Below are 246542 nucleotides of genomic sequence, written 5' to 3' on the forward strand. Positions count from 1 at the left end.
CCCACCCTCTTTCCCCATTGTAGTCAAATGATAATTGTGGTATTTGTTAATCACTTGCTATATGCCAGGCACTGGACTAAGCACTGGGGAGGATACAAGCAAATCAGGTTGGACACAGTCCCTGCCCCGCATGATGCTCACAGTCTCAATTCGATGGGCTGGTCACTGTAACTTTTCAGGTCTTCAAGTTCATTCTCCTTTGGCTCCTTCCCTGACAGTTTTTCTGTGACTTTGAGGAAAATCAGAGGCTCAAAAACAAGAGCCAGGATAGAGAATTGGAGTTGGGGAACAGAGACAGAGGATCCAATTCATTGACCACAACGCTGATTCTGCTCATCTTGTCCCCACCAGGTCCCCAGGGCCACTTTGATTACCCTCCCATCTGACCTTTATCGTGTCCCTCACCCAGATGACAAAAAGCTTCATGATCGGGTGAAAAGATCGGCCTGGAGACGGAGGACCTGGGCTCTAATCCCACCTCTCACTTGCCTGCTGTGTGACCTTGGGTAAGTCACTTAACATATCTGCCTTTTAGTTCCTGCAACTATAAAATGGGGACTAAGACTTCAAGCCTCATATGGGACAGGGATTATGCCCAACTTAATTAGCTTTTATCTACCCCAGCATTTAGTACAGTGCTTGGCACATAGTAAGTGTTTCAATGAATACCATTAAAAAAAAAAGATGAGGCCTAATGGAAATCAGGCAATGGCCTGAAGGCACAAGGCAGGTAACTCCCAACCCTGCCGGTGACCTTGGGAAAATCACTAACCCTCTCCGGGCCTCAGTTCTCTCATTTGTAAAGTGGGTATCTTATAAGACTTCCTCCCTTTGCTTTTCCCCCTTTTCCAGCCCTACAGCACTTATGTACATATCTGTAATTTATTTATTTTTATTGATGTCTGACTCCCCCTCTTTAGACTTTCAGCCTATATTGGGCAGGGAATGGGTCTGTTTATTGTGGTGTTGTACTCTCCCAAGCACTTAGTTGAGTGTTCTGCACACAGTAAGTACTCAATAAATACCAGTGAATGAATGAATGAATGAATGAATGACGCTTGCTCTCCCACATTCTTCAGTTGCAGTCGCTGGTTGGTAGTGGGACTGTGTCTGATCTGATTGTCAAGCAGTAGTATTTATTGAGCACTTAATGTGCAGAGCACTATACTAAGTGCTTGGGAGAGAACACTACAGTAGAGTTGGTAAACATGATACCTGCCCTAGTACAGTGCCTGGCTAGGGTCTGGAAGTCCAAAGGTCCTGGGTTCTAATCCCAGCTCTGCCACTTGTCTGCTGCGTGACCTTGGGCAAGTCACCTCACTATGCCTCACTCAGCTCCTCTGTAAAATGGGGATTAAGACCGTGAGCCCCACGTGGGACTGGAACTGTGTCCAATCCAATTATCTTGTATCTATCCCTGCACTTTAAGCAGTGCTTGATGCATAGTTAGCATTTAACAAATACCATTATCGCTATAATTACTATTAACCTATGATTTAATAGCATGACAGGGTGAAAAAGAAAGTCAGCAACACCTCACTCACTTCTGGATAAGTTGTCATGGTGATCCCCAGAAGAGGACGAGGCACTGATGGGCAAGTGTGCTTGTCATTGGTATCAAGATGACGCTTGGGAACTGTAACCAGACCAACTGCCCTAAGTTGCGTCTGCAGCCGGCCTTGGAAGCAGCAGCCATCTCTGAAATAATCAAGAGAAGAGCCTTTATACCTCAAGTGAAATCCACTAGGGAAGAAACAACTTTTTTTTTTCCAGTGGTACATCTTAAACACTTACTATTCATTCAGTAGTATTTATTGAGCGCTTACTATGTGCAGAGCACTGTACTTACTATGTGCCAGGCACTGTACTAAGCAATGGGGTAGATACTAGATAATCGGGTTGGATGCAGTCCCTGTCCCACATGGGGCTCACAGTCTAAACTGGAGGAAAGAGTTGCCTAGCAGTGTCCTCTTTACCATTCTAATAATAATAATAATAATGATCTTGATTCTATTTATTGCTATTGTTTTAAGGAGATGTACCTCCCCTTGATTCTATTTATTGCTCTTGTTTTTGTCTGCCTCCCCCGATTAGACTGTAAGCCCGTCAATAGACAGGAACTGTCTCTGTAGCCAATTTGTACATTCCAAGCACTTAGTACAGTGCTCTGCACATAGTAAGTGCTAATAAATACTATTGAAGGAATAACTGTGGTATTTGTTAAGCTCTTACTATGAGCCAGGCACTGTAGTGAGTGCTGGGGTAGACACAAGCAAACTGGATTGAAACAACCCCTGTCCCACATGCGGCTCACAATCTTAATCCTCATTTCAAAGAGGAGGAGACCGAGGCCCAGAGAGGCTAAGTGACTCGCCTAAAGTCACACAGCAGGCCACTGGCAGAGCTGGGATTAGAACCCAGCTGCTTCGGATTCCCAGGCCTGCGTTCTATCTACTGGGCCACACTGCTTCCCCAGGAAGATTCAATACTCTAGAGGTACATTTGCTTCAGGTCCAGAATCTGTGATGATTTAATGCAATGTCTCACTATGGTTTTGTGTGATCCCAGACTTCTGGGAATTATGGGGTGAGCCTGTGGGGTCGGCGAATACTAGTCTATGGTTATCGAGTCTCTGACTTATTTACGAGAAGCAGCACGGCATAGTGGATAGAGCACAGGCCTGGGAGTCAGAAGGTCATGACTTCTAATCCCGGCTCTGCCGCTTGTCTGCTGCGTGGCCTTGGGCAAGTCACTTCACTTCTCTGTGCCTCAGTTACCTCATCTAGAAAATGGGGATTAAGACAGTGAGCCCCAAGCGAGACACAGACTTTTCCAACCTGATTCGCTTGAATCCACCCAGCGCTTAGAACGGTGCTTGGCGCATAGAAAGCGCTTAACAAATACCACGGTTATTCTCCGTCTTAAAGGCAATGCTCTGTAGTAGGCACTAGGACCCCGAGGAAGTTTTAGAAGATGCTCCCTTCAAAGAGCCAAGGGTGAGGAGCTATTGTACTTCCTCTTTAAAGTCTTTCCCACCTATCTCTGGTTTTCACCTGGGAGTGTGGAAGTAGCAGTCACAAATCCCCAACTCAGATTGCAATCTGCAGCCCAAATGGCTTCCTGATCTGGCTCCTGACGGCTGGCGAGGAGAAGAAAGCTTTAGCACCCCAGGAATAAACACCAAAAGGCTCCATTTGCCAATCTGCTTTTAAAGAACAGAAGTGGGAGAAAACTCTAGAGACCATATTGAGAGAAAGTGGAAAGGTCGCAAGTTGGTGAGCCAGGAGACCCAGGTTTTAGTCCCGGCTCCACACTTGTCTGGTGTATGGCCTTGAGCAGATCACTAAACCTCTCTGTGCCTCAGTTTCCTCATTTGTAAAAAGGAGGTTAAATAACTGCTTCCCCCATTTAGGCTGTGAGCCTCATGTGGGGCAGGAACTGTGAATGATCTGATTATCTTGGGACAGAATAAACACTTAACGAAGACCAGAAGTATTATTTTTAATCAATTGTATTTACTGAGCGCTTACTTTATGCAGAGCAGTGTACTTAGTGCTTGGGAGAGTGCGATGTGACTGTAAGCCCATGGTGCGCAGGGAATATGCCTGTTAATTGTTATAGCGAACTCTCCCAAGTGCTTAGTAGAGTGCTTGGCACACAGTAAGTGCTCAATAAATACAACTGAATGAATAAATGAACAGAGTTGAGAGACATGCTCCCCGCCCATAACAAGCTTATTGTTCAGAGTTCATAATAATGATGGTATTTGTTAAGCGATTACTATGTTCTAAGCACTGGGGTAGATACAAGGTAATCAGGTTGTCCTACTTGGGGCTCGCAGTTTTAACCCACATTTTACCGATGAGGTAACTGAGGATTTAAGTGAGTTGCCCAAAGTCACACAGCTGCCAAGTGGCGGAGTGGGGATTAGAACCCAGGACCTCTGACTCCTAAGTCCGTGCTGTTTCCAGTAAGCCACGCTGAAGTAATACTGATAGTATTTATTAAGCACTTACTGTGTGCAGAGGACTGTAGTAGGCACTGGGAGAGAATACACAGTTGCAAATTAGACGGGGTCCTTGTTCCTGGGGGTTGGGGGGGGAGTGGGTCTCACAACCTAGGAGTAAATAAGCGGGGAAGAGGGAGTGGAGACGGACACGTGAAGAATGATGAAACATCTAGATTTCTACAACATCTACTCCATCCTAATCCTCCTTGACCTCTCAGCTCCCTTTGACACTGTCGACCACCCTCTTCTCCTGCAAACATTATCCAACTTTGGCTTCACTGACTATCCTCTCCTGGTTCTCCTCATCGCTCTAGCTGCTTCTTCTCAGTCTCTTTTGTGGGCTCCTCCTCTGTTTCCCATCCCCTAACTGTGGCTCAGTTCTGGGTCCCCTCCTATCCTCCATCTGCGTCCATTTCCTTGGAGAACTCCATCACTCCCATGGTTTCAACTACCCCTCTAGGCAGATGATTCCCAAATCTACCTCTCCAGCTCTGATTTTTCTCCTTCTGCAGGCTCGTATTTCCTCCTGCCTTCAGAACATCTCTAACTGAATGCCCCACCGACACCTCAAGCTTAACATACGGAAAACAGAACTCATCTTATCACCCAAACACTGTCCCCCCTGTGACTTTCCCCATCGCTGCAGACGGTACCACCATCCTCCCTGTCTCACAAGCCCATAATCTTGGAGTTATCCTCAACTAATCTCTCTCATTCGACCCACATTTTCGATCTGTCACCAAATCCCGTGAGTTCAACCTTCACAGCATCTTTAAATTCTGCCCTTTTCTCGCCATCCAAAGTGCTACCACATTAATCCAAGCACTTATCCTATTCTGCCTTGTTTACTGTATTAGGTTCCTGGCTGACCTCCCTACCTCCTGTCTCTCCCCACTTCAGTCCATACTCACTCTGCTGTCAGGATCATTTTTCCCTAGAACCTTTCAGTCCACGTTTCCCCATTCCTCAAGAAACTCCGGGGGTTGCCCACCGACCTCTGCATCTAAAGCACTCAGTCACCTTGCCCCAGCCTATTTTACCTCTTAGATTTCCTACTACTATCCAGCCCACAAACTTCACTCCTCTAATGCCAACCTACTCACTGTACTCCACTCTTATCTATCTCTCTGCTCAGCCCTCACCCACACCCTGTATCTGGTCTGGAACTCACACCCTCTTCATACCAGGCAGAAGATCACTCTCCCCACCTTCAAAGCACATCTTAAAAACACATCTCTTCCAAGACGCTTTCTCCAACTAAGCCCTCATTTCCTCTTCTCCCACTCCCCTCTAGACTGTGAGCTCATTGTGGGCAGGGAATATGTCTGTTTGTTGTTGTACTCTCTCAAGCTCTTAGCAAGTGCTCAATAGATATGACTGAATGAATGAATCCGCAACTCCCTTGCAGTAAGATTAACATCCTTTATTCATCCGTCCGTCAATCCCAAAGCCCTTATGTGCATGCCGGTAATTTAATTTATTCATTTATATTAATGTCTGCCTCCCATTCTGGTTTGTATGTTTTTTATGGTACTTTTTAAGTGCTTAATAATAATAATAATGTTGGTATTTTTTAAACGCTTACTATGTGCCGAGCACTGTTCTAAGCGCTGGGGTAGACAGAGGGGAATCAGGTTGTCCCACGTGGGGCTCACAGTCTTAATCCCCATTTTACAGATGAGGTAACCGAGGCACCGAGAAGTTAGGTGACTTGCCCAGAGTCACACAGCTGACAAGTGGCCAAGCTGGGATTCGAACTCATGACCTCTGACTCCAAAGCCTGTGCTCTTTTCACTGAGCCACGCTGCTTCTCATAAGTAAGTGCTTACTAAGTACCAGTCACTGCTCTAAATACTGGGGTAGATACAAGCTTATGGATTTGGACACAGTCCATGTCCCACATGGGGCTCACATTTTTGATCCCCATTTTATGAATGAGGTAACTGAGGCAAAGAGAAGTCAAGTCATTTGCCCAAGGTCTCAAAGCAGGAAAGTGATGGAGTGGGGATTAGAACCCAGGTCCTTTTGACTCTTAGGCAGAGTCTCTATCCACTAAGCCACACTGCTTCTCAACGCTGGGCAGGGATCGTCTCTATCTGTTGCCAAATTGTAGATTTAAGCACTTAGTACAGTGCTCTGCACATAGTAAGTGCTCAATAAATACTATTGAATGAATGAATGAACGCTGCTTGTTGTGGGCAGAGAACGTGGCTACCAACTCTGTTATATTGTGCTCTCCTAAGCATTTAGTATGGCGCTCTGTGCACGGTGTAACCACTCAATAAATACATTTGAGACACACCATAAACACACAAAATACAGATAAATTTAGTAGGGTGTTGTGGCTCGCGGAGTGGAATCTCAGGCTCCTGGGGGCTCAGAGTTCAGGGCACACCCGCAGTCATAGTGACCGTGACGGTGACAGCAAGCCACCAGTTTTGCCGGAGTTTAGGAGAACCCTTAGGCAGGGAAGCCTAAGCATGGCTTAATGGATAGAGCACGGACCTGGGAGTCAGAAGGACCTGGGTTCTAATCCCAACTCTGCCACTTGACTGCTGCATGACCTTGGGTAAGCCACTTCACTTCTCTATGCCTCAGTTACCTCAGCTGTAAAATGGGGATTAAGACTGTGAGCCCCAAGTCAGATAGATACTGTGTCCCATCTTATTAGCTTGTATCTACCCCAGAGCTTAGAACAGTCCTTGACACATATTAAGTACTTAAGAAATATCATCATCATTATTATTATTATTATTATGCTGTGGTGCATGTTGGAGCAGCTTTTATCCCGGTTCCAGCATGCAAAGAAAACACCGGGTCCAGGGACCCGCAGTGGCAGTTTGCTTTTCTCAGAGGCAATGGAGCTTCCTACAGCCTTTACTCACTTAGACGTCTTTGAAAATCATTTCTCCCTTCCCATGCTTCCGCAATTGATGACCTTGCAGCCCGCTTATCCCTAAAAGGGTTGTCTGAGAGTCGGGTTCGTGTTTTTGCTCCTCCCAGATAGGTCTCCTTCTCCCTTCTCAGCCACGACAGAAGTCTCCTGTTCCAAGTGCCTTTCAGAGCAGTGTGGATTTCCAGACTAAAATGGACATGCTGATGTTTCCAGACACCCCCACGGAGGCAATGTGGGCTGAAGTGGGAAAACATGATCAACGAGGAGAGCCTAACTAGTTCACCCCAAAAGAAAAAACGCAAAATAAAAATGCTTCAAGAAAAGGTTTTAGGGGTTTCCCTTTCAGAATTAAATGCCATAATTAGCTCGATTCTCCTCATTGCCTGTGGATACGAGATCCAAGGCCATGTCTCCATTGGCAAAGGGGAAGTTGAGACCTGAGGCGATTATTTGGGCAACTCTAGCAAGTAAATCTACTTTCATCTGAATCACCCAGATAATTGTCCCAATTTTCCACCCCATCCTTTTCCGCTTTGAGCGGGGGAAGAAGCTGAGGGAGGACTTCCTGGTTTCTGTCTTACCTGGAATCTGGCCCAATTTCCCTCCTAGTGTTTGACTCTAGGACTTTCCCGGTCCACCCTCAGGTCAGGGTCACTTCGCTGGGCCATCACTCGCCGATGAAATGGCAAGTTCCAGCTGCACCCAGCACTTAGTTCAGTCGGGTCACTGAAGTGTGGAAAATCTAGTCACCCTACCCATTTCAGAGGGTGATTGATAGTCTATTACAGAGGTAACATCACCATTCTCTATGTCCTTTCTCCATGATTCCTTGAAACCAAGTGGAAATGGTTTCGTATTTAAGTCAAAGCAACCAGGCCAGGGAAAACAGATTTAAACTAAATGTTCAAAATAATCAGTGGGTTAACTGGTTTGGTGGGCCTTTTCCCTTAAGAAGGGTGACATTCCAAAATTTTTATTTCACTAAATTTAAAAGAAGAAGGAGAATTGAAAGTTATACCAAATTGGAATAGTACAGTGCTCTGCACACAGTAAGTACTTAATAAATTTGATTGAATGAATGAATGAATTCATTTGTTTTCTTTTCTTTAAAAAACTGTCACAAAACACGTTGTTTAGAACAAAAATATTCTACACCTCTTCTGCTTCTGCCTTTTTCTTCAGCCTTATCCTAGGACATGATTTTCATAAAGAGGGCAATGATATATTTCAATTCTTGAATAATCTATGTTGTTTCTAAAGGTGTCATCGCATTAAGAAAGGAATTTGGAGAGGTGGGATTTAGTAGCGTAACAGACTGAGTTCACTCCTGTTCATCTTAAATTTTTCCCTTATAGGATCTACCCACCATTTTGCTTTGGCTGTTTAAACCTTTTCAGCTTTGCTTATCACACTGAGCCAATAACTCTGTCTTATTTGAAAGTGGTGATAATAGTCCTTTTAAACGACTCAAACCTTACCAGGTCCCATTTTTTAAGATTTCAAGGAAATACTGATTGTCAAGTAATGGTGGCTTCGTCATTTCTTTCTGGACTTCTAGAAAGCACCTTGTTAGTATGTAGAATGATACTTTTTGCTCTGAGTTTCTTCCAAAAGCTTGTAAATGTCTTTCTGTTTCAGGCTTCACATGGGTGCAAATTGTCTCCGGGTCCAAGAGTAAATAAAACTAGATTCTGTTCTTTATTTTCTATTTAGCTACGAATCAAACTTGTCATCCTGCCATATTGTTGAGGGTAAACTTTATATGAGAGGAGGTCTGACTTAATGGAAAGAGCCCAGGACTGAGAATCAAGAGGACCTGTGTTGTAAGTAGCGTGGCTCAGTGGAAAGAGCACGGGCTTGGGAGTCAGAGGTCATGGGTTCTAGTCCCCGCTCTGCCACTTGTCAACTCTGTGACTTTGGGCAAGTCACTTAACTTCTCTGGGCCTCAGTTACCTCATCTGTAAAATGGGGATGAAGACTGTAAGCCCCATGAGGGACAACCTGATCACCTTGTATCCCCCCAGCGCTTAGAACAGTGCTCTGCACATAGTAAGCGCTTAACAAATACCAACATTATGAGAAGCAGCGTGGCTCAGTGGAAAGAGCCCGGGCTTGGGCGTCAGAAGTCATGGGTTCCAATCCCGGCTCTGCCATTTGTCAGCTGTGTGACTGTGGGCAAGTCAGTTAACTTCTCTGTGCCTCAGTTACCTCATCTGTAAAATGGGGATTAACTGTGAGCCTCATGTGGGACCACCTGATGACCCTGTATCTCCCCCAGCGCTTAGAACAGTGCTCCACACATAGTAAGCGCTTAACAAATACCAACGTTATCATTATTATTCTAATTCCAGCTTGGCCACCTGCCTGCTGAGTGACCTTGGACAGGTCATTTAACTTCTCAGTGCATCATCTTCCTCATCTGTAAAATGGGGAGTAAAAGACCTGTTCTTCCTTGTTCTTAGACTGTGAGCCCTGAGTGGGGCACGAATTGCAAGTAGATCTGATTAGTACAGTTCTTGGCACTCAAGTAAGAGTTTAAGGTGTACCGTCATCATTATCATTAATATTATTATAGTTATCATCATCATCATCATCATCATTCTGGGATGCCATCTGCCTCACTGACATTCTGAGCTTGATTGTCCTCTTCTTCTCTTCTCCAGAAAGCCAGGCAAATTTAAGCAAAGACTTTAAAGTTTGCAGTGAAATAAGCCAGCCCCCAGATTCTCCATCAACTGCATTCATTCAATAGTATTTATTGAGCACTTACTGTGTGCAGAGCACTGTACTAAGCAGTTGGGAGAGTATGATATATCAGAAATGGTAGACACATTCCCTGCCCACAAAGAGCTTACGGTCCAGGCAGAGATATAGCTGTAGCCAAGTTGTCTGTGCACTTTGATACCCACTCCAGTCCCACAGTACTCGTGTAAATATTCATTCATTCAATCATTTATTCAATTGTATGAATTGAGGGCTTACTGTGTACTAAACACTGTACTAAGTGCTTGGGAGTACAATGTAACAATAAACAGACACATTCCCGACCCGCAACGAGCATACAGTCTTGAGGGGGAAACAGACGTTAATATAAACAAATGAACTACAGATATGTACATAATTGCTATGAGGCTAAATATTCTTATACACTATAATTTCCCCTATCCCTAATCTATTTTAATGTCTGTCTCTCCAGGTAGACTGTAAGCTCCTGGTGGGCAGCTAGCTATCCCTGCCCACAGTGGGCTCACAAGGGGGAAGACAGACATCAAAACAAGTAAACAGACATCAGTGGCATCATTATAAATAAATAGAATTATAGATATATACACATCATTCATAAAAAATAAATAAAATTATATGTATAAGCATGTACATATATACATGAGTGCTGTGGGGCGGGCAGGGGGATAGAGCTAAGGGAGAGAATCAGGGCGATGGGGAAGGTAGTACAGTTTTCTACGCACAATAAGCGCTCAGTAAATACCGTTGCGGGATTCATGCACTACTATTACAACTTTTCCCTGCATACATTTTCCTGGTCCTCCTGTGGGTGATCTAGTTCACCTAGAGAATCAAGCTGAATGAGTAACCTCCCTCTTTATCCCCTTAAGTCCCCGAGAATAACACATCAAAGAGGATGTTTGCATTTCTCCAATAGATAACAGCACCTACATAAGCTGGAGGGTTCACTCATGCTACAGGAAGAATGAATTTAAAATTTCAAATATTTATACAAAATGAATTCATCCAAGGGAAAAAAAAATACAACTCCAGGTAAGCGACTCTATGTGGAAAAGGCCCAGTTATAAAAGTCGCTTTGACAAATAAAAGTCGCTTTGACAAATGAAAGTCTGGGAAAGTTTCACGGCATTGCAGAGCCTGAACTTAAGTGGAGTATCTGATCCTGAGGCCCCTTATCCCAAAAATCTGACCCCAAGGATCTGTCCCCCAGTACTTGACCTCGAGGAATTGACCTGAAGACCTGAGCCAAAGGACCTGACCCTGAGGATATGACCTCGAGGACCTGACCTCTCAAGGATCTGACCCCAAAGACCGGACCCTGAAGATTTGACCCTAAGGATCTGACCCTAAGGATCTCCCCCCAAGGACCTGACCCCGAGGAGACTGTAAGCTCGTTGCAGGCAGGGAATGTGTCCGTTTATTGTTATACTGTTCTCTCCCAAGCGCTTAGTATGTTACGCTGCACGCGGTAAGCGCTCAATAAATTCTACTGAATGAATGAATCTGACCTCAAGGATCTGACCCCAAGGTTCTGATCTCAAGGACCTGAGACCAAAGACCTGACCCTGAGGAGCTGACCTTGAGATCTTGATCCCAATTATCTGATCCCAAGGAAGTGACCCAGAGGATCTGACCCCCAAAGACCTGCCCCCAAGGATTTGAGACCAAGGACCGAGACCGTAAGTTCACTGTGGGCAGGGGATGTCACTGTTTATTCTTGTACTGTACTTGTATTGTATAGAGAAGCGGTGTGGCTCAGTGGCAAGAGCCCGGGCTTGGGAGTCAGACGTCATGGGTTCTAATCCCAGCTCCGCCGCTTGTCAGCTGTGGGACTTTGGGCAAGTCACTTCACTTCTCTGTGCCTCAGTTCCCTCATCTGTAAAATGGGGATTAAAATTGGGAGCCCCACATGGGACAACCTGATCACCTTGTATCCCCCCCCAGTGCTTAGAACAGTGCTTTGCACATAGTAAGCACTTAACAGATACCAGCATTATCATTACTTCCCCAAGTGCATAATAAGCACTCAATAAATACATTTGAATGAATGAATGAGGACTGGATCCTGATGACCGGACCTCAATTATCTGACCCTTAGGACCTAGCCCAGAGGATCTGGCCCCCAAGGATGTCAACCCAAGGACCCCACTCTAGTCCATACTCCATTCTGCTGCCTGGATTCATTTTCCTTCAAAAACATCCAGATCCTGTTACCCTACACCTCAAGGAACTCCAGAGGTTGCCCATCCACCACATCAAACAAAAACTCCTCACCACTGGGCTTTTAAATATTTTACCTTGCCCCCTCCTACCTCACCTCCCTACTCTCCTACAAAACCCAGCCAACACATTTCATTCTTCTAATACTAACCTTCTCACTGTATCTCCATCTCGTTTATCTTGCCCACGACCTCTGGCCCTAAACTCCCTCCTTCCTCATATAAAAACAGATGATTGCTCTCTCCACTTCAAAGCTTTATGAAGGCACATCTCCTCCAAGAAGCCTTCCCTGAGTAAGCCCTCCTCTCCTCTTCTCCCACTCTCTTCTGTGTAGCCCTGACTTTCTCCCTTCATTCATCCTACGTCCCATCCCCACAGCAGATATGTATATCGCTGTAATTTATTTATGTATTTATGTATTTATGTGTATTAATGTCTCTCTCCCTCTCTAGACTGTGAGCTCATTGTGGGCAGGGAATATGTTTGTTTATTGTTATACTGTACTCTCCCAAGAGCTTAGTACAGTGCTTTGAATACAGTAAGCGCTCAATAAATATGATTGAATGAATGAATAATAATAATAATAATGATGTTGGTATTTGTTAAGCACTTACTATGTGCAGAGCACTGTTCTAAGCGCTGGGGCAGATACAGGGTAATCAGTTTGTCCCACGTGAGGCTCACAGATAATCCCCATTTTACAGATGAGGTAACTGAGGCACAGAGTAGTTAAGTGACTTGCCCACAGTCACACAGCCAACAAGTGGCAGAGCCGGGAGTCGAACCCATGGCCTCTGATTCCGAAGCCCATGCTCTTTTCACTGAGCCACAATGAATGAATGAGTGAATGGATAAATGAATGAATGGATGAATGAAGGAGACCAGGGACCCCAAGGATCTGACCTCGAGAAGCTGAGCTCCAAGCAATACTCTGGTTTCCAATTCCTAGTTCCTCCACTCACTCATTTCCTGACCTCACCCCCCTGATGGGATTGTTTCCACTCTGGTTAAGTTAATGAAATTTGCAGAAACAATGCACAGAGGTGCTGTAAATTATCCCAAAGGAGGAAAAAATATGGAAAATTCTCCAGCATTTTTGAAAAGAATCTTCTGCCTGTGGAGAACCTTGTGAATAATTCATTCCTCAGATTCATCTTTTTTTTGCTTACTGGGAGAGGAACAGCAGCTTCATCTTTGAACCTTTACCTGGTCTTGTTCTATGCCACTAGGGTCTCCGGGGGACTTGTGAATTGTCAGATAAGTTCTAGAGGGGAGAAGAGAGAGATGAAAAATGGGTCTCTGTCTCCCATTTCCCCATGGAGTAGTTAAAACTGGACATTGTAAACAGCCTGAAGAGCTGCTTGGCCTAATGGAAAGAGTACAATCCTGAATTTCTAATCTCAGTTCTGCCACTGGCCTGCTGTGTGACTTTGGGTTAAATTACGTAACTTCTGTGTCTCCGTTTCCTCATCCCTTAGCTGAGAGCTGTGGGATGGGGCTGTGTCCGACCTGCTAATCTGAAAGAGTGCCTGGCAACTAATAAGCGCTTAACAAATACCACAATTATTATTATTGCAGATAATGTCAAAAAAGTCACCAGTCCACAGAGCTTTCTTTACCAGCCAGTCTCCCCAAGGCTAAACATACACAAATGCAACATGGCCCTAGCCCATGGCTATTTAAGGGTTGTCATTGATGTGCTAATTATTATTGCACTTTTTATTCTTTTTCCATTACCTTTGAGCTGTTTCCAAGAACTATCAAGATAGACATCCATGGCCAATCTGCCTGAGGTAAGTGGTTTTTGACAAGTTTTTTTTTCTCCACCCCCCCCCCCATGGAAATATCCAATTTTTGCCCCAAATTTGAAGGCTTTTCGCAATCTTCCAAGACTAAAGAAATGGAGGGGCCGAATCAAAAGAGTGCAGGCCTAGAGGTCAGAGGAGCTGGGTTCTAATACCTGATCCATCTTTTGTTGGCTTTGCAAACTTGGGCAAGTCACTTAACTTTGCTGTGCCTCAGTGTCCTTAACTGTAAAACGGGGATTTGATACCTATTCTCCCTCCTACTAAGACTGTGAGCCCCATGTGGGACAGGGACTGTGTCCAACCTGATAAACTTGTATATATGTCAGCTCTTAGAAGAGTGCTTGACATAAACACTTAACAAATACCTCAAATGTTTATCATTATTATTGTTATTATTATATGCCACTGGGGACTAAAATGGGGAATGACTTAGTTTTGCATCAGAGCATGCCAGAAACCCTGATCTCATCAGTTCAATCTCCTGATTGACAGGGAGTACCCACATTATCCCACCATGGATTCAGACATTCATTCAGTTGCATTTATTGAGTGCTTACTGTGTGCAGAGCACTGTAGTAAGCTCTTGGGAGAGTGCAATGCAACCTTAAACAGATACATTCCCTGCCCACAGCGAGCTTATAGTCTAGAGGGATGGAACATAGATGCCTCATTGGTCTTTTCAGTTGCCATTGGCCAACTTCACCAACAACGGCATTTTCTTTGACAGCAAAGACTAACTAATGATCTTGTAAGGAAATTGGACATCTTTTAGGGTCTACTACCCCTCGTCTTATTTGCTGCATGTTCTTTTCAGGTCACATTATTGACTGTATATCAGGATAGGATGATTATCCTCCTAATTAGCTCTTTTTACCTTTTCTTACGTTCTTGTCATTTATAAAGATATTTTTATCCTTATTCAGTTGATTCAGACTGTCTTTCTCATTCTACTGCCTGCCTGCCTCACCATTTTGCATTAATAATACTAACAGTAATAATGATAATAGTAGTACTTGTTAAGCACATTACTAAGCACTAGGGTAGATGAGATATAAGTGAATCAGACACAGTCTAGGTGGGGGAACTCATATTTTAATTCCATTTTACAGATGAGGAAACTGAGGCACAGATGACCTGGGTCACTTATTTGTCCAAAGTCACCAGCTTTCCACTAGACCACATTGCTTCTCAACATTATTCAACGGGCATCCTGGACATTCATAATTGTTGACTCGGTTAATTTCTTGAACCTGTGGGCTGAGCTGCCTGGCAGGACAACCCCCCACCTCCTCCCTCACCCCCATTCCACCTCCAGGACTGGATTAGTGATTCAACTCCACATTCGAACAATGGACCCCAACTTTACAGCTGAATACGGCCTGTAAATAAATTCCCTCTCCATCCCGCTCCTTGTCTGCCCCTCACTGTTCCTGATGGTTTCCTGCCTCTCACCCTCCCCATGAATTTGTCCCCATTCTTAGAGCTGGGATTAGAACCCATGACCTTCTGATTTCCAGGCCCATGTTGTATTCACTATGCCATGCTGCTTTCCCAGTGGCGTAATGCCACCAAGAAGGCAGTGACTGTCTTTGAGCAATAGAGACAAGGAAGCAAAAGTGAAAATGATGCTAGCCACTAAAACATTGTGCATGTCAATAGAACAAAGGACAACAATTCTGTTTGACCAATGTGACCGGGACTATGAATCCCACATTGGCCTTTTTAAGCTCACAGGTAGAAGTCAGAGGACCTGGGTTCGAATCCTGTCTCTGTCACTTGTCGGCTTTGTGACACTGGGCAACTCACTTCACTTCTCTGTTTCCTCATCTGTAAAATGGGGATATAAGACTGTGAGCACCATATGGGACAGTGATGGTCCCATTTTATAGTTTTTTTGTATTTCAAGGGACAGAGTGGGTATGTTCGGGAAGGAAGGGGAGGAGAGAATAGAAAACTCCCAAGATGGCAGGCGTGAATGCACGGTGCCAGAGGAGATGGAGTGGGGGAGGAAGAGGGGATTAGGGAAATTCATTCCCTCTTACCCCCGATGTTTCATATGCATGGCTACCGTCCTAGGAAGATCTGCGTTTGCTGCCATCTTGGAAATGTCCTAGGTGCCCACCATCATGGGTTGTTAAGAAGGTGGGTGGCTGATGCTTTTGTGTGCCTTGCTTACCATCTGCTCTTCACACAACAGGTGCTTAATTAATTAATCAATCAACTAATTGATTGAGCCCCTCCTGCATACAAAATGGGATAGTAATCTCTTGAGAGAGTATAATAGGGTACAAAGAGATATGATTCCCCACTCTCAGAGAGCTGTGATCTGTTGGATTTGAAGTGAGAGGGAGTTTCAGGCAGAGAGAGGGATAAGCTTGAGCAGATGTTCTGTGGTGGGAGAGATGTAAATGACACACAGTGGGTAGGTTAGCTTGAGGGAGTGCGATCTGGGGGTTACTGGGAGAAGAGGTTGAATAAGAAGGAAGGAGAAAGCTGATTGAGGGCTTTAAAGGCAACCATCAGGAGTTTCTGCGGGATGAGAGGAGAATGGACAACCACTGGAGTCTAAGCCCATTGTGGGGTGGGAAGACATCTGCCAACTCTTGTACCATATTCTCTCAAGCGCTTAGTATAGTACTCTGCACATAGTAGCCACTCGACATATATCGCTGATGATGATGGAGGTTTAGGAGGCATGCAGAGACTTGCGCAGAGCACTGTTTTAGAAAAACGATACGTGCAGCAGAATGAAGTATGGACTGGAAGCTGGGAGATCAGCAAGGAGGCTGTAGTCAAGGAAAGATATAACAAGTGCCCAGGCCAGTGTAGTGGACATTTGGATGGATAGAAAGTGACAGATTCTGGAAATATTGTGGAGGAAGAGCCTTCAGGACTTGACCAGACTGAAAATGGGTGTTGAAAGAGAGGGAGGAGTCAAGGACAACGGCTCAGGTAAGGGCTTGAAAGCAGGAAAGATGGTGGGGTTGTCAACTGTGACAGGAAAGTTAGATGGCAGAGAGGAGTATAGGAGTAAGCTCTCAATAAATACGATTGAATGATTGAATGTTTTGGGAGGAGAGATGAGTTCAGTTTTGGACATAAGGAGCACGAGATGCCGGTGTGACATCCACGTAGAGATGTTTGGGAGGCAAAAGGAGATGCAAGAATACAAAGAATGAAAAAGTTCAGGGGTAATGAAGAAGATTTGGAAGCCATTCACTTAAGGGTGATAGTGAAAGTTGAGACGGTGGAGGAGCGCCCCAAGAATGTGAGCCCTGATGGAAAAGAGAAGGGGACCCAGAACTGAGCCTTGAGGGACATTCAAAGTAAGGGGAATAAGAGGCAGAGAAGGAGTCAGTTGAAAGAGGCCAAGAACGAAGTTCCGGAGAAGAAGGAGAACGAAGGGAGAGCGGTGTGGATAAAAATAAGGCTAAATAGGGTTTCCAGGAGAAGGGAGTGGTCCTTCCTGGCCAGAGCAGCTTTAGGTGTCTAGAGACTGTTTTCCATTCCATTGATCGCTTGATTGATTCGATGCTAGGAGGACCAGCCGGGGGCTGACAATACAGGACTGTTTATTGATGCACTGACCATTGATAACAATGAGGATCACAATTTTCAAAGGGAAGCAAGCCAAGTTACTCTGCTAGGGCTTTAGGCAGGGTTTCCAAACTCCCGGGACTCTTTTCAGCAAAGATAAAATAAAACACCTGCCCTTCCCCGCAAACACCCCCACCACTTCCACATACACACCCTTTTCCCAGATTCTCCCAAGTCCCTGCTTTTTCTTGGAAAACAATATCCTGTAAAACCCTCAAAGCCTCCTAGCTCCGTTGTTAAGGTAATCGTGTTTACCTTTTTCCAAACAAAGTAATTTGAATCAGAAAAGTAAATGTGTTCTGTTTTCAGGCTCTTTGATGTAATCTTCCCAGTCTTGCTCTTACATATATAATGCCTGACCAAGGTAATGTTGTAAAGGTATAATGCATACAAACCCTATATTTGTATTTGTATGGCCATAGCTACCCTAGACTACATAGAACTAATGATGTGGTTCATATAAAAACTATATGTCATACTGAAAAAGAGCCTTGACATTCATTAAAAATGCAAGTTCTGAACTCCATTTTTTGTGACTGCCAGTGTTATTTTGAAAGATTAATGTCTGTCTCCTCCTCTAGATTGTAAGCTCATTATGGGCAGGGAATGTTGTGTCTGCTTGTTGTTGTATTGGACTCTCCCCACACTTAGCACAGTAAGCACTCAATAAATGCGATTGTCTGACTTTTTTTTAAATATAAAAGGTATTTGTTAAGCCCTTACTAAGTGCCAAACACTCATCTGAGCGTTGGGGTAGATACAAAGAAATCAGGTCGGCCCACGTGGGGCTCACGGTCTTAATCCCCATTTTACAGATGAGATAATTGAGGCACAGAGAAGTGAAGTGACTTGCCCAAAGTGACAGAGCTGACAAGTGGTGGAGCTGGGATTAGAACCCACAACCTCTGACTCCCAAGCCCGGGCTCTTTCCACTAAGCCATGCTGCTTCTCCTTTTCCCACTCCCCCTCTGTGCCGCCCTGACTTGCTCCACTTATTCATTCCCCCTTCCAGCCCATGGCACTTATGTACATATCTGACATTTTATTTATATTAATATCTGTCTCCCTCCAAGACTGTAAGCTAGTTGTGGGCAGAAAATGTTTCTGTTTACTGCTACATTGTACTCTCCCGAGCGCTTAGTACTGTACTCTGCACACAGTAAGCACTCAATAAATACATATGACTGACTGACTGACTGGACTGACCGACCACCGCAGCAGAGACCAGTAGCATCGTAGGATTTGGATCACCAAGAGGCTGAAGCTTGAACCCATCCGGTTAGTTTCTCCACCCGAACGATTGAAATTGGCCATCTACGCCATCCCGTCCTGCCAGACGATTCTTCCATCTCGGCTTTGCTTTGTCTGAGAAAATCTGGTCTCAGTTTCCAACAATCCTTGGGCCTTTGTGCTCAGTTTCCCCCTTCCTACTCTTTATTTTTCTCCTTGCCTATAGCCATGTATTTTGGAAAAGGAAAGCATTAAAGAAAAAAAAAATAGGGAAATAATTCAAAGGAAATCCTCTGCCTGTCTACAGCTATCCCCCCCCCCACCCCCTACTACACCTGGGGTTAGGCCTCTATATTTAACCTTAATACCTCTAATGGTATTAGATAACCATTATCCTGTGTTGTCCTTTATGCTTTATGGACAAGTAATGAAAACATTCCTCAAACTTGGGAAATACAAAGTACAGGGGGAACAAAAGATTTGGCTTCCCCGGCTCAGTTACCTAGTGTCACCCTTGTAAACTAAGGTAACAAAAGCTTTAGGGGCTGCCCGTTGCCAGTGATTTATCTGCCAAACTTGGGATTTTTTAATGATGTTTATAGAGACAGCAGACAGCCAAACCCAATCAAGTGACATTTATGGGCTAACAGTATTGTCCCAGGCCAGAACAGGAAGCTACCAGGGTTGGGTGGAGGCCGGAGGGGGTACGGTGGGGGGGGGAGGGCGGATTTGAGTCCAAGAGACAGTGGTCCCGTTCCAGACGTGGGGCCTGCCAAGGACTTGCGGAGAACATGCGATTGGCAAGAGGATATTCATAATAATTGTGGTATTTGTTAAGTGCTTACTATGTGCCGGGCACTGTACTATGCGCTGGGGTGGATACAAGCAAATCAGGATGGCCCATATGGGGCTCACAGTCTTAATATCCTATTTTACAGATGAGGTCACTGAGGCCCGGAGAAGTGAAGAGACTTCCTTCAGGTCAAAAGGCAGACAAGTGGTGGATCCGGGATTAGAACCCAGGTCCTTCTGACTTCCAGGGCCGGACAATATCCATTAGGCCATGCCGCTTGTCTGCTGTGTGACCTTGGACAAGTCACTTCACTTCTCTGGGCCTCAGCTACCTCATCTGTAAAATCGGGATGTATAATAATAACCGTGGTATTTGTTAAGTACTTTCTATAGGTCAGGTACTGTTCCAAGCCTGGGGTGGATACAAGCAAATTGAGTTTGACATAGTCCCTGTCCCACATAGGGCTCACAGTCTTAATCCCCAGTTTACAGATGAGGTAACTGAGGTACAGAGAAGTGAATAATAATAATTATGGTATTGGTTAAGCACTTACTATATTCCAGGCACTGTACTAAGCGCTGGGATAGATACAAGCAAATCAGGTTGGACACAGTCCCTGTCCCACATGGGGCTCACAGTCTCAATCCCCATTTTACAGATGAGGTAACTGAGGCCCACAGAATAAAGTGACTTGCCCAAGGTCACACAGCAGACAAATGGCTGAGCCGGGATTAGAACCCAGGACCTTCTGACTCCCAGACCCTTGCTCTATCCATTTGCCTCACTGCTTGCCATTAAGACTATCAGTGCCATGTGGGACACGGACTGCATTCAATTTTATTTTCTTCTATCTCCCCCAGCTCTTAGCACAGTGCCAGGCAAATAGCAAGTGCTTATGCCCCTGAAAAAAAAAAAAAGATTTTGGAGTCTAGTGGAAAAAATAAGGGACTGTGAGTCTGAAGACCTGAGTTCTAATCCCAGCCCTATTTTCGACCTGCTGTGTTGCAATTCCTTAGTTACCTCATCTATAAAATGGGTATATCCATTTTACTACCTCTACCTCCCACTACCTCTTCGCTTGTGAGTCCCCAAACCCAAGCATCTCATATTCATTCATTCAATCGTATTTATTGAGCGCTTACTGTGTGCAGAGCACTGTACTAAGCATACCTACCCCAGCACTTAGTCCTTAGTAGGGACTTGGTGCTAAAATTGTGATAATCTGTTGATTTTCTGGCTTCGTACTCTTCCCGTTTTCCCATCCAGGTTGGTCTACTAGATTGGAAACTCCTCTACTAGACCACCTTGGCCACAGTAAAGGTTGTCCTTTGTAGTGTTGTACTAAATGTTTATATCACCTGGTGCTGTAGTTCTCTTTAGCCTCCTTGTCTCTCTTTCCAGTCGAGGCTTTTGTTCAAAGAGAGCCACTCCCTTCTTGGTGGCAGTGAGCCATGCAGGTCTGTTTTCAGCAAATGACTCCCAGTTTTCAGTATTGCCCGAGGCTTTATTTTACTGGGCCTTTAAATCACTCTCCCCCGCTCTCCTTGCTTTTGGTTCTCTCAGTTTCAGCTTTCCATACAGCAGCCCTTTGGGCATGCTGCTGTCTCTCATTCTCCTCTCGTGTCAATCAATCGATCGCTGGTATTTATTGAACACTTACTATGCGCAGAGCACTGTTCTAAAAGCTTGGGAAAACACAAGAGAATTAGCACACGCGTTCCCTGCCCGGTTGAGTGGATAGATCAGGGGATTAGGGAGTTAGGAGGTCGTGGGTTCTAATCCCAGTCCCGCCTCTTGTCTGCTGTGTGACCTTGGGCAAGTCACCCGGCTCTGCCACTTGTCAGCTGTGTGACTGTGGGCAAGTCACTTCACTTCTCTGTGCCTCAGTTCCCTCATCTGTAAAATGGGGATGAAGACTGTGAGCCTCACGTAGGACAACCTGATTACCCTGTATCTACCCCAGCGCTTAGAACAGTGCTCTGCACATAGTAAGCGCGTAACAAATACCAACTTCACTTTTCTGGGCCTCAGTTACCTCGTTTGCTTGTACCCACCCCAGCGCTCAGTACAGTGCCTGGCACGTAGTTAGCACTTAACAGATACCATAATTGCTATTATTATAATAATAATGTTGGTATTTGTTAAGCGCTTACTATGTGCAGAGCACTGTTCTAAGCACGGGGGTAGATACAGGGTAATCAGGTTGTCCCATGTGAGGCTCACAGTTAATCCCCATTTTACAGATGAGGTTACTGAGGCACAGAGAAGTTAATTATTATATTACTACTATGAGCTGACCCAACATAGCTGCGCATTTACTGAGTCTTTACTATGTGTGCAGCACTGTTCTAAGTGCTTCGGAGAGTACAATACAAGAAAATTAGCAGACTCGTTCTCTGAAGACAATGACCTTACTGAGTGCTTACCGTTTGCTGAACACTTTACTCATCCCTTGGAGAATAATAATAATAATGATATTTGTGAAGTGCTTACTATGTGCCAGGCACTGTACTAAACGCTGGGGTGGATTGGGAAGCAGCATGGCTCAGTAGAAAGAGCCTGGGCTTCAGAGTCAGAGGTCATGAGTTTGACTCCCGGCTCTGCCACTTGTCAGCTGTGTGACTGTGGGCAAGTCACTTCACTTCTCTGTGCCTCAGTCACCTTATCTGTAAAATGGGGATTAACTGTGAGCCTCACGTGGGACAACCTGATTACCCTCTATCTCCCCCAGCGCTTAGAACAGGGCTCTGCACATAGTAAGCGCTTAACAAATACCAACATTATTATTATTATTACAAGCAAATCAAGTTGGATGCAGTTCCTGTCCCTTGGGGGGCTCTCAGTCTCAACCCCAATTTTACAGATGAGGTAAGTGAGGCACAGAGAAGGGAAGTAACTTGCCCAAGGTCACACAGCCGACAAGTGACGGCTGGGGGATTAGAACCTATGACCTTCTGATTCCCAGGCCTGTGCTCTTTCCACTCCACTGTGCTGCTTCTCAAGAGTAAAATAGAATTAGAAGACATGACCCCGGCCCTCAGATAACTTATAATCTTGCAGGGAAGACAGTCACAAAATGATGTACAGGTAGAAGAAGAAATTAGAAAATGACTAAAAAATGCTTAACTAGTAAGACGTGCTGATCTATAGGCTATCGATGAGTCTGCTATGAGAGGCTATGCCTTAGAGAGAGCAAAAATGAATTGGGAAAGACCACCTAAGAGGAGATGTGATTTCTGGAGGGCTTGGAAGATGAAGAGTGCTATGGTTTGGTGGAAAGCGGAAGAGAGTTCCAGGCAAGAGTGGGGTCACGAGTAAGGGTTTGTTGCAGGAAAGATAAGAATGTGGCAGAGTGAATGGGTTAGCTTGAGAGGAATGAAGAATACAAGCTGGGGTGTAGAGGAAATCTCCCGATGAGCTCCACGGGAGCTCAATGCCACAGAGGAGAAATGTAAAATGTGGAGGAAAATAAAAGTCAGGCCCACAGTTACAGAAAGATGCTTGCTCAGTCTGCTACGCACCCAAACTTTATGTCTCTATCTAAGGCACAAACTCTATGCCACTTATAAATGTACCACAATAGGAAAAATGGTCTCTTCATGAAGTCCAATGAAGGGCAATTCATCAGCCCTCTTGGAGACCTCCCTGCTTCCTGTCTCTCCCCACTCCAGTCCATACTTCACTCTGTAACGTGGATCATTTTTTCACAAAAACGTTCAGCTCACGTTTCCCCAGTTCTCAAGAATTTCCAGGGGTTACCCAGCCACCTCTGCATCCAACAGAAACACCTTACCATCAGCTTTAAAGCACTCAGTCGCCTTGCCCCGCCTACCTCACCTTGCTGATCTCCTACTACAACCCAGTGCATAGGCTTCACTCCCGTATTGCCAACCTACTCACTGTACCTCGATCTCGTCTATCTCGCCATCAGTCTCTTGCCCACATCCCACTTCTGGCCTGGAACATCCTCCGACTTCAAATCCGACAAGCAATTTACTCTCCACTTTCAAAGCCTTATAGAGGGCACATCTCCTCCAAAAGACCTTCCCGGACAAAACCCTCTTTTCCTTTTCTTCAACTCCCTTCTGCCCCACCTGATTCACTCCCTTTATTCACCCATCCCTCAGCCCCACGGCACTTAGGTGCATATCTGTAGTTTATTTATATTAATGTCCGTCTCCCCCTCTAGACTGAGCTCGTTGTGGGAGGGAGTGTGGCTACCAACTCCATTATAGCGTACTCTCTCAAATGCTTAGTAAAGTGCTCTGCACACAGTAAGCACTCACTGAATACAATTGATTGATTGATTGATTGAATTCATGTAAGATTTCATCTCCACCTTTTACTCTCCTTCTGCAGCTCTGGCAGATCATTCCGGCTTCCTCTTTTCTTTAAATTGCTCTCTCTGAACTAATCTGCAAGGAACAAGTTTGAAGCAAGCGGAAAATAACAAATCCCAAACCTAGTTGTGAAATGTGCTGTAAAGAATGGACTGAAAAGCTACCCGAACTAACTTTCAAAATAATTTCCTACCAAGGTGGAATTCAGTCCGTTGGAGGGGAATGTCACCGGTTCCGACTTTTGCCAAGGGCCGGTTTGGCAGCAGTTGTCCGATTGTTGGCCATCCTCCTAATCGGTCATTTTAAACCTAAATGGGGGCACTGACCTCAACAGAGTTAATCCTGCATCCCACAAGGAAAGGTCGGTCTGTGAATTTTACAGAAATAGCTTGTAAACCTGAAATTTTTTTATGGTATTTGTTACGTGCTTACTATTTTGCAGGCACTGTGCTAAGCAGTGGGGTGGATACAAGAGACGCATAGAAGGAGAAGCAGCATGGCCTAGTGGATAGAGCTCGGGGCCTGAGAGTCAGAAGGACCTGGGTTCTAACTGGGGCTCTGCCGCTTGTCTGCTGTGTGACTTTGGGCAAGTCACTAAACTTCTCTGGGCCTCAGTTACCTCATCTGTAAAATGGGGATTAAGATTGTGAGCCCCGTATGGGACAGGGTCTGTGCCCAACCAGATTTGCTTGTGTCAAACCCAACCCTTAGTACAGTGCCTGGCACATAGTAAGCACTTAACAAATACCACTATCATTATTGTTACAAGCCGATCAAGTTGGACACAGTCTCACATGGGGCTCACAAACTAAGGGTTGGGAGTAGGATTCAATCCCAGTTAAGGGCATTCTGGGCCAGAGGTAGGAAGTGGATCAGGGATTGATGGAGGGACAGGAGAGAACAGGGTACAAAAGATGAGTGGAGTGTGCAGGCTGGGCTGTAGAAGGAGAGAAGGGAGGTGAGGTAGGAGGGGGCAAGGGGATGGAGAGCTTTAAAGCCAATCGTGAGGAGTTTTTGCTTGATATTTTGCTTGATACTTTGCTTGATATCATTACTTGAACAGGAAATACAGAGACTTGATCTGAGCCCACAGTTTCAGCCCTCTCCCTTTCTAAAGCTTTTAGTAGACCTGCCAACTTAATAACAAGCTTTTTTCCGAACTAAGTTTCAGCTCCTCTCCCCACTCCCCTCTGGCAGAAGAGCAGATGAGCGGAGGATGACCAAAAGGTGACCAGCAGGAGGGGAGAAGGGAAGCAGCGTGGCTCAGTGGAAAAAGCCCGGGCTTGGGAGTCAGAGTTCATGGGTTCGAATCCCGGCTCTGCCACTTGGCAGCTGGGTGACTCTGGGCAAGTCACTTCACTTCTCTGTGCCTCAGTTACCTCATCTGTAAAATGGGGATTAACTGTGAACCTCACGTGGGACAACCTGATCACCCTGTATCTACCCCAGCGCTTAGAACAGTGCTCTGCACATAGTAAGCGCATAACAAATACCAGCATAAGCAAGCAAACTCTCCCGAATAATCGTCACACTGCATAATCAATATCTGAGTCACCAGGGTTGGGTGTTTTCAATCCCCAGTACGGTTGTCTCAGTACACCTCATAAAGCCAAAGTCAAGGCAGGTAGCAGTCAGCCTCAGTTGCTTGGGGCTCGGGAATTGTAATTAGTGACAGTCAACACAGCCCCGGATAAAAATATTTGGACGTCTTGATTTTCGACTCGAATCTTATGTCATGTTTTACCTCAGATCTGGGCCCAGTTGCCAGATCGTTTACTGTAAGAATTAGTAAGCTTGAACGCAGCGGTGTTCAATTTCATTGCAAATTCCTCTTTCATCTGTCTGAGGGCAAGGTAAACCGAGAATCTGGAATATTACCCAGCCCTGAGGAGATATAGCGGGGAGGTGGAAAATGTCTAGAGAATCCAAGTTTTAGGTCCAAAACGCAGATATTATTGTTTCTTTGAAAGAAAGGGAAGACATCATTTGGAAGAATGGAAGAATACTGTTTTCACTGAAATGGTTTTTCCAGAGTCCTGGGTACTCTAAAGACCCAGCATTGTGTTCACATGTGAAAACCAGAACGTGTAACTGCCTGGGAACAAGTGAAACTGGACAGTTTGTTTGTTTCCTCCTAAACCACCCATAGTGATTGAAATGCAAACAGTAAGCAAACAGCAGAAATGGTCCATTTGATTTTTCAATTTCCGTAATCCGAGGCATACGTGGGAACAACGATAAGGCTTTTCCTTTAAAGATTACTTTTATGTTGCGATGTACTGAAAATGAATCATAAGCACTTCCCACCCCTGCAGTTAAAAAAAAAAAAAGCCCAAACCGACCTTAGTTTACCTGGGTGGAGATCACAGAACAGTGGGAGGGAAAAGGAAGAAGGGGATTTAGAGCCTTGGAAGGGTGATATTCCATTCTCTCTTCTGCGGCTTCCCAATCTCGGAGCTGAGCTTCCTGGTTTTCATCCAGGGACTCCCTCCGGACTCTCACCATCTCTCTTGCTCAATCACTCAATCAATGATATTTATTGAGCACTTACTGTGTGAAGAGCGCTATGCTAAGTGCTCGGGAAAGTACAACAGCCCACAACGAGTTTAGAGTCTAGAGACGAGTTTACAACTAGAGTGGAATTTATTGAGTGCCTACTGTTGACAGAGCACTGTGTTAAGCACTTGGGAGAGTGTAACTGGGTGAGAAGGCATGATCCCTACCCTCAAGAGGCTTACAGTCTAGAAGGGAAGACTGACACAAAATCATTTATTCAGCGAAGGAGAGAAAGGAAAATTTGATCTGTCTAAAGGGCCTTAAATAGTAGAATGCTCTTGCTGATATATACAGTAGAGCTCCATGTGGGACAGGGATTGTTTCCAACCTGATTAACTTGTAACTACCGCAGCACTTAAAATGGTGAATGACACATTGTAATTGCTTAACAAATACAATGATGAGAATAATAATAATATGAAAGTGCAAAATTGTCACAGGAGTGCCAAGGTGGAAGAAAAAGCGTATATCATGAGGGTTAGAAAAATTAATCAGAGAAGATCTCCTGGAGGAGATGTGATTTCAGAGGGGATTATGAAAATGGGCCAAGCTGTAGAGTGACAGATTTTACGGGGAAAGGTGTTCCAGTGTGGAGAGAGGGTGTGAGCAAAGAACTATTACTCAGATATGAATTTTTTTTTGAAGTCTTTCCAATATTGACCTTACTCACATCATACCCGTGCGATAGCCAATCATCCATTTTAGGCACAATATCATTCTCCCACACTATTCTCAATCCCACTCGTTTTCAGGGACCAACTCCTGTGCACCACCGTAGACTGGAAACAGTTTGTGGTTGATTTCACACACCGTCTATCACAATGCTCTCACCAAAAATGAAGATGAATGAAAGGGTCCAAAATCATGTCAGCTCAGATCTCCATTTTGTCTATTTATAACAGAATCCTCGTGTTTTGACACTGCAGTTTACATTGACATCACAGCAAACTATGTATTTTGGGAGCCTCACCGAACTGCTAAACCACCGAGCTCTGATGCTTAGATAAGAGATCTTCTGACCTAAACCATTCCACAGTCTTCCTTCCAGCACCCTTCTGTGCTACTTTGAACGATTTGTTCATCAGAAAGATTATTCAGGTCTCTGTGCTTTTATGCTTGAGTTTGGGTTGAATAATACCAGTTTTATTCCTGGGAGATGGAGCCTATTCATGTTGAAAACACTGCGGGGAGAGCATCTCTCTCACAATAAGGGGAAAAAAGTATCAGAATACATCCCGTCTGTATTTGCTTTTACCACTTCCCATAGGGGAAATCCAGGAAACGTTCTTTCTTACAGTGAGGAGAATTCTGTGCTGCTGACAAATCTCCCATCTCCTCTTCTCTGCCCAGCTGTTCGTGTGCTTTGGACTTGATCAGAAAGAGGTCAGGGGGCTTTCAAACAGGAGTCACTCAGTGCACACATTCACGCTCTGCTTTCCTGTGTCTCTTGACCGGCAGGAGTCCCCCACATTTCCACGCCTTCCAGCGGCCCCTGGAAAGAAACCAGTCCCAAGCCTCTACCTATCTCCTCAGAAAAGCACATGAAGACCTTGCCTTCAGCCTGTGGACGCCTCAAAAATAGTTGTGGATGATCAAGTCGGTGGTTAGTAACTTCCAGCCCTCTAGCCGAGGCACTCAGAAACCATGATCCCTAAATCCTAATAATAATAATGATAATAATAATAATTGCACTTGGCATTCATAAGCAGCACAACCTAGAGGAATCAGCACAAGCCTGGGAGTCGGAGGACCTGGGTTCTATTTCCGACTCTGCCAATTTCTTGCTTTGGGACCTTGGGCAAGCCACTGAACTTTTCTGTTTCCTCAACTGTAAAGTGGGGTTTCAATGTTGATTCCCCCTCCTACTTAGGCTGTGATCCCTATGAGGGAGGGGACTGTGTCCAATCTAATTAACTTGAACTACTCCAGCGTTTAGAACAGTGCTTGACATAAAGTAAGCGCTGAACAAATACCATAATAAAACTAATAATAATACAAACGTTAAATAGTGTTAAAATGAATACGAAACCAGGAGGCATAAATGAAAACGGGCATGGTGGAAGTACATAAGTCAACACACCGATCGATCGTATGCACTGTAAGTCCCACAGTGATCTTTTCTGCCTCTTTTTAAATTATAAAGGACAACTACATACATACATAAACATGAATTCCCTAAAGCTACACTCATCCCCTTTGGAATGCAACAATACAAATATCACCCCAGTTTTGCAGAGCAGGAAATGAGCCATGGTGAGAATCATTGATTTCTACCGGCCACCAGTAAAGCTTGATATAAAAATATGAACGCTAAGCTCCAGCCATCCTACTGACCACTCACCCACGCTCTGTTCCCAGAGGCTGTTGCTCACGAATCGAAGAGCTACAGAATAACAACGTGGCCTAATGGAAAGAACATGGGCCTGGAAATCATTAGATCTGGGTTTTAATCCCACTTAGCCACCTGCCTCCTGTGTGATCTTGGACAAGTCAGTTAACTTCCCTTTGCCTCGCTTTCGTCAACGGTAAAAGGGGATAAAATACCTCCTACTCCTAATGTTAAGATTTTGAGATTCACGTGGGGCAGGGACTGTGTCTGACCTGATTGTCTCGTATCTACCCGAGAGTTTAGCACAGTATTTTGTTCATATAAGCGCTTAACAAATACCACAGTTGATATTATTACTCAAAGGCTTTCAGGTCTGAAGTTGGTACTGCCACAGGGCAATCCTTCGATTTCTCCCCAGCTTCTGTGGCTCCAGCCTCTTTCCCCCCAATCCAAACCCAAGGCTTGCATTCATTCATCCATTCAATCGCATTTAATGAGCGCTTACTGCGTGCAAAGCACTGTACTAAGCACTTGGACAAGTACAATGTAACAATAAACAGACACGTTCCCTGCCCCCAACGAGTTTACAGTCTAGAGTCACAGAGTTACACCTAAGCAGTGCCGACTAGCTCCGGGACCAATTCTAGCAAGAAAAGTAAAGGGAAAAAACGGATTTCAATGATCTGAGAGCAGTTGAGCAGTTTTCCAGCTTACCATTTGGGGGCCCCTAGCTACGTGAGCGTGATGAAGTGATCAAAAGTACCCTTGTGCGGAACAGGAAGTGAGCAATTTCTCTCTTCACAAAGTGTAAAGGGAAGGGGCAGAGGGCAAGTCAAAAACACCCGAACTCCTGTCTAGGTTAAAGAATGAACTAGAAGCAGGCCAGGTCCCTTGGGGCCCTCAAAAGGGATTCAGCTGTAGCTAATAGATGAGGACAGGGAAGAGACAGACTATAATAAAGAATGCATTCGGGTGGGAAAAATCTCCATCCCGGGGAGTTTTATGTATAAGAACATAAGCTATGAGGCAGGGACTAGATTTTTAAAACCAAGATTTTCATTCCCCACTGACCCCTCCATTTCCTCCTTCAGAAGAAGGCCAGTTAGCTGTACCTGAACCCAGGCTAGTTTAGATAACTGTGAAGAAAATGCTCAAAGAACTAAACAGATGTTCTCGAGATCACCCCAGATTCCTTCGCAAGAGCGGAGACGTCTCATCAGTGAGGTGCCGGGTAGTCATGAAGCCCCTTTCCAGGTGACAAGCATACCACATTAGATGAGATTATCGTGTCTTTGGCCACTTGGACCACTTCATAGAAGACAGTCAGTCAAGAGCAGCAGTGTGGCCTTTGTAGAAAGAATTGGGGCCTGGGAGTTAGTCAATCTTATTTACTGAATGCTTAATGTGTGTTTAGGACCGTACTAAATGCTTGGAAGAGTACAAGAGAAAAATAATAATCATGGTGATAATCATGGTACTTGTTAAGCGCTTACTATGTGCCAAGCACTGTTCTGAGCACTGGTGTAGATAAAGTTTGGACTGTATTAGATTTGATTATACTATTATATTAGATTATATTAGATTAATGTATTAGATTAGACTGTAAGCCCATCAATGGGCAGGGACTGTCTCTAGCTGTTGCCGAATTGTTCATTCCAAGCGCTTAGTGCAGTGCTCTGCACATAGTGTTCAATAAATACTACCGAATGAATGAATGAATGAATGCAATATAACCATATAACAGACATATTCCCTGCCCTCAATGGGCTTACAGTGTAGGGGGGAGACATTATTATTATTTATTAAGAGAAATAAATAAATTACAAAAATATCCAGCAGTCCCATGGGGCTGGGAGTTGGGACGAATAAAGGGAGCAAGTCAGGGCAAGAGGGCTTAGTCAGGGAAGGCCTCTTGGAGATGTGCCTTCTAATAAGGCTTTGAAGGCAAGGAGAGTAATTGTCTGTCAGATATGAGGAGGGAGGGCATTCCAGGCCAGAGGCAGGACATGAGCGGGACGTGAACTCCAAGCCTGGCTCTGCCACATGCCTGCTGTGTGACCTTGGGCAAGTCACTTTGCTTCTTTGTGTCTCAGTTACCCCATCTATAAAATGAGGATTAAATCTCACTCCCTCTTATTTAGACCGTGAGGCCCATGTGGGACAGGGATTGTGTCCAACCTGATCAACTTTATCTACACCAGTGCTTAGAACAGTGCTTGGCACATAGTAAGCGCTTAACAAGTACCATGATTATCACCATGATTATTATTTTTCTCTGGAACACCAACAGCATCCAGCTCTGTCCGTCTCTCTCCCTCTAGACTGTGAGCCCACTGTGGGCAGGGATTTTCTCTCTTTATTGCTGTATTGTACATTCCAAGTGCTTAGTACACAGTAAGCACTCAATAAATACAGTTAAATGAGTAAATGAATGAACTCCAGTTCATATGAGTACAAAACAATCCCTGCAGTTGCAGAGAGTGTGGAAGCTGGGGTGGGAGAGGGAGAGGAAGGATGGGGGAAGGATTGGCAACTTGAGATATCTTTTCCCCGCTTTTCCCTGCCGCTGCATCTGGCTGCCCCATTTCGATAACACCATCTCAGTAAGGGTTCTGAGCTGGTGACCCTTTACCTGAGGGTCTTTCTGAACTTCTCCCTTGCTCTTGCTCGCTCCGCCTGTGGGTCTCATGTTACCTTACATCTGCCTATGGTTTTCACCCCAGTGCCAACTAGATCAAGGAATAGTAAACATCCATTAAGGCCACAGAAATTCAATTTGTCTCCAGCTCTATTTAACAATGCTACCTCTTCCCCTCTTACCCAACCCACCTCCTCCTCCTACTCCAGAGACACAGAGAAATATCTATATCTTTAGATACGCATCTACAGCTGTAAATAGAGATTCTATAGATACTAGAGAGAATAGGCACGTTTATAGAGTTGTCCTTTGCATGTTTTTCTGTAAGATCTTGTGGCATCTCTTATTGGGACAGATGTTGAGAAATAGCTTGCTGGTTGAAGCAGGGTCTAATAATAATAATGATATGTGTAAAATATTATTAGTGCAATGCCCAGCACTGTACAGTGGGGTAAATACAAGATAATCAGGTCAGACGCAGTCCACATCCGACATGAGGCTCACGATCAGAGAATAAGTTTTTCATCCCCATTTTACAGATGAAGAAACAGAGGAAAGAGAAGTCTCTGCCCTATTCCACTCCTCCAGAAACCCATGCTTGTAAATTTCAGTGATTCTACCTTCACGACCAGGCAACTTGCCATTTTTCTCTGATTGCCCTGCTGATTTCATCAGTGGTTGGGACAAGAGTCACAACTTTACAGGTTGGCAGGTTTTTCATGTTTTGAAGGGCCTCATCTTCTACCAATCAATCAATCAATCATATTTATTGAGCACTTACTGTGTGCAAAGCACTATACTAAGCACTTGGGAGAGTACAGTATAAAAGAGTTGGTAGACACCTTCCCTGATCATAAGGAGCTTACTATTTAGAAGGGGAGACAGTAATAGAAATAAAACAATTATGGATATGTACATAAGTGCTGTGGGGCTGAGGGAGGGTTGAATAAAGAGGGCAAATCTAAGAAAAAGGGGATGTAGGACCTAATCTGGGAATGCCTTTGGGAGAAGCTAATAATTATGGCATTTGTCCAGTGCTTATTGTGTGCCAAGCACTGTACTAAGCACTGGAGATGTGCCTTCAGTAAGCTTTGAAGGTGGGGAGAGTGATAGTCTGTGGACTATGAAGAGAGAGGGGGTTCCAGGCCAGAGGCAGGAGGTGGGCAAGAGGTCGGTGGCGAAACAGATGAGATGGAGGCACAGTGAGTAGGTTGGCTTTAGAGGAGTGAAGTGTGTGGGCTGGGTTGTAGTAGGAAATCAGAGAGATAAAAAGTAGAAGAGGACAAGGTGATCGAGTGTGTTAAAGCCTAAGGTAAGGAGTTTCTGTTTGATGGACAACCACTGGAGGTTTTTGAGGAGTAGGGAAACATGGAGTGAATGGTTTTGAAGAAAAATGATCCGGGCAGGAGAGTGAAGTATGTACTACAGTAGGGAGAGACAGGAGGCAGGAAGATCAGCAAGGAGGCTGGTGCAGTAGTCAAGGGAAGACAGGATAAGGGCTTGGATAAACATGGCACCAGTTTGGATGGAGAGGAAAGGGTGGATTTTCGTGATGTCGTGAGGGTTGAACCACCAGGATTTGGTGACAGAATGGGTTTGAAGGAGAGAGATGAGTCGAGGATAACGCCAAGGTTACGTCTTTAGAGACAGGGAGGATGGTGGTGCCGTCTACGATGGTGGGAAAGTCAGGGGGAAGACAGGGTTTGGGTGGGAAGATAAGGAGTTCTGTTTTGGTCAGGTTAAATTTGAGGCTCCTGAAGGCAGGAGAAAATGTGAGACTTCGGGGGAGGAGAGAGTAGAAAGTGTTCCGAGGATACTTTTGTGAACTGATGCTGCCGTCTCTTCAGGATTCCCTCCTTGTCTCTGATGAGGTGAGTCACCATGAGGTTCCAGAGCTGGCACCATGTCATGCATGGCTTAGTGGAAAGAGCCCGGGCTTGGAAGTCAGAGGTCTGGGTTCTAATCCCGCCTCTGCCACTCGTCAGTTGTGTGACCTTGGGCAAGTCACTTCACTTCTCTGGGCCTCAGTTCCCTCATCTGTAAAATGGGGATGAAGACTGTGAGCCCCGCATGGGAAAACCTGTTTACCTTGTATCTACCCCAGTGTTGTGAGAAGCAGCGTGGCTCAGTGGAAAGACCCCGGGCTTGGGAGTCAGAGGTCATGGGTTCCAATCCCGGCTCCGCCGCTTGTCAGCTGTGTGACTTTGGGCAAGTCACTTCACTTCTCTGGGCCTCAGTGACCTCATCTGTAAAATGGAGATGAAGACTGTGAGCCCTACATGGGACAACCTGATGACCTTGTATCTACCCCAGCACTTAGAACAGTGCTTGGCACATAGTAAGCGCTTAACAAATACCAACATTATTATTATGCACAGAGCCATATAACGATTTGCAGAAGTCCATGACTTTGGGGTGATCTGCCTAGTCCTGGATCTCTTCCGTTGTGGTATCCCTCTAAACCATAAGCTCGTTTTGGACAGGGAATGCAATCTACAACTCCAGTACACTGTATTCTCCCAAGCACTTAGTGCAGTGATCCGCACACAGTAAGCGCTCAATAAATGTGATTGAATGAATGAATGAATCATCATCTAATGCTGATGTACATTTCTGCAGACCTCCTCCCAATTGTTCATCCCCTTGATTCTATTTATAATAATAATAATAATGTTGGTATTTGTTAAGCGCTTACTATGTGCCGGGCACCGTTCTAAGCGCTGGGGTAGACACAAGGGAATCAGGTTGTCCCACGTGGGGTTCACAGTCTTAATCCCCATTTTACGGATGAGGTCACTGAGGCACCGAAAAGTTAAGTGACTTGCCCAAAGTCACACAGCTGACGAGTGGCCGAGCCAGGATTCGAACTCTGACTCCAAAGCCCGTGCTCTTTCCACTGAGCCACGTTCTTGTCTGTCTCCCCTCATTAGACTGTAAGCCCGTCAAAGGGCAGGGACTGTCTCTATCTGTTACTGATTTGTACATTCCAAGCGCTAAGTACAGTGCTCTGCACATAGTAAGCACTCAATAAATACTATTGAATTAATTAATTAATTAATTGCCTTCACTCTATAGGAGCTTAACTTTCAGCTGCTTTGAGAGTTGGGCCATTTTTCGGTGCAATGATAGTAGAACTGGTATATATCTACTGATGTGGCCACATAATAATAGTAACGGTGTGTGCTAAGCGCTTACTATGTGCCAGACACTGTTGTAACCGCTGGGGTCGATGCCAGGCACAGTTTTAAGTGCTGGAATAGATACAAGATAATCAGGTTGGACGCAGTCGCTGTCCCACTTCGGGTTCACCTTCTTAATTCCCATCTTAAAGATGAGAGAACTGAGGCACAGAGAAGTTAAGTGACTCGTCCAAGGTCACACAGCAGACAAGTGGCAGAGCAGGGATTAGAACCCAGGTCCTTCTGACTTCATGCTGCTTCAAGAAAGAGCACAGGTCTGGGAGTCAGGGGACTCGGGTTCTAATTTCGGTTCTGCCACTGGATGTCCCTCGATTTCTTCTGTTGTAAAATGGAGATGAAATACCCCTCTCCTTCCCGCTGTCCACAACAAGCTTAAAGTCTAGAACAGGAGAAAGACCTTGAAGTAAATTAGGGATATGTACATAAGTGCTGTGCTGAGGTCGGGGTGAATGTAAAATGATTAAAGGGTACAGATCCAAGTGTTATCATTACTTACAGTGCTGGTTTGCCCAGAGTCATCCACATTCTCTCTCCTGGTCCCCCTGTAGACAACAGCACCAGTTGCAAGATAGTTGGTTAAAGCCTGGGAACAATCAGTGGTAGGTTAAAAGCAGATGAGCAGCTCCTTGTGGACTGCATTGCCATAAACACAGATTCTTTTGAAATATCAAGAGAAAGTGAAAAGATGAGAAAAGGAATGAACAGAGAAGAGCAATGGCCACACAACTGGAAGTCAGAGAAGCTGGGTTCTAATCCCGACTCTGCCAATTACCCGTTGTGTGACCTTAGGCAAGTGACTTCTCTGTGCCTCAGTTCCCTCATCTGCAGAACGGAGATTCAGTGCCTGTTTTCCCTCCCATTGGCCTGTGAGCGCCACGTGGGGCCTGATGATGTTGTATCTACCCCAGTGCTTGGCACCTAGTGAGCACTTAACGAGTCTTGTCTTATGCCGTCCCGTCGTCTCCGACCCATAGCGGCACCACGGACACTTCTCTCCCAGAATGTCCCCCGCCCATCTGCAATCATTCTGGTAGTGGATGCGTAGAGTTTTCTTGGTAAAAATACAGAAGCGCTTTTCCATTGCCTTCTTCCGCGCAGTCAACTTGAGTCTCCACCCTCGACTCTCTCCCATGCCGCTGCTGCCCAGCACAGGGGAGTTTTGGCTTGTAGCAGATGGCCTTCCCCTCACTAGCCACTGACCGAGCTAGGAATGGAATGGATATGCCTCTGCTTGACTTTCCCTCCCTTAGTCAAGACTGATAGAGTACAGGAAACTCTCCAGTGACCCTGAGAGGGGACTTAACAAATACCACCTTCAAATTCTCAGATCACTGCCTGCTTTGCTTTCGGGTCATCCTGATTTAAACCCTGGAAGCATAATTATTTTCAGGGCTGGAAAGGCGGGGCACTTATATCCCCCACTCTACTAAAAAAACTGTTTCAAACCCAAAAGACGGAGAAAAAGGAGACTAGTATAGATTCTTTGACTCCCAGCTCAGCCACTGATTAGCGAAACTGTTCCTCTTAAATTACTAAATTTAACTTCTCTAACTTTAGTGTATCTGTAAAATGGGAATAATAGTACCTGCTTTGTGAGAGGGCTGTGAGAAACTCCTTGACAGATAAAAGGGTGTTGTCACTGTAGTTCCTCCTGCTCATTATTAATAATAAAAATAACCACCCGCTCACCCCAGGATGGGGGCATGACACTGGTCAGTTGGGCATGATGATTGATTTGTACATTCCAAGCCATTTGTACATTCCAAGCGCTTAGTACAGTGCTCCGCGCATAGTAAGTGCTCAATAAATACTATTGGACGAATGATCGACATTCTCAAGAGACGCGGCATAGACGAGTGGAAACAGGCCTGTAAGAGTCAGAGGAGCAGGGTTCTAATCCCTGCTCAACCACTTGCTTGCTAGGCGTGACCTTGGGCAAGTCGCTTAACCTCCGTGCCTCAGTTTCTTCAATTGTAAAATAGGGATGAAATACCAGTTCTCCCTCCTATTTGGATGTGAGTCCCATGCAGAATAGGGACTCTGTCCGACCTGATAAACTTGTATCTGCCCTGGTGTTTGGAATAGTGTTTGACACATAGTCAGCACTTAGTAAATACCATTTAAAAAAATCGTCCATTGGTCGGGGCTGGTAAAGTCCTTTGGAACGAAGAGAATGTAGGATATCAACTTCAAGAATTATTAATAATAATAATCATGATTATTATTATGGCATTTGTTAGGTGCTTACTAGGTGCCAACCATTGTTCTAAGTGCTGGGGTAGATTCAAGGTAATCAGGTGGGACACAATCTCTGTCCCACATGGGGCTCACAGCTTTAATCCCCATTTTACAGATAAAGTACCTGAGGCACAGGGAAGTTAAGTGACTTGCCCGAGGTCAAACAGCACACAAATGGCGGAGTCAGGATTAGAACCCACGACCTTCTGACTCCCAGGCCCGTGCACTATTCACTACACCATGCTGTTTCTCTCCACTACACTATGTTGCTTAAGGAATTGCCTTAACCATTCGTTTAAAGGCACCATCAGTTGCTACTCGAGATGTCCAATTACCAGGCGTAATTTTTCATCCACTGTTCATTCCCAATAATGCGATTAAAACTTGCCGTGAGACTTTTCGTTTCTGTGGGAAAGGTTTCCACATAAGAAATCATAAAGAAAAGAGAAATTAGTCGCAAAGATATTGCACTATGCTAGGCATTTTTGTTTTGTTAAATTCTATGTTCGCTTTGCCTTGCAAACAAAATCAACATTACCCAGCGTGCCGTCTCATTGATCTGACAAAAAGTGAGTTAAAAAAAAGCCCAAAGTGTTAATTAATCATTTTTATCGAAACAAAAATATCCTTGCAGTCCAAGCCGCTAGAATTTTTATTGGCACAAAACTTCACAAGTGAAAATATTCTTGTGAGAGTCTTCAATCAGTCTCCTCGCCTCGGGGGGCGGGGGGGTTCCATTTCCAACCATTTCCCTAATTCCACACTGAATGCCCCAGATGCCAAGGTGAAGTTTTTAGGATGACTATGTAGAGGAACTGAGGTGTTCCCTAACAGACACTGCCTTCGTGTGCCCGTGAATATGAATGCCGCATGATCGGATCCATGCTCCCCTTCTAGGATAAGGGCCAGAGCCTGCTAACGGCTCACCCTGGGAAATTTATAAGGAGCTGCCCAATTGCATGGGCCTGGGACTCAGGAGTCCTGGGCTCTAATCCCAGCTCTGCCGCTTGCCTACTCTATGATCTTGGGCAAGTCACCTCACTTCTCCGTGCCTCAATTTCCTCCTCTGTAAAAATGGGGTTTCAAAACCTGGCCTCCCTCCTACCCAGACTGTGAACGCCATGTAGACTAGGAACTATATCTGACCCGAGAGTCTCGTAGCTACCTCAGCGCTCAGTGCAGCGTCTGACACATGATAAGCACTTAACAAATAGCACGTTGATTAGCTTATTACTAGAGCAGATCCCTTTCTTCACATCCTGGGAAATCATAGGTATCTTCATCACCAGAGGAGCAGCATAGCCTTGAGGAAAGACCACGGGCCTCGGAGTCAGAGGACCTGGGTTCTAATCCTCACTCTGCCACTTTCCTGCTCATTCACTTCTCTGTACCTCGCTTACCTCATCTGTAAAATAGGGATTAAATATCTGTTCTCCTTCCTTTTAAGATTGTGAGGCTTGTGTGGGACAGGGACTGTGTCAGATCTGATTATCTTGTATCTTCCCTAGTGCGTAGAACAGTGCTTGGCATATAGTAAGCACTTGATAAATGCCACAATTATCATTATGACCAGCAGTGTCATCATCAAAATCATGCCTTAAATTATATATTAGAAATTATGTATTCATATTACCGTCTCCCCCTCTACACTGTCATCTTATTGCGGGCAGGGAACGTATCTGCTAACTCTGTCGCATTGTGCTCTCCCGAGCACTTAGGACGGTGCTCTGCACGTAGTAAGTGCTCAATAAATACCACTGATGATGATGATGCTCTGAATGACTGCTGTGCCCAGAAAAGTGCAGTGCTTTGGGCTTAGAGGCACACAAAGAAAAACTGAATTAAAGACAGTCTCTCCCCTTGAAGCCCTCGCAGTCTGGGGGAGGGGAAGGCCTACATAGAAACAATTAACCATCATCCGTCCTATAATAATAATAATAATGACGGTATTTGTTAAGCACTTACTATGCCCTCCGTTCTAAGTGCTGGGGTAGATACAAGGTAATCGGGTTGTCCCACATGGGGCTCACAGACTTAATCCCCATTTTACAGATGAGGTAACTGAGGCAAAGAGAAGTGAAGTGACTTAGCTGATAAGTGGGGAGTAAGACTGTGAGCCTCATGTGGGACAGCCTGATCGCCCTGTGTCCATCCCAGCGCTTGGAGCAGTGCTCGGCACGTAGTAAGCACTTAACAAATACTAACATTATTATTATTACAAATGTTACATCACAAATTACTTATATGAATGCCTGTCTCCCCCTCTAGACTGTAAGCCTCTTACAGACAGGGGATGCGCCTGCTACTTCTGCCATATTGTACTCTCTCTAGCTCGTAGTAAGTGCTCTCAACATAGTAAGCACTCACTAAAAAGCGAAGCAGCGTGGCTTAGTGGAAAGACCACGGGCTTGGGAATCAGAGGTTGTGGGTTCTAATCCCTACTCGGCCACTTGTCAGCTGGGTGACCCTGGGCAAGTCGCCCAGCTTTTCCGTGCCTCAGTTACCACATCTGCAAAACGGGGATTAAGACTTGAGTCCCACATGGAACAACCTGATAACCTTGTAGGTCTCCCAGTGCTTAGAACAATGCTTGGCACATAGTAAGCGCTTAAATACCATCATCATTATTAAAAACTACTGCTTGACCGTTTGATTCACGTTCTCATGCTGCGTGACACTTCAGACAGCCCCTTGAGTATGCCCCTTCAAAGAACTTAGGTATCCGCGTAGTGCCTATGCGCATCTAGATTCTATTTATTGCTATTGTTCTTGTCTGTCTCCCCCGATTAGACCGTAAGCCCGTCGAAGGGCAGGGACTGTCTCTATCTGTTACCGATTTGTACATTCCCAGCGCTTAGTACAGTGCTCTGCACATAGTAAGCGCTCAATAAATACTATTGAATAAATGAATAAGTGGAGGAGCCAGGAATAGAACCCACAACTTCTGACTCCCAAGACGGGGCTCTTTCCACTAATAATAATAATGATAATAATGTTGGTATTTGTTAAGCGCTTACTACGTGCAGAGCACCGTTCTAAGCGCTGGGGGAGACACAGGGGAATCAGGTTGTCCTACGTGGGGCTCACGGTCTTAGTCCCCATTTTATAGATGAGGTAACTGAGGCACAGAGAAGTTAAGTGACTTGCCCACAGTCACACAGCTGACAAGTGGCGGAGCCGGGATTCGAACCCATGCCCTCTGACTCCAAAGCCCGTGCTCTTTCCACTGAGCCACGCTAATAATAATAATAGTATTTACTCAGTAGTTATACTCTGTGCTATGCCTCTAAACTGTAAACTCACCGTGGGCAGAGAATGCATCTACCAACTCTGCAGTGTGACCCTGGGCTATTCACGACACTTCTCTGGACCTCAGTTGCCTCATCTGTAAAATGGGGATTAAGACTGTGAGCCCCATCTGGGGCAGGGACTGTGTCCAACCCGATTTGTTTGCATCTACTCCAGCGCTTAGTACACCGCCTGGCACATAGTAATTGCTTATCAAATACCACAAAAAAGCAAAACAAAAAAACTCGTTTGTGCTCAGTAGAGTGCTCTGCACACAGTACGTGCTCAATAAATACGATTGTTTGATTGATTGCTTAATTGTCCTAAAGTCTAATAATAATGTTGGTATTTGTTACGCGCTTACTATGTGCAGGGCACTGTTCTAAGCACTGGGGTAGACACGGGGGAATCAGGTTGTCCCACGTGGGACTCACGGTCTTAATCCCCATTTTACAGATGAGGGAACTGAGGCACAGAGAAGTGAAGTGACTCGCCCACAGTCACCCAGCTGACAAGAGACAGAGCTGGGATTCGAACATATGACCTCTGACTCCAAAGCCCGTGCTCTTCCCACTGAGCCACGCTGCTTCTCTAGGCTAGGCTACACTGTGGCCACGAAGAGACTGTCCTTCACCATGCTGTCATGTTTGTTGCTTGCAGTGCCAAGCACAGCGTTCACTTTTACAATCCTCATGAAGTCTGCTCCAAAAGAATCCCTTCTTTATGGATTGTCGGGTGCCACGCCGCTCTGACAGCCCCATTCGACTCCCCCTTTTCAGCAGGAGTACGGCAGGGACTGAGGCTTGATATCACTAGATCTTCCAAATATTTCTTCCCTCCTTCTTTGGGTTTCCCAGTTTCCATTCACCTTGCAGGAGCAGCCATTTGAATATCCTCCTGGAGTCCATGCTCTCCCACCCAATAAAGTGAGGTCGATGGAGTCTCTAAAAGATGGCAAACACCTTTTGAACCTCTTCTCAGTTCAAGATGGTGATCACCCCCCTTGCACCTCTTTCCCCCCGCCGACTCACACATTCATGCGTTCGTTCATTCGGGCATATTTATTGAGCATGTACTGTGTGCAGACCATTCCACTAAGTGCTTGGGAAAGTACCATATAACAATAAATGGACACATTCCCTGTCCACAACTAGCTTTCGGTCTAGAGCGGGGCCGGCAGACATCAATACAGATACATAAATTACAGATACCTACGCAAGCGCTGTGGGGCTGCGAGCGGGGAAGAAGGAAGGAAAGGGAGCGAGTCAGGGTGTCGCAGGAGGGAGTGAGAGAAAAGGAACTGGTGGGGGGCTGAAGTCTGGGAAGGCCTCTTGGAGGAGATGTGCCTAGGCAGTGGGCCGGGTCTAAAAGTCACCCCTCTAACACTGGAATCCTCTGCTTGATTCAATACGACACAGGGCTGCGTCAATCGGTCAATCAGATTTATTAAGCTCTTACTGTATTCAGAGCACTGTACTAAGCCCTTAGGAGAGTACACTATTACGGTAAGCTCACTGTGGGCAGGGGATGTGTCCGTTTATTGTCGTATCATACTCTCCCAAGTGCTTAATACAGTGCTCAGCACACAGTAGGCTTAGAACAGTGCTTGGCACATAGTAAGCGCTTACCAAATGCCATCCTCATCATTATTACTATTATTAGTAAGTGTTCAGTAAATACGATTGAATGAATTGAATGAACATTCCCGGCCCATATCAAGCCAACAGTCTAAGACGCAGGCCCCTAAATTTCCTGGCTGTGTGGTGGTTTTTACCAATTAAACTTATTTACTGTGTTCTGAGCACAGAGCACCATACTAAGCGCTAGGGAGAGTACAATACAACAGAGTTGGTAGATATGTTCCCGGCCCACAATGAGTTTACCGGCTAGACATTAAAATCATTTACAGATCTGTACCTAAGTGCGGTGGGGCTGAGGGTGGGGTGAATAAAGCATTTAAATCCAAGTGCAAGGGTGATGCAGAGGGGAGTGAGGGTGCCTCGTAGAGATATCTATTTTGGCTTCAGAGTGTGGAGCTTCAAGCCAGGACTAAGTTAGAGTCTCCTCCTCTTGATTGTGATCTCCTTATGGGAAGCAAACTTGTCCAGCAACTCTGTTGCATTGTATGTACTCTCCCAAGTGCTTAGAACTGGGCTCCGCGCACAGTAGGTGTTCACTAAATACCACTGTTTGCTGGATTCTGAGGTCTCTATCACCCTAGGCGTGGGCCCGAGGTGCAAAATCAAGCCAACCCTCCATTTCACTTTATGCCATTTAAGACGGCCCATATTTGTCACTGTATTCCAACGATCCCCGGGCCTGACAAAGAAAATATTATTCCATTTTGTCAGGGTTTCCTGTTTTCAAAGAAGCAATTTGCTAAGGGCTAAGTTGTGCAATGTATCTGAAGAGACGCAAAAAGCTCTGCCTATGCACGGGATCCAAAATTATTGATGCTCCTCACTCCCCAATTAAATTCTCAGACGGGACATGTTTTGTGTACTGGGGTCTGTTCCGAAGCCAAATCGCAATTTCCCATGCCACTGGGGAGACTGGAAACCGTGGATGAATCAGTTCTGCTGATAAGCCTTCAGTAAGTAATTTGGGTAATTAAATCCATCAATCGATGGTATTTAATGAGCACTTACTGGGTGCAGAGCACTGTACTAAGCACGTGGAAGAGTACGATACAAGACACGATCTTAGCTCTCAAGGAGCCCAGATTCTAGTGGATGACGTAGCAAAATAAAACAAAATTAAATTACACGTAAGGGAAGCAGCTCAGCGGAAAGAGTCCGGGCTGGGGAGTCAGCAGTCATGGGTTCGAATCCCGACTCTGCCCCTTGTCGGCTGTGTGACGATGGGCAAGTCACTTTACTTCTCTGGGCCTCAGTTACCTCATCTGTAAAATGGGGATGAAGACCGTGAGCCTCACGTGGGACAACCTGATCACCCTCTATCTACCCCAGCGCTTAGAACAGTGCTCAGCACATAGTAAGTGCTTAACAAATAACATTATTATTATAAAGATATGGACATTTGTGCTGTGGGGCTAGAAAGGAGATGAGTAACATAATTCTTAGGGGATACACACCCAAGTTTATAGACGATGCTGAAGGGAGGGAGAACAAGGTGAGGAAAAGAGAGGTTAGTCAGGGAAAGCTTCTTGGAAAAGATATGATTTTAGTATAGCTTTGAAGACGGACAGAATGGCGATCTGTCAAATACGGAGGGAGAGGGAGGAATGGGGGGTTCAAATCCAGAGGGAGGAAATCACATTTTAGCTCTCACTCCTTCCAAACCTCTAGACTGTAGAGGTGAGTAGGGAAGTGTCTACCAACTCTGTTGTACTGTACTCTCCCAAGCACTTAGTACAGTGCTCTGCCCACGGTAAGTGCTCATACCGTTGACTGAATGAGAGTCAAACATAGCTGCCCTTCAGGTTTGAAGGTGTTCCTACTGCTGTGATAACTAGAGAAGCAGTGTGGCTCAGTGGAAAGAGCCCGGGCTTGGGAGTCAGAGGTCATGGGTTCAAATCCCAGCTCTGCCGCTTGTCAGCTGTGTGACTGGGGGCAAGTCACTTCACTTCTCTGGGCCTCAGTTACCTCATCTGTAAAATGGGGATTAACTGTGAGCCTCACGTGGGACGACCCCATTACCCTGTATCTCCCCCAGCACTTAGAACAGTGCTCTGCTCATAGTAAGCGCTTAACAAATACCAACATTATTATTATTATTATTATTTTTATTGTGATGATTTCAGCAGTGCTTGCAGGAGCAATACATGACTGACAGTCCTTTCCACATGGGGTGCATTTAAGACTCCTTCTTGCAACGCTGTAGCAATCGCTACTCACTTTGCCTGCCGCCATTTTCATTCCTCCCTCTCTGTGCTGGGACTGTGGCACGCCAAGCAGATCCATCTTCGTCTCCCAGCCGTCCCCGGCGACGGCACGTTGTTTGAGATTTTGCTTTGCGTGTCTCTTAAGGATTTCTTCTCTTTCCCCTGTTTAGGTTTCCCTGTTTCAGCTTTCCTCGAGCAGCTGTTTGGGATCTTTCCATCATGTCTCTTCAGCTGTCCTGCTGAATGAAGATGTGAGGCGATCTGAGAGCTATTAGCAAATAGCCAACCAAGTATTTTGAGTTTTCCCTCCTCTCACTCATTCTCTGTCCCGCCCTCTAACTCTCCATTAGATTCAGGTTAGATTTGATATCGGTTTTCTTTGGTCGCAGGGGTTTGAGCCAATTTTCGGTACCGGCTCCAGCACAGGGGATTTGGCAGAAATCTGCCAGTGTTCTCTTTAGAGCGTAAACTCCTTGTGAGCAGAGATATGTGTCTAACGACTTTGTTATATTGTACTCTCCCAAGACTTTAATACAGTGCTCTGCACACAGTAAGCACTCCACAAATACCACTGATTGATTGGTCTGAGTGGCTAAGGGAGGAGTCACACACTTTGAAGAGGGTCATGGGGCAAAAGGCTTGGAGAGATGGGGCGCTTTCCAGCCCTATATTTGAATTCAGTGTTCATTTCCCCGGCTACATTGTAAGGGTGGGAATCGTATAGAGGAGCAGCGTGGCTCAGTGGAAAGAGCACGGGCTTCGGAGTCAGCGGTCATGCGTTCGAATCCCCCCTCTGCCGCTTGTCAGCTGGGTGACTGTGGGCAAGTCACTTCACTTCTCTGTGCCTCAGTTACCTCATCTGTAAAATGGGGATTAAGACTGGGAGCCCCACATGGGACAACCCTGATTCCCTTGTGTCTACCCCAGCGCTTAGAACAGTGCTCTGCACATAGTAAGCGCTTAACAAATACCAATATTATTAAAGTGCTTAGAATGGTGCTCTGCACACAGCTGGAGCTCAATAAATACTGCTGACAGTTGATTGATGAGAAAAGACAATCACTCTTACTCACTTTTCCTTCTGATCCCTGCAATCCAGTTTGGTCCCAACCTGCTAGCTATCGGCCATTTTCTTCTTACCTCATGTTCTCTACCCTTAGCGCTTCTGGTGATGTCACATTGAAAGTGATCAATCTTCAGAAGACTCATCCCTGGGGGTTGCACTCAGCACCCTAGTTTCCAGACCTTTGCCTACCTACTGGGTAGGGGGAATCCTTCCCTGATTATTTATCATCCAGGGTGATCCAAAGAGATCCGCCTTGGGAAGTATCCTGTCTACAGCTGCTGGAAAAATAGAATAATCACAATAGTAATGATAATAATAAAAGTATTTGTTAAACGCTGTCATTCATTCATTCAATCATATTTATTGAGCACTTATGGTGGGCAAAGCACTGTATTGAGCACTTGGGAGAGTACAGTATAACAATAAACAGACTCATTCCCTGCCTACAGTGAACTCACAATCTAGAGGGGAGACAGATATTAATTGACATAAATAAATAAATACATACATACATAAATAACAGATATATACAGATCTATACCTATGCGTTATGGGGATGGGAGGGAGGATGAATGATGGGAGAAAGAGCAATGCAGAAGAGAGTGGGGAAAGAGGAGAGGAGCACTGTCAAGCACTGTTCTAAGCACTGGGGTATTTACAAGGTTGGATACAGTCCCTGTCCCACCTGGGACTCACAGTCTGCACAGGGGAGAGCACAGGTATTTCATCCCCATTTTACAGATGAGGAAGCTCAGGCATAGAGAAGTGAAATGGCTTCCCCTAGATAACCCAGCAGGCAAGTGGCAGAGCTGGGATTAGAACTCGGGTCCTCTGATGCCCAAGCCTGTGCTTTTTCCACTATCACACCTTGCTTCTTTAGGTTACTCCTCCAGGCTCTATTTTTCTATCTGAAAGGTGAGTTTTGTTTTGGTTTTTTTATGGTATTTGTTAAGCGCTAACTATAAAGCAGGCACTGTGCTAGCACCGGGGCAAATACAAACTAAGCAGGTTGGGCACAGTCCACCACCCACGTGAGAATCACGGTCATGATCCCCACTTTACAGGTGAGGCAACTGAGGGACAGAAAAGTGAAGTGACTTGTCCCAGCTCACACAGCAGACAAGGGGCGGGATTAGAACCCAGGTCCTTCTGACTCCCAAGCCCGTCCATTATCCAGTAGGCCACTTCTAGCCTTGCTCATCGTCTGTTATAGTAGGGCTTGTGCCACGGTCGGACATTTAGACACCAGCAATAACTGGTATCGCTCTTTGAAGAGCCTTCTGATTAGGGGAGGTGACAAAAAAAGTTTTCGATATGCTACGTGAACACTTTCATAAAAACTCACTTTGCTGTGGCAAAGACCAGTTGTATACCGTCCTCAGCTTCTCTAGTCCTGTGTATTTGCATCCAGGTAAACTGGTAGATCGATTTCAAAGAATATACGACCAACTAACCAGTCTGCTCAGCAAAGTACGCTAAGATGGGCTTAATATTAATGCATAGCAGGGTTGAAAGAACAGAGGCTTCATTGTCCTGGAAATGGAGCACTGAACCAGAAATTGCTTCTGGTTTCTGGAACTCCTTTTCCAGTAAACAGTGATCTTGTCTATGTCTCTTAACCTCTTATTGCATCAGTGTTTCCATCTGTAAGATGGAGATCATTATTTTTGCCACTGTATGATGTTTGTAAATAGCTTTTAATATCTAGGGAGCAAAGCTGTGAGAAAAAGACAAAGAAGAGTTTGCTATCTCGCCAATAGGCCGCCAAAAGCCAGAGGTCCCAAGGATTGCGTTGGGTGACATTATGGGAGAGGGCGAGTTTAAATCTTGCCTCGGGAGGTCTGAATTGCTCTCAAAGAGCTAACTGCTCGATTGGTAGGTTTGGAGGGGACACGTAGTGAGTCTGGAGAGTGTATTATTCTCTGTGCCTCGGTTATCTCATCTGTAAAATGGGGATTAAGACTGTGAGCCCCACGTGGGACAACCTGATTCCCCTGTGTCCACCCCAGCGCTCTGCACATAGTAAGCGCTTAACAAATACCAACATTATTATTACTCTGCCCTCCCTCAGAAATCTTCACTGAAGCCGACGGGAGACTTCACATATCCATGTCAACAAAAGCAGAAAATAATCAATCAGTGGTATTTCAGTGCGCACTAACTGTGGGCAGAGCACACTATTAAGCACTTGGGAGAGAACAATATACCAACACAGAGTCGGCAGACACGTTCCCTGCCCACGACGACTGAGTCGGTAGACACATTTCCTAGACTCGATCTCGATGAGAATCGAGTTTACAGGCCGAACAGAGCCCTGGGGCAGTGTTGCCGAATTGTACATTCCAAGCGCTTCGTACAGTGCTCTGCACACAGGAAGCGCTCAATAAATACGATCGACTGAATGAATGAATGAATGGGTTCTACATCGAGTTTGGTCACATGACCAGCATATGGCTGGAACCTGTTGTTGAAACTCCAAATTTCTGCCTGGAGCAGCGACTTGGGTCTGCTCAGGTAACTGAAATGGAAAGTTGAGTCAATTATCCAGATGATTCAGAGTGGGAAAAACAAAACGAAACAAAAAGTGCTAATTTGGGAAAGAGATTTCTTTTGGCCTTAAATAGCCAGATTGTCTCACTGCGCTGATCAAATTCGTAGGATAAATGCTCAATTCTTCTCTTTATTTTGCCCATGTAGACCACGCCAAGATTTCTGTGCACTGAATACCTCAGGTTACTGTCAATCTGGCACTTTTCCTGAGCACTAAAATTTGCAGATTACCAACATCAAAGGGAGACTGCAACTCCACTAGCTGAAATTTACACAAATCTGTGCTCTAAATAGCTGGATAAACAATGAAGCCTAATGACCTTATTCTGCATTAATCTCCATATGGCTCAGTTGGTAGCACTCTCCCCTTTAGGCAAGAAGGTTGTGGCTTTGGCTTTTCGCCTCAAACCAGGGATTAGGCTCTTACCCAAATGCTGACTATGCACAAAGCCAGGCTGTACTAGAGGGAGGCTGCTTCTCCAGAGACCATCCAGCTGATGAGACATCATTATCACCATGATTAGAAATAGTATTATGAGAATTTCACCTTCATTAAGCACCTACGGTGTACTACCGAGCAGAACGTGGACAAGGAGACCCCTCTCTCACAGAGGTAGAGTGACGAGGCCCCTTTGGAAGTTTACCAAACGGAGCGGGCCGGAAGCCCAGAGGACCGGCTAACGTTCTTGTCTTTGGGCTCAAATGTTCGGCTGCGAGAGAGGTGTAACAGCTCAGTGCAATCGCTGCTCCTAGCGAGGGACGTGGCGGATCTATCCCGGTTGGCGGGGAGGAAGGTGAAGAAGAGGGAAAGAGAGGGGCTGGGGTGTTTAGTTTTCCCTACGTCCATCCCTTGGGATGAAAGTCCTCTAGACTGTGAACTCATTTTGGGCAGAGAATGTGTCTGTTACACTGTACTCTCCCCAGAGCTTGGTACAGAGCTCTGCACGCAGTAAGAGCGCAATAAATATGATTGAGAGTTGAACTGATGATCAACCAAAGGTGCTTATTGAGCACCTACTGTGTGCAAAGCACTGTTCTAAGCGCTTGGAGAGTGCACTAGGCGTTCATAGATGTATTCCCAGTCCTCAGAGAGTTTACAATCTAGAGGTGGGGGGACACGGACATTAATATAAAGTACAGAGAGAGGAAGCATGATGATGAAGGGCTTGCCCTGAAACTGGTAGGTTATAAAATCTAAAAATCCAGGCTTTTCTGTAATTGCTATCCCTTAGTTTCACTCCTCGGCAAGCCTCAAGCCTGCAGTACAAAATCTCACTCTGCCCCTCATCAGTCCATCAGAGGTATTTCCTGAGCACTTACTCTATGCGGAGCGCCATACTGAACCCTTGAGAAAGTACAAGGCCCAAATGTTCTGGATGTTTCTAAATTATTTTATATTGTCCTCGATGCGATAAAATGCTTTATCTCACTTTGTGGGCCCTCTTAACTGCTGCTCAAATTATTTTGCATTTTCTCAGTCCATGTCCCTCAAGAAGTATGAAGTGGAGCATGACCCAGTGGCAAGAGCCCGGGCTTGGGAGTGAGAGGATGTGGGTTCTAATCCCAGCTCCGCCATTTGTCTGCGGTGTGACCTTGGGCGAGTCACTCTGCTTCTCTGGGCCTCAGTTCCCTCATCTGTCAAATAGGGATGAAGACAGTGAGCTTCACGTGGGACCACCTGTTTATCTTGTATCCACCCCAGCGCTTAGAACATTGCTTGGTACAAAATACCATCATTTTGTATTATTATACATTCCCCCACCCCAGTTCCCACACTAAGGTTTGTGATGCCCTGTGAAGGACAGAAGAAGACTCCCTCCTTGCCTTCCTGATCTCTCCCTACACCTACACCTCCAGTGCTCAGGCAAACACCGACAGGATCACAGACCAGATTGCTCCAGGAGACACGGACTCTGGTCGCGGATGGTTACCCCAAGAAGATGGACCCAATGTCTATTGGGGAAACGACCCAAGGTTTCCCTGAACTGGGTTATTTGGCCCTGTAGGCTTCATCACCTCCTCAGGTAGTACAGAACCAGCAGAGGAGGACAGCGACAAAGAGATAAGAACACACGGAAGGGACTCATGGAGAAGAAAGAAAGACTGACTGAGGGGAAGGAGAGGAGAGAGACAATCTCCCAGAGAAGGTCCCAATGAGCTTGGAGAGAGAAAGGAAAATCGCTTGTCCATCTAACCCCTTTAAAGAGGAGGCGATTCTTCTCGTGAAATAGGGGTAGAGCTCGGATCTTTCTTTTTATCCTGGTAAAATGAAAATCCATGAAAACCAACAGACTCAAAAGGGTGTACTTTCAAGGACTTTTAAAAACCAGCGTTGAGGACTAAGTTGGAAGCTTTCGTTGCCAGCTACAAATGGGAAAATATCTGTATCGACATGTGCCAAGGCAGCCTAACTAGACAGGCACCTGGTGGATAACTCTAAAGGTTGCTCTTTAAAAAGTCATGCCCGATCCGACTCTCCAAGAAAAAAAAGATGCCGATTCCACGATTTAGAATAATAAAATCCTGTGTACTGTGGTGTGTGTCATACCAGTATTCTGTTCACCAGCACAAGAAACTGCAAAGCCCATTGAAAGTAAACAATATTTATAGCAGAAGAAATTTGGCTTCACGTAACGGTAATTACGAACAAGATATTTTCCCTAATAAACTAAGTACAAAACAAAAAATCTGGAAAAACTAAGTGCTTCCCTATGTCCTCTTTCTATTTAGTTCCATCTGCTCAAGTGTGTCTGTGTGTCTGTGTGTGCGTGTGTGGCTTGGGGGTGGGAGGAGAAGGGGAGAAGGAGCGAGAGTCTCACTGCCTCTACTCGGGATTGGTTTTGCTTTAGCAACTGGAATGTGTCCAGACTTGATTTTTATTTTCAATTCACATTTCAGGATCCAACTCCCCAAACTCTTTGATCTTTCCCTCCGTCTCCTTACCCGGAAGAGAACTCTTTGCGTTCTCAGCTGGGAGCTGGGAGCACACGTGGAAAGCCTGGCTCGGCTCCATGTTCTCGCCAAATTTAGTCACACAAAGGGGCCAGGAAGGGAGAAAAAAAAAAAAGGGGGAGAGAGAGAGAGAGAGAGAAAGAGGATGAAAGAGGCCAGCCGCCCAGACTTCAAAGGCAGCCGCCGCACCGCTCCCAACCTCCCCCCCTCCCCAATCCTCATCCCTCCCCAAACACCGCCCTTGGTCTATATAAGGAACCTCTCTCTGCAGAGGGTGGATCTCAAACCATGTGGCTTGTGCCTCCAGCTAGGAGATGCACGGATCCTTGTGGGATGGGAGGGAAAGAGGAGGGAAAAAGAGGGTGCTTGTGTGTTTATTGAGCCCTTACTCTGTTCAGAGCACTGTACTAAGCGCTTGGGAAGTACGATTCGGCCCTGTTCCCGGGCCTCCCCCCAGTTTCATGAGAAAGTTTTCCTAGTGGGGGGAAAAGGGGGCGAGCCGTCCATGCCATAAACTTAAATTAATAAAAATAATGATGATGGTATTAAGCGTTTACTCTGTGCCAGGCACCGTTCTAAACGCTGGGTTAGATGCGAGGTAGTCAGGTTGCCCCATGTGAGGCTCACAGTCTTATTAGTCTCCGTTTCACAGATGAGGGAAGTTAAGTGCACCGAGAAGTTAAGTGACTGGCCCGAGGTCACACGGCAGACAGGCGGCGGAGCCGGATCAGAACCCACGTCCTCTGACTCTCTTTCCACGAAGGCACGCCGCTTCTTATCCCTGCCCCCTCCCCCTTCTCGCCCCTTCTCCTGTGCACCCCCCTTTCGCTAATAATAATTAATAATGATAATAACTGTGGTGTCTGTGAATTGCTTACTGTGTGCCAGGCACCGTATCAAGCGTTGGGGTGGACAAGAGCAAATCGGGTCCATTCATTCAGTTCATTCGATCGTATTTATTGAGCGCTGATTGTGCGCAGAGCACTGTGCTGAGCTCTTGGGAAAGTTCAGTACAACAATGAAAGTGACATTCCCTGCTTAGGGTCTACAGTCCCTGGCCCACGTGGGGCTCCCTGTCTCAATCCCCATTTTACAGATGAGGGAACTGAGGCCCAGAGGAGTGAAGTGACTTGCTTAAGGTCTCACAGCGGACAAGTGGGAGAGCCGGGATTAGAACCTAAGACCTTCTGACTCCCAGGCCCGTGCTCTTAACAATTAAGCGCTTAGCACAGTGCTCTGCACCCAGTAGGCGCTCAATAAATACGGTTGAATGAATACGCCCTGCTGCTTCTCTGACGTTCCCAGGATATTCCTTTGCAGCTTTTGCAGCGCAGGTGGGGAGGCTGGGAGGTACGGCAAGAAAACAATCCATCTGTAGTATTTACTGAGCGCCTTAGGAGACCGTAATAGAAATTGGTCTGCATGATCTCCGCCCTCGGGGAACTTACAATTTAGCTGGAGAGAAGCGGGTTGCATGTTACCCAGGGACCAGGGAAAGAAATGTCCTTGCAGATCCCGACCCGATGACATACCTAGGGTGTGTACGTGGGTCTGCGAGGGAGGGGAGGGGTCCCCAGGGGCGCCCAGACAGTAGCCCTGCAAGGAAGGGGGCTTGTCAGACACTAATGGAAGGGAGCCTCGAGGTTGAAGGGGTGGGGTGGATCTCAGTCCGAAACAGAGGGGCCTTTGGGGGCTTCTCTCTGCTGAGGAGGCTGTTGGGGGGGCCAAGCCTCGCCTCGGATGGGGTCCGGATCGAGGAGAAGGTGTATGATACTCTGGAGGGTGGAAAAGGATTTTAGGGTGAGGGCGTGATCCCTGCCATTTGCAATAAGAATAATAATGATAGTGGTATTTGTTAAGCGCTTACTATGTGCCAAGCTCTATTCGAAGGTAATCAGGTTGTCCCAAGTGGGGCTCCCAGTCTTAATCCCCATTTTACAGATGAGGTAACTGAGGCATGGGGAATAATAATGATGATGATAATTAGGCGTTTGTTAAGCGCTTACCTTGTGCCTATCACTGTTCTAAGCACTGGGGTAGATAAAGGTAATCAGGTAGTCCCAGGAGGGGCTCACAGTCTTCATCCCCATTTTAGAGATGAGGCAACTGAGACACGGAGGAGTTAAATGGTTTGCCCAAGGTCACACAGCAGACAAAAGGCGGAGCAGGGATTAGAACCCATGACCTTCTGACTCCCAGGCCCATGTCATGCTGCTTCCCCACACCCCTGCAACTTCCTCCCACTCTGCCTCTTCCGAGATGGTCCAAAACCTAGTGGGTAGCGCACGGAGTCAGAAGGACCTGGGTTCTAATCCCGACTCCGCCACTTGTCTGCTGTGTTACCTTGTGCAAGTCACTTCACTTCTCCGTGCCTCCCTCCTCTGTAAAACGGGGAGTAAGACTGTGAGCCTTGGGTGGGACAGGGACTGGGTCCAACCCCATTATCTCGTGTCCGCCCCAGCGCTTAGAACGGTGCCCGGGACATATTAAGCGCTTAACAAATGCCGTAGTAATAATAAAAATTAGAGGCGGTAGCAACTACGGGGGGCTGAGCGCTGCCTCCAGTCCGACCTGGCCTCCAACCCCGACTCTCCTCGGTGTCCCCTTCTTGTTGCAAATCGTCTCCCTCTCCTTCCTTTTGTCCCCCTCTCTCCCACCCCCATCTCTCTTCTGCCCCCCAAAAATGGGGTCGGAAAGGACTTCAGTTCTCCAGGAGGAGGAAACTGCGCCCCGAAAGGGGAGTCCGGGAAAGAGGGGAGGGGAGGGCAGGGAGCCTCCCTTCTTAAAGGACACCGCTCTTCTCCCTTTAATTAAACACACAGTTTATTTTGTGTAGACTAATTTGGCAGCAAAATGCTGCTTTGAATTTTTACCCCCCCTCTGGCTAAAGGCAGAAGAGCATCTCTGAAACATGTTGGAAGTAAGTGTCTGTGTGTGTGTCTCTGTGTGTGTGATCTGCCTCGACTTTCTCAGCCCCTCCTTTTGTTCGGAGCTTAAGTGGGGGATCGTTCCCAGAAGAAAACTCCCCGCTAGGGTCCGGGGAATAAGGGGGGGGGGGTCGGGTATCACCCTCCCTTCCCTTCCCCCCCGGCCCCAGACTTAAACGGAATAAACAAACAAAGCAACAATGCGGGAAAGGAAAATACAAGCCAGCCCTGTAGCAATTGTTTCGCAAACGGATTGAAAGTCACAGGAAAACGTCTCCCCCCCTCCCCGGAATAGCCTCATTCTGGAGGGGTAGATTAGACTGACCATGCGGCCCCAGTGGGCAGGACGAGGGGGGCGGGATAGACAGGGACCCCCTTCCCCACCCCCCAAAAAAGGGGCTCCCTGTGCCTTCCTGGGTCACACCGATTCCATGGGGGGCTCCTGATTGCTAATTGACCCTCTCCCCCCAACGACTAAATGGCTAAAATAATTAAGGCGACCGAATATCTATGCAGCGGGGCTTTCGAACCAATTATTAGGGAGAGTGGGGGGCATAGCAGCCCCCCCAGGGCTACCTCGCCACATCCCCCGCGCCCTCTCTTTTCCCGGGAAAGGCGAATTCCACCTGGTAATGTCACCTGGTTCCCACCACATCTTTTCGGGGGTGTGTCGGGATTTCTCCTTAAACAGAATCTCTGCAGCCAAGTAAGTGGAAAGCGACACCTCAAAACCATCCTTTGGCGGGATGGGAATTCTGGGGCGTGGGATTGGTTTCTCCAGACACCACAATACTTCCTAAAGCGGATTCCTGCTAGGAATCACCTACCAAGTGGAACGCCTTTTTTCCCCCCTCTCCCCTATCGATTGGCTCCTAGGAGGTAGTTTCCCGCTAATTATTGTCCCATTTCCTGGCGTTGTCATCTCTCAGGCACCAAGTTGTTCCCCAAATGAGCCTGGAAGTCCAGACAATTAGCACAGAGGGGAAAATGGGATTCAGATTAGTTTTAACACTTTGACAGGTGAATGTAAAAATCACCGTTTACCTTCTGCGGCTCCCAGCGCATCTCTCCCTCCCCTCTATCTCCATCCTCATCCTCTGACCCCACCCGGGATTCGGTTGGTTGGTCGGCTTTTCCTGAGAGTTGGTTTCATCCAGACAGGGTTTGGGGAAAATTATCTTTTCTATCTGATTGCCTTCCGATCGTCTGTCTGGGGTACAGGGTTGACGTCCCCCTGCATTTCTGGGGGCGAAGCTTGCTTTTTAAAATATCCGAAGATTGAAAAAACTGCACACCGACACCCAAGCACGACCTCACGGGATGTGCTTACTAAAAAATTAAAAATGTCATTGGAGTTCCTTCCCAACTTTTTAGGATCGATTTCCAACTAGGATGGTTTGCTTTTGGGTTTTCCCTCTAAAACGTAAAATCATCAGCTATTCAAAACGCATGAAATAATCCCCCCCTCTCCTCGACCCTCTCTATCCTTTTCTTCTTTCCCCTAGCTGTGATTTTTTTTTTTTTTACAGTGGAACTACTGTACATTCGTGTCCTTTCAAATATCCCAATTTTCCCGGGATGTTATTTTCGACTCACGACCTATCCCCTTGCATCCCCCACGCATGGGACTATCAGAGAGAGTGGGTCCTCTTGGTACCGCAGCTTTGGTAACCAGGGGGAGGTTGTGTACCTTGTTACACAACCACTGACAGCTTTGAATCGGTTGTTTTTCCTTGACAACCACTGATACTTTTGAATGGGTTGGTTTTTCTTGGCGGCGAGCCTGTCATCTTTCTCTGCCCTTACCTATAATGGAGCAAAAAATTCTGAATCCGGGGAAAGCATTTCTAAAATTTTCAGTTCAAGGTGGGAGACGGACCTCAGTCGATGACTGCCTTGCTGAATTTTGGGGAGGAGAACCCCAGCTACCCTTCTTTCCTCCGTCTTCGTAACCAAATTCATTTCACGTGTCCCCTCCACACAATGCACTCCCTGTCCCCCAAACCGTAAACAATAATAATAATAACAGTACCAGGAACAATCAACTAAAACCAACTTTCGATCCAAGCTTAGGTCAAAACCCAGTCCTTTCCCCAAATTTGTGGCAGGGGTGGAGTGGGTTCGCCTTTCCCGGGAACGGAGAGATGTGTCGGGGTAACCTTAGAGAGAGAGGCTTCCTCCCACTCCCCCTAAAATCACGCTCTTTGCTCCTCGAAATCAAGGAGCACCTTGGGTTGGGAAAGGAAACTGTCGGCGCCTTACGGAGACTCATCGCTCCCCTCTATTCTCTCGTTTGTGCTGTGTATATGCAAACATACATTCACAAGTAGAGTTGTTTGTCGGAAAAAAAAAAACCAACCCAACAACCCACCAGGCTTCTTAAACCCTTTCCATGCCTCCTGGAGATAGAAAACTGAAGGCGGGAGCGTTCTGTTATCACGTTCAACTTCTCCCCTTGGCTTCAGTGTTCCTTCCAACTCTCTTAACGCCCCCACCCCCGACACCCCATTTCCGACAGGGGCATGAGACTTCACTGCCCTACTAGAAATGAGGGGGAAAAAATTTCCCAAACGAGGCACCAACACTCTCTCCTCTGTTTTTCCAGCCTCCATCCGTTCCGTTCTCCCTATCCCTTGCAGAGGGATTTGGGTCTGGTTACATTTTCTCCTTCAATCCCGACTCCTCCCCTTCTCCGACTCCCCTCCTCCTCCTGGATTCCCCCTTTCCAGAGCGTCTATCAATGTGGTGTCAATCAGAGCGGCGGCTTTGCTTTCATCTCCCCCCACCCCCAACCCACCCACTCCCTCTCTTGGGGAGGAGGGAGGGAGGGAGATGCTAAAGTTACATCGCAGAAACAGACTCCACTTCTTCCACTTCACACAAGTCAAGCGGGGACCCCCTCTGCAGGAGCAGCAAAGCAGGTCCTTTCCCCTCTCCCTCTCCCACGTTGCCTCTTTCCTTGGACACACACACAAGGTCTCGTCCTACAGGCTAAGGGGGGAAAAAAATCTCAATCGCCACCTCCTCCCCTCCTCTCCCTTCCTCCCTCCCTCCCCCCTCAAAGCCGGCAGCCTAGAGAGGAGGAGGAGGAGGAGGAGGAGGAGGGGGAAGGGGAAGAGGAGGAGGGCCTAGGAGGGACTGTGGGTCTCTTTTCTGCTCCGAGGAGAAGAAGGAGGAGGAAGAAGGGAAGGTGAAGGAGAAGGGGGAGGGGGGCGAAGGGAGAGGAGGAGGAAAAGAGGAGGAGGGGGGGTGGAAAAGGAGGAGGAGGGAGAGGAGGAAGGGGGGAGGAGAAGGAGCCGCTCACCTGAGAAGGGCGAAGAGCACGAGGCAGTCGGCGCTCCCGGAGATCCCAGGTTGGCCGGGAATTTGGCTTTTTCCCTCCCCCCCCTTCCCCGTCCCAGCTGAGCCTCGGGAGCCTCGAGGCAGGTCCGGACCCCGCGCTTCATTCATTCATTCATTCATTCAATAGTATTTACTGAGCGCTTCCTATGTGCAGAGCACTGGACTAAGCGCTTGGAATGGACAATTCGGGAACAGATAAGAGACCATCCCTGCTTGGAAGCCGGGGCCCCTCGGGCCCGGGAACAAAGGACGGCGCTCGGAGGGGGAGATTTGGAGAGAGGTCCCTCTCTGCGCCCTGGACCTTTCTCGCCTCGCTCTTTCGGGGGCTGGGAAAGAAGCTCTCCTCCTTTCGGCTCCTTTGGGCCCGCCGGTCTCCGAGGCACCGGAGGAGGGAAAAGCCAACTTTATTCTCGCCCAACTTTTCTCTCCTCTTTCCCTCCCTCGGCCCCCTCCTCCCCCAGACTCAAACGCGCCCTGGGATAGACACCCGCGGAGAGGGGAAGACGCAGCGAGCTCCAGGGAATTGGAAGTTATTTCTTTTCTTCTTTTTCTTCTTCTGGTTTTGGGTTTTTTTTAAAAAAAATTGTGGTTATTTTTCCTTCTCCTCCAGGAAGTGGAGGCTGCCCTCCCCTCTCCCGTCTCCTCCTGCCGCTTCGGGTCCTGGGGGACCCCGCCGAAGGCCGGAGCCTTTGGGATTCCGTCCCGGGGAATTCCGCAGGAAGATAAGGATTTGGGCGCTTCGACCTCGACCCTGCGGCCGTGCCCCCCGCCCCTTCTGCAGACCTCGCCGACCCCCCTCCGGGCCCCCCTGGATCGCCCCCCGGCCCTCCCTCCACCCCAGGACCCCCGAGGGCCGGAGGATTTGGGGGCCACCGCTTCCCAGCCCGGTGCCTCTCCGGGAAGGGGAGAGGAGAGGAGAGGAGGGGTCGGGAAGGGGAAGAGGACAGGACCGCCGGGAGAGGCCGAGATGCCCCAGCTGTCCGGGGGCGTCGGCGGCGGCGGGGGGTCCGGGGGAGCCGGGGGGCCCGGGGGCTCCGGAGGGGACCCGGAGCTCTGCGCCACCGACGAGATGATCCCCTTCAAGGACGAGGGCGACCCGCAGAAGGAGAAGATCTTCGCCGAGATCAGCCACCCCGAGGAGGAAGGGGACCTGGCCGACATCAAGTCCTCGTTGGTCAACGAGTCCGAAATCGCCCCCGCCGGCAACGGCCACGAGGTGAGCCTGGGGGGGTGGGGGGCGGGGGGCTCCATCCCCAAATCCTGGGCACCCACAGGGCCTCCAGGACCGCTTGGGACCAACGAGGACGGACTTCGACTGGGGCTCCGTCGGGGGAGTCAGAGGTCGTGGGGTCTCAACAAGCTCGGCCACTTAGCTGAGTGACCTTGGGCCGGTCACTTCACTTCTCTAGGCCTCAGTTACCTCATCTCTAAAATGGGGAGCCCCACGTGGGACAACCTGATTACCTTGTATCTACCCCAGTGCTTAGAACAGTGCTTGGCACACGGCGCTTAACAAATACCATCATCGTCACCTGGAAAAATGGGGGTTAAAAAGCAGCGGGGCTCAGTGGAAAGACCACGGGCTTGGGACTCAGAGGTCGTGGGGTCTCATCCCGGCTCGGCTACTTATCAGCTGGGTGACCTTAGGCCGGTCACTTCCCTTCTCTGGGCCTCAGTTACCTCATCTCTGAAATGGGGATTGAAACCGTGATCCCCACGTGGGACAACTTGATTACTTTGTATCAACCCCAGTGCTTAGAACAGTGCTTTGCACATAGTAAGCGCTTTTAACAAATACCATCATCGTCATCTGGAAAAATGGGGATTAAAAAGCAGCGGGGCTCGGTGGAAAGACCACGGGCTTGGGAGTCAGAGGTCGTGGGGTCTCATCCCGGCTCGACCTCTCTCTCCTCTACTGGGTGACCTTGGGCCGGTCATTTCACTTCTCTGGGCCTCAGTTACCTCATCTCTAAAATGGGGTTTAAGACTGTGAGCCCCACGTGGGACAACCTGATCGCCTTGTATCAACCCCAGTGCTTAGAACAGTGCTTTGCACATAGTAAGCGCTTAACAAATACCATAATAGTAATAATTATTATTATTAGTGGAAAGACCACGGTCTTGGGAGTCAGAGGTCGTGGGGTCTAATCCCGGGTCTGCCATTTATCAGCTGTGTGACCGTGGGCCGTTCACTTCACTTCTCTGGGCCTCAGTTACCTCATCTGGAAAAATGTGAGCCCCACGTGGGACAATCTGATTACCTCGTATCCGCCCCCGTGCTTAGAACCGTGCTCAGCACGTAGTAAGCGTTTAACAAATGCCATCATTAGTCTTATTCAAGCGCTTAGTATAGCGCTCTGCGAATAGTAAGCGCTCAATAAATACGATTGAATGAATCGAATGAACTTTGCTTCAGCGCTTAGAAAAGGGCTTGGCACATAGTAAGCGCTCAGCAAATGCCATTATTATTATTAGCCCAAATTTAGCTTCCCAAGAAGCCACCCCAAGGAGAGCTGAGCCCTGCCCTGGAGGGGTTGGGTTTTTTGTTTGTTGGGTTTTTTTCCCCGAAACGTTGGAAGGGTTTTTTGTTTTTTCCCCCCCGCGGAGATGGGACCTGGAATTGCTCTGGAATGACCCCCCCAAGTTTGTGGTCCGGAGCGGATCCCCCGCGTCTTCGCGCTCCCGGAGGGAAGTTGCGGGAGGGACAACCGTTCCGCCGCGCTCCCAGCCTCGGCCCGGGGCGGGAGGGGACGGGACCGGGCCCGGGCCCGACAGGACAGGGCGGGACAGGAGGCGAGGAGGAGAGGAGGGGACAGGGGAGAGGAAGAGGGGAAGAGGAGAAGAGAGGACAGGAGAGGAGAGAAGAAGAGGAGGAGAGAAGAGGACAGGAGAGGAGGGAGGAGAGAAGTGCCACTGGGAGGTGAGGAGAGGCCAGGAGAGAGGCCAGGAGAGAAGAGGAGAGGAAGAGGTGAGGAAAGGAGAGGGCTGGACAGGAGAGGAGAGGGAAGAGGAGAGGAGAGAAGAGGAGGGGGAGATGAGAGGAGAGCAGTGCCCCCAGGAGAGGAGAGGACAGGAGAGTAGCGCCGGGAAGGGAAGAGGAAAGGTGGGAGAGGAGAAGAAGAGAAGAGTGCCCTGGAGAGAAGTGCTCTGGGGAGAGGAGTGGAAAGGAGAGGAGCGCAGGGAAGGGGAGAGGGAAAGGAGGGGAGGAGAGTGTCAAGGAGTGGGAGAAAGGGAGAGGAAGACCCAGGAGCCTGGAGGAAAGGTGGTTGGGGGCGGTGGGGGATGAGGAGGAGCTGGGAAGACCCTGGCCGGGAGGTGGCGGGGAGAGACCCTGCCACCCCTGGCCCTGCGGGGGGCTCGAGCTCACCGGACTAGCTGCCCCCACCCCACCCCTGGCCCCCAACCCCCGGACAGCTGGGGTGCGGGAGGGCACCGCCGCCATCCAGTATGGCAGCAGCCTGGCCCAGTGGCTGGAGCACGGGCCTGGGAGTCAGGAGTCAGTCTGGCTTCTAATCCCCGCTCTGCCACGTGTCTGTTGTGTGACCTTGGGCAAGTCGTTTCACTTATCTGGGCCTCAGTTACCTCCTCTGGAAAATGGGGACGGAGACTGAGAGCCCTACGTGGGATAGAGGCTGGACCGGACCCAATTTGCTTGTATCCACCCTACTGCCTAGTACAGCGCCTGGCACATAATAGGCACTTAATGTATGCTATAATTATTATTATTACTATCCAAGCCGAAGCCCGAGCGAAGAGGCGTGTGCTCGAGCCGAGAACGCTCTGCACACGGTAAGCGCTCAATATTTACAATTGAATGAATGAATGAATGAGACCATGGGGAGAGAGTAGGGCGAGTGCTCGGCCATCTCTGCAACCCGTCCGGGAACCCCACAGAAGTCTGAAGAGTTTTCATTTCTTGTTTAAGTTCTCAAACCTCCTGGCCCATCTACAGGACCTTTCCCCTCCTTACACGTCTCCATTTCCCTAGGGGACAGGAGCACAAGAACCTCCTAACCTCTCTTCCTCCTATACCTCCTCTTCTCCCTCTTCACTTTCCTCAGACTGTCCCTTTCTTGATCTCCAGTCTTTCCACTCCTCCAGCCTCCCCCAAGTTTCCCAATCCTCCAACCTTCCCTGGTCTTTCCTCCTTTAGACTTCCCACTTTTAGCCTTCCTTCTTCTCTCCTCTACCCTCTCACTCAGCCTCCTCCTTCAGCCTTTCCCCTATTGTCCCCTTAAGCCTCCCACATTTCTCCCCTCCTCCAGCTTTCCCTCATCTTCCCTCCTCCAACCAGCCCCCTCCTTCAACCTGACCTCTTCCAAACCTCCAGGCCTCCTGAAGTTTCCACTGGAAGAGGAGGGCGAGTGGTTCTAGAGGGGTCGGGACTGTCAGGTGGCCAGAGGCGGGCGTGGGTGGGTAACCCATCGACTTGCACGTGGTTACTCCTGCTGGATCGTGGCTACTATAAGTCCTGTGACTTCCCCTTCAAGTAACCTTTAGCAGATACCTGGAGATGACACCGGAAATCTCTGTTAACCACAGAGGAAGGTGACTTTTTTTTATTTCCCTTTCACATACACAAACAGTAGATGGGGAAAAGATGAAAATGCGGTAGTTTGGCTTTAGTCTGAGGAAGACGGCCAAATTACTCCTTTTATTGCCTCTAAGATGGCCTTCCTGAAGAGTCTCGCGGAGGGAGGCGGGTGCCGGGGTCTCTTCCAGGCTTGCTTAGTTTAGCTTGCATTTACAGACCAACATGATGACGTTTCAGGGGCCCTCAGAGAGCCCAGTTTTAGTCAGGATCGAGGCGGATGGGATTGGAGAGAGCATCCAGGGCAATCAACTTTATTCCATTCAGAATCATCGGATGACACTGGACAACAACAGCAAGGTCAGAGTTTAGGGCACAACTGTCTGTCCTAATTGGCAGCTATATATTTTTTTCCTCTGGAAAAAGAAGCAAAAACCTGCAAGTGATCATTTGTCGGCTTCAGTGCTTGAAAATGGGCATGTTACTGAATGTGAAGGAAAGTTTCTGTTCACCTCTTTTAATGACTGCTTCTTCAATTCTTCCTTCTCCTTTCCCCTCTCTCCTCCTTTTTCTCCCTTTTTGTCTTCTACTTAAAAACAAAAACAGTCAAAATAACTTAAGCCCTTATGTTAAATGCTTCCTTAGCAGGAGAGTGAAATGCACTTTGAAAAAGCTTAACAGTACATTTTCTCACTGGGTCTGTTAGAAGTCAGAGCTCCCCATAGGCAGGGAAGGCATTTACCAACTCTCCCAAGCGCTTATTACAGTGCTCTGCGCACACGGTGAATACCTTTGATTGACTGATTTTAATAATCATGACTACATGTTATAATGTATTTGTCTTTCCTTTCGGGGGTGGATTCCACGGGATTAGGTGGCCAGACAAGGACAAACGTCCCAAGAATCATACCATGACAAGGCCAGGGAACATTCTGACGAAGGTAAGGGTCAAATGTATTTTTCTATCTGTGATGTTTCACATCTGCTTATCCTGGATAATAATAAAAACTGTGGTATTTGTTGAGTGCTTACTACATGCTAGGCCGTGTACTAAGCACTGGGGTAGATTCAAGCAAAGAGAGTTAAAGACCCTACACTTACTGTATTATTATATATGTTTAGTTGCATTTATATCCGTGATGCTGCTTTGAAATTTGGAAGAGTGTGCTGCCATAGGGTTTATTAGACTAGATAATAAAGGGAAAATTATTTCCAAGCTATCTTATGTTCTCCTGGCTACGTGACTGCAAATGAAAGGCTAGATGGAGTTTTGAAGCTTTGGCCTGTGTGTTTCAGCTTTCCTCTGTTGTCATTTATTGAGAAAACTGTATCAATGATGTGGATACATATGTTATGCGTATACATTTTATATATATAGTGCTATATGCGTAACATTTTGATTTTATACCATCACTTTCAAAATGGTCTGGAACTGAACAGGTTGGGGTTATAGATATTTTTTCAACACCTCTGTAGATTCATGACAAGCCATAACAGATTTTCTCTTTTGCTTTGAAAGCAGAATTGCCACTTCTGAGCCAATGCTGTAGTTTTTGATGAATCTATTTATGTCTGGTTTTTCTGCAGAAAGTGAAAGGACAGTCAATGTGTTCAGAAACTAAATTTATCTTAGAAAAGTTTTTCCAGACCAATCTCCTAATTCTGTAATAGTCAAGTGTTGACAATTCAGCATCCCCCCCCCCCCCCCGCCCCTCTTTTCGATTTCAATTGCAAATGTGTTCAGTTGAAGGGACAACCCCTTGTGGGTTAAATGAGTTCCATCAGGTGGTAGGGTTTTCTTACACACCCCTCTGAATTTCTGTTCTCAACTGGTTTCCCTTGGCAAGAGCCAAATGGTTTTTTCTTATGCAGAATGCAATATGACAGTCAGAGAAGGAATTGACTTTAGCTGCCTTTTATGAGGAAATAAAATCCATATACTGTATTGGCCTTCCACATATCCTTTGTTTGCCATTCTGTAGGATTTGCACATCAAAATTAAACCCCTTAGAGGAGATCTTTGAGTTTGCAGTCTGTTGCTAGTACTTGACAAGCATAGCTTTTCCAGTCAGTTCTTGATTTCTCTTGCTTTAATTTAGTCATCTAGAAGGTTAAGTGGACTATTACCTATCCAAGTTAAAGTAATATATTGTTTTCTGACTTGACTTTAAAATTCTCTGTATGTGGGGGAAGTTTTTACCTTTAAGCCGATACAGCAGCCAAGTTATCAGTACTGAACTATTAAGTGGGGTAAATAGAATCTAGTCTAGGGACCTCAGAAGGCGGTTTAGGTAAATTATTTATTTACCTTTTTGGCTTCCTGGAGATCATATATAATTGAGCATTTACAGAACAATCACCCCAGTTAAAATATTTTATAAATTGTCTTTTCACTTCAGCCAATACACCGGGTTAAGCAAAACAAAATTAACATAAAGAAGGAGATAAGTGCAACATTTATTGTTTGTTTTTTCTTTTTAGGAAAACATCCAGATGGAGGTTTATACAACAAGGGCCCATCTTACTCTGGTTATTCTGGGTATATAATGATGCCAAATATGAATAACGACCCGTACATGTCAAATGGATCTCTTTCTCCACCCATCCCTAGAACAGTAAGTAAGGTATTTTTGCTCCAGCTGACTTTTCTGACTCCAGTTTGCTCAAGAAAATGATCTTAATATATGTTAAGTAGCTCTTGCTAAAATGTTGCTGTCTTTTAGGAAGCCTGACTTGATTATTTTGAGATCAGGGGAGGATGTGTTGAAGATTCAGGTGGAGCTATAATATTGTTTGTGTAGATGGAACACCACATGTGTAAAGCTGAACTTTCTGTGCATCGTGCTATATGAGATCGATACACTGGGGCAATTAATGGTTATGCATTCTAATTAAGTTTTATATAAGGAGGGAAAATTATTTTTTAAATGAACTAATAGATTGTGCATTTTAATGCCTGGAAGATTAAATCGAAAACTGTGTTTCTGGATTATATACGTAATTAGACCAAGTTAGATCACATTTAAGCTTCTGTAGACCCTCCAGGAATAATGCATCATTATATTTGATATATCTGACACAGCTTAACTTCCTGCTACTGCCTTATGTGAAATGGATACATTATCTCTTAATTTCATTTTGAATGACTCAGAAAAAAGCACAAAGATTATTCTAAAAATGAAACAGTTGTTGATATCTGCTTGGGATACTGTAGGATCAGGTGGAGTTGTTATTTTCAAGCTTTAAAAGTCCGACAATGGTGAGCAATAAAAATCATCCAGTTTCCTGTTTCAATTGCATGGGGGGAGTGGGTATTATTTTTTTTCAATTTGGTGATGTAATAATCTTCTGAATTCAGGCTCTTTACTGATAGTGTTAGAATGCTAATTCATATTTTCAGAAGTGTAAGAAAAATAATTGTTCCATTAGCAAATGAGAAATACAAGGCTGGAAGAATCTTCAGAGATCATTAAACCATAAGCAGGGTGTTGCCCAGACAAATTATTGCTGCTCTTGGTCATCAAAAAGTGTTTCTAACTGTTAGATTGCATTTTTAAGACTGTTTGGGATTTAGGGAGATCTGAAACTTTACTTAATTAATTGATAGACCAAATATGTTCAGATACTTCTTTATAAATACTTTCACCTAGAAATTTTGTGTCCACAAGAGTGCTAAGAATAATTGTACTTTGAACGAGGAGTTTCTGGGATGATGGTAAAGATTATAAAATTATATTTTTTCAAGTTGTCACCTGATACAACATATCTGAATTTAAAAAATTGCATAGCTGTTTATCTACATTTGGGGACAATTTTTGTTTGATCTAGTTGCATGTTTGCATAAATCCAAGTAGGTACATCATCTGTCCAGGAGTAGAGAAATGCTGGAGTTCTTATCTAATAGAAAATTATGGGATGTGTTAAATATGTCACTTCAGAAAAGGAATGAAATGACTATATGTTGTGGCATAGTCTCTATTTCGATGTTTTAGAATAGACTTAGAAATATGCAACTGAACTTCCTCTGGGCAAACCAAACAGCTTTCTCACTAAGAGGGAGACTCCTGAAAAAGGCGTAGCCAGAGTTATGACATTTCATTTTTAGGCTTTTAATTAGAAGTAGTCAAACTCTATTAGATTTATTGTCTTTCTAAACAGACGGGCTTTTGTTGAAAGGTATTTAGAACACTTCTTGACAGGCTAAATCACAGTCCCTAACATGTTAACAAAAAATGTAGTCATTAGACGATCTTATATCTTCCTTTCTCTGATTCCTAGAAAGTGAGAAGGGCCACCGCTTCAGCAGACTTCCCCAAATAAAATTATTGAGAAACCAAACCGAAGCAAAAAACTCAAACAAAACCAGGAAACCAGCTTTTCACCTTTCATTAGAAACCCTCCACCCGCATAATCCTTTGAGATGGAAGTCGGCCATGGATTTTTTGGGGGGGCCCAAAAGATCAAAAGATTTATGAAAACTACTGGTGTCAGTCATCTGAACAATCTTTCTTTGCTTGGGAAAGATTTGTGGCCAGAGCAGATCCGCAGAATGGGGCTGGGGGAGATATTGGTTGGGCCCTTAAAGAGAAGGGGCTGTCGGTGTGGGTGTGGTTGGTGTTGGGGGAAGGAGGGAGTGGTAGAAAGCAGTGGCTTTTCTGACAGTTTATGTCATCTGTCTTGTCTTGGTTCTCACTTTGTTCTCTTGCATTTTAGAGCATGTCTTTTCAACTGCGTTTTCACTAGTTCGTATAATTCCAGAAGCTCTGCAGCTAAAACCCAGAGACCACACATGTTAGCCCTTGAATAATTTTTAGCTTGCAGCTGAACTGTAATCTTAACTTTCAATGTTTCACAGCTGCTTTTTTTTCCCACGTGAGCAGTCGCAAGCATTGAACCAGGAAGACGAAGTCAGCGGCCACCTTAGCTTCAGCACTTTGTTGCGTTTACACTCGGCTCTCCAGCTCTAAGTTTCTGCCTCCTAGGCCTTTGGTTCTTAGCCTCCTTTATTGGAGAGGAACCTCGGGTTCTCCTTTGAGGTGTCAGGGTGACCATTTGTGATTCGGTGTAGTATCCTGGGGCAACCCTGCTATTACATATTTACATAACAAAGCACGTGTTTGTTTACTGCATCTGTTGCCCGGAGGTGTTAGGGTTGGAAACCTCCTTGGACACTGAATTTTTCACCTCTTCAATTCTAAGCCGTCTGATTGATTTGTGTTTATGGGTGCCAGTGAATATCAAAGCTGGTGAACTGGGATTGGAGAAGCAGCGTGGCCTGGTGGAAAGAACACGGGCCTGGGAGTCAGCAGAACTGAGTTCTAGTCCCAGCTCTGTCACTTGGCCGCTGTGTGACCTTGGGTAAGTCCCTTCACTTCCCTGCATCAGTTATCTGATCTGTAAAATGAGGACTAAGTCCTCCTCCCTCTGATTTAAACTCTAACCTCTCTGTGGGAGAGGGACTGTGTTCAAACCGATTATCCTCAGTCTACCTCAGCACATGGTATAGGGCCTGGCGCATGTATTTATTGAGGGCTCACTGTATGCAGAGCACTGTACTAAGCACTTGAAAGAGTACAACAAAGTAGAATTGTAAATATGATCTCTGCTGTCAAGGAATTTACAGTCTGGTGGAGGAGTATAATGTTTGAAAGTGTTTTAAATGTGAGTTTTCTGATATATTTGAACCTGAAAATAGTGTTTTTTTTTAAAAAAAAGATATGAAAAGCATCGCTACTCCTTGAGGCTGTGTTTTTAGTAAAGACTGAAAAGAAGATGCCAAGGGTCATCAGGTTTCAGGTGGGGTCCTGGAAAAATGTAATGAGTTAAAATTATTTCCTTGAAACTCATTTATATTAACTCCTGCCAATCAGACCGCAAATGAAATATTGAAAAGGGAATCCAGGGGATGGGGAGGGACATTTTAAGAGAAACAGCAGATAGAGCACGGGCCTGGGAGTCAGTAGGTCACGTGTTCTAATCCCAGTTCTGCCGCATGTCTGCTGTGTGACCCTGGGCAAGTCACTTTATTTCTCTGTGCCTGTTACCGCATCTTTAAAATGGAGATTGAGACTGTAAGCTCCATGCAGGACAGGGACCGTGTCCAACCCGATTGCTTATATCCATCTCAACACTTAGTATGCACTTGGCACATAATAAGTGTTTAACAAATGCCACAGTTATTCTTATTATTTCTGGGAATTGGTATTGGGATGGGGGTTTTATTAAATATCGTACGATGATCTGGGTAAATGTTTTGAGAGAGAGAAGGCATCTGAAATGAGTAAATGATACCAGTTCTTTGGAGGGACTTAATAGCCAAGCTGAAAAGATGGCCCTTCTGATGGCTCTTGAGGATGATGGTCAACTCTTTGAGGTTAAGGTCAAATCTTTTACCATCATTACACTTGTCCAAGTGTTCAGTTCGTGCTTTGCATGCAATATGTGCTCAATGACTGCTTTGGATGAAATTCAGCGGGGACAGGTGTAAAACCCCTCAAATCCAGCACAAATACAAGATGGGAAAAGACAGGTAAAAATATAATAATTATTATATTAATGATGGTATTTGTTATGTGCTTACTATGTGTCAAGCACTGTTTTAATGCTGGGGTAGATTCATTATATTCAAGTTGGACAAAGTCACTGTCCGACATGGGGCTCAGTCCAAGTGGGAGGGCGGGGGATTTGATCCCCATTTTACAGATGAGGTACCTGAAACAGAGATGTTAAGTGACTTGCCCAGGGTCACACAGCAGATAAGTGGGAGAGTCAGATTTAGAACCCAGGTCTTCTGACTCCCAGGCTTGTGCTCTTTCCACTAGCCATGCTACTTCTGTTATTAAAAATAAACAGAAAGAATGATGGGAAGTGGAATAGAAGCTGAATCTGAGTGAGCAAAACAGTGCCTTCCTTGAAAAGCCAGCATCTAGTTACAATGCAGTAATTCCCCCAGTGCTTAGCACATAATAAATGCCTAATAAATGCCATAAGGAACATAGTCCTGGGATATATCAATATACGTATAAGCTCTAAAAACTAGGATCTGACACTTACTAGTCAAGCATACCCAGTTTTGGTCTTTGTGTTTTATCCTGCATCCGCCAATAATGATGATTGCATTTAAGCACTTACTATGTTCCAGGCACTGTACTAAGCACTGGGGTGGATACAAGCAAGTCAAGTTGGACACAGTCCCTGTCCCATGTGGGGCTCCCAATCTCAACGCCCATTTTACAGATGAGATAACTGAGGCCCAGAGTTATTGATTTGTCCACGGTCACAGAGCAGACAAGTGGTGGATCGGCAGTTAGAACCCACGGGCTTCGGACTCCCGGGCCCGTGCTGCTTCTCCAAGATAATTTAGCAGAGGAAGTTTACTTTCCTTCGACCTCTGCGTTATGGGTCCGGGGTGCTTCCGCTGCTAATACTTCCCCAACCCTTAGTACATTGTGTAACACATCAGATGCCCTTAACAAATGCCCCGTTGATGATTATTCAAAAGGATGAAGAGAAAAGGTTAAAAAATGGGTTTTTCTACGAGAAAAGGTTAAAAAATGGGTGGTTCAGCTGAAGAAGCGGCATGCTCTGATGGAGATAGCCTGTGCCTGGGAGTTAGAGGACCTGGGTTCTGATTGTGGCTCTGCCACTTGTCTCCTGTGCGACCTCAGGCAAGTCACTCGACTTCTCCATGCCTCAGTTTCCTCATCTGTAAACTGACAATTCTACCAACTGGAGATTAAATCCTACTTCCTCCTATCTGGATTGTGAGGCCCCTATGGGACAGGGGCTGTGTCCAACCTGATTATCTTGGGCTTACCCCAGCACTGAGAACAGTGTTTAGCCCATAGCAAGTGTTCAACAAATACGATCTTTATTATTATTAGAGAAAAGAAGGCTAAAAGATGCCTTTAAAAACAGGATTTAGTTAAGTGAAGGGTTTTAATGGGAAGGTTGTTGACCAGCTCTTCTCAAGCTGCCTTGAAACCGGAACCAAAGGAAGTGCTCAAAGTGACTTCCACTGGACACAGGGAAACATTTCTTGGCTAGCAACAAGGTAAAAAGGAGTGGAATGGGCTAAGAACTGAGTTTGTGGGAGGTGGGGACAGTCTCCATTCCTGGAAACCTTTAGATTTTGAGAAAAGAACAACTATCTTGATTTAGTTATTCACCTGCCTGGAGCCAGGGGCTAGGCTGAGGTTTTGGTTCTATGATTCCTTCGTTTTAAATATTTATTAAGTGCTGCTTTTCAAAGTCCTCAATTCTTCACTGACATATGCCTTTCTGCACCGTATGTGTGCATATGTGTGTGCATGCACACGCACACTGTTGGCATAATGAAGGATATGAAACTTACTCTCTGCAGGGACTCAGAGAAGCAGCATGGACAGTGGAAAGAGTACGGGCTTGGGAGTCAGAGGTCATGGGTTCAAATCCCGGCTCTGCCACTTGTCAGTTGTGTGACTGTGGGCAAGTCACTTAACTTCTCTGTGCCTCAGTTACCTCATCTGTAAAATGGGGATTAAGACTGTGAGCCTCACGTGGGACAACGTGATTACCCTGTATCTAGTGGGATACCCTGTATCTGCCCCAGTGCTTAGAACAGTGCTCTGCACATAGTAAGCGCTTAACAAATACCAACATTATTATGTTTACCAATCTGTTGTACTGTACTTTCCCAAACGCTTCGTACGGTGCTCTGCACAGTTAAGCGCTCAATAAATATCATTGATTCGCCGATTGATTCCCATCAGTTTACTGAGTTGTGTGGTGTTCAAACTTCCTTTTGCCTTTTGCGGCCACTGAAATGTTTACATTTCTAACACCTCAGAAGAGAAGCAGCGTGTTTTTCATCAGTTAGGTTCAGGGTGGAAGAGAGGAAGACAGCAGAGGTACGCTTCATCATGGAGCTTGAGGCGGCTCAGATTCATACCCAAACCACAATAACACCTGGTCCTGGGGTCTTGTGGCAGGCTCAACCTAACTCTTTGGTTCCATTTTGTTTTCGCTTGGTTTGGGTGGCTCAGTGGGAAAAGGAAACAGATGCTGCTTTTCCCACATGAGCAATATTTGGCTCATATTGCTCTTCAAGGTGCATTTTTTTTTGCCATTTTAAAATTTCATCATCTTGAGGAAGTTGAGTGTGGGAGTAGGAGTCAGGAGACCTAGGTTCTACTCCCAGCTCGGCCACTTGCCTGCCGTGTGACCTTGGGCATGTCGCGTTACTTTTCTGTACATCAATTTCCTCATCTTTAAAATGGAGGTTAAATACCTTTTCTCCCTCCCTCTTGGGCTGTTAGCTCCAGCCAAGTCAGGGAATGTGTCCGATCTGATTATCTTTTATATGCCATGGCACTAAGCACCATGATTTGGCACCTAGTAAACTTTCAATAAATGTCACCATTATTTCTCTATTATCTGAGTGCTGAAGTTGGCATTTTATTAATAATTATGGAACTCATTAAGCATTTACTATGTACCAAGCACTGTTCTAAGCTCTGCGGTAGGTGCAAGTTAAGTTAAAAAACAGTCCCTGCTCCATATGAGTTTCACCATCTAAGGAGGGAGAATAGATATTGACAGTCCATTTTACAGTTGAGGAAACTGAGGTACAGAGAAACGAAGTGACTTTACCAAGGTCACACAGCAGGGAACTGGCAGAGCCGGGATTGGAGCCGAGTCCTCTGACTCCCAGGCCCATGTTAGCAGGAAGACCTGTGCTCTCTTTGGCAATGAGAGAATGAAAGAGGGGAGTGCAAGGGAATGATGGAGGGAGGCTGGGAGATGCCCCCCAACCGATACACACTCAAAAAAATTCATATACTCACTTATACAGCATGGCCTAATGGCTAGAGCACGGGCTTGGAAGTCAGAAGGGCATGGGTTCTTATCCCGGCTCTGCCACTTGTCTGCTGTGTGACCTTGGGCAAGTTGTTTCACTTCTCTGTGCCTCAGTTTCCTCTTCTGTAAAATGGGGATTAAGACTCTGAGCCCAATGTGGGACAGAGACTGTGTTCTACGCAGTTATCTTGCATCTACCCCAGCACTTAGAACAGTGGTTGGTACATAGTAAGTGCTTCAAAAATATTATTATATTTGGCATGCACTCCCCTGCTGCCCTGATCTTTGCTTTCGATTGGTTGAAGTTCCCAGCACAGAGATCCCTCAGTGCTTGGCGGAGGAGGAGAGATAGTAACCAGCCAGTGGAGAAGGCAAAGGTAGCCGCTACAGTAATAATAACAATGTTGGTATTTTTTAAGCGCTTACTATGTGCCGAGCACTGTTCTAAGCGCTGGGGTAGATAAAGGGTAATCAGGTCGTCCCACATGAGGCTCACGGTTAATCCCCATTTTACAGATGAGGTAACTGAGGCCCAGAGAAGTTAAGTGACTTGCCCACAGTCACACAGCTGACAAGTGGCAGAGAAGGAATCGAACCCATGACCTCTGACTCCGAAGCCCAGGCTCTTTCCACTGAGCCACGCTGCTTCCCAACCGACTCACTAATGTGTGTCACTAGCCACTTGTCAGTCCCTCCTTCTCTTTCCAAGAAGGTCCCATGCCCAGAATTTGTCACCTTGGGACTGTGGTGATAGTAGCCACACATCAGCTGTTGTTTCCCTTACTTTCTGCTACTATCCCTCTGCTCCTCACTGAGAACTTCTCAGTTAAGGGATTTATTATGCTCTTCCTATGTGGCAAAGCACTGTGCTTAACAATGGGGCAGGTACTGGATAATCGGTCCATCTCCCACACGGGGTACACAATCTAAAGAGAAGGGGAGTGGTAGCCGCAAGGCCTAGTGGAAAGAACACCGGCCCGGGAGTCAAAGGACCAGAGTTCTAGTCTTGACTCTGCCATGTGCCTGCTGTGGGACCTTGGATGAGTCACTTCACTTCTCTGCGCCTCCGTTACCTCGTCAGAAAAATGGAGAATCACTACCTGTTCTCTCTCCTACTTAGACTGTGATTCCCATATAGGACAAGGACTGCTTTTGACCTGGTTGCCTTGTCTCTTCACTGGAGGTTAGAACAGTGCTTGACACAGGGTAAGTGCTTAATCAACGTTGATATCATCATCACCAATTATCTACATTTTACAGAAGAAATTGAGGCTCGGTGAAGTTAAAACGTCTCGTTTAAAGTCACAAAGCTGGTCACTGGCAAAGCTGGGACTAGATCCCGGGTCCCCTGACTTCCAGTTCCTTGCTTTTTCCAGTAAACCACGCTGCCTTTTGTCATTAAGTAGAACAACATCCAAGATTATCTGCCTGTCTCTAAGTAGATCAGCCTCTGGGATCATCTGCCCAAATTATTTAGCGCCTCGATTCTGGTTTCACTGCCAAGCTCCTCCCCGGGTTTTCCCCTAGCTCGTCGACTACTTCTTCTCAATCTCATTCACTGGTTCTTCCACCTCTCATTCCCTAACCGTAGATAAATGTGGGATTCCCTCAAAGCTCTGTTCTGGATCCCCTATTCTTCTGCCGTCTACATTCGTTCTCTCCCGGAGCGAGTCCACTCACATGATTGAAACTACCACCTCTCTGGCCCCAACCTGTTGGGTAGCTTATCTGAAAAACGCAATGCGACTTCTGGAAGTAAAATTTCCTCTGATTACTCATCTTCTGGACCAACAGTTCCAAAGTAGGGTGAGGAGTCTTAGCAAACTTTTGCAGGATCCTTTATTTCCGATTTCAGTCTAGGGGCTCAGTTCAGATTTGTGTTTTTTTTTTTACATGGCATCCGTGGAGTGGTTGCTATGTGTCAAATACTGTTCTAAGCGCTGGAGTAGATGTACGTTAATTAGGTTGGACACAGTCCCTGCCCCACATGGGGCTCACAGTCTAAGTAGAATCTTGAAAACTCTAATGTAGTTGTAACATAGTCAAAGCTTTTAGGGATTGATGGAGTTGGGTTATAGTCTCAGTCCAATTAATTTATTTATGTGTTTTGTAGGTATTTGGTGTTTTTTTGTGTGTGTGTGTGTGGTTTTTTTTTCCCAAGTTAGATTTGACCTTATTTGTGCCAGATACATCAAAATTTGGCAGAAAGGGCCAGAGCAGGAAGGGAGTAAAAGAAATGATCAGTCTAAAGTTTGATTTCTATCCAGTTAATGCTTTGATCTTCTAAAACAAATAAATGACATCATATGTGAACATATTCTTATTTGTTAGAAAAAGCTCTTGCGACTAAAAATTCTTTTGGCCTTTGTAAAGGACAGGATACAAATTAGGAGCTAATTGCAGATGTGGTACTAGGCTGTAGTCTGAAGTACAGGTATATAATGTTACCTTAGAAATATCGATTTTTCTGGCTTTGAGGTGAACTAGTAACATTTAGATGACTTTTTTTCTAACCAGCTAAAGAAAATGAGAAGCTGAGCTTTAAACTTTCTTCTTGGAGGTTGCTAAATTATTCTTCCTCTTCTTTAATTGTACTTTTTCTCCGGTTTCCAGTGACACTCCATAACAAAAAGCATTAAATCCAATTTCCTCAGTAAGCAGCTCTTCCGAGGGAGTTACGGTGTCTGATGTGAAGTGCCCAAGTGGGATAGGCGACAGACGAAAAGAGAAAATAATTGGATCTTGATCTGAATGAGGGGTAATCTCAAAATTGGTCTTCATCTCTTGGTTAGGGTGTAGAAGCCAGATTAAAGATAAGGAGATGAGAAGGTGATAGAGGGCTGGAAATGGAAGAGCAATAAGGAATCAGCCCTCAAGAATGTTTTGGTTCTCTACTGAAAATGCTTTCCAATTCATTTTTATTCTTTCACCAGCTTTAGAGTCCATATTTGGTTGCCTTGAAATGTTTTGCAGCCCCCACGCAAATCTCCCGTAAGGAGATTTTTGTGAATGAATAGTCATTGGTTAAGCATTCTCCTGCATACCGTAGAAAGAATTACCTGAGCTTGTATATTCAATCAATAAATACATTTTAATACATTTTTAGAGTACTGTACTAAGCTCCTGAGAGACTACCATAGAATGTTAGTAGACACAACACGATCCCTGCCCTCAAGAAGCTGACAACGTAGCAGGGAAGAGGGGACACACTAAAGTAATTTCCAGGTAGCAGGAAGCATACAAGATTTAAAGATGGGTCCATAAGGGCTGCAAGGTGGTGGAAGGGGAGGTGTGTGCCCAAGGCCTTAAGTGCTTTTATAGGAATCAGCTTGGCATAATGGATAGAACACAGACTTGGGAGTCAGAGGGTCATAGGTTCTAATTCTGGCTCCGCCACGTGTCTGCTGTGGGGCAAATCACTTCACTGGGCCTCAGTTGCCTCATCTGTAAAATGGGGATTGAAATTGTGAGCCCCATGTGGGACAGTGATTGCATCCAACCTGATTTGCTTGTATCCACCCCAGTGCTTAGTACAGTGCCTGGCACATAATAATCGCTTAACAAACACCATAGATATTATTATTATTATCCTGGGGCAGGGGTGATGAATTTAGGTGTGAGTCTTGAAGGCAGATGGGGGGAGACCGCTGGGGCTGCTTGGCCCTTGGAGGAAGAGAAGCAGCTCGGAGAGTGGCTAGAGCCCAGACCTGGGAGTCAGAAGGTCATGGGTTCTAATTTTGACTCTACCACTTGTCTGCTGTGTGGTCTTGGGGAAGTCACTTCATTTCTCTGTTTCTCAGTTACTTCATCTGTAAAATGTAGATTGAGACTGTGAGCCCCATTTGGGACGGGGACTGCGTCCAACCCGATTTGCTTGTATCCACCCCAGCGCTTAATATGGTCCCTGGCACATAATAAGCGCTTAACAAATGTCATGATTACTAGGTGTTGGGTGATCCTGTCTCTCCCATGTGAAGTGCACCTGCCTGCAGCAGAAAATCCAGTGGCATCATGGACCATTCATTCTTTCGGTCGCATTTATTGAGCGCTAACTATATGCAAAGCACTGTACTAAGCACTTGGGAGAGTACAACAGACAACAGCGGACACATCCCCTGCCCACAAAGAGCTCACCGACCCTCCCTTCCTAGACTGCAAGTTCCTTGAGGTCAGCGATAGTGTTTACCAACTCGAGTGTATCGTACTCAGCCAAACGCTTAGTACAATGCTTTACACACAGTAAGCGCTCCATCAAGGCCTCCAAAGGATTCCCCCAGAAAGGGGATATCGGGGAAGAAGCGAGTTTCATCTCGCATTTCTAGACCATTGTTCGTCTCCCCCCCTCAGTAAGGAAACATCTGGACTCCTGCTGTGACTGCTAAAACCGTCTTTGGGCCGCGGAAGTAGTTGGAGTAGGAAGCCATTTAGGAGTTTTTTCACAACGCCCACAGGATTTGTTAGCTCGCTGAGTTTTCCAAGGGTTGCCACTTCCTGCCCTGGAGCGGGGATGGGAGAGGGCAGAAGGATTCCTTCTCATCTCAGTTTGCAAGGCTTCTCTACCGCCCTGCCGCAACACAGTTTCCCAGGAACAGGATGATGTGGAAGAAAGGGTGGTGGGGAGAAAGGGTGTGGGAATTAGCAATGGTGAATCCAAAGGCATTATTCCATTGCCTCTTGTCTCTGCCAAAGACTGATTTGGAGACAGGAAGGGGACTTCCAAGAAGCCAAAGATGTGATGAGTACATTTGGGGATGAAGTGTGTGTGTGTAAGCTATACACTCAGTTATAATAATAATAATAATAATAAGTATAGTATTTGTTAAGCACTTACTATGTGCCAGGCACTGTTCTAAGTGCTGAGATAGGTACCAGATAATCCGGTTTGACATAGTCCCTGTCCCACATGGGGCTCACGGTCTTAATCCCCATTTTACAGATGTGGGAACTGAGGCCAAGTGAAGTGACTTGCCCAAAGTCACACAGCAGACAAGTGGCAGAGTCTGGATTAGAACCCAGGTCCTTCTGACTCCCAGGCCCGTGATCTATCCACAAGGACCTGCTGCTTCTCAACTGTAAGATGTAGGTTGACTGTAACCTCACTGTGGGCAGGGAATGCGACTACCAACTCTGTTAGATTGTACTCTCCCAAGTGCTTAGTACAGTGTTCTGCAAATAGTAAGTGCTCAATAAATATGATTGATTCTCTTATAGCTTGGGGATTTTATTTTATCTCTATGTTTTGGGGTAGCTATGTTAGAGTAATCATTGATTCAGAAGTGCATAGGTGATTCTAAGATAACACCATGCCTGATGTTATTTTATATAAATTCCTTCATTACCATTACAGGCTATCACCAGTGGAGCGCTTTATGTGTTCACCACTCATCCAATATTGTAAAGTGACAAAATGACAAAGAAACAGAAAGTGTCACGTGGCACAGCACCAAGAGGCTCAGCAGAAACTGGGAAGCATAGCTGATTCAGACCTGGTCTCACACCGCAAGGACACCTAAAACCATTACAACCACATTTACTTCGAATCCCAGTTCTAATTCCGTCTCTGCCACATGTCCGCTGGGTGGCATTGGGCAAATCACTTCACTGGGCCTCAGTTTCCTCATCTGTAAAATGGGAATTATGACTGGAAGCCCCATGAGGGAGACGGACTGTGTCCAACCTGCCAAGCATTGTATTAAGCGCCGGGGTGGATACAAGCAGATCGGGTTGGACACAGTCCCTGTCCCACATGGGGCTCACGATCGCAATCCCCATTTTACAGAGGAGGGAACTGAGGCCCAGAGAAGTGAAGCGATTTGTCCAAGGTTACCCAGCAGACAAGTGGCAGAGGGGGATTGGAACCCAGGTCCTTCTGATTCCTAGGCCTGTGCTGTATCCACTAGGCCACGCTGTAAGCTCCTTGTGTTCGGGGAACGTGGCTACCAACTCAGTTGTCCTGTATCTCCCAAATGCTTAAGTACAGTCCTCTGTGCTTAGTAAGCCTCTAGACTGTGAGCTCATTGTGGACAGGGAATGGTGTCTCCTAATTCTGGAGTCTCATTCATTTATTCATTCATTCAGTTGTATTTATTGAGCTCTTACTGTGCGCAGAGCACTGTATTAAGCGCTTGGGAAAGTACAGTACAACAATAAATAGTGACAGTCCCTGCCCACAACAAGCTTTTACAGCCTATCTCTTAGTAGAGTGTTCTGCACACAGTAAGCACTCAACAAATATCACTGATTGACTAAATTTGATTGATTGCTTGGTTGATGGTGAAACCCTGTTCAGATATGCGGTGGTGACTGAAGAATCCAGCCCATCACTGAAACTCCTTTTTATACCACTGAAACTCCACTTTACACTTTTTTGAAATTAAAGATAGCCCCTTGCTGAGTCAAAGCATATACTGCTTGCAGCCCTGTCATCGTCTGCAAATCTGCTACTTAGTATTCAGATCTTCTTAAAGTCATCATTCAAGGAGGCCAACTCCCCCCGTCGTGGATCGCTCCCCGAAATCCTCTGTCGCACCACATAGTTTGAAACTGTGAGTCACTACGTGTTTACGATTTTAATCCTTCCCTCCCTGCAGGAGTGTGCTTATTTCACTTTGCAGGACAATGGCTGCTCAGTCAACCCATCGGGTTATTCAGTGGTATTTATTGAGCACTTACTGTGTACAGTAGAACAGAGTTGGTAGGCTCCTGTCCAAGGTCACCCAGTAGTCAAGCGGTGGAGCCGGGATTAGGACCCAGGCCCTCTGACTCCCAGGCCTGTGTTTTTCCCACTAGGTCACTCTACTTCTCCCAGTTCATAAATAAGTGGATAGAGCATGGGCCTGAGAGTCAGAAGGTCATAAATTCTAATCCCAGCTCTTCCACTTGTCTGATGTGTGGCATTGGACTAGTTACTTCATTTCTCTGTGCCTCAGTTACCTCGTCTGTAAAATGGGGATTAAGTCTATGAGCCCCATGTGGGTCAGGGACTGTGTCCAACCAGATTTGCTTGTCTCCAGCGCTTAGTACAGTGGCTGACACATAGTAATGCTCACCAAATACCATGATTATTATTATTATATGGACAAGGAACGTGTCTGCTACTCCTGCAGCTTCCGAAGCATTTAAGTACAGTGCTCTGCCACTTAGTTGACACTCAATAAATCACACTGATAGATTATGAGGGGAGAAAAGCAATCACAATTTTTCCACCAGCAAAGGGGAACACAGATTCACTCTCCTATCCTCCCTGGAGGAGTGTGTTGATTTTACTTTGCAGGACAATAGCTTCTTGGGTGACCTGTTACTATTTATTCTCCTCGCATGTCCCGGCTAGAAAAGCTGAATCTCAGGGAGAATTGCTTGCTGCGCTGCTTGCCTTTTGGGGCTTCATTGTTTGCACTCTGCTTCGCCATTTCATTCATTCAATCGCATTTACTGAACGCTTACTGTGTGCAGAACATTGTACTAAGGGCTTGGGAGACTACAATACAAGAATGAAACAGTCACCTTTGAGCTGAGTAGAATATGAACATGAAGTCTGAAGTCTACCTCTCCCAGCCATGCACCATTAACCCTACTGTTAGAACTCTGAGAACCATTCCTTTCTTTCAAAAAACCATTTGGCCTAATGAAAAGAGCACGGGCTGGGAGTCAGGTGACCTGGGTTCTAATCCCGCCTCTGCCACTTGTCTCCTGTATGACCTTGAACGAATCATTTTTAGAGCCTCGGTCTCCTCATCTGCAAAATGGGGATTCAATATCCATTCATTGCCAAACTTACTGAGTGCTTACTGTGTGCAGAGCACTGTACTAAAAACTTGGGAAAGTCCATTACAACAATAAACAGTGACATTCCCTACCCTCAACAAGCTCACAGTCTACAGTAGGGGAGACAGACATCAGTACAAGTAAATGAAATTAGAGATATATACATAAATGCTCCGGGTCTTGGACGGGGAAAGAGCAAAGGGAACGAGTTAGTGTCGATGCAGAAGGGAGTGGGAGATAAGGAAAAGTGGGGCTTAGTCTGGAACAGCCTCTTGGAGGAGATGTGTCTTCAATTAGCTTTGAAGGAGGGGAGAGGATTTGAAGAGGGAGGGCATTCCAGGCCACAGGCAGGACGTGGACTAGGGGTCGGCAGGGAGATAGGTGAGATCGAGCGAAAGTGGAGTTAAGTGTGTGGGCTGGGTTGTAGAAGGAGAGAAGCGAGGTGAGATGGGAGGGGGCAAGGTGATAGCGGGCTTTAAAACCAATGGAGAAGCGTTTCTTCCTTCTTCTTAGGTTGTGAGCCTCATGTGGGACAGGGACTGTGTAAGACCTGATTGTCTTATACCTATCCCCGTGCTAAGTTCAGTACTTGGTAACATAAACACTTAAAAATACCGCAGTTATTTTTATTATTATTTCAAATGAAGCTGTCAGTCTCCCAAAGCACATATTGGTCTCATTGATTTGGCTTTCCACATCTTTGTTCACTGGGTAGCGCTCTGGCAAAGTAGTTCTTTGGTTTGCATAAAAATCTTTGATTGTTTCAGATTTCCTGAAGGAGGTCTATTCCAGACATATTGTCAGTCAGGAGCAGGGCTCTGCTGAATCTATGAAGTGATTCGCACAGCAGCTATGTCCCTTTCTGTGAAAGAGGATGACGATGCTTGTAGTCTGTTGAGTTGGAAGGTTTTTTGGTAATTAGTAGCAGAAGCTCCCACAACTAGTAGAATGGTGAATTTTTGCCCCCTGCCCTCCCGTGCTTTTTTTCTTCCCCCATTATCTATTACTGATGATGTTTAAGAAGTGGGAGGAATAGCGTGGCCTGGTGGAAAGAGCACGGGCCCGGGACTCAAAGGACCTGGGTTCCAATCCCGGCTCCATGGCTTGTCTGCTCTAAGACCTTGGTCAAGTCTCTTTCCTCTTCTGTGCCTCACTTACCTCGTCTGTAAAATAGGAATTAAGGCCGTGAGCCTGTGTGGGACAGGGACTGTGTTCAACCCAATTATCTTGTATGTGCCCCAGCTCTTAGTACAGTTCCTAGCATCTGGTAAATGCATTTATTATTGGCAAACAAATAGCATAAAAAGGTGCTTACTATGTGCCAGCCACAGTGCTAAGTGCCAGAGTAGATACAGTTCAATCGGATCAGATACAGTGACTATCCCACATGGTGCTCCCATGCTAAGAGGGGGGGAGAACAGGTATTTTATCCTCATTTTTAGAAGAGAGAACTGAGGTTAAGAGAAATGAAATAGCTTTCCCAAGGTCACTAGGCAGGCAAGTTGCAGAATTAGAACTAGAATCCAGGTATCCTGACCCCCCTTCTCCTCCTACGTAGAATGCTTGCAGAATTCCGATGATCTAGGGTTTAGATTGAGGGCTGGTGCGCTTACTAGCTCTCTCTGTCATTCTCTCTTGCTCTCTTCTGCTCCGTCTTGCTCTCACTTTCTCATTCTTGTTCTCTCATTTTCTCATGTTCTCTCTCTCATTCATTCAATCGTATTTATTGAGGGCTTACTGTGTGCAGAGCACTGTAGTAAGCACTTAGCACTGTACTAAGCTTTCACTCCAGCTCTCTCCCTCTTTCTTTCCTGTTTCTCCCCACCCCCTCCTCAAATCTCAGTCTTCTGTTTTAAAGGAATCGCTTCTCAACAGAAAAAGTCACTGGGCTCTTACACACAGAGCATTCTTTGAATCTTTGAGATGGACCTAAAAATAGAGTGGTGAAAATCAACATTTGCTCCAACTGTGTTAACTAGTCAGGAAGTTGCCAGTGGCGGGAGGAAAATAATGATCTGAATCTTGTGAGAGCTAGGAAAAGCTTGAGTTTGTTCATTCCACTTTACTCATTTCTGTTTATTTTGGAATCAGTTGTTTTTATTTATCTACAGCTTAAATTTACAGAATTCAATTTACCTAACCTTAAGAATTTAAGTTGGCCTTCATTATGAAAAATTTGTTTGCTGACCTTTGTGTGTAAGACCTGGGAATTTCTTTTTCAAAACTCTATGGGTATATTTAAGGCATAAAATAAATACAATTGATTTTGGTGGTTTTATTGGAACCTTGATTTTAAGTGGTTCTTAATTTTAGGGTGTGTTGATTTGAACAGCAAGCCCAGGTTGCTTCATGATTTGTACTTTTTGGGGAGTGCAGTTCTATTTCCCTCTGAAGCAAGGAGGGGTGGGGGATGGGAGAGAGAGAGAGAGACAGACATTGAGATCTCTTTCCCAAAGTTTTCAATTGACTCCAGAGTTTTTAGCCAATATTTTGAGCTACAGTGCAACAACCACTGCATAATGTCTGAGGAAGAAATCTACTTAATCTAGTTCAAAACCCTTCAAGCCCACCTTCTACGGTCTTTAAGATTCCATCCCCATGAAATACATCCGGCATTCAGGCTTACCTTCTGGATGTTGCTTCCTGGAGAACATTCCCAGCGTGGTTTGTATCCTTTGTGTTTTAAATCTGGGACCGATGTCCCATTCTATTAAAGTTTTATTTAAGCTTTAATGATAGCCCTCGTTAAATTTTTTATGGGTGTAGGGGGATTTATTCCTAAACTACATAAAAACACGCACATCCACAAAACAAGGACCCAAAATCAAAAGACCACAACACCCGAAGGACAGCCATGTTTAACGTCTTACCACACAGACACCTTTGTATCCATGCAAATCTCCCAAACCTCAACCCCGTCTTCTCTTTCATGTAAGGGGTTAACCTGGGGACACGATTCCAGAATCGGGAATATTTTCCCAGCTCCCGTGGCCAAAAGTTATATGTTGTCAGCGAAGCTGCCTTAATAGCAGGAGAGGCAATAGTAACCTGTGCAGTAGGGGGTTATGAAACTCAGACCTGCGTGTTATAAAAAGTGACAATAATGCCTCCCTCAAAAGGGTTGGGAAGGATTAATTACTTAATGTCCATAAAGTATTTCAGTGATGAAAAGCTCTTTTTTTTATTTGCAATTGTAAACTGCATTATGGGTTCTGTCGGTGGAATCTGTCCGTGATGATAGAAGCCATAAGTTTTAAGAATGCTGATGGATTTCATTCATTCATTCAGATGTATTTACTGAGGGCTTACGGTGTGCAGAGCATTGTATTAAGCTCTTGGGAGAGTAGATACAACGATAAACTGATACATTCCCTGCCCACAATGAGCTTACAGTCTAGAGGGGGAGACAGGCATTAATATAAATAAATAAGTTACAGATGTTTACATAAGTGCTGTGGAACTGAACAGGGGGTGATGAATAAAGGGAGCAAGTCAGGGGGATCCAGAAGAGAGTGGGAGAAGAGGAAAGGAGGGCTTACTCAGGGAAGACCTCTTGGAGGAGACATGTCTTCAGTAAGGCTTTGAAGCTGGGGGAGAGTCATTGTCTATCAAATTTGAGGAGGGAGGGCATTCCAGACCAGTGGAATAATAAAAATAATGGTATTTAAGTGCTTAACTATGTGCCAGACATTGTACTAAGCACTGGGAGAACATGGGTGAGGGGTCGGCAGTGAGATAGGTGAGATGGAGGCACAGTGAGAAGGTTTGCGTGAGAGGAGCAAAGTATATGGGCTGGGTTGTAGTAGGACGGTAGTGAGTTGAGGTAGGAGAGGGCTGACAGTCTGTGACTGGAGTTAGATCCTCGGGCTGGAGTTCCACCAGGCCTTCTAAACTCCCGAGAGAGGCCCGAGTGGAATTGTGAATGCCAGAGACTGCACCGTTGAGCCTGATCTCTCTTGGAGGTCCGGGACCACCCTCCTGGAGAGTCAGAGGGCAATGCAGGCCAGCTTTCGTCCCTTTCCAATCCAACCTGTGAAGTTGGCATACGTTTGGCCCACACCTGGAGAGTGGGTTTAGTGGAAAGAGTGTGGACCTGGGAGGCAGAGGACCTTGGTTTTAAACCCAGGTCTGCCCCTTGAGCTGTGGGACCTTGAGCGAGTCACTTTTTGCTTTATTATTAATAATAATAATAATGGTATTCATTCAATTCAATCATATTTATTGAGCACTTACTGTGTGTAGAGCACTGTACTAAGCGCTTGTTAAGTGCATACTATGTGCCAGGCATTGTACTAAGAGCTGGGGTGGATTTGACACAGTCCCCGTCCAACATGGGACTCAGAGTCTTAATCCCCATTTTATAGATGAAGTACCTGAGGCACAGAGAAGTAAAGTGACTTGCCCAAGGCCACAGAGCAGACAAGTGGCAGAGCCAGGATTAGAACCCATGACCTTCTAACTCCTAGGCCCGTGCTCTACCCATTATGCCATGCAGGGATTGTCTCTATCTGTTGCTGAATTGTACATTCCAAGCGCTTAGTACAGTACTGTGAGGTTGGGAGGTGTGATGAATAAAGGGAGCAAGTCAGGGCAACGCAGAAGGGAGTGAGAGAAGAGGAAAGGGGGGCTAAATCAGGGAAGATCTCTTGGAGGAGATTTGTTCTCAATAAGGCTTTGAAGTGGGGGAGATTAATTGTCCGATTTGAGGAGGGAGGGAGTTCCGGGACAGAGGCAGGACGTGGGCAAGGGTCCGGTGGCAAGATGGCTGATCGAGGCTCACTGAGAAGGTTCGCATTAGAGAGTGAAGTGTGTGGGCTGTCCCTGGTCACAGCATCGCTGTAAGGTAAGGAGAGACAGGGATTAATATCCCCATTTTACAGATGAGGAAACCAAGAGCCGGAGAAGATAGGCGATTGGCTTGAGGTCACACAGGCAGGCGAATGGTGGATCCTGGACTGGAAACCAGGTCCTCTGACTTCCAGGATCTTTCTGTTCAACCCTGCTAATGGCCTCTGCGGTTATGAGGAGCTTTTGCATGGTGTAATAGAAAGGAGTTTGGGAAGGAAATTTTCCTGGATGTCATCGACCGCCCGCCCGTGAAGATTACCCAGTTGACCCCGTGCTAAGAATCTGTGGTTCCTGGAGATTGTTTGGTAAGTGCCATCACGGACTCCGACTCTCAAATACAACCCTGAGGCTTTTTAGGTGGGGATCTGTGTGTTTGCGAGCCCATTAGGGAAAGAGAGAGCCTCTGGTCTGCTAGGCAATCAGAAAATGATGTGGGTTTCATTCTTAGTAAAATGTTGGCTGTAATCTTGGTGGCACCTTGATGCTAGGGTAATGAAGAAAAAGTGGCTTAGAATGAACTGTCCTGACCACCCCGAATTGGTCTTGAGGAAATATTTAACATTTAAATCTAGGGTGGCTGGACATTCATTCATTCAATCGTATTTATTGAGTGCTTACTGCGTGCAGAGCACTGTACTAAGCGCTTGGGAAAGTACAATACAACAATAAACAATGACATTTCCTGTCCTCAACAAGCTTACAGTAGCTTATGTCACTCAACAATATTGGACATGGAGACACCGCTGATGTTATCTCCTTAAAAAGCCACATGACTTAGTGGATTAGAGCACGGTCCTAGGAATCAGAAGGTCATGGGTTCTAATCGTGGCTCCACAACTTGACTGCTGTGTGACCTTGGGCAAGTCACTTCACTTCTCTGGGCCTCAGTTACCTCATCTGTAAGATGGGAATTGAGACTGTGAGCCCCACATGGTACAGGGACTGTGTTTAACCCGATTTGCTTGTATCCACCCCAGTGCTTAGTAGAGTGCTTGGCACGTAGTAAGAGCTTAAATACCATCGTCATTATTATTATTATTATTATTAAGATGACCAGGGCTGTATCTGAACCAGACAGGGGAGAGACCAGCTGGATGGAAAGCCACCCTATTTGAGCCCTCTCATTTTCGTAAAACAATGCTTTCTTCTCCATTCCCCTCCTGGAAAAGGGGACTATATTTTTTATGATATTTGTTAAGAACTGGCTAAGTACCAACCACTATTCTAAGTGCTGGAGTAGGCTGCTGAGTGCAGGCTCTCAATCTGAGTTGGAGGGAGAACAGATATTGAATCCTCATTTTACAGCTGAGGAATCTGAGGCAGAAAGAAGTGAAGTGACTTGCCCACGGTCACAGAGCAGGCAAGTGGCAGAGTCAGGAGTAGAACCCAGTTCCTCTCCCAATCCCATGCTCTTTCCGCTAGACCTCCCTGCTTCCCGTAGATATTCAATAGTGCATCTATTCTAGAATACATACATTCGAGTAAATTTACAGAACAAATATGTATTCTACATAGTCTGCCTATTTATTTTATATTCGATATAGTCTATATATTTATCCTATATTCTATAGAGTCTGTATAGTTATTCAGTACTCTATATTGTGCATATGTTTATCCTATATTCCGTAGATCAGTTTTGCGAGCTAATTGAGACCAAAGGTAACTTTGGTGAACTAAAAGTTAGTTTAATGGAGCCTCTAAGATAGCAGGAGGATTGGAAGTTTCCACATTGAGCCTCAGGGAGGATAAGGAAGTGGAAACAGAGCCAGTGCCTCATAAATACCATGGATTGATTGATAGATTGTTTGCGAGCCCTTTAAAATTCTCCTGTATAGACTATGTGTTGTGAAACTGCATTTCACTTCATTTGTTCCTGCTTTCATATGGTTCCAATCGAGGTCCGCCTGAGGTAGGGCACGGCCCCCGGAGACAGAAGGTTGTGGGTCCTAGTCCCGGCTCCGCCACTTGTCTCCTGTGTGACCTTGGGCAAATCACTTTACTTCTCTGTGTCTCTGTAAAATGAGGATTGAGACTGTGAGCCCCATGTGGGACAGGGGCTGTGTCCAACCCAATTTGCTTGTATCCACCCCAGCGCTTAGTACAGTGCCTGGAACGTAGCGCTTAACAAATATCATAATTATTATTATTCAGGAACATTCAGTATTGCTTTCTTCGATGGATGGATTTGATTTGATGTAGTAGTCTAGAGGATTCTGCAGTTGTAGATTTGTAATCAAAAACTCAGTGATGGGTTTTTTTGGTTGTTTTTTTTTTTCAGCATGAGCCTAATGGGGCAGAACCTCAATGTCATTATGTCAGAGGGGTTCCCCCATTGTTCCCTGAGGGACCCTTGCCAGATACAGGCCTCAGCCATGAGCGGGTACAGTGCTTAAGTGCTTAGTACAATGCTTTGCACACAATAAGCGCTCAATGAATGCAATCGAATGAACAGAGAAGGAAATCAGAGGAGAAGGTCAAGCAACATAACCTAGAGGAAAGAGCACCGGCCTGGGAGTCAGAGGACCCAGGTTTTAAACCTGTCTCCCCCAGGTGCTTGCTGTATGTCACCTTGGGCAAGTCACTTCACTTCTCTGTGCCTCAGTTTCCTCATCTGTAAAATGAGGATTCAATATCGGTTCCTCTTCTTATGAACCCCATGTGGGACAGGGACCAGGTCCAACGTGATTAACTTGTATCTATCCCAGTGCCTAGAACAGTGCTTGTCACAGAATAAGCACTTAACCATTAAAATAATAATAGTAATAATCCCCAACCCCAATTCCCAAGCCCTGAAAGCTCACAAAACTCTGAGTGCTAAGCTTGTTTTTGTGTCACAGTGTCTCCTTTGCCTTTGACAATGCCCCGTGTTTCGATGCTGTAGCACTGATATCGTCTGGGGATATTTAGCTGCCAGGTGTGGTTGGAAACCAGAACTCTGTGGTTATGGGATTAAGCGGAATAAATTAAAGCCGCCAAAGAACTTTTTATGTTTTTCTGTGGGGGGAGGAATTCACTACCCGGCCAGCTGATTTTTGTGCCTGTTGCTCTCTGGAGCTGGGCCTGGTTATTTCTCTTGGGAAGCTGAGTGGTCCAATGGAAAAAGCCTGGGCCTGGGAATCGTAGGACCTCTGTTCTAACCCTGACTCCATCATTTGCCTGCTGTGTGGCCTTGGGCCAATCGCTTTACTTATCTGTGCCTCAGTTTTCTAATCTGTAAAATGGGGATTCGATACCAGCTCCCCCACCCTGCTAGGCCACGAGCCCAAGTGGGGAAGGGACTGTGGCTGACTCGATTATCTTGTGTCTCCTTTAGTGCTTAGTGCAATGAAGGCACTTAATAAATATAACAATTACTATTAGAATTATTTTGTGTTGGTTTTCTCTTGCTCTCACTGTACCCTGCTCTTTTACTCTCTCAAAACCTATCGGTTCAGTGTAGCCACTTAGTGACATCATGTAGGGTGAATCAAATTAATTTATGCACAGAAGATTGTGTGAGGGTCAATTCTTCAGAGGCCATTTCAGGGAACTGACCCTGCCTTAATCCACTGGCCACAGGTATTAAGTAGCCAAGAGCTCCGGAAGAGATTCACAAGCGTCCTAGCTCAGTATTTAGTGTGGTTTATGATTGTCTTGCATAAAGTTGTAAAAAGTCATTCTTTTATCTTGATAATGAGGTGAGAATGCAGTCCAATTTTCTTTCTTTTTGTGAGGTTGTGATTTGGTTCCACAGGGTACGTCTATGCTATGTAGAACCGCGTAAAAATGGCAGAGAAGCTTGCTTTTGACTAGGCCTCAGCAGATCGCAACATTGGGTAATGAGGTGTCTTCTCACAGTCACCTCTCTCCTCTGTCATCTTATACTCTTCCTCCTGCCGTCAGGAACTCTGTAGTTGCATGTTGTGCCAACATCTCAACTTCAGTATATCCAAAACTGAACTCCTTATCTTCACCCCTAAATCATCTTCTCCACCTAATTTTTCCCATCAAATTTGACAATACCACGATTCTCTCAGCCTCTCAATCCCATAGTTTTGACATTATTCTTGACTCCTCACTCTCTCTTTCAACCTCCATAGTCAATCTGTCATTAAATCCTCTTTCTTCTTTCTCCACGACAACCCAGAATCCTTCCCTTCCTCTCCATCCAAACTGCCATCGTGCTGCTGTAGATATTCATCATGTAATAATAATAATAATTATAATGATGATAATTGTGGTATTTGTTAAGTACTTACTATGTGCTGTACTAAGGGCTGGGGTGGATACAAGCAAATTGGGTTGGACACAGTCCCTGTCCCATGGGGGGCTCACAGTCTCAATCCCCATTTTGCAGATGAGGTAACCGAGGCAGAGAGAGGTGAAGTGACTTGCCCAAGGTCACACAGCAGACAAGTGGCAATACCAGGATTAGAAACCCTGACCTTCTGATTCCCAGGCCCGTGCTCTATCCACTGCATCAGTCTCTTTGTAGACCACCTGGCCTCTAGCCTTTCCCCTCTCCAGGCAATATTTCACAGTCCTGCCTGGTTCCCCTTTCTAAAACTTCTATTCTATTCTATTAACTTTCTAGTCCTCAAAACCTGTCAATGGCTACCTTGCCTCTCCACATCAAGCCGCAATCCTTTACCACTGAATCCCACTCCCTCCTATTTAACTGTGAGCCCTGTGTGGGACAGAGAAAGTGTCCAACCTGATTATCTCAAGGCTTTAAGCTCCCTCTAGACCTTAAGCTTATTGTGGGCAGAGAACGTGTCTACCAACTGTCGTACGTTGTACTCTCCCAAGCGCTTTGTACAGTCCTCTGTCCACAGTAAGCACTCAGTAAATATGACTGATCGTTATCTACCTCAGTACTTGGTGCAGTGAATGATACATAGTAAGCACTTAAGTACCATAACAATTATTGGCTTTAAGACGCTCATTCAGCTTTCTCTCCCTCCTACTACACCCCAGCTCAATCTCTTCATTCCACTGGAACTAACTTTCTCATTATACCTCATTCTCATCTCTCTTGCCATCAGGACCTTTGCTCATCCTTCTCCCCGCCCCCCGCATCCAACTCCCCGCCCCCCTCCCCCCCCCCCCACTTCACCTTTGTCAGATCACTGCTCCCCATCTTCACAGCCCCTTTTGTCCTTGTTTTGGGAGAGAAAGGCCTCAGGGTCAAATCCTCCTCGAGCCTGCAACTTTGAGAAGCAGCATGGCCTAGTGAATAGAACACTGGCCTGGGAGTCAGAAGGACCTGGGTTCTAGTCCTGGCTTTGCCACTGTTGTGTGACTTTGGGCAAGTCACTTCACTTCTCTGGGCCTCAGTTACCTTGCCTGTAAAGTGGGGATAAAGACTGCGAGCCCTATAAGGGACAGGGGCTGTGTCCAACCTGATTAGCTTGTATCCACCCGTGGAACAATGCTGAACACATAGTAGATGCTTAACAAATATCATCATCCTCCTCGTTCCAGGAGTAATCTTTCAGATCCTCCGCTCCACATTCCCCTCAGTTCAAATGCTACTTCAGTACTTTTGTGTCTCCTCAGTCGGAATTCACTCCCCATCCTCCATGCGTACTTACACGTATGTATATGTCTTTATACCCTATTGCTTTCTCCTCCCTGTAATTCTAGGTTGTAAGCTCATAAGGAAAGGGCTCAGGTCTGCTAACTCTATTGTACTCCCAAGCGCTTGTTACAGTGCTCTGAATAGAATAATTGCTCAAATATGAATGTTATATTGTTATATTCTCCCAAGCATTTAGAACAGTGCACTGCACACAATCAGCACTTAATAAATAAGATTGACTATTGATTGATTGATGCCGGTGTTGATTTCCCAAAGGATTCAGGGCCCTTGAAATAACTCTAGCTAGCTATGTTATGGAAGACTATAAATGCCACTTGCAAGTCAAAGTTCTAACCCACCCTTTCTTTATGGGAAGCAGCATAGTGCAGTGGATAGAGCACTGGCCTGGGAGTCAGAAGGTCATGGGTTCTAATCCTGGCTCCGCCACTTGTCTGTTGTGTGACTTTGGGTAAGTCACCGCTTCTCTGTGCCTCATCTGTAAAATGGGGGTTGAGACTGTGAGTCCCAAGAGGGATATGGACAGTGTCCAAACTGATTTGCTGGTATCCACCCCAGCGCTTAGTACACCACATAGTAAGCGCTTAAAAGATATCACAGTTATCATTAACTATTATTTCCTCCCATGATCCAGATTTAAAGATGTCTTGAGTGAACCTTGAAATCATTTTAGATTAACTTATCGAGCTGCAAATAGATTTAGTTGCCTCTACTGTGTCGACTCAGTCGGTTCTTCCTCAATCACGTTTTCTGGGCAACCACGCACATTTTTTTCTTCTCCTCCCCAGGGTCTTTCCAAGTGAGGGGCAATTCCTCAATGACTCCTTATTGCTCAGTAGAAAAATTCCAGCTTGGATTAGAATCTTCAGGGAGCAAACCTAATCTAAAATGGGCTTCGGCATAGCGCCAGCAGGCCTTAACCAGAAGTCAGTCTGTCTGCAAGATTGACAGAGAAAAACCTTCACCTCCTTTCTGGTCTCCTCTCACCCCCCGCCCTGCCAATTTGAACAGTGCTTAGCATATAGTAAGCACTTATCAAATACCATGATAATAATGATGGTAATTATTATTATTATTGAGCAAATAATTGTGATATTTAAGTGCTACCTATGTGTCAAACACTGGGGAAGATACAAGATAATCCAGTCAGCCACAGCCCTTGTCTCACACAGGGCTCATAATTTAAGTAGGAGGGAGAAAAGTATTGAATACCCATTTTCAGATGAGTTAACAGTCACAGAAAAGTAGAGTGACTTGCCCAAGGACACACAGTGGGCACCTGACCGAGCTGGGGTTAGAACGCAGGTCTTCTGACTCCGAGGCCCATGTTCTTTCCACTAAGCCACGCTACTCCTCACTAGTCCATGCTTCTCCTCATCAGGCAGAAATCTTGGTTCAGTCAAGAAATGCATTCCAAAATGCAATTTCTCAGGAAAATAAAGATGTATTTATGATTGCTACCTAGAGTTTTTCAAACTTCTTAGCAAAGGGGCTCCCAAGGGGGCTTCACAGCCAGAGGTAGAGAATTGGGAGCCCCGTGGTAAGTCACTTGGGCTTGCGCCCCTGTTTTGTAAAGCACTCAGTCACCTTGCCCCCTCCTACCTAACCTCACTGCTCTCCTACTACAACCCAGCCCACACACTGCGCTCCTCTAGTGCCAACCCACTCACTGTACCTCGTTGACTTTGCCGCTGACCTCTTGCCCACATCCTGCCTCTGGCCTGGAACATCCTCCCTCTTCATATCTGACAATTAGTCTCCCCACCTTCAAAGCCTCACTGAAGGCACATCTCCCCCAAGAGGCCTTCCCCCTTCCCTGATTACGTTCTCATTTCCTTTTCTTCCACTCTCTTTTGCCCCGATTTGCTGAATTGCTCCCTTTAGTCACCCCTCCACCTCAGCCCCACAGCATTTATGGAAATATGCATAATTTATTTCTATTAATGCCTGTCTCCCCCTCTAGACTGTAAGCTCACTGTGGGTAAGGAATGTGTTTGTTGCAGTGTTTTATTGTACTCTCCCAAGACTTTAGTATATCAGTCTGCACACAGTAAGTGCTCAGTAAATATGATTGATTGTTTGATTGATTATGCTAAGCCCACTATGCTACTGACTTGTTGTGGACAATTCACTCAAATTCTCCATTTCAGTTTCCTCATCTGTAAAATGGGAAGAAGATGCATGCTCTATCTTCCTCTCAGATTACAAACTCCATGTGGGACAGAGTCCTGTATCCATCCTGATCATCTTGTATCTACCCTGGCACTTACTGAGGAAGTGCTTAATAATTGCTATTAAAAATACACAAATACTGTGTGAAACTTTGTCACGTAGAAATCTTGAGGTCATGTCATCTTTCTGCCTCTGAAACCTTAAGTAGCACTTACTAATTCTCCAAAATACCTTTCTTGTAGAATTTGAAATACAATAGGAGTATAATCTCTTTCCCCAAAAGTCTTTCCACAGGATCACATTCAGCTGTCAAGGAAAGTGTTTCAAACAGAATCACGTTCAGTTGTCAGGGAAACACAATCTTCCCAGGCTTTGCTGAACATTAGGGCATTGCCATGACATTACCCATGGAGAAGGGGTGATGGTAACCATAGAATTTATCGAGAGACCACTAGGAGAAATGCACTATACAATGCACTTGAACTGGAGTTTCGAAACTTGCTTGGGTAGGTCGGACGTGATATTTAGACAAATTCCATCACTTCCAAACCTTCATTTTGCCATGCGTAAATTAGAGCACGATATTCACTCCTTCCTCACAGCGAAGAGGAAATCAGTCGATCTGTGGTATTTATTGGGTGCTTCCTGTGTGAAGAGTGCCATACTAAGCACTCGGGAGTGTACGATACTCTCCTTTCTATATTAGTCTTGATCCTCGTGGTGCTCTAGATGAGACCTCACTAAGCATCCGTTGATGTTCTGGAGAAATAATTTGGAGAAAGAAATTGGCTAAATGGATCCTTCTCTTGTCTTATGCCGTCGAGTCGTCTCCGACCCTTAGGGACGCCACCGGCACATCTCCCCCAGAACGTCCCACCTCCATCTACAGTTGTCCTGGCAGTGTATCCATAGAGTTTCCTTGGTAAAAATCCAGAAGTGGTTTACCACTGCCTCCTTCCGTGCAGTAAACTTGAGTCTCCACCCTCGACTCTCTCCCATGCTGCTGCTGCCCAGCACAGGGGAGTTTGTAGCAGATTGCCTTCCACTCACTAGCCACTGGCCAAGCTAGGAATGAATGGCTATGCCTCAGCTTGACTCTCCCTCCCATAGTTGAGACTGGCAGAGGACTGAAAACGTTCCAGGTGCGACCCAGAGAGGGAAAATGGAGGTGGCTTAAAAAGCGACTAGTGTATTTATTCCCTTTTCACCAATAAGGGTCATACCCAGTGTTGGGGAATTGCTTGAATTCCCCAGAGCCTGGAGACCTGGAGGCACAAAGCCATTCTCAATTAAGAGGTGAAAGTCTTTTGGACTGACATATCTTTGCTTTAAAAGTCTGTGTGGTGGCCGGTGACACTCTTTCGTCTGGTATCCTGGTTGTGCTTAGTCACTGGAGTTTCTTTCTAAAACTAAAGAGAAAGGATTAACACCTTGCAACTGCCATCACTCTTCTTAAAATGCTCTCCTTTGGCTTCAGTGGTTTACGCTAATCCCCTGAGTCATAGACTACCCAAGTAGCTAGAAATGTAGTAGTGATAATATTTATTAAGTACCTTCTGTGCGTAAAGTAATACATGCATGCATTCAATCATATTTATTGAGCACTTACTGTGTGCAGAGCACCTTACTAAGCACTTGGGAGAGCACAATACAACAGTAAACAGACATGTTCCCTGCCCACAACAAGCTTACCAAGCCCTGGGAAGGAGTAAATGGGTAGGAATTCGACCCAGTCCCTGGCCCTCAACCACTGGTGTTTATTGGGCACTAACTATGTGTGGAACACTGTGCCAAGTTCTTGGGAGGGTACGATATGAGTAGGTAGACACGATCCCTGCCCTCTAAGATTTTACAATCTAGTAGATTGTCAACCCTCAAGGGGCTCCCAAGAATAAAAGGGGTAGACCAAGAAGGAAAAAATGAAACAATAAAAGCACAAAAACGACATAAGCTATAAGGCCAAAGATTACTACAGAATACAAAAAATGAAAAAGCAGCTGGGTATTGTGGCTAGAGGAGTAGTTTTGGGCTCCCTGTGGCTCAAAGTCCATCATTTCAGCCACAAATACAAACAGCCATGACTCCACCTGCCAAATTCTTCCCAAAATATCTGTTTCTGCCTTTCCAGCCCCAGCATGGTGTAGTAGATGGAGCATGGGCCTGGATTCTAATCCCAGCTCTGCCACTTGTCTGCTGTGTGACCTTGGTTAAGTCACAAAGGAGCAGCGTGGCTCAGTGGAAAGAGCACGGGCTTTGGAGTCAGGGCTCATGAGTTCGAATCCCAGCTCTGCCACCTGTCAGCTGTGTGACTGTGGGCAAGTCACTTAACCTCTCTGTGCCTCAGTTCCCTCATCTGTAAAATGGGGATTAAGACTGTGAGCCCCACGTGGGACAACATGACTCCCCTGTGTCCACCCCAGCGCTTAGAACAGTGCTCTGCACATAGTAAGCGCTTAACAAATACCAACATACTTCACTCCTCTGGTCCTCAGTTAACTCCTCTGTAAAATGGGGATTGAGATTGTGAGCCCATGTGGGAAAGGAACCGTGTCCAACCCAGTACGCTTAGTACAGTGGCTGGCACATAGTAAGCGCTTAACAAATGCCACAGTTTATTTTATTTTATTTATTTACTCATTATTTATTTTATTTATTCAGTGGGGAGCAGGATCCCAGGATGACATGGGGAGGGAGGACATAGTCCAGGTTTTTAGCGATGCACCTCAATTCTTGAGTGGGTGTGGAGGCTCAACAAGCCTGCTGCTGCTCTCTCTAAAGAGTTTAGCTTTTTTCATTTTTTCTTTTAATGGTACTTGTTAAGTGCTTACTGCGTGACAGATACTGTACTAAGCTCTAGGGTGGATGCAAGCAAATTGAGTTGGACACAGTCCCTGTCCCACGTGGGGCTCACCGTCTCAATCTCCATTATACAGATGATGTAACTGAGGCAAAGAGAAGTTCAGTGATTTGCCTAAGGTCACACAGCAGACCTGTGGAGGAATTGGGATTAGAACTCAGGTCCTTCTGACTTTCAGGCCCTAGCACACTGCTTCTCCGTTGTTCTTGAGGCAGGGCCAGGCAGATAGCCTACTATTGTTTTGAACCTGTCATAGTTCTGAGATCTCGGAAATGTTCTCTAGGTGTAGAAGGTAGTGATGACTACTCACCTCGATCTCATCTATGTCACTACTGACCCCTCGCCCACATCCTGCCTCTGGCCTGGAACTCCCTCCCTCTTCATATCTGATAAGACCATCATTCTGCCCATCTTCAAAATCTTGTTGGCAACATATCTCTTTCCCCAACCAAGCCCTCATTTCTTCTTCTCCCACTCCCTCCTGCATCACCCTCGTACTTGGATCGCACCTTTCATTCACTCCCTCAGCCCTACAGCACTTATGTCTGCATCCGGAATCTATATTAATCTCTGTCCCATCCTCTAGACTAAGAGCTCGCTTTTGGCAGGGAACGTGTCTACCAACTCTGTTATATTGTACTCTCCCAAGCACCTAGTACGGTACCTAGCACACAGCAAGTGCTCCATAAATACGATTGATTGAAGACTGCCAGCAACATCGTCTTCCTAGAAGAAAGTCTATTACTAGAAAAGAAATTTTCTATCTGGTTTATCTGATCGGATTGGCATGCAGGAAAAGGAAGAAATGTGATCCACCTGTCAAGAGTACAAGCAGAATACTAGCTTGTCATGGGCCCAGAACTCTGACCACGTCTAGATTGTAAACTCGCTGTGAGCAGGGATTGTGAGCCAACCCTGTTCTATTGTTCTCTCCCGAGGCTTTGCACACAGTAAGCGCTCAATCAATATGATTGCCTGATTAACTTCTTGTCACTGAGGTGTATGACTAAATCACTAATGAAAATGGGGAAGGGATGAACAGGTTGTTGGATAATTAGGAATTCTGACTCGGGCAGAGTCTTTTTAGAAATTTTTTTTTTCTTTTGAGGCCTGGGAGCAGATATTTAAAATTCCAGAAGGAAATTAAGACCAAGTTTGGACTTTGAAATGATGCCATACAGAATTTCTGATTGAATTCTTTATTTTTTTTTTTGGTAATTCTGTGGTTTTTCAAACCTAAAGCCTCAATTCCCTTCTTTTCAAATTCCCTTCTCTTCAACCCTCACTCGTAATTGCAGTCTATTGAGGTGTTGAGTCGCATTATAACTTTCAGTCATTTGAGAATTGAGGTGGTTTGCCCAAACTAATTTTTTTTTTGGTCCTTCTGGTAAAATGAAATATCCTATTTTAAAAAAAAATGGGAGAACAACAGTAGTGTGTCCTGTTTCTGCTCAGTTTTCTGAACACAAAGAGTGGAGAAAAGGCGAAAATTAAAGTGCTCAAACTGAGACGGTGAAAGGGTACTTTTAAGAAAGGATTTATGTTTACTACTTTATTTTTTAAATTGTCTCAATTAACATTTAATAATGAGCACCCCTTCCCAGATCTCAAAACTCCCTCTTGAAACCGGGAATGCCATTCAGTGCAGAGACAAGCCAATTGTGATGAAAATGTTTTAAGTAGCTGAAATATCCCAGGAGATTTTCCCAGCTGGGGAATAACAGTAGCTGGATACAACACCGGGGAAAATGGATGAATTGTACCGGGAGGGACGGGTGGCTTTGACCACTGACATTTTTCCCTCGAATGGCTCTTAATTTAACAATATATTATTCATTCATGGATTTGGATTCTGAATGCTTGCTTTTTATTTGCCTTACCAGAATCATAAACCTTCATAAGCAGTGTTCTCCCATCAGTGAGTTTTTTAGGAAAGAGTCCCCCAGATACCATTAATTAAACAAAATTAGGATGTCTGAATTCTTTGTTGGGTGCAACCCGTCAGTTGCTTTTATCGGTGACTATCAAATACGTAACCTTCATTAGGCTGGGCGCGGTAATATCAGTGTATATCTAAGGGTAGAGCGGAAACCTGAGAGAAAAATCTTCTTTGGACATATATTTTCATCCTCCCCTCTACCAGTGAAGATCTGGGAGTGTTCTAATTCCTGAAACGGGCATATCATTTTATTATAAATGCAAACTGATTTGACTTTCCAGAGTCTATTTGTGGGAGAAGCCATCCTGGAGGAATGGCGTTAGCTCACCTTCCATCAGGTGCTTGGAAAGTCATCAAGCCAGCTGCAAATCAGAATGTCTTTCCCAATCTGAATGACTTACCCAATCATTTGATTTTTTTTAGCCCTTAGGCTTGTAAATGTGTGCGTTTAGCCATCAGTTCATTTTGTGTGGTCTGAGCTCTAAAAATGCCCCCACTGGTTTTTCCCTCCAAAAAACATGTTTTTCATTTGGGGAAACTTATATACTTTTTTTTTGGTGTGTTTTCTTTCGTATGGCTTTAAATGAATAACAAATGTACTCTCCTCCTCTCCATCGCCCCAGATCCCCTCCTTCCCCAACCCCTAACCCCGCTCACCTTTCTTCCTTCCCCCAACTTTGCATGTTCCAATTACGGAGTTGTGAAAATAAGTCATCTTTCGGCTTTTGTTACTTTCCAACAGCTATCGGTGATGTCAGAGTCAATACTAAAAGCATTAAGAATGCTGGCAGAATGTAATGCAGCTGCAATCCAGAATGATGTTGGAAATGGGGTTGAGAGCATAAAGGCTTTCCATATTCCCAAGGCGCACAACTGCTCGCGGCCTTGGCTTTGATCTCTTCAAAGGCTGCTGCCTCCTCATAGATGCAGAGACTTGGCTGCCACCCGCTCACATTGAAAAAAGGCAGAGGTCTCTATTCAGGCAGAAATCAATCACTGTGCAGAAACAATTATGTGTAATTCAACCATCATGAAAACAGGACGAGATTATGGGTTTGTTACCTGAGTGAATGTGCGGAGCCAGGGGAGCGGAGAACAGTGGAGTCCCGCTGACACTCCGCGTCTCGATGACAATTATAAACATGTGAATGATGGGGTGGGCGGGAGAGCCACGGAGACGAATGCCGGTCACCCCTGCCCAGCAGAGCAGAAAATGAGGTTACAATTGGGAGATAATGTTTGCATATGTAACCATATTTCGGCAAGCTGGGCAACTTCGGGGACGAGAGCGGAACCGTCGTAAACTCTGTGTGCGTGCGTGTACATAAACCGGGAGAAGGGTCTGATGTCGACTAAATGAAAAAAGGGAATAATCTGGAGGTCACACTGGAAGATGGAGAGAGACAGAGAGGGAGATTGGAGACAGAGGAGGTGGAAAAACAACTGGGTTCTAGGATAGAAATTTGGACCTCGCAGACAAAGTTACACTTTGTTATTTCTTGGTTGAATAATTGTGGTGGTGCGGTTACCTTTCTGGGTGCTGGGCCCTCACCAACCCCTTGGAAAGTCATGCTTTTCACTGGATTGGAGACATTTGGAAACTGATTTTTTTGTTAAGGCAAGGACACTGTTTTTGATTGTGGATTTTGTTTTTCCTAAGGCACCTGCGAAAATGTATGTCTCCCTTCATTGTGTATCAAAGGCAGAATTTTGTGGATGGAAAAGCCACACGTTTTGTGCTAAATGACTATTAAATATTTAATAGAAGAGCACCGGCATGAATAGGTTTTTTTTCAGGAGTCTCATTTTTATTTACACTTCATTCCAAAAAGGCTTAAAATAACTTCTCATTCTGCCAGATCACCCTGCAAATAATAATAATAAAAAAAAGCGGGCCAAATAAGATAAAAAAACACAGATGACTGATTATAAAGTGTTGCTCAGTTTGCTTCCCAGGACTGAGTTTTACCTTTTATGCTGCTCAAGCTTAGACATCAGAGGCGTGAGAGCTGCTTTGAGTTACATTTCTTCAAACAATAAGTCAAAACAAAAAATCAATCCCTCCGGTCCCCGGGTGCAGTTATCTAGAGATAAAAGAGAAAAATAAAGTTATGCTAAAGCAGATAGAGGAAAGGAGCAGATCTGCCAAGGAAACACAGAGGACAAGCGCAGAGTTGAAGTGGGCCTATACGAGCCAACATCAATGAATTTTTATCTTATCAAAAAGTTTTAGGGTTGCCAGTTCTTTTCAAACTGGATCCAATGTGCTCCAGGGTTGCCTGAAGCATCGGCTTCAATAAAGTTGCTTTTTTTTTTCCACCCTCTTAAATATAACCACACAGGAATTAGATTGCATTTCACTCAAGGTATAAAATTTGCCGCAGACTTCAACAGCAAATTAGGGGTTTTGATAATCCCTTGATATTTTGAATATAAGATTGAGTGGCTTTTTTTTAATGTTTAGTGAAAGGTGTAGATTTACAGGAACAGTGAGGCAAATCTCTGTAGTGTGAAGTTCACTTCCAGCAACATTTTTAAGTACCAACCCCTCCCCCTACCCCACCGCCTCCATTCCCCCCACCCCCAACCAAGTCTTTCTGAGGTAAGACATCTGGAGTTTCCTCCCGGCCTCAGATATTTTTGGAAATGCAGTCTTAACTCCTGAAGCATTTTGGTCAGCACAAACACATGAATCAGTGGGGGTTTATGACCAAGTGTAACAAAGTGAAAACAGCGCTCACAATTTTCTTTCTTTTGTCTTTTTTAAAGCGAACCTGCTTGTTCAGTGATTTTACAGCTGAAAACATTTTCGGATGAGCCAAGACGCAAATACTAAGTTGCCTTCCAAAATGGTAGCTGTTCTAAGTCTGGGTAACACAAACTGACAGCCTAGGTCTCCCTTCCATCATCTCTTCTCTTTTATTTTGTTTAAGATCAGCCATGTAAGAGAGAAGCCCCGTGTTTCAGCCTTGAAACAGTCAGTCAGATTTATTGAGTGCTTACTGTGTGCAGAACACAGTACTAAGCACTTGGGAGAGGGCAACATAATATAAAAGACATATTCCCTCCCCACAACAAGTTTATAACCTTGTGCAGAAGCCTCTCTGGATTCATCACGAAGGATTTTTCAGTTGCAAAGCTTGTGACTTTTTTTTTCTAGGTTGTGTTGTGGGTGTCTACATAATAGCTTTTCCTCTCATCGGAAGGTTTCTCTTCCTGGCTTTTTTCCATTGGAGTGCCATGTACTTCCTCTATCCGGGCTTCAGATTGGAGGCTCTTCAAACAGGCTGCCATCGTTTGGAAAAATGAGAATTTTAGGGGTCCTGACACTTTGGGCATTTGTAGTGAACTGCTAAAAACTTTAGCCTAGACCGTAGGCCTTGCGGCAGGAGATGGAGTGACACATCGTTATGTATTCAATGAGTCAGTCGTATTCTCCTATTTGATCCGTGCTAGTGATATTCTCTCTTTCTCTCACTCTATCTCCTCTCTCGCTCTCTCTTTCCCCCTCCCTCTCAATCAGTGGTATTCATTGAGCACTTTACCGTGAATAAAACACTCTAATAAACACATGGGAGAGTACAGTACAATGAAGAGTTGTTAGCCACATTCTCTACTCTCATGAATCCTGTCAGTTCTACCTTCACATCGCTAAACTCTGCCCTTTCCTTTCCATCTAAACTGCAACTGTGCTGATCCAAACATTTGTCCTTCCCCATCTTGACTATTGCATCAGTCTCCTCTCTGACCTCCCCGCCTTCTTTCTCTCCCCACTCCAGCCCACACTTCACTCTGTTGCCCAGATCGCTTTTCCTAAAAAAAGTTCAGTCCGTCTCCCCATTCCTCAGCAACATTCAGTGGTTGCCCATCCACCTGGGCATTAGACAGAAACCTTTCACTACTGGTTTTAAAGCACTCAATCACCTTGCACCCCTTCTATCTTACCTCATCGATTTCCTACTACAACCCAGCCTACACGCTTCTCTCCTCCATCACCCACGTACTCCCTTGTACCTCCATCTCTGTCCTTCTGTCCATCGTCTCCTTTGCCCATGTCCTTCCTCTGGCCTGGAACCCCCTCCCCCTCCATATATGCCAGATCGCCACTATCTCCTCCTTGAAAGCATTACTGAGGTCACATCTCTGACCTGTTCTCCCTTCTGCATTATCTCTGCACCTCAATCTGTGACCTTTGGATACTTGATGTTCACCTCACCCACAAACCCACAGCACATATGTACGTACCTTTAAATTAAATAGATTATGTTATTTATCCATATTAATATCTGTCTCTCCCTCTGGACTGTAAATTTGTTACGGACAGGGAATGTGTCTGCTAATTCTGTGGTATTGGACTCTCCCGAGGTGACATGGGAAAGGGGTAGAGAGATATAGATGAGATCAGGGCACAGTCAGTAAACTGGCTCTAGAGGAGCAGCGTGTGCGGGCTGGGCTGTAGTAGATTAGTGAGGTGAGATAGGGTGAAGCGAGTTGACTGTTTTAAAACCAATGGTCAGGAGCTCCTGTTTAATCCTGAGCTGGGTAGGCAGCAATTGGAGGTTCTTGAGGAGTGAGGAGAAATGAACTGAATGTTTTTATTGATAAATGATTCGTGCAGCAGAGTGAAGTATGGATTGGAGTGGGGAGAGACAGAAGACCAGAACTAGGCTAGGAGGCAGATGCGGTCGTCAAGGCGAGATAATAAGTGCTTGGATAAGCATCGTAGCAGTTCGGATGGAGAGGAGAGGGCAGATTTCAGAACTGTTGTGAAGGTAGAACCGACAGGATTCAGTGACAGGTTGAATATGTGGGTGGAATGGGAGAGATGGGTCGAGGATGACACCAAAGTTACAGGTTTGTGAGATAAGGAGGATAGTGGTGTGGTGACGGGAAAGATGGGGGAGGACAGGGTTTGGGTACGAAGATAAGGATTTTAGATCGTAAGCTCCTTGTGGGCAGGAAACATGTCTACCAACTCTGTCTCCCAAGCTTTCAGTGCAGTGCCCTGCACACGGTAAGCGCTCGATGAATGTGATTGATCGGCTGAATAGCTTACAAGTTAGTGGAGGAGGAAGACATTAAAATACACTACAGTAAAATACGCTACATATAAAGTACGCTACACATAAGCAACAGTGTAAAAATATGTACATAAGTGCTGTGTTTTCTCTCTCTTTCCTCTCCCTAAGCCTCCAATTTCTAGCTCTCTTCCCTCTAAATCTTTTTCAGGTTTCCACTTCCACTCTTCCCTAGTTTCCTCATCTCCAGTTCCTGCTTGCATCTAAGTCTTCAGTTCCATGATAATGTAGGGATGGCATTCTCGACAACCCCTGTGTTAAGGAAAGCTCCTTAAGGGGAAATAAGCAAACCTCAACCAACAGTGTATGTGCACAGACTATCTCTCTGAGCAATGTATCGTGTTCTATCCAGACAGAGTGGTGTGGTTGGAAGAATATCCCTCCTAATTCCCCAGTCAATCAATGATATTTATTCATTTGTCCATTCATATTGATTAAGCGCTTAGTGCTTATTGTACTAAGTGTTAGGGAGAATACATTACAACAATAAACAGTGACAGTCCCTACCCACAGTGAGCTCACACACTAGAGTTGGGGAGACATACATCGATACGAATAAATAAAATTACAGGTATATACATAAGTGCTGTGGGGCTGGAAGGTGGGGGAAGGGCATAGGACCACTTACTCTGTGCAGAGCACTCTACTAAGCTGTTTGGAGAATACAATAGAGAGAGTTGCTAGACACGTTCCCTGCCCACAATAAGCTTTTGGTCTAGAGGGCGAAACAGACATTAATATGAATAAATAAATAAATTATGGAATTGAACGTACTCTGCGGTTCTGAGGGAGGTGTGAATATCAAGTCCTCAAAGAGTACAGATCCCTAACAATATTCTATTCAAAACTGAGGGAATCCCCTAGAATGAAAGCTCACTTTGGGTAGTCAGTCAGTCAATTAATCGATGGTATTTACTGAGTATTTACTGTGTGATTAGCACTCTACTAAGCACTTTGGAGAGTACAGTATAGCAGAGTTGTTAGAAATGTTTCATTCATTCATTCATTCATCCATTTATTCGTATTAATTGAGCGCTTACTGTGTGCAAAGCACACAGACGCATTCCCTGCCCTCAACGAGCTCACAGTCTCCTGTCTACCTACGCTATTGTACTGTACTCTCCCAAGTGTATAGTACAGTGTTCTACACACATTAAGTGCTCAGTAAATACTACTGATGATGATTTTTGAAGATAGCATGGCCCTAGGAGTATGAAGGCTCTGGGATCTAATGCCGGCTCTGCCACTTGTCTGCTGTGTGACCTTGGGCAAGTAAATTCACTTCTCTGAGCCTCAGTTACCTCAACTGAAAAATGGGGATTAAGACTGGCAACCCCATTTGGGACAGGGTCTGGGTCCAATCTAATTACCGTGTATCTTCCCCAGCATGTAGAAGAGTGCTTGGCACATAGTAAGCGCTTAACAAATGCCATCATCATTATTATTATTGTTAAGGCAGCTCCTCAACAAGCTCCTCTCAGACCTCAAAAGCGATAGCTCCTGAACTTCAGAATTAATTGCCACTGAGTCTGAACAGGTGGTCCTGCAGCCTATCAGAATTATTCCATAGTGATTATAATGGTTGTTCTTTAATACTGCATCTGCCAAGTGCTTACTCTGTGCCAAGCACTGCATCAAGCACTTGGATTGATTCAAGATAAGCACAACTGTCGTAACGTATCACCAAAGCCTAACTGCCCTGCTTAAAACATGCGATAGCGAAGATGTTGACTTTTCACTGTAGTGCATTTCCTCATGCTCTCCCTAGAATTTCATGAGTGTTCACAGTGGACCTCGTTTCTGGGAGCACCTTAGTGTCTGGTTCGCGCTTTAGACGGGTTTGGTAGGCCCATAATATAACAAGCATCTGTGTGTGTCTCTTGAAACGGCAGCAACAACGAGAGGAAGTGTTTCCTGTGGTTTTGTTGCAGTGGTTCTGGGGGTCTGGCATGATCTTGGAAGACAATTTTTTATGACATTAAAAACTTCTTAAGCTATAATGTACAACATGTTTGGAAACTCCCCTTGTTTTTCAAGTGAAATCATTGTTCTTATTTTGCCTTGTCTTTTTAACACGCTAAGAGAGATAGTCATTAGCTCATTGAAATGGAAATTAAAAAAAAAAGTTTCTGCCTTGCATGAAAATATACAATGTGGGCAGAGTTCCAGATATGCTAATCGGATATTGTGCGTGTGCCCTATAGGAACATATTCCAAGTGGATAACAACGTCTTTATGAACTCCTCTAGCATTGGGAATGAAACAAGGAAGCCGTGTCAAAGACGTCTGAATACCAAACGACATACATCGAGTAGACATTTGGAATTCTCAGTATTCAGGATGCGGGGGGAATTTCGGTGACAGATGGCAAGATCCAGGCTATATAATAGATTATAGTCCTACATTAGAAACAACAGTAAGCTATGAACCCCAGTGAAGGGCTCTCCTTTTATACCCAGTATGCTCCCTCCTCTTTCCGCACCGTGTCACACAATCTTTAGCCATCATGCCAACAAATAATCAATGCTGCTTTATCTTCTTTCCTCCCCGAGTCTTTGAAGTCTAGCTCCTCCACATACAGACTCCAAATGGAAAGTCTGTTTCAGTGTGAAGAGAACCCCGTTGTGATGTTTTAAATATTACTTGAGTCTTCTGCAGTTCACTGGGAATTTCCAGTTTGGGTGATTTCTGTTTCTAAGATGACACACATTAAACAGTTAAAATATAGTCTAGGTCGACTTGCCTATTATTATCCTTTAGCGTTTTGTGAGTTGCGATAGTGAATGCAAGTAGCTCCACTCTCCAGTTAAGTGAAATTCCAGCCAAACATCTTAATCAGGAGGTTGAATTGAAATAAATCTTCGTAGCTTTTTCAGTGAAGGAAGTGAGTTAGGTTAGAGCAAACAAGGATGGAAAAAATGAATTTTTCATCTTTAGAATAGGAAAATACAATAGCAAACTGTGGCAAAATTTACAAGCCATCCATTGCTCACTTTTTTCCCCCTTTTTTGTTTTTTTGTTCATTTAGTTGTTGAGTGGTTACACTTTTAACTCCTCTACAAAAATCTGTAGAAAATAGCTAGCTTCCTAGGATTTTCTTATTTTTGAATCTCTACTAATGCAACAGTTGATAAAACCAATATAACCCTATATAATTCAACACTTTCCATTTGTGTAGAATGGTACAAACCATGCATTTTGTAAACAGGGCACTTCTAACCCAGTTAAATCAACCCCAGGATTTCAGAATTTTAATTTGGTCAGCTACCACCCAGATTTTTGTATGGGCTGACCAAGCTACAGATGTCAATACCCATCTTAGGTATTTAAGGTCAAGGAGCAAAGGAGACATTTAAGAAAAAGGAAATCGACCATTTCATTTGAGAGAAGCTTTCTTATCAGTAGAGGACTCATGTATAAAAGAAGAGGAAGCCTAATAATTGTAGTGGAGCCACAGGGGACACGTTCATTGGCAAAATTCTAACCTGCTTTGCACCTCTTGACCTGAAAATAAAGTCTTCCATTGGCTTAAAATAGTCATCACAGGGCAAGAAGTCATGCATGCTAAACCACCTCCATGTTTTGCCCTGCCCACCAAGCTCTCTCCCCTCTCATGCAATCCCTCGAAATTGATAAAAAAAATAGTCATTCTCTCTGTCCTTTCATTATCAGAGGTGGTCCCAAGCAGTGTCTCCCAACAGATCCGTTTACTGCGGGGAGAGAATGACTATTTCTGTTTCTAAAAACTGATTTCAAAATTTCATATGTCCTGAGTGTTTAGTTCTACAGGGGGAGTGTTGACAATCCATGGTATTTACTGAGCACTTACTGCGTACAGGGCAAAGGCTTTTAACTGTTGTCTAGGTGTTTGCTCTAAAGTTGGTCGCTTCTCCAGTAGAGCAGCTTGTCTCCGGCAGGGTGAAAGAAGGAAGTGGAAATAACTTCTTTAGTGGGAAGAACACGGGCCTGGGAGTCAGAGACCTGGGATCTAATCCCTACTCTGCCGCCTGTCTGCTCTGTGACCGTGGGCAAGTCAAGTAACTTCTCTGTGCTTCAGTTTCTTCAACTGTCACATGAGGATTAAGTCCTATATCCTCCTTCTTATACTGTGAGCACTCATGAGGCAGGGACAGTGTCTGACCTGATTATCTTGAATCTACCCCAAAGTTTGGTACAGTGTTTGGCACATAGTAAATGCTTAACAAATACCATTAGTAGTAGTAATAGAAATAATAGAATAATAATAGAATAGTAGCTGCTATCACAAAATTTAGAATGATGTTGAAAAGGTTGTGTAGTTGAGATTAGGTAGCCCCAACTGGAAAAGTGAATTGCCAGGAGACCAAAACCCATTTTCCCTCAGGCCTAGTGTGAGCTTTTATGGTTACTATTGTTGTTTCTGACTTGCTCCTTTCAGCCTATTTTCTTTTTATTGTTTGTTTTCCTCTCTTTCCTTGGGGCCTGTCCTCCCCTTTTTAGGTTGGGAGCCCTCTGGGATAGACAAACTAGTCTAGCGTGCAGCTACCACCAAAGAGGCTGTTCTCCTTGAGTGGAGGCTTTGTGAAGTTCAGGATAGCATGAGGAAGACTCCAAAACAGAGACCCACCATGCAGCAAGTGTCTAGTCTTAAATGTAGGGAGTGGGGCAGGGTGTGGTATTCACACGGTGGCCTTTTCTGTCACATTCACACTTCGCACACACAGATATCGTCCTACCATCAGAAGCATCAGTTTGAAAAAGGAAAGGTGACCAAATAATTACTCGCACAATCACCTCCACCACGTAATTGGCCTACACTGATATTTGTGGGAGGGGAAAAAAAGATCTTTTTTTGTACCACAAATTTGTGTGTAATAAAGGCGCTACTGGCCGAGGGAGGGAGAGAAGGAAACAAGGAGCCGGTCGGAAAACACTTCTGAATCAGTGCCCATGAATGTGTTCCAATGGATCAATTAGAAGCTGCATGGAGTAATGGGTAGAGCACAGGCCTGGTAGTCAGAAGGTCAAGGGTTCTAATCCTGGCTCAGCCACTTGTCTGCTATGAGACCTTAAGCAAGTTACTTGACTTTTCTGTGCCACAGTTACCTCATCTGTAAAATGGGGATTGAGACCGTGAACCCTACATGGGGCAGAGACTGTGTCCAACCTGATTTGCTTGAATCCACCCCAGCGCTTAGCACATAGCAAGTGCTTAACAAATACAATAATTATTAATCAGTGGAATTTATTCAAAAGGTTACTGGATGCCGAACTCTGTTCTAAGCGCTTGGGATACTTAAGTACAACAGAGTTGGTAGAAGTGATCCCTGCCTACCACGAGCTTATCATCGGCTACAGTGCTGGCTACCGTACTTCTGCCATTTAATAGGAGTAGTTTCCTTGGGAAGGGTGGCCTATTAACTAATTTGGGGGTGACTTTTGATTCAAGCCATATAACCCTTAGGCAATCGGGATCATTCATCTAACAATAGCCTTAGGTTGTGCTCTTCACAGCATCAAGAAGCAAGTCAGAGAGGATCAAACATATTTATTGCGCGCTTACTGTGTATAGAGCACTGTACTCAGCTCTCGAGAGAGTACCATACATATATATGTATATATAAATATTTATATATATATATATATATAGTAATGCCAACCGTAAAGTTAAGTTTAGAGGGAGAGAAAGACAATAATATGAATACATAAATTATGGATATGTACTAAAGTGCTTTTAAGGCAGAGAGACACATGAGGCAATTCTGTTGAAATGTTCCGTTCCAAAATACCCACATAAGGCTCTCCCACGTGCACAAAGGCAATAATAATGGTAATCATAGTATTTGCCAAGTGCTTGCTCTGTGCTAAGTGCTGTACTAAGCACTGGGGTAGATACAAGATGATCACATCCCACACGGGGCTCACATTCTCCGTAGGAGGGAGAAAAAGTAATAATAACCATTATGATATTTGTTGAGCACTTACTTTGTGCCACGCACTGTTGCAGATGAGGGAACTGAGGCACAGAGAAGGAAAGTGATTTGCCCAAAGTCACATACCTGACAAGCGGTGGAACTGGCATTAGAAACCAGATCTTCTGATTCCAGGGCCCCTTAATCTTTCTACTAGGCCATGTCCTAAGCCAAGCTGCACCTATAGGTAACAGTTATATGTGTAAGATGAGGTCATGAGGCCCAGAGAAGTGAAGTAACTTGCCCAAAGTCACACAACCGACAAGTGGCAGAGGAGGGATTAGAACCCACGACCTCTGACTCCCATGTTCTTTCCACTAAGCCACGCTGAAAACAAAGTTGCTTTCCATTCCTAGGGTCCGTATTCTCCCTAGATTGGTTGGAGAGAATGGCTGGATAGTGTGTTCCCCAAACAGGATTTTGAGGGTGAGAACGTAATGCTAAAAAAATTGGTTTCCGAAATCACAGTCATCAACTATGGCTGCTTCGTGTCCCGTGTTGACCGAAGTTTCTTGCACAACTAATTTGTACATTTCCAAAAAAGCAGTCAAAACAAATTTTCTGACTAATTCTTTGGTTCCCTGAGAGAGGGAGAGGGGAAACCATGGGAAACTAATCAAAAACGATTCCCATCGGCATAACCTTGCATCTTTGAGCTTTGGTGGAAGAACGTGACTGGTCGTGTGTAGGAGGTTACGGAGTCTTGTGGGCTAGAAAATTCATGATTCTGAACGAGGAGGAAATCAAAGGCTTTTATTTAAATTTATGACGATATTTTAAACAACCCTATGGTAAATGTTTTATAGTATATTTTACAAGGGGAATTAAATTTTCATGAGAAATCTAAAGACAGTTAGTGTTCTCTGTTATGTTTTTGCTGAGAAGCAGAGTGAGCTTTGTCATGTTCTGAAATAACCAAGTTTAAATGTTAAAGTGAAACTATAGACTAGAGGTTGGTAACCTTTTTGTGCCGAAGAAGAGCCAAACAAAATGAAACCTTTGAGCCGCTGATGTGCAAAGGGCCAATAACCCAGTTTAAGCCTGCATTAACACGGCTTACTTGGTTGTGAATCTAACTGATTTCATTGCTTTTTCCTTCACTCCCACCCCTCACCCCCCACCACTTGGCAGTGGCTGGACCGGATTAAACCTTCCCCTCCAGGGACCCAGGGTTTCTCGGTTTTATGCGGCATGGCTTAGCAGATAGAGCCAGGGCCTGGGAGTCAGAAGGTCATGGGTTCTAATCCCGATTCCACCACTTGTCTGCTGTGTGGGCAAGTCACTTCACTTCTCTGTGCCTCAATTCCCTCATCTGTAAAATGGGGATTAAGATAATGAGCCCCGTGTGGGATAGACACTGTGCCCGACCCAATCATCTCGTATCTACCCCGGCGCTTAGAACAGTGCCTGGCATATAGTAAGTGCTTAACAAACACCATCATTATTATTATCATTATTATTATGGGGTCCCTATATGACATATAGTGCCACTGTATCTTGTGTGGCACAGTGTGGTAACATTATTACCCCCTGTGGCTGCTTCCTAGCAAGAGCAGTTATTTTTTTTAATGGTATTTGTTAAGTGCTTTCTTTGTGCCAGGCACTGTACTAAACGCTGGAGTAGATACACGATTATCAGGTTGGACACAGCCCCTGTCAATCCTAGGGCTCACAGTCTTAATCCCCATTTGGCAGAAGAGGTCACTGAGGTCCAGAGAAGTGAAATGGCTTGCCTGAGGTCACGCAGCAGACTAGTGGCAGAGCTGGGATTAGAACCCAGGTCCTTCTGACTTCATAGGGACAGTGGTAGAAGTAAAGATAGGAGGGAAGTGGAAGAGAAGGAAGGGAAGGGAGTGAGAAGAAAGAGGTGGCATATAAGCAGAATGAGAAGCGGTGTGGCTTAGCGGAAAGAGCACGGGCTTGGTAGTCAGAGGACGTGGGTTCTAATCCCTGATCTGCCACTTCCCTCCTGTGAGCTCTTGGGTAAATCACTTCACTTATCTGTGCCTCAGTTACCTCATCTGTAAAATGGAGATTAAGACTGTGAGCCCCATATGGGGCAACCTGATTAGCTTGTATCTACCCCAGTCCTTAAAACAGTGCTTGGCGCATAGTAAGTGCTTAACAAATACTAACATCATCATTGTTATTATTTTTATTATGTAGACTCATTATGGGAAGGGAACATGCCCACTAATTCTGTTGTACTCTGCCAAGCACTTAATACAGCAGCCTGCACCTAGTAAGCACTTGATAAATACCTTTGATTGATTGATTGACAGGCTGCCTCTGTCAGAGGTTGGTCTCTTCCTCCTCCTCTCTCCCTTGCCCCAGGTGTATGAGAAGGCAGAAGCAATTTGACCCCTTCCTCCCTGACCCAAATCCACCGGGGGAGGACAGGAGACCCTCCCTGCCCCGTGGAAGCTTCAGGGACAAATATGTCCCTAGCTTAGAGCAGGATATCACCTCTCTCTGCCTCCCCCCATCGCCCCGTAGACTGTACGCTTGTTGTGGGCAGGGAATTTGTCTGTTTATTGTTCTATCGTACTCTCCCAAGCGCTTAGTACAGTGCTCTGCACATTGTAAGTGCTCTTTAAGTACAGCTGACTGACTGACCGTCTCCCTCCCCCGATGGTCCTGGGCTCCGCACGGTCTGACGCAGCTGTTTGAGAGGTTGTGGCCACGTCGCCAAGGCTCAGCGCCCCATCTTCCCCGCCAATAGCCCGGGGTCCTAGGTGGGGTATCAAATCCGCTCTGCCCCAACCCCTCCGCCCTGCCCCCCTCACCCATCTCACCCTCTCCCAAGCCAGATTCGATTCTGGCCATGCCAGAAAATGACACCTGCATGTTCAGACCCCTCCCTTAGAACGTCCTCCCGGTTTTAATTCAGGAGCGGTGATAGAGGAGAAAATAAATCGACGAAAATACTTCAGGCGTAGGTGAAGGACTTGGCAATCTAGCTTAGAAACAGATACTCCTGGGGTCACAAGACTAGTTTGCTGGCATAGTCCAAGATATTTGGGGGCGGCGGTGGTGAATGAAAAAAATAAATCCCGATCATTATTTCCACTCAATCCCACATTCATGTTTTGGTGAACCAGCGAATAGGCAATCTGAGTTTCAATCGTTTCCTTTTGGGAAGAGGGAGTTTTAGAACCCCGAGGGTAGCGGGCTGGGATGGGGAATGAAGAAGATTTTAGGGAAGATGTAATGGGCTGTAACTGAATGGATCTCCAGGTGTTTTGGGCCATGTTGTAACAGCATGACAGAAGCGTAGATTCGAAGATCTGGAACAGTTCATTTAGCCCCCAGCTAAGCTTCACATAAATAATAATAGTATTTGTTAAGCATCTGCTATGTGCCAACCACTGTACTAAGCACTAGAGTAGACACAAGAGAATTGGGCTGAATGCAGTCCCTGTCTCTCGTGGGGCTCACGGTCTAAGCGGGAGGGAGAACATTCCAAGAAATATCTTTCTTCTGAAAAGTCTCAGGGAAAGGAGATTCCACAAACTCCTTTGGAAATCCTTGATTCTATTTATTGCCATTGTTCTTGTCTTGTCCGTCTACCCCGATTAGACTGTAAGCCCGTCAAAGGGCAGGGACCGTCTCTATCTATTACCGATTTGTACATTCCAAGCGCTTAGTACAGTGCTCTGCACATAGAAAGCGCTTAATAAATACTAATGAATGAATGAATGAAATCCACCAAGTGTACACTCAAACTTTCCTGCAGGAGGTACTTTCTAATAGAGAAGCAGCGTGGCCTAAATGGAAAGACCACAGGCCAGGGAATTAGAGATCTTGAGTTTTAATCCCAGCTCTGCCATCTGCCTGCTGTGTGACCTTGGGCAACTCACTTCACTGCGCCTCAATTGCCTCATCTGGGAGTAAATATCTGTTCCCCCTCCCCCTTAGACTGTGAGTCCTGTGTGAACTGATTAACTTGTATTTACCCCAGAGTAGAACAGAGCTTGGCAATAGTAAGCTCTTAACAAATACTATTATTATTATTATTATTATTACTATGTAACATTCCTTCTGCTCTGTCTGAAGCCCTAAAGATAGTTGAGTTGACTGACCCCCACACTTCAGGTGGAGATGCCGTATGGTTCTCTGAAAATGGAAGCAGTATGGCCTAATGGATAGAGCACGGGCCTGGGAGTCAGAAGGTCATGGGTCTAATCCCGGCTCTGCCACTTGTCTGCTGTGTGATATTGAGCAAGTCACTTTACTTCTCTGGGGCTCAGTGGCCTCGTCTGTAAAATGGGGGTTAAGACAGTGAGCCCCATGTGGGATAGGGACTGTGTCCAACCCCATTTCCTTGTATTCACCCCAGTGCTTAGTACAGTGCCTGGAACACAGTCAACACTTAACAAATACCACAATTATTATTTGTCTAGTCTATTTTTGTCACAGACTTAAATGAAACTGTGATTATTTCCCACAAAGGGAAAATGTGCTCTAGTGTAATAAACCATTTTGTTGGGAAATGCATTCCTAAGTCATAAAACATATTCTCCTCATTTTCATTCCTAATTACATCTTTTGAGGCCACCCCAAATGATTCCTCCCTGCCCTATTTATTTATGTCCTTCCAATAACGGTAGGTAGCTAACTTTGAGTGGGTTCTTCCATAACCAATTCATTCATTCAATAGTATTTATTGAGCACTTATTATGTGCAGAGCACTGTACTAAGCACTTGGAATGTACAATTCGGCAACAGATAGAGACAATCCCTGCCCAATAACAGGCTCACAGTCTAAACAAACAGAAACGATAATAACAATTATAATATCAGTGGTATTTGTTGAGCATTTACTATGTGCCAAGATAATCGAGTCAGAGGTCCTGTCCCACAGGGGGCTCGCAGTCTAGTGGGGAGACAGAGCCAGTGAGATAACTGAGAAGTGAAGTGACTTGCCCAAGGGCACCCAACAGGCAAGTAGCAGATCCAGGATCAGAACCCGAGTCCCCTGGTTCCCAGGTCTAAGTTCTTTCCACTGGGTCCCACTGTTTTCCAAGTTAGGGGGCCCAGATTTTAAAAATGAAAAGGGGGTTATTCCTGGAACAACCGTTCTATTAAGTCAAACAGAGAACCATTTCCTGAAAATAAGGAACGACTTTCCAAAGGAGAACAGTCGGACTTCCATCTGCACATAGTAAGCACTTAATAAATGTTATTACAGTTACTCCTTGCTGCCTCTTACTTTTCCTTACTTTACCATTCTTTCCACACCCCCACTTTACAGGTTGATTTATTGTTGTTGTTAGGTTTTCCTCTTGAGTCATTCAGTTAATGGTGTTAAGGAAGCAGCGTGGCCTAGTGGAAAGAGCATGAGCCTGAGAATCAGAGGCCCTGGGCTCTAATTCCAGCTTCGCCACTTGTCTGCTGGGTGACCTTGGACAAGTCACTTCACTTCTCTGGGCCTCGGTTTTCTCATCTATAGAATGGGGATTAAATCCTACTCCCTCCTACTTAGACTGAGTCCGACCTGAATATCTTCCTTCTTGTCTTGTCTTATGCCGTTGAGTCGTTTCCGACCCATAGCGGTACCACGGACACATCTCTCCCAGGACGCCCCGCTCTCCATCTGCAATCGTTCTGGTAGTGGATCCACAGAGTTTTCTTGGTAAATATCTGGAAGTGGTTTTCCATTGCTGCCTTCCGTGCAGTAAATTCAAGTCTCCACCCCTGACTCTCCCCAATGCCGCTGCTGCCCAGCACCGGGGAGGTTTGACTTGTAGCAGACTTGATCACCTTCTACTCGCTAGCCCCTGCCCAAGCTAGGAATGGAATGGTTAGGCCTCTGCTGGACTCTCCCTCCCATAGCTGAGACTGGTGGAGTACTGGAAACTCTTCAGGTGCGACCCTGAGATGGAATCTTCTATCTACCCCAATGCTTAGTACAGTGCTTGACACATAGTATGTTTTTAAATACCATTATTATTATTAATGTTATTATGACACGGTGACCGTGTGCAGAGCCCAGTTCTAAGCACTTGGGGTTAGAAATCAGGTCCAGTTCTCCTTATGTATTCTCTAGTGCTTTACACGCACTAAGCACTTATTAAATTCTACTACTAGTGGGAGAGTACAATACAATAAATTTGAAAGACATGACCCCTGCCCTTAAAGAGCTTATAATCTAGTGGCTTGCTGTAGCCAAACATCTAAGTAATCTGTTGGTCTCTTCCTGTAAACTCTCCACCCAACTTGATTTGTGCAGAAATTAGAAAAGCAAACAGACCAAGTTTGCAACTTAAATAGTAACTGAAAACCAACTCCTTTCCACTTCTTTTTGTCTGCTTTGTCTCCTTTCCCCAAATTCCTTGTTTGCCTTCCTATCTGGGGCTCAGAAAAGAAGAGCAAGTTGAAGTTTCACCTTCCTTACTTTGCTTTCAGAAGTCAAACCCAATTACCTAAAAGGAATCTTGGTGGATGACCACCAAGGACCCCTATCCAGACGTAGCAACTTGTGCTTTTCAGTGTGAACAGATTTTACTCTTTGTCCTTTCCAAGGCTACGCAGCTTTTTCCATTTTCATTTCACAGCATGTGGTAAAATTGAAGCAAATATTGATTCATCAGTTAATCAATAAATCAAATGTATTGAGTGTCCACTGTGTGCAGAGCTCTATCCTAAGCCCTTGAGAGAGTACAAGAGAGTTAGCAGACATGACCCGATTTCGAGGAGCTTACAATGTAGTAGGGGAGACAGACACTACAATAAATTTCAGATTGAAGCAAGAAGAAGAAGCAGCTATATGTATATTCATCCAATTGTATTTATTGAGCGCTTACTGTGTGCAGAGCACTGTACTAAACGCTTGGAAAGTACAATTCGGAAACAGATAGAGACAATCCCTACTCAACAACGGTCTCGCAATCTAGAATGGGGGAGACAGACAACCACATAAAACAAAAACAAGTAGACAGGCAGGTATATGAGTTAGTGTTTAAGTGAAAGATATGTGTTATCAATCAATTGTATTTTTTGAGCACTTACTGTGTGCAGAGCACTGTACTAAGTGTGGAGAGTACAATTAACAATATAACAGAGTTGATAGACAGGTTCCCTGCCCACAGTACGTTTACAGTTTAATTGGGGAGACAGACATTAATATCAATAAATGAATGAATGAATAAATAACTGGATATTTTCATCAGTGCTCTGGGGCTGAGGGAGGGGTGAATGAAAGGTACAGATACAAGTGCCAGGATGACAGAGAAGGGGGTGTGAGAAGAGGAAATGAGGGCTTAGGGAAGACCTCTTGGAGGAGATGTGCCTTCAATAAAGCTTTGAAGGTGGGGAGAGTAATCGTCTGTCAGATATGAGGAGGGAGGACGTTCCAGGCCAGAGGCAGGGCCACAGATCGGCGGCGAGATAGATGAGACTGAGGTAGGGTAAGATGCGAACAGAACTGCCCTGGGTGGTTATAAAAGGATGTAAATTTCAAAATCTGCTGGTAAATAACTAATTTGCTTTTTTGTATTCTTCTTTGGAACGAGCACTAGCTGCTGTTCCCCTTTATTGAAGGCCAGTGCCTTCAAGAGCCTGTAGAGTAGCAAAGGATGTCCTGCTAATCAAAGGACTCTGTTGAAGGGAACTGAACTTGGATATTTGAAGACCATTAGCCTTTGATCTTTGCTTTATAAGATCTTCTGAATAGTACTGAACAAAGACCAGAAATCCTTTGGTTCCCCAGTTTGAGTTTTGAAAAGTTCTAGCCCCACCTTGGCTCACACAATGTATGTGAATAGGAAACCTATTATAGAGCTCATAAATTGGCCTTAGAAATAGGGAGAATTTTCACCCTCCCCTATCCCGTAATCCTCCTTGGCTGTCAAGCACCTAATACTGTGCTTCGCACCCAATAAATACTCAGTGGAGATGGCTAAGGGGTCGGGCTGGGTTATCCACTTAGCCGCCCACCCGGAACTCTATTGCTGTGAGCACTGTCTCTACACAGGTGAGCTGACTGCAGCCCAAATCACCCTGGTGCTGATCTTGCCCTGCCACGGGATGTTAAGACTAGCGGCAGTGGCAAAATCCCCCCCCCCCAAAACTGGAAGCGTCTTCCACAGTTACTCCTCTGACTGGAAGCTCCTCGAGGGCAGGGATTGCGTCTACCCACTCTGTTGTACTGCAGACTCCTAAGCATTAATACAGTGCTCTGCCCACAGTCAAGGTGATTGATTGATGGTTATCTATTACTCACTCTCTTTTCTGTCTGTCTTTTGTCCAGGCCACGGCTCAGTAACCCTTCTCCTGGGCCTGGCCGAGGACAATAGCAGGAAAGGAAAGTTATGCCATTTTTATTACTAGCTTTAGAAGAAGATTTGACTCAAGGGTTTGAGGTAATTCACCAAGGTGATATTTTTAAATCATTTTTGAATTTCAACTCCTATAGGTCATTAGCTTCGATGGCTGAGAATCGGTTCCAGGTGTAGGGGTCGGTGTTTATGGAGAGGGTGGATATATAATTGTTCCCAGGCACAGGGAGGCTCAAATGCAGAAGCGAGTTTGGAGTTTAAAGGTATTTCCATAAGTAATAGAAGAAGGTTTCAAAATAGAGGCAGTGTGGCTTAGTGGAAAGAGCACGGACCTGGGAGTCAGATGACCTGGGGTTTAATCCCAGCTCTGCCACGTATCTGCAGGGTGACTTTGGGCAAGCTACTTTACTTGTCTGTGCCTCAGTTCCCTCTTCTGTAAAGTGGGCATTAAATCCCGTTCCCTCCTACTAAGACTCTGAGCCCTTTGTGGGACAGGGATGGTATCTAACTTGATTAACTTGTACTTACCTCCAACACCTAATACAGTGTTTGGCACAGGGTGAGCACTTAACAAGTCTTGTCCTGTGCCGTCGAGTCGTTTCCGATCCATAGCGACTCCCTGGATACATCTCTCCCAGCGCCCCGCTCTCCATCGCAATCATTCTGGTAGTGCATCCATAGAGTTTTCTTAGTAAAAATACAGAAGTGGTTTACCTCTGCCTCCTTCCGCGCAGCCAACTCGAGTCGCCACCCTCGACTCTCTCCCATGGAGCTGCTGCCCGGCACAGGGGAGTTTTGACTTGTAGCCGATGGCCTTCCACTCGCTAGCCACTGGCCAAGCTAGGAATGGAATGGGGAGGTCTCTGCTTGACTCTCCCTCCTGTAGCCGAGACTGGTGGAGTCCTGGAAGCTGTCCACGCGTGACCCTGAGCGGGGAACTTAAAAAGTACCATTTAAAAAAAGTAAAGATGGGGAACCATAATTACCTGAACCCAGAGATATGCAACTCTCTGAACAAAAGTGCTATGTCTCGTAAATGTATAGTGTATATTCAGGACGCATAAAACTCAAGTACTTTAATTGATCAATGGTTGTTTGTTTGGTGTGTTTTATGGGGAAGGGAATGATCAGTTGTTGACACTGCAGTGTATGTTTTGAGTGGTAGAGTTTTAAAAATGAACAACAAAGGATGTGAGCCCTGACTTGCTCCCTCTTTTCATCCTCCTTCACAGAATTTATGAACATATCTGTAATTTATTAGTTTATGTGAATGCCTATAAACTGCAAGTTTATTGTGGACAGGGAATGTGTCCGTTTATTGTTGTTTTGTACTCCCCCAAGCACTTAGTACAGTACTCTGCACAGAGTAAGTGCTCAATAAATACGACTGACTGACCACTACATAACAGGATCCAGACATCTGTTGGTGATTACATAATAATAATAGTATTTATTAAGGGTTTACTCGTGCTGAGCATTGTGCAAAGTCCTGGGGTAGATGCAAGATAATCAACCCCAGTCCTATGTGGGGCTTGCAGTCCATAAGGGAGAGAGTGGGATTTAATCCCCATTTTCCAGATGAGGTAATTGAGGCACAGAGAAGTTAAGTGACTTGTGCAAGGTCACACAGCATAAACATGGCAGAGATGGGACTAAGACCCAGATCTCCTGATTCCCCGGCCTGTGCTCATTCTACCAGTTCACACAAATCAGTAACTTGGACATATTTCTATTAATGACTGTTTCCCCCTCCAGCCTCTAAGCTCGTTGGAGGCAGGGGATGTGCCTGTGTGTTGTTATATTCTCCTAAGTGCTTAATGCAGCGCTTGGCACACAGTAAGTGCTCAATAAATACGACTGAATGACTGAATGACCGAGTTGGGCATAGAGCCTGTGGAAAAGCACTGATCAGCTTCTGCTCCTTAGAAAAGGGAATCAAAACGGGCCTCTCATAAATTATCTATTGTTTGAAATTGAATAATAATAATGATGGCGCTTGTTAACGTGCCAAGCACTGTTCTAAACACTGAGGTAGATACAAGTTAATCAGGTTGGACACAGTCCCTGTCCCCTGAGGGACTCACACCCTTAATCCCTTTTTACAGACAAAGTAAGTGAGGCCCAGAGAAGTGACTTGCCCAAGGTCATGCAGCAGACACGTGGTGGAGCTGGAATTAGAACCCAGGTCCTTGTGACTCCCAGGCCCGTGCTCTATCCACTGTGCCACGTTGCTTCTCCAAATTTAATGCCAGACAAACTTTCTCCCCCCAAATACTCTGAACTCTCCCACAACGTATTAAGAAATACTCGTGGAGGCGGTGGATCCGCGCACCGATCGTTTTTCCCAACGCAGCGGCGGGCCGTGTCTACACAGGTCGTGTTGTCAGAGGAACCTCCCCGAGCCCCCCAGCTATGTCCAAGCCAGAACCAGGAGTGGAAACGCGAGATCTGGAGCCCTGAGTGAACGCGTAGGAAGGAAGGATGATCTACTGAATGTGGTTTTGGAAGCCACATCACAACATGATGCCAATTTCACCAGCATCTCATTAACTGACTGGGCACGGTGCACACCCATTTTCATTCACTCAGCCATTCAATCATATTTATTGATAGTTTACTGTGTGCAGAGTACTGTACTAAGCTCTCGGGAGAGCACAATACAACAATCGACAGACACATTCCTTGCTCACAGTGACCCGCCTGCAGGGTTAAGGCCCTGAAAAAACACTAAAATGTTGTGGGGAAAATTTCCGCTTTGAGGGCAGGCTTCCCAAAACAAGATACGTCCCGTGTGCCCGAGTCTACTTGGAATCTGACCTTGCAAGCGGCATAGGTTATTTTAAACATGGGTTCCTTCCATCTGTCGGTTTTCGAAGCACTTGGCTTAGTGGATAGAGCACCGGCCTGGGAGTGGGTTCTAATCCCGGCTCCACCAGCTGCGTGACTTTGGACAAGGCACTTCACTTCTCATTTACCTCATCTGTAAAATGGAGATTTTGAGTGTGAGCCCCATGGGGGACAGGGACTGTGTCCAAGCTGATTAACTTATAACTACCTCAATGGTTAGAACAGTGCTTGGCACATGGTAAGCCCTTAATAAGTACCATTATTATTATTATTATTATTATTATTATTATTAGGATAATAGAAGCAGCCAGTTTTAAGGATCGAAAGGTGGAGGTGATAAACCCGTAATGCCTAGGGAAAAGCCAAGTGTGAGCTGTGCTTTGATGTCTACCTTCCCCACCCAGAGGAAATATGAAACCAGACTGTGGCACGTGTTAAATATTGGGATTTGTAAATTAAGTTTTCATGTGGCATTGTTTGGTAGAGAGGCCAATGAGATACAGTGCTACCAACTGCTAAAAGTGCCCTTGGTACAGATTCCACAGGAGTGAACAGAGCTTGTGGGTGAAACCACTATACCCCAACTGTCGGATTCATCTCCCAAATATACCACATCCTGGGATTGACAGTAAACCACCTTTATTGGCCGTCGTTTGGATTTTGCAAGATCATAGAATGCTATTTGAGGAATTAGTGATTGTCACTTGTCTTGGATTTGCCAAATTGGCATTTACCTCTCCTTAAATAGTTTGACCCGAACCCCTCGTAAAGGAAAAGAGTAAACTCCGACAGATTTTAATTCAACTCAGCCAGCTCACTGTCCGCTGTGAAAATCAGAGGCAAAATAGTACTGCCCTAGCAGCATGGTTTTAGAAAGAAAGAAAGAAGCAGGAGTTTTGAGATAAAGTGGAGAAGAGAGCAGGAGGATTATTCATCATTTGCTCTAAGAAAACTTTGTGGTTCAGAGCCTGAAAAGGCACTCTTCTTCAATAAATGTTAATGTATGTGTGTGTTGGGGGGAGGGGGCAAAATGAATTTCCCCCTTTCCTCATTTGTTAACATTTTTGTCTCTCTGTAAACAGAGAAAGCTTCAGTCAACCGTCAACAAACCTTTTCCTTGGCCTCTTTGACTTCAAAACTTCATGAAACCCAGTGAACAGAGATGAGAGAGTAGGAGAGGCTGACTATATTCATGTGAAATTCGGAGGTTGCCAAAAAATAAACTAGTACCACACCAGTGCCCCCTAAAGTAAGAAACTGCGTTTGAAATGTACAGAGTTAGACTCCTGAAAGAGGGAACCTTAGTTTGAAAGGCATTATGTATCAAGGGTTTATAGATTTGATTTGAAATTGCCTTCAGTTATGGATAACATTTCAGGGGAATAATAATAATGATGATGGTATTTGTTAAGTGCTTACTTATTACTGTTATAAAAGTAACAGCCCAGTGTCCACCTCTTCCATTATTATTATTATAATCAAATTATTATTTTCATGGTATTTATTAAGTCCTTACTCTTTGCCAGGCACTCTGCTAAGCACTGGGATAGATACAAGCAAACCAGGTTAGACATAGTCCTTGTCCCACAAGGGGCTCAGTCTCAATTCTCATTTTACAGATGAGGTAACTGAGGCCCAGAGAAGTTAAGTGACTTGCCCAAGGTCACACAGCGGGCAAGTGGCGAAGCCGGGATTAGAACCCACGACCTCTGACTCTGCAGCCCGGGCTCTTTCCACTAAGCCGTGCTGCTTCTCTAATCTGTCAATATCTATATCTATCTGTTTATCTTTATAGATATAGGTACATATGTATGTATGTATGTGCATATCGATATATAGATATAGAGAGATCTATTATTTATTATTGTTGTTGTGTATATTTTGCCTAAATATAGATATATGGACATTTAGCACCCAAGAAGCCTAGAGCGTAACCCTAAACTCTTTTAATACAGATGTTAAAAAAAGAAGCCACACTTAAGTTACCTAATGAAAAAAGAAGTTCAAGCCAAGATCAGATCAGAATTGTAAATCTATGTAAAACAGAACCAAAAAAACAGGTTAGGTGGATTTGGTGTTTATACCGTCTCATTAGAGAAAATGAGTCAAGATTGATCTAATTAACTCATGGATTCAGCACATTTTATCCACTGTACCAGATGTCCTAGCAGTAGCAATCTCGTACCACAGCTGTTTATTTAAATTGCTCTGAGTCATTCTGAGCCAGACCCCTTAAAATAAAAATACTATTTGAAATCGGTGTTTTTATTCGATAGTGATCTGACACAAGGTTTGTAATTATGTACCTGGGAGAGTAAAGCCCTTTCAACAATGTGAAGTTGCCTCATTAAATCCTTTTTAGAAGAAATTCCCCCTCATTTTGCTTAGCGGAAGCTTGTGTGAAGAGAATGGGTCGGAGTATTTAATTGTGGTTGTGTTTTTGTCTTGTTTTAATAAGAGCCTGAACTGTTATACATCCTAGTTTGGGGCACGAGCCTCTGGAAAGGTTTGTAAAATTTTGAGATTGCAAAGCAAACAAATTAGATCCAGTGTTAGTTTGAAAGTTGCTAGCGTGGATGATGATATCAAACCTTGAAATCTAAATTAAAACAGGAAGACTCAAAGTACCTTGTGATCAGCAACCTTGTCTACCAACTCTATTGTTCTGTCCCGAGTGCTTAGTACAGTGTCTTGTGCACGATAAGTGCTCAGTAAGTACCATCGATTGAGTGAGTGATTGAGGAAGAGGTGTGGGTTTGAGATCTTGGTTAACAAAATCTCTTAGTGAAGTTGAACTGTGTCCAATCCGATTTGCCAGTATCCGCCCCAGCGCTTACTACAGTGCCTGGCACATAGTAAGCACTTAACAAATAACACAGTTTTTTTCTGATCTTGATCTTGGCAGTTCTGATATTGTCGGGAAAGCTGCCGGGTTTGAATTTTCTCCTTTCCCCTCCCCACCTCCCCTCTTTACCTCCTGAATCTATGTTCCTCAGTTAGTTGTCCCTCGTCGTGAGAAAGCCCTGGAGGAGGTCATGCTTTTCCGTGAACAGAGACACTCAACTGTCTGTAAAAGTCGGCACAACCCACATCTCACAGCAGAAGCTTCAACATCTTTCCAGTGAGGCTAAATCTGGCTACCACAGGTTACTTACTCTAGACGGTAAATTTTTTGTGGGAAAACAATGTGTCTGCTAACTCCGTTGTTTTATACTCTCCCAAGAGTACAGTGCTCTCAACATAGTAAGCGCTCAATAAATACCATCGACGCTGATCTGAACCCCTGTCAGAGTAAGGTTGCAGAATTAGGTGTCCCCGGGCTTACAAGCCAAAGACCTAAAGCTAACACCTGGTTGGGGTTCTTTAACAAAGCATCTTTTTGTTGTCTTTCTGTGGTTTTTCTAAGTTGAGTGTTTGTTTTTCTTTGCGGGGAAGGGAAGTCTGAGTTTCATCATTAAGAAACCTTGCCGTAAAGAAAAATGTTACCCTTTCCAAAGACGCCAAGGGCAGAGAGTGAAATTGGAAGTTTTCAAAATGGGGGTCTTTCTCATCTCACGTGGCTCATTATCTAAAAAGGCAAATGAACTGTTTCCAGATTCAACCACAAAATATTGGCACCAAAAGATCATTTTGGTAGTAGATATGCCTTGGGAAGCCTCAAATTCCATTAACCGTGAGTTTTGCTTCCAGATCAGATAGGTTGCAGAGAAGGTTGGTTTTGCCTTAGGGAAAATGACTTTGTAGTTATCCCCATAGACGTTCCTTGACGCTTCTTACTATATTTCATCTTTGGAAATCCTTTGCTAGCAATCAGCCAATGATATTTAGTAAGCACTTACTGGAGGCGGAACACTATCTACTGTGCAGAACATGAGAAGAAGCCTGGCTTAGTGGAAGAAGCAAGGGCTTGGGAGTCAGAGGTCATGGGTTCTAATCCCGGCTCCGCCACTTGTCAGTTGTGTGACTCTTGGGCAAGTCACTTAGCTTCTCTGTGCCTCAGTTACTTCATCTGCAAAATGGGGATTAAGACTGTGAGCTCCACATGGGACAACCGGCTTACCCTGTATCTCCCCCCGTGCTTAGAACAATGCTTGACACATAATAAGCGCTTAACAAATACCATCATTATTATAAGTGGGTAGTGGCGTGCAGTACAGTTGGAAGACACAATTCCTGCCCGCAAAGAGTTTTCAGTTTAACAATCTGATAGCAGTCGTGATCCATTCTGTGACTTTGCCCTGATTCCGTTTCCTCAGCCTTTCATTTTGAAAATTCTCCTCCAAGTCTTAATTTTCTCTTGCCTGGACTCATTCTCTCACCCACTACCACTGGCGCTTCAGCCTGCCCAAAGTCACACAGCAGGCAAGTGGTGAAGTGGGATTGGAACCCAGGTCCTCTGATTCCCAGTCCCCTGCTGTCTCCACTAGGCCATGCTGCTTCCCTGCTCATTCACGGAAGACAAAATTTAACTCGGAGAAAGGAGGGAAAGAAGCCAGAGAGGGTCTCTGCCTTATTAGTTTTGCTATTTCTGGAACATACTCTATTTCAGTGTAGCTCAGTGGAAAGAGCACGGGCTTGGAAGTCAGAGGTCATGGGTTCAAATCCCTGCTTTGCCACTTGGCAGCTGTGTGACTATGGGCAAGTCGCTTAACTTCTCTGTGCCTCAGTTCCCTCATCTGTAAAATGGGGATGAAGACCGTGAGCCTCACGTGGGACAACCCGATTACCCTGTATCTACCCCAGCGCTTAGAACAGTGCTCTGCACATAGTAAGCGCTTAACAAATACTAACATTATTATTTACAAGAGCTCTTGAGCTCTCTGAATCTAGTCTTCAACTCGGCTAAGTCACTGGACGCAAACTCAAATGATCTAGTCTGACGGAAGCTGCTTTTCAGAATTCTCAAGACCGCCAAAACAGGTTAATAAAGAGGGAGCATGGTTTTGGAATCAGGGGATCTGAGTTCTAATTCCAGCTCCGCCACCGACCTGCTGGGTGACCAATCGATTGCATCTATTGAGCTCTTTCTGTGTGTAAGAGCACTGTACTAAGCGCTTGGCGTCGAGCTTCTCCCTGTCTCCGTCTCCTCAGCTGGAAAACGGGCATTCGATGCCTGTTCTTCCTCCCTCTTAGACGGTGAGCCCCGTTGTGGGCCAGGGACCGTGTCTGTTGGGATTGTATTGTATCTACCCTAGTGCTTCACACAGTGCTAAGCACACAGTAAGCACTTAGCAAATGCCACAGTTATTTTCACATCCTCTCCTCGAGTGTCTTCAAAAGGACGGGGAACCTCCGGCGTACAACCAGAATTGGCATTTGGGAGGTCCCGGCTCAGGAATGAAGTGCATGTGCCTAAGTGCTGAGATTGGGGGAAAAGGGAAAAAGAAGAAATATGTTACTGTTAGCCCCACTGGGCCACCCATCGTCTGCATTTGCTAAGACGATCTTAATAAAGAAGACTCGAGATGAGCATCGTTTTGTTCTGTTTTCAGCTGTAAAGGATTTAGTTCCGGACACTGGATTCATTTAAAACAACTAGAGAAAGACAAAGGCTAATGGGAGAGCAACATACGGTTCAAAGTCCTCTGAAATTTAAGACAATAGTTTCATTTCTTTCAATTGTAGAGATTGCGGGACATCTTTCCTCAAAGCTGCAGGAACTGGAAGTTTGGTTTCTTGCCATTTTACAAGTTTAGCGAAAATGCCTGCTTTTCCACTATGGACATTTGGGGAGAAAGCGAAGTTAGCCGTTAAAAGATAATGCACTTGGATACTCTGTCAATCAACACTAACTGTGTGTTTGAGTTTAGGAGACCCTTAAGGAGAACTGTATCCACACCAGATAAATCTTCTCCAGCAAGGGCAAATTCTTGTGGATCGCCTATCCTTACAAACTAAATCGTACGATCTATTTCAAAGTCAAATATGGGGGTAAAGCAGAGGAAGCAGCATGATCCAGTGGATAGAACCCGAGTCTGGGAGTCAGAAGGACCTGGGTTCTAATCCTAGGCTCCGCTACTTATCTGCTGTGTGACCTTGGGCAAGTCACTTCACTTCTCTGGGATGCAGTGACCTCATCTGTAAAATCGGGAATAAGACTGCAAGTCCCATGTTGGGACAGGGACTGTGTCCGACCTCATTAATGTGTACCTACCCCAGCACATAGTAAGCGCTTCACAAATACCTGGGGGAAAAAAGGCAAAGGTAAGGAGATATGCCAGACAGTTGAAAGACCCAAAACTATTCCACACAGGAATTAATGCCACTTCTCAGAGGAAGCCTGCCCCACTTGCAGCCGAGAGCGCTTTGTGGAAAGGTGAAAAGGAGGTCACTGGGGGCAAAGAATAGACAAAGCCCACGGAAGCAGTGTGGCCTAATGGGAAGACCATGGGCCTGGGAGTCCGTTGATCTCGGTTCTAACCCCGGCTCCAGCATTTGTCAGCTATGTGACTTTAGACGAGTCACTTCACTTCTTTGGGTCTCAGTTACCACACCTGTAAAATAGGGACTACGACTGTGAGCCCTCTGTGGGACAGGGACTGTGTCCAATCCAGTTATTTTGTATCTACCCCAGACCTCAGTACAGTGCCTGGCACATAGTAAGCCCTTAATGAATTCCATAAAAAAAAAAAAGTCCATACAATGACTGGAATAGGTCCATAGAAGGTTTGAAAAAGCAGAAGGGAAATTCTGAACAGACACAGAAACGAATGCCAAACTGAAGGAGTCCTCTGGGTCAGGGTTGACGTGATTGCATGCAATTTGAGATTCTGAGATAATCGACTATTTACTGAGTGCTTACTGCACAGAGCTATTCTAAGTACTTGTAAGAGTACATTATAACAGAGTCGGAAGATAGGTTCCCTGCCCAAGAGCAGCTTACAAGTATAGTATATGAAAAATTTGGATTTGGGTCTTGGGGCAAGTCATAGCACTTCTTTGTGACTCTGTTTGCTCATCTATAAAATGGGGTTTCATAGCCTGGTCTTCTTCTGACTTGGACTGCTAGCCCCATCTGGGACAGGGACTGTGTTTAACCTGATTTACTCTTATCTACCCCAGCACTTATTACACTGCTTGATGTATAATAAGTGCTTAAGTATAGTAATAATAACAAATAATAAGGGTAATGATGATAAAGGTTGGGCGCAGTCTCTGATCGACATGGGGCTCGTAGCCTAAGAGGGAGATGAGGTATTTTATGCTTTCAACCCAAACCCTTGGACCTGGGCTAATTCTCAGAAGTAATAGTAGTTACTCCAGGAGGTCTGGTCTGATCTTCACATCTTCTAATTCTTTTATATTCTCCAAAGCACTCTGTACAGTGCTTGGCACACAGTAGGAGTTCAGTAAAAACCACTGATCGATTGACCAGTTGCCTGATCTTCGGCCAGCCTCAGATGAGAGAAGACACATGAGAGACAAAGAGACGGGGGAGGGAGGGAGTGGCACAGATGGAGAGAGAGAGAGACAGAGGGAAGTGGCACAGATGGGACGAGATTGGGCACAGACCAGACCAGACCAGACCAGACCGAATTCTTGGGGAAACTTCCAGTGGGAGAGGTTGCTAAATCACAGTCTGGTGTGACACATCAAGGAGGCTCCAGCCAGAGGCCTCAGCGCCAGCCCTGCTTCTGGGGGGCCTGAGGTTAGAAAACCCAAGGCGGGCACCCACCCAGAGGCAGCCTGGGTGGGTGGCACGCCCAGTGTCTTTGGCTTGGCGCCCAACACATCTGCCAGACACCAGGGCAGTCTCTCGGAACTTTAATCCCATCCCCTTCCCTAGTATGCATTTGCTCCGTGCGTCCCCTGGCCGTCCGACGCTTGGTCTTTTGCGCCAGGTCGGCGGTAGGGTGTGTCAATCAATCGATCTGTGATATTTATGGAGCGCTTACCGTGGGCAGAACGCTGTATTAAGTGCTTGGATGCATCATGAGAACACCTTGTTGTTGCATCACCCCCCCCCCCCCGCCCCCCATACTCTAAGGTCCTTGAAGGAAGGTAATGTGTCTGTTTATTGTTGTATTGTTCCCTCCCAAGCGCTTAGCAGAGTGTTCTGCATGCAGGAAGTGCTCAATAAATACAATTGAATGAATGAACGAACGAATGAATGGTCCAGTAACCAGTTAAAATTGCACTCTCATAATCTGTTGACCAAATCGCTGGATACCGCCAAATGGTTATCTTCATAGACTGTAATCCCCCCCCACACACACACACACACTTCCCCCCACACCCTGCCACAAGAAGATCAGGTCCAACGTTAAGCTTTCAGTGGCTTCCCACGATAGGCCTAGCGCTTGACCCATTAAACGACGTTAGACACAGTTATTACCCTCAAGGACTTTGCAGTTTAAATGAGATGCCAATGCCAATTAGCTCGTCATACAGAAAAGACTCTGAGAATTTGGGAAATGGAGAACAGGAAGAGAGGAGAAAATGAACTAAACAACGTCAACCGTCGTCATCAGGGGGATTTATTGAGTGCTTACCATATGCAGAGCATTGTACTCAGCTCTTGGGAAAGTGAAATTCAGCAGAGTTGGTAGACCTGTTCCCTGCCCACAACAAGCTTACAGTCTTGAGATGTTACAGACGTTAATATAAATAAGCAGTTTATAATATATAATTTGCAGATAAGTACATAAGTGCTGTGAAATGGAGACTACAGCGAATATTAACCTGATTAACTTAAATCTACCCCACTGCTTAGAGTGCGTGGCACAAGGTGAGCACTTAAGAAGTACTATTTTTATTATTATTATGATTAAATGCCCCAAAGTCACAGATCCAAGTGCATAAAAGATGCGGAAGGAAGAGGGAGCTGGGAAAAAGAGGGCTTCATCGCAAAAGGTGTTTTGGCTTGCAAAGGATTCCATAACAAGGGAGAAGAGCGCTACACACCAGGCCAGATTGAGTTCTGTAGTTTTGCAAGTAGTAATGATTATTCATGCTGGGGTTAGAGTCAAGATAATTAGATCAGCCAAAGTAATACTAGTGTCATTTGTTACACACTCACTATGTACCAAGCGCTGTACTCAGCGCTAGAATAGTTTCAAGGAAATCATCTCAGACATAGTTCCTGGCCCACCTGGGGCTCACAGTGTAAGGGAGAACGGGCATTTTACAGATGAGGAAACTGAGGCCCAGAGAAGTTAGGTGACTGGCCCGTGGTCACACAGAAGACAAGTGGCTGGGATGGGATTAGAACCCAGGGCTTTCCGACTCCCAGGCCCCTGCTCTATCCACTAGGCTGCACTGCTTCTGCCACTGCCTGGAACCCCCTTCTTCCAGCAAGGGCAAGTGCCCTGAGGGATCTGGCCCCCAGCTCGAGGGAGACAGATTGTCAACCATCCACCTCTCCCAGGTCCCAACTTACGCCTCTTCTTTCCCCTGACAGTCAGTCAGTCAATCAGTGGTATTTATTGAGCACTTACCCTAGGCAGAGCACTGTACTGAGCACTTGGGGGAAGTATAGTCCAACAGAGTTGGTCAGCACACTCCTGCCCACAAAGAATTCAAAGTCTATAGGGGAAGACAGGCAGTAAAATAAATATGGTTTGGGGAAATAGAGTATAAAAATATGTACATGAGTGCTGTGGGGGTGGAGTGAGTATCAAAGATAATAATAATAATACTATTAATAATAATTGGGGTTTTGTACTTCTTACTATATGCCAAGCACTGTACTAAGCACTGGAGTTGATACAAGATAATAGGGTCCCACAGAGAGGCTCACACTTTAAGTTGGAGGGAGAACAGGTATTGAATCCCCGTTTTGCAGATGAGGGAAATGAAATATAGAGAAGAGAAATTACTTGCCCAAGGTCACACAGCAGGTAAGTTAGAACCCAGATATCCTGACTCCCAGACCAGTGCTCTTTCCACTAGGCCATGCTGCTTCCAGCCAAGTGTTATGCAGCTAAGTGCATCATCGACCCGGAGAAGAAGTTGGAGAGGGAAAATGAGAGCTCTTGGATTTTAAGAGGGTTTTGAAGGAAGGGAGAGTGATGGTCTGACAGATATGAAGGGGCAGGGGCAGGGAGTTCTAGGCCTTGTGGGGGGAAACATGGGCAAGAGATTGGCGGTGAGGGAGACGAGATGGAGCCACAGAAAGTGTGTTGACTCCTTTCCTCGGCTGTGTCCGTGCTGATGGGGAGCAGGGAGCCAGATGTGTTCGGCTTCTGTGTCTCAGGAGCTCTGGGCCGCCTCCCCGCCCATCTGACTCCTATGAGGAGGGTCGAGGCCGGGTTCCCGGGGCACCTGATGGCCCAGTTGCGGGGGCCGGGGGCAGGTAGGCAGGGCTGGGGTTCGAGCAAGCCGCTTCTAGGGCTGGACCAGCTTGAACAACTGCAGCTTGTTCCTCCCAAACATCCCCCCTGCTTCCCACCCAACACCAAACTATGGGCTTCAGGCCCCTCCACCCCTGGAATCGCCTTGCTTTCTGCCGCCCTGCAGGTTCCTGGTTCTTGGGGAAGCCAAGAAAGAGCAGTCAAACCTTTTCAGTAGATTATTTCAGGAGGCAGCTAAGGGAGTTGCTTGGGGAGGATGAACAAGCAGGGGATTCCGGTTAAAAATTGAAGACGGCTTCCGTGTTGTGGCAGAGGGACCGGGGAGTGGTGAGAACCGTGTGCACACGTAGTGGCTATCTTGAGCTCCCATCTTGGGAGGGTCAGTAGGTACGGGGCAGGGACAGCCTGGATGTGACCCTTTACCTCGCTTACTTCCTGAAATCAACCCTGCACGGGCTCACAAACCAAAAGGTCAGGAGAAGAGATATTTTATCCCCACTATATGGCCGGGACTAGGACTCGGGTCTCCTGACTCCCAAGCCCAGGCTCTTTTACTAGGCGGCACTGCCCTTCGGTGTTTCCGCATTTAGTCAGGTCAGGAGGCAGGGGTGATTGGGCCAAGGAAATGATCTACATCTTAAGGAAAGGCTTTCTCCTCAGGCACATGCCCTGTACCATCTCAACTGCTTCCCTCCACTCTCTCTCCCTAAATCTCCAGGTCACCCATGGGGCCATCTCAAGTCTCTTCAGGTCTTTAATCTCTAATATTTCTAAGGAGGTTGGTGAGGAATACTACACGTGTCTCATAACTTTCTAGTGAGAAGAAGGACCAGCTACAGTATGTGTAGGGGCATGGACCTTTCTGGCTAATATCCCCGTGAAAATTGTTCAGCGGTTTGGTTCCTCTCCCAGCCTGGCGTGCCAAATCGGACGTGTACATGGCCACTGACAACCTATGAAAAAGGGTCTCATTTACACTCATCGGAGTATTCTGGGACTCCCCAAGGGCGCTTGGGAATGTTCCAGAGTGACGCCAAAGGAGGTAGGGAAGCTCACGAAACCAACGTGTGTCCTTTTATTTGACTTAATGGACCACGACCCTCCTCCTTTTTGTTGCCTTTGGAATCTCGTCTCTGCCAGATCTCTCAGAGAACAGTGACGTTAGTGTTGCATTGATGAATCCCTAGAAACAAATGCATGTGTCCCTGGGGACGAAGAAAACCACTAAACCCTAGTGAAAGAAAGCAGCCTAAATGACGCATCGTGAGAATCAGGCACGAAGGATGACAAAATGTGTGAAAATTTTAGAAAGTGAAAATAGGCCCCTTCGGGAATGACTAGCATTTTGTGACCTCTGTTTTGCAGTGGCAAACAGCGGAGAGAGAAATACCTAATCATTAAATATCCTACAGGGCTTTTCGGGATGTGCAGATTTTTGTTCTGGCCAGCAAGCCTTTAACTACCTCCCTCTTCTTTCTTCCTGTTGCTAGAGGGGCCCCGGTTGAATAGGGAAACAAATTCCCATGAAACCCTTGGCCTTCACATGCTTTAGCAACATTTAGGGTAATAGCAATAATAGTATTAAGTGTTTACTGTGTGCATTGTACTGTACTAAGCACTGGTAAGAGGATAATGGCCTGAGATACTGAAGGAAGATTGTCATGGCTGGAGGCATCAAGTTCAAAAGCAACGCATTTCTGAAATGACAATCCATAATTAAAACCTATTTAAATATATGGGGAGCTGTGTGTGTGTGTGTGTGTTCTTGATTAAAATGACCACAAGAGTGGAATTTGAATAGAAGCAAAAATACTCTTCCTTATTATTCCCTTTTTGGTCCCTGAAAACTACTGGGACTGAAGAGTAGAAATTCTTGAAACATCTAAAAACTTGTTTACTGGAATGTTTTGAGGCTGGTGGGTATATGGGGGGAGGAAGGAGAGAAAGATATGAAAAAGACACTATGTGTGTCATGTGACTGAAAAAAACCTCAAAACTGGGTGACTTTTCTGGCTGATGAGTGCAGCCTCTATTCACAATATCGGGGCCCGTTTCCTTTCATTTCACTCATGGCTGAACTCTTTGCTCCCGAAGAGAGTGTGTACTGGTTTTCACCTGGTAAAAGTACATTTTGTAAGTAGCCAATTTGATTTAGATGAAGGAGATAAGAAAGCAAGGTGGCCTGGTGGAAAGAGCAAGGGCTTTGGAGTCACTCGTTCGCTATGTGAACCTAGGTGAGACACTTAGCTTCTCTGTGCCCCAGTTCCCTCATCTGCAAAATGGGGGTCCAATCTCTGTTATTTCTATCGTACTTAGACTGTGAGCCCCGTGTGGGACCTGATTATCTTCTGTCTACCCCAGCACTTGGCACATAGAAAGCGCTTAACAAATGCCACCATCATTAAAATTATTATTAATTAGGACCACATATCAAGGTCCTTCTCCTTGTGGAGGGAGCAGAGTGTTAGCAAATGATACCTCTCTGACACCCAAGGCTTCAGGGATGGGGGTTAGGGGTGGGGGGCGAGGGAAGGAATGGGGAGAGGGGAAGAGATGCCACTTATTTGCTTAGGGCTTTTAAAATTTATGTTTCAAGAGTTTAAAATTCCTTTTTTAGTAAAAATTTAAGGCAGAACAAGATCGTTTGTCCCATATTCATTAAAAATGTCCCATGGCCTAGAGGAAAATGTACAGGACTAGGAGTTCTAACCCCAGCTCTGGTACTTGCCCTTGTGTGGCCTTGGACAAGTCACATAACTTTTTGTTGCCTCAGTTTCTTCATCTGTAAAATGAGGATTAAATACCCATTCTCCCTCTCTCTTAGACTGTGAGTCCCTTGAAAGACAGGGACTAAGACTAAGTTTGACTGGATCATCTTGAATCTTCCCCAGTGCTTAGTACAGCATTTGGCACAAAGTAAGCACTTAAATGCTACTTATGCTTACTATTATCATTAGTAATAATAATAATATTATAATCATCATCATTCAGGGGGGCAAAATTCTGTTTCCTTGTTAGGACAGTCCTCAGGAAGCTCAAAAAGCAGTTGCAATCTATGTTCCCTGTTATCTACACTAGGGGTTTTGTTCCAAAATTTCTATTTTAATTGCAATCGACTAAGTTGACAAGATATGCCAGAACTTACTAAAAGAGCATAATAGGCGGCACTTCTGAAAGCCTAAAACATCATTTCTTTGACTTTGGGCGCCTATTTGATTCCACAGTTTTAACTCAAATTTCAGCTAAGGATTTTACATCATCTTGCCCTTGGGTCCCATCTCAGCACAGCATGAGAAGGTAAGTCATAAACCTGCGCTCCAGTCCAGAAAGGACACTCGGATAGAAGCCCGTACTTAGCTGTACAGACGCAGGGAGATGATGATGCAATCTATCAATCAATCAGTGGTATTTATTGAGCAGTTGGGCGGAGGAACCTGGAAACAAACCTCACTTTCCCTCCCCTCAAGAGACTCGTCTTTGCATTTCTCTGGGGTCCAGTTTCCTCATGGGAAAATGGATTTAATAGCACGTTCCTCTTCTTACCTCTCAGGGAATGTGGACAAGATGAGATAATTAGTGTGACGGTACTTTGAACGAATAAAATCACTCTGCAAATCCAAGTATTATTATTGTTGTTAGGGAGAAAGGATTTATTCCAAATGAGTCAAATCTGGGCAAGACAGTAGAAGTCTGATGTGTTGATTTCATATAAGATGCTAAAACGGGATGGCTTGATAGAGGAGTGAATTTTCCAGGTGTTAGATTTCCACATTTTCCAGTCTCTTTAAGATCTTTCACTGCATCAGTCTTGGACATGTGGATTTTCCTCTTTCCTTCCTATGGAAGAGAGATAGCTAAGCTCCTTTTGGGGAGCAACAGCAAGTTGGCACCCTCTACAATCTCCCTTCTACCCTCTTCCCTCTCTCCCCATGATCTCCACAGTCGACTGAAAGGGAGAACAGTGTAAGAACATGTGGTCTAGGGGAAAGAGCCCAGCCCCGGGAGTCAGGACCTGGGTTCCAATTCTCGCTCTGCTGCTTGTCTGCTTTGTGACCTTGGGCAAGTTACTTAACTTCTCTTTATCCTCAATTGTAAAATGAGGATTCAATACTTGTTCTTCTTCCTACTTACACCCAGGTCTGTGCCTGACATGATTAACTTCTATCTACCCGAGAGCTCAGAACAGGGCTTGACACAAGGTAAATGCTTAACAAATACCAAAAAAACTTCTCCAAACCAGAGAGTCTCCTAGCCACTCCCTAGCTGGGCTATTATTGCTCCATCTTGCCAGAACACCAACCTACCTCTGGCCAGTCTTCGTTTATGGGCAATGTTTGACTAGCTGTTCTCCATCCACCCCAGGACTCTGGTCAGAATGGTACATAACAGTTAAGGCACTTGTTAAGCACTTACTACGTGCCAAGCACTGTACTAAGGACTGGAGTAGATGCAGATAATCAGGTTGGACACAGTCCCTGACCCACTTGGAGCTCACAGTCTAAGTATGAAGGAAGGCAAGTATCGAATCCTCATTTTATAGCTGAGGAAACTGAGGCACAGAAAAGCAAAGTGACTTGCCTGAGGTCACACCGAAGACAAGTGGCAGAGCAGAAATTAGAAGCCAGATCCTCTGACTCCCAGGCCCGGGCTCTTTCTGCTAGGTCACGCTGCTCTTGACGTACCTCCTCAAGGTACATAAGACGTCCTCGGTCCAGCCTCCGCTCGTCTACACAGGGCAGAGAAATGACCACACTGATGTCCCCTTTGGAGGTGCCTCTGATCCTTCCTTTTAAGAAATTGGGTCACTTTGTGACTCTGGAAATAGTTTGAATCTAGTCTTCGGCGGCAGTGGTCAATTGGCTCTTGGTGACTGCTTGAGAGAGCCCATTGGATGTGGCCCAGCCCTGGCTTCCCCGGGAAGATATCCCGGTTTCTCACCTGGGCACACGGGGTCGTTTAGATGCAAACCGGCCAAGATGTCCCCCATCCTCCATCCCGCCTTTCGAGCGAGAAGTATGATTTCCATATTCCTCTACCCTTGGCAGAAAAGGAGGAACAGGGGGATCGTTCTTAAAACAGAACGAGGCAGGCAGCTTCTTAGCAAGCCAACCTGCACTGGAAAAACCGACTTTGCAAGATCTCTCTTAATCCCCTCTCTAGTCCACTTATCTTGACAGAGACAAGACTTGGTAAATGTTTCTAGACTCCCTATAAAAATATATATATAGTTTGGTTTTAAAGGAGGGCCTGACTTTGGAAGAAATGCTAACTGCATCGGATGCCTTTTTAATAATAATAATGTTGGTATTTGTTAAGTGCTTACTATGTGCCGAGCACTGTTCTAAGCGCTGGGGTAGACGCAGGGGAGTCAGGTTGTCCCACGTGGGGCTCACAGTCTTAATCCCCATTATACAGATGAGGTAACTGAGGCACCGAGAAGTTAAGTGACTTGCCCAAAGTCACACAGCTAAGTGGCCAAGCGGGGATTCGAACTCATGACCTCTGACTCCAAAGCCTGTGCTGTTTCCACTGAGCCACGCTGGGGTGGCTCACATCCCGCCTCTTATATTGAGCAGAAGAGATGAATATTTTTATGGTGTTTATTAAGCGCTTACTGTGTGCCAGGCACTGTGTTAAGAGCTGGGGTAGATACAAGGTAGTCAGGTTGGACGTGGTCCATGTCCCACGTGGGGCTTACAGGCTTAATCTCCATTTTATAGATGAGGTAACTGAGGCACCGAAAATTTAAGTGACTTGCTCAAGGTAATGCAGCAGACAAGTGGGATTAGAACTCTATCTCTTAGATCTCTTTTTTCTACTCATCTATGATTTTTCCCCTTCTACCCCATACCCGATCTTCACTCCTCACAAGCTACCCAACTCCCGGCACCTTATCCTCGTCTCCCCCGCTGACAACCTCCCGCTCATACCCTCCCCTCCTGCCCGAGACGCCCTCCCTCCTCGGAGTCGACAGACGACTCTCCCCACTTAGAGAAGCAGCGTGGCTCAGTGGAGAGAGCACGGGCTTAGGAGTCAGAGGTCATGGGTTCACGTCCCGGCCCTGCCATTTGCCAGCTGTGTGACTGGGGGAAAGTCACTAAACTTCTCTGTGCCTCAGTTCCCTCATCTGTAAAATGGGGATTAAGACCGTGAGCCTCACGTGGGACAACTTGATTACCCTGTATCTACTCCAGCACTTAGAACAGTGCTCTGCACATAGTAAGCGCTTAACAAATACCAACATTATTATTATAGCGGATCCTAACCTTTGGCATGTAAGAGAGTGTGTGGCCTAGTGGATAGAGCCCGGGCCGGAGAGTCAGAAGGACCTGAGTTCTAATCGCTCTGCCACTTGTCTGCTGTGTAACCATGGGCAAGTCACTTCACTTATCTGTGCCTTAGCTACCTCACCTGTAAAATGGGGATGAAGACTGTGAGCCCCATGTGGGACATGGACGGTGTCCATCCTAATTCGCTGTTTCTACCCATTTCACAAATACCATAGAAAAGCAGCACCCAAATGAAGAGGGTAAGTAAAAATGACCGCAAAAAAAAAAAATGAAATGGGATAAATTTTTCTTCAGGTTGTCTTTTTTAGCTTCAGAATCAAGCTAATATCGTATTGGGTTGAATTTTTCTTCAGCTACCCTTCTCTTGGACAAAGATGAAATTGGCTCCTTGAGCTTGTCTTTTGTGAACCCCAGGCAGATGTTTAGAATGTAAACAGAAGACCCACAGAGAGATTCCGATTCAAACATCCTTATCTTTATGATGTTAAGAGGAATTTGAGGAAGAACCTTTCAAAATCTTCTTGACCCCTTTCCTCCCATTCACAGTTGGTTTCTGCTGTGGCAGGCATGTACATCAGTGCACTGTTAAGAGGGAGAAGCAATATATTCATGCTGGAGAAAAGCGATGAATGTGGTAGGATGGAGAGCATTGCCCATTTAAAGGTTGAGTTAGTTTTGTCTTTCCTTTGTGCTCAGTGGCCTTTCCATCTCAAGCGATTTGTGAGAGTATTTTGTTTTGTTTGTTTTCCATCAGGTTGGATTACTTGGTACTGCATGGGGATGCACGATTTTGTGTCCTCTCTGCCATTTTGTTTGTGTGTTTGCTTTTTATATGGCATTTGTTGAGCGCTTACTATGTACTAAGCAGCCGAGTAGGAGCAAGCTAATAAGGTTGGACGGAGTTTATACCCAAAGTGGCGTTCACAGTCATAATCCCCATTTTACAGATGAGGTAACGGAGGCACAGAGGAGTTAAGTGGCTTGCCCAAGATCACATAATAGACAAGTGGCAGATCCAGGATTAGAACCCAGGTCCCTTTGACCCCAGGGTTGATGCTCATTCCACAAGGCCAACCTGTTTCTCTTTTCTAATGTGATTCCTTTCTAATCCACTGTTTTTTCCACCCCCATTATTTAAAAAGGATCTCTCTTCTCCCCAAATCCCAAGTCCTACCATGGACAGCAAAAGAATGCATTCTTTAAACAACTGATTTTGCGCAGGGAGATTTCAGGTTGGGGATTCAAAACATGATCACTCTTTTTCAATAACAATTTATTTTCTGATTATCACAACTGGATTTTGGAAGAATTTCTATTCCCCACAGATGTGTGGTTGACCCTTTATACACATTTCTATCTGGGTTGCTTTAACAGATCGCTGCTTTCTGCCTAATTATTATTCCATTAGAAATGTTCTCGCTTCTCTAAAGCTTAAAATGAATTTTATTTTAAGCTACTGGGCCAGCTTGCCTATGTCCAATGATGGATATCTAATGAAGGCTGGAAGATGGATTTTTTTAAACTCAAATAAATTATGGTATTGTTTGCACTGATGTATGCTAAGACTTGGTACATTAAATCTTCAGTCATTAACAGCAGTTGGATCAGCAGAGAAACCTAAATCACTTAGAAGGATGAGATTTAAGATTTTTTTTAAACCCACATTTGCATGCCAGAAGGAAAAATCCTGTGTCAAACTCCACTTAAGTCGCACCACTGGGAAGTTACCTTGTGGTGCCTGGAGGGTCCTTGAGGTGAAAATTTTATTGCAAGAGCCAGGAAAATACCCTCAATACTATCAGCAAGTGGATGTGGCACTCTGTCTTTAATGGGTAACTCTAGCGATCAATAGTATTTATAGAGTCAATCAATCATATTTATTGAGCACTTACTGGAGGTAGAGCACTGTCCTAAGTGTTTGGAAGAGTTCAATACAACTGACATATTGCCTGCCCAAAGGGAGCCTACAGTTTAGAAGGAAAATAATGGTTGAATATTTACCCTGGGGAGAGCACTGTACTTGATGTTTGGGAGTATACTGTAGAGTTTTAGACATGATTCCTGCCCCTCCAGGAATTTATAATCCAATAGTTTGGGGCAGAGGAGCCGGGGGACACAGACACCAAAATCAATTACAGGTATGGGGAAGCATCAGCTTTTACAGATATATAAATAAGCATAGACATAGAGAAGCAGCATGGTCTAAAGGATATAGCATGGGCCTGGGAGTCAGAAGGACTTGGATTCTAATCCCAGCTCTGCCTCTTGTCTGCTCTGTGACCCTAGGCAAGTCACTTCACTTCTCTGAGCCTCAGTTACCTCATCCGTAAAATGGGGATTAAGAATTGTGAGCCCCCAGTGGGATGTGGACCGTGTCCAACCTGATTTCTTTGTACCTCCTCTAGCGCTTAGAACACTGCCTGGCACATAACGATAATGATAATCTAATGATACTTGTTAGGCACTTACTCTGTGCCAAGAACTCTTCTAAGCGCTGGATAGTAAGCACTTGACAAATATCTTTTTAAAAAAAAGTTGGGGGGAGGGGAGGATCCAAACGCTTAGGTGAAACTCAAACTCAATGCCTGACTGCAAGAAAAATTCTCAACGGTACGCAGGATCCAAAATTTACTGTCTACGTCATTGCTTGAGGAAATACAATTTTGCCGAGGGGCTAAGGGCAGTGAAGGCATGTGGCTGAAGGCCAAGAGTATGTTGGTCTCAGCCCAACTGACTGTCACGAGAGCCAAGGAGGAAGTGAGTCTGTGCGTGGTATGTCCTCAGTCTGGCTCCTGAAGCTTGGCCCGCTCCTTCCGTCTCCTGACAGGCAGTGGAGGCCAGAATTTGGGTTAGGTGACGCTGACGCTCAGCTGACAAAGCCGGAGTGCGCTCGGAGAAAACACTCCTATTCCATCGGCGGGTTCGCATTTTGTCAGGAGAGTCGGGCGGGGAATATCCCCAGTGGGGAGGGTCTTCGTGGGTCTAACGATGGCACCTTCAGAGCCTCTCTAAAAAGTGTGGTCCGTGGTAATTCGGTCTAGCATGACAGTGACTATATAATAAGGGCCGTGTCTCCCTCTCTATGTCGCGAGTGCTTGGAGATGTTTCCCAGGGGAAGACTGGGAGACTGGTGAATTGAGGGCTCATGGGCAGTGTAGCCTCCTTCTACCCTTCTCCTCAGGCCTCAAGGAAATGGCTTCCTGCTTGGCATAGCCCTGCCTCCCAGAGGAGAAGAAATTGCAGTCACCATGACCATTGGAGATGAGCTAGCTGGTTATCTTTTCCGTCTCAGCTACTCACCAGGTTACTCTGTGTCTTCTTTTGCTTCTCTCTCTCTCTCTTCCTCTCTCTAATAGTAATAATAATTATGGTATCTGTTAAGCACTTATTATGTTCCAAGCACTGTTCTAAGCACAGGGGTAGATACAGGGTAATCAGGTTGGACACCCTTCCTGTCCCACCTGGGGCTCACAGTCTTGATCCCCATTTTACAGATGAGATAACTGAGGCACAGAGAAGTTAGTGACTTGCCTAAGATCACAGACCACGCCAGTGCGGAGCTGGGGTTAGAACCCGTGACCTCTGACTCCCAAGCCCGTTCTCTTGCCACTAGGCCATGCTGCTTCTCATTCTGGTACCAACAAGGCTCAGACCTACCCCTAGGCCAAACCTTGCTGGATGGCTCTCAGAAAGCTGGCTCTCCTTCCACCTGCTACCTGCCACTTACTTTACCGCCTGCATTCTAAGCTCCTTGAGGGCAGGGCAACAGAGTCCCCTAATTGTATAGTACCCTCCCAAGTGCTTCTGCCGTGTGCCCTTGGGCAAGTTGCTTCACTTCTCTGAGCCTCGGTTACCTCATCTATAAAATAGGGATTAAGACTGTGAGCCCCTCGTGGGTCAGAGATGGTGTCCAACCCGGTCTGGTTGTATAATAATAATAATAATGTTGGTATCTGTTAAGCGCTTACTATGTGCAGAGCACTGTTCTAAGCTCTGGGGTAGATACAGGGTAATCGGGTTGTCCCACGTGAGACTCACAGTTAATCCCCATTTTACAGATGAGGGAACTGAGGCACAGAGAAGTTAAGTGACTTGCCCACAGTCACACAGCTGACAAGGGGCAGAACCGGGAGTCGAACTCATGACCTCTGACTCCGAAGCCCAGGCTCTTTTCCACTGAGCCACACTACTTCCGCCCCAGTCCTTTTACAGTGATTCATTTATTTATTTATATATCTATCTATATTGATGTCTATTTCCCCCTCTAGACTGTGAGCTCATTATGGGCAGGAATTTGTCTGTTTGTTGTTGTATTGTTCTCTCCCAAGTGCTTAGTACAGTGCTTGGCACATAATAAGTGGGCACTTCCCTTGCCCACAACGAGCTTAAGGACTAGCACAATGTGCTATATACTGAATAACCACCCAAAACCTAGCCATATGCACACAAGGCTTTGCCTCACAAGATATTCATGGCTTAGGCTAGCAAGTATGATTTCTTCAGGCTCTCTGCTCCTCCCAGCCAATTATTAATCCCAAAAAGTGTACTTAATCTTGATTATTATAGCTTCAACATAGGTTGGGTAGTATCTTCTACTATTTTACAGGTTCCTTTAATTTTGGACATAATTAAAAGATATTTCACTCAGCTGCATTCACAAGACCTTACATAATATACCTATTGTAAAATGAGGTGGGTGTATGTACCAAGTGCTTAGTACAGTGCTTTGCACACAGTAACTACTCAATAAATAAAAAATTGAATGAATACAGTGCCTGGCACATAGTAAGTGCTTAACAAATACCACGGTTATCATCATTATTATGTGTTTAGCATAGAGTTGTTGTTTTTTTACCAAGAAAACTCTATGAATTACATGCCATAACAACTACAGATGAAAATGGGATGTTCGGGAGGAGATGTATCCATGGAGTTGCCATGGGTCAAAAATGACTTGACAGCATTTGACAAAATTTGACAGCAACAGCACAGAGTAAACCTTACTGATAAGCCCCGGGGCTCATTCGAGGGTTTGGGTGTTCTCTGGGGTAGTCAGGGCCCCATTATGGGATGGATTCCTTGGTCCGTCCCTAGAGGGGACCCGGAACCAGGATGACCCAGGGCTGTTCCGGAGAACACCCACTGCTCACCTGGAACCAGTCAGAAGGCCGGAACCAACTTCCAAAGTTAGTCGATTGAGACTCCATTTCACTCTTGGGGGTCGGACTCCGTGGAAATTCATGAAGTGGACCTTAGAGTTACAGATGCCAACTGAGAGCACAAGGACACAGGGGTGAGAAGTCACAAGCAATCGATCAATCAGTGACATTTAATGAGCGCTTCCTGGGTGCAGAACACTGTACTAAGCACTTGGGAGAGTAGAGCATATCAGCGTTGGAAGGCACTTCCCTTGCCCACAACGAGCTTACGGACTAGCACAATGTGCTATATACTGAATAACCACCCAAAACCTAGCCATATGCACACAAGGCTTTGCCTCACAAGATATTCATGGCTTAGGCTAGCAAGTATGATTTCTTCAGGCTCTCTGCTCCTCCCAGCCAATTATTAATCCCAAAAAGTGTACTCAATCTTGATTATTACAGCTTCAACATAGGTTGGGTAGTATCTTCTACTATTTTACAGGTTCCTTTAATTTTGGACATAATTAAAAGATATTTCACTCAGCTGCATTCACAAGACCTTACATAATATACCTATTGTAAAATGAGGTGGGTGTATGCTTTCTTCACCTACTTTCGGTTTTCGCCATAAAGGTAACATAAAGGTCAAAGAATGAGGGTTTTTTTTTTCCTCCTTCCCATTTCTCTGTTTTACTTTACTGGATATATCTACGAGTGGAGAAGGAGCGTGGCTTAGTGGAAATATCATGGGCCTGGGAGCAGAATGACCTGAGTTCTGATTCTGGCTCCACCACTTGCCTCGCACCTAGAAAACCCTTAACAAATACCACAACTTAGAGAGAGAAGGAGGGAGGGAGAGAGTGACAGACGGACCTACTGCTGGCTGTTAGAACTCTAGAATCTTCCGTGGTCTCCTCACCCCACAGTGTGGAGGAATAAAGGCTAGATCTTGGCTTTTGGAATGAGTGGAAAGCTCTCCGCAGGGGATCCAGAGTGAAGAGAATACCTCTCTGTACCTCACTGGTTCTTTCCAGCAGGTCCTGAGCCTTACTGGGGGTAGCTGGATCCTCAAACAGCCCTTCTGAAATCACATCTCCTCCAGGAGGCCCTCCCTGATTAGTATCTCATCTCTTTACACTCTACATCCCCACCAGCGACCCCTTCAGCATTTTCACATCCCTGAGTACTTGAGTCCTCCCACCCTCCTCTCTAGTAAGACTTGTCTGTATCTTTATGGCTTCCTCCTACCTCTACGCCATCTTAGAGTCTGTCTTCCCCTACTGCACTTCAGGGCAGAGATTGTATCTACAAATTCTGTTCTTCTTTCCCAACCTCTGCACTTGGTAGGAGCTTATTAAATTCGATCGATCGATCGATTGATGGACTGCGGTCATTGTTTTTTGCTTATTTGACCGTGTTGGTGGACTTCCTTCCTTATAGGCTGCTTCTCTCCAGTTTTATAGGGGGGTCCCTCCTTTCACTTTCTTCGTTAGCTCCTTGGTGGCAAAGTCTTGTTTTCTCTTCTGTGACTGAAAGCACTGGGACCGATGGGAAGCATTTAATTACCTGCTGTGGTGACACTTATGGGTTATACTTGAAAACGATCTTACCAGAAGTCACCTCTTCTGGGGGCGGTCAAAATGTTGTGAAGTTATACTTTGCATCAGCAGGAGGCAAGACGTTCAACTAGGTTTATAGAGATGGGGGGGGCGGGGTTGTGTGTGTGTGTGTGTGTGTGAGCAATCTGTGGTATTTATTGAGCGCTTACTGTGTGCAGAGCACTGTACTAAGCACTGGGGAGAGTAAAATATGACAGAATTGGTAGGTGAGTTCCCAAGGAGCTTACAGTCCAGAGGAGGAGATGGACATTAATATAAATATATAAATTAAAGATATGTACATAAGGGCTGTGGGGTTGAGGGTGGGATGAATATCAAGTGCTGAAAAGGTACTTACCCAAGTTCATAGGCCACACCAAAGGGAGAGGGAGGGGAAAAGTGGGCTTAATTGGAGATGGCCTTTTGAAGGAGATGTGATTTTTAATAAGACTCTGAAGGTAAGAAGAATCTTGTCAATTTTTAAGAATGAGGTTCCATCTAGCCAGGGACTTAAACTTCTCACACACATATATATGAGAAGCAGCGTTGCCTAGTAGCTAGAGCAACGGAAATGGGAGTCAGAAGGACCTGGGTTCTAATCCTGGCTCTGCCACTCATCTGCTGTGTGATGTTAGGCAAGTCACTTCACTTCTCTGGACCTCAGTTCCCTCATCTGTAAAATGGAGATTAAGAGTGTAAACCCTATGTGGGATAGGGATTGTGTCCAACTCGATTAGCTTGTCTCTACTGCTTTGATCAGTGCTTGGGGCGTAGTAAACCCTTAATACATACCATAATTGATATATATATATATATGGGAAACCTAAGAGATGTGTATATATACACACATCTTTGTCTACCTATATCAAGTTTAATAGGATGATTATAAGCATTGTAAATTTGTGTGGAAATGACATAAAGGATGCTTTACATAATAAATGCCATAACAAATTTACTGCTAGGTGAACAGCAACTATATTATGGGTGTAGCCCTCAACAGTTAACTGAAACTCACTCAGTGACTTGCAACCCAAGTAATTGCCTACCCCCATATATCCTGTCCTTCTACTATCTCTCCTTTTGTTCTCTTCCTGGCTCTCTTCAGCCCTTCTACCGGAGGGTGGAAAGAGAAAGGGAAACGAGGGAAAACTCACGTCCATTGGCTGAATGTCTCTGGCATAGTAGAAGCAGCGTGGCCTAATGGAAAGAGCACGGGCGTGGAAGTCAGAGGTGGTGGTGAAGCAGCGTGGCGCAGTGGAAAGAGCATGGGCTTTGGAGTCAGGGCTCATGAGTTCGAATCCCAGCTCTGCCATTTGTCAGCTGTGTGACTGTGGGCAAGTCACTTAACTTCTCTGTGCCTCAGTTCCCTCATCTGTAAAATGGGGATTAAGACTGTGAGCCCCACGTGGGACAACCTGATTCCCCTGTGTCTACCCCAGCGCTTAGAACAGTGCTCTGCACGTAGTAAGCGCTTAACAAATACCAACATTAACCTTCCCTCCTCCACTTGTCAGCTGTATGACTTTGGTCAAGTCACTTAACTTCTCTTTGCCTGTTACCTCATCTGTAGAATAGAGATTAAGATTGTGAGCCCCAAGTGAGACAACCTAATTACCTTGTACTACCCAAATGCTTAGAAGAGTGCTTGGCACATAGAGCTTAATCAATACCATCATCATTATTATTATAAAGGTTTAGGTAGTAAGTCAATCATTCGAATTTATCGAGAACTTAATGTGTGCAGTGCACTGTACTAAGGGATTGGAAGAGTGCAGTGCAACAATAAACAGAAACATTCCCTGCCCAAAATGACCTTACGTTTAGAGGGGAAGGCAGACAGTAAGATAAATAAATAGATTAGAGGAATTGGAGCCAGTTAAAATGCCCCATCCTTGCGGATAATTGAGAAATCACTCAAAAAGAACTCAGACCTGTCTCCAGGATAACTGCAGTGGGCTCGCCCTTTCAGTAGGGTCAAAGGATATGAGTTCTAATCTTGGCTCTGCTGCCACTTGCCTGCTCTGTGTGACCCTGGGCAAATCTCATAACTTCTGTGCCTCAGCTTCCTCATTGGTAAAAAGGGGATTCGTTACCTCTTCTCCCTCTTACTTTGACTGTGAGCCCTATCTAGGACAGGAGCTGTGCCCAATCTGAATATCTTGTAACTACCTCAGTGCTTAGTACAGTGCTCGGCTATAATAATAACTGTGGTATTTGTGAAGCACTTACTATGTGCCAGGTACTGAACTAAGTGCTGGGGCAGATATAAGCAATTTGCGTTGGACACAGACCCTGTCCCACATGGGGCTCATGGTCTCAATTCCCATTTTGCAGATGAGGTAACTGAGGCATAGAGAAGTGAAGTGACTTGCCCATCATTACACAGCAGACAGGTAGTAGAGCCGGGATTAGAACCCAGGTCCTTCTGGCTCCCAAGCCCGTACTCTGTCCATTAGACCACATTGCTTCACATAGTAAGAACTTAACAAAATCTACTTTTATTATCCCTTTCAGCATGAGGGTCAAGAAACCGATAGCCAGTCTGATGCCCCTCTGTTATTTGAACATTATTTCTTTATCATAGAAAAGAGAGATGGGTCTTTTTTAGACTCTCTCTTCCTCTTTCTGTGGGTCTCAAATGACCTCTACCACTGAAGCAAGCATCTTCATTTGAGAAGAAGATTTCTATTATCAATTTGATTCACTGGTAGTGATAAACTGAGAAAAAAAATGTAAAGCCATCTCTCCTACAAAACTACACAAAACCTCATGTCATAGATAAGCTATTTTACGCTGCTGTCTTTGTTTCTTAGCATTCCAGCTAACCATTTTCCGTTCCTGAGTACAAGTGTTTCAGGTTTTAGGTTTCATTCTCAGCCAGGAGTCCCTTCTACAGTAGAGATTTCCGTTACTTGATTGACATAAACATATCCTTAGGATGGTGACTTCTGCAATTTTATTTTCACTCTGGGAAAGAAAGAACAATTTATCTGTACTAAGTTCTTGGGAGAATATAATATAACAAAGTCAGTAGACACATTCCCCGTTCATAACGAGTTTACAGTTCAGAGGGGAGGACAGTCATTGATATAAATAAATTGCTATGTACGTAGGGGCTGTGGGGCTGAGGGTGGGGTGAATAAAAGTTACAAATCCAAGTGCTAGAGCAACACAGAAGGGAGTGGGAGAAGAGAAAATGAAGGCTTAGTCAAGGAAGGAGTCTCGGAGGAGATGTGCTTTTAGTAAGGTTTTGAAGGTGAGGAGAATAATCATTTCTCAGAAATGAAAAGGGAGGTCATTCCAGGCAGGACATGGGGGAGAGGTTGGTGGGGAGATGGATGAGATTAAGCTACAGAGAGCAGGCTAACGTTAGAGGAGTGAAGCGTGCGGGTTGGGGAAGGAAGAGTTTTCTCAGTACCTTGAAATAGAAGCGAGAATGTATGGGATTCTTCTTTTGACATGAGCCGGTGGGCCCTTTGAAGCAATTATTGCTACCAGTTTCTCCTTACCATTTGCTAGAGTGTAAGTGTGACTTTAATAGTCGATAAAAAAATACAGGCCATTCGAAAATGACCATTTAGAAAATGATAAGAATTTGTGGGGTAATTGCTTCCCAAATCATTCATCACAAATGGAATGATAATAATTGTGGTATTTGTTAAGCACTTACTGTCCTCCAAGTACTGTAGTAAGTGCTGGAATTGATACAAGAAAATCAGGTCCTTCATGGAGTTCACAGTTTCACTAGGAGGGAGTTCAAGTATTGAACCCCCATTTTGCAGATAAGGGAACTGAGTTAAGTGTTAAAAGAAGTTAAGTGACTTGCCCAAGGTCACGCAGTAGAGTAGGGATTAGAAACTAGGTCCTTCTAACTCCCAGCCCCATGCTCTTTCCACTAGGCCACGCGGCTTCCTTACACTCTACGATAATGTGGGTAAGTAGGGTTAGACGAGAGAGCTAGGAGAAAGTCCCTCAATTCTGAACAATTTTTTTTTCTTAAGAGAGGATATAAGACCTGCTCTGATTCCCTGGGGCATAAACATCATTTTTATAGATGATTAAACTAATATGAAATGACTTGAGTTTCTCAGTAATGAGAAAAGCCCTTTCATTTTTATGTAAGTTTCAGATCCGACCTTTTTTTTTTTTATGGTACTTGTTAAGTGCTTTCTTGCATACTCTGTGCCAAGCAGTGTATTAAACGCTGAGGTAGATATAAGATAATCAGGTTGGACACAGTCTCTGTTCCACCTGAATGTCACAGTCTATGTAGGAGGGAGTAGGATTTAATCTCCATTTTACAAATGAAGAAACGGAGGTACAGAAAAATGTAATGATTTGCCCAAGGTCACACAGCGGACTAAAAGTGGAGCTTGCTTAGCCCACCCTCAGTCCTGCAGTATTTATGTTCATATCCATAATTTATGTATTTATATGAACGTCTGTCTCCCCCTTTAGAATGCAAATTTCTTGTGGTCAGGGAACATTTCTAACAATTCTGTTCTATTGTATTCTCCCAAGTGGTGAGTACAGTGCTCTGCACATGATAAGCACTCAGTAAATATGATTTATTAATTGATAGTGTCCAAACCAAAGTAGTTACCATTTGTTGGCTATTTCCTGCCCATTTCCTCATCGATACATATGTATTTAAATGGGATTGGAGATAGCAAATTATCTTATCTATTAATTATATCTTTTATATATAAAATAGATGTAGTAGCTATAGATATAATATAAATAGATATGAAATAAATATAAGATCTATTACATATAATATCAAGTATATGTACAAGAGTTAAATAATGAAATTGAAGTCTGAATATGATTTTATGCCATTAAAATTTTGCCTAGGAAATAAGTGGTTATTTTAAAAGACTTTGGGATTCAAGATAGGGCTTTGGAAGTGGTGGTGGGCTTGGGTGGTCCTACTTTACCCCTTCATTCATTCTCCTGCCTGAAATGAGCATATTGTCAATTAACTCTCTTCTGTCACAATCCCCTTATTTAGCTTCAATCCCAGCAATAAAGCTGGAATTGTATCCCTTAATACATCTCCTTATTTTCTTGGATCTTGAAGTGGCGGTGGAATTTTTCTCTCTCCTAAAATTTCTCCCTACTTTCAAAGATCTCTCTTCCTCTTTCCCTCCTTCTCTCTCTTTCTGATACTTACTCCCTTTCTTTCTTTTTTCCCACCCCCACCTTTATTTCTTCCCCTCCTTATCAACTTTGATAACATATGAAAGCATACAATCTCGGAGACATGCTCTTTGGTGAAAAATGAAAAAGGGAAGAAAACCCTCACTGAGAACTCACCCTCAGAGCTTTAGAGGGTGAACAGAATTAATCACACAGATAATTACACCACTAAGTGATAATACTTGGGATATCTTATAAATCTTGTTGAGCAAGCTTAGTTGGCTGTAACTTTTTAAGGAGACTGAAAACATTAAAAACGTTCCCTTTCTTTTGGGCAGGGAACATCCCAAGAGAGCTGGGCAGGGAATGTGCCTGCTGACTGTTGTATTGTACGTTCCCAAGCACTTAGTACAGTGCTCTGCACACAGTGCCTAATAAATACCTAATAAATACAGTTAGTACCTAATAATTGAATTGAACTGAATTATACAAGGAAAAAAAGTAAACTCTGTGTATACCGAAACTAAAACATCCCTTAAAGCCAACTCCCAGGTATTATTTGGGTTAGTGTTGAGAAGCAGCATGGCAGAGTGGATAGAGCATGGGCCTGGGAGTCAGAAGGACCTGGGTTCTAATCCCAGCTCTGTCACTTGTCTGCTGTGTGACCATGGGCAAGTCACTTCTCTGGGCCTCAGTTAACTCATCTGGAAAATGGGGATTGAGACCGTGAGCCCCATGTGAGGCAGGGGCTATGTCCAGCCTGATTAACTTGGATCTACTCCAGCATTTAGTACAGTACCTGGCACATAGTAAGCACCTAACGAATACCATAAAAAAAGGAGTAGAGTGCACCCAGGAATTAATCACAGCATCTGACTCAGCATCCGTGGCTCAGTGGAAAGAGCACAGGCTTGGGAGTCAGAGGTCATGGGTTCGAATCCCGGCTCTGCCACTCATCATCTGTGTGACTGTGGGCAAGTCAACTTCTCTGGGCCTCAGTTCCCTCATCTGTAAAATGGGGATTAAGACTGTGAGCCTCATGTGGGACAACCTGATTACCCTGTATATCCCAGCAATTAGAACAGGGCTCTGCACATAGTAAGAGCTTAATAAATACCAACATTAGTATTATCATCAGCCTTTCTCTATCCGCCCGAGTAAGAAGAGGCATGTGTGAGCAGAGACAGGGGAGAGAAAAGCAACAGCTCTGGAGCAAACTGGGGTGAGGAAGGGGCTGGGAGTCCCCCAGAGAAATTCCTTGCTTTCTGGGGGTTTGGCCAGACAACCCTTTACACCGTCACAACATTATGCTACAGGCTGGCGAAAGACATGTTGTCATAAAGAATTGGGGGTGGGAGGGGGCTCGTCCTCTAGACTGTAAAGTCATTGTGGGCAGGGACTAAATCTTTTTAGTGTTCTATTGTACTCTCCCAAGTGCTCTGCACACAGTGACTGCTCAATAAATACGACTGAATAAATGAATGGCACATTTTAACCCCCTTCAGAATGGCCCTAAATCTGACAACGGTCCTTCCCTCTTTTCCTTTCTTCCTCCCGCCCTTGGCTCCACCTTCCTCTGTCTTTCTCTTCTTTCTCTTCCTGCGTCTTTCTTTTTCTTGCCCACTTTCGCTCTCTTCTGTTTTTCTGCCCCTTTCTCATTTTTTCTCCCTATACTCTGTCCCCCTTCTCCTCCCTGCCTCATCTGTCTCTCCCTTCCAACATGTGCTCCCTCAGAACACAAGACAAGGGTGTGACAGGAAGCCAAAATCCCGATTTGACAAAGGTGTGGTCATCAAAATGTAGTTACTGACTCTGTAGCCACAGCAAAATTTTGTTTTAGCAACACGGGCCTAATCCCTCTTTTCCCCAGTTCTACTTAACTACTTCCCGCAGCAGGGATGGTCATGGAGGGAGACGGACACATATCCAGTGACCTCGTCGGGAACTCTGTATGACTTTGGACAGATCGCTTCACTTCTCTGGGCCTCACTTCCTTAGTCTGTAAAATGGGGATGAAAGACTTGTTCTCCCTCCCTCTTAAACTGTGAGTCCTGTGTGGGACGGGGAGTGCATCCGACCTAATTATCGTGTATCTACCCCAGTGCTTGGCTCACGGTAAGCTCTTAGCAGTTGCCACAGTGATTATTAGAGACACGCAGTCCTGGAGACAAGAAGCATCCGGAAGAGTAGAGAACTGTATTCCTAGTTTGCAGGGATGGAAACACACGCTCATAGGGGTGCAAAGCTGCATAGGGAGAGGCAGGTACTAGGACACACATTCAGAGGCAAGTGACATTGCCAGAAACAGAGATGTGAAAAAGATGCTCGTTGCAAGGACCGTTCAGGGCCACCTCTGTTTTGTTAGATCCCTAGACACACCTATTCATTTACTTATGGATGTGTGCACGTATGTATGTATTTATTTATAGAGTGCCCATGAGACCAAAGCTCCACACTGAATGATGAGGAGAGCATGACGGTGGCAAAAGAAAAGTTCCCGTCCACCAGTATTTTTTCAAGAATGCTTCTCTGAGACTGTCAGTCCTTCTCTGCATCTGTTTCTTTCTGCATATCTCTTTCCCTCTCTACCTATTTGAGATGGTCCCTTCACCTGAAGACACAACACACCCTCTTTCTGCCACGTTCAGGACTCCATCCTGATACCAAGGAGGACTTAAAGCTGGGGCCCTGCGCTTTCCCCACAGAGAGGAGGTTTTCTACTCCTGACCTCTCTAGAAGGGAACCTGCCCCCTTGGAGCTAGGAGTGGAGTCACTTTATATCCTGGCAGTCACGAGGTGTGGAGATGTCTCAAGTTGGATGGTGGCATTTGTTCTGACTTGTGCAACCTTGGAATAACCTAGGGAAACGTTTCTGAAATCTATTCTTTTTCCTTTTATGTTTCTTTTGTTTGTTTTTTTGTTTGTTTTAGTTTTCTAGTTGCGTCTTCTTGAAGTAAACGATCTCTCTCAGAGGGGCTGCTTGTGAGGTACAGTTTCAGGGAAGTGGAATTACTCTGTGACTTCTATTTCCACGGTGCCAGACTTGCTTAGAGTTTAATAAGAAGTCAAATGGCCACATAACCACTGAGCCCAGCTCTAGCTGCCTACCCCACTAAGTTGGCGGAGGGTTGAAATCCCTCCCCACCTCGGATTTGGTTATTACCGGGACGACTACTGATAAAACGCACAGCCAATTGAAATGGAACCTGAAACCTTTTCACACAGTCTGATGCTGCAGCGCTTTGGGTTTTAATTGAAATCTGGGGATGTATAGAATGGGGACAGATGACCTATGCCTGCAAGCTTCCCCCCACAATTACTTTGCTTAGCAGCAGGCAGTCTCAACCAGGAGCGGCTTGAGACACTCTTTGGCCTTTACCCAAGTGACGGTCCTCTGGAAGCATCCCCTTCCTTCTTCACCGTCACTGCTAGCCAGGATTGTGGGAGTCAGAAGGATCTGGATTTTAATTCTGGCTCTGCCAGTTGTCTGCTGTGGGACCTTGAGTAAGTTACTTCTTCACTGTGCCTGTTACCTCATCTGTCAAACAGGGATTAATCCTGTGAGCCTCATGTGGGACAGGGACTGTGTCCAACCAGATTTGCTTGTATCCACCCCAACGCTTAGTCTGACACATTGTAAGCATATAACAAATACCACAAATAGCATTATTACTATTACTTTCCACAGCCACAGGAACCTCCCTGGTGGCTCCCAAAGAGCTGATTTCAGAGGCCCCCACGCTACAGTACTAGCCTTCGAAGGGAGCCAACCACGTTGGTAATTGGGCCAGCCTCCAGCTCGCCTCGGGCCTGGGGCTCGTTGATCTCCAAGCCAGTTCAAGCTCTGGAATCTAATACTAATGGTATTTATTGGTATTTAGTAAGTGCTTATTACGTGCCACAAGCTATACTGAGTGCTGGAACAAAAGCCTACGGCTACTGGTATTCCCCAGGGTTCTCCCATCTGAGTACTAACCCAACTCTGCTTAGTTTCCGAGATCAGAGAAAATCGGGCACGTTGAAGGGGAAATGGCCGTAGATCATACCTAAGTGGAGATATCCCGTGTTTTGATGTAGTTACCCTTCCTGAGGCAAGACACAGATTTTTCCCCAAAAGGCTGTAGAGAGAGCTATATAGTGGCCAACGGAAACAAAATCCCAGGCCCCAAAATGAGCTCTAATCCAGAGTCGCTGCTGCTTAGAGCCTGGATCCCTTTGGACACCACTAGGATATGAGTGAGTGGGGAATCAAAGATCATTTTAAGTCTCTTTCTAGTTGCTTTGCAGAGGGGAGGGAAAAGGAGGAGGGAGGAAGAGTACAGGATAATATAGCAACTGAGTGCTTAACGAAGGCCAGCAATGATGATGAGGGAAAGTGTTTGAATGTAAAATGGACTTAACAACAGTGTGGGTATGTATTTATCCAAGAGATTTACAATAATTATTTTAGTTACGATAACTGCAGATCAGAAAGGTCACACATTGAGGGGCGGAGGGGACTTAAATCCCGGTGTGCGAAGCATCCGAAATGTTACGATTGATATTCTTTTCATTCGTTATAAATAGAAGGAGATGGATGGCGGGGCTGCCAGATCTAACCCCGAGAACGCTGTTCGTATCGTCGAGATTTCGTATTGCTTTTATTATTTGGCCGCCCAAATGGACATAATGCTTGTTGGCTTTAGCACACCTACTAGTGCTGGCTTTCTCTATCCATCTTACCAAATATAAGACAAGGCCAGAGCTTAAATTAAAATCCTCAGGTTCTTATCTCCTTCCCACAGGAAAGCAAATCTGTGTTGAAAACCGTAAAATTAAGAGGAGAGCAAGGATAGCATAATTTAGCAAAAATTCATGGCACCAGATTCTGAGCTGTATGACTTGAGGGATAGGTCAGACATTAAGAAGATGCTGTCTGCTAATGCTGGTTCCTTAAGGTGGTGCTCTGGAAACAAGAAAAATAAGCCCCAGTTGCATGGCATTGGTATATCTGCCCCTGCCTCTGTTTCCCGGCTACCCTAAGAAATTAGTCTTGTTCTTTGTTTTACAATTATGCCTTTTTTTTCCCTGAGACTTCGGAACTGGAAGCACAGACATACTTGTTTCGCTCTGCATTTGAAATGAAATCTACCTATTTTTGTGTCAGTGCCGTGACACTGAAATTGAGGCAAGTTAACATTTCAATAAGGTTTTCCAAACAGCGATCTGTCTCCATCCGGGGTATTGAAGTTGTCCTATATACTCAGACCGTGAACCCCCTGTGGGACAGGGACTGTTTGCAACCTGCTTAACTTGTATCTGCCCCAGAGCTTAGAACTTTACCCGCGTATAGTCGGTGCTTAATAAGTACCAAAATAACAATACTAACAATAATAATATTTGGTCAACTCCAGCTTCAGCACTGGATAAACATGAAATGGTTTTGAGCTCTCCCCTGATGTAAATAGTCTGTGCTGATGTGCGTCATAGAGAGTTGTGGGGCAGATTTAGTAATGATGCTCTGTGTAATATTTGCTGGGGGCATAATTATAGGAGTTTTGCCATTAGAGCAGAACTGATAATTACAAAACAGGTAAGGGGTAATATGTAAATTGCATCATTGTCTCTCCCCCCACCCCTTAAAAATGGGGTTTTCCCCTGCCTTTTTTTTTCCCCTGGGTGGGGGTTATAATGACAGGGTGGAAAGAGAATTAAGTATTACAAGGATAATTGCTCCTAATTTTCCCCAGGGTAGTCGTGCATGTTGCAGCCACACACCTTTTAATATTACGCCTAATTTGTAGAACACATCAAATGCAAAATTAGTGTGTTATTGCTAAGGCCGCCATATCGTCCACAGCGATGAGCTGCTGAGGCAGGCAAAGCGGCCGAGTTGGCTACCTACTTCTTGAGCATTTTGCACTGGGCAAATCTTCCTGTAGCTTCTGCGACGTGGAATCTGGAAAAATGAAGTCCGTCTGGAGGAAACGGGCATTCGGACCGAATTGGCTTTGTGAAACGTGCTTGTTAAATGGGAACCCACCGGAGAGTTTTAGACCTTACGTTGAAGTAGCAGGATGTTTATGAGTAAGGATTTTCTAGTCTTAAAGCACATGCTCACTGAAACATTTGCCCCAAGTAGTGGACGCTCAATGGATTGGGTCTGCAGAGAGGGAAGCTGACCGAGACTCCCATCAGGTTGAGCTGAGGGAGACAAGAGGTGAAATTTATAAGTAGATAATTATTTGGAATCATCTGCCTCATCGTTGGCTGGGGACACGTCTACCAACTCTGTTGTACTGTACTCTCCCAAGGGCTTACTGCAGTGCTCTGTACAACCTGATTCCCCTGTGTCTACCCCAGCGCTTAGAACAGTGCTTGGCACATAGTAAGCGCTTAACAAATACCAACATTATTATTATTATTATTACCCGGTAAGCGCTCAGTAAATATGATTGAATGATTGATGGACAGGGGATTGCCAACCTGTGGAATTTTTATTTATGTCACTATTAAAACTGTTTCTGAAGCAAGAATTTTATAGTAGTAGTCCTTTGTATTTACTGAGCGGTTAGTGTGTACTAAGCGCTTGAGAAAGTACAATACAACAGAGTTGACAGATGCCATTCCTGTTCACAAAGAGCTTACATTCTGGGGGGAGGGGGAAAAGAGGGCGGGGGAGACAGACAGTTAAGTAAATTAGAGGTAGGAGAAATAGTAGAGTCTAAGAATATTTACATAATTACTGTGGGGCTTGGTGAGTGTCAAAGTGCTTCGGGGATAGACAGCATAGTCCACACAGAGAGTAGGCATCAATTTGAAAATGTTTTTTCTTCTCCGCATTTGTCTCAAAAGCCCTAGAAGGTTGGAGGATTTGAAACTCCTCCTCTGCAGCCCTGATTTGGCCTCTGAGAATCCACCAGATACTCTCCCAAGTGCTTAGTGTAGCATGGGAAGCAACGTGGCCTTGGGGGTAGAGCACAGGACTGGGAGTCAGAAGGATCTGGGTTCTAATCCCACCTCCGCCACTTTTCTGCTGGGTAACCTTGGTCAAGTCGCTTCACTTCTCTGCGCCTCAGTTCCCTCATCTGTAAAATGGGGATCAAGACTGTGAGCCCATGTGGGTCAGGGACTGTGTCCAACTTGATTAGACGGTATCTACTCCATCGCTTAGTACAGTGCCTGGCTCATAGCAACCGCTTAAAAAACACCATTTTAAAAGAAGGACAGTGCTCTGCACAAAGTAAACACTCGGTAAATATGACTGATTGACTGAGATATAACACCAGTTCATGCTTGACTTAAAACCCGCGTTCCACCGATTTAGGCCACGCCAGGCAAAAGTTTGTCCCTGGTATAAACACAGTCAACATGACCCCAGTAGCGTATGTTTTTTTCAAATGGCAGTCTTCAGGGTCGTGCATAACGTCTACAAAGCCAGCACTTGTGCAGGGTTAGGCAGGGAGCGATGGACAGGGAGCGGTGCGGTCTCCGAGATTAGTCGCGCCGTTTGTGGTTTCTGCGTCTGACACCTGGGTCTTGACCGGCGTAGGCGGCCGTGTCGGGGCCGTGAGGCTTCAGCGAGCGCATCCCTTCTTACCGTCGTTCTTCTCTTGCAGTCCAACAAGGTGCCGGTGGTCCAGCCTTCCCACGCCGTCCACCCTCTGACCCCCCTCATCACTTACAGCGACGAGCACTTTTCGCCAGGATCTCATCCTTCACACATCCCAGCGGATGTGAACCCCAAGCAAGGTGAGTGCGGAGAAGCACCCCAGAGCTGAGTACAGTGCCTGGCACATAGTAAGCGCTTAACAAATATCACAGTTATCGTCATTATTCTCCCAGCTCTCCCCTCTCCACCCCCAGTCCAGTGGGACTCCCGCCTTCCGAGCCTTCGTGGAAGCAGCGTGGCCCGGCAGTCAGAAGGACCTGGGTTCTAATCCCAGATTCGCCCCCTTGTCTGCTGTGTGACCTTGGGCAAATCGCTTCACTTCTCTGGACCTCATTTACCCCATCTGTAACATGGGGATTAAGGCTACGAGCCCATGTGGGACAGAGACTGTGTCCAACCTGATTAACTTGTATCTACCCAAGCGCTTAGTACAGTGGCTGACCCATGGTAAGAACTCAACAAATACCATAAAAAAAAATCACAGATGTGCCGTGGAGCTGGGGTTCTTGGGATCGGAGTGTCTTCACGTCTTCCAGGTTTCTGTGGAGAACTGGTGTCTCTGAGTAAAGAAACCTGAAAGGTCAGTCCATTTTGCCATGATTTCATCACCCCAAAAGAAATTGCTGTTGTTTTAAAAAGGAAAAAGAAAGTCTCGATTCTCAGTCCCCCGATGGCTTTCACAAATCAGCTTCTCTAGACTGGGTTTGAGGTTGGTTAAAAAATAGCCACAGCAGACTGAAGTGGAGGGATATTGTGAACCACAAATTTTACTTTTCTTGGTTTTTGCTAATTTTTTTTTATAAGTATGTGATAAGTGGTGATTGTGCGCAAGAGCACGGGCTTGGGAGTCAGAGGTCATGAGTTGGAATCCCAGCTCTGCCACTTGTCAGCTGTGTGACTGTGGGCAAGTCACTTCACTTCTCTGGGCCTCACTTACCTCATCTGTAAAATGGGGTTTAAGACTGTGAGCCTCACGTGGGACAACGCCATTACCCTCTATCTACCCCAGCGCTTAGAACAGTGCTCTGCACATAGTAAGCGCTTAACAAATACCAACATTATTTTTATTATTAATTGCAATGCTTTTTGACTTCCATTTTATATTAGTGCAACTCGTCGGTCTCCTTCTGTTACTTGCTCCTTGTGAATTAAATTTTTTAAATGGAAAATTTAAATACTAAAACTACAGATCTAGTTTAAATAAGATCACAATGAAGTCAATTCTCTTCATTTTGTTTACAGACTACACTTAACTATATTTTTAGCCAAGCGAGTAGCACTGAAATCAAGTGTAATCTCTGGTGAGAAAATGTTGAGAGCATCTATTCAAAGCTTGACTAGTCAAAGTCAGTAAGTGTTATTTTATTAAGCACTTAAATTGCCCAAAGCACTGTAATAAGTCCTGAGAAGAATAAATTGATGTTTATTACTAAGAAAGAGCCCCTGCCTCACAAGGTCTTACAATCTGGGGACAGTCTCACCGGGAAAGGACAACAGTGAAAATAAATCCAAACAAACAAAAAAAACACAAACAAAAAACAGATCAAATAAATCCTTGAACGAATTTAGTAGCAATGGGTAAATGGGCACTTAATCACTCAATTGGGAGTATTTATTGAGTGCTTACGCTGTATAGACTACTGAACTAATAGAAGCAGATTGGCTCAGTGGAAAGAGCACGGGTTTGGAAGTCAGAGGTCACAGATTGGCTCAGTGGAAAGAGCACGGGTTTGGAAGTCAGAGGTCATGAGTTTTAATATTGGCTCTGCCATTTTTCAGATGTGTGACTTTGGGCAAGTCACTTAACTTCTCTGTGCCTCAGTCAAATGGGGATTAAGGCTGTGAGCCCCACGTGGGACAACCTGATTTCCTTGTATCCCCCCAAGTGCTTAGAACAGTGCTTGGCAAATAGTAAGTGCTTAACAAATACCATTATTATTATTATTATTACTTGAGAGAGCACAATAGAGTTATTATCATTATCAAGTGCTGTCTAGTTGTTTCTGATTCACAGAGACTCAATGGAGCTATTTTCCCCACAGCGTCTTGTCATCTGCCTTTTAAACGGCTTTTTGTTATCGTTGTTATGGTCTCTATCCATCTAGCTACAGGTCTGCCTCTCTCCACGTTTTCCCTGGACTTTTCCTAACATTAGTGTCTTCTCCAGAGGGTTAGTCCCCCTGATTATGTGTCCAGAATAGGCTAATCAAAGTCATTTGGCCTTCCAAAGATCACTTTGGAGCGAATGTGCACAGACTTGCTCAAAACAGTGGGAGTGGCCAAGATACAAAGTTGAGTGTGACACCTCATTCCATCTTCATTGGCCGGTGACAGTGGGATAATGCCCAGTCCCTGCTCATCTGCCGGCTGCCCATAAGGATTCCCAAAACACACAGATCTTACTGGGGTGAAGGGATGAGCGATGTTTTTTCGGCAGATCCATTTTTTCCCCATTGATCTCCAGGGACAGGTATTAGGAGGGCTCCCTCAATTCTGGCACTGGTGCTCAATACTAAATAATGCTGCCCGACGTGTCGTTCAAAGATTGAGGCTGTAGCCCTCTAGCTTCTGAAATAATGACAGGCCAGGGTCTCTACTGCTTCGCTGACTCCAATCTGCATTAACCTCTAGTATCTGCCCTAGTGCTCAGTATAGTTCTTGGCACAAAGTAAGCGCTTAACGAGTACTGAAAAAAAAAAAGAGGAAGGCACCTTCCTAAGGTGGCCAGCTGGATCTCCAAGAATAATTTAGGCCCTGGGAGAATTGGGCCTGGTACATTTTATTATTATCATTAGTAATAATAAGAATAGTAATTGTGGTATTTATTAAGCGCTTACTATGTGCCAGGCACTGAACTGAGCCCCAGGGTAGATACAAGGTAATTGGGTTGGACACAGTGCCTGTCCCACTTAGGGCTCTTAATATCTGTTTTAAAGGTGAGGTAACTGAGGCCCAGAGAAGTGATGTGACTTGCACAAGGTCACAAAGCGGACAAGTGGCCGAGCCAGGATGAGAACTCAGGTCCTTCTGACTCCTAGGCCGTGCTCGATCCAGTAGGCCACGCTGCTCCTTTTCTTATGCTGTGATGAATGAGCCCCAGCACCTGCTCCTGTTGAGCAGATAGGTGGCAACCATTAGATTACAGGGTATCAAGGATGGGGATAAGGAAGTCTGGATTATGATTATCCGACTTGCACCACAGCCTCACAAAATGGCCTCGTGGTGGCCCGAGAGGCCAGCTCTAAAGACAAAATGCAGTCTGGAGCGGCCCATGAGTTTAACCATGTCTGCCCCAAGGAAACTCTGGGGAGAAGAGAGGGAAAGTCTGAGATGGAGGTTAAGGATTTTTGAATTCCACAACAGAGAATGAGGAAACTTGGTAATGATAATAATGATACCTGTGGTATTTGCTAAACACTTACCGTGTGCCAGGCACTGTTCTGTGGGCTCGAGTGGATACAAGCAAATCATGTTGGACACAGTCCCTGTCCCATATGGGGCTCACAGTCTTAATCTCCATTTTCCAAATGAGGCCCAGAGAAGTGAAGTGACTTGTCCAAGGTCACGCAGCAGATGAGTGTTGGAGCCAGGATTAGAACCCAGGTCCTCTGACTCCCAGGCCCCGGCTCTATCCACTAAGCAATGCTACTTCTTGATGCCAGAAGCCGCTGAGCCTTAGGGCTTAGTTTTGGCCAGCGAACCAAGCAAATAGATTGAGAAGGGTGATCCTCAGTGAACTGGCTTCTCTAAAATCGTCTAGCCTGGGCACGGGCAGCCTTGTAATGGGGTTTGAAAATCCTATCACTCTGGAGTTGTTTTATGCTAGTGCCTTAGGACGGATGTGCCTGATGGTTCTGAGCTTCGGGAGGCAACGGAAGCACATAACTGGGTGGAACTCAGCTTTTCAGTCTCGAAAGGCTAGCCGAGGGCCCTGGCTCCCTTGCAGGACTGTAACCCAGGTAGCCATCCCAAATTTCAGGCCTGGAATAGGTAGTCCAAAAGACAAGTCACTGCTGAGGTAGGAGCAAAAACCGGATTTAATATCTTCATCCCAACTAAAGGACTTGGGTTTTAATCCTGGCTCCCCGACTCATCTGCCTGGTCACCTCGCGCAAGTCACTTAACTTCTCTTTGCCTCAGATACCTCACCTGGAAAATGGGGATTAAGACTGGGAACCCCATGTGGGACGTGGACTGTGTTCAACATGTATCTATCCAAATGCTTAGTACAGTGCCTATCATATAGTAAGCCCTTAACAAATACCATTTTAAAAAAAGCAACTAAAATTAAATTCGCCTTGAACTTGCAATTGTTCTCAAACCTGGCAGGCCAGGTCAAAATATCTTTGGGTCAACTCATTGCTCTCCTCTCTACCCTTCCAATATTTGTAAAAAATTTGTAAAATTTGATGGGAACCCCCCAGTTCATAGAAGTCTAGGTACAGTCTGACGAAGTTAACTTCCCAAGAAGGTACCATTATTAGCAAGGAGTATTTGTGATGGATTTTATAATAAGCTCCTTGAGGGTAGGGATTTTGACTTTTACTTCTCCAAGCACTTAGTAGGATTTTTTTTCACACAGTAGGGGGTTCAATAAATATTATTGATTATTACTGATTGACTCCAGGCTCTCATTCCTGAAAAACCTCCACAAGGATTTGGTCATCATTAGTAGCATTGGTATTTAGTGAGTACATACCAGAGCACTTGTACTAAGCATTTGGGAGAGTTCAATACAACAGAGTTTTGGGGTTTTCTAATGTTATTTATTTAGCACTTACTATGTGTCTGGCATTGTACTAAGCGCTGGGTTAGATACAAGATTGCTGGGTCAGACACAGTCCCTGTCCCACATAGAGCTCACAGTCTTAATCACCATTTTACAGATGAGGTAACTGAGGCATAAAGAAGTTAAGTGACTCACCCAAAGTCACCCAGCAGACAAGTGGCAAAGCTGGAATTAGAACCCAGGTCCCCTGACTCCCAAGTCCGAGCTCTTTCCAGTGGACCAACCTACTTCTCAGTTGGGAAACACATTCGCTGCTCACAAGAAGCTTACAATTTAGCAGTTCAATTTACATCGACGGGGAGACAGACATTCCAACAAGGAAAGGAGTTGGCTTTTGGGGGAGGCTAAATTGGAGTGTGCCCAGAGCTCAGAAATTATTCATCTAATCCCTGAACTCTATCCTTTTTATCCAATTCATTCAGTAGAATTTGGAATAGAGAATTGTGGGAAAAAATGGAAGCCCTCTGTGCCTCCCACAGCAGTACCAGAGTAAATGCAGTTTCAGCCTCTGGGTTGTATGTTCTGTTTTGAAGTTTACAGCTCCCAAATGCGAGTGTAAATATTGAAACACCCTTTTAAAGAAGCTGACATAATGCGTTGAGAAATAACCTCTGTAGCTTTTGTATTTAAAACTCCACCTCCCCAGATGTATTCAATCTCTTTCCTCCCTCTCCTCCCTCCATATTCTCTGCCTCTCCGGCCTGCTTTTTCCTCCTTCCTTCCCTCCCCCACCCCCCCACTTCGTTCTCCCTCCCTTTCTCCTCTCCTTTGCTCTTCCCTGCTCTCCTCTCCTTCCCCTCAGGGCAGGAGTTTGAGGTAATGCCTAAGTAGAGCACCTCTTGGGACAGGGATTGAGTTTAATCTTGAGGTGGTTTTCACAGCTGTAAGGCTTTGTGTTCGTGGGGATGTGAAGCGAGGGTGCATCTCTTGTGGTGAAGCGCTGTTTCCGTGAAATACGACCAACACAGGGCAGCCTGACCTCGAAGCCCAGAGGACTCAACTTGAAGAAGAGCTTAGCTGGAGCTGGAGTGGCAATCAAGAGCCAAATGAATCGTATCAAGTGTGACCATTGTGGGCCTGAAGATGGTTCCTAATTAATCACTGATCCTCTGTGGTAGTAAATTTCCCCAATCTCTGCATCCATAGGGGAACCAGTGAAATTGTGGAAGAAGAGTTTACCTAATCTTATTGCTCCATAGTGTGTTGGACTGTCATTTTCTCCTTTTTTTTTTTCACTTGGTTACACTTCACAGTAAAGGAGTTGCATTGCCTGGCCATTGCCTTAGAGAGGCGAAGGGAAAGGATGTTAAAATAAAGAACGGTCGAAATTTCTACCGTGGTAGCATTTGTGTGCTAGAGTTACTTTTTACGCCCGCATAATTTACGTAACAAATATATTTATCCCGATTCGGGAACCTATTTTTTCTCAATTTTTTTTTTCCATCTCTTCCCTTTTTCCAGGAGGGGAAGAAGAGAACCCCATTGCCTCCCAAACCTGGAAAGTTAAACCTGATTCCTTTTCGTCGTGGAAAGGGGTCGTGTATTGGACCTGCTTTGCCAATATTCTGATGGCTTAGTGCCGTGTAAGTCAGCAGACTCACTTCTCCTCTGTTCTCCTCCACAGGCATTTCCAGACACCCTCCGGCTCCCGATATGCCTACCTTCTATCCTCTGTCTTCAGGGGCCGTCGGGCAGATTACACCGCCTCTTGGCTGGTAAGACCTTCTCTCCCAACCCTCAGTGGAGCATCGGCATTCCTAAACCATTTCTCTCTCTCCGTTCTTTGTGTTAAGATGGATTTTCTGTCATTCTAGCATTTATGGGAGTAAAGAAAATGGCATTTCAGCCAGGAAAGCAGCTCCTTCTTTTCTGACTCGTCTCAAAGACCTAAAAGTCTTTGGGCACAGGCAGAAAGGAATTGAATATAAAGGGGTTGGCGTCCAAGAGATTGTTTCCAGTTTGTGGAATTTGGAACTATCTTAGAGAGATGGTTCGGTGAAATTGTTTTTAATCATCGTGATAAACTGACCTGCACTTTCCGCTGATCAACTTGGGCACATACAATATACCTTCCCGTGTAGTGTGTTAATCTGGTCTAAAATAGAGGGCAACTAACGCTGCTTCTGGAAATAGCATTTAAAAATAGTCTTGAAGTTTGGAACAATGAGTCGGTGATTTACCGGAATGCAATGTAAATCTGAGTTTTCTTTCCTCAGGAGCCAAAAGCCAGCACTTATTTGGTTACTTTCTTACGGTCGATTTCAACAAGAACCTTACTAGGAAAAGAAGAGAGGCAAAATCCAAGGGACTCTCCCTTCGGTTTTTGTGGCTGGCACCTAAGAAGCACCCTATTGGTTTCCTTTGATCAGTTCCTGTTTTCTCCCCCAAATCTTAGTCCTTGGCCCTCTCCTACCCCCAAACAGCCCCAACCCACATTCCCTTTGTAAATAGGGAGATTGTCCTCCTGATCATTAGTGAGGCCAGTAGCTTTGGAAATGCCAATTTATAAAAAAAAAGAAAACCCAAAAAAACATTCAATCTCTCGGTCAATAACTCTGTTTGAATTTAATTGATTGCGCTTAGACTTTCAAAGCCAGATCAATTATTCCGTCTGAACTTAGCCACTTAGGGGCATTAATTGTGTGCTGAGTTGCATCATGACAGTTGGAAATAGAGCTGGGAATTAAGTATGCGAGCCAGGGCAGGGTGTTTGTCCGACGAGGATGAGTTCAGAGGGAGCAGGGAAAATCTAGAGTGGGAGGGGGATGTTAACAAATAAGGGTGAGAAAGGATTTTGCTTGCTGACTTTAATAGGAGTGACTGTAAAGCGGGCGACCCGGGGGTCTGAAGTGAAATGATTTGTTTATTTGGACAGGCGTATTAAATTTGAATTCTTTTACCTTCTTCCCTCCCCCTTTCCACCTCTCTCACCTTCCTCCTCCGTGACCCCTCTCCCAGTCTCTTCAAAACTGTGGGGAAAAAAAAAAAAAGACTCCCGATACATCTGATTTCTCTGAGGAGCAGGCATCTGCCGTCTAATCATTTATGTAGCGATGAGATTTTAAAGTTGGGGGCGAGTCTCTTCCAAAGGCACTTCGCTCGGGTGAGAGTGAGCGGGGACTTCAGTTATGCCGTGGAAGCAGCCGATCTCCGTGGTGGTTAGCGGTCTCCCGTGGAAGGCCCAAGGAATTGGCAGAGCCTCAGGGCTCAAGTCCTTACTGCTTTGTTCCCTCCTTCATTTTCCCTCATCAGACTCTCGATTTCTAGTCGGTAATTCCTGTGACCATATCTCATTATTGATGGGTTCCTTTCTTCTGTGACCTCAGGCAAGGTCAGCCTGTATATCCCATCACAGGTGGATTCAGGCAGCCATTTCCATCCACCCTCTCAGTCGACACTTCTATGTCCAGGTAGGTGTAGGGGGTGAATGACTGGGGAGAAAACTGCTGGCATTTAGAGGGCAAGTTGCTCTTCCGCTTGCATCCCGTATGCCTCTGCTTGCCTTTCGGTCAGCTAAAAATAATGCATCCACTCAATAACACGTCTGTTGAATGTGCAGGTTGCCTGGCTTCCCACACTAGGAGTGCAGTAGCTAGGACCCCTTCTCCCCGACCCCCAAAACCGGGGTTTTATGCCCTGTGTTTGCCCCACTGGGCCCGAAGCCAGATCCACCGTGGATCTGGGCTCACCGACACTTGTAACCGTTCGCTCTAAAAGCGCACAGAACCGGTCACCGTCCCCAGAGCAAGAGACGGGACGATTCAGACGCGCTACCGGAAAAAGGCCTGATTTGGATCAATTGTTTCCCCGGGGTGGCACTGTTGAAATTCAGCCTTAGAGCGCTTTAGTTTGAAGATACTCAGCTGGTAACAGCCCCTCTCCGGACCGAGGCCGACAAAAGGAAAGCGCCTTGATTAAAAACTGTCGGGACGCAGGGTGGGTTCGAACTAGTGTGTGGATCAGGCCGTTGTGTTGACACTGGTGCAAGCCGTCAGTGCTAACTGAGAGCTGGCCTGGGCCCCCTCTGAAGCTGCTCTACGCAATGCTTTTTGCACTCTGAACAAAAGATGGCTTCTGTGTCCCGTGCTTGGATCTACCGAAGGTTGCCATGTGTCATTTACGCATTTGGTGTCGGCTCGTTGCGAGGAGAGTGTTCTCATGCTCAGATGTTTGGTTAATGAGGGTTTATCGAGCTTTCCCCGCCTTTTTTTTTCCCACATCTGGGCATCTGTGGTAACTCAGAGTTTCTTGATTCCTTTCTAGTTGAACGATAAACATCTAATTTTTACTCCAGTGCTTAGTACGGTGCTTGGCACATAATAAGCGCTGACAAGTACTGCTATTATCGTTGTCATCGTCACTAAGAGGGAGTCCACGAAAACAACGATACCTCCATCCCCAAATAAGAAAATCCTTTTTATAATAATAATAATTAATTATGGTATTTGTTGAGTGCTTACTATGTGCCAAGCACTGTTCTAACCTCTGGGATGGAGGCAAAGTAATCAGGTTGGACACAGTCCCTGTCCCACCTGGGGCACACAAGTCTTAATGCCCATTTTCCAGATGAGGTAATTGAAGCCCAGAGAAGTGACATGACTCACCCAAGGTCACACAGCAGGCAAGTGGGCTGGCATTAGAACTCACGTCCTCTTAAGTCCCCAGCCCGTGCTCTTGCCACTAGGCCATTTCACCCCTTTCAAGTCAGTCTATAGAGATGTCTGGTGACAGGACTCAGTCATGCAACTAATTAGTATTTTGGGTTTTGTACTCATTAAGTATAGCAGATTCACTCTGTTCTCATCATGAGGTTGTGGAAAACCGCACCTCCTCACTTGTTTGGTTTCCCAGATTTGCATTTGAGAGTCATTCCCCACCAGATTCTCGGGCATGGGGTGTGTGGAAAATCCCAGATCCTGGGCGTGTGGAAAAGTTGTGGAGGAAGCAGAGTTGCCTAGTGGATAGAGCCTGAGAGTTAGAAGGACCTGGGTTCTAATATCAACTCCTCCACTTGTCTGATGTGTGACCTTGGGCAAGTCACTTAACTTCTCTATGCCTCTGTTCCCTCATCTGTAAAATGGGAATTAATACTGTGAGCCCCACGTGAGACATGGACTGTGTCCAACCTGATTTTCTTATACCAGTCCCAGCACTTAGTACAGTGCCTGGCACACAGTAAGTGCTTAACAAATGCCGTCTAAAATAAAATAAAGGAAGAGAGGGAGAGAGAAAGAGCGAATGTCTTATGAGACCCTAATCGTTCCTTTTAAACCCTCTGAAAAACCAAAGTTTCCAAGTCAATTCAAGTAGATATCTAAACCCCTTGTCGAAAGGAATGTTCTTATTTGTTTTGTTTTTTCTGCATGGCGGTTTCCTTCTGTTGTGTTGGCTGGTGGTGGACATTTTAATAGTGTTTTTATGCTCTGCGGCATTTGGAAATACAGTTGCCTTTAATGTCTAGTTGGTGTGTGTGTGTGTGTGTGATTATCCATTCCGTATCAAGCTCAGCATTACATAATGTTTCCTCATGCACTCCATTCTCTTTCCTTGAGGCAAGGTTTCTCAGACATTTCTTTCGCCCTTTCTGTAAGGAAATTGTTTTTTTGAAAGAAGATGGGAATGTCTTCCTTATAGTTCCCCCTTCCACCGAATAGTAGGATGGAAGGCAGGAGATGGGAGAAAATGATTGAATTTTCACAGCACCGTCCCAAATTTGACTTCTGGGGCCTTCACCAAGCAAGCGTCCTACACGCCGGGGCTGAGTCTAGCAGGGGGTCCTGTAGACATTTGTACCGCTAAGGGAATTGCTAAGAAAAAAGGAGAGGAGAGTATGCTTGATGGTAACGGGCATTTCCATCGTTCCTCCGGCCTTCCGCCTCCTTCTAGTTTGAGAAACCCTGCCTGAAGGGCATATCTGTAAATACGGACCGCGCAAAAGTAGACACCCAACAGCCCATGCCCTTAAACACGTAGGTGGGTGGGCAACAAGTCTCCTCGATGGTGGGGTGCAATCGAGCCAATCCTGAGTCCCTTGGTGGTGTGGCATTCATTTACTCTGGGGCCAATTTTTTTTCTTCCCTCTTCTTCTCCTAGGTTTTCACATCACATGATTCCTGGCCCTCCGGGCCCTCATGCAACCGGAATCCCTCACCCAGCCATCGTAACACCTCAGGTCAAGCAAGAACATCCCCACCCTGACAGTGACCTAATGCACGTGTAAGTTTGTACTTACTTTCATCCTTAAAAGTCTTAGGATGCGGGGAGGCAATCAAGGGGGAACGGGTCTTGGCTTTCGTTCTTTTTTGCTGCGGCGGCTTATACCCGCTAATAATTACTAAACTGTGGTATTTGTTAAGTGCGTACTATGTGTCAGGCACCATTCTTAGCGCTGGGGGAGATTCAAGCTAATCGGGTTGAACACAGTCCATGTCTCACCTAGGGCTCACAGTCTTAATCCCCAACACGGAGTAGTGGGGTGAACACGGACCTGGGAGTCAGAAGGTCATGGGTTCTAATCCTGGCTCCGCCATTTGTCTTCTGTGTGACCTTGGGCAAGTCACGTCATTTCTCTGGGTTTCAGTTACCTCATCTGCCAAATGGGGATTGAGACTGTGAGCCTCACGAGGGAGGATCTGTGTCCAATCCGATTTGCTTGTATCCACCCCAGCACTAATATCTGCCCTTGTTAGCAGAACAAATGTTAGCAGAGCAAATGTTAGCGGTTCAGGCTAAGATATTACGCCCACAATATAAGATGATCAGGTCGGTTTACAGTCCCTGTTCCACCTGGGGCTCAGCCCCTAAGTAGGAAAGAGAAAGGGCATTGGACTCCCATTTAACACAGGAGGAAACCGAGGCACCTAAAAGCTAAGGAACTTGGCCAGAGTCACACTGCAGACATTCCAAGCCTTGCTGCTTAGAGAAGGAGCATGGCCTACCGGATAGAGCATGGGCCTGGAAGTGAGAAGGATCTGGGTTCCAATACCAGCTCCACCATTTGTCTGCCTTGTGCCATTGTGCAGGTCACTTCACATGTCTGTGCCTCAGTTTCCTCATCTGTAAAATGGGGACAGAGACGGTGAACCCCATGTAGGATGTGGACTACCTGAGTAGCCTGTATCTACCCCAACTCCTAATACAGCACCTGGCACATAATAAGTGCATAACACCCTTAAAACAATCCAAATCGACATAGACATCTCATAGATCTTGGGGCCTGTTTCAAGAGCTTTGGGCCGTTAGTTTTCTGAGTCCAGTTCTGTGAAAGTTGCTGGTGACCAGGATCTGTGATTTGGAATCGTGTGTGAGGTGTAGTTCTTCAACCTGACTTCCCTCCCAGAACCCCAGGCCCCAGGAACTGCTGGAAATCCACAATATTACCTCAGTCGTCGAGCTGCAGGGACCAGGGACCTGCCTCCTACTTGGGTTCTGACTTATTCCAGCCTCATGTGGGCTCCTCGGTGTCCTTGGTCTGATTGTTCCTGGTGTCCCCAACACCCAGGGCAGATGGCATCCAGGTTAGACGGCTCGGCCACCCTGATAGCAAGGCTACAAGCAGCAGGACCTAGTAGAAGAGCGTGGGCCTCGGCATCAGAAAGCCGGGCTTCTCATCCTGGCTCCACCACTTACCTGCACGGTCACTTTGGTCAAGTTACTTAACTTTTATAATAATAATAATAATAACGATGGTATTTTTTAAGTGCTTACTATATGCCCGGTACTGTTCTAAGCGCTGGGTTGGATACAAGACAGTTGGGTTGGACACAGTCCCTGTCCAACATAAGGCTCCACAGTTTCAATCCCCATTATAATAATAATGATGGTATTTGTTAAGCGCTTCCTATGTGCCGGGAACTGTTCTAAGCGCTGGGGTAGATACAGGCTAATGTGGTTGTCCCACGTGAGGCTCACAGTTAATCCCCATTTTACAGATGAGGTAACTGAGGCCCAGAGCAGTGAAGTGACTTGCCCAAGGTCACACAGCAGACAAGTGGCAGAGCCAGGATTAGAGAACCCATCAGCATCTGACTCCCAGGCCTGTGCTCTATCCACTAGGCCATGCTGCTTCTTATGAGCTCTTATGTGCCTCAGTTTCCTTATCTGTAAAATGGGAGTTCAATACCTGTTCACCTTCCTACTTAGTCGTGTTCACTGAGTGCTTACTGTGTGCAGAGCACTGTGCTCAGCGCTTGAGAGAGTATAACATAACAATATAACAGACAGGTGGTGAGCCCCAGGTAGGGCAGGGACTGTACCACCAACCTGATCATCTTACATCTATCCCAGAACTTAGTACAGTGCTTGGCACACAGTGAGCGCTTAACAGATACCACAAATATTAGAAAAGTCCTCAGCATCCGTGCTTCTTTCTGGGTATCAGGGGACTTGCTGGTCCAGAGTCCCAACGAGGCAGCAGTCCTCTGCCTCTTCCTCACAGCCCGCTGGCTCTGTGGGTGATCGAGACTCCGGTCGCAACGCCACCACAGTTCTCTGACCCCACGCCAGCCTTCAGGGACGAGATTTTCACGGTCATCGTCTGCTTTTAAAAAGCGGAGAAGACTTCCGAGAGCATCTGGGGTTCTCAGCCGTGAGGGTCAGGGCTGCTGGGTTTTATTGTCTTCACGAGGGTCCTGAGGGGCCCATCCGCGGAGCCTCCTCTCTTCAAATCTCGGGGTCTGGGAGTTTGTCGGGCCCTGCTAGACCGCGTCCCCGGAGTTGGTTTGGCCGGTGATGGTAAACAGATGCTCTGCTTCTCCCTGCCCCCTCCCTCACTTTTTAGGAAGCCTCAACACGAACAGAGAAAAGAGCAGGAGCCGAAAAGACCTCACATTAAGAAACCTCTGAACGCTTTTATGTTATACATGAAAGAGATGAGAGCCAATGTCGTCGCCGAATGTACTCTGAAAGAAAGTGCAGCTATCAACCAGATCCTCGGCAGAAGGGTAAGTCGCGTAGAGGTGTGATTGTGGCAGGTGGGGGAATGCTTCGCTTAAACTCCCCTTTCTCTGCTCCCCAGAGAGGATCCTACCCGCTCCCAACTAGAACCCCACACGACCTCACAGCTCAGCCCTGGCCCAGACCGCTGAATCTCATCTGGTCCAGGTGCTTAGAACAGTGCTCCGCACAGAGTAAGCGCTGAATAAATACCATTGATCGACTGATTGATTGACCGGCGTGAAGCTGGGCTAATCCAGAAATGGTTAGAGGTTCATTCCCAGGGGGCCTCACGTGAATCAAGCCAGGGTCGAGACTTCCTCGGTGCAGAACCGTAAACTGAGCGCTCGGAAGAGTTCAGTACAACAGAGTTTGTCGACATGATCCCTTGCCCTCGTGCGCTGCTGGGAGTTGTAGTCCCAGGTAGCCGCAGCTCGGCCTCGTGGCAAGAGCACGGGTTTGGGAGTCAGAGGATGTGGGTTCTAATCCCCGCTCTACCAGTTGTCTGCTGTGTTACCTTGGGCAAATCGCTTCATTTCTCTGAGCCTCAGTTACCTCGTCTGTAAAATGGGGATTAAGATTGTGAGCCCCACATGGGGCAACTTGATTATCTCGTAAATGCCCCAGCACTTAGAATGGTGCTTGGCACATAGTAAATGCTTAATAAATGCAATTATTATTATTTTTATTATTAGTCCTGGATTTCCCCTGGACAGCTGGATCCTCCGTGTGGTCCTGTGAGGCAGTGTCTAAGCCGTTCCTCCACAGCCCCTAGAGCCCCAAACCCCTCAAAAAGGAGAGATTGGGGGAGGACTAAGTGACAGAGGACCTGGGTTCTAATCCCGGCTCCACCAGTTGTCTGTTATGTCAGTCAGTTGCATTTATTGAGCGCTCACTGTGTGCAGAATACTGTACTGAGTGCTTAGGAGAATGCGACCATAAAAAGACCCATTCCCTGCCCACGGTGTGAGCTTGGCCAAGTCACTTCAATTCTCTGTGCCTCAGTTATTTCATCTGTAAAATGGAGATTAAGACTATGAGCCCCATGTTGGGCTCAGACGACTTTGTATCTTCCCCGGCACTTAGGACAGTGCCTGGCACATAGTAAAGTGATTAACGAATACCATAAAAAAAAAAAAAAAAGGGCGGCCTTACTCCTAGACAGCCATTCTGAGGTCTCCGGCGCCTTCCCCAGAGCCGGATGAGCAAGCTCCCAGGCACCGTCTCCGTCCGCTGCCCTGATCCTTGGTTGACCTTTGGTGAAAGCTACGGCCCAGAGCGGCTCTGTCAGAAGCTGTAAGCGGCGACGCCCCTCTGGCCACCAGCTTCAAACGGAAGCGATGATCCAGACCCCGAAGTCGGCCAGGGACGGGGGGAGCCTGCTGAACAGGCCTCCTCAAATCCAGAGGGTCTCCTCGGCCTGGACTGGTGGGGAAATTCCACCCCGGGGTCCTCTACCCCAGATCAGACCGGTGCCGTGGTGGAGACCGGTTATTTACGTGTCTGCCTGTACAGGAAATGCCTGTCTCTTTCTAGCGCATAAGAACCCCCTTTTCAATTGATTTGTGAGGAGTCTCCTCAGCGGTGTGGCCTAGTGGATGGAGCACAGGCCTGGGAGTCAGAAGACCATAGGTTCTAATTCCGACTCTGCCACTTGCCTGTGTTACTTCCCCGTGTCTCAGTTCCCTCATCTGTAAAATGGGTTTTCACACCGTGAGCCCTGTGTGGGACAGGGACTGTCCAACCCGATTATCTTGAATCTACCCCAGCGCTTAGAACAGTGTCTGGCGCATGGTGAGCACTTCACAAATACCAGAATTGATTAAGTAATTCAAACCCCGGCTCTGCCACTTGTCTGCTGCGTGACCCTAGGCAAGTCGCTTCGCTTCTCTGTGCCTCAGTTACCTCATCTGTAAAGTGGGGATTAAGAGTGTGATCTCCGTGTGGGACAGGGACTGTGTCCAACTTGATTAGCTTGTATATCCCCCGGGGCTTAGAACACTGCTGGACACATAATAAGCGCTTAACAAATACCATCATCATCATTATTATTATTGCTCATTAAACTGATAACTAAAAAACATTTTCACGACTACCTGCCGCTAGATATCACAAAGCTAATTACCTGAGTCCAATTTCAATAGCTGGCAATAAAGATATTTCCCAGGCCCTAAGCATTGGAAGCCAAAGTTATAGCTCTCATGTTTTTTCAATATGTACGGTGCCTAGCACCACACAGGTTCTTAAACATTTAATAGCATAGTAATACCAATAGCCCTCCGGGGCTCATGCCTGGGCCAGACGGGCCCAGTTACCAATCGCGATGGCTCCTAGAGGACTCACAGCTACAAAGCCCAAGGTGCGGACTTTTCCAGAGTCCTTTAGAAAAAGGAATCCGTAAGGAGGAAAAGTTTTATGTTTTCATCTCGGTTTCCATCCTACTCTAATTCTTCGTGGTGAGGGCCACCGGTCTTCCCAGAAGAATTAGCGTCCGTGCTCCAGAGAGGTAGGGAAGAGATGAAGGAGAGGAATGCCTCATCTCAGGGCATGCTCGTTTCTAGCAATTGCTACTTTCTCAGCTCCCTTAACAGTCCCCAGATCAGAGCATATGCCTCCTAAGGTGGTTTTCATTTTGGGTCTCCCTGGCTCTGATTTGGGGCCCCTGTTTCCATTTACAAGTCTCTGCGATCTTTGATTAAGATCAGGCTTTCGATCCCCTCGGAGTAGGTTGAGCAATGCTTGCCAGCTCTTTAAAGTTCCCGGCTCTAAAAACACACAGTTTGGCGTCGGGGTAATTATGGTGCTCTTAGCAAATCGATGCTGAAACTTTGCCACACGTTTCGTCTTCTGACAGTTATTATTCATTCACTCAATCGTATTTATTGAGCGTTTGCCGGTTGTAGAGCACTGTACTAAGCGCTTGAGAGAGTACAATGCAACCATCAAGACACATTCCCCACCCATAACGAGCTTAACATCATTTCTCTAAAAATTAAACTGACATTCAGAAGGAACAAACGCAACCTGGAACATCAGAAGTGGTTTCTGAATGCACATTAAGCCATAATACCTTGAAAGTGCACACACGTTTTCCGGACAGTCCAGACTCAAGATGCGACGGTTATCATGGGATTCATTTTCAGGCCAGTTCACTTTAGAACTGCTAAGGTTCTTTAGCTTGGGTTTGATTGAATCTGTAAATCTGCCAGAGCTCAGTGTAAACATTTCATTAGCGTGACTCTATTAATTTTTCATGAACTGTAGAGCACAGCAAATGCCTGTGATCAGTTATGTTTTACAAAGGAATAGGAAGGGAATGTAAAGTTACATTATTTATTTCCGTGTTTTACTTTATTGCCGGCTTCTTTTAATGGCAAAGTTCAGTACAGATAGCACTGCTTTGTAGCTGGAGAAATTGCTAGGAGTAGAGATAGCAGCAGTCGTGGCTTTTATTACGTGCTTACTGTGCAGAGCACTGTACTAAGCACTGGGAGAAAAAAACAGGTGAAAATCTGGTCCTCTAGAGGCTCACAATTTTAGATAAGGGAGGAGTCAGATCTATAAAACTAGACTGTAAACTCGTCCTCTGTAAGCTTGTGAGCAGGGGACACGTCTGCCAACTCTGTTCCAGGGAATGTGTCTGTTTATTGTTGTACTATACTCTCCCAAGCGCTTAGTACAGTGCTCTGCACACATTAAGAGCTTAATAAATACGATTGACTATTCTCCCAAGCACTTAATTCCTGCACACCTGAAGTGCTCAATACGTAGCACTGAGTGATTGATTGAAATGGGAAAAAACAAACACAAAGCCAATATAGAAGACAAGGATAACAGAATTAAAGGAAGAAGGATCAGGATGCATGAAATTCCATGAAATTCTGAGTTAGCCTCAGTCCCACCCAGAGTTCCTCTAATGCTACATATCCTCGGGCTACCTGCTTTTGGCATGCTCTCTGGACCAAATCTTGGAGAGCATAAGGCGTCGTGGACTTTCAGTCAGTATCTAAATCTGTTTGAAATCATTCTTCTCTAGTTCTTGCCCTTATCTCTGAGCTTCTCAAAAGCTAACAAGGTCATCTTTTATGGGCGTAGAGCTACCTTAAAGCTATCCTACCGGGCCCCTTCCTTGATTCTATTTGTCTTGATTCTATTTATTGCCATCGTTCTCGTCTGTCCGTCTCCCACGATTAGACCGTAAGCCCGTCACAGGGCAGGGACTGTCTCTATCTGTTACCGATTCGTACATTCCAAGCGCTTAGTACAGTGCTCTGCACATAGCGCTCAATAAATACTATTGAATGCATGAATGAATGACTAAAACAGAATACAGAAATAAGGGATGTTGAGAATCAGTCCGCCTCACAAACCGATATTTTCGTCACTGTTCGGTGCTGTTTGCTTCTGGTTCTGGCGGTGCTGTTTTGTTGGCGTTTATAAGGATGGCCCAAGGAACCCTGCTGGGTGGGGGGAATCTAACTTATGCCATGTGCTGATAAGATGAATCCTCTGTGTGCATCCATCAGTGGTGTTTATTGAGCGCTTACTGACTGTCACAGAGCATCGTACTTAGTAAGCGTTCATATCTGTAATTTATTTGTATTGTTGTCTGTCTCCCGCCCAGGCTACAAGCTTGTTATGAGCAGGGAATGTGTCTGTTTATTGTTGTATTGTACTTTCCCAAATGCCTAGTACAGTGTCCTGCACACAGTAAGTGCTCGTAAATATGACTGACTGACTGACTGAATGAAATTATAGGAAATAGGGAGGTAACGGGGTATATAGGTGGCACTGTGTTAGGGATGGGTTGAGTACCTCAGAACCTGGGGAGTTGGAGTAAGTGCATGGCTGAGGCAGTCGGGAGGGGAAACGGGGCAGGGGGATGAGAGTTTAGGGAAGGTTTCCTGGAGGAGGTGTGATTTTAGTACAGGCTCGAAAGTCGGGAGAGTGCTAGACTGTAAACTCATTGTGGGAGGGGAATGTTGTACGATATACATGTTATATGATGTTATATTGTAGAGAAGCAGCGTGGCATAGTGGATAGAGCGGGCCTGGGAGTCGGAAGATCATGGGTTCAAATCCCGCCCCTTGTCACTTGTCTGCTCTGTAACCTTGGGTAAATCACTTCACTTCTCTATGCCTCAGTTACCTCATATGGAGATTGAGTCTGTGAGCCCCACATGGGACAGGGACTCTATCCAACTCGATTTGCTTGTATCTACCCCAGCAGCTAGTACAGGGCCTGACACATAGTAAGCGCTTAACAAATACCACAGTTGTCATTATTATTCTCCCAAGTGCTTTACCCCAGTGCTTAGTACAGTGCCTAGCACAGAGGAAGCACTTCACAAGTACCATGAAAAAATCAAGCAATCGATTGTTGGAATTTATTGAGCATTTCCTCGGCGCAGAGCACTGTGCCAAGTCCTTGGGAGAGTACAGTGCAACAGAGTTGGTGGACATGTTCCCTGCCCTCGAGTTGACGGTGTGAAGGGCATTTACAGGACTTTACAGTCACGTAGCTTTGGATGTTCACTGGCATCTTATGACTTGATGAAGGGCCTTCTTTATCTTGTACTCGCTGAAGCACTTAGTACAGTACTCTTCATACAGTAAGCACTCAATAAATATGATTGATTGATTGATTTTTTTTCACACGAAAGCGTGGGGCAAGGCACCAGAGGAAATAACCCCTTGACAGCTTTAGCACATTTCACACCCAAGTGAAATTTTGACCAATCCCAATTCGCGGTGTGCCAAGAAACATCAGAACCCCGGAGTGATGCGCTGACGTTCCCTTGCAAAATTGATGACTAATTCGTTTTTAATGGGAAAAGACCGAGAAGAGGTTACAGATGATAGTTTCTGTAGCACAATGGGATTGACTCTGCCAAATAGCTCCCAAAACCATCTGCGAGAGTTGAAGCCCCCTCTCGGGGTCGGAGAATTTCCAGTCCTCTACGGGTCTCAGCTACGGGAGGGAGAGTGAAGCAGAGGTCTACCCAGTCCATTCCTAGCTTAGCCAGTGGCTAGCGAGTGGAAGGCCATCGGCTACAAGTCAAAACTCACCTGTGCTGGGCAGCAGCGGCAGGGGAGAGAGTCGAGGGTGGAGACTCAAGTTAAATGCATGGAGGGAGTCAGTGGATTTTTACCAAGAAAACTCTACAGATTCACTACCAGAACGACTGCACGTGGAGAGCGGGGCGTTCGGAGAGAGGTGTCACTATGGGTCGAAAGCGACTCGAAGGCATACGACAGGAGAGTTGGAGCACCATGACTGACTCTCTTGAATGGAATGCACTACTGAGTGCTAGAGAAGGAGTAGAAGTCAACTTGGTTTTCCAGCTTGAATAATCACTGTGGTATTTAAGCGCTTACTGTGTGCCAGGCACTCCACCAAGCGCTGGGGTGGATATAGGCATATCAGGTTGGACACAGTCCCTGTCCCGCATGGGGCTCACAGTCTTCATCCCCACTTTACGGATGAGGGAACTAGAGAAGTGACGCGACTTGCCCAAGGTCACACAGCAGACAAGTGGCAGACCCGGGACTGGAAACCAGGTCCTTCCGACTCCCAGGCCCGGGCTCTAGCCACTAGGCCACGTTACTTCTAAAACAGCATGAAGATTGACTTCTCGCATGGTCCAGTGGAAAGAGGACAGAGCTGGGAGCCAGAGAACCTGGGTTCTAATCCCTCTACCACCATTTACCTTTTTGTAGCACCCTGCACATGATAAGTGCTCAGGAAATATGATTTATTGATTGCTTTCCTGCTTTGTGCCCCAGGACAAGTCACTTTAACTTCTCTGTGCCTCAGTTGGGCATTCACTACCTCTATTCCCTACTTTCACTGTGAGCTCCATGCAAGACTAGATTATCTTTTATCTACGCCAGCACTTGGTACGATAATAATCATAGTAATAATTGCGGTATTTTCTACTGTGTGCCGAGCAATGCTCTAAACATTGGGGTGGATACAAGATAATCGAGTCCTACGTGGGGCTCACAATCTAAGTAGGAGGGAGCACAGGTATTGAACCCCCATCTTGCAGATGAGGGAACTGAGGCACAGAGACGTGAAGTGACTTGTCCAAGGTCACGCAGCAGTAACGTGGCAGACGCGGTGTTAGAACCCAGGGTCTCTGACTCCCAGGCCCGGGCTCTTTTCACTAAGCTACGCTGCTTCTCATACAGAGCTTGGAACATAGTAAGTGTTCAACAAATTCCACAATTATCATCATCACCTGCTCTACTTTCTGTAAAACAAAAGCTAATGCCTTTACAAGGTTACACTCTGAGCCCCATGCGAGATGGGCACGAGGTTCTACCATTGCTTATTATTTTTATTATTATTGCTAATGATTTGCCTATTTTAAATTCCTTTAGGATCCTAAAACATCATTTGAATCGTTATGATCTGTTCTTAGATGAATTTTTCTCTCTCTATTTTTCTCTCTATTTTGCTTTCAGTGGCATGCCCTCTCCCGCGAAGAACAGGCTAAATATTACGAATTAGCTCGAAAAGAAAGGCAATTACACATGCAACTGTATCCAGGCTGGTCTGCAAGAGACAATTACGTAAGCATCAGCTCTATTTAGGCTTGTGGGTCACATGCATTTTTTCCGACTGCCTTCGGGAAAGAAAAGGTATTTTCAGGGACACATGAATTCTGGTGCTTTCTCATTTACTGCAAGACAAAAGGAATGTTACAATGAAGTCCAAATGAATCCATTGCATTTTGTGTCCCCGGAGTCATTAATGCAGTAATTAATCGTTCTCAGATGGTGGATATCTCTACAATTATATTAAAAGCTTACCATTATATACTTGAAAGAACAAACACTAATTTGATACAGAAAATTGTAAATGGCAAACCTGAGAGGGTTGGGGAGAGAATGAAGAGTCGGTCTTTTAAAGAACTTGAGCTACCAGCATTTTAGTGTTTGAAAACAATTCTCATGTCGGACGTGAAATCAGAAGCAGGTGTTTAAACAAACGGGATTGTCCTTTTAAGTAAGAGGCGAAATTTAGAGCCGCTAATCAGAATTGTATGGCCACCCCTGGCGATGGACGGAATAGAAGAGTCGCTGAGGTTTTACTAGAGCTTATGTGGTAGACGGTCCTCCATTTGCATGCTGGGTGACGTTGGGCAAGTAACTGAACTTTCCCGTGCCTCAGTTCCCTCATCTGCAAAATGGGGATTCAGTACCTCTTGTCCCCCCTGCTTAGACTGTAAGCCCTATGTATTCATTCATTCAGTTGTATTTATTGAGCGCTTGCTGTGTGCAGAGCACTGTACTAAGCGCTTGGGAGAGTACAGTATAGCAATAAACAGATGCCCACAATGAGCTTACAATCTAGAGAAAGCATCCACTACAATCCCAAGTACAGGCACTGTGCCCAACTTGATTATCTTGTGTCTAATCCAGTCCTCAGTGCTTGGCACATAGTCGGGGCCTAACAAATACCATGATAAATTTTAAAAAAGCGTAGAAGTAGCTGCCACGTTGCCAGCCCCATCTCGGGAATTGGCAATATCTCCCTATGTGCGGGAGGCCGATTCATAAGGGAAGAGAAGCAGGGTGGCCTCGTGGGATGAATCCGGGCCTGGGAGTCAGAGGACCTGGGTTCTAATCCGTGCTCCGCCACGTGTGAGACCTTGGGCAAGTCACTTAACTTCTCTCGGCCTCAGTTTACCTCATCTGAAAAATGGGGATCAAGACTGTGAGCCCCATGTGGGACCAGGACCTTGTCCAACCTGATTAGCTTGTACGGTGCCTGGCACAAGGTAAGCACTTAACAAATACCATTTAAAAAAATTCTGTTTTGCAGTGGTGAAGGTATATGGTCTCCCCTTGGCAGCAAAACTTCTATCTTCCTGAGTTACCTTGTCTCTTCGCAGTTCAGGAGGAGTAGTCTAGCAGCAGAATTTCTCCATCAGTGGCATTTATTGAGCACTTACTATGTGCAGAGCACTGGACGCAGAGTGACAAGCAGCAGAGCCCAAACTCATCTACTTCCCAGTCCCCTGCTCCTTTAATAGGCCATGAAAGATGCTCTGATGATGTACTTTGAGAAGCAGCTTAGCCTCGTGGAAAGAGCACAGGCCTGGGAGTCAGAGGACCTGGATCTAATCCTGGCTCCACCATCCGTCTCCTGTGAGACCTTGGGCAAGTCACTTCATTTCTCTGTGCCCCAGTTCCCTCATCTGCAAAATGGGGACTCGATACCTGTTCTCCCTCCTATTTAGACTGCGAGCTCCACGCAGGACAGGAGCAGTATCCAAACGGATAACCTTATATCTACCCCAGCACTCAGAACAGTGCTTGACACATAGTAAATGCTTAACAAATGCCACCTCCTCTTCCTCCTCCTCCTCCTCCGCCATCGTCCAACTCTGTGGCAACTTTGCCCCAGCCAGGGTTGCCCCACTTAAGGTGAGGAGACAGATCTGTTTCACGAGCAGCGCTGCAGTCACCCCTGGATCACTTAAGCTACGGAAGCCCCATTCTCTGTCGCACTGGTCACCAAGGGGACTTTCACAGACCACCGGTCCTCATTCACACATTGTGCTTGGAACGTCTTTGGGCTACGCAAATAACAGAAGTGACTTTCAAAACAAGCAAAACGTAGTCCAAAAAAATGGAAACCTCCTTTTAAATCTTCTGCTTGTTCATATTTTATTTGGAAATACCCCGTACTTTTTGTATCTTTGCCCCGGGTCACCTCTTTAGTTACTATGTTATCTTTGATGAGTTTAAGTCGCTTATCCGCACCGAATCTAAGTTCCCTGGACACGGCACGATATCTTTTGAATTCCCTTCATTTCCTCCATGCCCCTGTGTCCTGGGCCTGGCCTTTTAGTTGTAGTCCCTGGCTAATAGGGAATCTTCTGTAATGTAAACAGTAAAAACAGGAGTCATTTTTATAAGAATCATTTTCTCTTCGTGCGATTTTTTTCACTATGCCTAGGTGACAAATGACTTGTTTTGGGGGGGGGGGTTTAGGGTAAGAAAAAGAAGAGGAAGCGAGAGAAGCTACAGGAGTCCACATCAGGTATGCCCGGTGTGACTTTTACCTTTCATTCTTTCTGTTTCTAACATCCCGTGCTTGAAGTAACAGGCGTCTGTCTGAATAACGCCGTATTCTGTGGTTGTATACTTTTTCTTTTAACTCTGCTGTCTAACCGGAAACTCGAAAGAATATGGATGTGTGCAGATATATTCAAAAGACCCCTCCTGGATGCACTCTCCCCTAGAATCCTGGGCATTAACGGTGGAGAAATGATTACTTCCTTCTGCTATTTTTCATTCTTTTTCTCTTTATTGATTTGTCTTTTTTTTCCTACCTCTGTTTTTCCATTCACATTCTCCCCCAAAATTGTCATATTTTGTGTTATTGACTGTAGAACATAAAGCATTCCATTCTCTGGAATTGTTTTCTTTTCAAACCACGTAGTTTAAAAACAAGCAAACAGACAGTCAGAGACTCCATTATTGAAACTTGTTTCTATTTTCGAGGAGGTAGAATCAGCGAGGTCTTATTTTTCCACCCTTCCCTCCATTAAAAGGAGTCCCATGTTGACAGACATAGAAATGGCTCGAATAAGAACCACACAAAGTAAAGCAAGCGATGCCACATTATATTGTAGCGTGCTAGGTATTTGGAATGTAAGCAATCCTCTTCAGTGAAAATCTGTTAAAGGACCCAATTTTCTACAGGTCCGGGTCCCAGAATGGCCGCTGCCTACATCTGAAACATGGTAAGAACGTCTCTCTGGTCTTACTGCCAACAGCCTTTGTACAATAGGCCCTCGCTGGCAAATCGTCTTGCTGACTCTGATCCCACGCACCGTCGCTTTGAAAAAAGAAAAATCTCGAAAATCAAATTGGTAACTCCAAGTCCATGTTTTGAAAACCAAAGGTTTTTATACCGGCTCTATGTTAGCCATTGAATGCTGCCTCTCACCCCATACCTCCCTTCCCTTGTTTCCTCAGCGTGGCCTAGTGGAAAGAGTAAGGGCCTGGGAGTCAGAGGACCTGGGTTCAAAACCTGGCTCCACCATTTATCTGCTGTGTGCCCTGGGGCAAGGCACTTAACTTCTCTGGGCCTCCATTACCTCATCCATAAAATGGGGATTTAGTGTCTGTACTCCCTTCCACTTAGACAATGAGACCCATAGAGGACAGGAACTCTGTCTGCTGTGATTGTATGCCATCTATCCCAGTGCTTAGCACATGATACACATTTAACAAATATCACAATGACGATGATGATAATTGCTATAATGTCTTTCAGTCCCACTCTTGCTCCCTTTCTGAAGAGGAGAAAGAAAGTTCTGAAGTTTTCACTTGAAAACAGTGTATTTTATCGGGGACTTTTGGAGTCCAGATAGTCCAGATGCCGTGTTTATGACCTCTTTTTTCACATTTTCATGTCTTCATGTTTTTTGACCCTCTGTTTTTCCCTTCTCCCCACCTAATCATTGACTTCGGGATTCTGGCGAGACCAAACGCTGGCAAAATACCGTCAAAATTCTCAGACGAAATGCAAAATTAGAGAAATTCTGATTTTTTGAAGGGAGCTGGACAATTAACCTGAGGTGTTTTAATGATCACCTAACACTAAAAGCTTCCTCTTTCCCCTCCCTAGTTGCTATAATCCAGTCTTAAGTCTTCAGAAGAATGAAGATTGTGAGCTGGGGCGAGGTGGGAGAGATGAGTGGATGGAGAGGAACCTGATTGAGCTGTTTGGGGGATGAAGAAGGTTCCAGGAGCCCGCTTGCTCCCTCCTCCCTCCTTTCCCCTCTTCCTCCCACTCCCGGGATGGGAAGCTGAGAGGACCGTCCAGGGAGAAGGTGATCAGGGAGCTTCCGGTGGAGAGAAGACAAGCAGCATATGGTGGAGGATGCAGGCCCCAAGTCAATCGTATTTACTGAACGCTTACTGTGTGCAGAGCACCATACTGAACACTTGGGAGAGCACAATATAACAGACACATTCCCTGCCCACAACGAGCTTACAGTCTAGAGGGGGAGGCGGGCATCGATATAAATAAATAAATGACAGCTATGTACATAAGTGCTGCGGGGCTGGGTGTGGAGATGAATAAAGGGAGCCGGTCAGGGTGACGCAGAAGGGAGTGAGAGAAGAGGAAAGGAGGAATTAGTCAGGGAAGGCCTCTTGGAGGAGATGGGCCTTCAATAAGGCTTTGAAGTGGGGGAGAGAAATTGTCGGGTAGGAGGAGGGAGGGCGTTCTAGGCCAGAGGCGGGACGAGAGGTGAGAGGTTGGCGGCGAGATAGAGGGGACTGAGGTTCCGTGAGAAGGTCAGCATTAGAGGAGCAAAGTGTGAGAGCTGGGTTGAAGTAGGAGAGTTAACGAGGAGAGGTAGGAGGGGGCACGGTGATTGACTTGACTGCCCTCCGCATCCCCGCCCTCAGTCCTATGGCACAGACCTCGGTGGTCCCAGCTGGAGGGGCGTAGATAGCCCCAGCATGTGGCCCGGTGGGAAGCAGCGTGACTTAGTGGTGAGAGCACGGGCCTGGAACTCAGAGACTTTGCATTCTATCCCTGCCTCAGCTCTACTGTGGGAACTTAGATGAAGCATTTAGCGTCTCAGTTTTCTCTTTTGTAAAATGGGGCTTCGCTATCTGTTCTACCTCCTACTTGGACTTTGAGCCTCACGTGCGACCGGGCCTGTGTCCGACCTGATTGTCCTGTATTTACCCAAGTGCTCAGTAAAGTGCAGGGCACGTAGTAATTGTGTAACAAATACCACAGTAACTATCATGATTATTACTATCAGTTATTATTATTGTTAATAATACCACCGCCTGGGCTGCAGCTCTGTCTCAAAGGAACCAGTCGGGGGGTGGGTGGGGAGGGGTGAGGTGTGCCCAGCTTGGGGGGAGTTCAGGGAGGATCTGGGGCAGATAACCTCCATTCTCAGGCTGTGTTCACTCCTAACAACCCCTCTCCCACTCTTAGTCTTCCCCCCACGCTAATGCAGCCAAGCCAGTGACGTCAAGGGGGTACATTAGTGAACAGGGCACGGGTTTAGGAGTCACGAGAGCATGGGTTCTAATCCCGGCTCCACCCCTGGTCTGATGTGTGACCTTGGGCAAGTCACTTCACTTCTCTGGGCCTCACATACCTCATCTGAAAAGAGGGGATTAAGACTGTGAGCCCTATGTGGGACAGGGACTGCGTCCACCCTGATTAACTTGTACCTACCCCGGCGCTTAGAACAGTACTTGGCACATAGTAAGCGCTTAGCAAGTACCCCGATTATTACATGCCCGAGAGAGTGCTGAGCGCCAGCCTGCCCCCCAAGCAGCAGCTGTTAATTCGGAAGCCTCCACGCCCAGTGACGCGGTCCATCTGGGGACCCAACTCTGAGGAAAAGCACCCAGTTCACAGAACACCATGCCAAAGCTCTTCAGGCCTCCCGTGCTGAATTTCAGTTTCAGAGAATGTCATATTTATTGAGCGCCACTATGTGCAAAGCACGTACTAAGCGCTGGGGAGAGTATAATACAACAATATTAACAGACACCTTCCCAGCCCCCAACGAGCTTACTGCCTAGAGGACTAACGGGGCTAGGATGAAGTTCCCCGGCGTCCGCTGGTCGACATTAGCGTCGTCAGGACACAGAGAGTCCGTGAGGTGCTTCCAACCTGAGGGGAGGCCACTATCGCTCTCGTCCCCTCGCCACACCAGGCTGAGCGTCGGGGACGAATGCCCGGGGGTGAGGAGAGGTGGACAGAGGCTAGGCAGCCTTGGATGGGGGGCTGGAAGGGGGAAGGGTACAGGGAGAGGAGAGGAAGAGTGACAGATTTCTAGTCAGAGAAGCTGCCGTGGCTTAGTGGAAAGAGCACGGGCTCGGGAGTCAGAGGTCACGGCTTCTAATCCCTGCTCCTCCACTTGTCTGCTCTGTGACTTGGGGCAAGTGACTTCACTTCTCTGTGCCTCAGTTACCTCATCTGTGAAATGGGGATTAAGACCGTGAGCCCCACGTGGGACGACCTGATAACCTTGTATCTACCCCAGTGCTTAGAACAGTGCTTGGCACCTAGTAAGCGCTTAACAGATACCTTCGTCATCATTTCTAGGCAATGAAGAAAGAGGAACCTTCCAAATTCAAGACCCTTTCAATCAATCAATAGGATTTACTGAGCACTGTACTAAGGGCTTGGGAGAGTACAGCATAACAGAGTTGGTACACACATTTCCTGCTCACAAAGAACTTTTAGTCTTGAATAAGTTGGTTGTGCCATCCTTCTACTTGAATGCCCAGGGCCACCACTGCACCTGGGTGGTCAGAGGCTGGTGCGTAATCAAGGAGCTAAAGTAGTTCCGGGGCTAACTTCGGACGGATTTGGCCCTTATCATGTCAGGAGGGCAATTCCATTTGAGCTCCGCGGGCAGGGAACATATCTACCGACTCGGTTATATTGTACTCTCCCAAGCGCTCAGTACAGTGCTCTTTGCTCAGTGTATATCATTGATTGATTTAATGAATTTATTAAAGCGAGGGAGGAAGAGGAAACTGATCTTCAGGAATCCCATCGTCTTGGTCAACGTTTGGCGACTTATAGTGCCGTGAAAGGGCTTATAAGAGTAGGAGCATGGCTTAGTGGATAGAGCAGGGGCTTGGAGCTAGGACCTGAGTTCTAATTCCGCCTCAGCCACACATCTGTTGTGTGACCTTGGGCAAGGCACTTCACTTCTCTGTGCCTCAGTTACCTCATCTGTAAAATGGGGATTAAGATGGTGAGCCCCACGTGGGGGCCTGGACTCTGTCCAACCTGATTAGCTTGTATCTACTCCAGCGCTTAGAATAGGAGTTCATTCAATAGTATTTATTGAGCGCTAACTATGTGCAGACACTGTACTAAGCGCTTGGAATGGACAATTCGGCCACAGAAAACAAATTTTTAACTACAAGCAATGAAAACAATTTATTTTCTTTCATATAAAGCTGTTGGCATATAGTAAGCACTTAACAAGTACTATAATTATTGTAATTATTATTATTACAAGGTTCATCGATATATTCTCAAATGGAAAAGTTGTTTTTTTTTTAAATCCATGGCTCTGCAAGGGGTTAAGGAAATTGCCACAAAGGACGCAACTCCAGTGTGAGAGACACCGGTTGAAGCTAGAAGGAGGTGGTTCAAAAATAAACAAAAGGAAACATTTCTTCACCCAGCGGGTGGTAAACATATGGAATTTGTTATCTCAGGAAGCAGTGAGGAAGCGGTGCAGATCAAAGATCTGCAGGTTCAAGAGGAGTTTGGATAAATTCATGGAAAAGTGTGAGATGTAAAGGGCAAAGTGGAGATATTAGATGTCCCATCCTTAAGTGAGGATTGAATTCTACCCCCTCCTACTTAGATGTCCGTGTTCTTTCCCCTGGGCCGCACTCCTTTCTGTCTTCCACTTATGCACTGTGCATTCAGAGAGACCCACCGTGGTCCTAAGGGCATTCCCTGAAATCGTGTTATCCAAATGCCTAGTACTGTTAGGAAAGAACTGGGTGTATTTTGAAAAATAAGCTTAGCATGAAATGAGCTGTGTCACTTATTGGTAAAAATGATGATAACTGGATTTTTGTTAAATGCTTACTGTGTGCCAAGCACAGTTCCTTTCCTGCATGGGGTTCGCAGTCTAAGTAGGAAGGAGAGCAGGTATTGAATCCCCATTTTGTAGTCGAGGAAACTGAGGCACAGAGGATAATAATATTATTATTATTACTATGGTACTTGTTAAGCATTTACTATGTGCCAAGCACTGTTCTAAGAGCTGGAGTAGATACAAGCTAATCAGAATGGACACAGTCCCTGTCCCACACGGGACTCGTGGTCTTAATCCCCATTTTGCAGATGAGGGAACCGAGGCCCTGAGAAGTGAAGTGACTTGCCCAGCAGTCTCGTGGCAGAGCCGGGATTAGAATCCAGGTCTTCTGACTCCCAGGCCCTTGCAGGGCTGATGCTGTATATGCCAGCCGGCACGTCCATCCGTGAGTGATTTTGAGGCTGAGTAGCTACATGGATGGGAGATAAGGCAGAGGTGGCCCAGGTCCTAGGGAACACAGAGCCTGAAACCATGGATTTTGAGGCCAGCTTCGACCCCAGGAGAGAAAGAGACCGCCCGCTGGACCCTGGAGCCTAAAGAATCCCACCCGTTGTCCTCGTCCTCCCCCCGTCCTGCAACTCCCTCACCCTTCATATCTGACTGACCACCATCACTCTTTCCATCCTCAAAACCCTCCTAAAATCCCATCTCCTCCAAGAGGCCTTCCCAGACTAGTCCTTCATTTCCCCTCTTCTCTCTCCCCTCTGCATTGACTCTGCACTCGACCGTGTAGTTCTTAAGCACTTTGATACTGAGCAGAGCCCCAAAGCACTCCTGGATTAAGACTGTGAGCCCTATATGGGACAGGGACTGTGCCAACCTCATTATCTTGTATCTACCCCAGCGCTTAGAACAGTGCCTGGCACATAGTAAGTGCTTAATAAATACCATTATTATACGTACCTATCCTTATACTCCGTTGTTTCCCGTCTGTCTCCTCCCACAGACTGTATGAGGGCAGGTATTTTGTCTACCAACTCTATCGCACTGTATGTCCCCAAGTTCAGTGCTCTGCACACGTTGAACGCTCAATAAATGCCATTGATGATGAAGACGATGGTGATAATGCTGAAGCCTTCCGTCCACCTTAGCGCGGTTTATTAGTTAATGGGAAACCTGGACCGAGGCTTAATGTTTGCTTCCTCTTCACTGAATCTTAAAGTTGTCTAATGCCAGAGACCAGCTCTTCAGTCGATCTGTAGCATCTGAAGAGGATTTACTTTGTGCAGAGCACTTTATTAAGTGCTTGGAAAAGTACAAAATAAAATCCGCCCTGTTCTCAAGGAGATTACAGTCTAATGGGTGAGATGGGTATTAAAATTGAGCTGGGGGATACACGCTAATCAGAATGGACACAGTCCCTGTCCCACATGGGACTCGTGGTCTTAATCCCCATTTTGCAGATGAGGGAACCGAGGCCCTGTTACAACGGGGAAGGGTAGGGTGAGTACCTAAGTGCTTTTGGTTCAATTTATTGCTTTTCCTGTCTCTTGATGCACATCCAACTTTTACTTTTTGAAATACGTGTATACGCTGTATTTTTTATGTATGGGTATACTGACGAAAAGTATTTCAGAAAGAAAGATGATGCATTTCTCCTGTCTCGTAAGTCCACCCAACTTTTACTTTTTGAAATATGTGTATTCACTGTATTTTTTATGTACCGGGTACCCTGATGAAAAATATTTCTGAAAGTAAAATGATGCAAGAGAGAGGGCAAGGGGAGGGAAGGAACGAAGAATTTTCTGGAGTGTCACTTTCCCTTGTTGGCTCTTTTCATTTCTAATTCATTTTCATTCAACCCACATAGGCTGTTACAAAATCCCGTCTGTTCTACCTTCACATCTCTAGAATCTGCCCTTTCCTCTCCCATCCTGACTTCTACCACACTGATCCAACCACTGGTATTTCACATGTAGTACAGTGCTCTCTGAATGCAGTAAGCGCTCAGTAAATACCACCGATCGATCGATTGTTAAATGAAACCATCTGTCCATCCATTACCCAGATTTCTCCAACTTTGCTTTTAAACACACCTGCTTAAATCTCCGTGAGGCCAGACTCTCTCCTCACCCTGGACTTTGTGGGAGAATATCCCTTTTTAAAGAGAACGTTAGTAGAATTATCTGGTGTTCAGTTTCTGTCTATTGTAACCTTGGACATTTAAGGAGAAAAATAGGAATCGATCGATTGTATTTATCGAGCACTTACTTTGAGCAGAACCCTGTACTAAGTGCTTGGGAAGGTAAAATATAACAGAATCAGTAAATGCGTTCCCCGTCCTCAACGAGCTTACAGCCTACACTGATGAGCTTACAGTGTAGATGGACGAGTTCACAGTCTGCACGGACGAGCTTAGAGTCTAGAGGAATGCTTCTTAAACATGGGAAGCAGCACGGTGTAGTGGATAGAGCACGGGCCTGGGAGTCAGAAGGTCATGTGTTCTAATCCCGGCTCTGCCACTTGTCTGCCGTGGGAGCTTGGGCAAGTCACTTCACTTCTCTGAGCCTCAGTTACCTCCTCTGTAAACTGGGGGGTTGAGACTGTGAGCCCCACATGGGACAGGGACTGTGTCCAACCCAATTTGCTTGGATCCACCCCATTGCTAAGTACAGTGCCTGGCACATAGTAAGCATTTAACAAATACCATTCTTCTTATTATTATGCTTCTTAAACTCAGGATTAGTCATAGAAGTTGGTAGAGACTAGAACACTAAGAGTTGAGATTTTTACTCTTTACTTTTGTCTTTTTTTTTTGGATCTTCTCCTCTCCTTTCCAAACACTCCTCTGAAAGACGCAGTTTGGCATTCTTTAGGCCTAATAGCAACCATAGAGTTGGAACTCCAGCATTTGTGAGTTATGAGGATGGGGTGGGGTTGGTTCTGTTTACAACTCCTCTTGATTGGAGCTCAATCCTTTCCAGTCAAGGAGAACTGCAGTTCACATATTCAGACGTGAAGGACCACCTTTCCTCATTGGGTGCACATGAGCAGAGTTAGCTACAGGAAGGGTTTCCTTGAAGAGTCTTGACTTTGAGGAGACCTATTCATTTCCCTGTGAGTCTTCAGAATCGCCTGTAATCTGAGGCGGTTATTGGTTGAGTTATAAAGGAGGCTCAAAAGGGCGAGGGAGAAAATGAATTTTGAGTAGCCACAATATCCATGTAGGGCAGTGATGGTGTCTAATGAATGAGCATCTACTATGTGGTATCTTGGTATGCACAACAGACAGACACAGTCCCTGCCCTCGTATCCTACAGCCTAATGGAGGTGCAAGTATACAGGAATTTAGGGAAACCCCCAGCATGCAGTATAGCATGTTCCCGGGAGGCAGAAGAACCTGAGTTCTAGCCCTCACTCTGCCACTTGTTTGCCGTGGGACCTTGAGCACTCCACCAATTTCTCTGTGCCTCAGTTACTGCACCCATAAAATGGAGATTAAAACCATGTGAGACATGAACTGTGTCCAACCTGATTACCTTGTATCTACTCCAGCGCTTAGAACAGGGCTTGACACATAGTAATACCATTTAAAAGAAAGAAAAAACACAGTCAGCCCGGCGATAAGCACATTATTCCCTCGGAGTAGCCGTCTTGGATTTACAGGTTCGGTTTCAAGTATAGCGGGCAGACTGTTTGTTGAAACTGGTTCCAAGTATCGCAGGATAGGGGAAGAGACCCAACTAGTACCAGAACTGCCAAAGACGGAAAAAAATCTGCTTCAGAGACCGTGGATTTCGGGATCAGGCAGAGAAGCTGGTAGCGGCCAGAGAGCGCTCGGCTGCTGGGACTCCGTCAGTGGGCTGGGGACTACTGCAGCTGTATAAACACCAACAGGGCATAACCATCCATAACCTCCCATTATCTTTCTGGCTTTTGCTCAAATGCCGGGGAGTTTTTCATTCCCGAGAACGGAGGCTGAGTTTCCGAGGTGATATTTTTAATCTTAGGGAGGAGCTCATTTGGAAGTTCAGGTTTGGAACCTCTCACTCCTTATGCCTAGCCTCCCCCTCTCAAATAAGTAGCCGGAGGCATCGTGATTCCTGGTTTCACAGTACTTTGGTTCCAAATTATGAGATGGGCAAAGGGTTAGATCCCTCTGAGTGACCCCAGGCCACTAGGGACAAAAAGCCCTCCCTGACCCCCTCTCGGGTGAGAAAGACTGAACTTTCTTCTAGATAAATTTCCCTTGTCTTCTAAGGAAGCCCTCACTTTCTTTTCGATAAATGTGTGGCAGCAAGCTACCTCAGCCGAGAGAGAGATGACCTTCCGTTAGTAGAGGCTGGGAATTTCATTTTTAGGTGTGAATATGCTTACCGGGATTTTACCATTTTGTCAGTTTCCCTCTTGGAGTTGGTTTTGCTATTATTGGCCTGGGTCTAGTGTCAGTGAAGCAATTTTGTCATTAGACTCTGTCTTTTTCCCTCTGTTCACCCATCACATTCAAATCACCTCTCCTTCCCTTGGATTTTCAGAAACTGTTAGAGTTTTCTGGGGTGGCAATTTGGGGCACTTGAACTTGGGTCTCCTGTCTCTCCTTGCCCTAAATTTGCCCAGGGAGGTGAGAGAGGGAGGATAATTTTTCCTGGACCTCTGCCCAGACTGCCAGTAACCCGCCCCCTCCCAACTTCTTAGTCTCTTCTGCAGCTTGGCTTAGACTCTTTGTTAACCCTTTTCTTCCTGCTGGGGATCTTGCCTAGGTCGAAGCTCTAATGAACATGCTGTTTGAAGGAGGAGATGGTGTTTTTATGTTTTTCCCTTTCCCACAAAGCACTTCCTTTGAGTCAAGGCTCAGGACCCCTCAGGGCTCCATGGTCCGTATAATTTTATCTGCAAAGAGCACGTCTGGTGTTGAAATCTTCTGGCTTGGCCAGACAAAATTGAAGTCGTCCCCTCTCTTCCCCTCCCCTCCCCACAGCCCGGTCTCTAAGAAGAGTTTGGCCCAGTCGACATCTCGGTCAGTCGCCGGCTTGGGGTATTTTTGCAGATTTCGAGTTTGGTCTGCGAAAGGTTTGCGTTTGGATTTCGCTTTTAGCAGTTACTCATTACCAGCAGTCAGACAGGCCGTAGAAATGGTCCCGGCTGTGGATCGGGCCCAAGACTTAACATATGTAAAATGTGACTTGCAGCACTTTCTTTGAAGCCTAACCACAGCCAGGGAGCTATAATTGCCGTCTTTGATTGCGCCGACTTCACTTGTGGATCCGGGCTCTGCTAGGGCATGCCTCGCTTGGCCAGACTTCAACTGCAGCCCCCCAGTGAAGTCTTAGATGTGGGAAATCTTCAGTCTCCTTAGCACATGCCTGTGGTTTCTTGAAAAGAATCCTGATTTGACCTGTTTTATATCTGAAAAGCAGTGCCATAGGGCCCTCCCCTTGTCTCCTCCTGTTTTAAGGTAGAGTTTGGCCCGGCAGACTTAGAGTCGGCCGGAGCTTCAATCTGGGCTTTTTTCAAAGGGGAAACTAAGGCAGGCTCACTGGCCGGCTTGTGAGGTGATTCCTGCTCGCTCGAGAAATTAGGAAGCCAGGCCTATGAGAGATTTGAGGCTGGAGCCCCAGGTGGGACAGGGACTGTGTCCATCCCGATTTGCTTGTATCCACTCCAGCGCTTAGTACAGTATTAATAGTATTTACTGAGTGATCATGGTGTGCAGAGCCCTGTACTTAGCTCTTGGGAGTAAAACATAACAGAGTTGGTGAACGCGTTACCTCCCACAATGAGCTTAGAGTGTAGAAAAGCATCGTGGCCTAGTGGATAGAGCACTGGCCCTGGAGTCAGAAGGCCCTGGGTTATAATCCCAGCTCCTCCACTGTGTGACCTTGGGGTGAGAGTGGCTTCACTTCTCTCAGTTACCTCATCTATAAAATGGGGATTAAACCTGTGAGCCCTATGTGGCACAGGGACTGTGTCCAACCTGATCGACTTGTGTCTATCTCAGCGCTTAGTACAGTGACTGGTGCATAGTAAGCACTTAACAGATACCATAAAAAGAAATAGAGGGAACCTAGTGACTGCTTGGTATAGTGCTCTGCACATAGTAACCACTCAATAAATATAATTGAATGAATGGGGAGTAATGTTGGTAGATGGTTGTCAGAATCGGACCCTCTTCCTCCCAATTCATTCATTCAGTCGTATTTACCGAGCGCTTATTGTGTGCAGACCGCTGTATTAAGTGCTTGGAAAGTACAATTTGGCAACAGATAGAGACCCATAAACTTTGTAAACACGATCACCGAGCACTCCGCTGGGTAGACCCAAGAGCTTTTGAAACATTCATTCCTCAAATGTCTGCTCGTTGGCAGACTTTGGTCTGAGGAGCCTGGGGTTGGGAAGGGCAAGCACTGTGAGAAAAGAGTGGAAGAAGGTGTGAGAACAGAGGAACCCAGGGGGGCTGGGGCACTAAGGTATCAGTGTGCAACCCAGTGACTGTGAACCTTAGGATGTTTAGGGTAACAAACCCGTTGTTCAAGAACGTCCATGACATTGATCACTGGACAATTGTGTAGTCGGGTAAATATACATACAGAAATGAGTGTGAAGCAGTGTGGCCTAGTGGATAAAGCAAAGGCCTGGGAATCAGAAGGACCTGGGTTCTATTCCCTGCTCTTCCACTTGCCTGCTGTGTTACCTTGGGCTTGTCACTTCACTTCTCTGGGCCACAGTTCCTTCATCTGTAAAATAGGGTTCAAGACTCTGAGCCTCATGTGGAACGGGGACCTTGTCCAAAGTGATTAGCTTGTGTCTACCCCAGCACTTAGAACAAGGCCTGGCACATAGTAAGCACTTAACAAATACCTTAACTATATGTGTGTGTGTGTGTGTGTGTGTGTGTATATGCACATATAGAGAGAGAGAGGTATATGGAAAAATATATCTACATCTCTATAGCAAGAGATAAACATATGTAGATATGTAGATGCATATATTTTTGTGTATATATATATATATATATCCAACTGCACATTGGCACATGTATAATGTGCCGTAGAAGAGGGAGTTTGCCAGGCAGAGTGGATAGATGAGAAAGAAGAGACCAGTGCTATTCACTCTGTAGAGAAAGAAGAACACAGGCCAGAGCAAGGCCAAGGAAGTTGTCTTAACCTCCTGACTTCAAAGGCGGCTCACTGGTAAGAGAAGGGAGTAGGGAAGAGCCCAACAGAAGAACATTTCATTTCCTTAAGCCAAGCAGACATTCCTGACTGTTAAAGGACAGAAGCTCTGAATCGGGGCGCTTGTGTCAGGAGGCTGTGTGAACCTCTGGCCCGGGGCCCCAAGGCCTTTCCTCAACAGGAAGCCGAATGTTTTCGTGTAAGGCCGAGAGGAAAACCTTCCCAGGAAGAGCAACCTGGACCAGACCTTTGAAAATCTGGGATGAAAAGGCAAAAGTAAATAAAGTCCCACAGGGGGGCCCTCACCACCGGTTCCAGGCTGTTTGCTTGGACCCCTCTGTCCCTGGCTCCTGGAAAGGTGGAGAGACCCTTGGGGCTCTTTGATCCTCAGATGTCCCCGGAGTTGAGGGTCCTGCTAGAACATTTTTTTCAGGACACTGAGGTGGGGTTTTGGTTTTTTTTTTTTTGGTTATTTTTTTCCCTCATTAACCTGGGCCTGCAAGGATTTGCAAAGAAATAGGAACTTAATGAGTTGGGACTGCTTTAACACCAGCTTTGGGCTTCATTCAGTCAAGAGAAGCATCGTGGCCTTGTGGATAAAGTACGGGCCTGGGAGTCAAGAGGACCTGGGTTCCAATGCCGGTTCCACCACTTGTTTGCTGTGTGACCTCGGGCGAGCCATTTCACGTCTCTGGGCCTCAGTTACCACATAATCAAGTTGGACACAGGCTCTGTCCCACATAGGGCTCACAGTCTTAATCCCCACTTTACAGATGAAGGAACTGAGGCACGGAGAAATGAGGTGACATGCTCAAGTTCACAGAGCAGACAAATGGCGGAGCCAGGATCAGAACCCAGGTTGTTGACCTCGAGGCCTGTGTTCTATCCACTAGGCCACGCGGCTTCTCCTGTAGACTACAGACCACTGGCTGGTGAGGAAAGTGTTCCAAATTCCAATTTCCAACATCATTTTGATGGAATCTGAGGTTCCTGTCTATGCATTAGGAAATGGGAAGCTGCCAGCTAGAGGAGTTAACCATTCACAACGGATTATTGTTCTTAATACTGGATGCCTGTCATGTTCTGGGCATAGTGCGTTACTTTCCTCGTTCTGTCCCTGCCATCTGGGAAGCAACTTGGCCCAGGGAAGGATCCCAGGCCCGGGAGTCAGGAGACCTAGGATTGTGACTTTGGGCAAGTCCCATTACCTCCCTGGGCCACAGTTTCCTCATCTGTAAAATGGGGATGAAACGCCTGTTCTCCCTTTCTAAATTGGGAGTCCCCTGGGGGACAGGGATTGTGTCCAACCAGATTATCTTGTAGGTACCCCAGCACTTAGTACAGTGCTTGTCATAAGGTAAGTGCTTGACAGATTCCACTATTGTTGTTATTATCACTATTATTATTATTATCATTATCATCACCATTATTACCATCTATGGGAGAAGATTTTTACGCCATCCAAACCACGGTTAACCGCATTTGGTCAAATTGCATGAACGCTCCCTGATTCATCCTTCATCCATTGATAGACTAACCCAGGGAGGTAACCAAATGCTTGAGAAGCAGAATGGCCTAGTGGATAGACCACGGGCCTGGGGGTCAAAAGGACCTGGGTTCTAATTCCGGCTCCACCACTTGTCCCCTGTGTTGCCTTGGATGGCCTCAGTTACCTCATCTGTAAGATTGTGAGCCTCATGCGAGACAGGGACTGTATCCAACCTGATTATATTGTATCTACCCCAGTGCTTAGAATAGTGCCTGGCACATAGTAAGCGCTTAAAGACAAAAAAAAAAAAGACTTCGTGAACATTTTGGAAAGCCGCTATCCGAAAGACCACCGTGGTGGGTGACGCCCCAAACTAGAACCGTTCGGGTTTCGGCCCAATTCCGCCATAGCGGCCACATCCGGGCTCAGCGGCCTCCGTCTCTGGGTGGGGCTCGGACCTCAGATCGAGGCCGGTGGGTGATGACAGAGCGAACCGTGGAGACTCCCGACCCCTCTCTCTGCGCAGTCTAAACAGGGCTCCCATTAAATCACTTTTCCTCTGTTCCCCCCCGCCCCGGAGGTGGAAAACGAAACTCATTCTCGACGTGCAAAGCCAAGGCGGCGGCCCCCGGACCCCTACTGGAGATGGAAGCCTGTTGAAACCTTCGACGGCTCTCCGGCCCGGCGTCGCCCACCCCGGCTGAGTCTGCTGCCCAACGCGACTTGGAAGGTCACTGCCAGAGACACTGAACCATAAAGACAATCACTGCCAAACCCTTTCTCTCCTACCGCAAGAGCCCAGGCCCGATGGAGAAATGGAAAGAGACGGAACACCTCCCATCCCATCGGATGACGCGCGTCCCATTCCGGCCGGCTGAGGCTCAGCTCGAGCGGCCTCTCTCCACGCTTGCACTTCCCACACGGCGTCGCAGCTCCGCCCGGAACCTCCGGCGGGAGAAGTCCGTTGGTCTCATCGGCCCGCGGGCGGCTCAGCCCCATCGCCGGCCTCACCCGGACCATCGAGGAGTTTGGAGAAGAGTTTGCCCTTGATTCCTTTCTCCGACTTTTCCTCTCTTCCTTTCTCCCCCAATGTTTATTTAATAACAGTGCAAAAAGGATCGATTTTATGTTTGCTTCTCTTTTTTTTAAACTTGAATGCTTTTATATTTTAAACCTTTTAGTTTTCATTTTCTTGGTGTATATTTTACTAGCTATGAGCTTTTAAAGAAGATTCCAAGAGTTGATTTTTTTTTTTTTAAATAAAGGAAGTCGTACTTTTCCATCAGAGAGAGAGAGAGATCTTGTCTGAAGATGTGGCTTTTCTGTGAACTCTTTGTCACAAATAGTGGCCTCTCACTGTAAGGTGTTCCCTAGAGCTAAATAAATGTAACAACCAAGTCAACTTGTCAGTAGATCTATCATTCCTGCTTCACTTTATTCTTGTGAACCTAAGCAATGCAGTCAGCTGATTGGTTTGCAGCGAGTTTCCCCTTCCTCTCCCTGTCTTCCCTTCCCTCCTTCTTCTCCTTCTCCTTCTTCTTGTAAAAAGCCCAGCACTTGAATCGTTATTACTTTAAATGTTCTGTATTTGTACCTGTTTTTATTAGCCTGTTAGTGGGATTTTTTTTGCCAGTCGTTGAAATGAGCATCGATGTACCCATTTAAAAAAAAAAAAATAAGGCACAGCCTTTGCCAAAAAATACTGTCAACCGAAACGTTTTGTCATTCCATTCTGAGTTAACGTGCTGAGCATTTGTTTTGTTTTTTAAGGAAGCTTTGTAATAAAATATTAAAAAAAAAAATTGGTCATTTTATCAGTCGAGAGTGGGGTCTGTCAAAGGTCTTTGAGGACTTACTGTGTGCAGCACACTAAGCATTTAGTACAATAGAGTAGGTAGACACCGTTGCTGCACTCAAGGAGTTTACCGCTTGGTAGGGGGGGAAACAGACTTTAAAATAAATTACCGGGAGTGGAAAGAACTGAGCGGAAAGATTTGTGGGGAGAGGAGGGTGGGGCGAGCCCCTCAGTCCCTAGGGGATCAGGACTCAAGCGCATGAGTGTAGTAGTAGAGAGAGAGAAAATAGATGGGAGATGAGAGGAAAATCAGGGAAGGCTTCCTGGAGGGGATGTGGTTTTAATAGAGCTTTGAAGGTGGGGAGAGGGCTCGTCTGTTGGATTCGAAGGGGAAGGGAGTTCTAGGCAGGAGGGATTGGGGTGGGAGGGGCGAGGATCCTGAGAGGCTCATGTTGGGGTGACAACTGTCACCTCATCTGTCCACTTGATATAATAACAATGTTGGTATTTGTTAAGCGCTTACTACGCGCAGAGCACTGTTCTAAGCGCTGGGGTAGATACAGGGTAATCAGGTTGTCCCGCGTGAGGCTCACAGTTAATCCCCATTTTACAGATGAGGTCACTGAGGCCCAGAGAAGCGAAGTGACTCGCCCACAGTCCCACAGCTGACAAGTGGCAGAGCGGGGATTCGAACCCATGACCTGGGTCTCCCAAGCCCGGGCCCCTTCCACCGAGTCACGCTGCTTCTCGCTTAGACGTGACTGGCGCTGCCGTCCCAGGCGAAGGGGCTCCTCCTCTTTGGAAAGACATCTAATCAAGGCAGCAGTTCCTGCTGTGTTCCCTGTGTCGCCGGAGCCCGTTTAGAAGCGGTCCCTTGAATGCTTGACCAGCTAACTACATGGATCCTGTAAAACCTCCTCTGCTCTGCCTTCACTCCCCTGCTCGTCTCATAGGGTTCAGAATAAAGGTGGGTGAGGAGGATGGAGAGTATACTCTAGTCTTCCCTGCTGTGGGGATCCTAATCCAGCACCTCCCACGGGCAACACAACCTTTATTCATTCAGCTGTATTTATTGAGCGCGTACTGCGTGCACAGCACCCGTACTCTGCACCTGGGAGAGTACATCGGGCAGGGATTGTCTCGGTGGCCGAATTGTACGTTCCAAGTGCTTAGTATAGTGCTCTGCACATAGCGAGCGCTAGCGTGGCTCAGTGGAAAGAGCACGGGCTTGGGAGTCAGAGGTCATGGGTTCGAATCCCGGCTCTGCCACTCGTCAGCTGTGGGACTGTGGGCGAGTCACTTCACTTCTCTGGGCCTCAGTTCCCTCATCTGCAAAATGGGGATGAAGACCGTGAGCCCCACGTGGGACGACCCGATTCCCCTGTGTCTAACCCCAGCGCTTAGAACAGTGCTCTGCACATAGTAAGCGCTTAACAAATACCAACGAGAAGCAGCGTGGCTCAGTGGAAAGAGCACGGGCTTGGGAGTCAGAGGTCATGAGTTCGAATCCCAGCTCTGCCACTCGTCAGCTGTGGGACTGTGGGCGAGTCACTTCACTTCTCAGTGCCTCAGTTACCTCATCTGTAAAATGGGGATTAACTGTGAGCCTCACGCGGGACAACCTGATTACCCTGTATCTACCCCAGCGCTTAGAACAGTGCTCGGCACATAGTAAGCGCTTAACAAATGCCAACATTATTATTATTATTAATAAAGACTATTGAATGAATGAACAGACATTCCCATTCCCTTTCCCACAGGGAGGTTAAAGTCTAGCTTAAAACCTGCCACCAGATAAGGCCCTGACACTCACTCACCCCCTGGGGAGTGGGAACTTCCAGTTTTGGAGGTTGGAAGGTGATCCGATTTCCTCCCGCTTTGGTTCTTTCAGGAGTGGAAGCAGAGAAAAACCGGCACTGTGAACACGAACTTGAGGATCGTCAGTAAATAGAGAAGCAGTGTGACCTAGTGGAAAGAGCCCGGACCTGGGTTCTAAGCCCAACTCTGCCCCGGGTGTGCTGCGTGACCATGGGTAAGTCACTTCACTTCTCTGGGCCTTAGTTACCTCATCTGTAAAATGGGGATTAAAACTGTGAGCCCCACATGGGACAAGGACTGTGTTCAACCTGATTAGCTTATTTCTACCCCAGCACTTAGTACAGTGCCTGGCACTTAAATTACTTAACAAATAACTTTTTTAAAAAAAAAAACCCTCAAACGTCTGCCATTGGGTCTATAGTCCATGATCTCTTCGTGCCATCTTGTGACTATAAATTCATTATGGGCAGAGAATCGGTCTCCTATTTCTGTTGTCCTGCAATCTCCCAAGTGCTTAGAACAGAACTCTACACATAATAAGCGCTCAATAAAAACCATTTACGAGTGGATACAATCAATCATATTTTTTGAGTGCTCACTGGACGTCAAACACTGCACTAAGCACTTAGGAGAGTACTCTTTTTATGGTATCTGTTAAGCACTTACTATGTGCCGGGCACTGTTCTAAGCTCAAGGGTAGAAATAAGCTAATCAGGTTGGACCCAATCCTCGTTCCCCTTGGGGCTCACAGCCTCAAACCCCATTTTACAGGTGAGGTAACAGAGGCACAGAGAAGTTGAGTCAGTCAATCATATTCATTGAGCACTTACTGTGTGCAGAGCACTGTACTAAGTTCTTGGGAGAGTACAATTTATCAGACACATTCCCTGCCCACAGAAAGCTTACAGTCTAGAGGTGGAGACAGACATTAATATAAATAAATCAAATTATAGACATATACATAAATGCTGTGGGGCTGAGAGGGGGCAGATGACTAAAGGGAGCAAGTCAAGGTGACGCAGAGGGGAGTAATAACAATAGTGGTATCTGTTAAGCGCTGTGCAAAGCACCGTTCTAAGCCCTGGAGGGATACAAGGTGATCAGGTTGTCCCACGTGGGGCTCACAGTTTAATCCCCATTTTAAAGATGAGTTAACTGAGGCACAGAGAAGTTCAGTGACTTGCCCAAAGTCACACAGCAGGCAAGCAGTGGAGCTGGGATTAGAGCCCATGACCCCTGACTCCCAAGCCCGGGCTCTTTTCACTGAGCCACGCTGGGAGAAGAGGACGAGGGCTTGGTCAAGGAAGGCCTCTTGGAGGAGGGGTGCCTTCGATAAGGTTTTAAAGGTGGGGAGAATAATTGTCTGTTAGATAATGAAGACAGAAGGGGTTCCAGGCGAGAGATATGTTGTGGGTTGGGAGGTCAGTGGTGAGATAGGCTTGCCCAAGGTCACACAGCAGCAGACAAGTGGCTGAGCCGGGATTAGAAACCCGGTCTTTCGGATTTCCGGGCCCGTGCTCTATCCACTAGGCCACGCTGCTTGTCTACAATTACAATACAGTATAATACAGTCGCGTTGGTAAACACATTCCCTGCCCACAAGGATGTTGGGGAAGCTTCAGGGGTTGGGAAGAACTGTCAGTCTGGAGTCATAGCCTTCCTTCACCACTTCCAACTAAGCAACCACCTTGGTTTTTGCCTTTCCAACCCAAACTTGCTCCAAATGACGTAGTATGTCAATCAACACTGCCCTCTCCGCTTGTAATAACAATAAGAATTGTGGTATTTATTAAGAGCTTACGGTGTGGTGAGCACTGGACTAAGTGCTGGGGGGAAATACAAGCAAATCGGGTTGGACACCGTCCCTGTCCCACCTCGGGCTCACAGTCTTAATTCCCATTTTACTGATGAGGTAACTGAGGCCCACAGAAGTGAAGGGACTTGCTCGAGGTCACACATCAGACTAGTGGCAGAGCCAGGGTAGAGAAAAATATGGGCTTAAGCTTCTCCTTGGAAGAAGTATTTTCAAAGCCCCAGAGATGGAAAGGATTAGCGTCTTCCCCTTCATCTAGGTATTGTTCCAGCTCAGTGATGCCTGGTTCATAGAATCCTGCCTCACTGGTCCCCAAGTGTGGATAACTGAACAAGAAGAGGGAGTCACTCTTCTGGAAACACAGAAAAATAACAACACTAATAACAATAATATTTGTTAAGGGCTTCCTCCACTGTAAGTTCACTGTGGGCAGGGAATGTGTCTTTTATATACTGTATGCTCTTATGGAAAATTAACACTTTGTACCAAGTTGTCAGGGTGCTTTTGGGGACCATAGGTTCTTCTAAGCCAGGGTGGCTTTTTGGGGGTGATGTGAGCACCTTTTTTAGCCGGTAGGGAGCTCTGACCTTTTCCTCTCCTGCAGCTGTCTTGAGTGGAGTCCTGTTTTCCTGTGATGCCTTAGTCTGAATCTACAAGGAACTTCCCACTAACGGTGCTGAGGACAGGTGAGTAATAATAGCTCAATAACTCAGCTGTTTTCTCTTAAAGTAGAAAGTCGTCTAAAGTTATAGGAGAATTTGGCTTAGCCAAATTCTTCCACTGGACATTAATACTGCTTAGGTGGCATTTACTTAGAACAGTGCTCTGCACATAGCGCTTAACAAATACCAAAATACTGACATTATTTACTATTCCTGGGACAAGACATTTCCTTTTTAGGTGCCCCATTTCATCTTTATTCTAGGCATCAAAAAAATGTGCCCAAGAGTAAGTACTTCGTGCACATTTGGGGTGTTTTTGTTTATTAGTGAATCAGTGGTATTTATTAGGTGCTTACTGTATGCAGAGCACTGTACTAAGGCTTGGAAGAGTACAGCAGAGTTAGTAGACACATTCCCTGTTTATATCTTGAGTAGTGGAAATCTGTTTAATGATTTGATAATGATTAGTTTAATGATTTCAGGGGCATTTAGGTGTTTTAGTTTCAAATCACGAGCTTGGAATAAAAACAGTGACTTTTAGAAGTTATCTCTTGTCTATGTGAAAAAAAGAGAGCAGAGCACGATAGAACCATTTTAACTACCCTAAAGCAGTTCTTCAAAATGGAATGCTACCTACAGCATCTAATCCAGCTGTCGGTTTGTAAAGAAAAAACCTTTCCAGTGGATAGCATTTTACAGCCGGTGCTTCTAGCGTTGGAACGCGGCACCTTCATCTTCAAGGAGTCGGCAGTGATCGAAACGTTGGGATTGTAAAACCTCTGCATTCTCATTTCAAGAGATTCCTCCTGGTAAGTTGAATCCCAGGAGTAATAGCAGTAGAGTAGGAGCTTTTCCTATTGAAAAAGCAGCATTTTCAGGTGTTGGCAATAATTGCCAAGGCACCGAGTGGTGTTCCTCCCTCTCCCACCTGTATATAATTTACTTTATTGGCTGTCTTCCCCATTTGATGGCAGGGATTGTATCTACCAACTCTATTGTACTTTTCTCTCCCAACTGCTTAATACAGTACTCTGCTCACAAAAGTGCTCAATAAATACCAGTGATGGTTTGAATAAACAGGACTAATTGTCCTGAATGGGTGTCCAGTTGATTAAGGAAAGAGTTTTGGATTAAAGGTGATGTCGAAGACTAACTAACAGCCGCCGGACACTTCTTCAGTTTTCCTGTCTGGATTTGTCTTGGGTAAGTAGTAAGAAGTGGTTATTTCAAATACTTAGTACAGTGCTTTGCATATAGTAAACAGTAAATATGATTGAATGAATTTCTTGTATTTAACCACCTGTTTGTGGACAGGGAGTGCATCTACCAGCTCAATTGTACTATACTCTCCTAAGCGCTTAGTACAGTGCTCTGCACATAATAAGTGCTCAATAAATACTATCAATGGATTGTTTATATTCTCCGCAGCAGGAAGGCTGGCTAAATGACTATGCTAATTGCAGTTTCTGTCTTCTAGGCTATATGTCCAAAAGGCTGATTTGAATTTAAACATATTTATTTTTAATGTGATGGAATTTGGTGAGAAATGAGCTTTAGATGCCCGTGTAAGATGTAAACAAGCCATTGTCCAAGAAGAGGTCATTCCCCTTTACCCTACCCAAATAGGCTGAGAGAGAGTGGGGAGAGAGCAGGCAGTTTGATTTCAATTGTGTGGAAGTGTTACTTCAATTGTGCTTATAAAAATCTCTAATTTCATTTACAAACTAAAATCATTTATATTTTAGGGTCCAGTAGGCTCTGGAAGATAAGTTAGAAAATTCATTTTTCTGGTAGGAAAAGGAGGACTGTAGACAGATTAGCATATGAAGTAGTTGGGGAGGGAGAGATATAAAGAGCACCAACTCTTTACTTCTCAAGGGTTTACTTTCTGGTGAAATTGGTGGATTCATTTAATAGACTGATTTCATTCCTTTATTCATTTAGTATCAACACCAGTATCCGGATTAGAGTCAGGGAGGTGTGGTTTTCTTCTCAAAACAAGTCACTCGACTTCTCTGTGCCTCAGATACCAGGTCTGTAAAATGGGGATTGAGATGATGAGCACTGTGTGGGACACACTGTGTTCAGTCCTGTACTGGACTGTAAAATCAGATGGCTACTCTTTTGGTGCTAGACTTTGGTCTGAGTTATGGCTTCTAGTTTCAGGATCCTCCTTAACCTCCTGCCTCCATAACCTTTCCTGGGGGGATTGTAGTTGACACTTCTAGGCTGTAAACTCGTTGTGGGCAGGGAATATGTCTGTCTGTTTGTTATATTTTACTCACCCAAGCAGTTAGTACTGTGCTCTGCACACAGTAAGCACTTAAAAAAATACTTTTGACTGACTGACTCTTGCTCAGTTTCTGAACACGGTTTTAAAGACAGGTAAGAGTTTCCAAGGATGCTAGCCTGCCTCCCTCCAGCCAGCCCCTCCCTTCCTTATCCCCTCCATCGGTCAAATAATATCACCTATATAAGAGGTGTGGCGGAGTGGATAGAGCAAGGACCTGGGAGTCATGGGTTCTAATGCCGACTCTGCCACTTGTCTGCTGTGTGAGCCTGGGCAAATCATTTTACCTCTCCGTGCCTCAGTTCCCTCATCTATAAAATGGGGATTGAGACTGCGAGCCCCACATGGGACAGGGACTGTGTCCAACCCAATTTGACTGTATCCACCCTAGTGCTTAGAACAGTGCTTGGCACTTAGTAAACACTTAAACACCCTTGTTATTATTATTATCACCTGGCCTTTAAAGTTGTGGGGCTGAAGAGTCCCATCTACTAGGAAGCAGAGTGTCCTAGTGGAAAGAGCAGGGGCTTAGAAGTCAGAGAACCAGAGTTCTGATCCCAGCTCTGCCACTTGAGCAAGTCACTTCTCTGGGCCTCAATTTACTCATCTATAAAATGGGGATTCAATACCCGTTCTCCCTCTTCCTTAGACTGTGAACTTCGTGTGAGGTAGGGACGGTGCCCAACCCGATTAACTTGTATCTACCCCGGCCGTTGTTAGATGTCTGGCCCATAGTAAGTGCTAAACAAATGATGCAGGAAAAAAACCCCAAATACTGGGCCGCTACCCTCTCCTGTCCCTCACTCTCTCCCACTCTAGGAAGCCTCCACCGGGGACGAGTCCTGACGGGAGAGTTTGGTCAAGAAGAGGGAGACCTTTCTGCTTTGAACGGTACAGGGTCGTAAATAACTTTCAAGTCCTGTAATGCATAAAGCGTTCGGGCTGCTCTTGGTGCGATTGTCTTAAGTTACACAGGAAAGGGTGGACCTCGGTACTTGGTCATTTTTTTCCAAAATAGAATTAGGACTACATTCTGGATGGGCCATATTCCAATGGGAGCGGTCTGGGTGTGGCCCAAAATAAAGAGTGAAAACTCGAAAATTAAAAACTGTGAATGTTAACCTGGTCTGGCCAGTGAGCCTCACTCTCAGCTTTTGCTTCTTGTTCACCCACACGCCCCACCCCAAATCATGCCTGAAAATCCCTCTCTCTTCACATCTGGGAGACTGTTGCTCTCCCAGTCTTTGAACTTTAAAAATCTCCTCCGAGAAGGCTTCCCCGATTAACTCTCTAAACCCCCTTCTCTCCACCTTGTAACTGCGACTTCAATAATTCCTTGTTCACCTCTGCACTGAGCGTGGCTCAGTGGAAAGAGCCCGGGCTTGGGAGTCAGAGGTCATGGGTTCAAATTCCGGCTCTGCCACTTGTCAGCCGTGTGACTGGGGGCAAGTCACTTCTCTGTGCCTCAGTTCCCTCATCTGTAAAATGGGGATTAAGACTCTGAGCCTCACATGGGACAATCTGATTACCCTGTATCTACCCCAGCGCTTAGAACAGTGCTCTGCACATAGTAAGCGCTTAACAAATATCAACATTATAATTATTATACTCACCCCATAAGTAATTGGGTGATCCAAATGTATATATATATATCTTTAATTCATTTATTTATATTAACGTAGGTCTCCTCCTCTAGATTGCAAGCTCGATGAGGGCAGGGAATGTGTCTGTTATATAGAGCTCTCCCAAGCCCTTAGTACAGTGCTCTGCACACGGTAAGCACTCAATAAATATGATTGAGTGACCACCTCCACCCCGAAGCACCTGTGGACATATCTTTAAACTGTGTCACTGTCCCCTACCTTGAGGAGAGGACAAAGATCACGAGAGTGAAGCAGTGTGGCTCAGTGGAAAGAGCCCGGGCTTGGGAGTCAGAGATCGTGGGTTCTAATCCCGGGTCCGTCATTTGTCAGCTGTGTGACTTTGGGTAAGTCATTTAACTTTTCTGTGCCTCAGTTACCTCATCTGTAAAATGGGGATTAAGACCATGAGCCCCATGTGGGACAACCTGATTACCTTGTATCTATCCCAGTACCAAGAACAGTGCTTGGCACATAGTAAGCACTTAACAAATCATTATTATTACTATGTCTTCTAGCGTTATTGTGTTGTCCTAAGTGCTGAGCACGGTGCTCAACAGAGTAAGTATTCAATAAATACCTATGATCGATTGTTTAGGGCTCTGTGGGGCTATACCAAGAGGCCCTGGAGAAGTGTGTAGATCAAATCTTTACAGTGAAGCTGAAATAAAAATAATAATAATGATATTTGTTAAGCACTAGATTAGAACCCATGACCTCTGCCTCCCAAGCCCGTGCTCTTTCCACTAAGCCACGCTGCTTCTCTAATAATTGTTATTTGTTAAGCACTTACTTATATGCCAGGCACTGTACTAAGCCCTGGGGCGGATACAAGCTTAATCGGGTTGGACCCAGTCCCTGTCCCACGTGGGGCTCACCGTCTAAATCCCCATTTTACCGATGAGGGAACTGAGGCACAGAGAAGTGAAGTGACTGACCCAAGATCATAGCAGATGAATGACGAGCCAGGATTAGAACCCAAGACCTTCTGACTCTGAGGCCCGTGCTCTATCCACTAAGCTGTCCCTGCCCTCAAGCAGCATACAGTTTAGCAGACTGCAAACACCAGGCCTTTACCTCATGTCCCCGTGACAAGAAGATGACAGGAATGGAAGTTTCCTGGTGTCACGTGGGGTAAGAACTCCCTGACCAACAAAAAAACTCTGGTATTTAAGTGCTTTCTATATGCCAAACACCATACTAACTGTTGGGGTAGCAAGATCATCGGGTTGGACACGGTCCCTTTCCCATATGGGGCTCTCAGACTAAGTCAGATGGTGAAGAGACTTGATCCCCATTTTCTAGATGAGGAAACTGAGGCCCAGAGAAGTTAAGTGACTGCCCAAGGTCACAGAGCAGGCAAGGGTCAGAGCCAGATTAGAATCCGGATTAACTCTTTGAAGACCTAAGATTTCAAAATTCCTTCCTCTCTGGCCGGGACCTTGTCTCCTCAGTTGCCTGTCTTTTGAAGTGGGAGTTTTGGGGTCCCTGGGGTGACTTTGTCCAGGGTGGAGTCTGAGGAATAACGGGGCCCGCAGGAACCAATCTTTCCCCCGAAGAGTTTTCTCCCCGTCGCTTGGCTAGGGGCCGGGCTGCTTTCATAGACTCTTCCATTTCCTGAGAGACTCAGGCCACAGGCTCCCAGGACCCCTCCTCCCCACCCCTCCAGGCCCTTCCTGGCCTCCTTCCCCCGAAAGGCCACCCACCCCTCCCCGAACCCCAGACAGTTTGGATTTTTCAGCTAAAGAAAGTCAAAGTCACCCTTGGGCTCCACGGAACTAAATCGAGTTCTGTTTCAGTAATTTTCTGCCCTCAGCACCGAGTGGCTGAGGCTCCCTTGTCTGAAGTAACTAATTAGCAGCGGTAGTGAGGATTCATTCCCACAATTGAGTCCTGCAGAGGGAATCTCTAGAAGCACACGGGCTTGCAGTTTTAAAAATACATTAAAACAGAATAAAGTTTAATTTTTCTCCTGCTTCAAACCCAGTCACTTCTCTAATTACCTCCCCGTGTTGGGGAGACTGGGGGGAGGAGAAGGGGGTTAGTGCTTTTTGCCTGCCTGGCCTCTTAAATCATTCACAAGCCATTGCTAATGGGTGAAATGTAATTTATCTGAGTGACAGGAACCCCTGGCTGACATTTCCCATGATTATTCCAGCCTGGACCCGCTTCGGTCAGCCTGTCCCGAGGCCAGAGAGGGTGTTCTTCTGTTTTCTTGTCCGAGAGGCCTCTGTGACCTATGACCCAAGTCTGCATGGGGCAACACTAACCTCTCAGGGAGACGCAGAGTGTCTGTGGAGCTGTATTCTAGGCGGGGAGGGGAAAACACGGTCCCCCAGGTTTTCAAAGGTGCTAACGAAATCCGCCCTGTCAGCCGGCTGACGACAAGGCGTCTGCGGCTTGTGTACGTTATGGCATTTCGGCTCGGAAAGATCACAGATGCAGTTTTACAAGATTTATCATCTTTTGGTGTGTCCTGGTGATAAGCAGTTTGGCCTACTGGATAGAGCACGGGTCTGGGAGTCCGAAGAACCTGGGTTTTAATCCTGCCTCCGTCACTTGTCGGCCGGGTGACCTCGGCGACCTCATCAGTAAAATGGGGATTAAGACTGTGAGCCCCATGAGGGACAGGGACTGTGACCAACCCGACTAACTTGAGTCTACCCCGGTGCGTATAACAATGCTTGGCATAATTATTATTTTTTATCATTATCATTGTTACTCCCAGTTGGCTTACTACGTGCCAATCGCTGTTCTGAACACTGGGGATGATACAAGTTAATCAGGTTGGACACAGACCCCGTCTCATATTGGGCTCACGCCCTTAATCCAAATTTTTACAGATGAGGTAACTGAGGCACAGTGAAGTCACACCGCAGACATGTGGTGGAGCCTGGATTAGAACCCATGACCTTCTGACTCCGGGGTCCGTGCTCTATCCGCTAAGTCACACTGCTTCTTTAATGGTGAAGAGAGTGGTGGTCTGAGGGATAGGAGGGGGAAGTGAATTCTGCTTGATACCCGGCCAGTACCTAGGGAGGGTGTTCACGCCTCTTTCAGTACCTCTGGGGACAAGGAAACATCACACAACCCGTTGATTTTGCTCTTTCTACACTCAGGATGAATATAATAATAATGCTGGTATCTGTTAAGCGCTTACTATGTGCAGAGCACTGTTCTAAGCGCTGGGGTAGACACGAGGGAATCAGGTTGTCCCACGTGGGGCTCACAGTCTTAATCCCCATTTTACAGATGAGCTGACTGAGGCACAGAGAAGTTAAGTGACTTGCCCAAAGTCACCCATCTGACAAGTGGCAGAGCCGGGATTCGAACCCCTGATCTCTGACTCCAAAGCCCGGGCTCTTTCCACTGAGCCACGCTGTAGAAGCTTCACCTCTTAAACCTTCAGCCCTGCGTCGGGGTCGAAAGCGTGCCGGAGAAAGTATTCAGAAGAAGCCCTGGCATTAACCCCGCTGACATTAGGGAAGCAGATTGGCCCAGTGGAAAGAGCTCAGGCCCGGATATCAGCGGTCTTGGGTTCTAATCCCTACTCTGCCTTTTCCTGGCTGTGTGGCCTAGGGCAGGTCACTTCAGCAAATCAGTCAATCAGTGGAATTTATCGACTGCTCATTTTGGGTAGCGCACTGTACCAACCACTTAGGAGAGTAGAGCGGAGTTATGCGCAAGGATCTCAGTGTAGACAGGCTGGAGTGTTCGCTGACAGATTCTGTCTTTGTGTGCCCGTGAATATAGATGCCACATGATCAGATCCATTCTCCCCTTCCAGGAAAAGGGCCAGGACTCGGGGTTTTGCCTGCCCAGGGCAATTGTATGGATCTCCAGCGCTTAGTACAGTGCTCTGCCCATAGTAAGCGCTCAATAAATATGATTGAATGAATGATCTATTCTTCACTCCGCTGCCCGGCTCATCTTCCCGCAGAAATGATCTGGGCATGTCACTCCCCTTCTTAAACAACTCCAGTGGTTGCCTATTAACCTCCGCTCCAAACAGAAACTCCTCACTCTATAGGCTTCGAGGCTCTCCGTCACCTTGCCCCTTCCTACCTCTCCTCCCTTCTCTCTTTCCACCGCCCACCCCGCACGCTCCACTCCTCCGCCGCCCACCTCCTCGCCGTCCCTCCGTCTCGCCCGTCCCTCCGTCTCGCCCGTCCCGCCGTCGACCCCCGGGCCGCGTCCTCCCGCGGTCCCGGAACGCCCTCCCTCCTCACCTCTGCCAAACTGATTCTCTTCCCCTCTTCAAAACCCTCCTTAAAACTCACCTCCTCCAAGAGGCCTTCCCAGACTGAGCTCCCTTCTCCCTCCCTCTACCAACCCCCCTTCACCTCTCTGCAGCTAAACCCTCTTTTTCCCCTTTTCCCTCTGCTCCTCCACCTCTCCCTTCCCATCCCCACGGCACTGTACTCGTCCGCTCGACTGTATATATTTCCATTACCCTATTTATTTTGTTAATGAATTGTACGTCGCCTCGATTCTATTTAGTTGCCATTGTTTCTACGAGACGTTCTTCCCCTCGACTCTATTTATCGCCATCGTTCTCGTCCGTCCGTCTCCCCCGATCAGACCGTGAGCCCGTTAAACGGCGGGGACCGTCTCTATCTGTTGCCGACCTGTTCATCCCAAGCGCTTAGTACAGTGCTCTGCACATAGTAAGCGCTCAATAAATACTATTGAATGAATGAACGAATGAATGATCTGGGAGCCCATGAGCTGGGCTCTAATCTTGCTCTGCCACTTGCCACTCTCCTGCTGTTCTAAGCACTGTTGGGCACAGTCCCTGTCCCACGAGGGGCTCAGTCTTCATCCCCGTTTTACAGATGAGGCAACTGAGGCCCAGAGAAATGAAGTGATTTGCCCAAGGCCACACAGCAGACAAGTGGAGGAGCTGGGGTTAGAATCCAGGCTTGTACTCTATCCACTAGGCCACGCTACTTCTCTGTGCCTCAGTTTCCTTCTCTGGAAAATGGGGATTAAGCATCTGACCTCCCTCCTAATTAGACTGAGCCCCACATAGGGCAGGGAACATGTCCCATCCCATTATCTTGTATCTATCGAAGTGCTTAATACAGTGCTTAGCACACAGTAAGGGCTTAATAAATGAGCAGCAGCGTGGCTCGGTGGAAAGAGCCCGACCTTGGGAGTCAGAGATCATGGGTTCTAATCCCGGTTCTGCCGCTCGCCAGCTGTGCTTTGCACATAGTAGGTGCTTAACAAATACCACCATTATTATTAATAAATACCACAGTCGATATTATTATTGGCTCCGGCTCCTCATTCCTCAGTGCGGTAATATTGTTATACACAGATTCTACCTTTTTATTTTCCCTCTCAACTGCACTGAGACTTTATAACTGAAGACTCTGAATGAAGAGGGAAAATAATGCTTAAATCCTAAATTTCCATTTAAACTCTTTGAGCAAGGACTTTCTGAATAAGAAAAGGGAGGGCATGGCTTTTTTTTTTTATCTTATTTGTTGATGGTGTAAGGCTTTGCCATTTAGATAACGTGTCTGTCTGGTCTCCGCAGTGACTGTCAAAAGCCTAAGAGAGAATGGGGCAAGACTGAGGGCTTGAGAGCTTGAGGGCTTAGAATCTCTTTCTAATAATAATAATTGTGCTATTAAACACTTACTATGTGCCAGGAACTGTACTAAGCGCTGGTGTGGATACAAGTAAATCCAGTTGGACACGGTCCCTGTCCCACATCAAACTGGGAAATGTGTCTAGACGATGGGGTTGGCAGGCAGCTAGATAGAGAAAGGTCTTGGGGCCACATATGAAGGAGCAGGAGGTATGTCAGCTATTATTATTGTTATTATTATTATTGTACTTTTGAAGCACTTAGCATGTTCCAAGCATTGTTCCAAGCCCTGGAGTTAGATACAAGTTAATCACACATGGAGCTTGCAGGCTAAATAGGAGGGAGACCAGGTATTTAATCCCCACTTTAAAGTTGAGGAAACTGAGGCCCCCTAGAAGTTAAATGACTTGCCCAAGGTCATTCAGCCAACAACCGGCAGAGCTGGGATTAGAACCCAAGTCATCGGACTCCCAGGCCTGGGGTCTTTCCACTAGGCTGGATAGACTTGGAAGGTAAGACAAGGTTACATAATGACGGTATTTGTTAAGCGCTTATTATGTGCCAAGCACTGTTCTAAGCGCTGGGACAGATACAAGGTTATCAGGTTGACCTACGTGGGGCTCACAGTCTTAATCCCCATTTCACAGATGGGGTAACTGAGGCACAGAGAAGTTAAGTGATTTGCCCAAAGTCACAAAGATGACAAGTGGCGGAGCGGGGATTAGAACTCACGACCTCCGACTCCCAAGCCCGGACTCTTTCCACTAAGCCACACTGCTCCTCATGACACCCCAACATTTTATTCTTATCTGGACAGGATAACTGGCGCTTAGAACAGTGCTTGGCACATAGTAAGCGCTTAACAAATACCATGATTATTAATGTCTGCCCAATCGATCAGTCAGTGGTATAGATTGAGGGTTTACCATGTACAGACCACTGTACTGAGCGCTCTACCCTACCTCACAGGAGTGTTGTGAGACGTATCTAAATAATGTGAGGTGCTTTGGTAATAAAAGCACCACCCAAAAATGCAGACATTATTATTAAGTGTTCAGTGCAGTGCTCTGCCCACAGTAAGCGCTCAGTAAATACTAAGTGCTTGGGAAAGTGCAATACTGTGAAGTTGGTAGACACATTTCCCATCTCAAGCAGCCTGTGGTGCAGAAGGGGAGACACAGATAAAGTTAGAGACAGGGAAATGGTAGAGCATGAGAGCACGTACGTGAGCGTTGTGAGGCCGCAGGACTGCTTCTAGAAGTGCTTCTAGACCGTGAGCCCGCTGTTGGGTAGGGATTGTCTCTTTTGCCGAATTATACTTTCCAAGCGCTTAGTACAGTGCTCTGCACCCAGTAAGGGCTCAGTAAGTACCATTGAATGAATGAATGCTGCTCCCTCTACCCCTCCCTTCACCTCTCCGCAGCTAAAACCCTCTTCTCCCCCCTTTCCCTCTCCTCCTCCCCCTCTCCCGTCCCATCCCCTCGGCACCGTACTCGTCCTCTCGACTTCATTACCCTATTTATTTTGTTTAATGAGATGTACGTCACCCCGATTCTATTTATTTGCTATTTATTTATTTTCTATTTATTTGCTATTGTTTTAATGAGATGTTCTTCCCCTCGACTCTATTTATCGCCATCGTTTTCGTCTGTCCGTCTCCCCCGATTAGACCGTAAGCCCGTCAAAGGGCAGGGACTGTCTCTGTTACCGATTCGTACATTCCAAGCGCTCAGTACGGTGCTCTGCACGTAGTAAGCGCTCAATAAATACTATTGAATGAATGAATGAACATTATTAGCGTAGCACCCGGGGAGAACAACCCAATTCGCTTATATTCACCCCAGCGCTTAGTACAGTGCCTGGCACCTAATTAGCGCTTAAGAAAAATCACAGTTGTTATTATTTGGGTCAAAGTTACTCACTCAAAGTAGGGAACGTGACTACCAAGTCGGTTATATATTGTACTCTCCCAAGCACTCAGTGCAGTGCTTTGCACACAGTAAGCGCTCAATAAATACGATTGAATGAATGCCAATTGATCTGCATGGCACATTGTTTGGTGCTGATCAGACCGACGTAGTTGACCGACGAGGTGTCTATTCTTTACCGGTCGTACTTATTGTGCACTTCCTTTGTGCTTACTATATGCCAGGCAGTGTATTAAGCACGGCAGTGTATTAAGCACTGGGGTAGATACAAGATAATCAGGTCAGACACAGTCCCTGTCGCGCATGGAGCTAAATAGGAGGGAGAACACAATCCCCATTTGATGGATGGAGAAACCGAGGACCAGAGAAGTTGAGTACCTTGCCCAAGGTCACCCAGCAGGGGAAAGTCCAGAACTCAGAGCGGTGTGGAAAGGTAGGCGCCGCCGATCCTCCTTAGAATTTCAGTTTGGGGTGAAGACGCGTGGGCCTCCTTAATTTGATTTTCTACCTCGGTCTCTGGAAGACTAAGTCGTCCGCGAAGCAGAATTCGGCGTGACGAGATCGCTGGAACTCTTCAGGCCTTGCCCTTAGTCGCGTAAGCCGTGCCAATCGATGGCGGAAGCGGAGGGTGGGGTGGGGGGGAAATTAAGGCTCGGGAAGTACCATCACCGCTGCTTTAAGGATTATTGTTGTGGACAATTCAGGAGCCTTCTCTGTTTGCCCCGTAACTTTAGTTATCCTTGCTGTGCTTATCCAATTATAGGGCCAGGGCCTCAAGTTTATCTATTTCCCCTATGTGATAGGAAACTCTTCAAAGGCAGGGTTTCTCTCTATTGGCCTAGTTACAATTAGCGTGGCTCAGTGGAAAGAGTCCGGGCTTGGGAGTCAGAGTTCATGGGTTCGAATCCCGGCCCTGCCACTTGTCAGCTGTGTGACTGTGGGCGAGTCACTTCGCTTCTCTGGGCCTCAGTTCCCTCATCTGTAAAATGGGGATTAACTGTGAGCCTCACGTGGGACAACCTGATTATCCTGTATCTACCCCAGCGCTTAGAACAGTGCTCTGCACATAGTAAGCACTTAACAAACACCAACATTATTTATTATTATTAATAATTGTATTTATCGAGAACTTACCGTGTGCAAAGTTACGTACTGTGGAAAGAGCACGGGCCTAGACGTCAGAGGACCTGAGTTCTAATCCCTGCTTACTCCACCACTTGTCTGTTGTGTAACCTTGGGCAAGTCACTTAACTTTCCTCTGTGCCTCAGCTTCCTTATCTGCAAAATGAGGATTCAATCCTACTCCCTCCTAATTAGACTGGGAGCCCCATGTGAGATGGGGACTGTGTCCAACCTGATTAAATTGTATCTACCCCAGTGGTTAGAGCACTGCTTGGCACCCAATAAGCTCTTAACAAATATAATTTACTATTATTATTTTTCCTATTTTTTCGACTCTCTAAGGACTGTTGCTTTACAATGAGCTGTGGGCCTGGAAATGAGGAATCTTCTTCAGTGGTGAGGAGAGGGAGAAATGTGTGTTTTAGGTACTCCTCCACTATAGGCTGTTTTCAAGATAAACCAAAGTAATGAGAGTCCAGACACAAATGTTGCCAACGGGTTAGTGGGGTGAAATCCCCACTAAATGTCCAATATCACTGACAGAGATGCATCTTTGGAGGTCAATAGTATATTTTGATTGATTATCTGGGACTGATCTTTGATTAAGGCCAAAGGTATTTTTTGGTCTGACTAGCCGGAAGCAGCATGCTCTAGCGGATAGAACACGGGCCTGGGAGTCAGAAGGACCTGGGTTCTAATCCCTGCTCTGCTATGTCTGCCTTATGATCTCGGGTAAGTCGCTTCTCTTCTCTGGGCCTCAGTTACCTCATCTGTAAAATGGGGATCAAGACCGTGAGCCCTCTGCGGCACCGGGACTGTGTCCAACCTGATTAACAGGTATTCACCCCAGTGTTTAGTACAGTGCCTGACACACTTAACAAATACCGTAATTATTATTACAGTGCCTGGTACGTAGTAAATCCTTAACAAATGCCATTATTTTAATAAAGGGGGGGGATTAAGGCCAGAAGGAAGTTGCCATCCTAAGACAGGGCTTGGCGGTAGGGTGGTTTATGACTTTCAGCAGTTTAAAATACCGCCTCCAGTCAGAAGGGTGGCTAGCCTGCCGCCAAAACTTACGTGAAGCCCTCATTTTAGTGGACCGATTGCACTGATCTTGCCGAAACACCAAACTGAAAGTCGGGGAAGGGAAGGGGTCCGGCCTAGTGGGACCTGGCCCCTGATCCCGGCTCTGCCACTCGCCAGCTGGGTGACTTCGGGTAAGTCCCTTTACTCTGTGCTCCAGCTTCCTCACGTGAAAAATGGACATCCGACAGCCACTCTTCCTCCTACTCAGACTTTGAAGCCCAAAGTGGGGCAGGGACCGTGTCCGACCTGCTCTTCCTCTACGTACCCCGGTGCTTAGTATGGTGCTTGATGAGTAGTAGGTGCTCAACGAATGCCACAGATATCATCGTCGCCCGGAGGATTCTTGTTTTCTGGGTCGTGACGAGAAGATGATTCCCAGCCGGCCGGCTAGAGCCGAACAGGGTGAGAGGCTCGCGCTCCTTTCCGGAGAGCACGGAGCAGTTCAATGGCTCTCCGGCTAACAGCCGATAATTCTTCTTCAAAGATCGGCCAGCGATAACCGATCCCTTACTGCTTCCACTCAGTGGTGCTGCCGTCTTCCAGCACTTCATAAGGGCAGGATGCAAAAGTCACACTGTCTCTCTCTCTTTTAGACCCAGACCTTTCAAAGTGGATTAGAAGCTGTTTCTTAGGTTCTCCCTCTCACCTCCCTTTCAACTGGGGCTACAGCATCGAAAAAGAGAAGTTCTTGAGGCCAAATCTGATTTTTTTTTTTTGCCTTTTTTGTACAGGATCTGTGACTCCTGCTGGCTATTCAAATGGCTCTCCTGCATGGCCGTCCAGTGGGCCCCGAGACATACCACGTTGGGGTTCTGCCCTCCTCCGAAACTGGGGGAGGGAGGCCAACAGAGAGGCTCCCCTACCCCGTGCTACTGAGGAAGAGGTGAAAAGCAGGTGGCCTCGAGAAGGTTAGTTTTCAAATGCATCTGCGCAGCGAGTAGCAGCAGCGGAAGGTAAAGGATGGGACTCCCCGACAGGCGGGCAGCGGGGGACGTTGGACCGTGTCCAACCTGGTTGGTTTGTTTCTACCCCAGTGCTTAAAACAGTGCCTGGAACATAGTAAGCATTTAAATACCCTAAAAAAAGGCACCTGAGAAAACCACAGTGATTCTTAGAAGACAGAGTGCAGCTGTGTCGTGTCCAGCTGAATGAGCCCCGTCTCCTCCTTAAACATTTGTAGTGGAAATGGGAAGTGTTTACTACAGTGCTATGCACACTGTAAGCGCTCAATACATACAATTGAATGAAGTCTGCCAACAAGAGCCTCCCACGCTTGGAGGACTTGACAATTTCAGGTGGGCTCCAGACGGGGGCCAGGATGTGGGCATGTGGCTGAGGGATGTGACCACCAACTCTGTTGCACTGTACTCTCCCCAGCACTTAGTTCGGTGCCCTGCACACAGTAAGCACGCCCGTACGATCGACTGAGCTGACGTTCCTAAATCCTCTCTCACGCTTGGAACCCTGCGGCCTTTTCAGACCGATAAAAATCAGTCAGTCGTACTGCGCGCTTCCTGTGGGTGAAGCGCTGTATCGAGACCTTGGGAGAGAAAAATAGAGTATGTAGGCTACCCCGAAGGAGCTTGCAGAGATCAGTGTTCCCCCTCACTAGCCCCCAGCAGACCCCTCCTCCACCCACAATTTGCTGCAATTCCCAGGAAGCTGGAAGTATCCCCCGACCCCCACCCCCCAAGAACAGCTGATATCAGTTCCTTCCTGACCCCGGGTAGAGCCCCAAGGCACGTAGAGCAAGACCTACGCCCCCGCAGGACTGGACTTCTTCACTAACCCTTTGAAGAAGAGAAAGAAAGGAAAAAAAAAAAGCCATTCTTTAGCCAGGAGGAGCCGGAGAGGTCACGAGCCAGCCTGCAATAAAATGGACCAGACCCAGAACTGTTTGACCACATGGTTAACCTTTATTCATGGACAAGGAGATGGACAGACAGGAGCTTCCCATGTTGGGCTCCTCTCCTTAAAACTTTTCCTTACCCCAGGTTCTGAGGCTGGTGGGGGAAATGTCCTCATTAGTTTGGTGGCTTTTTTGTGAACGACTCCCTAACCCCCTACAGTTAATCAGTGTATAAAAATAAAAAAAATCCCCCCTCCCACCACCTTTATATTGGTGTCATTCGACCCGGCACCTAATTCCCCTCTGGGAAGAGCCCTGTTCTGAAATTATTTATTTTTTCCTTCCAGCCTCATCGCCCTGGATTTCATTCTGTCATCACAATCGCTGAAGACACTTGCTCGAGCCAGTAGCTGAAAGGGAGCTTGTGCTGCATCTTCCTCCTCTGCTTTCGTGCAGGGCAGGCACAGGAAACGGCAGATGCTTCGGAAACGTTCTGACATTTCTTCACGCACGCCTCGCTGCTCGAGCCCCGCCGTGGTGCCCGCGTGGAGGTTTGTGGACGCCCTCTCTCCTCCCACTCCCCACCTCTGAAATTAAGGTCAGTACCTGACTCCCGAAAACAATTACTCACTGCAATATCACTTCACCTCATTACATTTTACACTTTGTTAGTTAAGACCCGGACCGTGGCAGATCGAAAGATCCCATAGTTACGAAGCTGACGGCTACCTGCCTAAAAGGATAATAACAACAACGATAATAATAAAAAAGGCATACGATTGAGAAAGCAGAATCCCTTACCGTATTCCAAATAGATGGAAAAACTGCACCAGTCAACTAGAAGGGCTGACAGAGCTCTTAGTTTTCTAAGAGGAGGGCTGAAGAGAGACAGTTACTTATACTTTTATAAGCACAAATCGATTGATTTAAATATTGCAAAAAGAGTGTTTTTTAAATGGCAGAGCGCGGACTGCCATCTTGTGTGAAAGCACTAGTATTGCCTGAGGAGGGGCTGGGAAGTCAGGAAAGCGAAAAGGCCGACGAAGACCATCGATTAGAGAATAAGGAGTATTTTCAGAAGCATTTCTCCTGTCTCTCTCAACTGAGCAATCACAAAATTGGTAAAAGGTTCGGGAGAATCATCCGCTCCAAGGCACCGAGTGTGTGTGATGGACGCTTTTAGGGAGATACCCAGAAATGAATAGACTAAAAACGATCTGTTCTCCAGAGAGAAATGTGTTATTCCTGTAGCTAGTGCAAACAGTTATTTCAGAGAGATCACACTCAAAGGGCCCAGAAACAGACTTGGCTGGGTGAGGGGGTGGGATCCACCCCACCCACGGCAAGCCCCGGGGGCCACGGCCACGAGGACGCCTCTCTCCGCACTTGGGATAAGGCGGGGATCATTTATATTTGTAAAATCCTTCTCCCGTCTTCTTTCCGAGCTTCTTCTCGGCTACCAGCTTGTTCATGGCTGGGCTGGGCTGAAACAGAGGGTTTGCTGAATCCATTTGATGCCAACCTAGAAGCGGGAGGGGGGGGATGAAAAGTGGGTCAGTGATCGGGGTGGTGAACTGAGCGGGCAACGGTCGTTGCAGCTTTTCTGACCGGGTTAGAGCCGGAGAAGTTAGGAGGGGTCACGGTTGGGGCGGAAAAGCAACAAATCCCGAGCAAACAAATACCTTGAGTGCGGACAACTGGCACTTTCAAAACTCGAAAACTTGAAAAACCAACCAAACAAAAAACCCCCCCCTTCTTGAGACTTCCTACTACCCGTGTCATCACTAGAAGTGTATAAAAAGAAGTGAGGCCTAGTGGAAAGGGCACAGACGTGGCAGGTAGAAGGACTCCTGAGGGCTTGGTGTGTGACCTTGGGCAAGTCACTTAACATCTCTGTGCCTCAGTTTCCTCAACTGTAAAATGGGGCTTTAAACCTGTTCTCCTTCCTCCTTAGACTGTGAGCGCCAAGCAGGACAGGGACTATGTCCGACCTAATTAACCTGTACCTACCCCAGCGCTTAGAGTGTTGGACATGTAGGCACTTAACACCATTTAAAAAAAAACACTAATTGGCTCAATCTGGTCTGCTAGGTAACCCAGATGGTGAATCTGACACGATTCCTGCCCTCTAGAAGCTTACCTTCCATGTAGCTGGAGGGGAATCTGGGCAGAAAGGAGGGTAAAAGCATTTCTGACAAATTCAGAGTGCGTACGTGTGGCCGGGGAGCGGTGTATTTGAAGGTGAAAGAGTATTCATTCATTCATTCAATAGTATTTATTGAGCGCTTACTATGTGCAGAGCACTGTACTAAGCGCTTGGAATGAACAAGTCGGCAACAGATAGACACGGTCCCTGCCGTCTGACGGGCTTACGGTCAAATCGGGGGAGATGGACAGACGAGAACGATGGCGATAAATAGAGTCAAGGGGAAGAACATCTCGTAAAAAAAATGGCAACTAAATAGAATCGAGGCGATGTACAATTCATTAACAAAATAAATAGGATAATGAAAATATATACAGTTGAGCAGAAGAGTACAGTGCTGAGGGGATGGGAAGGGAGAGGGTAATCTACCTGGGAGTCACAGAGGACTTAGGTCACGCGAAAAGAGCTAGAATTTCATACTCCCTGAGCTTAATTCCCTCAAGGCTAAGAAAGAGAGATTCCTACCGTCCAAGATGAACTTGGTGGTGTCCAGGCCGACGTAGTCAAGGAGCTCAAAGGGGCCCATGGGGTAGCCGGCCCCCAGCTTCATGGCCAGGTCGATGTCTTCCTTGGACGCGTCCCCTAGGGCAGAGAGCCGGTGTTGATGCTGTTGACGTCTCCTCACTTCCCCTCCGTTCTCGCGTCCCCCGGGATGACCGCTCCCATCCCGCCCCCTCTGAGGGCCTTGGCTTCCCGGTGGGGTTTCCATCTCAGGTCCTTCTGCCTTCCAGACCCTTGCTCTATCCATTATGCCACGCTGCTTCCTTCCCTTAAGGCTTCCCATGTTACAGCTCGGTAAACGGAGGCACAGAGAGGCTGAGTGGCTTCCCCGAACTCGGACAGCAGGCAAGTGGCAAAGCTGGGACTGAAAACCAGCTCCTCAGATTGCCAGGCCCGAGCTCTTTCAAATAGGCCAGGCTGCTCCCGTCGTGAGGGCAGAATGGGAAGCCGCATGGTCTAGTGGCAAGGGCACGGGCTCGGGAGTCAGAGGACATGGGTTCTAATCCTAGCTCCGCCACCTGTCTCCTGCATGACCCAGGGCAAGTCATTTCATTCCTCTGTGCTTCAGTTACCGCATCTACAAAAGGGGATTTAAGACTGTGAGCCCCACGTGGGACAGCGACTATGTCCAAACTGACTAGCTTCTATCTACCCTCAGTGCCTGGTACAGAGTAAGTGCTTAACAGATGCCATTATTATCATTAATAACGGCCTAGTGACTGATCTGGACCAGCTTTTCAATCATTCGATTGAATTTACTGAACGCTTACTTGTGTGCAAAGCACTGTACTAAGCGCTTTTCAGTGCCCTTGGCTCCCGCAGAAAGCTTCCAGGACGCAAGGACTCTCTTCGAAGGTTAAAGACGACGGTGTGTGACCTCAGGGCAGGAGTGGGAAGGAAAAGGCCTAACCGAGTTCTCCGACCTATCCCTAGACTTTTGGTTTTTTTTCCCTTGAAGCAAAGATGAAAATAATATCAAGCGTATTTACTGAGTGCTTAGTATAGGCAGAGCAGGGGATGAAGACCGTGAGCCTCACGAAGGACAACCTGATGACCCTGGATCTCCCCCAGCTCTTAGAACAGTGCTCTGCACATAGTAAGCGCTTAACAAATACCAACATTATTAAGTGCATTGGAGAGTACAAAAACAACAGAAATGGTAGACACATTCTCTGCTCACAAGGAATTTAGACTCTAGATGACTATAAAGATTCTAGATGACTATAAAGATAGAGCCATGCACTGTGAACTCAAGCTGAATCTTTTAGCTAAGGAAACTGCCTTTCGAGGTTCACATCCCTGCTTCCACCGAGGTGTAATTGGGTGTATTTGCTGGGGGATCAACAAGAAAGTATTGGTTTGTTCTTAGAACAAATTTGAAGTCATCGTTTCCACCAACTTGGGAGAAAAGTCTTAAAATCTACAGCGACATTTGGGAAGATGATGGGTTTTTATCTGAAAAGACGGGCCAGTTTCCACTGTTTTCCTTCAGAAATGACATTCGCCCAAATAGCCGGCCATCTGTGAGTGGGGTCACTACGGACAATTATAGTCACTGACCGACTTGATTTTTCTCCATCTCCATTAGGAGCTTGTTTTCTTTTCTCTTCTTGGAATCGGAAGGGGGGCAGTGGGGAAGAAGTAGGGGACGAGAGGAAAAGACGCAAAGGGGCCTTTTGCTTGCACACCACCCAGGCTGGAGAGAAAAGTTCTCCACAGCCAAATCCCTGGGGTCCCTTCGCCAGATAACCCAAGAGGCTGAGCTTGGACTGTGCCCGTGAGAACCCACGGCGGCCAGGAACAACAATAACAAGAGTATTTATTGAGCGCTTACCGTGTGCAAAGCACTGCGCTAAGCGCTTGGAATGGACAGTTCGGCAACAGATAGACACAATCCCTGCCCAGCGACGGGCTGGCCAAATAGAGAAAGCACGGGGCTGGGAGTCGCAAGGACCTGAATTCTAAAATCTGCTCCGCCACTTGTCTGCTGTGGGACTTCGGGTAAGTCACTTCACTTCTCTGGGCCTCAGAATGGGGATTAAGACTGTGAGGCTCGTGGGGGCCGTGGAGCGTGTCCAACCTGATCGGCTTCTATGTACCCCAGAACTTAGCACAACGCCTGGCACACAGTGAGTGCCCGACAAACGCCGTCAAACGGCACGTCCCCTTAAAGCACTCTGATACTCACCCCAGCTCCACACCCCTTAACGCACATATCCTATCTACGTCTGTCTCCTCCTGTAGATTGTAAATTCCTCGTAGGCAGCGATCACATCCACCGACGCTATCGTGTTCTATTTTCCCAAGTTCTCAGTGCACTGCTTTGCACATAAAAGGTGCTCAAAAAAGCACTAATAGAGGAGTTAAGGAAGACAAGTAGAATAACCTAGAAGAGTGAGCACTTAGTTGTGAGAAGCCTCCCATTCCTTGTAGTTGTCTTCGATCAATCGGAGGTATCTGTTGAGTACTTTCTGGAGGCAGAGCACTGTACTACGCGCTTGGGAGAATACAATAGAGTTGGTGGACATGACCCGCCCCCTTTCAAGGAGCCTACTCAGACTGTGCAGCACGGGGAACAGGGACCGTGCCCAACCATTTTATCTTGAATCTACCCCAGTGGGCAAGGAATGTGTCCGTTTATTGTGGTACTGTATTCTTCCAGGCACTCAGTTCAGTGCTCTGCACACAGTAAGCGCTCAATAAATCTGACCGAGGCAGTAAACGCTTAACAGATGAGGAAGGTAACACGGCTGGATTTGAGAAACCCTTTCCGGGGCCGGACTGTCGGGGAGGGTCGCCCTCCTCCAGTGAGGAGGGTTTTCTCCAGGAGAAAAGCCCAAAGGTCTAGGGGTAGACTGAAGAACTCGGGCCCTTGCGGTGGAGGTGGGGCTCCGAGAAAGCCCCTTTCCCGGGGCTTGGAGCGCAGGAACAGGGAATCAGGAGCCCCAAAGGGACAGGGAGGGCAGAAACAACTGGGCCGGCTCTGCCGCGCCCCGCTCCCGGGGAGGCGGGGAAAACGGGTGAGGACCGCAGGAAGTCGTTTCTTAGCCTGGACAGAAGGATTAACCGCCGAGCCGGGGGACCTCAGCCACCTTCTCCCGAGGCAAGGCTGGGACATACCTCTCTCAAACAGCCTGATCGCTTCCACAAGATACGGCACGAGGAGACGGTTTACGATAAATCCGGGGGTGTCCTGTATGAGCCAGAGGGAGACAGAGGGGGTGGAGGGTTTAGAACAAATGTCTGACTTCTGGCTCACTGTCACCAGTAGCCCACCCGATCCCAGCTTCTCCCTCTCCTGGCGTGTTTCTCCCCATCCCCTCTGTGACTCGTTCGATCGGACCCCGACGCCCGGAAACGGGCCTCAGATGCCAAAGACGACACATTCTCCTTCTGGCTAGTATCTGGTTCGGGGGGACGGACTTACCTCTGGCCCTGGGCCAGCTGGGAGTTTGGCCTCTGGCCTGCTCACTCTGACTGCCCCGAACAACCACTGCTTGTGGTGCGTGAATCTCCCACGGGCCTCGCTACGCTTTCTTCCCCTCCGCCAACAGAACCCAGGGTCCCAGCCCTGCCGGGCCAAGGGCGAACAACGGAGCTGACATCCAACTTGGTCATCCGTTCTCCCATGACCAAAATGTCTCTCCAAGAAGCCACCGGATTCATTCGGGGCCCCGGGGCTTCAGCCACGCGGCTGGCAAAGCACCGCGGTGGAGGAACCTCCTCGTGTGTTGGACGGTTCTGAGAAGCTGAGGCATCGCTGAAACCGCTCTCGATCGTCAGCTTATTTTTAGAAGTCCGGCCTCCCACACAAAACCACTCGTCAAACCAAGTCAGGGTTTATGCTGGGTGAAGACCGAGTTCAATGATTTTCCGTCCCAGCAACCTCTTGGCGACGAGCCGCGTAGGCAACTGAGTGGCACTTTTCCCCTCGCGCTGACAGTGTTTCAAGAAAAGCACTTTTCGCTCTGTATTGATTAGCTTAAGGGTTTCGGTTTCCCAGGCGGTGGACTTTGCCGTCACTCCACGGTTCCCAAGCTGAGTGGGATGATACGGCCCCGTGCCGCACGGGCACCTTTCAAGTGGGTCCCAAGATCCTGCCATCTCGCCATCTTTCATTTAATTGTGCCACAGGACGCCCGGAAAATCTGCGGTGCCATCGTAGTCGCCACTGCACAGAACCCGGGCCCCCTTGAGCCGAAAAGTTGGGACTCGCTCCCCTCTATGACCGAGTTAAAGAAATCTGTTTCAAACTGGACATTATCCTCCTCTGCAGTGATTCACCTTTCCAGCTGCCTGAGCCAGACTTGGACGACATTCTGGATACCTAACAAGTGGCACGAGTGTACGGAGAAGTTAAACGACCAAGAAACCGTCAGGAAAATACTTGGATCCGTCAGAGAGAGGGAGGCAGAGATGGAAGGGGAATAGGCTAAGCATCACCGTTTTACCAACACGGGAGCCCCTCTCTTTCACAGGCCTGGGAAAAGGAAGAAAGCTCAAGCGAGAACAGTGGGGAGAGGCTCCCAGAATAGAATGTAGGCCCCTACATCCTGTTCTGAGGCCCGTCCCTCATTCTGAGATTGCTTCTTGAACTCTTCACCTTTCAGTTTTAGTACTACCTACTGATGGACAGACACCCACCCTCACACACACCCAGCCTATGGAAGTTTCCTGCAGACGACAACTCAGATCCCTAAAAATTCCCTAATCCACCCCACTCCCCAAGCATCTTACTACACCTTGCAAGTGACTGGATTCTTGCCCAGGGCTTTGCTGAAGTCCATGAGAGATTCAAATGTTTTCTGGCTGGTCATCGGTGTCTTGACCACCTAGAAAATGCAGAGCAGAGAATGAGTCACCGCGTGTGAAAGTCATTAAAAGAACAACATCAAAGGGCTCGACGAAGACCTCTTCCGACCCAAGGATCCGTACACGTTTTTCCAGACGAGCGCCATTTCAGCTGGGAACCAGGGTGGACGGAGAGTGAATCATATGGTAAATACCACAGGCGAAGCGCCTTTATAAGATGCTCTTCAAAATGACCATCCAATGGACAGCTACGAGTCCGTGCAATCGTGGCTTTATCTTCTCGACCAGACTGTGACCAAGTCAGGCAGGTAGACAGTTAAGTCCACAGAGTTGACATCCAGGTCAAAAGCCATCAAGATGTTAGATGGGTAAAGAAATCCAACTTCTCTTCCTCTCCCCTAAGGTTTGTACCCAGATTGGCCGGAAGACACAGGGGGCAGAGGCCGGTTTCAGATACGACCGCCTCGGTTTCCTCAGCCATTAAATGGGGATTTCACATCTCTTCTCTCTCCTACTTAGAATGTGAGTCCACTGTGGGACAGGACTGCATCTGACCTGAATATCTTGCATCTACCCGAACGTTAGGCACAGAGTAAGAGTTTACTAGCACAAATAAAACAGCCCCGTTCCTAAGCCGGAGGCCATTCTCGAGATAACCTTAGAGAGGCAGAATAAGGAAAGGGAAGCATATTCAAGGCGTGAGGGTCAGAAGCTCAGTATTTCCACTGCCTACATATTCCACAGGCAGAGCCATTAGTCCCCATAGCACTGACGTACATATCCTTATATTATTTACTGATGACAAATAATTATCAGTAATGTCTGCCTGCCCCTTTTAGTCCGCAAGCTCGCTGTGGGAAGGGAACGTTCTACCGACTCTTTCGTACTGTATTCTGGCAAGCACTTAGTAGGGTAGTAAGCACCCGATAAATACCGCCGATTGATGGATTGAGCAAGACAACAAATGCTAAACAGATTGCTTCGCTTCCTGTGCTGAAAGTGGCCTGTGTCCCAAGGCACGGAAACTTCTCCCCTGGTATTGCTGCCAGGGGACAGGGTCGGACTCCCCCTCGAGACCCCATTCGGGACCCCTGCATGGCAAGGTCTGGGTGCCGAGAGGGGAAGGCGGGGGGGGGGGAGGATGAGGGCAGCACCCATCTGACCCAGTAACAGCACTGCACATGATCTTGTCGTCTTAAGGAGGTTCTCTCTCTCTCTCTCTCTCTCTCTCTCTCTCTCTCTCTCTCTCTCCCTCTACCTTGCCTGACTAATCTTCTATTACAGACTGTTCTAATTTTGTTCTGTTCACCGGCTTTATGCCCTCACCTGGCGACATCCACTAGCCATGAGAGCGGGGGCACGAGGATCTTTCAACGATTCCTTATTTCCCTAAAATACTTGAGGGCCCCAGAGGAGTTTCCAGTGGTTCCAGTCTACGAGAAAGGATGCAGCAGAAAAAAAGAAAAAGAAGAAGAAATGGGACAGGACTTCAAAGGCAGCGGATGGCTTCAAAAGGTGTCTGGACTGCACTTCTAGGCCAGACTCTCTGTGTGACCTTAGGCGAGTCACTTAACTTCTTTGGTCCTTGGTTTCTCCAGCTATAAAAAGCAGAGAATAATCCTCACCCCATCCTTCCTCACGGGCGGAGGGTTGTGCAGATTAATGAATGGATGTCTGTTAAGGGCTTTGAGATCCCTGGATGAAAGGTGTTGGACAAGGAGAGTATTATTATAAATCAGGATATAATGGGATCCCAGACTAGTTAAAACCTGGGGTGGGGCAGGATGAATCGAAGGGAAGGGAATGAGTTAGAGCAGAAGAAAGCATCACCGGGAAGGGCAGGGGGAAGTCACGGAAAAGCCCCTTTTGCTGCTCTTAGCGGGTGTAGCCCAGGGTCTGAAATTCCAACCCAAGTCCCTGAACTCCCTGGAAGAGCGGGACGGAGGAGGGGGCGAAATGGCCCTTCAGAGCTGGGTAGAGGTGGAATGGTGGAATGACAATCTCACCCTGCTCGGGCTGGAGCCGAAGAAGAGCTACGGAAGGCAAGCTGGGAAAGTCCATCTCTTCCTCCTCCTCCACGGTATTTAGGAGCGCTTACTAATAATAATGACGGTATTTGTTAAGCACCTACTATAAGTGCTAAGCACTGGGACAGACAGAAGCTAATCAGGTTGGACCCAGTCCCTGTCCCGCATGGGGCTCACTGTCTGAATCCCCATTTTACAGAGGAGGGAACTGAGGCCCAGAGAAGTGAAGCGACTTGCCCAACGTCACACAGCAGAAAAGTAGCAGAGCCGGGATTAGAACCCACGTCCTCCGACTTCCAAACCCGTGTTCTTGTCACTAGGCTGTGCTGCCTCTCCCAAGGCGGAACGCTGTTCTAGGTGGCCAGGAAAAGATGCCAGGAGTAAAAGACACGTTCCCTGCCCTCGAGGAGCTGCCAATCTCCTGGGTGTGACAGGAAATCACATTGCTATTTATACTTCTACCATCTGTACCTTGACTCTTATCCTTTTCCTGTTGCACACCGGGCCGCTACATAGCTCAATATACTTGCGCATGAGTGCTGATTTGGGTGGGGGGGCAGGGAGAGACACGACAGGGCCAGGGATGGGGGGGGGGGGGGTTGAGGCAGGGAAGGCCTCTTGGAAGAGGTGCCTTTTTAGGAGGGCTGGCAGGGGAGCGCTTGAAGCAAAGTGAGAAGGAAAGAGAGAGAGGGGAGAGGAAGGGGAAGAGGGAACACACGGGGGGGAAACAGGGAGGCAGGCCGACCCCCATCCCCGGTGCCGCTGCCCAGTGGTTGGTCCGGCTCCTGGGGGGCCTCCCGGACGTCCCCCCTCCCCGCGTGCCCGGCTGGCAGCGACTCCTCCCCCTCGGAAGCGATGCTCACTTGAGGAGACGCGAAGCCTCAGACGTTCTCATCCGGCCTTGTAAAAGGCAAGAAGCCCCAGTTTTCCAGGGCAAATTGCCCACCGGGAACGTATCGCGACCGAGCGGCCGGGCCACCGGGCGGGGGCCGGGCGGGAACCGGCCGGGGAAGCCCGGCCACCCGCCCACGGCCCGCCGGCCACCCGCGGTCTGCTCCCCGAGGCCTCGGGCTTTCTGGGGCCCCCGCCTCCTCGGTGGATCTGCTCCAAGGCGGGCAGGACCCAACCGGCCCCTTACCCCTGGGGAAGACACAGCCCGACAGGGGCCGCCCACGGCCTCAACCCAGGGGCCGAGAACACGGCGCAGACAGACAACTGACAAACGCTCAGAGGCTTCTTCTTTCTCCATCCTGGGTTAGCACTCTATTCTGAAAACCTAGCACCCCAACCGTAATCACTCCCTCTGCACCTGGTAAACCTGGGTAGAAGCGTGGCTAAAAAAAAATTTTTTTAAATGACATTTTGGATGGGGGTCACACGCTATATATTTAGAAGGCAAGAGGAGCGAAGGACAGAGACAAAATCAGGTGTTTATACGCACGGGCACACACGCACACAGCTAAAACCAGGTATTTACACGCATGGGCGCACACACGCTTTACCTCCACAAGTTTCATCATGGGCACTGGGTTAAAGAAATGGAGACCCCCAAACCGGTCTTGTCTAGTGGTGGCATTGGCTATACTCGTGATCTGCAGAGAAGACGTGTTGCTGGCGAAGATCGTGTGCCTGTGGAGAGGAGAGACACCGGCCACGAGGTTTCCGAAGGAGCCAGCGAAGGCCTGGGGTCCGACCAGACCGGCCCCGGTCCCGGGGGGACCCCGCTTCAGTCCGGGAGGATTGCTTTTTCTTGGCTTGGGGGGAGGAGCTGAGGTCTCAATTTCAAATCCACGGGAGGCCAAGCCATCAGGGCGTCTCGCGAGCCAGAGTTCACGCCCGAGAGGGAACTTGCTCCACGCGACCCTCGTCTCCTCTTCTCCCGCGCTCTCGGGCCCTTCCGATTCCCGGTTCTCTGCTCTGTCGATTAGCCCAGGCTGCTCCCCTTTAAATTGCGGCAGAGGGTGCCTGCTCGAATCATTTTAAAACTAGTGTGTTGAGTGAAATCCATTTTAGCCACACAACCACAGGCAAAATTAAATGAATAACGAATAATGATAATATCCTACTAAATGAATAATAAAATAAATAAAATGAAATTAAGTTAGGGATAAACTGAGGTAGAAGGGACGGAGGGCTCATGGAGAAATGTCAGCCTCTGCCCAATGGACTTTCCTTTTGTGCCATCTAGTGGGGAAGCGGCTCCGGTGCTAACAATCCTGCCACAGCCCTCTGCCCGAGTGATAATGATAATAATAATACTACTAATCATAATGATGATGGCATTTGTTAAGTGCTTACTAGGAGGAGATGCAAGGAAATCGGGTCGTCCCTCACGGGGCTCACAGTCTTAACCCCCATTTTACAAGCCCACGGAATGGCGAACCCGAGAATCGTGGTATTTGAGCGTTTAGACTCTGTGCAGGGCACTGCACTAAGCACTTGGGAGAGCACGATATGACACAGTCGGTCGACTTGGTCCCTGCCCACAGGGGGGTGGTCAGGGAACAAGTCTGTCTGACAACTCCTCTCCACTCCTTCCAAGTGTTATTCATTCAACTGCATTTATTGAGCGCTTACTATGGGCAGGGCGCTGTACTCATGCCCGAGTGGAAAGAGCCCGGGCTTGGGAGGCAGAGGTCACGGGTTCCGATCCCGGCCCCGCCACTCGTCAGCTGTGTGACTTTGGGCGAGTCACCTCCCTTCTCTGGGCCTCAGTGACCTCATCTGGAAAATGGGGATGAAGACCACGAGCCCCACGCGGGACAACCCGATAACCTTGTATTTATCCCAGTGCTTAGAACGGTGTTCGGGCACACAGTAAGCACTTAACAAATACCAGCCTTATTACTGGGTGCCAGCCACTGTACTAAGCACTGGGGCAAATACAAGGTAATCGGGACGGGCCCAGTCCCTGCCCCAGTGGATTTCAGTTTCAAGCCGGCGTGATGCCTGCTAACCGGACCACATTAAAGCGGGCTCGAACGGGTGACCATCCAGTAGAAAACCTGCCACGCTACTATAACAGTGGCATTTCTCAAGTGGCTTACAATATACCAAGCGCTGTGCTAAGCACTGGGGCAGATCCAAGAAAATCACCAAGGACGCACTCCTTGATCATCGCAGTATCCGTTAAAAGCTTTGTCTAGGAGCATTCTAAGTGCCGGAGTAGATACAGGATAATATCAAACTCCGTCCCTGTCACACCTGGAGCTCGCAGTCTACGAAGGAGGGAGAACAGGTATGGAATCCCCATTTTACGGTGAAGAAGCCGAGGCCCAGAGAGGTTAAGGGGCTTGCCCACGGTCAATACACAATAGGCAGGTGGCGGGGCCGGGATCAGAGCCCCAGTCCCGACTCCCCGGGGCTCGTTCTCTTTCCACTCGGCCACACCACTTCCCACGTTTCCTCGTCTCCCGTGGAGCTCACGGTCTGAGGACGCGGGAGAACAGGTAACGGACGCCCGTTCTACAGATGAGGAAGTTGAGGCCCAGAGAATTTAAGCGACTTCCCCAGAGTCAAACAGAAAGCAAGCGGCAGAGCGGCGACGAGAACACGCCAGGCCGAAAAGGGACCCCGGCCGGGTCAACGGGTCCCAGAAAGGGTAGCCGAAATCCCGGAGAAATGGAAACGTTTCCGGGCAAAGCCAAGGACGACAAGGGATTGAAAGGGACCGGGAAGCCCTTGGGAGAAACGGATCTGCTAAGCCCAAGCTTGGGGCCTAGCGGCAGGGGGCACGTACGTACTCTGCCGCGAACTTGTCCAGGGTCTTGAAGAGCTCGTTTTTCACCTTCAGGTTCTCCACGATGGCCTCGATCACCAGGTCGGTGCTGTGCGTCACGGTCACCGCGTCCGTGGTCACCGTGATGCTGCTGAGAGTCTTGGCCACAAAATCGTCACCGTCCTACGAGACGGGAAGGTCAGGAGCGGGGTCGTGGGGGAACAGTCAGGAGCGTCAAGGCCCTCAGAGCTCGGTTCTTGAAACCGACACATCCCCAGTACACGACTGATTGTGGGGGCTGAAACTCTGGGTTATAAAATTCTGTTTCATTCCTGCTCCCAAATGGTGGTTACCCACACACTTGAACTGTGCTTGCCCCAAGTTAACTCCCCCATATAATAATAATACTAGTGAATGGTATGCGTTAGGCACTTACTCTGTGCTAAGCACCGTACTAAGTCTGGGGGGAGATAATAATAATGGTATTTAAGTGCTTACTGTGTGCCAGGCACTGTTCTAAGTGCTGGGATAGATGCAAGTCAATCGGGTCAGATACAGTCCCTGCCGCCCATGGGGCTCACAGCCTTACCCCCAAATTACAGCTGAAGTTAACTGAGGCCCGGTGAAGTGACTTGCCCAAGGTCACCCGGCGGATAAGTGGAGGAGGCGGGATCAGAACCTACATCCTCTGACTCCCAAGCTCGTGCTCTTTCCACTAAGCTACAATGCGTCTCAGTCCCATTTCACACGGATGAGGAAACTGAGGCAGAGAGAAGTTACGTGACTTACCCAAGGTTACACGGCAGTGACGGAGCTGGGATTAGAACTCTGGTCTTCTGACTCCCGGGCCTGTGCTCTTTCTACCAGGCCACAATATATAGTCTGTACTTTAGCCCCCCTCCACCAGGCCCCTTTCCCTTCCTGAGGGTCTCCACCCCCGCCCAGACAAACCCTGTACACAGCTGCCTTGACCTCTGCTCTCCCGGGAGAACTCCGCTCGGTCCTCTCCTTCCCCGACCTCTCCTCCCGCAATCGGCTGGCCCAGGCTAACGCGACAACTGCGTCGTGAGAGCCCGCGGAATTCCGGTCCTTTCTCTTCAGTTCGCCGAGGATCTACTAGTCGCCACTCCTGGGCCCAACTGTGGACAGCATCAGCTCCGCCCCTTCGCCTCTCCCTCTCGCCCCACCGAGCCACAGGAGAAATTTCGTTACGGGCACAGCTCGACAGGCAGGCAGGCAAGCGGCAGAGCCGCGGTGGGAACAGACTGAGCCGAAAAGGGACTCCGGTTGGGTCACCGGGCCCCGAGAGGGTAGCTGAGATCCCGGAGAATTGGAGACGTTCTTCGGCAGAGCCAAGGGAAGCAGGGGATTGAAACAGACTGGGAAACCCTTGGGAAAACCAGATCTGCTAAGCTCAAGCTTCAGGCCTAGCAGCAGAAGGTACTGACTCCAAGGGCGGGTACGTACTCTGCTATGATCACGTCCAGAGTCTTGAAGAGAAGTCACCGTCTGATGCACTGGATTTGCGGTTTGCGTCGAGGGTGAGTGTGATATGTACGTATCTATAATTCTATTCACTTATATGAATGCCTGTTTACTTGTTTTGATGTCTGTCTCCCCCGCTTCGAGACTGTGAGCCCGCTGTGGGCAGGGATTCTCTCTCTTTGTTGCTGAATTATACTTTCCAAGCGCTTAGTACAGTGCTCCGCACACAGTAAGCGCTCGAAAAATACGACTGAATGAATAACCCGTTTTGGGGGGGCCTTCAGAAATGTGACTGCCTAATGACTCAGTTTCCCTCTCTGTGCAAGGGGGACAATGTCCGACGACCTGTACTTTTTTTTTCCCATTTATTTAAGCGCTATGTATCAAGCACCGTTCTAAGTGCCGGGGTAGACGGAAGATAATCAAGTCGGACAACACGGGAACAGGTATAGAACGCCCCCATTTTACATTTGAGGAAACTGAGGCCCAGAGAAGTTAAGTCACTTGCCCAAGGTCCACCCAGAGAGTAAGTGGCGGGGACCAGGATTACGACCCAAGCTCTCTGACTCCCAGGCCCGTGCTCGTTCCACTAAGCCCAGGCTGCCGCTGTAATTTCCCGCCAGAACTAATGAGATGACAACAACTGTCGAGCACTTGAATGAGCAATGCATCCCTAGGAGCATTCTCTCTGGAGTTCCGGCTGCCGGTGCTCTCGCCTCCACAGACAAGAGGATGGATTTCGTGGCAACCAGTCCTTACGCCTTTTTTACACGTTTCCAGATTTCTCCTGGCCATGAAGAATCCAATCTCTCCAGCCAACGCTCAATTAAGACCTCTTCTTTCTTTAGCAATTACTTCCCCGACCCTCCAACCAAATACCGCCCCGTGTTCAGCCGCCGGATCTCACTGCTGTTCACCGAAGGAACCCAAGAAAGTGAGGTTAATCGAAAGCACCCCACCCTCCCGCGTACAGAGCCCACGTCATTTGGAGCGGCCCGATTCGTGCTGATCAATACCGAGAGTCACCTGAGGCTTGTCTGCGAATTTCTTCTTGGCCACTCTCTTAAGACTGTCCTCGATTCCTCTGCGAGACTTCTTGAGGATGTCTTCCGACTGATCCACCAGCACCACCGTGTGACCCGTCGAGGCAGCCACCTGGGAGAAAACGGGCCCCATCAGTCAAAGGAAAACCGCCGCAATGGGGAGACGGTCACATCAAGTGGGTTCCCACACGAGGCTCTCTTCCATAATCAGTCAATCATCGGTTAAGGGTCTTTATCGAGTCCTACTGCGTGCAGAGCATGCTGCTCTAAGCACTTGGGAAAGAACAATCTAATAGAGTTGGTAGATGCGTCCCTTACACTCAACGAGCCTAAAGTCTTTCCTGCCAGGAGTCCCAGGAATCTTGGCTCCTCCTTCTCCCCACTCAGCCACGGTTCCAGCAACCTCTTCCCCACCAGAGTCCCAGGAACCTCCCTATTCCTCACCCCTCCCCGGGGGTCCCTGGAAACTTTCCCCGCTCACTGTCCAAGGTCTCCCCCCACCCACACCCCTACCCAGAGTCCCAGGGTCCTGCTCCTCTTCTCCCCATAACCAAGGGTCCCAGGACCCTTTCCCTCCCTCTCTTCCGTGCCCCCAGGAGTCCGGATCCTCCCCCGGAACCGAATCTCCGGCCCCTTCCTCGAGAAGACCCAAGTGCCCACCGCTCAGGAACCCAAAACACCATGTGAACGGCGGCGTGACGATGTCACCTTCCGGACTGCATCACAGCGGACTCTTTAGTTCACATTTTCGAAGGCGGCCACTCACGGAGGCAATGGAACCGCCATCCCTCCCCACGTGGTACCTTTGGGGAGGTGAAGATCACCCACGCCTAGTTAATCCCTCACTGGATCACCTCCCCCTTGGCCTTCACCCTGCTACCCAGGTTTTTTTTTTTATGGTATCTGTTAAGCGCTTACTATGTGCCAGGCATTGTACAAAACGCTGGGTAGAGGCAAACTGATCAGGTTGGACACAGTCCCTGTCCCACAGAGGGCTCAGAGTCTTAATTCCCACTTTATCAATGAGGTAACTGAGGCCCAGACAAGTGAAGCGACTTGCCCACGGTCACGCAGAAGACAGGTGGCGGCCCGGGATAAGAACCCAGGTCCTTCCGACTCCCAGGCCCGGCCTCTCTCCACTAGGCCACACTGCTTCTCTGCCCGGTTCCTCGGGAAGGGAGGCTCCATTCTTCTGGTTTTACCGTTCCTTGGGGTGGGGGGACTGCTCCCAAGCTGGCCAGAACCAGAATGCGAGCCTGCCGGGGGACTGTCTTGGATCTGAATCGCTAAAACCGTAGTTGACGCCGTCGCCTTGGTTGTTCACGGCGGCTTTTCTTCTACCGTTTCATTTTTCAAATAGCGTAGACCACCTCCACGCGCTTAGGTCTTTACGGATGTTCAATAACTGTGGCATTCGTTACGCGCTTGCTCTGTGCCGAGGCACTGTATTAAGCGCCAGAGCTGAATGAATCAGGTCCCGCACGGAGCTCGAGGTCTAAGTAGGAGGGAGAACGGGCACTGCACCCCCATTTTGCAGATGAGGGAACAGAGGGAAGCGAAGCAATTTGTCCAGGGTCACAGACCGGACAAGTGGCCGAGCAGGGATCAGAACCCAGGTCCTCTGACTCCCAGGCCCAGGCCCGTTCCACTGGGCCGCACCGTTTCTAGCTAAAAACTCATTTAACCATGGAATAAAAACGCAAAAGACATTAAGGCACAACAAATCATATGCGAGAAAAAAATCAGGGTCAAGGCACATAAGAGCTACTCAATCTTCAGAAACACAAAAACTCACAGCTATTTCTAGGAAAAGAGAGCATTTGAACCCTAATGGTAATTCTCCTCTCCCTCCGGATTAAGCAGGTCTTAGAAATGACAAAATGGAGCCTCGAGATGAAACGCGGCCTCAACGTCAAAGCAACAACCCCAATGCCCGGGGCCGGCGACTTGCCCAAGGTGACGCAGAAGGCCATATTTAGAACCCAGGTCCCGATCCCCAGGCCTAGGCTCTTCCCACCAGGCCATGCAACTTTTATTATAGCGCTAAGTATGCTGAGCTTGAGGGATCGCTGCTGCGTTTCTCCTTTTACAGAACTCCTTGCTCCTCATCAATCGTATTTTTTTATGGTATTTGTTGAGCACTTCCTATACGTCAGGCACTGTTCTAAGTTCTGGGGTAGATACAGATGGGAAGCAGCGTGGCTCAGTGGAAAGAGCCCGGGCTTGGGAGTCGGAGGTCACGAGTTCCAATTCCGGCTCGGCCACTTGTCAGCTGTGTGGCTGTGGGCAAGTCATTTCACTTCTCTGGGCCTCAGTTACCTCATCTGTAAAATGGGGGTGAAGACTGCGAGCCCCACGTGGGACAACCTGATTACCCTGTATCTACCCTAGCGCTTAAAACAGTTCTCTACACATAGTAAGTGCTTAACAAATACCAACATTATACAAATTAATCAGGTTGGACACAGTCCAGGCCTCTCAGGAGGGGATCACAGTAGTAACCCCCATTTTACAGATGAGATAACTGCGGCACAGAGAAGCTGAACAACTTGCCCGAAGTCACACAGCAGACAAGCGGTGAAGCTTGGACTGGAACCCAGGTCCTTCTGACCTCCCAGGCTCTATCCGCTAGGCCACGCTGCTCCTCTGAGCACTTACCGAATGCACAGCACTGTACTAGACGATTACGGCAGTGTAACAGACACATTCCTTGCCCAAGAGATAAGAGTCTGAAGTCTACAGTCATCTCTAAAAGCCCAAACAACTCAAGAAAGACCGTTCTGGCCTTCGAAGACGAGAGCCCTCAGGAAACCGTGCTCGGTTCCATAAATTTCTCCTGGCTGGGCCCCTTCAGTGGGCCGGAGGAGAAGCCCTAGGGGTGGACGGCACCTCAGAGAGACGCCCGGGGAGTCCCGCTTCCCCAAGCGACGGCAGACGGGGCGACCTTGTGGAGAGGAGGAGTCGGCCAGGGAACCGAGTTCTATTTCCAGGTTACCCACTGCCCTAAGAGATATTTTTAGACGAGGGCAATTCTGTGGTGATAGCAGAGGCCTTTTCGATGCTGCGCTCGCCCAGAGGCTCTAAGCACTCCGGTCTGTGGACGTGGTCAAACCCCCAACAGTCCGGTGACCGCTTCTGTCGAGCGCTTAGTCGGGTGCTCTGCAAGCATTTAGCGCGTGATAAACACCGCCGACCGAGTGCACGCCAACTGTTAGTGACTGCCGTCTCGTTTCTCGGAACGTGAACACCCTTTGCCCCTTTCCTTCAATGTCAACCGCTCGATCTTTCCCCTTTCCTTTTGGCTCGTCGCCCGGAAAAGTTGGGAATCGGCGGTAGGGCGTCGGGTGGCCGGTCGGGGAGCTGATGGCCACGGACCTGCGTCAGGCTGCGTGAACCGGGTCCGGGGTGTACCTCGTTTTGGGAAAGTCTTTCCCCCTCAGCAGGTGGACTTCTGCTGCCAGTTCCTGGCATCTGGTCTACCCAGATCCACCCCGGGGCTTCCCTTGCCGGTCTAATAATGATGATGATCATTAATAATAATAATAATACTGGCATTTAAGCACTTACTGTGTGCCAAGCAATGGGGTAGATAGGAGGGGATCAAACAGGTCAAACACGGTCCCTGTCCCACGTGGGGCTCACAGTCTTCACCCCCATTTTCCAGATGAGGTAACTGAGGCCCAGCGAAGTGAACCGACTTGCCCAAGGTCACTTTAAAGATTTAATCACCTTGCCCCCTCCTACCTCACCTCCTTGCTCTCCTACTACAACCCGACCCCCAGGCGCTTCGGTCCTCTCATGCTAACGTTCTCACTGGACCTTACCCACGTCTATCTCACTGCCTTCTGCTCATTCAAGAGTATTTACTGAGCGCCTACTATGTGCACGGCACTGTACTAAGCACTTGGAATGTACAATTCGGCAAGAGATAGAGGCAATACCTGCCCAGTGACGGGCTCACGGTCTAATCGTGCCCTGCCTCTGGCCTGGAACCCCTTACCTCCTCATATCCTACTGATAATTTACTCTCCCCGCCTTGCGAAGCCTTACCGAAGGCACATCTTCTCCAAGAGGCCTTCCTTGCCCAAGCCCTCCTTTCCTTTTCTCAACCCCCTTCTGTAGCCCTGCCTCGCCCCCTTTATTCATCCCTCCTCCCAGCCTCACAGCACTTACGTACAGGTCTGTCATTTATTTTATACCGGCGTCCGTCTCCCCCGCTACACCATAAGCTCGTTGTGGACAGGGAATGTATCTGTTGTACTGTACTCTCCCAGGCAGCTAGGACAGCGCTCTGCACACAGTAAGCGCTCAATAAATACGGTCGACTGAACGACGAGGTCATCCAGCAGATAAGTGGGGGAGGCGGGATTAGAACCCAAGTCCTCCTGACTCCTAGAACCGGGCTCAATCCACTAGGCCATGCTGTTTCTCGCACGTCAGTGCTTTTCTCTCTTCCTTGCTCTTCCTTTAGCGTTCGCGAGGAAGCGGAGGGGGTTCTCGGTGGAGTACGGAAAGGGTGAGGTGGCCCACCCCGTCCTGGGGACAGCCTGCTCTGTGAAGGAGGCTGCTCCGCTCTCCCTACCAGTCAGGGCGCGATGCCCGCCCCGGGCACGGGACGAAGACGACGACCAGACCGAAGGCTGGGAGCCGACCACCATCGCCACTGCCCCGAAAGCGATGCCAGCGTGCGTAGGATCGGCTGGCCACCTTTCGCCTCTCTCAGGCGCCCGACTGAGAGGGGCACTGCTGTTCATCTCGCATCCACGTCCTCCCTCGGGCCTGGAACTCCCTCCACCTTCGTATCCGACAGGCCCCCACTCTCTCCACCTTCAACGCCCTCCTGAAGTCGCAGCTCCTCCCAGGGGCCTTCCCAGACGACGCCCTGGGCTCCCCCGTTCACGTACATATCTGTCATTTATGACAGAATAAACGACATAGTCATTAATGACAGAAGGAACGAGCTCCCGTTCCCTCTCCCTTCTGCATCGCCACTGAACTTGGTTCTGCATCCTTTAAACATGTGATAGTCACCTCATCTTCCCCCCAGCTCCTACATACATATCCATAACTTCTTTTCATGCCCGTCTAGACCGTCGCGTCCTCGGGGCAGGGAACCCGTCTTCCCACTCTGTTGTCCTGGACTCTCTCGAGCGCTCAGGATGGCGTTCGACCCGCGAAACCCGCTCGGTAAATACCAGTGATTAATTGCTTCAAGGGTCGGAAGAGGTGTGCGCCCGCGTTTTTACAGACCAAGCATTTCGGCTGGTAAGAGACTCTCCGTCAGAGGCGTTCCCCCCTCCCGGACCCAATCTCACCCTCCCGCGGCTCCCTCCTCATACCTCACCGAGGCTATCTCCCCGGGCCCGCTCTCTTGGCAGGCTTCGTAACCTTTCCCTTAAATCGTCCCCGCTTCTCCGGTCCCGCCGATCGCAGAACAGCTGGAGATGGGCCAGCACCGGCTCCGCTGCCGCTCTAGGTCTCGGCGACCCCGGGTTTGCGATTATCTCCTGTTAATGTCGTACCTTGAACCCCGCTGCCGTATTTACTGACTTCAGTGACCGTGAAGATCTTTGCTTTTCTGGCTTTCCGCGAGATTACGCCCAACCCGGGACAAAAACAGGGGCCTTTTCTCCGACAGGATCCGCAGGCGGCTACGGTCGGTGCCGACCTTTTCCCTTTTTTACTCCCGGTTTTATGGTTGTAAGAGGAAGTTCTAAAGAAAAATACGAGGCGACCCGCGCAAACATTTGATGCTACTCGGGAGCTTTTAAAGCACGTGGGAGGCTTGAGAAAGAAACGCACTGCAAGGCCGACCCACTACGAGGAAAGAAAAGCTGTCCCACCCATCCATTAGGGTGGCCGAATCGGGCTGAGCACACGCGCCCCGCCCAAGCTCGGGCTACCAAATCTTGGACATCCTTTCCTGACACCCCAGAGGCCCAGAAATCCGGGCTCCCCTGGGCACAGTAACCGGGATCACCCGGTGTGACACTGGACCAGTCATTTCACTTCTCTGTGCCTCAGTTACCTCATCTGTAAAATGCGGATTAAGACACCTGGGACAGGGACGGTGTCCCACCCCATTTGCTTGTATCCACCCCAGCGCTTAGGACAGAGCCTGGCACAGAGTAAGCACTTAACATCCCTATTATTATCTTTATTTGGGGCGAGGGGGTGCGGTCATCAGGAGTCAGTCGATTTATTGAGCGCTTACTGGGTGCAGAGCACTGTACTAAGCACTCGAGAACGTACTACACAACAACATAACGGACACGTTCACGGCTCGCAATGAGCTCAGTCTAGAAGGGGAGGCAGAGGTTAGAAATAAATAAATTACAGATATGTACACGGTGGGGCTGGGAACGGGGACGAATAAAGGGAGCGAGACAGGGCGACGCAGAAGGGAGTGGGAAAAGAGGAAAGGAGGGCTTGGGCAGGGAAGGCTTCTTGGAGGAGCCGAGCTGAGATCTTCTCATTCATCTGCTACATTAAAGAAGTAGTTGAGATGCCAGGGGCATCACGTATCATCATCTTCTACCCAGAGGACAATCCTACTACTCGACATGGGCAGGGAACGTTTGCTACTTCCGTTGTCTTGTACCCCCCCCAAAGCGCTCCGTGCGGAGCTCTGCACGTAGTGAGCACTCGATCGATACCGCTGATTGACTGACTGATTGAGACAAGCCCCCAGATCTCGGTACCTCGACGTGCATCCCAATGGTCGGATTCTTATTCTCGGGAAGCAGCGTGGCCTAGTGGAAAGAGCGCGGGTCTGAGACTCAGAGGACCTGGGTTCTGATCCCCGCTCTGCCCCTTGTCTGGGTGACCCCGGGCAAGTCACTTCACCTCTGGGCGTCAGTTCCCTCCTCCGTAAAATAGGGATTCGATACCTCTTCTCCCTCCTAGACTGTGTTGACCTTGATAGAGTAAGAGCTTGATAAATACCACAGTTATCATCACTACTATTATTATTCTTTCCTTTTAGCACAGTGCGGCCTAGAGGAAAGACCCCGGGAGGCAGAGGACCTGGGTTTTAAACCCCCGGATCCCCCGCTTGCCCGCAGTGTGACCTGGACTTCTGTGTGTCTCGCTTCCGTCAAGTGTAAAATGGGAATCCGGCCTTCCCTCAGACTGTGAGCCCCACGTGGGACAGGGCTGCGTCCAACCCGACCGAATCGTATCTATCCTGCCACTTAGAGCACGTAGAGCTTCAAAAAATAACACAGTTCTTATCGCTGCCTCAGGCGCTTCGCGATGGAATAACGGATAGTACCCAAATGGCACAAAATGCTAAATCTGTGAGAATACGGAGGATTCTCTTCCATCCTTGAGGAACCATTTGAAAGTTTTTCCCATTCTATGACCCTCTGCTTTCTCTCAAACTTGGCTAAATCAGACTTCAGGATCTAATTAAAGTGAAAGTATCCTGTATTTTCAACGGAAATCAATCGAATCAATAGTATTTTTCAACAGAAATCAATCGAATCAGCGGTAGGTGAGTGCTTACTTTGTGCAGAGCACTGTAGGCCTTCGAGAGAGCACCGAAGCCCGACAGAACAAGACACGATCCCTGCCCTGAAGGAACGTACGGTCCAGTTGGGGAGACCGACGTTAAAAAGACCTTCCGGCGGGAGAAGCAATCGACAATAAATGATGATTCTGGTACTCGTCGGGCGCTTACTGGGTGCCAGACACTGTACTAAGCACTGCAACACCGTTGATCGCTGTACATAAGTGGTGCGGTAATGATCTGTACACGTGAGTGGAGCAGCTGGGTGGGAAAAAATAGGACGGAGGGAGGAGAGACTAGGGTGGGAAATGTTTCCTGGAGATGAAATTTTAGCAGGGCTTTGAAGATAGGGAGAGCAGAGGTCTGCCAGATGGTAAGGGGGGGGGGGAGGGAGCTCTAGGGAGGAGGGAAAGAGTGAGGCACGGTGGATAGGCTGGTCAGTGGAAAGAGCCCGGGCTTTGGAGTCAGAGGTCATGGGTTCGAATCCCGGCTCGGCCACTTGTCAGCTGTGTGACCGTGGGCAAGTCGCTTAACTTCTCGTTGCCTCAGTTCCCTCATCCGTCAAATGGGGATTAAGACTGTGAGCCCCATGGGACAACCTGATTCCCCTAGTGTCCACCCCAGCGCTTAGAACAGTGCTCTGCACGTAAGCGCTTAACAAAATATCAACATTATTATTATTATTATATTATTATTACCATCAGCCCCTACTACTAATAGCGGTATCGGTTAAGAGTCGACTACGTGTCGAGCTCCGGTGTACCAATCGATCGTACCTACTGGGCGCTTACTGTGTGCGGGATACCGTAAAAAAAAGAAGGTCTCGAGAGAGGACGACCCAACAATATCACCGACCCGTTCCCTGCCCACAACCAGTTTTCAGACTAGAGGAGGAGCTTCCTGCCTAGAGGACAGAGACGATGAAATCAGATCAGAGTGGCTTTCCCGTAAGGGGCTCACAGCCTAGGGGGATTAATAATAATAATGATGTTGGTATTTGTTAAGCGCTTACTACGTGCAGAGCACTGTTCTAAGCATTGGGGGAGATAGAGGGGAATGAGGCTGTCCCACGTGCGGCTCATCCCCATTTTACAGAGGAGGGAACTGAGGCACCGAGAAGTGAAGTGACTTGCCCACAGTCACACAGCTAACTCTCATTTTATAGAGGAGGGATCTGAGGCACAGAGAAGCGAAGGGATGGCCCCAGATGGCACAGCAGGCAAGTGGCCACTGACTCCCAGTCCCGCGCTCTCTGCACTAGCTCGTCCTGCTTCGAGGAGGAGCAGCAGCATGAAGCGACCACTTACCCTCTCCCAGCTTGATTATTCCAGCAGCCTCCTTGCCGGCCTCCCTGCCTCCTGTCTCTCCCCGCTCCAATCCGTACTCCGTCCCGCTGCCCGGATCATTTTCCTTCGAAAAGGTTCAGACCGTTTCCCCCCGCCCCCCCGCCCGGTTCCTGGGGTTGCCCGTCCGCCTCCGCCTCAAACAAAAACTCCTCACCGCTGACTTTAAAGCACATTCGCCCCCCTCCTACCTCATCGCGCTACTGTGTGGCTCGGTGGAAAGAGCCCGGGTTTGGGAGACAGAGGCCACGGGTTCGAATCCCGGCTCTGCCGCTCGGCAGCTGGGTGACTGTGGGCGAGTCACTTCGCTTCTCTGGGCCTCAGTGACCTCATCTGGAAAATGGGGATTAACCGGGAGCCTCCCGTGGGCCGACCTGATTGCCCTGCATCTCTCCCAGCGCTTAGAAAAGCGCTCGGCACATAGTAAGCGCTTAACAGGTACCAACATTATCACTCTCCTACCTCAGCCCAGCCGGGACGCTTCGCTCCTCAAGCGCTAACCTTCTCACCGTGCCGCCATCTCGCCGCCGACCTCTCTCTCGCCCACGTCCTCCCTCCGGCCCGGAATACCCTCCCTCCTCCTATCTGATAAACACTCTTCCCTACTTCAGAGCCTTATTGAAGGCCCATCTCCTCCAAGAAGCCTTCCCTGACTAAGCCCTCCTCCCGCTCCCGTCTGCACCGCTCCTGTGCCTTCACTCATCGCCTCCTCCCAACCGCAATTTATCTATTTATTTATCTATATCAACGTCTGCCTCCCCCTCTAGACTGTGAGCGCACCGTGGGCAGGGGATGTGTCTGTTGTTCCACCGTACTCTCCCGAGCGCTTCGTACAGTACTCTGCACACGGTAAGCGCTCAATAAATAGGGAATGAATAGGGAAGCGGCGTGGCTCGGTGGAAAGGACCTGGGCTCGGGAGTCAGAGGTCACGGGTTCGAATCCCGGCTCCGCCGCTTGTCAGCGGCGTGACTGTGGGCGAGTCACTTCACTTCTCTGTGCCTCAGGTACCTCGTCGGGAAAACGGAGATTGACTGCGAGCCTCACGTGGGACGACCCGATGACCCTGTATCTACCCCGGCGCTTAGAACGGTGCTCTGCACATAGTAAGTGCTTAACAGATACCAACGTTATTATTATTATTCTTTAGAGAAGCAGCGTGGCTCAGTGGAAAGAGCCCGGGCTCGGGAGTCAGAGGTCACGGGTTCGAATCCCCACTCTGCCCCTCGTCAGCTGTGTGACTGCGGGCGAGTCACTTCACCGTGCCTCAGTTACCTCATCCGTAAAATGGGGATGAAGACTGTGAGCCTCACAACCTGATGACCCCGTATCTCCCCCAGCGCTCAGAACGGTGCTCGGCACATAGCAAGCGCTTAAGAGACACCAACGCTATCATTAATCTGCCGACAAGGAGTTTGCACAGAGCCGGGCTTGTTAATTAAATTTCACCAGCACCTGGCACCCGGTCTTTTATCCAAAGTTCCCCGGAGCGTGGCAGAGGGGCAGCGAAGACCACGTGTCACGGCGATGCTCGCGTGACCATTTTGGGTTTGGCTACGCGCGGAGGGCGTGTACGACACACGCCCCCCCCCCCCCCCCAACCGACAGATGCGTCTCCCCCCGCCCGGGAACTCCAACCCTCTTTCGCTTCCAGGACGGGATGGATCGGATCCAAACCAAGTCCGGGAGCGAAACGGATCCCCCTCACGGAAAGCCGTCCCGGGAGGAACCCGATGACCTTCCTTACGGTGACCCCGACTAGGCTCCGCCTGACCTCTGCTGCAAAACGGAGAGGTCGCGGTCTCCCGACCGCTCGGTACAGCGCCCGGCACGGAGCGCCGAGCACGTACCGTCGACTGTGGCTGTCCGCGAAGGCCGGGGGCGGGGGGGGGGGGGGGGCTTGCGGATCTAAGGGGTCGACGGTGGACTGGTGGAAAGAGCGCGGGCCTGGGTTCTAATCCCGCCCGCCCCTCGGCTGCCGTGGGACCCCGGGCAGGTCGCTTCACGTCTCTGTGCCCGTCTGCTCGCCGGGAAGACGGGGATCAGATCCTAGTCGTGGCTCGGTGGAAAGAGCCCGGGCTTGGGAGTCGGAGGTCATGGGTTCGAATCCCGGCTCTGCCCCTTGTCAGCCGTGTGGCTGTGGGGAAGTCGCCTCACTGGGCCTCAGTTCCCTCATCTGGAAAACGGGCAGGAAGACCTAGAGCCTCACGTGGGACAACCTCGTTCCCCTGTATCTCCCCCGGCGCTTAGAACAGCGCTCTGCACGTAGTAAGCGCTTAACAAACACCAACATCATTATTATCAGTCCCTCCTGGGCGGCCTCGGGGACCGCGTCCAGCCCGTCCTCCGTCCTCCGTCCTCCGTCGACCGGGGGGCCCGAGACGCCGGGCGGTCCCCAGCAGGCGACCGTCGAATCAACCCCGAGGGGCGGCGTGGCCCGGTGGCAAGAGCCCGGGCTTGGGAGTCGGAGGGCCTGGGTTCCGATCCCCGCTCCGCCCCTCGCCCGCCGTGGGGCCTCGGGCACGTCCCTTCCCTGCTCTGGGCCTCGGGTCCCCTCGGCTGCAAAATGGGGATGAAGAGCGTCAGCCCCGCGTGGGACCCCTCGACGGCCTCCTACCCGCTTCGCCATTCGGGACGGCCCTCGGCTCCTAGGAAGGGCTTCGCGCATACTATAGTAATTATTATTATTATTCTTTTAAAGGGGGAAGGGGGTTAGCAAGAAGGGGGAAGGTAGCCCGGCGGGGGAGGGGAAGGGGAAGATCGGGGGGGAGGGGACAGATTTGGGGGGGAGGCGACAGATCTGGGGGGGGGGAAGTCTGGGGGGAGGGGACATATCTGGGGGGGAGAGCTTGGAGGGGGGGAGACCTGGGGGGGCTAAGGGGGAGACCTGGGGGGGGAGGTGGCGGTCTGGGGGAGAGGGGACATATCTGGGGGGGAGGCCTGGAGGGGATATATCTGGGGGGACATGCCTGGGGGGGGGAACATTTCTGGGAGGGAGGAGACCTGGGGGGGACATATCTGGAGGGGGAGACATATCTGGGGGAGTGGCAGGGGGAGATAGGGGGGCGGATCTGGGGGGGAAAGGGGACAGATGGGGGGGAAGGGGACAGATAGGGGGAAGGGACAGATCTGGGGGGGGGAGACCTGGGGGGGGAGACCTGGGGGGGGGAGACCTGGGGGGGGAGGTGGAAGTTTGGGGGAGAGGGGACAGGTCTGGGCGGGGTACATATCGGGGGGGGAGGCCTGGAGGGGGGCATTATCTGGTGGTGGGGGACCGGGGGGGGACATATCTTGGGGGGGGCATATCTGGGGGGGGAAACATATCTGGGGGAGAGACCTGGGGGGGGAGGGGGGAAATCTGGGAGGAGGGGGGAGGTCTGGGGGGGGGGGAAGGGGGCAGTCCTGGGGGGGGGGTGTCCGTCACCTGGGCGATGCCCGCTCCCATGAGTCCGGCGCCGATGACGGTGACGTGCTTGATGAGGATCTTCTTGGCCGAGGCGGCGGCGGCGCCGGTGGAAGAGGCGGAGGAGGCGGAGGCGGAGGCGGAGGCGGAGGAGGCCAGCGAGCGCAACAACTGCCGGCCGCCCAGCGCCATGGCCCCGGCCCCGGCCAACGAGGAGACACCCGCGGGAGCGAGCGGGCGGCGGGAGCGAGCGAGCGGGCGGCGGGAGCGAGCGGGCGGCGGGAGCGAGCGGGCGGCGGGAGCGAGCGGGCGGCGGCGCAGGCGCGCCCCAGGCCCCGCCCCCTGACGTCACCCAACGGCGGGCGGGGCCGCCGGCCATTGGACGGCCGCCGGCGCCCCTCCCCCCTCCCCTCCAAACCGTCCCCCGCCGCCGCTCGCTCATTGGAGGAGGGTCGAGCCCGGCCCCGCCCCCCGGCCCCGCCCCCCTGGCCCGCACGTGACCCGGCCCCGCTCCCCTCCGGGCTCCGCACGTGGCCCCGCACGTGACCCGGCACCGCCCCTCGGGCTGGCGGCCGCTAGAGGGCGCCGCGCTCCTCGCCCCGGGGCCGATAATCATCACGAGGGCATTTGTTAATAATTATGGTCTTTGTTAATAATAATAATAATAATAATAATGTTGGTATTTGTTAAGCGCTTACTATGTGCCGAGCACTGTTCTAAGCGCTGGGGGAGATAGAGGGGAATCAGCTTGTCCCACGTGGGGCTCCCAGTCTTCAGCCCCATTTTACAGAGGAGGGAACTGAGGCCCAGAGAAGTGAAGTGACTCGCCCACGGTCACACAGCTGACGAGTGGCAGAGCCGGGAGTCGAACTCATGACCTCTGACTCCGAAGCCCAGGCTCTTTTCCACTGAGCCACGCTTTCTGACAAGTGGCCGGGCCGGGATTCGAACCCATGACCTCTGACTCCAGAGCCACGCTGTTTTGTTAAGCGCTTACTCTGTGCCGAGCACTGTTCTAAGCGCTGGGGGAGACACGGGGTCATCGGGTTGTCCCCCGTGAGGCTCCCAGTCTTCATCCCCATTTCACAGATGAGGGAACTGAGGTCCGGCGAAGGGAAGTGACTCGCCCAAGGTCACGCAGCTGACGAGTGGCAGAGGCGGGATTCGAACCCACGACCTCTGACTCCCCAGCCCGGGCTCTTGCCCCGGAGCCACGCTCCACGTTGTCTCATGGGAGGCTCCCAGTCTTCACCCCCGTTTTCCAGGGCTTTGGAGTCAGGGGTCATGGGTTCGAATCCTGGCTCTGCCACTTGTCAGCTGTGTGACTTTGGGCAAGTCACTTAACTTCTCGGGGCCTCAGTGACCTCATCTGTAAAATGGGGATTAAGACTGTGAGCCCCACGTGGGACGACCTGATTCCCCTGTGTCTACCTCAGCGCTTAGAACAGTGCTCGGCACATAGTAAGCGCTTAACAGATACCTACGTAACATAATAATTCCAGATGAGGCCACCGAGGCCCAGAGAAGTGAGGCCCTGCAGGAGCAGCGTGGCTCTGTGGAAAAGAGCCCGGACCTTGGAGTCGGAGGTCATGGGTGCGAATCCCGCCTCTGCCACTTGTCAGCCGGGTGACTGTGGGCGAGTCGCTTCCCTTCTCTGGGCCTCAGCGACCTCATCTGGAAAACGGGGATGAAGACCGGGAGCCCCACGTGGGACGACCCGATTCCCCTGTGTCTCCCCCAGCGCTTAGAGAACGGTGCTCGGCACCTAGTAAGCGCTTCACAAATACCCACATTAATTAGGACCCACGAGCTCTGCTTCCCAAGCCCGTGCTCTCCAGGCCTGGAACCCACAGTCCCTAACTCCCAAACCCGTGTTCTTTTCCGCTTCCCCAAACGCCGCTGGCCCTTTCCCGCCCCTTGTCTGCCGTGTGACCCTAGACAAGTCACTTCACCTCTCTGGGCCTCAGTGACCTCATCTGGAAAATGGAGCTTGAGCCTGGGAAGATACAAGGTGCTTAGGTTAGACGTAGTCCCTGTCCCCCAGGGGGGCTCGCAAGCTTTATAATGATAATGTCGGTATCGGTTAAGCGCTTCCTATGTGCCGAGCACTGTCCTAAGCGCCGGGGGAGATACGGGGCCGTCGGGTTGTCCCACGTGAGGCTCACGTCTTAATCCCCCTTTTACGGCTGAGGCCCAGAGAAGTGAAGCGACTCGCCCACGGTCACACAGCTATGTGACGGCGCCGGAATTCGAACCCGAGACCTCTGTCTCCCAAGCCGGGGCTCTTTCCCCTGAGCCACGCTGCTTCTCCCCATTTTACAGATGAGGTCACTGAAGCCCGGTGAGAAGGGAAGTGACTTGGCCAAGTTCATGCAGCTCTAGACACACGGTGGAGTCCGAATTAGAACCCATTTGAACGACTGCGACCCAGCGACCGTTCCCAGCGTGAGATGCAGCGTGGCTTACTGGAGAGAGCAGGGTCTGGCAATCAGAGGACCTGGGTTCTTCTTGCCTGCTGGGCGGCCCGGGGCGAGTCGAATCGCCGAATTGTCCGTTCCAAGCGCTTAGTACAGTGCCCTGCGCGCAGTACGCGCTCGATAAATACTATCGAATGGATGAACGAATGAAAGTCACTTAACTTCTCCGGACCTTAGTTTCCACGTCTCTCGTTCGATTCGTCCGATCACATCTTTCGAGCGCTTACTCTGTGCGACGCGCTGTACGAAGGGCTTGGGAGCGGGGGGGACGGGGACCGTGTCCGGCCTGATCATCTTGTAGCTATCCCAGCACTTGGAACGGCGCTCGTCACATCGTTTCGACCGTGAGCCCGTCGTCGGGCAGGGATCGTCTCTATCTGTGGCCCGAACTGTCCATTCTAAGCGCTTAGTACAGTGCTCTGCACATCGTAAGCGCTCAATCAATACTACTGAATGAATGAATACTATTGAATGAATAGAACAACAAATAGACCCATTCCTGCCCACAGCGAGTTCACAGTCCGGAAGGGGAGACAGACATTGATATCAATAAATACACAGATAAATGAATAAATTAAAAATACATACAAATACATCAGTAAAATGGAGATAAAACAGCTCTTCACCCTCTCTCTTAGACCGTTAATCCATGAGAGAAAGGGACTGTCTCACCTGATTGCATTGCATTTATAAATAGTATCTCAGAGGGCAGGGACCGTCTCTATCGGTTGCCGATTTGTCCATTCCAAGCGCTTAGTACAGTGCTCTGCACATAGTAGGCGCTCAATAAATACTACTGCACGAGTGAACGAATGAAAGTATCCGTTAAGCACTTACTACGCGCCAGACACTGTTTAAAGCACTGGGTTGTATCGAGAAGCAGCAGGTCCCAGGCGATAAAGCACGAGCCCGGGAGTCGGAAGGATCTGAGTTCTAACACCTGCGCCGACGCTTGTCTGCCGGGTGACCTCGGGTATGTCACTTCACTTCTCTGGGCCTCGGTTATCTCGTCCGTAAAATGGGGGTGAAGACTGCGAACCCCACGCGGGACAGGAACCGCGCCCAACCTGATTACCTTTCATCTGCCCCTGTACTTAGAGAAGCAGCGTGGCTCGGTGGAAAGAGCCCGGGCGTGGGAGTCGGAGGTCATGGATTCGAATCCCGGCTCTGCCACTCGTCAGCTGGGTGACTGTGGGCGAGTCACTTCACTTCTCTGGGCTTCAGTTCCCTCATCTGTAAAATGGGGATTGTGAGCCTCACGTGGGACAACCTGATGACCCTACATCTACCCCAGCGCTTAGAACAGTGCTCTGCACATCGTAAGCGCTTAACAAATACCAGCATTATTATTATTATTAAGGTGGAAACGGTACCACGGGTGCTTGTCCGAGTGGGCTGCGCTACGAGGGTGCGTGTTTTTTAAAGTCTTGGAAGGTGGGGAAAGAGTGGTGATCTAGCGGACGTGAAGAGGGAGTTAGTTCCAGGTCAGGGGCAGGATGGAGGGGAGGGATTGGCGGCGAGATTAAGACAGAACGAGTAAATTGGCATTATGGTGTTAGAGGAGAAAATGGGGCGGGTTGGGTTGGAGTAGATCAGCGAGGTGAGGTAATAATAATAATAATAATAATGTTGGTATTTGTTAAGCGCTGACTATGTGCAGAGCACTGTTCTAAGCGCTGGGGTAGATACAGGGTCATCAACTCATAGTTAATCCCCATTTTACAGATGAGGTCACTGAGGCCCAGAGAAGTGAAGTGACTCGCCCACAATCACACAGCTGACAAGTGGCAGAGCCGGGAGTCGAACCCGTGACCTCTGACTCCCAAGCCCGGGCTCTTTCCACTGAGCCACGCTGAGGGGGCGAAGTGATTGAGCGCTTTAAAGCCGAGGGCAAGGTGTTTCTGTTGGACGCAGAGGTGGCCGGGCAACCGCTGGAGGTTTTAATGAGATGTTCATCCCCTTGATTCTATTTATTAATATTGTTTTTGTCTGTGTCTCCCCCGATTAGACCGTAAGCCCGTCAAAGGGCAGGGACTGTCTCTGTTACCGATCTGTCCATTCCGAGCGCTCAGTACAGTGCTCTGCACAT

The 246542-nt window shown here is 47.0% G+C and overlaps 2 protein-coding genes and 1 non-coding gene across 4 annotated transcripts; 1 reads left to right on the top strand and 2 right to left on the bottom strand.

The window, feature by feature from the left end:
• Positions 1-35523: 35523 nt before the first annotated feature.
• On the bottom strand, positions 35524-35658 carry LOC114815786. The gene has a single exon (XR_003763588.1). It is a non-coding gene; the product is annotated as a small nucleolar RNA SNORA7 (small nucleolar RNA).
• A 21926-nt stretch (positions 35659-57584) lies between these two features.
• On the top strand, positions 57585-194119 carry LEF1 (lymphoid enhancer binding factor 1). Of its 2 annotated transcripts, none has more exons than XM_029077047.1 (12): positions 57585-57784; positions 61974-62040; positions 63581-63714; positions 154311-154443; positions 160777-160867; positions 162479-162562; positions 165246-165368; positions 167932-168094; positions 175557-175664; positions 178095-178143; positions 178809-178849; positions 192906-194119. In XM_029077047.1, the coding sequence occupies exons 1-11, from the start codon at positions 57638-57640 to the stop codon at positions 178841-178843; spliced, it is 1134 nt and encodes a 377-aa protein (XP_028932880.1). In that variant the 5' UTR covers positions 57585-57637; the 3' UTR covers positions 178844-178849; positions 192906-194119. The 2 variants fall into 2 exon arrangements, with proteins under 2 accessions (XP_028932880.1, XP_028932881.1); XM_029077048.2 differs by lacking the exon at positions 57585-57784 and adding an exon at positions 61202-61459.
• Positions 194120-213975: 19856 nt separating this feature from the next.
• HADH (hydroxyacyl-CoA dehydrogenase) lies at positions 213976-242200 on the bottom strand. Its single transcript, XM_029076690.2, has 8 exons — positions 241998-242200; positions 229706-229834; positions 227220-227377; positions 224979-225105; positions 221380-221469; positions 219758-219830; positions 216602-216718; positions 213976-215452 (listed from the first exon to the last, which is right to left on the bottom strand). The coding sequence occupies exons 1-8, from the start codon at positions 242166-242168 to the stop codon at positions 215334-215336; spliced, it is 984 nt and encodes a 327-aa protein (XP_028932523.1). The 5' UTR covers positions 242169-242200; the 3' UTR covers positions 213976-215333.
• Positions 242201-246542: the final 4342 nt, after the last annotated feature.

This window comes from Ornithorhynchus anatinus, chromosome 12 (assembly GCF_004115215.2).
Source record: "Ornithorhynchus anatinus isolate Pmale09 chromosome 12, mOrnAna1.pri.v4, whole genome shotgun sequence".
NCBI lineage: Eukaryota > Metazoa > Chordata > Mammalia > Monotremata > Ornithorhynchidae > Ornithorhynchus > Ornithorhynchus anatinus.

Bases quoted from the DNA above. Each gene is read 5' to 3' on its own strand.
- LEF1 (XM_029077047.1), top strand. From the start codon at position 57,638: ATGATCCCCTTCAAGGACGAGGGCGACCCGCAGAAGGAGAAGATCTTC. The intron at 62,041-63,580 runs GTAAGGGTCAAA...TTTTCTTTTTAG, and splicing joins CAGGGAACATTCTGACGAAG to GAAAACATCCAGATGGAGGT. The intron at 154,444-160,776 runs GTGAGTGCGGAG...TCTCCTCCACAG, and splicing joins GGATGTGAACCCCAAGCAAG to GCATTTCCAGACACCCTCCG.
- HADH (XM_029076690.2), bottom strand. From the start codon at position 242,168: ATGGCGCTGGGCGGCCGGCAGTTGTTGCGCTCGCTGGCCTCCTCCGCC. The intron at 225,106-227,219 runs GTACGTACGTGC...TCCTCTCCACAG, and splicing joins CTGGACAAGTTCGCGGCAGA to GCACACGATCTTCGCCAGCA. The intron at 221,470-224,978 runs GTAAAGCGTGTG...TGCATTTTCTAG, and splicing joins CCATGATGAAACTTGTGGAG to GTGGTCAAGACACCGATGAC.